Genomic DNA, 288,358 nt, shown 5'->3' on the forward strand with positions numbered 1-288,358 from the left:
AGGGGATCATTCGTATGCTCTTCTATTTTTTGTTCCTCTCTATCTTTTTCAATAGATGTTCTGCCATTTATATCCATGTGCTTAACTCATGGTTGTGAGGTGGAAAAGAGTGTTCCATGTGCACCCAAGCCATAGGTTGTCTTTGATTTCTGTTTTTGGGATTTATGTCAGGGTTTAAACATTTTAGGGAGAATTCCCTAGACGCTGCTCACGGATGCCAAAAAGCATCCTAGCAGATGGGTTGCAATTCCATGACTTGATGTGAGTGGGAGGACATCCCTGCTTGGCATATCTTGGCCTGGACTTCTCCTTGTGCTCACACCACTCTCCAGTGGCAGTCATACTGCTGGGCCCACCCTGCCCAGCAAAGGGGAACATTCCCAGAGTAATTCTCCTTGCATGCAGCTATTGATCCCACCAAGCATTGATGTAAATGATCACTTACAGCATGGTCTGTAATCAGGATGAAGCTGAGAATTATTGAAGTTCCCCTCCTCAAGAGCCAGGGGTATTTATCTGAATTCAGTGGGTCCCCATTTACCTGGAAACAGGGCTGTGGAGATCCTCAATCACCGCCTTCTTATTTTCACAGCAGCAGACTCTTCTTCTTGAAGATTAGAAGGGCAAAGCGCTCTGAAACAAAAACCCTCATCAGAGGTTAAAAAAGCCCTGAACACTAATAAAATAAATGAGTAGGGACATAGTGAGAATGTTTGCCCATAAGCAAGTTCTTGCAAGCTGTATTTTTCGACATTCCAGAAAATAACCACCAAAAATTTCACTCTTCCATTTTTATTATTTTTATTTTTTATTTTTTTTTTTGCAAGCATCTACTTGCAAAGTCCTTTCAGTAGCATGGTAGCTTCTCTTAAACATTTAGCACATCCCTGTTTGCAAAAAGGCAGTGAATATTTTCTTAGCACATTCCAAATTACTTGAAGCTTTTTGCTAAAATAACAAATTAGTGCTCACCTTAGCCAAACCCACAAATATTTGTACAATTAAACATCAGGCTTTGTAGTCAGAATAGGAACAGCATTCTCTTGTATTTTGTGGCGCCAAGCAGACCTTTTTTTTTGTCCCACTAGATTAAGTTAGATTAACCAATCAGATAGAAAGAGCAATACTGAATGTATGTACAATAAATGAAAACCTTCTTTTTTTTAGAAATGCTTAATTCATTAGTTTTGATATTTGGAAAAACTGAAATGCTGTGGAGGTGGAAGGGAGGTAAGGTCTTTTTTGACAGTGATACCCATGGGTTTTAGAGGATTAGAGAGGGTAACTGTAGCATGCAGGTGGATCAAACCAAGTGACTAGAAAGAAAGCAAAGTGGCATGCTACCTTCCACTGTACCTCTTAAAAATATCTCCTTTTTAGACCCGATATAAGTTATTGTTATGTAAGTTACCTGCACCCAGTCTTTCTTGGTTTTGCCTCCTGTCCGCTGTAGGCAGCTGGGGAGAAGGCAGAGGTGAGAATAAAACAGGCTGAAAAGGGAAAGGAGAGATATGAACCGTTTCCTCGACCCACAGCAGACCTAAGAACTGCTCCAAAGGTGAGAGCACTATGCCAGCAGAGAGATTTTAGGAGAGGATTGACATGCCAAGAAATGCTTGGTAGGGAGACAGATTTCTGTTCAAGGAAGAGGAGAGACTCCAGTGTAGACACAGGGCAATTCATCTGTGTATCCTGCCTTCCCTTGCCTGCAGGAAACATCTTTGGCAAAGACCCTGCTGGAGTAGAAAGCAGTGGGATTTATGTTGTGCATCCATGCCCACTTAATTTAGTATTTCCTGTGATGACTGAGAGGTGTGAAAGTGGGTCACTGACCATCGAAAGTGACTGTGCTATATTGCATATGATACATCATCCCTTTATTGGTAGATATGACTTGTTCACTCGCTTTGTAATTCACTAAGGACAAGTGAAGGCCAAATATTTCAAAAGTAGTTTTAAAGTAGCTGACAAAGTGATGGTTACCCTACCCCCTCTACCCCCCCCCCAAAAAAAAAATACCCACCAAAAAATCACTGTTATTCAGTGGAAAGTGTTGACACACTAGAAACTATTGCACTGTTTTAACATAGAATTTCAGCCTTTCTGTTTCCAGGGATGTTTTCATTAAGACATGGTCTTTATTGCTTGAGAGATCATCTGCTCCTGCTGCTTATTCATCACTTGCAGCCATATAACATAGAGTCCTCTGTGACATCATAATCATCTCCAGAGCAACTAATTATGATGCCACTATCACAGGAGTGACTTCAAGTGAGGCATAAGCAGCAGGAGCAAATGAACTTGCTAAGTAACAAATAGTCTGTTTTCAGGCAAATGTCCCTAGCAATAAAATAGGAAGAGGCGGGAAACCTACAGAAAACATGACACATGGTCAGAAATGTTCATAAATAGAATATTTAACAAAGTTTTTCACAAACGCCTCTTTGATGTCACATGTTTAACTCTCTTCTCTGGGCCAAATTCTGAAAAACTGGAATAACTCCAAGGACTTCAGTCACTTGTATTGGCGAGGAAACTAACTGCACCAGATTACTTCAGATTTGCCCCACTGCAGCTGAACTTGCTATGGAAATAGAATTAAAGAGGCATCACAAAGGACTTTTACGTTCAGATTAGGCAGAAGACAAGGAACCCAATCAAAATGGACAGTTCTCAAACAATAGTGGTTTTAAAATGATTTACTCAGAATTTGGCTTTGTAGAGTCAATGGTTATGAATACATAAGCATGAAAGAGAAATCGTGCTTTCACCTGTGTTACAAGGCTACCATAACCATGAAAAGATGGCCCCGAATAAGAAGATTAAAATGGCAATTGTGACTTTGGCAAGAAAATACCATGACGAACCACGGGTTTCTTGTGGATCCACTTGGTTTCAAATAAAGGGGGAAAGAAAAAGAAGAAAAAGATTTTTTGGAAAATGAAGACTGGGTGAAGAAGTAGTGAGGTTGTTTATATTTCTTTTTTTTTAATTTACAGAAAGTATACTCTATATTGAACAACAACAGATGTCCTAGGAGTGAATGCAGGGCCATAATTCACTCTCAAGGCTCTGATGCTGTTCATAAACTGCTCAGGCGCTGTCTGACATCGGCAGAGTCCTGCAAGTGAATTACAGTCCCCTACACACACTGGGGCCATACATTATTGGATGCAACGGGCAGCCAAGACACAGTTGGCTCATATCACCAACTGGTTTGCAGGCAGACTGGTAGTGAAGGAGAAATTTTTATTAATCAGAGGTATTTTTTCTAAGCACCTTTGTTACATGCAGAATACATTCTGAAGCAACTGTTGGCTGCATTAACTTAGGGATATGCTGCTAGAGTAGAAACAAGGAGCTTTGAGGAGCATGTTAACCTCCATGAGCACACAATGTCTGGATTTCATTTATTTCTGCCTGTGCGACACCATGAGAGTAGGAAAGGACATTAGTGCCCACAAAATGGTCTGGGGAACAGGTGTTACAGCCGATGGCAGGTTAAAATAGACCTGGAGGCTCCAAGAAATAGACATTTCCCAACTACTAGAGAACAGCCCAGATGGTAGATATTCTGATATCAGTGAATCTTTAATACTATCTCATAAAGATTTAAAATGCAGTTCAATTTCAACACAGTTATACACTCACATCTTACAGTCATACCAAAAGCTCCCTTAATACAATATGGCTGCTTCACTAAAAGCAACTTAAGCTAAGGATCACTAGTAAATCATTTGGCTTATGCTCAATTTCTCTGAAAAAGTATTTCCCAGATGTAGTAACTTTGTTCTCAGCATTTTTCTTCCGAGATTTAAGTAACCCACAATCCTTTCTCATTTTATTAGATACCTAAAATGCTACATATTGCAAGAAAATTTGGCCAGAACTCTTCACCTGAAATGAATATTCAGTTTATTTTAGGATCCTTGATAACTACAGAAAACTGCCATCACCCTCACCCCCCCCCCCCCCAAAAAAAAAAAACCCTTTACTACCACTCCTGTCCCCATCTCCCATAATTACCAACCCCCAGAGGCTGATTTTGAAGCCATCTATCTGGAACAGGCACAGCTGAAAGGAGTGGGAGGAGAGCAGTGACTCAGCACTACAGACTATAGTGCAATTTGGTTTCTTTTTATTTCCACTTTACCATTAAGAATTTAGACAGAAAGGTTAAAATGAGGAACATGGCAAAAGTCAGGGCAAAAGCCAGAACTGTAAAGAAAACTGATGGTTTGGGTTTTTTTGTTGTTGTTAACTTATTTTCTGTTTGGTTTTGTGTTTTGTTTTGTTTTGTTTTGTTTTTTTCTTTTGCAAAGCATTGGGGAAAGACTGGACTATAACAGCCTGCCTTTTAGGTGAACCTATTAATATGGACCAGGTGGGTGCTAGGAATAAATGAGGAAAATCCTGTGGTAGCTTTTATCAATGTGTTAAAGAGTCATATTTTAACTACTTCTTTGTTTTCAACACAAAGGGGCTGGTGTGAGGCATCAAATTTGGAAGAGGAAAGAAACAGTATGCTAATGTAATTCATGGTCAGATGATACAAAGTCAAAAGAAGTTGCAAATCTGAGTGAAGATAGAAAAATTACAATAGACTATAGAGAGGCTAGAAGCATTGGCAAAAACAGCATAAAGGGATTCAGTGTGGGGGAAAACAGTAGCTCAGATAGAACAATAGAGGCAAGTGATCCAGAACATTGAAATTCAATGGAAAGCAAAAATATGGAAAGCAATTGCTCTGTAAAAAAAGGAAATGTTGTTACTGGGCAGTAATTAGATAGAGGTTTGAATTGCAAATAAATCAGCCAAACAGAAAAAAAAAGAGAAAGAAAAAAGAAGACAAGTGCAATATCAGGCTGTATATGTCAAAGTGTAACATGAGCAGAAACAGCAGTGGTTCCTACGAAGCTTGCATTGACTCTTCTGAATGTCAAACTAACAAAGGCAAAAAATGTTAGCAAGTCATTAACTTCTTTGAGTCTTTTGTGAAGAACTTCAGAATTGTTTTATTCTCCAATGCTTTACAAACAGCGGGGGATTATTCCACTCTAATTTGAAAAATGTTCTTGCTCAAATTGAGTCCAGTAGAGGTAAATTTGTTGGACTACCCCAAGGCCTGACTCTTCCCATCCATGTGCAAGTGCTGAGTATTTTTCCAGGTACCTCTGTTATTAAATTGCCTATCTGCTGACATCCCTGTACAAACCATTACTGCAAGTTTTCTTCTCTCTTGAAGAAATACACTGGTCTCAAACCAGTCGTCTGCATGTTAAGCTGTATTTAGAACAAATCATTTTAAAGCAAAACAACAACAAAAACAACAAAAGAGCCATGCTGATTTTTTTCTAGATTTTTAACAAAATGTTTGATGTTGTAGAGATTTCTAAACAATTAATGTAAAATTGGGGATTGTTTTTCCCATGATTTATTTACCATCTATAGAGAACTCAGCTGTGGTGCTGCTGCTATTGCTACTTTTCTCTCTGCATTTAGAGTTGAAAACTGGTAAGCTCTTTGTTGGGGCACGTTTCCATTGAATTAAAGTGTGCTGGAACTGAAGGTTCAAGCTATGGGAGTGTGAAACAGTCGTTTCAACAAAGCACATGCAGAAGAGGCTGGCTTGCGCTCTTTCTGGCTTTTTTCTCTCCGATACATTGTGCAACCTTGGGAAGGCCTGAAGAGTCATGTTTCAGACATGACTTGCTTCTGTGGTAAGGAAGGTAGAGCTGTCCCCACATCAGGAACAGGCAGATCACCTGCATCCAAGGGCTGTTTCTTGGGGCCACTGCTCTTGCTGCATCTTATACACTCCCCACTTGTAGTTAAAGAGCTTATCCTCAAAGGTCATTTCCTCTTGTAAGGAAATGACTCCATTCTAAAAAACTGCAGTAGTGAACTTGTGACATGGTGTGTTTGTGTCTAAAAACTGCAAAACAAACAAAGCAAGGCAAATAGCTGATTTTCTTTGGAGCACTGTGGCCAAAAGGGGCTTTTCCACAGAGGAAGAAAATGTCACGTTGCAGCAGATGCAAAGAATAACTTGCAGGATGCTCTGAATTTTTGTTCTGTATAGCCTAATGGAAAGAGAGTTGTGCCATCAACGATGTGTTTAAAGTAAGGTTTAGTAGTGGGGAATATTTTCATGTCACATCTTAGCTGAATTGCTATAATTTTGCTCCAGTAAACCCATCTCAGCAGTGGAGGGAAGGAGGGTTGTTGCAGGTCTGTTGCAGACCACACCACGCTCACCTCCAGCAGATCCCCCTGGATCAGCAGATCTGTCCTGGCTTAGGAGACTTCCTTGGTTACTAGTTTTCTTACAACATGATTCATATGGAGCTGCAAATGTTGAGCTGTTTTTATTGGGTGTTTTTTTTCGGAAAGGCAAATCTCAGAGGGCAGGGGTAGCTACTGGGCCCCAGCTTTTTGCTTGCTCCAGCCAGAGCCAGGCCTTCTCTGTCCACATGCTTGATAAACCTAAATTACCAGATTTAGTTCCTTCTACACTTTGCAGGTCCTGAAAGGAGAATCAGTTGACTGACTGTTTTTATGTATGTATATAGTATAAGAGGGAAGCAATACAGAGATTTGTGACAGAACTCAGGGGAAAAGGAGGATATTTTGTTTGTCTGTACTTTCCTCAGCTAGAAGGGCGTTATTCTTTTTTTTCAGTAGTACTATGAATCCTATTTCCCTTGTCACTTCTTCTAATATTGTAGGACTGCTTTCAATGGTGGCAACATAGCCAGAATTAGATCTAATAACAGCCATAGTATAGATAATCCTGGGTGCAGCACCACATAAATAAACCAGACTTGGTATTCTTCAAAATTGTAAAAATGAAATAAAGAAGGTGTGAAGTTAGGGGGTTGATTTATATGTGTAAAACTAGAGCCAAGAATATTGTTATGGGCCTGGCTCCTAGAGGCAAGATTTGTTAGCAGAAACTGTCTCCAAATATTTATGCTTGGCTGAATAACTGCTAAATAATTCCAGTTCTCATCTGGAAATTCAGGATCAGGCCTAGCCCAAATGGGTGGCTGAGCAGGATGGTATATTGGTATTTTATACAGCAGGCCTCTTATTCAATGGCACTTGTAACTTTCAGGATATAATTACTCTCCTTTTATAAAATGCTTCTCATGGTCTGTCATTGGAACACTTCTTTTAGAAGTATTTCTTTAAAATAAATGAAACACTTAAAAGCAATATATTCAGTGTTATTTACTTGGGAATTAGTGAAGAAAGTTGTGCTTTTCTGCTCTGATTGTGTACTCTGCTTTGCATGAACTCTATTTTTGTCAGTTAACATATTTGTGTGTGAGAGTGAGATTATGCTATTACTGTCATTATTTAGGCTTCCTCAGCTTAGGGACAAGATTTTTTTTAATGTTCTTTTTACCATGTTGGCTAATACTTACTGTGCTCAAGATTAATGGTGGGCTCCCTGTAAGGAGTTTTTTATGGAGAGACTCTAGAAGAAATTACCTCTTATGAACATACAGGGAAGGGAGAGCCTCATCACTCAATGCAGCTGGGAGACAGACATCTACAGTACAATATTCTTGCATTTTCCTCATCTCAGAGCAGTGTTACACTGATGTGGCAAAGGGGACTATTTTGAGTTTATGATCATGAAACAAAGAAACATTTTAAAGGGACCTTGTCAAGATTGGGAATTCTGCCACTGGTACAGGCCCTCCAATAAACTGGCTTTTGGTTAGCTCTGTCCGCTCCCCCAGACCATCCTCTCCTCCCCACAAGACCCCTGCTGTAAATCTGTTGAAATAACCCACTGTCAGGATTCATAAAACAACTGATAGCAGCAACAGGGAGAAGAATTGCTTCTGGGCAGAGGACCTCCAGGGCCTGGGAAGGAGCAGTGGGCTTCACCATCTATTCTACAGACATGTTGTGGAATCTGAAGGCTAGGGATACCAAACAGTGTGCTCTTGACATCAGTAAGCCAGTGGATTAGCGTTTTCAAAAGGCCTTATCCTCAGAGGTGAAATGGTGTTGATAGCTCTTTAAAGTCATGTACTAGGAAGGAGATATATTTTTCCCAAATAGGCTGGGGGATTTGTCCAGAATTTTACATGCATGGATTTGTAACTCACTGGCATCGCCAGATTTTTGGACAAACCTGCCGTAGGTTGCCACAGTAGAACCAAAATCTTTCCTTGTCTTCCCTTCTCTCAGATCCCTTTTCTAAAGTGCTGGGCTGCCAGAAGCACTCCTTCTCCAAAGGAGGGAGAGGCACTTCTCCAGTGTTAACAATGACTGGTTGAAAAATGCACCCCAAAATTTGAAGACTCTAAAGAGATTGGACTTATGGAAGATATCTTGTATCACTTACATGTACAAAGCAGCACCTATCTTCTGAACCAGATAGATTTTGAATATGTATGCAGAAACAGCTCCTTTATGCATTTTCAAATGTTCCTGATCTAGTTTAATCAATTAAAACAACTTTAAATGCATTTGAATATCTGAGCTCTTTCTCTTATCAATATAATTCTCAAATGTTTTCTTTTCAGAGCCCAAGGTGATGAAAAATAGATTCATTTACTCTATTACTTCTTATAATTGTGGCTCCAAGATTTTTTTTCCCTAATTTTGAAGCCACAAGACTTTATGTGGCTCTAAAACTGCTGTTGGTTTTCATACCACAATACTCAAGGGCATATCTCTCCTTCAGGCTGCTATTGTTTGCAATCTGGAGATAAAGGCATACTTGATAAAACTCTTTTAATGATGTTAATATTAATACTTTGGTGGAATACTTTATCCTCTAGTAATAGCTTTAAAGAGTTTGTTGAGATTTTGTCATCTCATACATTTTAATAGAATATTAGGTTTGTGATTAACAAGAAAAATGTATCTACCTGTTACTTTATTTTACTTACAGTGTCATATAATGGCTGCCAGTGGAATAATGTATACCTTGCACCATACGTAGTTCAGCACTCATGATGAATACTTGATGTTTCAGACAGAAAGTGAGGTGCAAACTAGTTATGAGCATTAGCATAGGCCACACTGTTCAGCGTCAGTCCCTTGGGAAGCTTTTCACAGAAATAACCTGCTCTGAAGGCAGGGTGTGAAGCACTTCTGTCTGACGGAGGGAATGCTCCCAATCCCATAGGTAACACAGCTGCTCCGATACCCCCTTTGTGAACAGAAGGTCATTTTCTTATCTCTAAACCAGCAGCATTGTCTAGGCTCTGGAGCTAAGCCAGGAGCTTATAGTTTGTCCCTCTCTGCTCCTTTGGAAAGATTTTATGCTCAAGGAAGTAAGAATATTGGCTTGAGAACACGACTGCAGGGCCATAATGAGGAGGTAGATGAGTCCCCAGCTGTGGAGACCTTTTTTGGCTGGAAACATCACTGGTAACTGTGTGTGACTGCAGTTGCTGAAGCCACCCAGTGCCCCCATGGATGGAAGCTCAGGTTAGTCTCAGGACAGAGAAAACCCAAGCTGGCTCCAGCTCTTGAAGAGCTGATGCTGCAGAGTATGCAGCACAGTATGACATCTTGATCGTTGCAATAGGGTCTGCTCTCATAAAAACTGGGATAAAGAAAGAGTTTGGGGCTGATCAGAGCTTAGGGACATGCCTTCACTACTGCCTAACGGTCATGACGCACACTTCTTTGGCTCCAATTTCTAACCCACTTTTGCCGTATTTGTAATGGATCTCCTGAGTCTCAGCCAAATCAGCCATCCTCTGGGCTTTAGATACAGGTGGTCACAGTCACATTTCACTTTACTATCTCCTTCAGAGATAGGAATACCAATGATATTAACTATTGAACCTGCAGCCAATTCTCCAAGAAATATACAGGCAGGCTAAAGTGAAGGCTTCAAGAAAAGGACTTATGTTCCTACATGAGAAGCCTTTCCATAAGCTGTAGCATTGCTAACAGGGTTTCTTAAGAAACATGGAAGCAGACCTGCTTAAGGGAAATCTTATCTGAACATAGTCAGTGGTAGCGAGGAAGCATTTGCCAAACAGGCCATATTTACTTGCCTGTGGGGGAGTAGGAGACCAACCTCTGGTCCCCTTGGTGGAGGGCAGCACTGCTCTGCCCGGCATGGGGCTGCATCACAGCAATGTGAGCGATATCACTATCCTTGCACAAGTCAATCACTTCAGATGCTATAGCATTCCCAGCTGCATAATTTATTGTGGCTGCCACATGAGGGTTAGTGAAGACAGCCAGAATGAGGTGCTGTGCCAGTAACAGCCTTGGTAAATTAAGTAGTGATGGGTCTGAGCAGTAAGATTCTGGTACAGATCTGAATTTTGAACAGCTTGAGTTCAAGGGAGCTGGGATCCCGCTTTTGGGCTCTGTCCCATTTAGAATTACAGCAAATGAACCCATCACCATTTTGAACCCAATGTTTCACACTGTGATAGTGGCTCTGGGAACACTTGATGAGCTGCTGTCAGTCAGAGCAATAAATTGGCCAGCTTTGTGTCAGCTGATGAAAATGCTGCAGGAAAAAGTGCAGGATCTGAATGTCCTTTGGTCTTTCTACTCTCAGGCCAAAAAAACAAAAGATCTTCATAACAATATAAATAAGAATGAATTCCCTGTATTTCTCTCTTTCAAGCTGGTAAAACAATCCTCTTCTTACAATGCTCATCAGAGCTCAATTCTTTGGGACACAGCCAAGTATGGCAAAGCCACTGCAAATCAGGGAAAATAAATAAACATTCTCTTCTTGCTTGTCATTTGAAGTTATCCTAACCTGATTCTAGCTGAATGCCACTTTGCAGAGCCTTGTTACAGACCCCAACTATTTCTTCACCTGAAGGAACTTGCCTCCTGAAAAGCTTCTTGGAGAGGAAGAAATTTTCATCCCTTGCATCTGGAAGGATTTTAATCTTGATACTAGGCAATGTGCAGGATTCATGCTTCATGACAAGCTTCCACCGTGAACTAGTATGGGACTTTAAACCTTTTAGGAGTGGTGTAATGTGTCAATGAAACATAATCCTGCTTGGAGCTCCCTAAAAGATCTAATGGCTGGTGAGCAAAGCAGGAAGACTGTGTTGTTAGTTCAGCAAGCTCAGTATGTACAAGCCTTTGGATTGTTCTGAGTGAGTCTTTTAATCTTTCAGGTACATTATCCAATGTGTAATTTTCAGGTGACACTTCAGTGATATGTTTAGCCTGGGAATAAAGCTTCATTGCAAAATAGTGTATGTTGGTTACTTTGCAGGAGCTGCAGATAAGGTGATAAACCCTGTCAGTGAGTGTAGCATGACAGGATGCCTTCAGGTTGCATTAAGAAAATATTATATAGACAACAAGGTAGCCTTCTTTTATTTAGTGAGGACCTGGACTATTATTTCCATTAAGCCTGACAATCTCAAGTATTAACACTCTCCTTGACCTGTGTTAGATGTCCTATAGTTATGTGCATGAGTACTAGAAATATAGAACTAGCAAAAAGGAGTGATTTCTTGCTGAATGCTCAGTATTCATGACACTAACTTTTTCCTTTCTCTTTCTGCTGCTCCAGAATTAATTAATACTATTTTCTAGACCTCTATGGCCAGGGAAACTATTTATCAGTTCACTTACAGTTTGATTTTGCTATTCTAGATGCAATTATCATTCCTGGGATTTTTTTCTTTCTTTTCAATTCTTCTTCCAGCATCATTTCTCTTCCAGATAATTCACATTGCCCAGTGTAACCTTGCTATCAAAGATAATGGACTTTCTGAAAGACTCTTTAAGTCCCTTCTTCTATGAATAATCCTAATTGCTTAAACAGCCCATATGGCTTCCATGAGATTACTTGTTTAACTAATGGTTTCTCTCTCTTGCCTTACTGTCTCTTTCAATCCATCTGGTAATCCAAGGTTATAATTGGTCACAAATACTTTGTTAATTTGTTTTTGCAGTTCAAAAAGGAAAAAGTAATCACTGAATGCATGGTTCTTCTTTGCTCCCTTTCTAAGGCTAGCACTCCTGGACAACTCAAAATTCTAGTGAAAACCTCTAGTAAAATTTTGACTTACTTTCAGCTTCTCAGCTCTTCTGACTAGATTTTGAACTCCATTTTCCCAGTTATAAACCTACTGGCCTTACCTAATACATATGTATGACAGTAAGTCTGACAATATCAGACTACCAATATGATTTAGTAAACATGGTTATTCTGACGAGGGTATTCCTGTCTTGACAGTACCATCATGTATTGTGGTTCTACAGAGCCTTTTAAGCAGTCGCTTTTTCGTATCTCAGGAGAACTTTTCAGGTGTGACAAGATGATAATCTATAATAGGATTTCTGGTTACAGAGTACTCACAGGGTTTTGAAGCTGATAACTTTAACTAAAGATATTAAGCTTGAAGGAAGCATGCCCAAAGAAAGAGTAATCTCAGTTCTGATGCAGAACAATAGATCACCAACTTAAAGGCTAACTGATGAGTGCAGATGTTCAGAGATCATGGCTAATTGCATCACAAGCTGGCAACCACTGGATTCTAAGTACCATATGCTGTTTCTCAAAAATAAGTGATGCTGCTCCTATCCAAGAGGCTGCCACCACTGTCAAGAAGCTAATAAAGGAGTCTGGGGTCTCAGTGGATCTGCACTGGATCCAATGATGTAACTTTGAAGATGCCACTTTGCAGATACAGCCTAATTTTTGAGTGCCCAAGATCTAGACAGCAGTGCCCCAGTCACAAGTGTGAGTTACTGTGTGTTCCTCCTAAGAACAGTCTTGCTTGCTAGTATTTGATGGGAAATTTGGTAGTGAAATAGGGTACTTATGGTAACAGTAAATGTTACAACATTATTAGAAGCATTCTACAAACAGTCTGCTGTTTGTTCTGTGAATCTTATCACCAACCAAACATTGGAAGAGTTTTTACCCATTTATTCCATTATGTATCAGCGGTGAAGAAAATAAAATATTCCACATTAGTTTTACATTAAATTTTTCAATTAGCCCAGTTGTAATGATTTGTATTCTGAGAGAACATTTGTGCAAGAAAAATTGCATATTCCATATAAAACAGTGACCATTTTTAGTGTTGGTTGGATGTTCTGTTTGTTGTATCAAAAGCTGATCATAGGAATTGAACACCTAGTAACTGCAGTAAAAAAAAAAAAACAGAACATGGGGGAAAAAAGAGTGAGTGCCAAGAGCTCTGAAGTTTCACCTCCTAAACACAAGACTTCATCTTATGTTTCATTACAGTAAATGGCAACTTGACCTGCAATTTGGGAAGTACAGCCGTTATGAAATGCAATGTTAAACATCCATTTTTAAGAAGTCCATTCTGTGCAGTTTTTATGATACATTATTTTCTCTGAATTTCAAATGTCAGCTGTTTCATGAAGGAAACACTTTATCTGAAATAGATTCAAATGAGAATAAAAAAAAAAGGAGTGTTTCAGCCAAGACCAGACATCGTAGAAGTAGCCATACTTCCAATAAGAGGAGCTCTAAAAGCGCAGCACAGAAAGTTACTGTAATAAATACAGGCATGAAGTTTCAATAAAACATGGAATTTAGTATTTGAAAAGGCAAACCCTTTACCTGTTATAAATTCTGACTGTAATTTCTAGCTCATAACACATCACAAAGCAATTGCTATAGAGAAAATTTTCATTGGAGTGAGAGATGCCCCATCAGGTGTGCTGGAGCACTTGCTACACTTGCACCTTCCTGAAATTGCCTATAACCATGACACTTACTGTGCTGCTGTTTACTCACATTTAAGATTAAGAAATTATTCATTGTTTAATACAGCATGTAATGCCTCCCCTAGAAAACACCTCCTCTGTGCAAACATACCATGTATGTATTATGAATGAAACTCATTAATAAGTAGTGCAATCAATATTTGAGCTCTCACAAACATCAAATGCTAGGGGTTGCCGTTTGGCTGCTATTCGTCTTAATGTCAGGATTTGGAGAACAGGTTGTGATTCAGCAGAGGTATCAATTTCCATAAGTCAGAATCAGAAGTCGTGTCACCTGTTTTGCCATCTATCTATGTACTAAATCTTTCATCTGCCCCTTATGAATACGCATACACGCTGCTGTCACTAGTTATGGCTGCAGTACTTACTGGCTTCACTTCCACAGTTTTCCCCACCACTGTGTTTATGCTTGAATCGGGAAGATCTTTGTCAAATAACTTCCCATTGGTTTCCTCATTCTTAACCAGAATCTCATCCACACTTGTCTGAGGCACTTCAGTCTAGTCCATCTCCCAAAACCATCCAGGCATCAGGCTACATAGTCTCACTGTAAGTAAACGTATAATATGGTAAAAACTAAGAGTGTAACAAGATCAAAAGTGTAAGCAGAGTTCATAATGTCCAGCTGGACTCATTAGTTGTGCGAAGGCAGACACCACAAACCATCACAGGAATATAAATGCATGCAATTTAATTCTGTTACACAAATATTTTAGAATGTCATTGCAGCACTTTCTAAATTGAAATTTCAGTCTTTTATTTTGGGTCTGTTAAGCAATAAAGTACCTATGTGTTCCTATAGGAAACATAGGTACAGATTTCCTGGCTCATTTTCTGCTATAGATCTAGAAATTTCCCCCGTCCTTATTTTTCACATTGTTTTTCTTTAGGTATTTAAGAAGCACATTTGCACAGCAGTCTAATACAGCCTGTGTAAATCAGTGTCATTCCGTCCAAACAAGCAGAGCTACACTGATTTACACCAGCTGAGGCACCATCTGAAGTAGGTTGTAAATTTTGTGGTGGTTTTTGACTTCAGACTTCTCCTTTTTCAAGGATATGTGTTTTGAGATCTGTCCTGTAAAAGGTGGACAAGTGCATTGTGTTATTCCTTTTGAGAAGCTGTGTAGGTTTGTGCCACATGTAACTCCTAAAGGTGTTTGTCCTTGATTGTTCTACTAAGTCGGCAAGCAAGCATAGCTCTGAAGTGACACAGTTTTCTTACTCTGACTCTAGTCTTCCATGCTTCTTTTTTTTTTAATAATGACAACTGTAATGCATGACACGTTAATCAAATAAATACGACTTCAAGCAGTGCATAGTTGAACTTAATTTTTAAGGAAGAATATTCTCCTTCTTAAGCATCACTGAAAGCTTATACACAGAAAAAAGAACAGTTATCTGCTGAACTGTATCAGCGTCCTCTGATATAGCCATCTTTAAAGCACTCCTTTGGGTAATAGTACTAATTAAATCCTGCAATGCTTATTCAGTCTTCTGTCCATAAAAACTCCCACTGATGGGATCTGAGAGTCCTCTGAAAAGCAGGGCTAACTTTATTTATGTATATAGATATGGATTCAAATGCCTAACATTACTCAGACTTGGAAAATGTTGGCCTCTATGTTCAAGAACCACAGAATAAGAGACTTAAGAGATGGACTGACAATCAAATAGGGTCTTTCTCAGCCTCCTACCAGTATAAAGAAACTACAGTGTATACTACTGGGTAGAATTTATTTCAAGGGGAGAAGAAATAAGAAGCATTGAAATCATAGAAAAGGAAATCAATAGTTAGATTCCACAGTATAGAAAGAATTTGTGGGACATGAGTTTAAGGTAATACACAATTACAAGGATAAACTGTTTCAACTATTCATACATAATGCACTGCTCCAAAACATTTGTAACTGCTCTAGAGAAAAGCTCTATATGAAGTCATCAATATCAGAAAAACTGGCTTGTAGAAACATTGTTTTGATGGAAAAAAACCCAACCAAAGAAAAATTAACTATACAGTAACATGAGCTAGTCCTATATGTATAATGATAAATCCTTAAAATTTTGTCAGTTTGGTGAATGGCACATGGCACAATGGTGATACTTCTGTCAGCTGTGGTTTAGTATCTAATGTCCTGTCCTGATTTCTGTGATTTGAGCAATAGAGTTCTTTCCTACCTGAATTAGATCTTGTTAGGAATGGCTTTGTGATCTGCTTGAATCTTTCCAGGTTTGGGGGGTGAGTCCCATATTCTCCATTATTATTTACATGTCAAGTCATTGTGAATGTCACAATGTCTTAATAATGTCTTCAGAATGTCTTAATAATTCCATTTGGCCTTACCAGACCCTAACACCTCTGGTTTTGAAACTTTAATGGAAAATCAGTGAGACTGCCACTCTGAAGTCTTTCAAACCCGTTTACATTTTGATGATTTGGATTTCTAAGTCCTGAATGTTAAGCATTTAAATCCGTTTGGCCTTGCAAAGCTAAGAGGACTGAAGAGAAATGGGGATGGTTTCTGTATAGCACTTGGAAGAATATCAGATAGTTTATTTTTGCCTGTTCATCCAGCTGCTCAGCCATTTGCCATCCTAATAAGTCTAAGTAGACAACCTTCTGTTTCCCTAAGGAGTCTAGATTGCCTGTGGCTACGTGGATTGGTCTCTAATAGACAAGATATCCTATATACAGAGAAGGTCGTGCTGGTGAACTGATGTTTGCTTGGGGAATGGAATTTGCCATCACTAGCCATCTTCTCAGCTGTTTTGCAGGACATTTCTGTCCCTTCTTAAAAAGCTGTGGATCCCCCATGTTAGCCTCCTACCACACGCTGAGATAAGCCTGTCCCCTCTGCTTGTCTGTGGGCATTGTCCTATCCTGGGATACAGGAACTCTGCACCCCAACATGGAATTGGGGCTGATGCAACTCAGACATCACCCCAGAGAGATGCTTGGCATGCAGTGTGCCTGCTGTGCTTGGCAGCCTGGTGCTTCATGGCTAATCAGCATGTGCTGGAGCACAGACAGCACCATTTACAGTGGAACTGACCCTCAAATGTCCCTTTCTGGAAAGAAAGCAAGGGTCAGATTAAAGCAAATTTTACGATGGTGGTGGCTAGGCTGGAAGCTTTCTTTAGTCTTGATCCTGGCTCCAGGTGGCCTCTAGCACAGCAAAGGCCAGCTGGGAGACTGCCCCAAAAGAAGGGCAAAGACATCTTTAGACCCCCTGGCAGCCAGCCCCTATGGCCTCACCACTCCTGTCCACAGCCTCTCTGGGCAAGCCAGCAGGCTGGCAAGACCACAGGATAAACAACGTCTGCACAGCTTGGTCTCTGGGGACAGCAGGCATTTATCTGATGTCAGTTACATCAGTTTGACATTAATATCTCCAGCAATTAGTGCTTTGACAAATCAGTCATGAACCTCCGTTTCAAACTGATTTTAACAACCAGAGCACACTGCCACTAGTAAATGAAAGCAAGTTTTTCAACAGCAATATTTTAATGCATAGGAAAGAGAAACAGATAGTACCTGTTGCTGAGTACTTTGCATCATGTTTTAAAGAAAACAAGAGTTTTGTAGTTTTGTTACATTTTCTCCCTTTTTTTTTCTTAGTAGTAGAAGATCCATTTTTCAGGCTGGACACAAGACAGCAGAGGAGAAACTCTCAGGCTTGTAATTCCTTCAAACAGGCAGTGAGCTTGCAAAGCAATTATGGGCTTCTGTAGATTAGGATAAATAACCTCTCTGAACTACAGTTTTGTTACACACAAAACCAAAGCATACCCTACAGCAGTCTCTTCTGTGCTTTGGTCTAGTTTCAACTTGCCAAAGACTAACTCAATATATGACTTTCTCATAAGCTTAGCATGGTGTTACATTCTCATGAGCACCCAGAAAGAACTGCACCTGTGTCTGGGGATGGTGGGAGACCAGGGAGAGCAAAGCAAGAAGACACGAAGAATTCCTTTCCCAGTGAAATTTGGTAGGAATTTTAGGAAAACAAAACCCAGACTCAATATTTCCAGGAAAATGACAGAACATGTGATTGACTGAAGGTTTGCTTGGATCTTAGTGATTGGGTAGCTAAATGTCTTATCTTTGATTCCCATGCATCTGTCATGACATTGCTTTTATTCCCTGACACAGAAAGAGATGTGCTAGCATCCTCTTTCAGGCTTCTGGGAGAACTCAGTGGTAGGGATAGGAGAAAGGCACAGATCCCATGTTTCAGTAGTGTTTGAGGGCTTCTGGCCTCCAGACAGTGAAAAAAGTGAGATAGTTAACGAAAGCAGAAGATAGGGAGCAACAGCATACTCCTTAATGAACAGGTTTTCTCCCAGGATCAAACTCAGCCTGTGGGGTTGTGTGGGAATCCCCGTGTTGGACAAGGGTGTTTCATCTGAGCCCTCTTCCACTTGCCATCATTAATGAAACCACAATCTTTTAAATAAGACATGACTTAGCCATTACTTTCTGGTTATGTTCCAAATGAGTAATCATATTTTACACAGGTTTCACACTCTTCAGGGAGAGTTTTTGATCTATACTCACAATTAATAACAGGGACCTTTGCAGAGGCAGGTGATAGCTGATTAACATTCTTCCCAGGACCTTCTATGTTTAGATGCTGTGTTGATAATGCTGTCTTCTGGTACAAGTGCTCAGAAATAAAACTCTAACATAATCGGCAAATTAGCTGCAGAATAATAAGCTTCATTACAGCTAGCCAGCTACTCCAGCCTTCTGCTTTTATCAATGAATTAAAAGCTCTTCATCTGCAGTTATTACTATAACATGACACGGCAGCAGTGCTGAACAGTTGAGAAGGCGATTTTGCTGTGATAAGCATGGTCCCCTACAGACTCTGTGGTTCTGTAGCATGCATCCCTAGCCATGGGTTTGTTCTCCATAATCAAAGATTTCATTTAAAAATAAAACTGCATTGAATCCAATGTGCCTGTAAAGGCAGCTTTAAAAATGGTCCTCAACCGTAGGACAGCGTCAGGATGTCAGTCTGAGTCTGCAGGCACACAGGAAATTATCAAGCCTAATTTAGTCACTGCAATCTATGTGTTTTTGCAGGGGACAATGAGAGAGTGCTCAGGTGCCTGCATAAAGAGTAGCTGTAGCAGTTAATGTTTATAAAAATCATAATTTCTCTTTGGACTTCTGGATTTCCCAGTGGCTCTGTGTGGAGCATTGGGTCTTCACTGTTGCCAGAGTCTTTTTCTGAAGTATTTGTATTTGTCCTAGGTAAAGATTGTAACTTTCAATCCTATTCCTTTCTGAGATTTAGAGATCTTTATGCTGACTTCCTTTCTGTGATATATTTCCCATGATGTTTGCGAGAATCCTATCTAGCCTTTTTGGGCTTGTGTGAGTAAACAACTGGATGATGAAAAACAGCTTGAAAAAGATTTTGAAAAATAATTTAAAAGCAGTTGTCAGCTCAAAATCTGATTGGAAATCCTTACTGAGTTCAGCAGAAGTTAGCCCAGGCTTACATCTCCCACATGCCTAACTAGAACTCTGCTCATTTTGAAAGGGATATTGTCACTCCCTGGCTTTGGCAATAACCAAACCCTGTCTTTTCCAGGTGGAAAGTCCTTTGAATGGTGGTCACAAGACACACAGTCCTTGTGGGAGGGAGGACAGAATGGATGTCTCAGGTGCTTGATGCCCAGGCCTGAGAAACTCCACTTGAAGCAAGAAGTCTGCAGAAACCTCTACTACATTTCTCCTGTAGCAAGTCCTCCTCCATTTTTCCTGCTCTAGGCAATGGTAACACTGAGATGGCATTGTACTGGCTCTTATTAAGTTTGGGAACTGCTGCAAGAGAAAGTAAGACCAGAAGAAGACAAGAGAGAGGTGTAATGTTGAGGCTGTACTGCAGCCACCCTTTCCCAATTGAAACTTTTCTCAGGTGTTAAAATATAATCACTAAGTAATGAAATAGCACACTGAGCAAGCAGGGATACAAAATCCTTTTCTCTTAAAACCCTTGTTCTCCCACTCCATCTCCAATAAATCCAGTTACAACATTCTTGTTATTCTTCCCCTCTTCTTTCTTAAACTCTTCTGAAGGTATTCCTGTATGATACATTAGCTGAGGCACTGGAAGTGACCTGTGTTAACTTAGTACAACCTAATACTCCCTGCTGGCACAAACGGAAAGTTGACATGAAGGTGCAAATGAGTATCCAGCAGATGCTCTTTAGGCTGCATTGCAGTTCAGGAAAAGTTCCATGCACTCATATGTTACGAATTTAAAACTGTGAAAAAGCCATTCTTTCAACATCTAGAAAGTCCTTCTTCCTTTTTGGAAGTTTCTAGCCTTTAAGCTTCTTTCTGCAAGGATAAGCGTATGCATTGAATGCACCCTACGGAGTCAAGACCCTAAATCTTTTTCAAAATGGAAAAACTGAAAGCAATCTCAGCCTGATTCTCAGTGGCTTTTGAATGCTTTAGACAGGACTACACAGTTCAGTATCTGGAAAAGAATAGCTGCATTTTTTCTTTTTTGCAGAGAATTGTATTTCTGAAATAAATGCTTTTGCTGAATTTGATTTTGTGTGTGTGAGAAAAGCATCATTTTTCAATGAGAAAGTTCAGCTTCTGTGCAAGAATACACAAAGAAATGTATTTGTTTTTTGTTAGTTAGCATGACTTTTTTTGCGCATGTATTTTGAAATACCAGTTCAAAATGAAATGCAATTTTGAATTTCTTCCAGACTTGCCATGGGAAACCAACATTTTGCTAATAAAACTATTGTTTTTCCACTGATTTTTTTTCTTCTTAAGAAAATGTATGCAGGTTTTGTTGTGCTGTATTTTAATCAGCTTTAATAATGATTAATACTAGACATCAGTTTTTACCAAGTCTTTATTGGCACATGCCACAGATACACATATATTATATGTTGGCTCCAAAAAGAACCAATCCTATCCAGATGACATTAGCCTTTGCAGGTGCTTATGGAAGGTAGGACAGGAAACGCTCTGCTCCTCGGACAACTCTGCTGCTCATTGCCAAGGAGCAGAGGGGGCCTGGTGCCGCCAACTAGCCAAACTTGTCCTCAGCTGAATGAATCAGTAACACTGCTGGTATGCCAGAATTTGTGGCCTTCTTGGTCATCGATATCCTGTGATGGACAAAGGCCAGCTGTTTTCATAGAGGCCAAGGCAATAGTTTTCCAATGGGATGGTCCATCAAAGAGCCAGTTAGTATCTATCGCATTAACTCCTTCAAGGATTTTTTATTCAGCTTCACTGGGGCTGAGTGTTGGTTTGATTTCTGTTGCACATTCGTCTCTGTGTAAAGATGAGGCAGGACTGTTTCTGCGCCAAGGAGAGGCCCATCATTGCAGGAGACAAGAGAACAAACATTCTCACAGTATAATCAATCTTATAGAGCAGATGGATACAGTAATTAGAGCAAAAACAATTTTGCCAAGAATATTAACATTTCAACAGTTTATCAGAAAGGGGGTGTTGACACCGGTCAATAATTTTCTGATTATTGCAAAAACATCTTAAGTTGTTGACTATTTTGTGCGAAATAGGACGGACTAATTTTGGCCTCCTGACCTTGTTTACAGCAATGGGAGGTAGCATTGCCACCAAAATCTCTTTCACAAAAACAAACAAACAAACATGTGTTTTCCCATGATTTGAAGGTATTGTAAGCCATAAAGATGTATGGGGTTTCCAAAGAGCATATTTATTTATGTTTTGCTCAGTCTCATGATACTTGGGTGCATGTTGCAAAAAATTAAACAACTGTTGCCAACAGTTAGCACAAGTCAAGCTTACCCATTCCTCCCCCTCTTCCCATGTATGGATGAGATAAACATTATGCCTATGAGCCCAAAAGAAAGAATAATAATGAAAAAGAACTTAGAAGAATCCAAGTCTATCAAAGTTTAAAACACTCCCTTCACCGGGGAGGAAATAGCTTCTATTTGGTTCCTACCAGCTAAGTGAAAAACAGGCAAATCTTTGTGAGACAGGGAGGAAATACCAGAATAAAATGAGTATAGATGAGGGGTGGGACATTTTGCTGCCATTAGCATATGTTTCAGTCATCTGCCTTTAATTTCCTTTTTCCCTTCTCTATTGTTTCTTCCATTTTTTCAGTATCAAGGCAACCCTTCCCATTCACATGTTTTCTCCACTGTGCTCTTCCTCACTTGTCTCTGATGGTGTTCTTCGCTTGTCTCCTATTGCTGTTCTCCTAGCACAGTATCAGTGCTGGGCCATTAACACAGTTACACAGCCCCAGTGGCTTGAATCACTATGCTGTGCTGAAGGACCCTTTCACATACCTGCTGGAAGGGATCCCTCTGTGGGGCAACAACATGCCTTGATATAACTGTTGGTTGCACATCTGGATGTGAGCATTTGAGAGAAGTCAGCATAAATTCCCCTAAACGATTTCTGACCCTATAGGCAGCCCTATAACTCACATTCAGGTATTGTGAAAGGACTGGAGATGCAGCCTTGCTTTCCCTTAGTGAATCACACAAGCTGGGCTCTGACAGAGCCCAGGAAGGAGAAATCACCAAAAAGAGGGAATTCCCTTGATGTCAGAAATGCCCTCCATCCTACCTGCCAGTGTTGAAGAAGTGGATAGAAGACCAAGCACATGTCCAGACAGAAATCTGTAGTTACTTCTGCTCATCTTGCATGTTGCATACAATTTCTCACTAGCAGCAGTAACACTTAGCAGCTGTAACTTCACAGCCCTAAACTATGGTGGTACAGATGGTTTGGTACCGATGAGCAGTGCTTGCAGCAAAACTAAAGAGGTGTGGGGGAGTATGGCCTTAAATCACAATTTTAGCCTGAGTCTCAGTGTGAGGTGAATATAAGGCCAATTCCTACCATAAGTCATAACAACACAAAAGCTGTTTCATGTTGTGCTTGGTTGCACTTGACCTCTGTGGAACCACAGCAGAACTGAGGGCTCAGGTGGATGAGTGTTTTGCCCACACACTTTTTTTTTCCCAGGCACAGTCTTATCCTTGGGAAGTGAGATGAAGAGGTTCAGTGCCCAAAAGTGTGAAGGTTGGCATCAAATTGCTTGATCCTCCTCTCAGAATAAGTATTTATGACTTGTGGCGTGTTTCCTCCTTTGTTTTTCCTCTTGACATTATTCCAGTGGGTTTGCTGAAGTTCAGGATGCAAGTTTGAAAATGCCAGCTGTAGATTCTTGTTCAGCAAATAAGTTGGAAGCCAAGGGCTGTAGGATCCCAAGTCTGAGACTGCTCCAGATATCTTTAGGTTGTAGGAACATCCGCCCCTGTGCCTATTTAACAAGCTGAGATGTTAAAACTGACAGTCAGAAAACTTCTCTGTCAGGTCTTGAGCCTCTTAGTCATTTGCTGGCTGTGTGAAGGGTAGAGCTGCCCCAGTTTACACTGTGACTGCAGTGGGTGGGAACTGGATGTGGCATTTCACATCCTTTCTTACAGCAGCAGAAGCTTAAGGTTTTTATTATGATGTCTGTAAAAGAAAGTAGCTTTTCCCCTTGCCCTAGCAAAGTAGCCAGAGACCATCAGGAGAGTGGCTCAGCAGTTACGATAGAAAAGTGGCAGCTGCTACTCAGAGCTCTTGCAGCTGCTCCATGCTGGACACGGTAGGTTGAAAGTCTGGACTTAAAAGTCCTTGTGAGAATAAATGCCCCATCTACTAGCTGTCTGGCAGTGTTTGTGATCAACAGCTGATGTATTGATTAAACAGGGGAGACAACGGGTAAGCAGATAGACTTATAATTGCAAAAATAAAGAGCAAGCAAAACTGAAGTTAAATCGCTGGAAATCTGCCCCTTTGCATGTTTAAAGGTCAGGAGTGTGGAACAAAGATCAAGTAGTGCAGGAAGTGGCAGGGGAATAAATGCCCTGAAGGGCCTGAAACAGACTGAGCTTTGGCCTTCAAAGTTTGTGCAAAGCATCTCCCAAAAGGAGATGGAAAGGAGGAGGGCAATCTGAAGCCAAGCCCTAGAGCAGACAGTGGCAGATGCCACACGCTGGAGCAGTGCTCCATGGGACACGATGACAGCCCGAGGGGTCTGCCTGCACAGGAATGATACATTGGATTAGGCTATTCACCCTGGCTTCAGGAATGAGCTGTATCAAACGTGAAATGCAATCGCATTGCTTTGATCTGCTTTCCCACGGTGCTTTTTTTGTCCAAGAGTGTGCTTGCAAGTGGTGTCAGGCTCATGTGCTATGTGGTGCCCTGGGGAGGTACCCAACCTGCAGTGACCATCACTCTGCTCATTGCTCCCCCAGAGTGTGCTGCAGAAAGCCCAGTGACAACTGGAGGAGACCTGGGAGCTGGGATCAAACCAGTACATTCCTGTCACTCTTCTCCAGCCAGCCTATAAGGCACCCTAAGAAGATTGGGAGTGAAGTTTCATTAGCAGATGATGTAAATATATACATCTTTTTTTTTTTCACTCATCTTTGAAACCCTCACCTTTCCCTGATGTGAACTTTTCCAGTGGGCTTTTGAAGAAGAGAAAGGGACAGGTCAGTTAAACCTGAATGGAAGTGGGATGTGCTCAGAGGATGTTAAAAGAAATGTGCTACCACGTAATACATAACGTCCCATTTTTGTAGGTGAATGGGGTCAAAGGAGCCTTACTTTACTCTTGCAGTTAAGAGCATAGTTGTGAGCAGTGGCTGCACTGGTACCATGGCAATAGCCAAAATGATTTGGGTATAAATTTTTATGCCGAGTGTGTGAGAGGGAATGTTTTGTAAATATGAGGTGACTTACTCCTCAATGAAATTATTCAGATCAGTTGTTTTAAAATCTGGTTATGAACAAGATAGATAGTAAATAAAGCACACTAACTGTATTTAGCATACCTGACCAAGAACACAGTGTGCATTTCAGCCGATTCAAATTTATCTCCCTTGTGACTACGGAGGACTCAAAGCAACCCTGTCCCTGGCTGGATGCCAGGCACTGCCCACATGGATACCATCAGTGGGTCACAGAAATACAACAGTTCAGTGTAATCTTCACATGTTGTCCGGCACTAGGGAGGGGAAAGCAGTCCATGGCCTCTTTAAAACAAGGTCAGATCAACCCTCAGCTTTCACAAATTCTTTGAACTTTTTTAAGTTTGTGCTTTTAGCATGAAGGGGCGTGCATAGCAGTGAGTGCAGCAGTTACAACTGCTCCCTTTGGCTGTTTTTTAATCCTGATAGGTGATAATTTTAACATCACCGCTAGTTGTGTTACAAAAAATGTGAATTTTGTTTGGGTATTCACCTTCCATGCACCACATGGTTTTGCAGGTATTTGCTAGAGCAGCAAGTTGCCATTACCTTTTTCTAAGCCTTCTCTAGTTAATCTTTCCTCTGAAACAACTCCATTCACTCTTTCCACATTTTTGCAGGATATCCAGTAGGTGAACCACAAAGTGCTCTTCACTTAGTTTTCCCTGGTGGCTAGCTCAGATCCCCTTCAATTTAAACTAGTCTCGCAATTCTCCAGTCATCTCTAGGCACGACTGCCCCAGTAAGTTTTTATCTAGATATTTCTTCTCACCTTTCCTCCTCTTCTATCTCCTTCAGCCTCTCAGCTGATATTAAATCGTTATTAAGCTGGGGATATAGCATTTTGCCTGCTAAGGCAAGCCAACAACAACACCTGTACTATCTCACAGTCCAAGCTGTCATGCTGATAATGATAAAGAATCACGTTTCCTACACTTGTGAAAGGACATCCTCGTTTACCTTTCCCTGCCGCAGTTTGCTGCAAGGTAAGTTGTTTTCTATGTTGCTTTCCCTGGGTAAAAATGTTGACTGCAGATGAAAGGCTGTGTTTAGGCTGATGATGGGAGACTAAAGAAGAGTTAAGCTATTTTAAGGCATGCTACATGTGGGTGAGCCCCCTCAAGATGGGGCAAGAAGGGACACACAGTTGTGGTCAGTGCTGCTAGTGATCAGGATGGTCTCCTGCTGTAATAGGGATGTGGAAGAGTAACATCTTTAAGGCTGGTCCTGCAAAGACTGCTTATTTTGTAATGAGAATAAGAACTTCAGCGCTCTTTTCTTTAAATTCTGTTCTTGGAGAAGGTCTCCTGCTAAGTTTGTAGGACTTTGCGTGAATTTCTCTGGCCCCAACAATTTCAGATCATTGCAACTGATTCTTTAAGATAACTACAGCAGTATGAATTCTCTCTCTGAAGCTTCTTGGGGCAACTTACTTGCTCCAAAACTTCAGAATTGGGTGTGAGCTTATATAAATCCGTGCACCCACAGAGGTCGTGTTTTATTTCTGTTCCCTTGAACTGTGATAAACATCTGGGCCATACAATACATTTTAATTTTTTTTTAACTCCCCTGCACATCTGATCTGAGGAGGAGTGGAGCTGCAGGAGACAGTTCAGAAAAGTAAGCTCAAGCCTGAAAACATGCTGCTTGTGGTTGGATGTGATCCTGTTTTACAGCCTGGATGTTGCTTTAGCACATTATATGGGTAAGCAAGTAGTCTGGAAAGAGAGTCTTAACAGCATCTGTCATGGTTGCTGTTAGTCTGCAGCTGATGAAAAGACTCCTGCATGTCCTACACACAGGGACAGTACCAGAGGACAGTTAGGGGACCTTTTTTGCCAGCTGAGGACAGCTGAGGAGGCTTTTGTGTTATCCTAAATATTGCCTGCCAAGGCAAATTGCATGATTGGAGACCATTGTACCATTTCAGGACAGAAATATTTTCCATGGAGTCTTGGCAGTACCTTGAAGTATTTCTGGGTATTGCTTTAGTACAGCTTGTAAAAAGAGCCTGTTCATCCATGCAAGGGTAGCTATTGTGACTTTACCAATGCTCCCATCTTTCTTTGGCACCTTCCTCTTTCCTTTTCCTGCTTCCCTCTGGGATGGCATGTCCCCTTGCCCCCTCTACTCCATCATCTCAGAAACTACTTATCTGCCAGTGGGTTTGCTCCAGTTGTCACTTTCTTTCCCATGCAAGTGGCCTATTCTAGCAAGTCCTCAGGGCTCACGGTGTAGATGATAAAGGGTAGGTGACATCAGATACATACAGGACTTGCTGCTTCACACTAAACTGTGGCACGTATACACGAGTGCTAACATGTAACTGGGAGAGATGAAATTTGGGCAAGATGACCCAGTGCAGGAAGGCAGCAAAGGCCTGTGAGGCAATGTGAAACAATGCAGAGTGGGGTAGTGGGAAGAATGCCAGCAGCAGAGCAGGAGGGAAGGCTCCCGTATGAACCTGAAAGCAAACAAACTCACTGCCAAGTAGTGCTACTCTTGCTCCAAGGAGGATCACTTATTGCAGTTTGAATTATTAGCTCATTTGTTGTAGTAAAAGAACTGTGTGGACACAAGGCACTGTGAGGAGGCCAAACTAAAATTACATCTGTGTGCAAAAAAAGGCCTGGGAGTGTATTTATATCCCTCCTTTGCCATGGGACTCTTATTCAAAGAACAATATAAATCATTATGTAAAAATCAAAATACCTTTGGTCTCTGTAATGTGCCCAACATCAAAGCACAAGTACAATAAGTTAAGCAGAATTGCTAATACTTGATATTCAAGTAGATCTTCTGTAGTATCTAATTTATACTGCTCTTAACATATGGGGCATTTGCTTTGGCAAGTGAACTCAGCAATGTTTGATGCTTTCCCAGCACACAATCAAAGTACTGACTTAGTAAATCACTGAAACAAACCCACCGGTTTGGGGGAACCTTGCCTTCTTTCTCCATTTGCTGCACCTTCCCAACTTAAAGAAAAAATTAAGTAGAATGATTTACTTTAAAATGTGACTTTTCTTCTGCATCATCTGACCAATTGAAAGTATCTATAAAAGACACCAGTCCAAAATCCTCCATTGCAGGGTAGGGAGTCTGTAATAAAAAGCAACCTTTGTATGTATGACTGGGGTTTTAAACTGTCCCCAAGCCATGGGCTTAGAATATGGGGCCTCTGGTTTTCTTTCAGGCTTGAAAAGCTCACACTGGGCACTCTAGTATATACACATATATCTTGTCAGTTAAATATAGATTAATGGGAGTCAGCAGGGCGTAAAAATGCTCCACTTTTAATGGCAAACACCATAAACATGGCAAAAACCTCAGTTTTATAACAGAAAGTAAGTCCTGCCATCCCCACCCAGTTTCCTCTTTTTTAGGTACTTGGACTTCTTTTCAGCTTAAATTCTATTTCTAGTAAGCAATACTCTTTCTCCATACTCTCTTAAGTATATACAAAATAATAATTTCATACATTTGCAGTGAAGTTCTACTCACTGAGTTTGACTAACAACTTCCCAATTGTGTTCTGTTGTCTAAATCTGTGTTCTTTATTACAGAAGTCCAGTTTGATTTCTTAATCTTTGCAGAAATGGAAAAAGGAACAGAAAAGGACATAAGCTAATTTTGCAGGTAGTCTGACTGGTCCATGAATCAAGGTGCATATGCTTCCAGTGACTTAACTCTGAACAGCATAAATCTCTCACATCTGCATAAAATTGGGATCCTTCATACATGTATCACCTTTGAAAATGCTACTAAAGATTTAACAGAAATGGTTTTGGTTACTTAGGCCAAGTTAGAAGAATGGACTTGCAGCCCACTCACTGGGACATAAAAAGGCAGTGATTCAAACCTCTGTGCAGGCAATATGTGACTACAGAGGCTGAACTACTTGGAAGATAACCTCAGCTACGCTAGGAGAAAGAATATGATAATGGAAAAGAAACCGCTATAATAACCATCTGCAACCACACATGGCCTCCACTTCAGCACCCATAAAACTTAAAAGAATAAAAGAAAAGGAGGTTGCTTTCAAAATGGGAAAGACAATTTTATAAACATTTCTTCTTATGTTTTTGTAGCGTGTTGGACGTGTTGCCCTGTTTCTGGTATTAGGAGTGCTGCGTGTATTAGCTTTTAGCATGAAGAGGAGTATATTCCAAGAAAGTCTTACTTCACCCCTTCACCTTCCCTCCTACCCTGCATAGGCACACATATTAGTTTTAAAGTGTATTCTTTTTTTTTTTTTTCCCTTGAGCAGCCCTATTGTAATGGTCACTTGGCACTTCAGCCAGCCCAAGGGTGCCAGTGGTATCATCCTGCATGTCAAATCAGTTTCCACTGCGTGGGTTACATTTCATCCTGTCTCACGGCTGTGAACAGAAATCTGTCCTGGCTCTGCATGGCTGCCTGGCTGTACGAAACAATGATCCCCTTTGAAATAAGTGAAGAAATCCAAGGATGATCACAGTGGCTTCCCTGCGCTAGGCTTAGGTTTTGCCCTTTTGCAACCAGCATTGATTTGGGCTATCCATAGCTTTATAAGTACTACAAGTCCCCCATAAGCAAGGGCATTGATTGTCTTTTCCTTGGAATGGAATGCCAAATTACACATCCCTGTCCCTCCTAAGGCTTGTTTCCATCCTAGAGAGGAATTAAGTCCCATCTCTTTTAACTGGACTGGTTTCCAAGCCCAAATAATGGTGCAGCCCCAACAGAGTACTGGAAGAAGCCAAGAGGTGCCGCAGCTGGGAGCTGCTCAATGAACCCCAAGGGCACTGAGACAGAGCACCTGGGCAACCTGTGGCAGTTTTAAATGCGTGGAATGAAAACCTGCTTTGCTGCCTAATATGTGTCTTCCTAAAGAGGCTAATAAAACTAAGCGAGAAATTTGCTGCAACCTAAGAATTGTTTGTGCCTTTGAAACTCGAGTTTTACAAACTTTCAGTCATTTTAGAAGAACTGAGCTGAATTTGAATCGTGAATCGCACCGGGTGCAAGCTATTTCCCTCCTAGGAAAAGCAGAACAACAGTGTGTGCTCCACAACTTCTAGCTGCAGACTTTTCTTTAGCCTAGACGTGAGCCCTGCATAAATTCAGAGCTCACCAACTGTTATGGCTTTATCAACAACCTTATTAACAATCATGAAAAATAATCTTTCTTAGAAGGGGACCACTATGTGCGAAGCCCATCTTTCCTATTTACTTTGTGACTATTAATGTTTTTTTTAATGTTTATACATTAGTGCAAGGAATAGTGTTAGCATAATTCTAGTGTAAAATAAAATCAGCTGTATCCATTATAAGTGCATTACTGCCAGGAACTGTAAATATGTTTATGCCTGATAGCCTTTTGACTCAATAATATCCTGCTATCTCTGTTGGGCAGGCAAGTTTTTAAACCAAGAAAAGACAGGTTATGATTTTCATAACCAAACTGGGTTTCCTTTTGAAGTGCATTATCTAAATTCAAATTTTAAGGAGGTCATTAAAGAAAACCTGCTTGTGATTTTAAAGGAGAACAATTGAAACGTCATCTTCAAAGTGGTGGCAAGAAGGTACAATGTGCACTAAGAACAAGTTATTTCTCCCAGATACACACATACGCAGACAAACCCTGCCATATCATACCATACAAACAATTTTAATTGTGTAGTTACAGTCAATAACCACTCCTAGTCAGAACATTTCTGCATAAAGAAAATTGTGATACACTTATAAAAACAGCCAGCTGTAACAAAATAACTGGTGTTTTCATAGCAATAAACTCATAAAAAAGAAATACACCTTTATACAGAAAATTTATACAGCTGTAGCTTTAAAATTGATTGTAAAACAAAGGAAGACACATTGCAAACATCAATTATTTTCACATTAATTGCATAAGTTTCTAAGGTGATCTATTAGTTTTATTTACCTAAGCTTATTTGCATGATAGTAAAAATTGCATACAACAATAAGAGTGAAGCTTATAGTATGAATTGCTTGGATAACATAGAGCACTTTTTATAGGCAACTGTGTAAAGCACATTTTCTCTATTTAAAACTTTTAAGACACTTTGTTTTACTGCCCATCAAAATACATTTATAAATAGAAAAAAAAATCAGTATGATAACAAGGGAAGCAATATTACATTTAACGGAAACTTCCAAAAAAATTAATTACAACATGATGCTGCAGGATCTACAAATAAATAATGAGGACTAAATTGTGTTTCACATTTTCTTTTTCATTTTCTTTAAAACCATGTAACAATAAGAATGGAAAAAAAAAATACAGTGACCTTTATTTCCAAAAGAAAACAAATCTGAATTACGGCAGTGCCATATAATACAAGGCATTTGTTGGCATATGTTATCTTTAAACTGCATTCCACAGTCTATAGTTCTTTTGTAACATACAATAGTACAAGAGTAACAAACTCTTTTTATTTCATTTTTTAAATAAATGTGAGTTTCCAAAGATGAAGTGTGGAGTGCTACAGTAATAATTAAAAAACAAGAACAGAACAGAAACGAAAAACAGTAAATCACAAAAGTTGTAATGCTTGTCTGAAGGCTCCAGAATCAAAATCACTGGTATCATGCTTATTGGGTACACTCACAGTGTATCCAGTGAACACAAATTAATATCAAACAATCCTCAACGCTTCATCTGTTGCTGCGAAGCAGTTTGTAAAACAGAGTAAAACATCTAGTGCAGTCTGCATTATCCTTTTTTCAACTTTTGTGCAAGTTTTGGAAGATTCATTGGCCAAACAATGAATAATAAAGGTTTTTTGACAGAACGCAAGATGGAATTTTCATTTCATTAGTAAATACCAGTGGCACTGTTGAAAGAAAATAATACTTTTAGATCAGTCTTTCAATTCAGCATTAATCTCTGTGTTCCCTTCTACCGATAACTCTTCTTCTAGTTTAACTGAAAAAAGCGTGTTTGCGTTTTTGTCTTGGATGCTGTCTTCTAAATCCTTGAGCAACTCTTCTTCCTTGTACTCTGCAACATCCACCTCCAAACCAGAATTGTCCTTCAGCTTCCCATGGTGCTTGAGATAATATCGCTGGTTCTGAAAGAACTTGATAATGGTGTACTTGGGCAGGTCAAGCTGAGCAGAGAGAGTCTGGATTGCTTCTTCATCTGGATACAGGCCTACATCTTGTATGAAACTCTGTAGGATCCCTAGGGCTTCAACAGAAATCTTTGTTCGCGGTCGGGGTTTCTGACGATTTTCATCCTCAGATTCAGCTGGTGATGCTACTGTCGGTTGCCTTGGGGGTAGTCTGGGACCTGGTTGCTGCTGCTGTTGCTGCTGTTGTTGCTGCTGTTGCTGCTGCTGCTGCTGCAAGACAAAGCACAGCGATTTTTTTGTACATGTACTCTTGCTTACATGTTATGCTACCAAGAAAATCCGAGGTGTATGTGTGGGGTATTGCAAAGCTATAAACAAAGGCTTAGTGAGTTTAAAGAACAAAAACCAAACCAACCAACCAACCAAACAAGGCCCATTATTGCTGAACCTGAATTAAAATATGAGTTAGTAACTCTGCATAACTCACAAGTGTCTGTCTGTGTGTCAGCAGAGGCAAGGATAAAGGGGTGGTGAGACAGAGAGGGGGAAGGAACACTCTGACTTTGTCTGACTGAAAATGCCTGTGATGTGACATCGATGCGGATAGCCGACAGGTTTTAATGAACATGCTCCATGAGTCAAGTGCAGAGAAGGCAAAATGCTAAGTAGGTGACATAGTGTAGGATTAACTTGACCAGCTTAGCCAGAACTGTAGCGAGGGCAAAGTGAGAAAAGTGCCAGATGAGGGCAAACGAACAGGAGCTTTGCCAGCAGCAGCAGCTGCTGCTCAAAAACAAGGGCTGCAAATCTCTATCAATAGCTAGACTAAGGGAGTGGGGGATCGGGGAGAAGGAGAGCATTTTAGCTAAGAGCAGAAATATCTCACTGGTGATCTGACCTTGGTGTGAACTGAAGTCTTGTCAAACTTGCAAACATTACCACAGAATGTGTTAGCTGGAAGTGCCTAATGTCACGCTGTCAAACCCAGCCTTGGCAAGGACAAAGGGATCTGGAGGTGGGATATTTGTATTTCCCCTTCAGGCTCTGACCTCTCTTGCCTGTGGTTTCAAAGAGGGTCTGTCTTGCCCATATTCAAGTATCCCACTGTATATACAGGGAACAAATACATTTATCTGCTTCTGTGTTTGTGCTGGGGATTATTTAGTTAATATTTATAAAGCACTAAGATGCAAAGTTCTAAATAAGTTGCACTATTATCATTAGAAGGGAACATGCTGCATTCCAAAAACTCAGGCAATAAAAATGAGCCAGTATGCACATCAGAAGAATAAGATAAAGCAAATCATGATGTAAATAATTAACAAGAACTTAAAATGAAGTTTTGCAAGCATGTATTCAGAAACATTCTTAAAAGGTGAAGCATTGAGCCCTAGGGAAAGAAATGCTTTTCTCATCTACCACCAGAATACAGCACACTACAAGATCATGTTTGAAATCAAAAGTAAATTTATCAGCTACTGTTTTTGTTGACAATTCTTTGTTTCACAGCACAGGAAGCACTGGTTAGCAAGATATTTTGGATCAGCAAATCTCTTGTCATATGGTACAAACCACCAGCTATTATTAAAAACAACAGCAGCAAAACAAGCAGTTGCTATCACTACATTTATTTTCCCTTTGTGAGTCTCCCCTCAACAATGTTTTGTGTGATGGTAGGGGTTTCCAAGCTTGCAGTTGCAGTTCATTTGGAGATCCTAAGAAACACAAAATACTGTACAAACAGTATTATAAGTATTGGAAGAATTATAATTCTGCTCACTTTGCAGTGCACTTGTGGTTGTAGAGACTTCACATAGGTTTCAACACCCAGTTTAGAAGCCACTGCTTTTAAGTAATGACCTTATTGCAAGATCTGACACAAATGCCAGTGGAATTAGGGCTCTTGCCTCGTCCCTATTCACATCCTTTCATGTTTTATGGTCTGTGAGCAGTCCCATTCAAGGCTTCAATCCCAAAGAGATTCAAGACTACTCCCAGCACATTATATTCTTATAAGACTGAAGGCTTTGTATATACAGTTTGAAAACTTGTGTCTTAGCTACATATTTATGCATTTACAACAACTGCCATGTAGAAGAGCAGAAACAAAACTCAGGCCCAACCTCCCAATCCTCACTCTTACAATTCATATTAAGAGATTACAATGCAACTGCTTGTGTGAATAATATTTGCGAGATCAAACACACAACTTTCATCAACAAGGCAAGAAAATCTAAGTAAGTGGCAGAAGACTGGTTGAATGTTTATACTCTGCATAAGCTTCGCCTTTTATCCCTTTAAGAAGTGATTTTATTAAAAACAATGTACGTTTTCAAACAAGTGCTGCTTTATTACTCAGTATAGATCTTTCTCCTTTGGTTAAATCAAACAGCAAGTTTCCAGGCTTTCACAATTATTTTAGTACTTGATATCCTTAGGGATTGTCTTATTCAGTTTGCTTTATCTTTAATATATACTCATGTTGTTTCTGGCTGTGAGATAACTCTATCCTTCCTAGCTTTGTAAATATTTTTCTGTATAGGTGATACAAATGATACACTGGGTCTCAGCTGAGGTTGGGAAAGCATGGGATAATATCTGCCCTTTAAGAGGGAGCAGTTAAAGGGCTGACCTCAGGTCTTTTGTGAGAAGGGATTAAAAAGTCCCCAGCTCGGAGAGACAGAAGTCCGCACGGCCAACCTTGGCTATGGTACTTGGCAGAACAGCTGGTGAGGCTTCCAGTTTGCAGTGCCCGTGTGAGCAAAGGGTGTGCTCCCCTCTGGAGGACGGGACACCACCAGCAATGCCCCAGAGCAGAGCATAGCTGTTTCCACGCCCAGTTGCATGGGTCCTACATCCCTCTTCTCTCTCCCTGACACAGTGCCCTTGTGCCAGCTCACCTGCGGAGCAGCACCCAGCCAAGGTCCAGCGGTCAGCAGGCCTGGTAAGAAAGCGCCTCTATGCTCTCCTTTCCCAAGGATGGTGGGAGAGGGGCTCTGAAGGAAAAACAAACAAACATTGACTCACCCCAGCCTCAACCGGGGATAAAGTGGGATGAGGAATCCTCTTCCCTTCATTCCTACCTGGTTCGAGTTGAGCTTTTGAGCAGCAGGACAAGGTCCTCCTGCTTTGATGGTAAGGAGTTTGACAACCAGTGCCAAACACCCCTGCCTGTTGGTCCTGCCGCCTGTCCTGCCAGGCACAGCCAGCATGGAGGCTCAACCTGCCCCACACACAGCTGCCTCTGCACCACCGCGTCCACCTAACCCAAACAAAAACCACGGGTGGTCACACACTGTCCTTTGAACTCTGGTGGTGGACGGCAGCGTGCTCTTATCTCGTACTGGGAGACCTGCATTTAGCCTGGCTGGGAGGAAAGAAACACTAATTTCCTTTGCTTCGTTTAAAGCTTTATTTACTTAACGCTCTGTGGGATTGGCCAAGGTAAACTAACCTGAATCTGTTCTGCTGGCACATGGATAATGTGGGAAGGCCTGTCACCATGGTGATGAACTGCATTGCTTTCTTGTTCATAAATGGCATCACGTTCAGGCTGAGGAAGACTGAGGAACCTTCGGATCATGGAGAGATTCTCCCAGAGGGTCCTGTTCTCTGGTGAGGGATCTTCTTTCCAACGTAACAGCTCACAAAGCCACCCCTTGAAGATAACACCAGCAAAACATTAGTTTTTTTCCTCACTTCAGGAGGGGCAAAATGAGGGTGAAACACGTACTTTAGAGGTGCTGCATTCTTTCACACTCTCCCCAGTAGGAAGGGGCTTTCACTGCACAGGCTGGGCTTAAAGCAAACACTGATACACCGAGAGGCTGCTGCGCTATCTCACAGTTCCTCGCCAACTGCAAGTGTTTCAGAAAGCACCTTCCCTTTGGTCCAGCACCACAGTGTTGCTGTTTGCTTGCTTTGAAACAAATGGTTGCTGGAGGCAGAATCCCTTACACGCTTCCCACTGCACGACAGAGGTTTCACTGTTGCCAGTACATTCACTGTGCTATTTCCTTTTAGGCAAGGATACAGCTGCCCAAGAGCACTGACCTGTGTTTTGGGAGCTGGCTGATTGTCTGCTGAGCAATTTTTAAAATCCTGATACTACTAAAGACAAGGAAGTACTTCAAATACCTGCCTTGAGTGCAGGGCTGCCTAATTCAAATCATAGCAGTAGAGGAGCTCCCTAACATCCTCTGGAAAGACAAGAATCCTTTCACTAGACAAGTAATATCTTCCTGTATCTGCTACAAGTAGAGGTGCCTCTGCAGGTGAACTTATCGCAAGTGACAGATGATTATCTACTACAGGATTTTTCTTACAGACCCAGAAAAAACCTACTGTCTCAAGTTTATGTACATAAACCATACGGTTGGGGGTGGGGTGGGGGGAGCAAGGTATACTCGAGCTTCTGATATACCCTTTATACCATTTCCATACAGCAAGCTGCCCTCTAATTCAGATGTGTTTTTGGGATACATACTACAAAGTCAGCTAGAGAATCTCGCATAAGAACTGCAGTGGCTGATAATTTGCTTCTAAAAGAGACATACGAGTTCATCTTGAAAATTTAAACAATTGTTTTCTTATGTCTTCTTAAAATTTAATTGAGGATTTTTTTCTCAGCTGTGCACTGGTAGCTTTAAGAGAAGAGTGCAGACACTCCAGCTGCCACAGTGTGAAAAAGCAGCAATTTTTTGGTATAATAAAATTTAGGAACAAAATATTACATATATAAAACACGCATATGTCCTTTCTTTTAGCTTCAAGAAAGGATCTGTTTTCAAAACTAGGTCCATGCAATTTTATTTCTTAATGCTGTAGGAAAGATAATGTGACATTTTATTGAATCAACAAATAATATAAATGTACAGAAGCTTTTAGATCCTTTTTATATATACTGGTAGTTGGAAGATGGTTTATCCAGACTAGTTTACTAATGCATACAATAGAGATATAGATACAATATAGATAAGTATTTTCTTGAAGACATTCATATATTTAGCTAACAGTTAATAAATGCAGTGTAAAAACGTCACAATAGAAAGAGGTGAAAGTAAACAAACAATCTAATGCAATCATATTGTATACAAAAATATTTAGTGAGGTGTGTATAAAAATTTGGAGTATATTCTCTTGGATATAAGTGGAAAACTGAACAAATGACATAGAAGAAAATGCCCCCGAGAAACAGAAATAATCAAAATGAGAAATGTTATAGAGATGGTGGTAGCAGAGCAGAGAAGCAAAAATTTACACGGGACCAAAATCTACTGGGTGCTCACTAGGTGTGCGAGGGAGGGAGGAGAGTAGTGGCAGCAGAAGGGTTCCTCTGCACCCCATTCCTTGACCACATGGTAAGGCTGGATGCTGGGTACTGCCCCAGGGTTTAGCAAGCTGACTGGGAAACGTGGCCAAATGCCTTCAAATAGAGCACCCAACATACAGCCTGTCACAGCTGGAACCGAGTGGCATGTTTTTAAAGCAGGGGCGAGGGTCTGTGGATTCTCTCTCCCCACTGTAAGGCCCCCTGCTAACAAGCTAATGCACAAACTCCCCGTGACCCTAACAAAATCAACTTGTTGCTCACAGCTCTCTGCCCACCTTGCCTCCATGGGTGTATGTGCTGCGTTACGCTCAACAGCAGTATTAGTTTTCTGCAGTGAGTTACTATTGATGCAATCAGAAAACATGGGTAGTTTGCTGGGGCCAGAAGAGAGAAGATGATGTAGGGAAACAAATCTAGATATTTTAATTGAAATGCAGCTCTTAAATTTTTTAATTAAAACCAAACAAAACCCCCAAACAAAACAAGAACAAAAACCCCACCAAAAAAAACCAAAAGACCCCCAAAACAACCCCCCAAAACCAAACAAGCAAACAAACAAAAAACACACCCTCCCCTCAAAAAACCAAACCAAACTAAAATGAAACAAGAGGACCCAACAACACAGGCACAGAGATAATCAGCCCATCCTGAAGCATAAAAATTGCCCTTTAGTTGTCTGGAGTTTGCACTGTTTCACATTGAAACCGTTGGCCTTCTTTCTAATGACGGTGAAACAGGGAGCAGAGCTGACTATCGTGAGAGTTTGGTGAAAGTGAAAAAAAAAGACAAGACAACATGTCCCCTTCCATGGCACCTATTCAGACACACTGGAAAAGAAATTGTGCCATGCATTTAGAAGCTGCACATATTTTGCCTGATGTTCATGTGAACCACAGATATTTTTGGGGAAAAAAAAAGTTGGTTGAAACTGTTTGTAAATGTCCAGTAATAAAAAAAAATTCCTAAGCAATCACATTTTGTGTTGATTAAACATATTTCACAATAATTTTGTTAACTAAGAAATTCCTTCTCTCCTGTCTTTTCTGTTGCTACATTTACTATATCAGACCTTATTTCTATTAATTACTGATAGCTGACATTCTATTTCCAGTATTTCTCTATCAACTTTTGCCCTGAAATAATACTTCTAATTCCTTGCATAAAAATGATTTGATGAATTGTAACCTGAAGCAGGTCTCTGCTAGCCTTTCGTGGAAGCAGTGATTTTGAGATAGTGAAATCAGATGCCTCTGACACGTTACACAGAATAGACTGATACTCTACCAAAATGTCTTTTCCAGAGGGTTCATCACATTTTTAAAGAAGCAGACATACACTTGTGAAACATACGATGTGCCACATGGAAACAACCAACTGAATTCTTCTAAAATTACAAAGATATAAACAGTTCTTTTGTCTTCATGGTATTTCTGAAAATGCTTATGAAAGTTGCTCTCACAAATATTCTCAGAACAGATAGCAAATGGGCAGTTACAGGCTGTAGGGCTTTGCTTTGTTAAGAGACTAAAAACTTTGTACCCGTAAGCTTTGTTTTGGCTCAAATTAACCAAAACCCCCCATAAGTATTTCATTTAGTTTCAGGTTCAGAATTCTGACATAAAGGTCATTTGTAGAAGTCAGCTAAATGAGAATGCATGAAATGCTTTTCTAAATTTTAAGAAATGTAATCACACTGATTTTCCTAATGGTGAATTTTAAGTTCTGTAAAATTTTTAAGTTTTGTTTTTTTTTCCATTAGACCTAAAGAAATCTAAACTGATGTAGTTAATGCAGTTCAATTTACAAGTGAATGTAACAGGGGCTGATTTTTCCCTTCCGATACTCATTTAAGTCTAAAGCAATTTGTCTAGTTCAAATAATTTATTTTGAAGGAGGGCTTGGGTTTTTAGTTTGTTTTTTTTACAGTCTTAGAGGAAGTGGAAAGGACCACCACAAAATAATAAGGAACTCTTTGTAACTCATATTAAATCACAACCTCTTTATACAGCATATATAGTGCACTGCTAAAAAAAAAAAAAGCCTTAAAATAATGAAGCTGATATATCTGTGCAGTAAGGCAAACCCCCCAAAACTCTGCACTGACACTGGGAACAACCTTGATTTTAAAACAGAGTAAATTTGCCAGGCAACATTACACTGAATATAAAGAGAGTACAAAGCAAAATATAAACATTAGCCACATGTAAATATGTTTGGAGAACTTTCAGGATGTTACTACTTTTCAAACTGACAAAGTTTAATTTGACACCTTCTGTTCTAAAACCTTTGTTTCTATTCAAAATCACGCCTTTAGCTGCTATCAATCACTATGCTCTCCCTATTACTTAAAATACTGGCATGGGCCCTGGATAAGCTGAAAATGCCATGCAGATGAATTCTGAGATAATATGTTCAAACCTGTTATATACAACACAAATCCTGTAAAGTTATGTATTGTAAACCTACATTTATTGGGAACTAAAAGTCTTAAATCCATCTGCTACAAAGAAAATACTGTTATGCACTTTCAAGTAACCAAGTACCATCTGCAAAGGTCTTGCTACAGTAAGCAAGAAAATGGTGAAAAAAAAAAAAAGATGCTAAACCTAAGATATTTAAAATAAATAAGAGTCTTCTGTCTGGTTTTCTGATAAGGATTTAGTAAAGAAACATAAGACAGTAGGAGAAAAAAACCTGTGAAAGCCGAACTGCCAAGCTATTGCTGGAAAAGCGCAAAGAGGATAACTGCCAAACATTAGACTCTGCAAGGCCCATGAGCATGCTTATTTTAAAGAAAGCATCTATGATTTTTATCTGTGCACCCAAATGCTATTTTATTCAGCCTGACCTGTGCTGTGTTTAAATAAAATCTTCTGCTCTTTCACACAGAGTTTCTCACAAATTATTCCTGCATTCTGGTATCTTTCTTATTAAAAGAAAAAAAAAAGAGGTTTGAAAATCTGCACTTAAGGTGTAAATACCCTAAGTAGATCAAAGAGAGCAGCATTACAATAATGAAAAATATTCTCTGGACGAAGCTTTCCAAATCAGCAACAAACACATCTAATCTGTGAAGAAATGGCTTCAAGGTAGAGCAACTAAATTCTTTTAATTTGGCGAATTTGTTATAGTGATAAAAATTTGCTAACTCATTAATATTTCTTATAGAATAACTAACAAAGACTCCTCATTTTTTAGAAGAGCTGTAATTTGCCTAAAAAGGTATAACTGCTAAGACATGAACAGTTTTTCTTTCGTATAGTATATCTAAGATTATTTTGTATCATTCTCTGGGGCATATAGCATAATAAAAATATATGGTATTAAAAGAAAGCAGTCTAAATAGGGCGATATTTGATACAAACATTTTAGCATAAAGTGTGAATGCATTTCAGCATCTACTGCGAACAAAGACTAAGTACATAATCCATTAAACAGTACTTCTAACTCAAAAAAAATTGAGTATTGTAGACTAAACTAAAGTAGGCATTTTGAATGAGCACATTTTCAGCAACTAACTATAAAGCTAGCAATTTATCATTCAGCAAATAATTTTCTACTTTTAAAAGAATCTGTAAGTGTTACTTATGCTAATGAAGACTGTTTTTAATCTGCCCACAAACATGCTAATAGAGGGCAATTTTTTTTTATTTACAATGCTGAAGGCACTCCAGTTTATAGAATACAGATATGAAATTACGCTTGGTAAAATGGGCTCTTAATTGTCTGAGCAACCCAAATCCTTCACCTTTAGCCCAGAAGCTTATAGACAAAACAAAGGAAAAGAACTCGCGGACTAAACTTGAAATATTGGCTAAACTTTAAATATTGATTTTTTTCCCCTTCAAAAGCCATCCAACTTGCTTTACAAATGTCATTATTGTTCCAAATGCTTGCATTCATCATAGATATTTCCATTTCTTTTCAAAATAGAATCCATGTATAGAAAAGAAGAAAAAAAGGCTGACTTCACCCCTACTGTATATGTCTTAGTCTTAGTATTAAAGTCTTAAGTATTAAACTTGTAAGCTGCTCATTGCACAGAAAGGTTGCTTTTGGAAAAGTCATAATACTTTGAATGAGATACATAATGGTAGCAAAGGAGTACTGAAAGCATTTTAAATTATTTACTAGGTTAAAAGGGTGAAATGGTACTTTAAATACATCAAATTTCATCATCTGGGCCATTTTTTGGTGGCAAAGTGGTATTGATCTTTCCAAATGCTTAAAATTAACTATTTCCAGAAGGTCATTATTTGATTAAAGGCATTAAAGTTGAGGGCAAGAAATGATGCACTTTGTCTTCTTTCCCATTCAAATAATCGTTTAATTTAATCAGAACTATCCCTTCATGTCCTGTAATAAAAATGTTTGTCTTAAGATATTGTTCTTTACCTAACATATTAACCTTTAAATGTTATGAAGTTCTTAAGAATAATCTCTGCTTAGAGAAGATTCTTCCATAATGCAATGAAAGGAACTCCAGCATTTAAATTGATAAGGCCAAATTTCCTCTGCACATTGATTGGAAAACGCATTAAACCCTTCAACTGAGGTTTCTCACAGTGTTCAACAGGATCGAAAATTCAGGGAGTTCTGAATCAGTAAGCTCATGCATATGGCATTGAGAAGCAAAATAAGCAAATGTCACTTCAGTACAAACAAATGTGACAAATAAGTAATGATGGACATTTCTTTAATTTATCTGGGAAAATGCTGTTTGTGTTACGTTGTACTATCTGGAAAAGTACAGCAGGAAAGAACACACAGGGTAACAGAGCATTTCATTCAAAATTCATTTTCTGGCTGAGATTACATAAAGCTGACTTCTTTCTGGGTGTAATACCTGTGGGTTCAGACATGAAAACAAGCCTAGATGACAACAGTGGTCCCTTTTAGCTTTCAAGTTCTTGAATTTCCTGATTGCAACAAAATTTATTCTGACTGCAGGTTTCTCTTTCGTAAAATATAGAAATTGTCCTGGTTATCTCCTATGCAAAACCGAACAGTCCTAAATGCTACATGGAAGAACTGAAGCCTGTTAAAAGAAAAGCTACTGAATACTTTGCTGATGTATGAAAAGTAATACTCTACTAATCTAGACTTAGTAGGTTTTGATACTGATAAACACATTTGTTAGTGAAAATCCTTTCAGTTTAGATGGTATATTCAAGTAATTTCAAACACTGACTTCTGTGAGGCACATACTTTTGAGCCATTTTAAAAACTGCTGTGAATGTTCAATACTTGGATTTTTCTCACAAAACCGTGTTCCTTTAATTCAGGAAGCAAAAGCTCATTTTCAGCCTGTTCCAGGAGACCAGTAGAGATAATAGAATATGAATGCCTCTCCTTGAGATGTGGCCTTAAGTGATAATAAATGTCCCCCAAAAGATGGTTGCTTTAGTATTTTATTTACGCTAATCAGCCTTAAGATTCAGGCTTTGCCTTTGAGCGTTTCCCTAAATCAGAGAAAGTTTGAAACCTGAAGCTGTCCTTTATCTTCAGATATTTCTGGTTTATCTATTTTACTGGCTTTCATTACTAAAACATTGAAAGGGGAAGCCAGATGTGAATTTTAAATAAATCTGTATCTGCCATCATAATAGATGAGATTTAGCAAAACAAACAAACTGAAAACCCCACAACCTCATAGGGCTTTTCAGAAGAAAGGTAAACTTCACTAGCAGGAAAAAAATTCCTTTGAAGAATACTGAAGCAGATTATGCCATTTCCTTAAATGTCTTATCCAACCTATTATTTAGTTACACCATCTGTCTGGTTGTTACCTCCACCTCTTCTTTGTGAAAGTGCAATGACCAAACAGCTAGCAGTAATACTGATTGTATTTCAGCACAACATTTTGGTGCTACCTGGGGGGAAAAGGATTCCTAACATTTTTTTTCTTCTGCCTTTCCTCCTCCCTAGCTGCAGCACTTAAACATTAAATACATATTTCTAGTCTTGTAAACATCCAAATATATAAATAGGAAAAGGAAACTTGCTAAAACAACCTCTAAGATTCAACGAGCAAACAAGTACAGAAACAAAATGACCTGGAGAGCTGTGGCCCTGCTCCCACAGCCCTGTCTGTCATACTAGACCCCTCCTAGCTGGAGCCATGGTAAGCAGCCAAGAGCCAGTGCTACCAAAAAACTTGTCAGATTAAGGTCTGAGACTGTATCAAACCTGGTGGGTACATTGCTTGCATATGAGCACCTGAGATGTACCACCAGCTCATAGAAAGAAAAGAACCCTAAAATATAACTCTAAAACTGACTGAAAACATAAGTATCATTACTTTTGAGTATAGAGGGAGTTGAGTAAGCTGAATGAAGGGCTTCTCCCAAGCTTGGTTACTCTGCTCTCAGCCTCTGCCACCTTTCCTTTTCCTTGTTCAAATGTATCTTTTTTACAGTATTGCCTTCAATTGCCTAGCAATGATAGATAGGCACAAGCCCTAATCAGAAACATAACGTGCATGCCTTTGAAATCTTACATAAAATGCAACTGCATTCATATGTAAAATGAAGGGAAAAAAGTAACAGATGCAAAAATCAGTGGGTGAAGCTTTATTCTGCCTTCCTCTACTCCAGATCCTTCCTCTTTCACATACACAATTCAATTGGCATTGTAACCATGAGACAACGTGTGACAAAAATGAACTTAACGATAAAAAATAATCTAAACAAAAAAACTCAACTGCTAATTATTAAATAAGTCAGTCTTAGTCTGGTAAATTACTTTTTATAGTACAGGCATATAAAATGGGTCAGTAGGTTTCACAGAGGGTGACCAGCAATACATAGCCCTTTATCTTCTGTTTAAGTAGAGAGAAGTACTGATTTCACTGCAATACTGATGCTTCCCTTGAAAGTAAATACAACCCTAAATCTAACCACGACCCTTAATAGCCCATATTTATTTATTCTTAAACATGCAATCAATTTTTGTATGGCAGCTATGTCTGCAGTTTAGTTAGAGAAGAGTCTTTAATAGAAAGAGCCTGGCAATTTTAAAAATCTTTTTTTACTACTATCAGTTTACAAGTGAACAGCAAATGTTTATTATTACATTGCCTACAGAGATTTAACATTTCCCTTGGGGAAAGACCTCCAGTAAAAAGGCCAAAGGGCTAAAATGTCACTTCCATAATTACTTATACATCTGTATATCCCACTGTTGGATTTTCTTAAGATTATAATTTTCCAGAAGGAGTAATTTAAATCCATGGCTTCTTGTCATATGTTTTTTTCTTTCCAGAATTCATTTTGGATCAGGAAAAGATCTACCACACACTGAGGAATCACAGGCTCACAGATATTTGGACTTCATTGTAAATTCAGTTCAGCTGACAAGATGTTCCAACAAGCGACATCATTCCAAAACATACACAGCTCAAATCCATTCTCAGACATCCTTTCACATTTTTATGGCCTAACTAAATGTTTTCATGTAAATTTGAATTAGACATTTAAATATTCTGAGCAAAATTTCTTTTAACTTGTCTCTTGCAGTTCAGCTGGCTTCTCTGGCTCTCAGTTTTGTAGTGAAGAATGCTTAATGCTCTGATAATGCCAAGGGTGAGTGGAGTCTGAAGGAAACTGAAAAGAAACTTTTCCCTGACTTTCCTTTAGATTTTGTTTAGCAGAGAAACAATCAGAAAAATTAATAACACCCATTACCTCTATGCAGTTAAAAAAAAAAAATCTTTAAAATCCATCTCTGTGAAAGAGAAGACACCTCCCAGCGAATGAGAAGGGAGCAGCCACAAGCTTATATCTCACCCATGGAAAGATAATGGCAGTGAAGCCCTCAGAAAGCTAAAATAGCCTTACTTGTGCCATGCTTGCTTTAGGCATAGACCTAAAAGAATAGGAAAGCTGGATCAAAAGGGAAGCTGGAGAGATCAGATTTCCCCCTTCTGGGTGGGAACCAACATGAGGGTTTTCCCGTAGTTTGCCATCAGGATGGGGACAAGAGCAGCCATGAGGGAAAAGCTCCTAGATAGAGCAGCTCTTAGCCTTAGACTTTTGCTCACTGGCCAAGGACAGCACCAGCCACGCCGAGCCTCAGCTGTTATTTTCAGGCCAAAGCTTCTGCCCTTAAATCAAGCACTGCATGGAGCAGGCGCACTTCTTCCTGTCCTGATCCCTCTCTCCTCTTTCCCCAGTGAAAAGGATCAATCTGTTTATTCAATATGAGGAGAGAATCTTAATTACGAGCAGCAAATGATTTATCAGAGGTGAAGCAAACTGGCTGCCACAAATCAAAAAAAAAAAAAATCTCACTTAAGACCTTCACAGCTTAAATGAATAAAATAACTGGTTTTAAATAAACATTCTAAAGTTCCTGTACCTGTAGAGCTTTGGCTTGCATGTTACATATGCTAGAGATGCTACGCACTAGGGCTCAGTAAAATACCTAGTCACCTAAGTAAACCCACAGACTTAACTGATATGTTGGCAAATCTTGCTCAGTTGGGGTCCAAAACCTCACTGAATTTGCAAAGGACCATTGAACATATTTAGTTCACAGAGATCCTGAAAACTATTTTCATATGCTTCTCAAGTGCCATCCTGAAGTAAGGGAACATGACACTGCACAGGAATAAAATTGAGACGAACACTGAATAACAATGTGTTTTCAGATAAAATTTGGCAGATTTGGAATTAGATAAATATTTGCAAGTTGGAATTTTCCCCACTTAGCTAGCTGCGTGCGTGCCCTAGCCTGATCATATATGCCAAAAGCTTGGAGTAATTCCTAACCAAAAATCTAAAGTTTAACTTAAGAGGTTAAATTGGAAGAAAATAAAAAAAATGAGAGACTGAGAAATTATTTGGGAACAGTGAAATTAAAAATTATCTCGAACAAAACATTGTCTCCTTCATCACTTGCACCCAATGATACTGTAACATTCTTTCAGGTGTAGTATGTTTTGAATTACCAGTTTAACATGAAGGGAGAAAACACACATCTATTATTGCTCACTCTTTCCTTTGCCCAGCAACCCTTCACCTGAATTGTAATTGGTCACTCCTTTAAACAAACCTCTTCTTACTGTGTATTTGTGTTTACATAAGATGCCTTTATCCTTTGCAGCATCGTGTTTAGCAGCTTTCATTTTTTTCTGGAGTTTTACCCTGTTATTTCCTGTTTAGTTACAGGTTGAGCTCGCTTTTGTTTTCTGCACTGCTTACTTGGTACCCTGCTTCCCCCACTGCCGGGAACCACGGGCTGCTCGCTAACTCCTCAGCTTCCTCCTCATCTCTGCCACTACAGCTTTGTTTTCATTTCCATACATCATTAACTCTCGTACAGCTCACTCAAACTTCACCCCCCCCCCCCCTTTTTTTAAGTGCTGCTTTAGTTTATGTTAAAATACTGATATGTTGAATCTTCAAAAGCCTCCTGAACCAGTGATCTTCCCACAGCAGGCAAGAGCATCCTGAGAAATCAAGAACACAGCTCTCTGCCTAGCTAAATCTGTGTCACCATGTGGGGAAAGAAAGGATGTTTCACCCATGAAGCTGATAGAACTGGCAACCAGCCCTCAGCTCCTCACCCCCCCAGCAAAGCCCAAGGGCCTGGGGTGCCTATTCTGTGCCTCAAGCACAAGAGGATTCTTGTACAGTGACCGTGTGAGGGAATGATGTACCTGGGATATGACTCCTGCACGCAGAGCCAGCAGTAGGGCAGGAGAAAGAGGCAGATGGAGTGAGAGTGAATGGTGAGGGTGTATATGGCAGAAGAACAGGGTGGGAGAAAGGAGAGCTAAGAGGAGAGCTGTAATGACAGGAATTACTGAGGATGGTGAGAGGAAAACAAAAGAGAAGGTGAGCATACAAGAAAGCAGGAGGAGAGATTAAGAAAATCCATCCTGCCAGAAACAGCAGCTCTTGTCATGCAGACAGCAGGTGCTGCTTGGGGAAGAGCTGATTCACACATCTGGAGTATAGGAACTGAAATACCTTTACCTAAGAAAGAGAAACTAAAAATAAAAGACTCAAAGGAGGTGGGAGAGGGTATCATGCTTTTTTCCTTTCAGCAATCTAGTGCTTCCTAACTACGCTTTTCTTGTATAGTTTTGTGAAGAAATAAGAGCTGGATTTCTGGACCCTCACAGGAATCCTGACCGTTCATTTCAGCATTATCTCTTCCAATGCAAGCCCCTCCTGCCCTCCTCTTTGCCCTACTCAAGACTCATTTTCGAGACACCTGCAGCCACAGCACCTCCAGGATGAGATTTCCCCTTTGCTCAGGGTCTGCACAGACCCAGGGGACTCAGTAATGGAGGTGGCACTGCCAGGAAGCAAGGGATGCTGACTGCACACCTATGCCGACCTACTCCAGCTCAGCTCTGGAGGACTCGTAACGAAGTCTATAACTGCTGGCCAAGTGGTAAAAGCATGGGTCTTTAACCCACTCTGCAGCAGTCTTGAGGGGCATCGATGTAGCCAAATTTTCTGCTACAAGCAATGCCTTCAGTGGCTTTCAGAAACTATCCTGCTCACCTTCTTCTGATTGACTTTAAACAGTCTTAGCTCCAGCCTCCTCCACTTTCGAAATTGCCACTGCATCACAAATCACTGGCAATGATCACTCTTAGTAAAGCTATGGTTTTTTAAAAACCTCTCCTGGAAGCCTTATTACAGATTAGATTTGATGAATTTCTATCAGATGCACTGGACCACTCCTCTTGCCTGACAATACCTGCAACAGCTCCCATGGAATCTCCTCAGTTCCACTCTGCACACTTACTTTTTCTTTTGTCCTTGCTGTAAGAATCGTTTTAGAATCTTATAATCAAACTTTGTATAAAATTGCATTCTTAATATTAAGGCTGTTTAATTAGGGGAAGCTGAACAATTTAACTGAAAAAAAATATAAAAAAGCAAAACAATTTACAGACAACATTTAGTTTCCTAAGAGCTAACCTGAATCTGTTCACGTAAGAAATACTGGAATGTTTTGATAAAAAAAGACATAGATTTTTTGCCAAAATTCTAGACACTTTGAGGATTCTTTTTTAAAATGAATCTTTTTCCCAAAGGAAAATGGAGGGGAAGATTTTTCAGAGAAAAAAAAAAATCATAGTGAAAAACTTGGCAGAAAAATTTTATTTCTACTAAATTTAGGCAGGAGTGAAGGCTACATTTTTGGTTAGAAGCAAGGTGTTTGCTGGCATGTTATTTTAAAAAGCCAGCACAGTAGGATGACTTCTTTAATAAGTGGGCATAAAACCCAGAGATTTGAAAGTCTCAGAGCGAGACACAAAACCCCCTGTGCGGTACCTGATTTCTTTGCCAAAGCAAGGAAGGTTTTTAATAAAGGTCACGGAGAAATAATCTCCGAAGACGGCAGTCTCTTCCCCCCTATATGTTTACTCTTTTATTTCACTCCTTTACAGTGAAAGCAGACCTTAACACACACACACACACACACACACACACACACACAAAAGGAAACAACAACCAAAGAGGAGGGGGGAAAAAAAAAAAAAAGGAGCCTGAAATTTTAGTTACACCACATGTGGTTTTCATTTGTGAAAAATGAACAAGCTGTTTGTGGTTAAACTGTCTAATCTGCTGTTATCAATCTAGCGCTGCATTCAAGATTTACAGGATACATCAGCTTCTGTGCCACATTAGCTGTAAAAGGGAGAGGGGGTGGGAGGAAAAAGGAGGAGGAGAGAGTTTATCCTGAGGAATAATATTTCCAATGCAGCCACACTCACACTACATCTGGTTGTGCTGGTAGCGGCAGTTAAATTGAAATATTTCACAGCGTGTGTCAGAAACATGCAGAATGGTAATTATGACAGATCTGATTAAGCCTGAGTGCCACTAGCTCCCTGGCCAGCTCCGGTTGTGCAGGTGTGACCTTGTGCGTGCCTGCGTGTGTAAATAAAATTAATTACAAGCGAGAGGGCGAAGGCTTCTGTGACATCACAAAGCGGAGAAACTCCCAAGGGGGAGACCTAATGGAATATTTTCCCTCAGTCTAATAATACAGTTCATATTGACTTGAGGTAATTAGTGGGATCATTAAAGCAGTTTTCCCGGCGTATTTGGCTGCCTGATCAGATTAGTGAAAATGTTCTTCAGAACAAGCCCTGTGTGGTCTGCCAGAGAAGGAGGAAATAAAAAGCAACAAAGCATATTTTGGAATGATAAGCAGTGCTGGACTTTTTGCACGGCATTTTGCAGGGCCGGTCTCGGGAGCTGGGGCGCCCAACTCTCCTGACCGGTCACATCTTTCATCCCGGGTGCACGTGCTTCCGTGGCCTGGCATCTAAGACTTTTTAGATTTGTTCCTCTAGCCTTCAAAACTACACCCTCACTGCTTACAAAAATCAGATAAAAGCCTCGCGGAGCTGCTCGCCTCTAAAGAACCACACTAAGACAACTGGGGGAAGGAAGAAGAATAAATAAATGCTCAGCTTCCCCCTACCTATCCTCCAAAAGCTAGCAGAAGATTAAAGGCACCAGTTTTAGAATTAGTAGTGGTTTCATTTCATAACAAGCTTACCCCAGCAAAAAAACAGAGAGAAAAAAGAAAAAGTTTAACTATGATATAAAGTCTTCCACGGTAACAGAACACAGAGCCCTAATCAAGAAATGGACCATTTGTTTAAAAACAGTCTATTGAGCATGCTCTACCTTGCAAATGGAATATGCCAAGCTCTGTCACAGATGGCAAGCTTTGACAGTTCCCATCCGTAGCGTCGATACTCGACAGTTCAGCACAAGATCAGTGACATTCTGTCTCATTAGAGCCACGCTAATTATCACAGCTAGTTTCAGGGGAAACCATGTGTTGCAATGGTCAATTTGAAGGAGTCTGTGCATCAACAAACTGGTAATAAGGATCAGACACCTTATTATATGACAGCATGCTGCCTATGATCTGATTTACTGAATCAGAGGTACTGAGGCAACACTGAAGCCTGATGGGTTATGGAATCGCGTGTACACAATGCGTATCTGAAATATGCTTTAAAAATAAAAGGGAACTATATAGAAACAATACAAATAAAAATTTTAAAACAGTGAAGTTATAATGAGGACTTCTTTCATTTGTCATTAAGACATGCAGAGACGTTCAAGATCTTGTCAGCCAGTTTTATCTCTAATCAAATCATATAAGATAAATAATTCAAAATGAAAACTGTGAAATTATGGATTATGCTAAATTACAATTCATTCCATACTCTGATTTTTCAGTTTCAATAACATGTACCAAACATTCCTTATGTTGCGCCGTCTTGCTGCTTTAACAGAATTTCATATTTTGTAAAGAGCTTCCTCTACTTGGCTCTCTTTTTTCATTTGTACATTTAATGACTTCAACTTGGACTTCTAGCTTCTCCCACACATCCGTGCTCCTTCCACCAGACAAAAAGCAGCCAAGAGCCCCCCTTTGCTGTTTCTGGCCACCTGCAGGGCCACATCCTGCCAGGTGCTGAGAAATCTCAGCCCCAGCGCCTCCCAGGGATGTGCTGCAGGCTGAAGCTGTGACAGCATTAAGCATTAACTCCTGACCAATGCAGGGCAGGTGTGCACTGCATCCCTCCAGGGAAGCTTTCCTTAGGGCTCAAATATACAGCATTTCTTGAAGCTGCTACCTGTTCTTTAAATGGCCTCTATGGGGATTGTAAGCAGCTTCTGAACAGCTCACGCTGCCACCCACCTCCCTGGGAACCTCTAGCTGGACCCCACATGGAAAGCATGCTTCGGAAACACACTTTTTCATCCGTGTGTCAACAAATCCAGCCTTTGCCTTACGTGCTGAAAGGGCTGCATGGCCCCAAGAAGCTGTCTGAAGAGGTCATCGTAATCCTCTTACCAGTTAAGTAATTTCAATTCTGTACCTTTTCCTTCGGCTTGAACCATTTCAAGTTTTAATGCCTTCCCCCCCCGCCATGCAGATTTCCATGGGCAATTGCACATTTATATGAATCACCTTGGAGATTTTACGGAGGTTCCTCTTCAGTGCATCTTTGTTTACTTTTTACTAGCGGGGACCCAAGACTCACTGAAGTCAACCCACTCCACCAGGGTCATGCCAATAATGTGGGATATGGCCAGAATCAGTGCTGGCCCTTCGCCAGGTCTAGCCAGGTTGAGTGACAAATGAGTTAACTGAACTCAATTTTGACACCCTTTTTCTGAGAATTGATTAAAAAAAGAAAATCCTGAGGAAGTTTTCCGAGGTTTTAACCTTTACTACTGAGATGTTGTAAAAAAAAAGATGAGGACATGGGGCAGAGGGAGCACCTCTTTAAGCATTCATTTTGTTCCCACAATAGAAACCCGAAAACCTCTTTCCCTCTGACCTGAGTGAGACAGAACATACTATGACTCTGCAACATGGTATTCTGTGGAAGAAACAAATCAGCTCTATCTGCCAAGTTTCACAGTTTCACTGAATGACACGTCGCTTTATGGGGCAATTCTTGATCGCGCGCAGAAGCCCATCTTGCTTTCTCAGTTCACACTCTTCCTCTTCAATCCCTGCTGACACCCGATCCCATCCTGACTCCTGTTGCTCATGGCACCTCTTCAGCTGCCAAAGCAATCACCCAAGGGTAGCAGAACGGGGAGGAAAATAGTACAAAATAGTAAAATAAAATAAATGGAAGCTGTTTGGTGCACTTCTGCAGCGAGTGCTTTCTGACCACTGTATCTCACCTTCCCGTGAGGGCAAGGTGGACCAGTGGAAAAAAGGCAGACATCAGAGCACGATTTGTTTCCACCTCGCATCTCCCTGTGCAGTATTCCTCTCTGCTCTACAGAGAATTCACTGTGTGCCAAGGTGGGGGGGGGGGGGGGGGAGGAAGAAGGTTTTTAAGCCAAGATTTAAACCCAGGAAGTGACTCAGCTGCTCTGAGGGAGACAAAGGCGGGAGAGGACCCGACAGAGACACAGGGTGATGGGAAAGGACTGAGCCCACTCCTGCTCCCTAGGCTGGACCCTGCTGGGGCAGCCTGAGGTGCAGTGCCCCGAGGAAACAGCTTTGGAAATAAATTTCAAGATCTCCCTCTTAAAGCCACATTGTTAACAGAGGGTTACCCTTGGTGATAAACAGGTTTCTTTCCCCACAGCTGGAAAATACTTGAATAGATTGTTCTATATCTGCGGTAATGGCATGTTACATCTTTGTGCCAGATCCACAATACCATGCTTGTTCAGTGTGGGAAGCTGTTTAAAAATGACTTTCCTATTAGAGTATATAGCTTAGTCTCTAGATGGAAAAAGCCAGATCAAAGATATAGCATTTGTAAAACTGCTGGTTAAAAAGATAAAAAGTGAGATAACAGACATCAATTTTTCACTATAAATCTCTGGGTTTACTACAACATTAAAATTTCCAGTAAAAGCAGGGTTTTATATACCTGAACTCTAATGGCCTATTCTGAAAATATTTATGTCAGGAAAAGCATGGTATTTGCATGCCAAAAGCAATTTAGTGCCAATATTTAGCATTCCCTTCCCATTTAACTCCTTCCCTTCTACTCAGAGTGTTAGATGCTCTGCTTAATGCCTACCTGGTGCGCCTCTGCACACAGCCTTTGGAAGGAGGACACTCCACGTGCACACTAAGGCAAAAAGTCAAACACTTCTAATAAAATACCACTGTACAAAATACTTGCCTGATGGCTTATGATGGAGTCCCTGGCATGGACTGAACCAGTGATTTTACCTCTATGTCTTGCATGCTAAACAACTCATTTCCAAGGGGCTAACTGCCTAACCAAAATGAAAGATGGGGGCAGAAGGACAGGAAGTTAGGCAGCACAGTGCAACAGCTCAAAGTAACGGGTCAGAACTCTCCACAATAATATGAAGTTTCTGGATGTATGTGTAGTACTCCACTAGTTTTATTCTAAAACTAAAACTGGAGCACAATTCTGTGAGAGGCAACTGTCTCACCTTCAACATACAAGCATTTTATTCAGTGAGAAGGGAGGGCATTTTTTCATGTAGCCAGCCACACTCAGGAAATAACAGGATTGATGCTGCAGAAAAGCACTGACTTTATGTACTTATCCTACTATAAACTCATTTAGGTATAATAACGCAGGCTAATGTCCTTATACTGTAACATATGGGACTCTTGGAATACGGAAGTTTATATTACTTCAGTTTTTGCAAACTGTAATTTTTTAAATTTAAGAAAGCTTGAGCAACATAGGATGATTTTCAGAAAAGTTTTGCTTTCTTCCCAGCTTCATACCAGCATGTGTAGGCCCCAGCTTTTCAGGATAAGCCGTTAACATAAATGTAACTTCTCAAACCACAGCAAACATACAGAAACACTAAAAGTCTCTACTTGCTTCATCTCTCCGGGCTTTTAGGTTTGGGGTTTGTTTGTTTGTTTGTCTGTTTTTATGGAACAAAATTAGATTTCAGCATCTGTCACCATCAAGAAAAAAAGCTCATTCCTGGCTCCCACATGAAAACATTGTAACCAATGCACAGTTACTGAACCATGATGCCTTAATGATCATTACACAAATCAACTTTTTTTGTTTGAAATAACGAAATTAAGAATGTGCTTTTATAATTACTTGAATCAGGCTGTCAGGTTATAAATTTAATAAACCCCCAGTATGATTAAACTGTAAAAGTAACGTGTACCACACAAATCTATGTGTGGATTCTTTTCATTTTGACTTATTCAGGTGTGCTGATTCAATTTTAGTAAACAGTGCTGTTAGTTTTGCCATTCTGCCACAAAAAATCAACAACCTGGGAGCAGACACAAAGCATTTGGTAAACCCTTCTGTCTTTTTTTTTTGCATGCATTTTTCTAAAGCTCTCTTTTCAACATAATCTAAGAAAAAAACACGCAGACCTATTAGGCACTCAACTCGAAATAAAAAAGTAAGGTTTTAAATACTGACATTAGTTTTTTGTCAATTACAGTTCTAAAACTCCCCAAAGATACAACGTATTCAAGCAATTTGAATTACAATATCTTCCTTAGCTCCTCAGTAGAACCATAGTAACTTTTAAAGTATATATTTTGAATTTAAAATAATTTTAATTTATGTTGCAGATAATATATCGATCCTTAAAAACATAGAAACTTTAAAAATATACAGAATGCATACATTCTTATATGGGAAAAGATTTCAACATCTGAAGGAATATTCTAGCTAGTCCCCAGTCTTGTTCCAAAGACAGTACCTTTTCTTTGGGAAAGCCAACAAGCCACCAGCGAAGAGTGCCATGAAACCACAACTATGCAAACCATCACTCATGTAAGCCAGAGCTCGACCTCACTAACATCACTGCAATCTCTTCTTGTTCCCTCCAGCCCACCATTGCCCTGTGCTATGACCTCTGCCACACTGAGCCCCTGTAGCCAGCTGGTTTGTTGGGCATCAGGTCTACATGTGGTCCACCGGCAACCAGGTAACTTGCCAAATGCACTAACACAGCACAAGGGAAGATGCTTGTTTTTTACCTCAGCACTAGCTTAATAGAAACTTCTGTAGTGCATCATTTAATAACTCTTCTGTACAAAGTGCTCTTGTCAGCAGAACATTATCTGCAGTCTCCTGGCTCAGGCAAGCCCAGCCACCTTGCAGATGCCAGCTACTTAGACACCCAATCTCATGTTGACCCAAATCAGTTTCTTAAAAACCAAAATTAATAAAAAGGCCCTCCAGCAAACAACTATCTTTGCCCTACTAATGGCAGAGCTGTTTTAGGTCACACAATGTTTTATACCACAACTCCAGACTACACTTGGGAGTTAATCAAGTTTTTCTATTCAAAATATGATAAGAGCAGCAATGTTCAATTTTAGTGATATTAAAAACAAAACTATTAACCAACGCATCATTCTCTAATATGCATCCTCCAGACTTTTCAGTAACTGGAAGTGATTGTTCTAGGATTTCCAGTTCTAAGCAGGAAACCAATAATATCTCCAAATTAAAAACAAAACAAAACCAAAACCCAACAACAACCCAAAACCAACAACAAAACAACAATGGATCTCTCTCAAGTGAGATTCTATTAATAATATGTTTGATTAAGCCTCTTTTTTGTGCAAGGGAGACTTCTTTATCCCTAGAAATATTTCTCTGTACCATTGATAAGCCCCAATACAGAATTTTTTATGATACAGATAACCCCTTAAATATATGTGGCTGGACTACATATCTTAAGTTTATTAATTGGCTGACTAGTAGGCAGCTGGTTAGAGAAGGCCCAACACATCCAGTTTACCAAAGAGGTTACTTCTGTGAAGCAATTTTCTACTACAAATAGCATCACTAACTACAGACCCAGACGCTTGCTTCACATATAAGTTAACACTGCATTGCTTAAACTGGAGAGAAAGATAACCTCTGAGAATACGAGCATAATCTCCACAATAAAAGGGAAAAGAACTATGTATTTGGTGTTGTTTGTTTTCTATACTTGGTAACAAAGTTTGTACAAGAAACTAAATTTTATACCAATCGTCTAAAAATCCTGCACCACATCCTCTGGAAGCTTTTGTGCTTCTCTTCAATTACCTGTCTGTGTTAGTGTCTGCATTGGAAGAGCTGTCCCGCCTAGCAATTTTAAGACTATGCACTTAAATAAATATACTATCACACAAATCAGATCAGATCAAAATTATGTGGACCAATAGATTGGCTTCGTACCTTAGTTTTGTGGAGAACTGTAATGGAAAGGGGAAGGTGTAGAAAATGGACAGCTCTCTATCCCCAGGTCTTGACATGTAAATAAAGACATCTGAGGAGCACACAGGTTGGAAGCTGCTGTAACATTCTATCATAATTAGAAACATTTCAAGAGCCCTGTAATTTCCAATCAAAATTACAGTAATTTCTGATATACAAGCCATGATTCATGACAGAATTTTTACATTCCATGGGAGATTATAGTGGCCTGATGTATGACACACCGAGTACAGCACTAACATAAACAATTCAGTTTAATGTTTAAACAGCACTTGGTGTTTAGAATCCCACAATAAAAGAAACATATTATTGCAGAAATTATCACTTTGACAGTGATTGAAGGGTAGGCAGGCATGTGGCCCATAAAGCTGTAATTTTTACAGTCCACAGCTTGAGTTTAATCATTTTGATATAACATTTCCAAAATATCCCTTTAAGTGTTCCTTACAGCATATAACTTAAGAGACAACATCCTTTCCGTACAATGAAGTGAACTCCAAGACATGAACAACACAGAAGTCAAAAGTTAAAAACTGTTAAAAAGAAAACCAGCACTAAAATGCTGATGGCCCAAGGAACATTGGTCTAACTTCATTATCAGCTTTCCCTGGAAGATGCTGTATTTTCCTATGAAACAGGAATAGTAATTAAGTGGACTTAACATTTAATCTAATGTGAAAATTCTACATTGCAAGCATTGGTACCTATACCATTTCTTTGAAATGTTGGTATAAACATGCCTCTAGTCTTTCCCATTTTTCTGTATGTTTTCACTTACTTCTTGAGCACGTTCTCACTTAAATCAATGCTTTTGCATACTCTGGTGATCTATCTCAGAAGACACGTCACTTACGATAATCACACCCAACAAGTGCATGCTGATTTCCCTCTCTTGCCACTAAACTTGACAGAAACTCTTCACTCGAAGAGAACAGAACAGGAAACCAAACAACAAAGGCTTAAAACTGAATATGCAATATATGAACACATGCAAGTAAACAAGCAGCCATCATATTCCATAAAGATCATTCATGTTTTCTCAGATGTAACCTGTATAACTGTAATTTGCTGGGTTTTTTGTTTGCTTTTTGACATGGACACTGCTGCTCCACATCCCATGCACAGCCTCACCAGTCAGTCCAAGTATTTCCACAAAAAAAACAGAACCTCAGAGTTCAACAGCACCATGTAACTGCAAAACACCAAAGCCTCGAGATGAATTTGGTAGCACTACACAGAATTTGCCCAGAGCTTCTGCCATGTCCACGCTAGCTAAGAACTGATGAATCTGATGCTTTCTGAGACATGCAAGAATCACGGGCATGCAGAGAAAGCATCTCGCAGGTGGGGAAGAAGGAGGGATGCATCTCAGAAAGATGCTTCTAAACCTGCCTGGCCAATGGTAACCGGAGGTTACCTTTGGACTCACAAGGAGCTCCAAGTTGTGGTACCAGGCTGGTGTGCTAACCCAGCCATTTGTTATAACTCATACAGGAACAGATCAAAACTGGGATAGGGGAAATAATCACACAGACAGGGAGGCCATTGCGCCCTGGGAACAAATTTACCTGGCTTTTGGTTGCCGCAACCTTTGCAAACAGTGCTTGAGACACCTTAGCTCTCTTCATTTCCTGCTGAATCTCATCATAAATGGAAGCATTAATGTTCATGGAATTATTTTCTGTCTTTCCATTCCTCTCTGTGGCAATAGTAGCCGTTTTGACCTAGAAAATAAATTTTATGAGATATTGTTCATTATGAAGAAGTTATTTTCCTCTCTTTCCTTCCCCAAGTAGCTCCCCTTTCCAATTTATTCCTTTTATTCAATCTTACTCTGATGTTCTTTCAGCTTTTCAGAGATCTAACATTATAAGTTATTCGTGGTTCAGGCAACTGGGAAACAAGAAAATTCAGCATATTGTTAACAGGTGAGTGCATCTGAAATATGAGTTATCATTAACTGACCACTTTGACTTTCAACAGCATAAAACAAATTAGGTGCAAATCTGTCAAACAATCTTGTAAGGACTGGTGAATCCTCACATGATTTCTTTACTCCATGCAAGTTAAGTGAAAATTTAAGTGCAGCATAAAAGAACCTCTAATGAAATAAACCCCTGACAGATATATCTTGATTCATGCCTTACGTCCAGTACACTCAAATGCATGATAATGCAGAAAAGTTGTGACTTTAGATTTAACTTTAAAGAATATTACCTTACCTGTTGAATTCTTACGCTGTTTTTAAGAAAGCAGTAATTTAGAATAATGAACATTTTAGCCATTCATTCATGATATTAAGGTAGAGCTTTTTAAAACCTTAATTGCAATTGCATTTCACTTATATACATCAAATATTTATTCTTCTTACAGTCCAGGTTAAAAAAAAAAAAAAAGCACGAAAACAAGACAGAATGATTACGCTACCACATCTGTGCTGCATCTGCAGCATTAAGGAAAATAACAAAACATACATCAGTAGTGACATGATGTGCAGAAGAAAATCCTTTCCTTCAGCCACTGGAAATGACTGAAGCAATGTTTTGACATCAAGAATCATCCCACCAGGGCTACGGAGCAGTTTCTGCAATATCAGTTGAGAGGTACAAAAAATCACCAGGTACTCAGCTTATCCTACATTATTCTCAATAATTAAGGATAACATCTTTCTTTAGCAGCTGCTCTTGCAATGCTTGCCCAAGATTAGTGGACCTAATGGATCACTAATCCTAAAGCAGACCAGAGAAAAGGAAAGACTGGATTTCTGCTAAGAACCCACAAGGTGATGATGCAAAATCAAACCTTTAGATTTCAATTCAAATCTACTGTTTCATACTGAAGCTCTTGAGAGCTGCATTAGTGCAGCCATGCAGAAGTTAAACGTGTAGCCTAAGTTAGTCATTCAGGCTACCTTGAAATCTAATGGATAGAGCTTGACACTTCCAGAGGGTGATTCAGTCTACTTCTAAGTAGGTGCCTAAACCCACACTTTCACTATCAGTTTAATTCAGTGCAAGTCAGCATCTTCCTGTGCTCTAAAGTCCCTTGAGGTTCAAAGGGAAATCATGACAACATGATAATTTATCTTCTAATCTAACTCTATGAGCTTTCATATGTCACAGGTCTCACAATATAAGTGTCAAAGGTGGGAGACATACTTAGGCAAATCATCAGCCCATTTTTTCCTAGAAATGTCACACTCAATTTGTGTTAACTATCCTCCATAGGGCTTTCAAGATAAAATAATCTAGCCCGGGAACTGGGCGTGCACCCCACTTTTATTGAGCCTGATTTGTCTGTGAGGCTTTTCAAAAGGAGCTGTGCTAACACATGCCCATTAGCTGCAAGAGGCAGAACCCCAGCAAGAACAAGGCATCAACGCACACCTCCACCTGCCGCCTTCTGGCAAGCATTAGCAACTTTCTGGTATCTGAAAACATGAGTCCTAAATAAAAAGGAAAATTAGGAGAAATCCCAGAATGTGGCATAAAGTTTATGTCGTGATTTGCTTTCACCTGAAAATAACTGGTACTTTGCAGACATGACCTGGAGGGAGAGGTGTTTCCTTTTCTGCAGTGTCATATTTTCAGGTACTGCTACAGTAAAGGATGGCCAAGCCCTGTCCAACACCTGCTCAGAAGCATTTGAGGCACCTGGCAGTGGGCAGTGTGAGAAGCAGCAAACGAACCTCCCTTCCTCCTACCGCCGAGCATGAAAACACATGCCTCACACTGGGCAAATCAGCATGTGGCCACAAGAGCAGGTGCAGCTCCTGAATACCATGCAGTGAAATCATTTGGGAATTCCAAAATCAGTGGCAATTTTATAACCTTTAAAGTAAAAGATAACTGACAAGCATTGGTGATGTTAAATATACAACTGGAGACAGCCTTCTCTGCTTGCTTGTAAAAATCAGGCTAAGATAAACTAAAAAATGAAAATGAGATGGTTTTGTCAACACACCTTCTTGGACCTCAGGTTTAAATTTTGGCAAAGTTATTTCACTCATTCCCAAAGAAATATTTCTGACTTGTAACTAATCTTTCAGGGTCCTAAGGGGAAGATGAGAAGATGATGGTATTCAGTTAGCACACTCAAGTCCATGGTATCTTTCGGGAAGGAAACACTTTGCTCTTGTGATCCTGATCAAAATGTCTCTTCTGTTAGCACATTGCCTTTTTTGATTGCTACTCAGCTTCAAAAGACAAGTTTCATGTTGGAGCAGTACTTCACAGACCACTTAACTGAGTTGCAAACACCCAGATAATCAAAACCAAGACTTGCACACCATGTTGAAGATGTAATTTTAAACTGTGTATCTTGGTCCAAACTTTTCAATACCCAATTTACTACAGATATGCATTTAACCCAGGGGAATCACTAAAATCCTCATTCTGGTTGGTAAATCACATGTGTTTTTATACAGGTACAACAAACTCAACAGCATCTAACATAGCACTGAAGTTAAACAAACTCCTGGTGCCTTCGACTGGTATTGCATTAGGAAGAGAACAGAAACCACTAATACAGAATCATAGAATGGTTTGGGCTGGAAGAGACCTTTAAGGATCATCTAGTTCCAACCCCCCTGCCATGGGATGGGACACCTTCCACTCTACCAGGCTGCTCAAAGCTCCATCCAACCTGGCCTTGAACACTTCCAGGGTTGGGGCATCTGCATCAAAAAGCCATATTAGACCCAGAAGCTTGAATAGAAGTCTTAAAAGATATAAAATTATCTGTTGGGGAGTTGTTGTTCACAGCAATCCCCTCACCCTCCCCAATTTACATCATGCCCAAGTATAAAAATTCTTCCCCTGCCTCTTAGTAATTTCTCTTCAAAGATCAGGTATAGACTCTGGCTGGACTAGATGGACCATTGGTTTGCTCTGGTCTGATGAATTCCATGCAATAATGCTAATTAACCTCTTGGAGAATATCCATACATAAAATTGTTTCATAATTCATACATAGCAAGCATCTAGGCTGTTGTGTTGAATTTAGAATTGAGTTCAAGACAGAGGCCGTTTGAAGCTGGGTTGAAAAAACACCCTCCTCCTCAAAAAACCCGAACAGAAAACAAAAGAGTCCTCAATGATGCAACTTCAGGACTTGGGAGAGGAGGTGGAAAAAGTATTCATTTTGGAGAGAAAAACAAAACAAAACATAATCTCTCATCTTATCCACGCTTAAGCACACCACCTACACTTATAGCCACATTTTCTGTTTAGGAAAGAAACCATAGATCAGCTAATTTTTTTTTTAACTAGATTTTGCAAACACTAACTGAACAAGGGAGCTGTATTTTACAAATGTATCACACCAAGAATCAGAAAATCATTTGGCCATCTTCCTGTCACCAATCAATTCAGTCTTCTAAAAGTACTTGGGGAAAAAAAACAACCCAAACACATCCATCCCCTCCTGGCCTGCCCAGATACATCTATTCATCAAACAAGACTGATTACAGCAGCAAGAAGTTCTGGATTAATTCAATTTTCCTAAACAAAGGACAGTTTTTTATAGAAGGGATAACCAATCTGAAGAGGTTTTCACAAATATGGAAGGTCGCTTCTTCCCCATTGAAAGTGAAACAAAAAAATCTCTTATAACACATTCTCATAAGTACTGTTTTAGCTCGGGAACAAAAATCTTCTTTAATCCTGGTTTAGCTTTTAATATTACATCGTACATTAAAATTCATAAAGTAGTTCATTCCAGGCAAAACAAACTACTTTTCAGTTCTGCTCTGCAAATAGCACAGGAGGTACAATAAATGCTATTGCTTTCAGAACAGCTTTCATCAGGACAAGGTTTACTACTCCATTATTACAGTGGTGCCTGGAAGTGCAGTTATAGTTAAGTGTCAGGGTTTCCATTAACTCTCCTCCATGGTGGTTTTCGAGGGGTGGTGGTGAGAGGGTTGCATTTATTATTTTGTGCATTTTTACTTCCATTAAAATGCAACTTGGCATAAAGGTATCAACCAAATTCTCGAGTAACAATTTTGCTGGTGAGGATGAATGGTGTGTGCATGTATCTGAACTCCAGGCTCTACCATTAAGATTCACAGGAGCTTGTGTTATACAGAGTTCCTTGCAATGGAGGTTCACTGGTCCTCAAACACCAGAAAAGCAGTGTCTTCCTCTAGACCAGTCTTTCAAGAGTCTCTGGGACCCAAACAGAAATTGCTTTAGCATGAAGGAACTGCAATTTATCTGGAGTCACAGGGAGGCCAGAAATGAAATTTTTTGTTCAGTAACCAGAACCATAACTAATGTAATATTTGTTGGTACTCCTTAAAACATCACCTTGTTAAAATGATATTCTGCTCTTGACATTACATGAACTCTGTTTACAAAAGGTGATAATGACCCCCAAAAGTTAGCATAAATTTACTTTGGGGAATATCGGCTTTTTTTTCTTCCTTCTAGGTTGGAGAAGTTAAACTGTCTCAGTGATGCAGTACCTACCTGATAGAGGTGCTAATATTTATAAACTTCAGAGCCCAAGAGCCTGACAGACAGGCTTCTGCCCCAGGAGGTAGCAAGATGAACAATGTCCAAGGGAAAATCCTTGTGTATGCTGACTCCTTGTGCTCAGTCCACCAGCATGGAAGACAGTAGCAGACTTTTACAACTTGCCCAGCTTAGGGAGCTATACACGTATCCCAAAAGCTCATGCATTAGAGGCTAATGATTTCAATTAAAAAGAAAAAAAAAAGGTAAGAGTTTGGTTTTTTGCTTAAGTCAGAGAGAAAGCGAGAAGTGAGGGGGACAAAGAGCTTCTTAAAGGATTTCAAAAAAGAATTGGAAACAATCCAGATACATTAGCTCAAGTAGCAACTAGTAAGAATGCTGTAAAAATGAGATAAATTCAACACAGTTCCTTCTAACTCAGGCACCAGGGTTTACGCTTGGTGAGTTCCTACTACCTTATCAGACCTCCAAGGTCACGTTTTCTGTTTCTGCATGGAACAGTATGCAAAATTCACACAGAACAAGCCCAGCTGCTAAATGGTTAAGTCTGCTCTACTGTCTGGCCACCAGTTGGCAACACAAAAATGCAAAATAGATCCTTTTCAGGATGTTTATTTTCACATCCTTCTGAAACTGATAACTTGCAATTGCAAAATAAACCTTCATGTGTGGCATATTAGCTCCCATTTTTCATGGTTTCATAGTTTAATTGTCTCAAACGTTACACTGGTCTAAAGATTTAATATTAAATATGTTGGCTCTTGCGTAAATTGTGTTGTCAGGATAAACGGTCTATTTTGTCTTTCAATAGTCATCCAAGAAGCTGACAGCTAAGCTAGAAAAATCTTATACTGCATTCCTGTAGAGTGAACTTTAAATAATTGCTTCTAATAAATTTAATAGTAAGGATGCTAGTAGTTTTATTTCCTTAGTATCAAATATTAAATAAACTGTGGACTTGGGGGGGGTGGGGGGGTAGTATCAGAGCAGTAGTTTGCATGAATAATTTTGCGGTATCCTAACTATAATTTATTTCTGCTACGATTTGTAGTTATATTTGCCAGTGCAAAAACTAGAACAATTTAACTATTATTTCTAGCATTAAGTGTACTTATGTTACCAACACAGATATTTCAATTTTCAAACTCAGAGCTCTAAACATTCAGTAGCAGGTGGCAAGCGCTTCACATGTTTATAAGTGAGTAATTCTGGCAACATGTAAAACAGTAGCACAGAATCGCAACTCAAGAGTTTTCTACATCCTCCATCCATCCACTAGGTAAAGTAAGCACATTTTGCTGAACAACTGAGAACAATACAACAACCAGAAAGATGACTGTTTTGTTCTGTAGAAGTCAAGTATTAGTCTATAAGGTTTCCTTGCTTTCTTTTTAAAGGGATCAAAACTGTATGCTGTTTCCACTTTGAACTGTCACAATTAGGTTAACTATACTCCTGACTGCTACTAAAAAAATGAAACGTAATTATGAACAAGAGCACAGCAGAGATAGCCCCCCCCCTCCAACCTCTAAATTTGGACTTACAGTATGTTTTGTCAGTTAAGAAAACCCCTAAGTCTCATTTTCTTTCTGACTGCCAGGGATTTATACAGTTTAAAGTGTGAATTAAAACCAATACAAGGACTACCTCTGACTTGACATCCTTCTGGAAGGTCCTGTAATTAACTCTGTTCTTTAGCTGTGAAATTGCCCAAGACCACTTGAGACAGAGTGAGACATTACCTTGGCAGAAAGAGATAAGTTAAGAAGGAGGGTTAGCCTTTGCTCTGAATTACCTGGGCTGTGGGAGCAGGTACAGATATTAAAACAAACTCCAATGTTATTTTAAACACAGTTATCTATATTTAACTATTTCCCACTAAAGCACTAATATCTCATCCTTTATCTTAAAGAGTATCTATAGTGTATTTCATAGACTAAACTTAGTTAATGATAACAAAACTGGACCATTAATTTTAGACAGTCTGTTCTTTCTGCTAAGAATTTTTTCTCTTCTTGTGAAAAGTACTGCAGCAGGTCAAAGTGATCTGTCCTCATTTTGTTACAATTCTGTTACTCATTACTTTAGGGTGGTCCTTAGTTTCCATTAGCTGCAGGAAAATTAGAAAAATAATCTTGAGGAATTTATAGCATTGAGAACGAGTATGGCAGAGAGTCATAAGCACAAGCCTAAGCCTGGTTAGTAAAAAACTGCTGTGTTTATGTACTCAAACATCACAAAACTCCCACAACCCCAAAGCCTTGCTCTGTATAGCAAATCCAGACTGCGTATACACCAAGATTCCCACACATATGCAGATCAGTCTGTTTTCTCCTTGCATAGGTGCAATCTTGAGCCACATCAATGCAGAGTATTTCAGAAAAGACAGGTTTTTGGAGTGTTCACTCACAACCATGTATTTCTTTGTAGAAATCCTATCCATTCCTACAGCTCACACCCGTATTCCTCATGCACCCTAAAATCACCATTAGAGTTTCCTTGATAGACACAAGAACTACACCACTGAATTTCTGGATACCGCTAGACCAAACTTTATCACTGTGAGAGAATTAAACCAATAGCCCCACTAGATTTTACAGAAATCAATAGGAGTTTCATTTGAACAAGTACTAAATGAAGCTTTAAAAAACATATCCATATCTTTCAAGAGTGATGGATATAGCAAGTCTGTTATGTTACCCAGTTGTCAGTAGCTCAACCTGGTAAAAGTGTGCCCAGCATTTTGGGATGGAGTCTTCTTTCTCCATCCCGTTAGTTTTACCTGTTCATTTTCTGGAAGATAATTTTCAAGATAATATTATGTACTCATACTTCTGCTTTCATTCCCACTCAATTTAGTGGTCCAAATCCTTCAACATCACTATTTGAACTTCTAACATTAAAAACAACACCTGAGAATTACAGATTAAAAAAGACAGCTAAAAGCCAGAATCTTAAATAATTAAATAAAATGAAGAAAAACCTCTGCAGGTGTCATAATGGATAGAATTTATCTTAAAACTAGAAAATAGATAGTAATAAACTGCTGCTATCATCCATTATGTTTCTTACATTTAATTTGTGATATGGACTGCAAATAATGATTCTACAAGCATTAAAAACATGCCAACAGGAAAGACTTTCTTCTTTGTAAGAAAGGTATCACCCCACAGGACAGCAGAAAAACACAAAGAGCAAATCTCAGGGACAGAGAGAGCGGTTTACTTGTGGAGGCCGGCTAGGTGGTGTGCTTATGAGAGGCGCAGGGCCCATTGCAGAGGCTGCATTCAAGCTCCTTTCCCTTTCGTCCTGGTAAATTCGATCTCGTTCAGCTTCTGGCAGCTGCAAGAAGTTCTGCATAGCCCGAAGGTTTACCAGCAAGGACTGCGAGGCAGTCTTGGGATCCTCTTCCTTTCGGAGGATTTCTGAGAGCAAGCCCTGTAGGGAGGGAAGAAAAAAAAATGCTAGAGAGTTAGCCCAGGTGAGCGCCTGTAAAACTGTCCTCTCCAAAGCCACTGCTTATCCATCCTCTTTCTTCTTTCCACTGGGCTGAGAATGAGAGCAGCAAATACACTATTCACTCCACAGAGGAATATATTAATGGCATTTAGAAGAGAGCCTCAATTGTACCCTTAATTTTATTAAGCATCTGTTTTACATACAACATAAATTGAATCTGCCTAATAGGTGTCCTTCTTTTTACTGGCTTAACTTGCCATGAAATCTTTCACAGTCAACAGACAATCACAAGACATTAAGAATAAGTGAAATACAGATAGTCCAGAGTCATGATACTGGGGTGTTCTCAGGCTTCCCAGACAAAATGTATAGCCAACCGAAAAAAAAAAAGGCTTTGCACATTTCTAGCAACTTAAACAGCTCTTTGAAAGGAAGTGATATTTCACAACTAATCTGAGATGATAAACTCGAAATATTTCTAAAGTACTGCTTAACTGACTCAGGTCCATGTGCTTTTACAAGTCAATATTTGTTCTGAGAGTTGTATGCTGGAGTTTAACAACAAGTTAGGAAACTCTCTGTTGAATGCTCCCTCGTCCTTCACCCTCCTCCTCCTCCCACCTCCTCTTTTCCCCAGAACAACTCTAATTCTCACCCACCCCATTGCCTGGGCTATTTATCTGAACACCTGCCATGCAGGTCCCTTTTCCTAATTCCGTTCCTAATTTCCGAAATCAACTTTTGTCCTTTGACCACTTTCAAAGTCCAGCAAGGATAGATAAAAGCAAGCACTAGGAAATGAGAGAAAAGCAGCACGCAGGGCATCTGTACAGCAATGTCAGAGATGGGCAGGCTGCAGGCAACAGCATGCCACCAGTGGCTTGTACAGACCTCATCAGGTTTCCTACACAATCATTTTGTCTTGGTTCTCAGCAATGGAGCAGGCTTGGCCATCCGAGACTATTCTTCCTCCCTCCTCTTTTCTGGTGTCCAGAAAAAGACTTGCAAGGCAAATAAATGAATTACAGACAAAAGTGGCATTTGGGTGGAAGATAAGTTCTAACATTTTTCTTAATAATTAGTCTAATAATAAACTTACTTACTAGCAAATATGGAAATTAAATTCTTGACTGCCATTTTTGGTTTTGCTACTTCTAAGTACTCAAATACACAGTTACTGCTGTTTGTCAGTCATAGGGTTACATGACATACTCCAAGAGAGGCAAAGCTGGCTGTGGAGCATAGGATGTACAGAACAGTTTAGGTTGGAAAAGACCTGTAAGATCATCAAGTCCAACCATTAACCAAGAATTGCCAAGTCCACCACTAAACCATGTCTCAGTGCCACATTTACGCTTCTTTATATATCTCCAGTGATGATGGCTCAACCACTTCCCTGGGCAGTGAGTTCCAGTGCTTGACAGCCCTTTCCAGGAAGAATTTTGTCCTAATAGCCAACCTAAACCTTCCCTGGTGCAACTTGAGGCTATTTCCTCTTCTCCTATTGAAACAGTACCTTGGGAGGAGACTGACACCCACCTTGCTACAACCTCCTTTCAGGTAGTTGTAAACTCATGTGATTTCTGACTGCTACTGTGCTGAAAACAACCAGGACTAAAAAGAAGAAAGAGAAACTAAACCCAAGCGGACTGGCAGGAAAGGAGGCTCTTTATTAATAGTCAGCCAGCCAGCCCTGTGGCAGCCACAGCAAACATACTTGAAAAATACTTCAGCCCATAATAGAAAATATTTGCTTGTATAAGTCCTTCTGACATAGTGGGCAGCTAAAAAAGAGTAGAAAAGGCTGTTTTTCTTGTATAACTTTTTCCCCCTCAGTGAAATAAGTAAACAAAGAAAATATGTTTTTGTATTTTTCCTGTATTTGTCAGTATAACCGTTGCTGCAGGACACCTCTTGGTGATTAGAAATGCCATTAAGCATTCATCCCCCTCTCCTTCCCCCATCACTTGCATGAGCTGGGAGCAGAGGAGACAACACAGATGCAGAGAGAGGAGAGGAGATGAGAGAGTGGGGGGAAGGCAAGGAGAAGGTATTTGCTTCTAGGAGCTTTGAAACTAAAGGTCAGAATATGTGAGGAAACAATATGAAACATAAGGTGTAGTACCAGTTGCAGGCAAAGTCTTAAAATACAATTTGCCTGTTTCAGATATTGCTTCCTTGCACTGTTTCAATTTTCTGAGAACAAAACTTCAACTAAAGATTGTTGGACAAGATGTAAAATAGGAAAACCCTCGAAAGAAAACATCATCTCTCATGTCCTGCCCCATGCTGACATGCAGAGATTTACTGTTCATTTTATCAGGCTTGAACTGGTTTGCCTAAATACAGGTCTTGGTGTGATCTCCTGGTATTGTACCTCAGGTTGAATAAAACCTAAACGTTGTTTTGCAGAGAGATTATCAATACTGTTAAGCGCAGAGTCCTCACTGTTTCTCCAATGTATTATTTCTTCACTGGAAATTAATTTTCTTAAAATGTTACCAGATCCCATTGAAAAAAAGGGAAGTTTACGTGTCACCACAAGTATAATTCATTACTAACTGCACAAAAATGTTCAATAAAAATTATCAGGGCTTCCAAAAGCTAATTATGAATTCTTTAAAAATGGAGATAAATGAAAGTGTCTGCCAGTATGAACAAAAATACTGCCTGTCTGGCCCCCGGTTTGTCCCCTCTTTGAACATAATCACTGATTCAAATAGATTTTATCAGTCTGATAGAACTTCAAAGCTCCCAGAAGACATTTGCCTAAAACATGCAGAACATCCCTGAGTGCTATTCCTCTCCTTTGCAGGGTGCTCCCATCCCATGCCCAGGTGGAAGATTATTCACAAGCTCCACCCATCAGCCTGGATCCCTGCCAAGTAAGTTATAAGCAGACACATTTATCTATGTCTCTTAGTAGCAAGAGGAGAGCTGTCATGATAGTGTAATAGCACCTTTTTACCTTTTATTCAATAGTGATACGGATAGTGTGCTTTTTCTTAAATTACACTATGAAGAATTATATGAATACAGTGGCAATTTCTGTTATACTTAAGCAGGCAAATTTCTCTCTACCACATAATTTACAGAACTCAAATTCAATAAAACATTACATGATGGTCCATTACTGTTATCAATTTTGAATAATCCATCTTCATTTTTCATTTTACTGGAAAATAAAGTGTGCCAAAGACAAAGTGGAAGGAAAAAAAAAAAAAAGTGCCTGAGAAGGTGGTTTGTGTAAACTTGGATTTTGTTTTAAAATTACATGGAGCCATTTATTGCATCCAAGTATTCTCCCTCAAAATAGCAATTGCCCAGAATTGGTATTAGCAGAGTCCTAAATACACGGAAGTTTTCACATACGAGAAAAGGCATCATATCCCAGCAGCTAATATTTTAAACAAGCATGGGGGTGAAGCAGAAAAGAGGGTGAGAGAAAAGGCATATGGCAGAAACAGAGAAGTACCCAAAACCCTTGAGATTAAAAACCATCACTGGTGGGAAGAAGAAAAATTACAATAGCCTGGCGTAGCAAAAGCAGCAAAAAGCACTCCCTCTCCTTTCGCAAAGATGGAGCAGAGAGGTCACCCCTGTACAGCAGCGCCTGGGTTCATGCAGCAAGTGTTATGGTTCAAAGTGTACACAGACACAGGGAGCCCTGAGTTACAGTTCCAACCACAACCATGACTAACACAATTCCTTGCTCGCACAGTGCATACATGTCAGCCTGCCATGTACCAGGGATAAGCTACACCTCCAAGTCAAACATCAGCCTTGCTTGTGGGAACCCAAGCTTTCCATTTCCTGACTCATGTTTACATTTACAAACACACAACAGAAATGTAAAGGAGTTTGTTTATTTGTTTAGGGCTCGGAAGGTGGTTCAGCCTATGCTCCACCCCAGCTCCCTCAAAAAGAACAGAGTAGAGAACCTTCCAGTTTGACTGCAAATCTGCAGGGACAGGCTGAGCCTCTCTGCTGATGGGAGGCTGTGGCCAAGGCTGGTGTAGGGCACCATGCTTTGAGGGGCTGCCTTGATGCATCAGCACCATCACCCCTGTGGCTACTTGGTGCCACCTGAGCCAGTGAGTGGATTACAAATGCCATTTTCTGGCCAGCAAAGTGTAAGAAAATACTCTTCCGAAAGAGCAGAGGTGTCTGCGCTGACATCAGCTGGAAAAATTATTGCGTATTCAGTCAAACAGCAACTGAAACACAATAGGATCAATTTACCAAAATTACCCTAGCTAACAGAGAGACCAATAGACATGTTTGGTGAGCCACAACTGGTAGCCACGCTTGAGGTGAAACTCAGATCTGCCAGCACAAATGCTGACTCAACAAACTTTTCCAGGGTGCACTACAAAGAGGGATAAGAGGATTCAATCAGTTTCTTTGCAGCCAGTGAGTTGGAATCACAACTGCTGGAAGACAAAACTTCAGACCCGTCTGCACTCTGAAGCCTTCTTAGAAGGACCGCTGCAAAATTTCTTATGGGGAGAGGTGCTCCATCATCCAAATCTGCTTTTGCTTCTACAACCATTCTGTTGTGCCTGTGTAGATGTCAGTTTTCATTCAAGTCGTAGCTATCCGGACTCCTCTGATTAAACTTTGCAAAGCACTCCCTGAGAGCTACATAGTTTAGAAACTACAATTTTGAAATTAAGGGTAGGAGGGATGTTATCCAAGAAGATATTAAGAACACCCTTTCAATTTTACAAGGTGTGTCTGAGGGTTTTTTCTGCCTTATAAGTAGATGATAAAACAACAAAAAACCAAAAACCAAAAACCAAAAAACAACCCCCCAAAAAAATAAAGCCCCCCAAAAGCCATCCTATTTTTCAGAAGTAATTTTACCAAATTATGTCATTTGAGTTGGGAAGAGGTACAAATAATTCTAGTCAATTTTTGCTATTTTCGCTCCCAAATCAAAAATTCTTGAAAATCACGGCCAAGTGTTGAACTTCCATACTAAACTTGTAGAACCCACCTTTCCCACCTAAAACCACCACCAAGTTCTGTATTCATATTGTAGAGCACAAGTCTTAAAACAAGAGGTGCCAACATGGTCAGTCGATTCCACCAAAGTCCATTTTTACATTACACTAAACTACTCTAAGTTTATCACTCCCTTCCTTAACTTCTACACTGAAAGCAGATCTCCCCCCTCATCCGAGACCACATCTCAACATCAGGGATTTTTTGTGCAGAACTCCTAACCAATTTCAATGAGATCTTCTACCTTTAGAAACTGATGGCACGATATGGTCCCTGGATGCAGCTCAAATATGCTTATAACAGTTTCAAAAATGTCAGTGGTAAGCCTGAGTTAGCTTTTTATCTCAGAAAACAGTAGATGAATTTAAACAAGCGCTTTCACCTGCTCTAGCCAAAAAGGAAAAAGAAAAAAGACAAAGGATATTACATCAATATTAGATAATAACATCTATATAGCATCAGTTATCAAAGTGCTGCCCTAATTTTAATTAAACGTGATGTATCCTTGAATAAGCTCTGGTGAATTCACAAGTACAGCAAGCAGAACAAATGTACATATTTTCATGTAAGAATCACAGGTATCTCTACTTGTGTTTATGCTTGGACATTAGCTGTTACTGTTGGTAAAATGAACAATTTTCAGTTTTGCAAAGCTGAAATGTGCTACAACAAACTACTCTGGATTTCGGTGGGGCTTCACTTAATATGAAAATTATACTGAGATACTTCTTGGCAACAATGAGGTTAATATTTTTTAGGCTCCTAGTATTTTTCCTGTTCTCTATGTTTGCCACAATGCACAACATAAACTTACATAGCTATCTGCAAATATTAATTCGATTAGCTAACACAATTTGTAGGACATAAAGATACTATTCTGTGTTTTGCTGAGTAGATTTGATTGAAAATTGCCCAAATACGTTACATATCTATTTCATATCTCCTCACAGGCTTTGTTTTCCACATTCATTTTGGGGCTTCCTCACAGTTTTAGGTCACTTTGAACTCATTTTACCAAGCTGGCTAACCACAACATCTGTGAAAGGCTTCAACAATATTTAATAATGAAAAGAAATAAAAGAAAGAAATAATAATAATAAAAAAATCAGGAATCAGTATTTGCATTAGAAATCTGGTTCTACATTTGCATTCATCACATCTCAAGAGCATATTCTCATACTGTGCCATATAAATTCAATGTCCAGTCAGAACCAATCATCCTTTTATTCAGGTAACAAATACTGCGCTCATGCACAAATGACAGATCAAAAGCTGTATGAAAAGCTAGCTGACAAAGAAAGAACAAATTGTACTTTGGAGGGGGAAGAAAGTTGAGGGAAAACAAGATGCTTTTAGGCAAGTCTGAGAAACAAGTAAATATTTAATAAACTATTTATTTTCTGAATTATTTGCTTGACTTTTTGTCCAAGTAAGATGGCAGCTGCAAACCACTGTGAATTGAAGCTACTATTACTAATTCAATACTTTGTATTGTCAATAGCTAAAATATTAAACACTCTATTAAACAAAATTCTGTGTCATTTTTTTGTAAAAATAATAACTAAAATTGCCTGGACCTAACTTACACAAGTAATCTTTGCATGAGTTCATGTATCCCATGAAATTCTGTATGAAAGACTCAGATCTTGAAAACCTCCTCTGCTGCTAAAAGACATACACACACATAGCTCTACAGAGAATTCACACAATGACTCTACTTTCTCTTAGCTAAAGGAAGATGTACAAATTTTTAAGGCAATAATAATTCAAAACACAAATGACATGCTGATTCAAACCCGGTACCAGTGCATTTGAAACGGAATTTTTATTATCTAAGCTATGCAGGAAGACACATCAACATTTCAAGAGAAGCCCAAATTATGATTTTTTTTACTGCATTCTATAATGGACAAATACTTGCTCCTTAGGTTAAAAAATGTGGAATCCAAAGCAAATTTACCTACATCTTTTTTTAAAGTATTTTCTGTACAAAAAAAATTGTATTTTATTTTCAGTTATAACAGACTTCTAAATTTTGAGATCTTATTATTTAGTATTGGATATACTGACAATTCTTCCATAATTTCTGCTTGATTAAATTCCATGCAACATGGCATTAAGTTAAATTCATAGAGCAGAATAAATTATAACAGGGTTAGCTTCTAAAACAGGTGTAAAAAATAACACATTTTAGTGTTACTTATCAGCTTTGCTAGGGCTAGCTAGCTTTTTCTGCACTGAAGAGCTGAAGTATATGTTCTGACGTGGACATCAGCAATCTCAGCAACTACTGTTTTTGCAACAAACTACAAAAATACATGTAGAGTAGCCGATCTAAAAATAAAGCTTTTAATTTTTAATCCTTTCAGAAGCCTGAAAGGATGTTATTAAGAATTTCACTAAAATAAAAATAAATGAAAACAAGAATAAAAGACCATCTCCAGTATACCTGTAAAAGAAGACAGATTGTTCAGTCCATGAAGGTGGTCAGTATACCTTTGCAACACAAAAGGCAATCTGTTGGGTGACTTTGTGAATGGTTCTGCATAAAGCTGTTCATTTACTTTCCAGGGAAGATTCAGCTATTCATAAACCATCACAGCTGAGAGGAACCAAGGTGTCTATAAGAACAGCAGGTATTTCCACAACTAGTCACTGAAGATTTCTGTACTGTACCAACATGGGCACTGGTCCTGCAAGGAAGTGTGGTTCCTTCACAGGAGCTAAGTGACAAGGCAGAAATGAGGAGAGACTTAAATGATGATAATTACTAAACAGAGTGAGAAAAAAGGGACTCTTAGATTAAAGAAGAAAAGAAAGATTAAAAAGACAACTGACCTGAGTTCGGTTAAAAGCCACACGTGCAAATACTGCCTGTGAGATTCCTGCTCGTTTCAGTTCGTCACGGACCCACTGGTAGATTTCGGAAGACACCTCTGTGTTTGTTGAGACCTGCTGCTCCAACGGCTTGTTCATGGATCTACTGACAGGAGGAGGGTGGTTCAAGTACTGTTGGTTTAAGGACTGCTGGGCTAGAAGTCTGTTCACTGCATACTGCTGGTTCAGCAACTGGGCCATTACCAGCTGCTGATTTACCAGCTGAGGGCTAATGGGAGTAGATACAAGTCCAGGGTGCAGGTTTGGAAGCGGGGTCCGAACTGATGGTTGACTACCATGAGAAAGCTGAACAGGGGATGGAGGCTGTTCGGCTGTGTTCCCTGGGACCGGCTGCTGACCGAAGTTGACATGGTTGGCACCTTGCTGGGATAGTTCAGAAAGGCTATCCATCTCAACTACGGTGGAAGAAAAACATTGGAAAAGCCAACATAAGACTGAAAATCATAAACTTCATGCTCTTCCTGCTAATTAAACAAACATAAAATGGCGCACTCAGGTTCATGTTTCCCGTACTCTCCAGCATAGATTAGCAGCATGTAACATCACTGTTACAGCTATTTGCCTTCAAAATTCACCTACAAATAATGGTATAGTGAATATATTAAAAGAACTCAAACCAAAAGACAAAGCAACTAACCAAACAAAAAACCCAACAAACTGGTCATCATCATCACTGGGCCCTTGGAGGAGCCAGCAGAACATCAGAGGCAAAACCACTCCTTTGCTTTATGTGCTGGAAACCACACAAGGCAAAGGAGTAACTTCCTGAGAGTTCTGCAACGGCACAATGCAACTAAACCACAATTGTGTGGCTGCAGAGCACATTCCCACAGTGACAGGTGCAAGGGACTTCGGACATGGTAATAAGCAACTAGAGAGGGGGCAAAGATCAGACGCAGGAAACCACTCCTTGTGCTGCAGAAGATGCAGGTGAAATGATCAGTGCATCTGCGCAAAGAGTAGGGGGACTGTTGCAGGAAAGCACACCCTGACTAAAGAGAAGAAGAAGCCCTTGGTGACTGGTTTTGTTCTTCCTATGGTGTCCCCCACCATGACATCTGCAGTTCCCAGCCACTGGAAATCTGTAACAGGCAGGGTGGGGGTGTAGACCTCCCCATGCTCTGCTAATTTCTAGATGCTGCATCAATTGTATGGGACTGCTAGGAACTAGTATAATTTATGTAAATTACACAGATGGGCTGCTTTATCTTGCAACCATGTACGCATGGGTTTTTTCAGTGACTTGCAACATGGTTGAATTTTTTTCTTGTATTAACTCATCTGCCTTGACACACCCTCCTTTTTAATTAACAACACAGTTTTTTAAACTACAAGAGTTCTTACAGAATCCCTCTTGTGCTTGATAAGACAATATAAATGAGTCCAGGCTGATATAAAGGACTTGCCTTTTTATCAATGTATGGCACTTTATAATTTTAAACAATCTCAGTTCTAGAGCTTTGGCAATGCTGGTCTGCAAATAACCTTAAGAAAGCGTGCTGTATTTACAAACCAAAATGCCAGTATCTTCACAAAAGTGTTAGAGTGATTTTTTTCTTATAGTAAAACATATTTTTTTTTTTAAATAAAGGCAATGTCTGAGCGTTTCAACAGTAAATATGATCTTCAACTAACAGTCATTCAGTGCAAGACCACCCTTTCGTCAACAGGGATGAGAGCCAACAAAAGAAATCAGCACCTGGATTCCCACCCGCAGCCTTGGTTCCCCATCTGGCCTATCATGGGTAGAAATTAACAAATGAAAATCAAGCCAGTCGTCCTGCAGAGAGGTTTGGTGTCCATAGCGTGGATCAGTCCCTCAGTAGAGCATCAGCTGCTCCTCATCCACATGGCTTTGGGGGCAGTGTTGCCTCTCACCCCAGCATTAGGTTACGGAGGAAAACTCACCCCTATATATGTTTCCTATGCACTGACTTCACTGGCCCCAAGGAATGGGTGATCAACCAGTCCTGGCAGGTCAGGTGAGGAAAAGCTTGAAGAATTGCGCAGCGCAGGAGCATTGCCACCATGGAGGTGGGAGAGCCTGCTGTGGAAAGGTCACCCTCCCATGCAGGTGCTCAGCTGCCTTACACACAGACCACAGGAAACCAAGTGAAATCTTACCACCGACTCTGGTGGTCTCGGAACAAGGGTTTGGTGTTGCACAGAAGGTACAAAGTAGATAACAGAAAGAGGCTGCCTTTTTTTCACTAGTGGAAAGTGGAGATCAACCCAAGTGGGCCATTCACTTGGAATAGTAATTCAAGCAATTATCACAAAAGTGATGGATTATCTTCATTACAGCCTTAAGCTATAAAAGGCAAGGAACCCGTTTTGGTAGACAAATGATTTTGCTTCAAATACTGAAAGCCAAGTCAAGTTCAAAATTCAATCCAAATTGAGGTCCAATTTCTTCTTTCTGTTGAAAATTATGGAGAAATTTTCTGACACAAAGTGCTCAAAATCATGTTAACAGGTTTAAGAAATAGTTCTAAAAAAGGGAAAATACAAAAAAATAAAAGGTATTACAGAATTAATATGTCCTACTGATGGATTTTTTCTCTCCAGTAATTTACTTGTGCTTACTACAACAAGCAAACAATTGTCACAACAACTATTTGTTTAAAATGAATTGAAATCAGGGTCCCAAAGTTAGAGAAAGATATGAATTTATAAAATTATAGCATTCTTGTTGGAAGGCAGTAATAGTTATAGAAGCCTGCTTCTTTAAATATACATTAGCCAGAGAAAGGAAAAATATACATACATTAAGAAAAATCAGTCCGTCACAGTTCCAGGAAGAGGTTTTTAAACTATTATTCTGGGCAGTAGAAGATGTCTAGATTTACAGAATGACAGCTTTACATCTCTGGCAACCCAAGTCAAGTTTGGCTGTTTCAACAGCAAATATTTATTTAAATGAATTCTTTCACTATATATATACATTCTACATCTACTCATCAAAAGCATCCTAAACTTATCATGAAGGGACCTGGCTTCTTACATGACTGTGACAAACCTCGATGTGACACATAATGGTATGTATCCACCACTGTGGCAGAAATGATTTTTTTGCTTACCCATCATATCTTTTGCCTTCTTGAAATGTTTATACCACCTTCCAAATTCCTGACATTTTGCTGCTGAGACATTTGCATAGTAAGTGCTGTTCACAATGGAAGAGATCATACTCTGTGTGAAAAGGGGAGAAGAAAAAAAAAATCTGTAATACAGAGCAGTACAAGCCAAAGCACAAGTTATTTCAATTGTTGAAACCATTATATTTTTAGAGTTTGAGAACCACATTGCATTTTTAATCCTATCATCCAAAGGCTTTCAAAAAAACTCATTAATTGAGCATAAAACCAAACCAAGGTATATAGTAAATGGGAAGGAAAAAAACCCAACCAGATGTACTAAGGGAAGAACGAAGTTATTGACCAAGAAACATCAAGCAATGGGATGGGCACTGGATGGAAGAGGCTAATCTTGAAAGTGCATTTTGTCTGTACTATTTCTGCTTTTAAATTTGATTTACCCTTCATGTACTCACACAAGTTTACAGGCATACAAATCCTACACTGACTCCAAAAATGTAAGCAATGCCTCAAGTTGCCCATGCCCAGTCCCTTTGTGCTACTTATCATCAGGCAGATCCCAGAAAGCCATAGGATAAAAAGTTATCTGAGTCACCTATTGGTGGGATAAAATAAGGGGTGTTGTAATAGAATAAAACATGTATGCAACAACTCATAATAAATCCAGACTTGCTTTTCCTGAACAGGGTATTTTAAGTGATTTGCAGAAATGGGCTTATGAAAAGCTCTTATTGTCATGTTGTCGTGGTTTAAGCTAATTCTGTAACTGAATATTAGCTGTAAAATAGACCAAAGGATGATAGAAATGATTTTTTTTTTCTCAAAGGTTCTCGAGATATCAGATAGCTACAGTGAGAAATTTACCTTCTGCTCAGTTTTGACCAATTTTAAAATAGTGGAATTTACAATGCATAAAACTTTCAGTTCCAGTATATTCTTGTACAAAATCAAGCAAGACTAAGGCTTGCAAGATGATATAATGCTCCAACTTGAAAATTATATTCAGTATATCATGTATGAAAAACAAAATTAGCAAATGTATTTTCAATAGACTGAACTTGGCCACACTTCAGATTTCTATGTGGAAAGTAGTTACTTTTAGCTTAACTACAGGAATTGTCCGGCATACTGAGGAAACAATGAAAGTCAAGGAGACAAAGCCCTGATTATTATGTTTCTTCACTATTCAGCATGTAACACTTGGCTATATTTGTGCTGTCGTAAAATCAATGTATAGCATCAACCTTTTATTAGACAAACTGCATAACTCCTGAAAGAAAGAGTTTGGAGTAAAAATGCAATAAATATTACTATAAGTCTTCTTTTATGAGGCTAGTTCTGCTTCTAAGTAAAAGTATCTTGATTATTGATCTTAGTGAAGTTCATTATAGCCATTTTCTAACGTATTACTCAGTAACAAGCTATTTGTGGAGGCTTAGAACTGCTAGAGTGAGGCAGTATTATTTATGCCAAATGTGGATACCGTCTACTCTCCAGGCAGCTATTTTAATGTTTCTCTGAATCACCAAAATTCTTACCATTCCTTGATATTAATCTGGCATTTCTGAAATTAGCTAGAAGCCTTTTGTCAGTGGTAGGAAAGGAGAATGAAATCTTAATAGACTACGGCAGCTCTAGCCTGAATGACCTGAACCAAGATCAGCTGAACCCAATTTCAATTTCCAGTATAATAGCAGTATCATTAATGTCTAATACTTACAAAATTATTGTTTAAGCTCTTTTACAGATTAAACCATTTTAAACATGGGCACATGATACATAAACCCTGTGGATCTGAACTGGTGAATTATATGAATGCACAGTTGCTCTACATGCAAAACCTGCAGATCTGCATGTGCAAAATGGGGAGCTGCACTCGTAATAGGCCACCATCCCATACTAGTCTGTGCATATTTTAAGGATGCCACTTAGGCTTCAAGGTGGTTTTCTCTCATTTTACTTTGCCTCTTTCAGATGTCTTCTCCTGCCCAAATAACTTCAGTGAGTACGAAAACATGTATATCGATAATAATTTTACTAAATTACCAATTATTGATGAAGATCTCTGTCTAGGATTTCCTAATCCTCATTTCCATGTCATTTTACAAAGAATATATGGCAATGACATGGCAGTTTGTGACACCCTCTTCTTCTTCAGGAATAAAATCAATGCAGTTACTTTATTTTATAACCAAATTTAAGCTGGCCTGCTTAAATAACAGTGCTAGAAATTTCCCCTTCTTTGACACAATGTGAATTTCAGACTCTGATGGCTAATACCGGCATTTTACTCCAGGTCTTCAAAGTAGATTAAAAAAAAATAAAATAAAAATCCCACAGACATCCTCAACACATTTTAAAATGAAAATTATCCTGCATTTTCTTTGAGAACACTTCATGCAAACATTCAAGTGATATTACCTACGCTAAGAATCCTCATCAGGAGGAATCAATGATTTATTTACTAATTCACTGAAGGAAAAATTTTACAAGCTGGATAAAATATTACTACCTTGTTAACTCAGAAAATAACTTGACAACATTGAATTTCATTGTTTCTATGCTTTATTTATTGTCATCAAACTTGCAGTCACGTCAGTGCAGAGAGATGCACTTTGCTACAGAAATTCCTGTATAATTCCTATTGCTGTAGAATTCCTATCTGTTTTAATGGCAATCTACAAATACGAATGCCCATTATGGTTAGGGCCTAAACCTGAAAATTAACCCTATGACTTAGGGGTCTTCAGAGATCCACTATCTAGACTGGAGAAATAGTGAAATTTTTCTTATTTCCTGGGTCATTACACAAGAGGAGCTCCCCATGTCTTGGTTTACACTTATCAATAATCAAAATTAAAATTACTGTATTTGAAGCACATCATTTTCAAGTACAACTCTACATAGGCATCCCTTATCTGTATGGCACAAAGGCAGATGCCTTCCATGTAGAGGGATGACAAATACAAACATATCATACAAATCTTCAAATGCATTACATTCATCATTCATAATCTGATTTTTTTTCCACACATCACAAAAAAATTTGATAGAACACAAAACCTGGCCACAGGATATGCACTCTTAACGTTACTTCCCAGAAGTTTATCCTTGAAAATAAGTTGTGAGACTTCAAGATCCCAAACTTCTGTCTTTCCCCTCTCTCCATCCCTCCCCCACCCCAACCATGTCATTAGCAGTCCCGTTCTGAGAATCAGGAGATCGCATCTGAAATGGTGCCACCTTCACAGAAATCCCACTATTCTGGAATTATACCATCTGTTGCAGCCCAAGTGCTCTTTTTTTAGCCAAATAAGTTAATTATAATTAGGCATCCAACAACTGTGTGGAGGTAGGGGTAGAATTCGTTCTGAAGTTCAGATGAGGTTCACCCAGCACAGTTTGAACCAAATCCCATTCTCTCAGGAAGATTAAATACCGGAGATTTGAAAACCAGACACCATCATTTTTCAAAGAAGTTAGGGAACTCCCTGGGGAAATATTTTCAAACTCAACCAGAACTCTTTTCATATGCCCATCAAATAAAACCTGATAAAAAGGTAGAATCAGACACCTTTCGTATTGTGCCAGATTCTAATGCAAGGTGCATCCTGCAAGACATGGGAAGGATCCGAGCCTTTTGTGATGGCAGGTCGGTGCAGCCACCGCTGCAGGTGCTACAAGGGAGGCATTTCTGAGTCATTGCCTCTAACACCACTCTCCAACCATGTGAAGTATTGTCCGATCATCGCTAAAAGTATACTGTTGTCCCTTTTGCAAAACAGCAAAAACAATGTTAATCAGGTTAATTCAATCATCTAAACCAAAACTGTTCATGCTTTTCTGCCAAATCAACCAACCACAGCAAAATCTGTTATCAGTGATTGCTCAGCTTCCAGTCAAAAAAGCTTTTAACCCCCACAGTCCCAAAACTTCCCCTAAATAACCTTAAAATTATTTTTATATAGGCAGAATGAGGTTGTTTTCATGCCTCATGAAGGGGTAGTTGGGCTGCAGTATTTACACAGAACAAATACATGCGAACAGACTTAGCACAGAGTAACAGACACAGCAGCTTCCTAAAACAACTCGGCTGAATTAGATATTGGGGATTCCTTTGCAAATGAAACATTTCCCTCAAAAGAAGCATTGTAACCAAAACTTACATAGGCCTTCCAGGTTGTTTAACTAGGAAAAAAAATCCAAGCTTTTTCGTAACTCATTCATTGGTGTTTAAGGCTTCAAGCCTGCTTGGTGGAAGGGGCAAGGGCTGCAACAACTTATTTACACAATTATCTAAATACGATTAAACAGCTGATGGACAAATATTAAACTGGAAAATGTATAGTCATTTCAGCTTAATGTAATCCTCTTTCTGTAAACACCCAAGATGATTTTTTTTCCAACCAGAACAGTCCTGACATCTCATAAGCCTAAGGGTGAATAGCAAGAGATTGTTTTTGATAGTTATAAATATTCAAAAGACATGCAGACCATCTGCTTTCATAATACAGGTAAAGCAAGACTGAAATGGTGACTGCTGTATAAAAATGGTTCTTTTAACAAAGTCTTCCTCTCCTCGAAAACTATAAAGACAGATGTCAAAAACTGTTTACACAGGGTAATCAGGAGCGTGCAAAATGTAATATTCCTTTTACACACAGTGCTTGCTAAAGACATTTTTTTTTCTTTTTCTTCCCATCTGTGTGTTGCAACACATTTCTACAAGTTAAAAACATTTTTTCAAACAGAGATCTCATGAATACCCAAAAACATGCTATCTGGTTTCTGAATGCTAATTAATTTCAACTAAGGAATCTGATTTTTTTTTCTGTAGGAAGGAATGCATGCTTTTGAAATGGAGTACTTCAACAATAACAGACACTGAAAACAGAACACCCCACAAGTTTAATTTTGCACTAGTTTGACATTGGCTATTTTCACAACTGTTTTACATTCAAACCCGCATCTGCTAAATCTGGCTGTAAGACAGACAGCAACTATTCTCCTGCTTTTCAAATGAGATTTTATTTATGTTTTACTATTTATCAAGTTTCTCAGTATAAAGTCTTGTAACAACATAATGGTTTTGTCAAGTGGTAAGTAGAAGATACCTCATCTTCCAAGCAAAGTATGAACAGTGCTGCCCATAAACCCTACAGTCAATTTTCAGAGCTGAGGCACTAATCTTGACAGTAACCTTTTAATGTATTATATTAATGGCAGAGAGGCGTTAAGCACCTTTTTTATAATTCTCAATAAAATGAACATTTACTGAACAATCTGTCAAACTACTGGCTCCATTTTTTAAAGCCAAACTTTTAAGGCTCTATTCTATTTTCTCTTTCATGAATCCTCCACTTTACATCCCTAGACACCAGCAGGGTAGCATGCTTCAATGCTACAACCCTTACAAGTCTTTGTCCCTACGCCTAGTTTGAATAGTGATAAAGTTGCAGAACAGAACAGAACTTAAAGACAGGGGAGGGGGAGCGTGGGGGAGTCTTTTCATAAAGGACAGAGGAACTTTGTTTCCCCCAATCCTAGCCACTATCAGTGCCTTTTGTTTGTGTAGAAATTGCAAGCATCAGTTTTAATACAAGCCATACTCTTAGGAGTGCTTATTTCCGAGGAGGCTCTATATTAACATTTTTCAAATGAGAAGGGAACATTCGAGCCCCAACCGGATAACACAAGATTATCCCCAAATCAAAAGATTTTAGCCTGCCTGAGCCTACGCCAGCCCACATACTGCAAAAACTCAACCAGGGCAAAATGTTGTTCCTAGTGTTCTGGTATGGCAGAGAATTAGCATCTGCCACCCTGAATAAAAGCAGCCTAAATATATCCAGCCACTAACTGTTTTTTGGACAAGAAATCATGAAATGGACAGTTTAATTGCATATGAAGAATTATGTTAAATTCCTTGGTCCATTACCTTGAACTATAGCAAGTAATGCAATGGAATTTGTTGTCATATGCCCTACAAACATGTAGGATAAGTGAAAAACCCACAGATGGACAGAGAAGAAAAAAACACTTGTTTGTGCCTTTGGCATTACACTTGGATGGCTATCTGACCTCCATACTGTTGCTAGGGTCAGGAGAAGTAAGGATCTGCACAGCAAATAGTGGTCATATAAGTTAAAACTGCCTAAAGGCAGGATTAAAATGACAACACAAGCTTTTCTACCAATATATAACCATGTCTTTCCTGCTTTCTCCTATCCTTGTAAAGCCTAAAATATCCCCTCCTCCTTATCTGCCTTTTGTTCTCTTTAAATATTAGATATGTACATATTAATGTAAAAATAAAATACTGAATGTAATGAGGAAACATATAAAACAAAAAGAATCCAAATCATATATACACAGGTTTATGCAATATACCCCCACACAAGAAGATTTTGAAAATCAGAAATGAGGATTCAGCATCTGAAGGAACTGATCCTTGCACTATTTTTACCATTTTGTAATGTAAATTCCCAGTTGCTGCATGACAGAGCAGCATTCTCCCAATGTTTTCCAAGCATCTCCCACTGACGGATATAAATAAAGCTCAAATAAAAAGCTGCTTCCCAAGATACTAGTCTTATATCTACAAAGGTTAAAAGCTTAAAAGAGAGAAAGATAGGTAGGTGGGAAATGTTAATTCAGATTTGAAGAACTTCATAACTGCTTCACAAGCTTTATGGCATAGTGCTTTAGACTTTAAAAAAAGGAAAGAAAAAGGAGTCACAACCTCAACCTGTAAAAGATAAGGAGACATAACACATTTTTGTATTCATTGACAGATGTCCAACATGAATCTTTTTAAGAATACTGATTTTTATTGCACACAGAAATATTGTAAATGGTGAGTACTTAACATTAAAAGCCCTGGCTAAAGCTCTCCCAAAATCAACCTGGATAAAATATAAAATGCAACATAATCAGTATTTAATAAGTTAATTCTCATTTATTTCATGGAATGAAAATGGTCCTATATTTTGAACGGTGAATTATTATACCCTAAGATTTTGATTCTGCAAGTGCCTTTGCCAGAAGAGCTCTGAAACCTGAGAGCTCCACAGGGTAAGGAAAGCACTATCCATTTTAGACAGGAATCTGCTTAAAGATGTTATGAAGTAACTAGATTGCTCTTTCAGCTTGAATTGGGAATTCACGTTTTCAAAGGCTCCCTCCATTGCTCCTACTTCAGTGCCCATCACAAAGCTATTTTGGGGCATACAGGCAGAATTTCTTCTGGATGAAAACCTAACCCAAAAGCTATGCTCCAAACACATCTGGACCAGGGCAAAACTACTCCAAGGTATGTCTCATAATGTAGAGACAGGGTCCTCAGCCCCTTTTCCAGGTTGATGCTGCTCCTACACGAGGCAATTCACTATGTGAAGCCTGCATGCCTATACTCATCTCTTCTCCTTGGGATGCAAGGAACAAGACTAGAGGAAGCTGAAGCCCAGGAGGACAATCCAGATCATGCACAACGGATATGAATAGGGCAAACCAGTATTACTTGTACAGAAAAAAATCTGGGGTGAGGCCTTGGAGGTCTCAAAGACTGATCTGGTGTTAATCTGCAGTAAGAGACACCTTCAGCCTTCCTCTCAGGTGGATTGCTTTTATTTCCAATTGCTCTGTCCAGGTCAGAGTGCTTCTGACTTGTTTCCTATCTGGAAATGCTAATCCTAATCCACATGCTTCCAAATGCTATCCTAATGCAAATGCTTTGTATGATAAGGGTCTTTTTAGATCTATTAATGCATTAAATTCAGCTTTGGGCACATAAGCCTTTTCCACAAACAATGTACACTCTCTTGATAGAGATGTTGACAATAGCTCTATCTTCAACGAGCCCCAGTAGCTGTTTTCACTACAGTTTTTGTAAAAGGCTCTTCAAAATTGCCTAGTGTGATCCATCATGTTAAGGAAGATTTCCTTGCTGGGAAACAGGACATGATTTTCAGCAAGTCTCTTCTCGGATTCCACTGTTCTGCTAGGCAAAGCATCAGATGTCTGGCATGAAGTTGAGCCCTAAGGCACAATGTCCAGACAAGAAGTCATCAGACTCAGTAACACCAACAGTTGTCTTGCTGAATTTCTTTTGTGTTTAGGATTAGCCTTTTCTTTGATCCCTTTTCCTACACCTTTTTTGAAGACTTTTCAAGCCAAAAGGGACCATTTTAAGCATCTACTTGGACATTACATCAAAAGAGACCCTAGAAGTTCATCTAGCAATTTCTGAATTCAGACAAGTTACCTGTGGCTCAGCTAGAGCAAACATCTGATATTGATCTGAAGACTTCTTGTGCTGGATCTTTCACCACATCCCATGGTAATCTTAGTAGCTATGTACCTTTTTTTTTTCTTTTAAATGTACGACTAGCTTTTAGTTTAAACTTCATTGATTTCCACTCCTAGTCAGTGCCTCTCTCATGCCTTTGCTTGCTTAAATACCCCTCTATGCCAAATGTAACATCCCTTGCCTCTCCTTTGTTTAAATGCTTAAGTGCCAGATTTATTGTTTCAGGCCATGTGCCTCTTTATGAGCCACCTGTACATCTGACTGTTCTTAATCATATAGATACGAATTCTATGAGGATATTTATGCTGCTAAAGGCCTATAAATAACAGACAATTTTCTGTCCTGAGAAAAATGTAAAAATTTGCCAGGAGAAAAATCAGTTATAGTATGAAATTTGCTATGGATTCTTAACTTCTGCTAAGCAAAGTCGCATGAAGGTGACATTTTAAGAAGCTATGTTAACCAAGACACCAAGTTTTGCTTGTGTGCTGCTGCCTTGCACTGAGAAGAGCTTATGAAAACTATAGATGCTCTGAAAAAAACATAAAATATGCCACATTCAATGAAGGTAAATCAAAAAAGAAACATGCCAGCTAGCTTTCCATGTGGAATCTGCACTTGCATGTTGAGGGTCTACTTATTAGCAGTTTTTTTCTTAGTTACCCCTTATATTAAAATATATAAATTGGAAAAAACGTAGCTAGATTAGGTTTAGCACACAAAGCTCATCCTTAACAAAAAAAGTGCAGAATAAGGAATGCAGCTTTAGGAGCTTGGGGACATACTAGCTGGCAAGTATATTTTGGTGGGATTTCACTGTCATGCATACATATATACACACAGAGAACCACCCAAAATTCTGAGAGAGTCTATACATACTGACTCAAATAAAAAATACCACTAGGTAAACTTCAGGAGCTGAAATCTCCTCTCCATTTCTAGGAAGGCCATTGACGCTAATATCTTTCTCGTGTGCCTCAGTTTTCATCATCACAAACCCCATCCTTCTCCATGACAGTTTACTAAGAAGTAACAAATCCTTTGCAAAGGCGGCACAGCCAGGCACGGGTTATGGTTTAGCACAGTGCAAGCTTACGGAAGGACTGCAATTCTCAGCATAGGAAATCTTAGGCCTCAACAAATAAAATAAAAATAATAGAGACAGGTGTATATGAGTAGAACCTTTCATCTGTTCCCACCCCTGGGGAATGGAACTCTTCCCTTTTGAGTAGTTTATCCCATGGCTTGGAGTCAGGCAGGTCTGAGGTTGCTGTTGTCCTGAAAAACCTGTCTTCTGATCATTGCTGCGAGGCACTGGAGGAATCTGATACTATTTGTGCTGTTCATAAAGAAGTGTCCAAGGAAAGAGACACAAAGCTCACCCCCACCTTAGGTTTTCCTACCATGTTTCTTGGAAATAAAAAGGAAGAACCTAATTATTAATTAAAAAAATTTAGGAAGTGTAGGGGAGGGAGCAAGCTTTGAGAATTTTGCTCAGAGTCTGTTTGAGAAATGCATCTCTTTCCTTCCTAAGTTATGATTAGAGCAAAGACATGCAATTAGTCTGGTCTGACAAGGTGAGAGCTGCTCATGTCTTAGCACTGCCTCTCAGTAAGTGGGTCCTGCTTTGCTTTCATTCCTGTCAGGTAAATATTACGAATTCAAGTCATTTTCTCCCAGTGCATCTTTTTGCCTACACCCCTGCGTCCCCTAACACAAGCATACCTCAGCTTTAAATCTGCTGACAGTGACGCTACAGCACCTACAGAATTTGCTCAGCTTTTGGGTAGGTTTTATAATCTCGCTGATCTCTGTGCCTCCCACCACTGCTAGTAATAACTGAACCAGTCAGGGAAGGTCTCTGCAAACCAGTCGCAGCAGTGATTAAGATGTAGACATACGTATCTCCTCTCCCTTTAAATAGAAGGCTTAATTGGTGATGTGGATAGCAGCTTCCTAATGGACAGAAATTAAACTCCATTTAATTCCTGAGCAGACACTTCCAATGCACAGGGTTTACCACACATTCTGAGCGGGGAGGGAGGGGGAAGGAAGAAGCCACATGCACAACTCTCTCTACCTCTGACAATCACTGAGGAAAAGCAACATGAGGACCAGAATGGCATAAGTGTGGCAGGTGTGAACTGACCTGCACTGGCAAAGCTGTGAGCTGGGAAACTTGCAAATCACATGATTGTGCAATACTTGGCTCCACTCAGTGCTATCATGTTCTTTGTAAAAAAAAAAAAAAAATAAAAAATAAAAAAAATCTTAAAGACATGTACATCAAGTTAACGGATTAACTGTCAAGTGACATTACTGAAACAGAGACAATGTATTTCTTCATTGTTAATGAAATTCAGTTTGAAGGAAGTGATAAAGAAAGTACTGTTTTGTAATGTATTTTACATAAGAACGTAATATAGAAAGGGAAGTGCAATTAAATCTTAATGTGGACTTTTTTATTTTTAGTTTATCATCTGGTTTACATTTTGAGCCCCTTTGCAGCAGTAAATTATGCTGGCATTTCTTAGGGAATAACTGCCATGTTAATTTAGTTTAATAAAATAACTGACAGAAAAGGGGGAAAAGAAGCGAGAGAGCACCCCCCCCAACACTCACTTCTTATCTTTAGCTAAGTATTCAAATGCTTTCTATATGAATTGTCCGTGGTCCAACTCCAGCACCATGTAATAATACAATACATTACAACACAGTACAATACAATCTTGGGTTTCTGTAGCGCCCTTCATGCAAGCATCCCAGGGTGCTTTACAATCATTATGAGTTAAAATTAAAACTGAAGCACATACAATTCCTAATAGAATAATTTTAAAAATGCTAAACAGAACAAATAACTTTTAAGTCTAGATTTAAAAGTCCCAACAGCCAGAGCTTTCCTTACTTCAATTGGCAATGAGTTCCAAAGCTAGAGAGCAAAGTGACTAAAGGCTCTCTCATGTTATGTTAAAGGATCTCTCATGTTGTTTATACTTGTGCAGTACTCTACAGCCAACAATTTGCCAATAAGATGAGAAAGAAAGACTTATTTGCAATCTTGCTTTAAGGAACATTGGAGGAGTTTCTTGTTAACCCTCTAATAAAGTTATGGAGAAACAATAAATAAATCAGGGTTTGCACTTGGTCATGACTGCGTTAAGAAGCATATGAGAAACAAGAATGAATAAATACAGAATTTTGTAGCAGTGCATTACTTGACTGCCTCTAATGTAAAAAGGGGGGGGAAAGCATGTTTACATATATATATATGTGTGTGTATGTATAAATAAAAGAACATCATCACAAGTGTTTAAAATGTGAGTTAGTCTATGTAACATTTCAGGACTACTAAATGAAAACAGAAGTCAGGTAGGGCTCAGTTCTACAACAAGTGCATGTTTTAGGAGGAAAATGCATCAGAAGAAAATGTGCTGTGTTCCTTTTTCATTCTGTCACTTCCCTAAAGTTTGAAGTCCATATAATGCAGATAACCATTCACATGACACAGTTCTCAAAACTGCTGAGATACAATCCCATGTGGTTAACACACAGTGTGGAGCACAGTCCCAAAACTGTTATTCCCTTAAAACACATGAGTTTTGTGCTTTTTGCTCCAGAGAGCCTGGGAAGATAGCTCCTTGGATCTCCATACAGCTGAATTTAGGGGTATACAAAAAAAATAAGAAATGAATTGGACTCTCCTCCACTATTTCAGAAGCAGAAACGCAAGACACCTCATAACAGCACACATACTAAGGGACATGCTGACACCTTACAGAGTCCTCTAAAATAAGAGACTGCATTTATTTGAGAAAAAAATTACACTGCCCTCCTCCCCAGATTAAGTCCAGGCCCTATAACTGTTTTGGAAAGGGATTCTTGGCATCCTGATTTTAACGTTAATCCTAATGAAGAGGTATTAAAAAATAGCTATATATTTTCTCTTTTCACAGGGCTCTGCTCAGATAAAACAGTTGCAGATAGAATGACATAGATTTAACTCTGAGAGTGTTTAGATGCATCTAAAGAATATAAATCAATGATCAAAAGATCAAGCAATTGAAAGGTTGAGCATCCTGTGAATGTCCTCACACAGCTCTACCAACATGTGCATTTCATCTTCCCCATCCCATCAGCAATAGGTTCTGTACTGCCTGTTCTATCTGGATGACTAAAAATCATGGGCACAAATTTTAATAGTTAATTGAAAATGTTTTAAAAATCTAGATACCACATCAGCGTGAAGAGACATCAGAGTGAATGCTCTTAAGCAACTGAGGGGTGGGTTGATAGGCTCTGCCTGCCAAAACCTGAATCCAGGCCCTCAAGGACTTAGTTCCCTGAAATAATTAATGACATCCTTAAAATCTAAAGTATAGTAACTTCTAAGTTACAGAAAAAGGAGCTACATTCCTTACTCAGGTTATTAACTACTGGGGGAGGGGAGGAAGAGGAGAGAAGGACAGAAGGGAATCAGAAGCAACAAAGAAATCTAAAGACTTGATCTCAGGTCTAGGCAGGTAAAATTGAAAGGGTAAGGTAAAAAAGAAAACCAAGCACCTTTCAGTTTTGTAAAGCATGAATTAAAAATTGCTCATGAAAAGTATGTATTTGGTAACTCTTAATAGCTCATTCCTTGGTTATTTATAGGTCTGGAAATCTTAGGTTTAGCAAATGCCGCTTTTCTTTTTTTTTTTTTTTTGGTAGGATTTTGAAGGTGGGATGGTCAGAACAGCAGTGAGAAAATGTGAGAGGATTTCTGTCGTGCTGCTTATTTGCTATGATGCCAGGTGCCTTCAGATCAGGTGAACTGAGAAACACTGATGTTCTGAGCAAGCTTTCTGTCTGGCATCTCTGCCAGATCACACGAAGTCGGCACAATGTCTACATAAAACAGCATGCAAATTTCAGGCAGGATATCCGAACAGAAAGGAAATTATATGATCTATATGGTGCCCATGTCAGATGCAGACAACCATGCACAACAGCACAGAAGTTTGATCAAAATGCAATCAGGATAGCTATATTTATCACAAATGCAAAACTATTCAGACTTGGGCATTATAACAGCACTTGTTCTGTGTGCGCATACATTTCATGGAATGAAAGTGTGTATCCCTCTGTCTGACAAAATCCCTCTTCATCTGGAGCAAACTTATGTAAAACATATTATAGGCATGGCAGAGGGGTGGGGGTATGTAGGCACACACAAATACCTTAAAAAATAAACATGGAATGTCTGCAAATGACTATGTCCGTAAGTATCGCAGCCTCTAGATATAGTGCATGGCAAATATTGCACGTCCCCTACAAAATATTTAATAAATAAATAAAACGAGATCTGAGATTCTGCTACACATCAGGCCTGGAATTTCTCATCCATAGGGCACGGACTACTGGTTGTATATACACAAGCAGCTGCAAAGGATGAGCAAAGAAAAAAAAAAAATACAAAAAATCGCCCACCTTTACATTTCAGGATACTATGAGGGAAAAGAAAAAAATCCCTTGTTTCAGAAGTGCTTTTGCAGAGGGTTTGATAAAAGGCCTGTTTGTAAATACTAACAAGTCATTTAAAAATATCTTTTTGTAGAAAAAAAAAAAAAAAAAGGCAAGATAATACCAGTGGAAAAGTCAATGTCATTTGATCACATATTTTCAAAGGGGTGCCCAGATACTAATTCATCTCTACAATCTCTTCATTTGGTAGGTGACTTGTTATCTTCTTTTCATGGAAAAGGTTAGAGGAACTCAAGACAAGGAGTACATCTAAATGTTCAAAAGCATACAGTGAGTTTGTTTCAGAATTATTAAAAGAATTTCTAGCCTTTTCTCAGGCTGATAGCCCATGTTTCCCTCATAAAAAGTTATCTAACTATATGTGTGTGAATATATACATATATATATTCGCAGAGAGAGAGAGAGAATGAGAGACAATAATTCAGTAGGGACAAAACAACAACAAAAAAACCCTTATTAACATTGGTATAAATACAGTCTGTAGTATTTCAGTTATTTTAACTGTGGAAGTAATGAGAGACTTCTGCACTAAAAAACAAACCAGAGCAAAACTGTGAAGTATGAAAATTCTAGCACTAAGGCTGAGTAAAGAGATGGAAGGACTAACATTAAATAAATAAATGCAATAGGCCTGCCTGCCTGATCACTTTAGAGCAGCTCCCAACAGACCAAGGTAGAATAGAGCTTCTGTGCAAGGGGTTGGAAATAAGAATTGATGGTAGAACAATTTCTTTACAGCTCTTTGGAGACTGGAGAGCCAAAACAAGAGGGAAATGAGATCTAGGCCACTCGTGAGATGCACCAGTTTAATGGAATGCACAAGATGGCCCAAAATTGAGTGCTAGATTAAATTCCAAGTTGCCTTCCCCAACAAAAGAGGTCTGGAACGAAAACAGAAATTAAGTGAGCCATGCATATCAAACGCAAAAAGTCTTTCACCTGGTATATGGGTATGCTGCTCCCCTCTATCAATAAAATCTGCAAACCCAAGGTAAAGCATGAAAATACATACTGCAGCATACAATTCAGAACAAGCTTGGTTTTCCATACAAAATTGCAGCATGCTTTTACCTTGCCTACTTGATACCAAAAATTTGAGAACTGAAACCTCTGGATAGATGCTTGCAATTCCACAGCAATTCAGAGCCATGCATTTGCTCTGGTCCATCACGAATACTTCAAGTTAAGTAAGGTGATACCCTGTGGTATAGGCTCATACACTGAGTGACAAACCTGGCCTTCAGGTGTGGTCACAGAACCCACAAAGCGAGACAATTACAGTGGGTTCGAAAGAGACCATATATTCAGCTCTCCTAATGAGAGCAAGAGTCGCAGTGGTATTTTGCCAAGGAAGGCATGAAGAGCTCATCCCTGTATGCCCTATGGTTTTAGTTGGACAAGAAAAGAAACGGGGAAGAGAAAATGAAAAGAAAACCCACCTAAGTAGATGATGCTGTTAAGTTTTCAAGCCTCTAATTAAGACAAACTGGATCTCCAAGTTTGTTTGCTCACATATTTTCAAGCTATTAAAAATATCTGCAGTATAAAAATAGTCTACTTAGGTTTCTTTGCAGTACATAGAATATCAGTATTCTGAATAAATATGAGCAATTTTTTTAATACAGAAAATGCAAGATCAATTAAGAAAATACAGTAAATTCTAAGTGACAATGACGACTCTCAGTTTTCCATGCTTAGACGGAGCTTTGGAGATCCCATGCATTGAGCACAGCAACTTAAATACTTTACAACAAATCCTTCTGTCCCTACACAAAATAGAGCACTGCTAATGACAGTGACCGAAAATGATAACTACTCTCATTTCCACTTCCAGTCATTTTTCTGTGGTTAATAAATTATATAACAGTGTTAATAAGTTATGGTACAGTGTCACTGTATTAGTTTGCATTTGTGATGAAGCACTTCATATAGCATTACCTACACCCGTGGAAGTACATAACGGGAGAGACCACTCCTCTGCTTTTAGAAGAATCTCCCATGACGGCATTTTGATGGACCCTCTAAGGAAACATTACCTTCCAACCTCTGTTGTGCTCTTACATCTCACCTCGCTTGCAGCAGCACATCACTGCACGGGAATTCACAAACTAATATGTTTACTAAATCAGAGACGCTCTTAAATCAGTATCCTTTCCATATGATAGATATACAGTAAGTTATTAGTTAAGCAAATATGGGAAGCATTCAGCTTAATTTAGTCCTGTGAAAAGGACACCATCAGATCAACACGTCCTCCCTCAAGCTCCCAGACAGAAATGGGAATATCTAAACTGACTGATGGGCTCCTGATCAACCACTGTAACAGCTGTTTTTTCCAAAAGTTAAGAATAAACAAATATATTTTAAGCTTAATGTGATTTGGTCTTTGAAGAAAGAAGAAAAGCAGAAGCTATTTAAATTCTTGCAACCCAACTACCACAGTGCTAGTGAAGATAGAGATGACAAAATAAGCATGATTTAAACAACAGAAACAAGATGACGGCTTTAAGTATATTCTTTTAGTGAAAAGCAGCAAACAAATGGCCCAAAATCAGAGTTCTGTATTCTGGGGTTTTGGTTATCTCAACTACTAATGTCAGGAGCTGTTGTTAGGCAACATAGATTTTGCCCATTAAAATTATTACATAAAAATCCAGCATAGTTTAAAACCCAACTTTTTAAAAATGCAATGATTGAATTTTCTCCAGTACCATGATACTGTCTCTAGTGAAATATTAATTTTAAAACCTTTTCTCTGCTTTATCATTGCATCACCTACATATATATAGAAGCTGGTATGGGAAACCTGGTGTCCAAATAAAAATGAAATACTCCATCTTGATAGAATTTATTTGCTTTCCATCAGTATCACGTACAAGATAGCACTATTAAAATGGAGAAAAATCTCAAATTACGTGCAGCTTCCATAAGCCAGCAGTGCAAAAGCTCACATGCTTTTATAGTAGGCACATACAAGATAACTTTGCAGTCACACTACTGGGATGGTTTGCAACCAGTGAAAATAATTTTGATTATTTCCACTTCACAACTTCCTATATTGGAGCCACTGAAAACAATCTAACCGTAGGGGAAAAAAAAGCAATGGCAAAACAGCCTGCTAATATATCCACTGAAAAGACAGACAGAGAGTAGTCCTTTATAGATTAACTGAAGTCTTTCAGAGGCAAAGACTCCAATATTCTCATCAAGAGAAATAAAATCCCCATAAAAATACCCTGACTTCCTTATTTTCCTTCTCCATTCCCTACCACAACCAGCATCATTTATTTGTATACTGAATTTGCCTCTGCTGCTGCACAACAATACACATTTTTTTTTAATTTAGAAGGTGGAAAGAAATATGATGGTCCCACCACAGCATCATTGGACACTGCAGTGCACAGAAAAGTAAGTTGTGCCTTTACAGTAACTGGACAAAGCAACTACAAAAAGAATAGCAGAAAAGAACAATACCGCTAAGTCTTGATGAAAGCATCAGTTCAATATTTAGCAATGCATAAACTGAAATTTCATTTTTGTTTAGGTATATTTTGATTAGAACTAATAAATGACTTCTTTTCCTTTGGTTGTTTGCAACAACACATCATGCAAGGAGCTTTATTCTTTATTCCCTTCTCACATAGCATGCCAAAGACTGTCTCATTTTATGAATTAGCATTTAAAACTACTGTAGGTTATCTAACAAGCATTCAGATTCAGTAGTAGTTTTGACAGCAGTAAGTAAAGAGCCTTTTAACATCTTGAACACATGTGCTTGAAAAAAGTAGTTGCATCAAAGCAGTTCAAAGAATAAAGACAAAAACCAGTTAAAATCCAGTTTGCTGTGAGACAATTTTAGTGTGGTGTAAACAACCTTTCATGGCTCCCCATGGGAAACGTTGCAAGACTATGTTCAAAATGAATCAGGCATATTTATAAAGATCATGAAGTGGTCAAATGAATTTGCATATTTGGCAGATTCACTCCACGGGTACTACTTGCTACAGTCTGTAGAAATCTCAAATCTCACATCAGCGTTGCCTATAGTGCTTTATTATTTATTACATGTTATGCTAAGTACCTGTGAAAGGGGACATTCCTTGGCCAATGAACTCTGGTTCATATCCTTCAGTAAGTCCTTCAGAGCATTTCTTACTGTTGTGTGAGACCATTGTTCAGGAGGCAAGTCTTCTAGTTTAGGGCAACTATTTGAAACACAGATTAGAAAAGGGATTATTACAAGATTGCATCCTGCTGCAGAACATTCCTTTAAGACAGACAGATTTCATTTTGCGCATCAAGCAGATGCATCTGGAGATTGCTCTCGGTCTCCTGATTGTTCCGATTAGTTAATTACTTTATACAACACATCTGCTGTATTGATGCATGAATTATACATCAGCTGCATGTGGCGACTATTTTTTCATGTTACTTCTACCTTCCTGCTCTGATGCGCTTGGTAAAACAATTTAAGGTGTAATGCTTTCTCACAACTGATCATGAAAAGCATTAATATATTAACTGTTTTTTTTTCTTTTTTCTTACTGTGAATTTAAGAACCTAGACAGCAACAATAAGTGTGAGCAAGTCATTCTTCTACAAAATGCACACAGATGGTACTGTTCATGATATGCAAAAATATTTTTCTCTTAAGTAAACTTTATGTAAAATGCCTTCTTGTAATGCATCATTTAATTGACTAAAATGCAATATAGTTTTAATGATATCCAAAGAAAATCTATGTATCAGAGCTATAAAAGTTTTCAGCAATAGTATACTGTAAGTTAAAGGAGAATTAGAGTAACTAAAAAGGAATTTAGATAAGCCTTTGTACTTTGAGCACACAGCACAGTGGGAATTAAATACGAGCCATATGAACAGTAAGAGCTGACAAGTAACAGTTCACGTCCCAGAACTGGTATGCAACTTACCTGTGTAACTGGATTTTCAGTGTGACCACATGATACACGTCTTGCAGCATGTCTGCTACTGTAGCATCAGGGGCATCTGTCACATAGGAGAGTGGAACTGGATTCCACTTCCCAACCTGGATAAGCCCTGTGGGATTTTTATTTTTTGAGGGGAGGGGAAGTTGTCAAGAAGGGCAGGAAAAATTGGGGGGGGGGGGGGGGGGGGGAAGAAAGTAATTTACCTGTTAATTCCTAGGAGCAAAAAAAGTATCTGATTTTAACAAGATCACCACCTTTGTTTCTAGCCTCTTAAATCTGGCAGAACAAAAGAACACCCCCCCAAAAAAAATCCTACCCACACATCACCAAGCATAGGCTTTATCTGTATTATGAAATTATACAAATGCATTATAGTAGCGATTTTTTAATACATATAGAAGTGTATTTTCCTAAGTTCCCATGAATTCAAATAGGATATAATACCATTCCTCTTGCTAAATTAAGAAGGATTTTGCAATGCAAGGACTGAGTATATAAAAAAAAACCAAAAACCAAAACCAAACACTTTGCAGTCTATAAAACCATCAGGAACAAAATAAAAGAAACAGAGCTGGATATTCAGTCATAAATGCAAGTTGACTCTCAACAGTCCATCTGCTCAAATATGCTTTACACTTCCTTGTGGATCCTCAGTGGAGCAGATTATTAAGGTCAATAAGCATACTAATGATTCAGTTGAAGTCTTTTTTTTTTTCTTTAAACAAAACAAAAAGAAAAAAAGAATTTACCTCCACATTCCCCACGAACAAAAATAAACAAAAATACGTGAATGCAAAAAAAGACACACAGAGACAGAATCTGCAAGAAGTTTAAGAAGCAAAACCTGCATTGCGTTCCTAAAAGAAATCCTGCCCCTCCCCCAAGACCCCACAAACAAACAGAATTCATCATACAATTTTGTAATCCTATTTACCTTTTGCTTGGGCAGCAGAGCTATGAGAATATCCAAGTGATAGCAATGCCATTTCAATCAGTTGGTTGAAAAGCATATCCTTCCTCACCAACACAAATTCTGCATGCTCCTCCTTAGAATCGTACTCAATGGCATTTTCATAATGTTCTACTACACAGAAAACTGGAAGCATACTTCCTATTAAAAAATATATATATTTAACATATTAAACTTGAGTTATAGTACAGTAGGTGGGTCTATACAGCGTTATGTAAATAAAACCTGTAAGAACAGGCAGAGGAGGCATCAAGAATCATCACAAATATTTGATAAACATATTCCCCGAGTCCTTTCCCCGCTCCCTCCCCCCAAAAGGAAAAAGTTCTACAAAACCTATATCTCTCTGAAAAGCAGAAATGCAAATTTATCTCGCTTGATCAGTTACAGATTTAAAGAATTACCTTCTATAGAAATAACAAGGTTGACTGAAGAGAAGTTGATTCTCTCTGTCCTGCCTGGTTTGTTGTGAGTAGCAGGCAGCATGAGAACCTAAATACATACTGCAGATGTCTTCACTGTAAGCCATTTTAGTACCAGCTACATAATTTTGTTCGTTAACATTAAAACTTTCTTAGTCCTGCCAAAAATATTTAATTGCTTTAAACATCAACAACAAATCACCTTGTGTGTTATACATTCCCTCTGAAAACAGTACACAAGGAAACAAGGCAAAAGTTAACACTAATTCATGCTTCATTCACTGAGTGCACTTGAGCAGTACTTTCCCTCGCATCTTTAAGAAACAAACCAAGATTTCAATGCTGTTTTAAGAAGTGTACCCGCAGCTCAGGGTTTGGTTTGGGGTTTTTTTTTTGCGGTTGTTGTTGCCTCCTGCCCTTTACATTCCACATTTCTGGTATTCATTGCTATTTTGGGAAGCCTAAAAGCAATTACTAATTTCCAGTTTTGTAACATCATACAACAAACCCTTCCCTACCCTACACAGAATATTAGGCAAATAACCTTTTCCTTTTTTTATTTTTTCTCCCCTCCCTTTTGACAACAGACAGAGAAGTAACAAACGATCCAAGCTGGTTCAGGGACAAAGTCTCTGCTGGTAATCAGATTCCTAGACTCTATGAAAATCCCTCCCGGCCTCCCAGACGGACACAGATGACACGATGACCTCAGATCCACAGTTTCAGGTCCCAGTCCTGTCCTGCTGTTTCCAGCAGCACAGGTTAAGATCTCATAATGACAGAAAACAAAAGGGTTAAAAGCAGATGTACAGAACTGTCTTATGGCAGCCTGCCAGAGGGGTATCATCTTTAGCATAAATGATGACAAGGGTTATTTTAACAGGGCACCCAGGAACTCCAATTAGTCCTGCAATGTTAATGCCTCTACAGCCACTGCCCTCTAGACTCACGGAAACCTCCTAACCTGCTAAAGTGCATCAGGCACGCTGTAGTACAAAAAGAAGATTTATTCTTGACAATAGATAAACGTTTTAAGACCACGTCTGTTGATTTGTGCTCTAACGTATAGCAAGAAATCACAATAAAAAAGATACCTCTTAAGCACGTATATTTAAACTACATCTGCTCACCAGAGAGTCAATCTCTGGCAAACAAACCCCTTCAGGCTTGCTTGGAAAAGCTCACAAACTCACTTCAGTTTGCCCAATAGGCTCAGCATGAAAGACAAGACTAAAAGCTTGCCAATATTTATGTAGTGCAGGAAGGACCTTTTTCTTTTTTTCCCTTTGGGCTTTTTTGGGGTCTTTTCTTTCTCTTTTTTTTTTTTTTTTTGGTTGGTCTGCTTGTTTCTTTTAAATCTAATTGAGACTTGGTCAGAAAATAAGACCAAAGCAAAAACAGTACATGTACATGCACACTGGTGATTTCTTCGCTGGTTTTAATTAAGCTGTGGAGAGCTTTCTAAAACACACACATGATTCATCTGCAAAAAGGTGGTGGGTTTTCTGTTTCCTCCCTTCCAGGCTCTCACAATTGATGTTTGACCTACTACCGCCTGACTCAGCATAAGGGCTCAAAATTCTTAAGTAGTTTCACCATTAATACCTGAAGATAAAATGTAAACAAAGCTTCATTTTAACAAACAGTGCAGACATACTGCAAAGGATGCAGACATACTGCAAAGCCCATTTGTTTTTCCCCATATCAGTTCGTACAAATTAAGTTGTGATCAGACACAAAACTAGCGATGCACTGGTACTTAGCTGTGTATCAACACACTTTTTGCCAGGTACAGAGTCTCCCTAGTTGCAGAATTCTGCAAAACATCGTACTTTAAAAAACCCAGGAGGACCTCCTGGGCAAATTTTGATGTAAAGCATAGATTATCAGAGGTGGATGCTGGTAGTGCTGCACAGGTATCATCTGACTACAGATCAAGCCACTAAATCTTTTAGCAAACTGTCACTAGTGTCCTTCTGTTAATGTGAAAAATGTTATACAGGAGAGCACAATCTCAGCTGGCTGATCACTCCCGCTAGTACTTGGCAAGACCTCCAAGTGCAGCAACTTCATAACCTTCTAGTATTAAAGGGGAGAGCATTGGTCACTGCTCGCTGCTAAAAATACAGCATGATTTAAACCTGAAGGCAGTGTTAGAGCTTTTGCTGCAGGTTTACGAGTCTGTGTAAACAGCACGTCTGCCATAAGGAGCAGTGAAGTCTGTAGAATCCTTGTCTAAAACTGTCCTGGCATTAAAGTTTGCTGTGCAAATATCACATAATACCAGAGACAGCTGAAATCTCCTATTTAGGAATTTATGGAACTTATATGTTTGCAGGCGTCAGAAAGTCCTTTTTATATAGCCCCACTGCTTCACTGTACAATGTTAATGCACTCTGCTTGAAAAGCCGTAATAAATTATATTTTTAATGCTCTTACCCTGGCTTTCTTAAGACGCATACATTCTTGGCAAACAATCAATAAATAGGGTAATCATGAGCAGAGGCCAAAGAATTTGCTGAAGTGCTGTTTTTCCATTTTTAATAGATAAAGATCTAACAATACGGACTGCTGTGTCTGTTCATTTCAGGATCAATATATTCTTTGTTTTCGCCAAACCGAGGAAAAAATAAATGATTGTACGATAAATGTTATGCATCAGACACAATGAAATTCCTCTGCCTTCTAACTTTGTGCATTTAATAGTCTTGGGTGCATTTAATAGTCTTGGTTGCATTTTGCACTTTGCTTCGCAAATGCAAGAAAAATCTGGATTATAAACATAACCGATTATACCAAGAAAAGTAGAGGCTGTTTTAAAACAAACGCCAAATTACATGCAGCATATTTTGATTTAAATTAGCAAGCCTGCAGGACATGGTCAAAAAGGCTTACACATTTCGATAAGCAAAATTTATAGATTATTGTCCATTAAAAGTATTTTCATTGCAAACAAAAGCCATCCATATACAAACATCAATGATTCTAAATGTGCCTTTTCCTTGTGCAAATGTCTAATTACAGCAAACCAGCCACTGAAAAATATGACACCCAAGTTGTTCATTGTTCAATAATGAATTGTACTTAAGAAAATAAACTGCAAAGATTGACATCATAAATGACTTTTCCAACGTGATACCTAAAGATTTACACTCTCTCCTTTAAACCAACTTGCAACTGTTATGGAAATAGTGCTGTCCTTCCAATCTTGGACCATCATTAAGAGGAAAGGCAAGAATTTGTTTTGGGGGTTTGGTATTTACTCTTAGATATTTTTGCATTTCTTAGCCCAACACTTACTCAAAGAATTAATGCATTCTATTACTTCTATTTCAGTGTAGGAATTTCCTTTAATAAGAGCAGCTAGCCTTTACCTTCACAAATATCAAACTCCACCCTGTAAAGCAAGATGCTCCACCCAAGCATGAAGCTTACATTTCCCAAATGTGATTTATATCAGAGTTGGGAATATATAGTATTTTTAAATGGAGATTTAATCCTGAAATATAAATGAAGTAGAGTCTGCAAAAGTATGCTTTCCCCCCAAAAATATTATAAATCATATTTCTCTAACGCAGAATTATCAAAAGTGTTACCTTTTCTAATATTAGTTTTCATCAGGTGTCCAGAGTGTTTTAAAGGCACTCCTTGCATTTTAGTTCCTGTACTTCCAAGTCTTCCTCTTCCTAATGGACTCCCATTCTGTTCCAAGCGCGCAATTTTGGCTGGTGGACCCTTTGGATCGCTTACATTGTTAGACATTTCTGAATGTTCTTTCCCCTGAGTTGCCTCGTTCAAATGATCCATACTCAGTCCCGCCTCTAAAGATCACCTGCCATGATTCAAAAAAAAATATATGTTGTACACGTGTGCGCATATGTATACGTACACAGCCTGCACATGTACAGAGAGAGAGAGATGTACCATAAACTCATAAAGAAGAATAAATAACTATTTCAACTGGAAAGAAGATGCCTTTTTAAAAAAGAAACAAACTTATTCTCCAAAAGTGACCTCATACCGCAGTTTACAGAGAAATCGCATCATAATCTGGTGGAATTATTTTTTAAATGCTTACTAGAGTATTCCTTTAAAAAAATACATATCTTCAGAGATATTCTACTAAATCAGAGACAGACTGAAACTCATATAAATGATGACGGTTGTCAAGGTACATGCTCCAACACAGCTATTGTTACACATCTCACAGAAAGGTTTGTTATTAATCCTGGGTGTTTTTATTATGTTGAGAGAGACAGAGAAAGAAAAGGATTCTAGTGAAACATTTCTCAATCTAGTTGATTAAAAACATGGATGCACAACAGTAGAGAGATTGTTAAAACTTTAATTGAAGGAGCAACAGATTTATTAAAGATGTAGAATATTGTTCATTTACAATTCCTCCCCCCTTAAAAATAAAAGTTAAAAGAGAATTTAACATTTAGCTCTGGAAAGCAGTGGCGGGACATGGTTGCTTTTGAGTTTCCTAACCAATATTACACTATGAGTTTATCAACTTTTTGAAAAGTTCAAAATATGCATATGGATTTTTTTCAGATGTTCAGCTTTAAGGGTTAAATGAAGTAGCTTATTGAATTACGAAAAATAACTGAGAAGAGAAGGTAGCATCTCACAAAACATGATGCTGGGGAACAAAATAAGCCAAACAACCCAAACGCAATTTCTACAGTACTTTTGAAGCCCTTAAAAAAATAAAAAAAGCCCTGGGTAATGCTATGTTACGTGCTGGCACAGCTATTTGAAACCAAGATGCAGAAGTAATTTCTGTCTCAAATTAAGAAAAGGTATATGTTGCATGCTTTTATTTCCCTTTTTGTAAACTTTTGAAACCTCCATTCGTGAGTAGCAATTCCATTTAAATCCCTAAAAATCTCCCAAGCCTAGAACATAACAGAGCAAGTTTTGAGAATTTTTGACATTCATCAGAATCCATTTTACCAAATACATATTTAAATACACAAATTAAAAATCAGTAGATGAGAACAGAGACATCTTTCTGGTTCTGATTTCATTCATCAATACCGTTGTGACTGTTAGGTATTTTACCCTACCTTTCCCTGACTGAGAAAGGTGTGACTTCACTGACGATTATGTTATGTATATAAAATAATCACTAAGGACAGGTGATTAGACATTAATTTATGAGCTAGTATTTACATTAGTAAGTACAAATACTAATACTGGGGAAGTCTTACTTAGAAAGCCTAGTGTGAATCTGATAATTGCTACTTTCTTTCAGTTGCCTAGTAATTCAATATATTTTCTGTACATTTCATAGCAAAGTTATTAAAGCCTAAACATCTTGGGATTTTTGTACACACTTCTATGCCATTGATATACATGCCAGTGACAATTCTGTAAACTATTTTTTTCTTCTGTGAATATCATGCTGCTTTTCCCAATAGGGTGAAGAAAGAGGTAATATATGAATCTGAACGTTTACAAGCAACCCCAAAAATGCCACTGAATAGCTGAAGTTCAGAAAATTGTTATTTTGCCTTATAAGGTGAGAGGCTAAGGTTTACCATTCATCCTGATCCCATCTGGCTTAGTTTGTGCACCTCACTATCAGTAAACGTGCCTATTTTAGCCACTTTTCAAAGAGATTTTTTTTCTTTTTACTCTAGTAACTGCAGCCTAAGCAAAGAATTACAGGCTCAAACCGTTAACATCTTCCGATGTTTCTGCCGATGCTAACATACTATAGGGCTGCTTTTCTGAGACTGGTCTCTCACAAGAATAAGAGGATTAACAAGAAAAAAAAAAAAAAGGGGGGGGGGGAAGGGGAGGGGAGGGCAAAACCAAACCAAAAAAAGCCTTGAACAAGAAAATCCTTGTCACTTTTGGCAACTTCAGAAGTACTCTAAGGCACCGAGGTTCTTTGCTACAAAAAATATCTAGTCATCATGAGTCAGAATTGCACTACATCATATACAGTGAATAAAAGTGACAGATCACAGTTTAGTTAATACACCGACTACAACCAAAACACCAAATGGGTCATTTTCACTTGGCCTGAGAATACCCACCCATCGGCATCCTTTCCCTGCTTAGTCATCTTGTAAAAAGCTTTATGTTACAAAGCAAAATTACATGCACATAAAACACCTAATTTACTCATTTAAACTCCATGCCCAAGGCTAAAGTTCACTGAAACCTCAGTTTGGAATAGTGATGAGCAACAACCAGCGTGGCCTGCCCAGGAAGAGGGTTGCAGGGAAAGAAGAACTATCATCTCCGCCAGTTCTAGGCCAAGAGTTTTCCTGTGTTTCACATTTAGGCATCTTTCATAACCACAAGTTTTCATCACAAGGCACTAAGAGCACAATTTCAAGGCACTGTTTCCCAGAGACAGCGTACACGTACGGGCACACCGCACAATTTCTGAATGAGAGTCGGTGCAGTATCTCCTTTTGTCGCGATGTAACGCAGCCAGTATTATATTATTTCTTTCTCTCCTCCTGAATCAGCCCCCTCCCCATGCCTTTCCCCTCCTCTTCCCTCCCTCCCCCATAAAACCCCATAATCACATCTGAGAGAGGCTCCTCACTTATCCGTTCCATATGGCTCTCACAATCCAGGCCAAGCTTTCCCTGTGACCTTTTAAAGAGACAAAGAAGCAAAGTACTTATCTAGAAACAGAAACACTGCAGTTTTCTGAGTGAAATTAGCAAAACCGACCCGAAACTCACCACTTCAAAACTTGACAGCATATAAATAACAAAAACAAAGGAGGTTTCCTTTGCAGCCCGAGCTCTTGAAGAGGAAGAAGTTCAAGACTGATGTTTTCTAGGTTCCCCCCCCCCCCTTTGGGGAAGGGGGAGAGGGGGGGCAGCAGACCTGAGGACTACTTCCCCTAATATTCTCTTTTTTTTTTTCTTTTTTTCCTTGTTGCTATTTTCCTCTAGGCGGGGAGGGGCAAAAAGAGATAGCGAGAAACAGAGTAGCCATGAGCAAAAATGGCAATGGACAAAAAACAGAGATTAAATATCTTTTACGAGAGAGCCAGTTTTCGAGGTTTAGTAACGGAGGAAGGAGCTGAAGATCAAATTGCTCAGACAAGTGTAACGCTCAAAACGAGGAATTCATCATCATCAAAAAAGATAAAGTAGCAGGTTAAAATTGAGGTGGAGGGTGACTTAAGTCTAGCTATCCTTTCAAAAATCAGACCAATGCGTACAGGAGCAAGTGAGAAAGGGGGGTATTAAAAAAAAAAAAAGGCAAAAAAAAAAAAAGGCAGCTTTTCTATCCAGTGTGAAGAGCAGAAAGTCTACTTCTAGGTTGTCACTTACAGTATTATTCTCCAATAGGCACCCAGAGGAGCAGCACACACAGAAGGAGCCCGCTCCCCTCCCCCTCCGCAAAAATACACACCGTAACAGCCCCCAAACTTTCTGCGGAAACCTCAGCCCCAGAGATCGCTACTGGAGATTACAAAAACAACAACAGGAAAAAAAAAGTGTAGAGAAAATTGCAGGGAAAGGCACGGAGATGGCACTTTGAATCTCGCCTTTGCGGTCCGGGGAGGGAAAAAAAAAAGAAGAAAAAAAAAAAAGGCAGAGAGGACCTGTCTCCTCTCATTTACGGGGGGCTGGTGTGCAAGAGGGAGGGAGCACACTGGGAGGCGGGGGGGAGAAAAAGAACAGAGGGAAGGAAGGAAACACACAAGGCACACCAGCACCACTACAAAAAGTGACGAGGGTTCACCCTCTCCGAGTCCAAAACCGGGAGGAATTAGAATTTAAAAACCCCAACCCTCTGTATTAAAAAAAAAAAAAAAAACAAAAAACAAAAAACCTCCAAAAAATTGGTTCTGCTTCAGCAAAGGAAAAAAAAATCTGGGAACTCCGAGAAGAGTTACTCGCCAGAAGGGATAAAAAATATAAAACAGAAAGGTTGCAAAAAGCCAACAACAACAAAAACCCAGCCAGCAGGAAAAAAAAAATAATAACTGAAAAAGAATAATAATGGTAGGCTTTGGTTTTTTTTGTCTATTTCTCCCCCCCCCCCCCCCCCTTCTAATTCTCGCTTCCCCTGGCTGGCTACTATGGTTGTTATTTAGGCCGGTTTTGTGGTTGTTGCTGGATGTTACATGGATATATCGGTGTGTATGTGTGTCCCCGGACGGAGCTGCCTTGCTCTGCGCGCTCTCTCTCTCTCTTCTCCCCCCCCCCCCCCCCTCCTCCTCCTCTCCCTCTCTCTCTGTTTCTGTCCCCATTAAATTATTAGTTGACTCATCACTACTCCTCCTCCTCCTGCTGCTGCCGCCGCCGCCGCCGCCGCCGCCGTCCCCTGCTCAGAGCCTCCTCTCCGCTACCGCTCGCTGCCGCTGCTGCCGCTGCTTCTTCTTCCTCCTCCTCATTTTAATACAAAATAACACCGAGGCCACCGGCTTTTTTTTTTTTTTTTTTTTTTGCCTTGTTTTTTTTTTTTCCCACAGCCCTAGACGGGAAGAGGACGCAGGCTCCCTGCTGCTGCCCGGAGCCCTTCCCGACGGCCCCGGATCATCCGACGCGTCCTGGGAGAGAGAAAGCGGCAGAGGAAGAGGAGGAGGAGGTGGTGAAGGAGACAGGCGTGGGGGAAGGGAGGCCGGTGAGGACGAAGGGGAGGGGAGGTCGGCAGAAGCGAGGTGGCAGAGGGGGACCGCAGCGGGATGGGGGCGCCGGGCCCGGCCGGAGAAGGGTGGGGGATCGCCCGCCGCCGGCGGTAGGTGATCGGGGAGGGGGGGGGGGGGCGGGGTAAGAGGGCGTGCGGCTTCCGGGCGCGCACGAATTTGCAGCCAGCTGGGTGCGGGTGAGGCGGCCCTGCCTGCGCCGCTCATAATGCCCGCCGCGCAGGCAGCGCGCCCCCTGCGCGCACGCACGCACATGGCAGATGGGGGCCTGCGGCGGAGGGGGGCGAGCCGGGGGGAGCGTGGTGTAGAGGGAACGGGGGGGAGAAGAGGAGGAGGAGGGGCGGCAGGGGTGAAGGCTGAACAATATCCTGCCGGCGCCGCCGAGCGCGCCCGCCGCGACAGCGCAGCCTCCGCCCTTCGGCGCGGAGCCTGCGCGGGCCGGGCCGCGGCAGGCAGGTGCACGGTGCGGAGCGGGGTTCTGAGTGGACTCTCAGGTAGCGGTGGCCACCGGGAAGCCCGCAGGCCACGCGGGGAGGGGGCAGCTTTTCCTGTCCCACTCTCTTCGGTGCCAGCCGAGGTGGAAGGAAAGCACCGGGCGCGCTTCGGAAAGGGGGCAAAGGTCGGGGAAAACTGCCCCCGTTCATCGGAGGGCAGCCCCCCGCCGGGGTGAGGCGGCGGGCGCCGCGGCTCGCCGGACAGCATTCCCGAGGGGACAGTAATTCATCGCCCCGCGTCCGCAAGGGTGAGATCCCCATCACTCCAGACGCGGGATGTCACAAAAGTGTCGCCGCGGCGTGTCGGCAGTGCGGGAGGGAAACCGCCCGAAAGAGGTGCGAGCAGGAGGTGGTAACTATTGACAAACCAACCGAGTGCGAGACAGACATAACTTTTTTCCCATCATGCACCTGGAAAAAAAAGTAACCCAACGAGATTAACTTGAATGCAACAAGTTTGTACAAGCTACGAGATAAGAGAAAAATTAAACTTTCTTTATTGATAAAATGTGTAGCGTTTGAATATGCCATGTCTAAAAGGGAAGCTGCATCATCAGCCACAGGAGATGTGAGTTATTGCACAGGCGGACATATAGCCAAAGCGTTTAGGGTAGTTACTTTAAAACAAGCAAACAACAAAAAAGCAACAAAAATGCCCATAACAAACTGCACGTACACACTCAAAGCAGCAGCAGAAGTAGGCAAACAGGGAGGTGAGCACCAGTTCTGTAACACACAAAATAGCACGGCCTCTAAACAAAGAAAAGGTGAATCAATGAATCTATGAAGAACAAAATTATCACTACACATACATCACTAACTATAAAAGAAGAGGAATGCAGTGGGACTGGGTAAAGAAACAAGCTCACATTTACTGAAATAAGTATAGAGAGCATGCAGGAAAAAAGAAAATGGTAATAGGGTGAAATACGTTCAATATTTATCACATTCAGCAATGCACAAAATAGATTATAATCTCAGACGCAAAGAAATGCAACACTGAAAAATGAACCCACTGTTACATAATAGTGTTACTCAAAGCTGAGCGAGTGGTGGTGGCACGTACGTAGGAAACACAAAAAGTTGTACCTATGTCGCGTGTACTGAGAAAGGTTACTAAGATTGTTTCCAAGAATGATGAAAAGGAGGGGAAAAAAAAAAAACAAGAAACATGTTTCACAAAGAAAAACAAGGGAAAATATAGATGACATCTTCTAAACCATATGATCAAGGGATAACTGCTTAGCAGGTTGTTTATTTAGAAACTGATCTTTTTCCAACAAGATAGATTGAGCATTTTTCAGTGTCTGACAAAAAAATACAGACATAAAAAGAAAAGGAAAAAAAGGGAATGTTTATTTCCCAGTATGTTCAAATATTTGGAGGAAAACCGGTGGTAACTGGTTGAATTCACACTTTGAAAGTGCAAGTAAAATGTCCACATTGTATCATTTTTCATCCTCTTCAGGAGAGCCTGATACACAGTAAACTTCAGCAGTGAGCAGGACTGACCTCTAAAGAGGAAAATCATGAAGGATGAGAGTTTCAGCCTGCACTAGGTTGCCTGCAGCCTAATGGTGGGAGAGGGCATTGAAGGTAATTTTTGAGGGATGTGGAGCTGATTAGAATAGAGCAGATATTTACAAATATGATTTGGAACAAAACCAGTACCTCATAAAAATGCTTTAAAGATATGACTGTAACCAAAAAAAAAAAAAAAGAAAGAAAAAAGGAAGGAACCAGAAAACAAATAAACAACCCCCCAAATGAAACAGCAACATTTAAGTCTGCTCTAAAATAACCTTTGCTTTGGTGTTCACAAACAATTTTCTTCATGGTCAAAAAAAGTCCAATGTTAAGATTAAAATAAAGTTATTAATCTAAAAAGCAGAGACAGTGAATTAAAGGAGCAGGGAGATAACAATCTGATAATACGGGAGCACAGAAGGCCTAATAATGATATTATTACGCACACTAACCAAACACTGACAAACAAATATTCTGTTAATTATATAATCATGCATATGCTTCCTATGCTTGAGCTACATGATTATGGAAAACAACTCTCTTCTTGAAACTGCATATATGTGCTAAATCTTATAAACTCCCTACAAAATGGATTAATCTAATTCCCCTACACCACTTATGCCTGATAAAGTATTTACTACAGGCTTGAAAGGTTGAGCATGGAAGCCTTGCTTTGACTAAGAAGCACGAGTTACTGAAGGCTGCTATGTCTTGACGTATAGACAACAATCAGATATCTCTTATCAATACCAAACTGCTTGGAATAAATTCAAGATACAGATATCTGATTTTCATTTGACCTATTCCAATTTGCACTTCACTGTGTCAACTTTGATATTAAAATGTTCCACTAGAATAAAGATATTTATAATAAAAACATATATAAAGAACAGAAGATGAATAGATATTGTCATGGATACATATGCAGGCAATCATTTAAACATGCAGCAATGGTAACGTCACATTTTTCATAGTTTCTAGTCAACATTCAGCAGACAAATATATGCTTAATAAAGCTTATTAATCCTTAATAAAGTTGCTGCACTGTGTTTATGATATATAAATGTATTTTGCAGCAGGTTGTGTTGAAATGAGACAAATACTTTAAAAGTTGGACTGTGTTTTTTAATCCCACAGTGAATTAATTCTCGAGCATCAGTCTCAGTAGCTGCAAAACAATACAAATTCTCCAGTGCAGCATGCTGCCTCGGTGCCTTCTAAGGTCTCTATTCCAATCTTTTCTTGTTCAAAATAAATTGGGAAATATGGGCCCAAATCTTGAGGCTTGGCTCTTGTGCAACACAAACAGAAGTGACCTGGCAGCAGAGCAAAACCAGCATGTCTGTGTATTCTCTTTTATCAGATTTCTTTGGGGAGATCAGGCTGATTGGGTTTTATACATATATACTTCTGACAACTCTGCAGCCATTTGTGTAACTCATGAGCCCCAGCTCACTCTGGAGGTAATGCAGAGCTGTGCAGCAGCAGTGGGACTACCAGGAAACTCACTTTTGTGGGGATATGAATATTCCCCACTGCAAGGGGTGATGTGTGCACATCTAGGGCTAACAGTAATTGGTGGATAGCAAAGCAGTGAAAATACCAATCTGTCTGAAGGTAAACATCTATGGAAAAAAGCTGGATGTATTCCCAGTGGGCTTGTGCCTAATTGCCACCTGGGTTAGATAGAAGTGAGGGTTAAGGGGAAGGATGCGCCCCGCTGTCCTTTCCCACAGCTGTCTATCTGTGCACAGTCACCACCATGATGTGGACCCAGCCCCACGGCCCTATAAGTTTTGCACCTCTGATTAAAGTTGTTTTATTTTCTCCTCAGACTGACTTCCCCTCTCTTTTGCCCTGAACAACAATAGCTGTCCAATATTGTTCAAACACTTAACCAACCTGACTGCGGCAATCTCAATTTACATACGACCCAAGAATCCAATGCGCACCAATGTGAATCACAGCATTCTGTGACATCCCCCACACTGAACTCAAAAGTTACATACCAACCTAGATTTTTTTTTTTTTGACTGCAACCTGCCCCAGCCTGGATAGGATGCCTGTCAAAAAGCAAAAGTGCTATGAAATGAAATTCATAGCACTGAAAGGCATCACACACAAGCTGTTGTCCCCTCTCACATTTTGCATGAGCAATTTCTGCTCGTTTGTGTTCTCTCACACACGATGTCCTCAAACAGTTACGTAAAATGAATATTTAACTTGCGATAGTCAGCTGTATTGAACTGCACTTAATTGCTTATTAAGTGAAGTAAATTACCCTTACCATATTCGTCAGAGGTGAAAAACCTACATATATGGCTACATGTAGTGCATTCATTAGTTTATGGACCCCAAATCCCTTGGAAAGTATCAGATATCTACACAGTGTCCCATGGTGCAGCATTTTGTAGCTGGATGTCTCAGCTAGCTTGCAGATATGTAAAATCATGTACAAACAGACATCTCCCTATTGATTGCCTCTGTGACGAGGCTCGTTTACTCCCGCAAACATTTTCTGCAGTGTATTTCAATCACGTAATCTTTTTTTGAAAGGAGTTGAATAAGAATATGCAAAATGTGGTTCTGGATAAAACAAGTTACTTTTAGTCAAACTACTGCACCATTTTGCTTAAGTCTCTTTCATAGCTGTATGCCTATTTTGACTAAGATGCTTGTATAATTGAAGCAAATACATACATTTTCTGATGTGGCCCCAGAAGTCATTTTAGTTTGTTCCTTGGTGCCAAATGAGTCACAGAAGGAAAACCATGGAGTAAAACCCAACAAAACTGGTATGATGAACTGAAGGGAGAACATGACTGCTAATGAGAATAGAAAGTCTTTCACCTCTGGTTGCTACAAGAAATCCTAGCTGGTTAAAAGTCTAATAGATGGGTGTCCACTTCCCCATAAATGATCACAGCAATGAATATTAACAGATTAATCACATAAATCTTAATCTGTGGTTGCACAGTCTCTACTTGCTATATGGACAAGTGGGGTTCACTTCCTAAACATACTGGCATTGCAACTACCATAGACGCTATTATTGAATATAAGGCAATATTTTTTATGAGTGTGGATTTCAGAACTACTTTGAATAGAAAGCTTAAACTTTAAAAAAAAAAAAGTATTTTGTAGATGTAGTAGACTAGATCCTTGGTATGTCATGCTTGTAATTTCCATGTGGCAGCTACAGTTCTTTTTTGTGCCACAAGAAAGGACAAATGAAAAAAAGCAATAGAACTTTATATAATAGTATTTATTGCAATTAGGCAGCTGGAAGAAAGGAGGAAAGCTGGCATCTTAGGACCAGCCAAGTTACCTGTGTCTTAAGTATATGTTCAGCAGGTCACTAATTTCAGAGCTTTCTCCCCAGAGGTATAATTTTTAGGCCTATCATATGAAGACGTTTAATGTGGGACATGAGAACATGAAAAAAGAGCGGTTCCTGTTGAAACCCTGATCATCATAGCACTAGATAACTCTTAGGCATGAGACAGGCAAATAATTGTTACCTAAAAGAAGAGTCAGTTGGTAAACAGGTTATTTTAGGGATGTGTGCAAGTAGAAGCTCTATTAATTTAATAGTGTGTAAACCGTGATCCCCAGACATATAAATCTGTAGTTTCAGTTATTTTTGCTTGTTAAAACAAAGATACACCACATTATCTCCAAGGCGGTTTGTAATGTTGATGGATTCTGCTTCTCTTCCCTTTCCTAGCTCCATCACTCCACCCACTGCATTTTTTCCCTAATTTGATCCAACAATTCTAGGTGAGGATGAATTTCACACAGCCCAAGCAAAGCTGCACATTATGGTAGAAAACAGTCTGAACCACTGTGCTTAGCACTACAGAGGATTATTCCAGCATTATTAGCTAGAGCTTAGATGCTTATGCCATCAAGCTCAAACCACAGTGACTTCTTACATAGGAATATTTTATCAACGGGACAATTATCTTTTCTTTCGCCTGATAATATGAACAAAATCTACTGACAAAAATTGAAAACATGGAAGAGTTTAGGTCTAAGAAAATGGTTAGAACTGATTGATGACTTGAACTATATCAAACTTTCATTATGAAACCCAAAACCACATGAAATGTCCTGTTTCCAGTTTCATTGTTAACTCAGAACTCTGCCCAGGTTCTGCTACGCATTTTCTAAGGTTCAAAACCTTTTAAGTAAAACTGTGCCTCTAATTATGGCCAAACGTGGCAGGAGTCAATATTCATTGTACATAAAATACGTGCAAAATGTCTGGGTTTGGTGCAAAACAAATTGGAAGTTGGTGGGTTTGGCCGAATTCTCTTTTTCTTCTAGGGCTCCTTCCCATCTCAAACTGAAATGATTCCACAATAACAAAGACAAAGTGAATGAGTCTTTCACAGTCCTTTTCAGCAGCAATTAGCTGCTAATACTCACAGTTCTTTTAAGAAACAAGGTACCTGTTAATATTCAGGTATAACATAAAAAGGTTTCGAATATGCAGTGTCACTGAGACAAAGGTCACTTTTACATGTGTTGGAGTGCACTTAGTTTAAGTGCAAACAACATAAGGCAAAACCAAGTCACTTCAAAATGCTACTCCAAGTAAAACAACTACATTTATAGATTTCCAGCTAAGTGGATACAACAGAAGCAAACATAGAGAGAGCAGCAGTTGGGAACCCACCAGAATATAGTATTTTTAGGTTAAAATTAGGTTAATACTTATGACAGTTCATTTATACTCATGCAAACACTGGAAGAAAATGCCTGAATAGGTGTGTAAAAATTACTTTCCGCATTAAATAAAAGAATTTGGATGAAAAGTTTGCATTTTATGTTGAGATAAGAAAAGCCGGGTAAGAAGAAACTGAGGCATGTACATGAAGTTTCACAGCTGAGCTTCAAATGCAATAGAAGAAATAACATTTGAAACTAATTATTTTCACATTGTCCATGTTAATTTCCTTAGGATCTCTTCTATATAATTTGCTTCTGCCAGGTTGTACTACAGACTCTCCTGTGTTAGATTTTTTTGCTTCACAAACGTTGGTAAGATGCTCAAGAGAAATTCTGAAGTATTCTGCTCACGAAAAAGCTGCGGTGCATTCTCTCAAGTAATTTTTCTTTTATAGTTATACAGATGGAAAATAACCCCGCACCACATCTGAAAATGTGCTGCTTCAAAGGTAGGTGGAGGCAGGTGAAGAAATGCTCAAAATTATTGAAGCCATAGAAGAATAATGTCCAAATCAACTTAGCCCTGTTTCTGAAACATGGGACACCTTCAAATATCGGAGTCCCTCAGCACACTGCCATGAACAAACCAGACAAAGACCCTGTCATCTCACATCTAAGCCCATGCTTAAAGCACTTTTACGTATTTTTGTGTGAAAAGAGAAAGAAAACATATTTCCCTCCTTTTTTACTTAATACCAACTGGTTGTTGCTGTGGGCATATCACAAAGGGTTATAATTCTTTTTGCTTAATTTAGGTCTAGTGAAATTTTTTCCATGTCCAAATGAAATATTATGCCCAGTCCATACGGAACTTTTTAATAAAAAGCAGTAAAGCAATCTGCTTCATTGTCAAATGATTGAAAGAAATTTAATTAATGCCTTTGGAGGGAACGCCTATATAAGTATCACAATCACAAGAATGCGCATATATGCATATATGAATACATATGCACAGCCACAGTCTACCCTGTTGCTTTAATATTATAACACTATAGGCCAGGAGCAACTGAAGGCAGAAGAGAACTCATAGAATTTAAAATATCCTGCTGACACAATTTTAAGGTTAAATGACATTGTGTAATTTATTAGAAGATTAAATGCTGGCTTCATCACAGGACAATTTAGCCCTAGAAAAGGGAAGCAGTATAGAATGCTCACAGACAAACAAATTAAAAATAGTAAGCTATAAACAGGGGAAAATGAGTTTATGCCACACCGACAAAACCAAAAAGAAACAAAAAAACCCAAACCCAAGAAGCAAAAAAACACAAAGATGCATGAAAAGCAGTATGCTATGTTAGATGTTTATCTATACATAAGAGACAGGTGTCACAAAAACAAAACAAAAAAATCATGAAGCTAAAGAGAAACTTTAACTCACCAGTTTCCATCTGTTATATCTGAATTCATGCATAATTGATTATCCATGACTGGTAAGTTCTTTTTTTTCACTAGCCTAACACAGTTTTCTAAACATTATGTGATAAATCACCACCAAAGTAAAGGGTGTTTGAGAAACCGTAAGGGCAGAATAAAAATTTTTTAATGAAAAATAACATGTCAGTTAATAATAGAGCTGACCTATGTTTAAGAGAGAAATTTTAATCATGTGCATATTAAATATTAATAACCTATTCTGTTATTGTTATAATAAGGTTAAGTAAGCTTCTCCATGCTTAAGGAAAGAGAAAAAGTAGGAATATCTAACAGTGAAAAAAAAGCGCTGAGAAGCAGAGACATAAGGAAAATGTGTCAACAATAAACAAGAGGAAATGAGAAAGAAGGAAAAGATGAAGGTGGAAACTAATCTCTATGTGTCATTATGACTGCCAGAGTACTGGCAAAGAAGCAGCATCCTTTTATTTCAATTTTAATCATTTCTGAATTTTAATACCCTGCTCCTTTTGTAATTCTCCTGGCATTCCCTATATGCATCCATCCCAGCCAAAACACCAGTGTAAATTAAATGGCACGCAACCACACCACTGATGTAGTTCTCCCAGTAGAACCAATTGAGTGACCAAAAAGCAGAGAAGGTATGACTACTTTGTGTCCCTGTAGACCATGGGCCAATTAAGTGACTTAATGTTCTTCAATTCCTTTAATTTTGAAAAGAAGGGCAGTGGTTAGGTAACCCAGCAATATAGAGCCATTAAAAAAAAATAAAGCAAGCCAGTAGTAATACAATAATCAGTGACCATCAGGGCCTGGAAAAATGAGTTTGCTCTCACTGGCACTAAGGAGCATCACATGATTATTTAATTACAGCTCTAATTTTTGTCTCGTGGATGGCAACATATCAACAATTAATAGGGCAAATAGAGGAGACTGCATTTTTAAAGAGACAGAACCTATGTGAAATATTGCTTGGAAATGCAATTTATCAGACAGTATAATGCTTCTTAAGGCATATCTGTCATCATGACACACATAAAAAAATGTACTGGTTCAATTTTCTTGTGTGGTGCGTATAAAATTCTTCTGGAATGCTTACAAAATAGTAACTACACCTATGAGTATCCTAATTATCATTTTAAGTGGCAATGCAGTAGTTAGTTTCTTGTAGGACATGAAGTCCAAATAAAGGAAGTATTGGAATCACAAGCCTCAAATATAAAATGTTATCACAAAATTATTACATCCTTTATCTTATAAAGATTGTAACAAAATTCTTCAGGGATGGCCAAAAAGATTATGGTATTCGGCAAGTCAAATGGAGAAAAAAAGAAAGAAAGAGAAAGTCAAAAAAGTCAAAATACAGTCAATGGGACAAAGATTGATTTTGATTGACTGACTTTACCGTTTTTCTCACAAAACATACTGAAACTAAGGGCTCCGCACCAGTATTGTACCCTTTCTGCACAGTGCTGCTAGGTAAGAAGTGAAAAACAAAACCCAAAAGAGGACATGCATGTGATCAGTTGCAAAGCTCTACTCTAAAAAGCTGGATGCAGTTCCCCTTATGCTTCATCCTGCAGTGACCGCAATTCAAAACATAGGGAACTATGGGAAATTCAGTACATGGAAGTGCAGCACTTCTCACAAGCTTCACAATTACAGGAATTCACAAATGTATCAAGAGAAAAACTCTAATTTTATGTCCCTGATTTTTTTTTGCAAATGTACTCACTTTTCCACAGTGATGTGTGGACCAGGTTACGGATGCTGTAAATTATCCAGAATATATTTCATGCAATATTCAATATCTGAAGATAGGAAAGCCGAGCTCCAGATTTCCTCTAAACATTAAACTGTACATATGAAAGCCCCACCAAACTACTCTTAGGTATCTCTTTTTAATCTTATTTCTCAATATACAACTTAAACATGCTTTTTCATTTGGTATTCTAAAATCTATCTCTTGAACAAGCAAACAAATGCTGAAAAAAAAAAAAAGCTGAACTTCAAGAAGTTTAGCTACAGAAGAAATACTATTGCAGTAAATGCCCCCTTCCTCCTGAAAATTGTGAAATTAAGTTGTTTTCATTGAAGACATTAACATTCTGGATTGGAGATCTTAATCTATAATCTTGAAAAGAAAGCTGGCAAGCAAGAGCTTGTATGTAAAAGTATATATCATTCTTTTTATGCACTGGTTACTATACAGATAACATGTCTCACAAAGACTGTAATTAAATGTCTAGTGCCGAAGTAACACTAAAAAGCATACAGTATTATTATATTACAATGAATCCTTAGAAGCTAAAACTGTCATTTTTTTTTAAGTTTTAAGATGCCTTTAATTATTCTTGAGACTTCTTACGTTTATCAAGGAAGCCCACCTATGATGAAAAGCGTTAATGATTTAAAGTCTTTCTAATACAGCTCTCCACAAAAATATTAATTTAGACTTTGATTATAAACATTTTAAAACTCACTCTGCAATTTCTCTCCACTTTGTTTTTGCCTTTGGTCTTTCTGTGAGTTTGCGTGCATGTACTCCCTCTCCCACTCTCTCTCCCCTCCTCTCTTTCTGTCTTTTATTTAGCATGTTACAATCGGGAATACAAGGCATGTATTATATTTAGGATTTTTCTCCTGGTCACTGAAAATGTTTTTAATTAACTGGCTGTTACAAACATATATATTCTAAGTGCAGCTACTGAAAAGCTACCACCTTTGTCGCACCTTTGCATGTGGGTACGAGTTCAGAGCAGAAATTCTTTGCACTTGTGCTGTACAACGTTTTTCACTGTAGGAGTGATTTACAAATATAAAGAATTAATTCATCCTTCAATGTTCTGTGAAACATACATATTACTAATTTCATAGCTGAGCAAATAAACTCGGGGCATATTAAGGCCGCATTTATGCAGGGATTATGTGCTGCATCTTTATTTTTTTCATATAAAGTTGTGAGTGCTGAGCATTTTCAAAATCGTCATTAATGACTACAAACACGGCACGGTCAGTTATTTACCCAAGATCACATTTTTGTCAGGGCTGAAACCAGAATCAGGAGTCCAGACACACAAAAAAGATTACAGGTATATGCGATGCGAGTGCATCACCACTTCTAGCGAGCAGCAAGTGGAACAACACACAAATGATTGCTACTGGCCAAATAAATCCTGTCAGAGCAGGATCCTGGGAAGATGAGATGCACTCGAGGTTTAAAGCACCTCCCTTATCTCCTCAGATCATATCATGTCATAATGTGCCAAGGGAAAGAGATAGAGCAGGTAGTCACTAGGAATTATGCGAGGCCAACAGAGCCAACACATGGCCCATCCCGATGTCTGCACCCTGGTGTAGCTGGGTGACTGAGGTCCAGCTGCAAGCCAGCAGACTCTTCTGCCTGTCTAACCCACCATTCACAACAGAGAAGCATGAGGTGGCAAGAGCTAATTCTTGTCTGTGGAGATGTCTTTCCATGCTTTACAACTGCTCAGAGACTGAAAGAAGAGCTGGTGAAAGGAAGCCTTCTTACGACCTATTCTAATCCCAGCATACACAAATGCACACAGTCTCATGGGAAAATCATAGAATAGTTAGGGTTGGAAAGGACCTTAAGATCATCCAGTTCCAACCCCCCTGCCATGGGCAGGGACACCTCACACTAAACCATGTCACCCAAGGCTCTGTCCAACCTGGCCTTGAACACCGCCACTGATGGAGCATTCACAGCTTCCCTGGACAACCCATTCCAGTGCCTCACCACCCTAACAGGAAAGAATTTAATCCTTATATCCAATCTAAACTTCCCCTGTTTAAGTTTCAACCCATCATCTCCAAAGAGATCACTGCATATTGGTATTCTAAATAAATAGCTAAAAGGTGACCTCAGCATACATACTAAGTGCTGGTGTATCCCCCAGTGTGTCTGAACACCTAACACTGATCCCCTATAAGAACTGTAAAAACGGAGGTCTACCAACCTCTTCAGTGATACACCAGTGTGAATCCCGAGGAAAGTCAAGCCCAACAAGTTTAGGAGATATTTACAATTCAGACAGTGCCTGAGGTATGTTACTACATTCGGATACCGCACTCTATTATTACTATGACATTCCTACTACACTGCACCAGATTTATACAGGTTAAGAGTAGATTACAGATGATACAGGGCTTGAGGTCCAGATCATCATCCAACAGATGAACAAGCACAGTACTAGCAAGTCTCTTTAAAATTAATCTCTAAGATTTATACCTACTGAGAGCAACGCAGTGCAGAGACCATCTGAAAGTCGACATTTGCAAAGCAACAAAATGGATATCAATTAAGTAACAAAGTGTTGGAGATAACTGTGGTAAGCTTAGACACCACAGGATGGCAAGTGTTCACAAACACCTACAGTTTTGAAGGGCACATTATAGTATATCATTTCTGAAGTAACAGTTACAAGTTGTGGTTGGGGCTGTTGAGAGTTCAGGGTACCGCTGACATGGGAACTGAAACACAAGCTAGCTTAATGTTAAATATGATAATTTCAGAAGCTGAGACAAAAATGGACCTCTCAGGTAGGGGTTATTAATGGAATCCTCTGATGAAGAATTTAGGGAAGCTTTCTGCAAACTGTGGGTTATTCAGACTGTGGTGATCTTCAGTTCAAATGCCAGCTACTTGGACGCATTAGTCCAAGATTAAAAGTAACATCAACAGGGTTTTCTGACATGGACTTTATAAAGTTGCAAAATTTCAGTAAAACAAGCAATAAGAACTGTAAGTTACTCTTTAACCGTCAAACTGCTTTATTTTTATTTTTTTTTTTAGAATCAGTAGCAACTTTGTGACAACTAAAGTTTAAAAAATGCACTTGATTGCATAGTGACAGATTTGCAGAACATTTTTCATCACACACACATATGTGCTTTCAGTTATTAATAAAATGCTTCTGCCCTTAATCTGCCATTGCCTGAATATACAATTTCAGTGACTTGGATAGACAAATACTGTTAAGGAATTCTGTTTTCCCTGTTTGAGATGCAATTCAAATACACCCAGTAAAACTGAATACTATGCCTTTAAAACTGGCTCCTGCATGCCACAGAAAGGAATACCGAGTCACTTTTCTATTAAGTTCCTCTTGGAGTGGAATGATAACACAACTTTCTTTTTTTCCTCATCCCCCTTTCCTTTTTTTTTCCTCATTAAAAGCAAGGAAGAGCCAGCTGCCCTGGGTAACACCACAGGTAGATATTAAAAAGGAGACAGCCATTATTTAGTGGCAACAGGAATATAAATACATGCACTAACCTATAAACTGGTGTTTACTTCAGGAAAGTAAGTCATATTTTTCCTCTGATTGCTGTGCTGTCAGTTTAATGCAGCGTAAATAAACAGTAGGTGCATGATAGCTTTAAGTAGAAAGTGTTCATTGCACAAGAGGAGCAGATTACTGAAGCCTGATGCTTATAATGGCAAAAGCAGGACTTCCATTTTACCTGAAAATATAGCCTCCCGTGCTAACAGACTTGTGGCTTTTCTATTAAATTAATTTGTCAGAATTCTATGAAAAATATTATGTCCTCAAAGAACTTTACCAAAAACATTCATTTTTGCAGCCCTCAACTTGAACCATTCGAAAAAAACAAAAGCCAATCACTCCTCTGTAATTTCATCATCCCATTGCTCTAAATGAAAGCTTTATATAATCAACCTAATATAACAGAAAATAAAATGATATATAGAATTGCCTATACTTTTGAGTTATTTTGTCCTTATATATATATTCCCTCACTGAAAGTAAAAAAGTCCCCTTTGGAAAAAGCAATGATTTCTGAGAAGATTGTATATACACTCTACATCTATTAACATAAATTATAAGAAAGTAAAATGCTCCAGATGTGTTTAAACTGTTATAGAAGGAAAGTTTGTGGCTTCACTGGATATATATTAAATATAGCTAGAGAGAGAGCAATGGCAGTTATACAGAAGAAGGCAATAAAATGCTTCAGTAGTATCTATATTAAAATAGCATAGTTCCTAGAAATACAACTAAAACCTTTCAGAAGTCATGATTTCTCCAGTTTTAATTCAGTAATCTACTTTTAATATACATTTATATATAAAAATTGTAAACTATTTTACTAATAAAAAAATTTCCCCAAATTCAGCTGAAAACCTTAAGAACTTCACATTTATCTGACAATACTTAGATTAAAAAATAGGTGACAATTAAAAGGTGACAATACTTCCAAAAATTGAGTAGTAAATGCAATTAAAAGATTTGTTGGTGTTTTTTTCCCCAAGATCACCAGACTTTGGCCAATAATCTTCTAAACGGCAGTTTAAACCCTGCTCTATCCCATGAAATGTGGGATGTTAGTGCTTATTCAGGACTTTCCTACTCTGAAAAGGTTTCCGTGCTGAAAGGGCGGACGTGCTTGCGTTCCCGGCAGAGCTGAGTGTGGCAGTGGCGTCCATGGGATGCTGGCAAGCCTGCAAGCTGGGCTGGCGCTGTCTTGCCTTGGGAAGCACAGCAACCAGAGGGCAGGTGCTCCTCGGATGACCTGCTGGGCCTACGCTGCAAGCTCGGGCTACTGTGGCAGACTCTCTCTGCTTCTGATTCAGGCACAGCACTATGTCCCATTAGCAAGTTACAGATCATCTCTGTATGCTTTATTGTGCCTTCTCAGAGGTGCACAGCAGCAAGTTAGGATTCATGCATGTGTTTGAAATAACAGGAGAGGACTGACTGCGAGAGTCACTTTCCTATTTAAAGTATTAAGAACAAAGAATATAAAAAGGAAATGGCTAGTTTTTCAAAGTGTACAGACAAAAAGCATTCCATTTAAATATTTTTTGTTCCAGTAAACTCTTTTGCATACAAAAGACTTATTTATTACATATTTGAACTTGTGGGAAAAAGGGAAGGAATGCACTGATTCCTGAAATAACTCTACAGTCTTTTGGAGACTTTACTCTTCAGTGCTCTTGTTCTAGTCAGAACAGTTTTATTCCAGAGACAGAGGAATTCCTTGGAGTCAGTTGTTTCTTTTCCACTAGCTGTTTGTATTCAAGAGTGGGCATACATAACATACTAGACAGTGTTTTAATTTCTCTTCTATTGCCTTATTATGTGCATGTGCTATCTGTTCAGACACATGCTTATATGGTAACATGTCGCATTTTCTGCCTGTTTTGTTACCTGCTCCACGTTATTACACATTTTTGTGCAAACCATCGCTTCAACTTGAAAAGCAAGGTAATACCAAATGACAACCTCAAATAGAAAATGAATTAGAAAATGAGCGTATGTATAAATGCACTAAAGAGCATACAGGAATACGGGACTGAAAAGAGCAGTCTCAAATCCTACAAACAGTGGTGCCGAGTAATTAAGAGATGATAGAAATTGCAAAGAACATCCTACATTCATGTCTTTACACTCTACGCTTACTGCTTGTAAGTTGTTTTTGAATAGTGCGCCTGATTTGACACATTTCTATCTGGTGATTGTGTTAAATGCTTTAAGAGATAGTGAAATATCCAAGCATTCCTTGTGCTAACTACAGCTGAAATTTTACACTTATTGTAACCTTTCCTAACAATGTGAGAAAAACAGAGTAAATATATTAAATTTGTTTCACAACAGATGCTTAGGTTGTTAATATTTAAGATGCCTATTCATGCTATTCCTGTCTGCACATTTGTCAAAAATGTAAGCTTGAATGCTAATGTTTGCCAGCAGACTACAGCAGACAAATATATGAATGCACGGTACCAAAATAATATAAAGTAGAAATCAGGGACTGCTGCTCGCTCCCACCCAAGCAGCATGGACCAGAATGAAAGGGCACTACCAGATCATGCAGCCCGGCTCCTCTGCATCTGAGTTTGCGAATTATTTTCACAGAAGCGCTGCGCTGACTTGGACCGACGAAAACCAGCGGAGAGCTTTCGTCAGTTCGAACTCATCGCAGCTTAGGAGCCGGTGCAAACTATTTCATCAAACTTGCATTTTAGCGAAGTTTCTCTCGCAGTCAGGGAAGCCTGGAGACAGGCAGAGGGAAACTGTGGACCGGGCAGGTGCCTGTCAGGAGCGCTCCCCGGGGCAGCCAGCGGCGACGGCGACAAAAGGACGGCGGTTTGAACAAAACCTCGGCTGCCGCTTTTGGAGACGGAGCGGAAAAAACAAAACCCCATAAAATCCGGGAGCAAACAGGCGCGCTGCTGGCACCGCTCCCCGCGGTAGCGGCACCGCCGGGTCGCGCCGCGGCCGGAGAGAGGGGGGGACGCGCCACCCGCCACCACAGGAGAGCCCCCGCCGCCGCCCCCCGCGCAACCCCCGCGCCCCGCGGAAGCGCCACCGCACCGCCCTCCTCCCAGCGCCCCCCCTTCCCCCTTCCCCCCGTTCGCCGCTCCGGCCCGCAGCCTCGCCCCGCGCCCCCCGCTGTCAGGGTGCCGCCGCCCCGGGCCCGGCGCTGCAGGGCTGGCCAAACTTTGCCAAACTTTAGTTTTCCCTTCTTTTCCCTCTGCCCGGGTCCACCCGCCTCTCCCACCCGCGCCGGTACCGGGCGAGGTGGCGGCGGCGGGCAAGGGAGCGGAGCGGGGCCGGCGGCCGGCAGCAGCGCGGCGGCAGGTGTGAGCCCGCGCTGGCCGGGAAGCTCCGGCAGCGGCAGCGCCCGGCGGAGCTCTGCGCCTCCGGCCGCCCGGAGGTCAGCACCGCCGGCCTCAGTAAATCACCGCGGCGGGTGGCCCCGGCACGGCCCCCGTGTCCCCCCACCCCGTCCCCGAGGAGCGACGCCGAAGGAGCGGGACCGACTCACTCATGGGAGCGCGGCGGGCGAGGCCGGCGACACCTCCGGCTTCCGAGGCGCCGGCGAAGTTAATTGCACTGAAGTTCAAGTTGTCTTTTCACCCATCAGGAGTGGGCGTTTAAAGGAAGGAGAGCGAGGAGGAAGAGGGGGAGGGGGAAGGGGGAGAGTCGCTCTCGCTCGCTCTCGCACACACACACACACACACACACGCGCACATACACATATACACGCGCGCGCGCGCGCACACACACGCATGCACGCGCGCACACACACACACACACACACACACACACACACACACACACACACACACACACACACACACCCGCCCGCTCGGCTCCGCTCCCGAGCTGCCTCAGCAAGGAGGAGCGCGGACGGAAAACACCCGGGCAGCAAGGTACCGGCGTGGGGCAGCCCTGCCTCTGTGTGTCTGTGTGCGCGGCTGTGCCTGTGTGTGTCTGGGGTGTATCTGCCCCCCCCCCCCCCCCCCCCCTCCTCCCCGCCTCGTTCGGCCCCTCGGGCGGGGAGGTGCGCGCTGCCCCTGGGGAGGGCCCGGCGGGGCCGTCGGGGCAGCGCGGCGGCGGTCGCGAGGGACCGGCTGCGGTGGCGGCGGGGGGGGAATCCGCGCCCTGCATCGCTGCCAGCTCCGTGCTTGCTGCCTCCTGCCTGCGCGGCAGCGGGGGTCTACGGGGGGGGTGGGGGGGCAAACCGAGGGGCGGCTGTGTGTGGGTATGTGGCGGTGGGGCTGACGAGGTGGAAGTGCCGGGTGGGGTGGCGGGGTGCATCCATCTCTGCCCCCCCCCCCCCCGCTCCCGCCCTGCGAGAGGGACCAGAGCTCCCCTACGACCCTCACTGCGGTCCCCGCGTACGGCGCTCCCAGGTCCCCTCCCGCTCCCCCGCGTTCCCTCTTCCCTTCGTCGTTTCCTCTCTCCTTTATTCCCACACCTGCCCCCGCGCACTTCCCCCCCCCCCCCCGGACCCCCGCCGCTGCTCCGAGGCAAGCAGCGCCCCACGGCCACCGGCCTTTTAAGGCAGCTGAGGCAGAAGCTCCGCAGCCGCGCTGGCGGTCTCCGCGGGACAGGGTGGCCAGGGTGAGGGCAGGCATCCCCCGGGGGCGACTGCCCGCCCTCCTTCCGCCGCACGACTGCCCCGTCGGGGCCCGGTCCCTCCGCGCATCCCCCCGCCGATTGTCTCGCTTGGTGCTTCACCTGGCACCACGTGCTCCTCAGTAACGTCGTTTGAGAATTGCCTTTATCCGTGTAACTTCTCCTTGGGGAGGGACTTGTTCTGTCTGCTTTTGTTTTTAAGACCTTCTTTCCCATCTTCGCTACTGCAGGATTTGGAAGTGGAGTTCCTGGAGAGTGATCCTGGCAATGAGTGCATGTTTCGGTGAAAGCTGAGGCTGCTTGTTATTTACTAGGAGACTGAGAAAAGAGGGGACCCTGGATGTCAGTTCATTCTCCGTTTTTTATTTGTCTTGACTTTGAGGCAGATTTCCTCTTTCAGCTCTGGAAACTGACAGGTACAATTCCTCCAGGCACCTTTGCATGTCTCAGAAACAAGACAAAGACCATGAAGTTGATATGTCAGTGCTTTTTCTAGTTAACCAGTGGTACGCCCTTCTATTAATTGCTATTAGAAAGTGCAACCTTGTTGAATGTTATTGAATAATCATTAATCCATGGAGGATGCACAAGCCCAAAGGTTAATAATAGGAATAACAATTAATAATGTTGACCTTGCCAGTAGGGAGTGTATTTTTGTCACAGTTATTAAAAGGCACGTGGATTTATTCAGTGTTCAGTGGTGTAAATTTGGACTCAACATGCTGAGTACCAAATTCTGCAGCAACACCAGAAATTAATTTTCCTCATTATCTCCATGATATCAGGCCTCTGACTTTTTCTCCCTTTAAAATGTATCATCCACTACTCATTTTAAACAGAAGTACTGTGTCTTTTATCAATTCTGACATTTGCACTGGAAAATAACATAGAGCTCTCTTACACAGATAAAAATTTATTTGCCTGAAGCTGATTTGTTGTAGTGCTTTGGACCTATTAAATTCTCAGAGAGGATTCAGTTTTTTACAGTCTTCAGGTACCATGGGGTAATAAATAGAAAGTAAGTACAAAGGGGGCATTCTCAGTTCTGTAGGTCCAACTCTTGGCTCCCTAGAGCAGCTTCCCTGCACAGCTACTCTGACTAATCAGTACCCTTCTGTTGTCAAAGACCTGTCTTCTTTGTCTATATCAGACTCTTCTGACTGACTGGTCAGTAAGTCCTAATAATAATCATGTTTCATGTCTCAGAAATCTAATAATCAAGTTACTCATAAATTGCAGCTAAGCTATTTGGGTTAGTCGCATTATCCCCACTTTAAAGGCAGGGAAACTGAAACAGGAAAATTAACACATTTGCCCGAGGCCACGCATGGATTTTAGATCCAGGACTGAAACTGAATTTAGACTGAGCTCCCTCTTAAAGATTCTAAAGTGCACTGTGGAAAATGCATCTTTGAAAAGGAAATTTAATGTAAACTTTATTTTTCATCAATTTTGTGTATTAGTCAAAATGAACACACCTTTTTTCATATCACATTACCTTTTCTAAAGATAAGGTTTATCCAGGTTTTTAAAAAGGTGTGGTGATACTTTTCAATGACATAGTGAAGTATACTGTGGAAACAAGAAATATTTCATATGAGATTGTGAGCAGTAATGGGAACTGAATTGCTTGTTGTTAGGTTACAGTTAACAGTGTTTGCTGGGTGTTACGGTGTCAACAAAATATAGTGAGAAGTCTGGCGTTAGTATCAATAAGGTGCTGTTGCTTACCTAGTGTGCATCGGTTTTCGCCACAATGCTCCTTCAGCACTTTCAGTATCAAAATACTTAACATGTGTTTAAACATTGAAAACATACAGGGCAACCATATACTGTGTTTGAGAGTTACAATTTATAGCATTAGGCAGTGAGTTTTACCAAGTTGTGTCATTCATGTCAATGAGGAAAGATGTATACTGCCTGCCCTTTAGTGTGGCATGTCATCAAAGCTGCATTACGGTATGACTGAGCACAAATGGCATGCCTAAAAATCAGGTGTACAATATAACTTGCTTGTTACTGACACGCAGATATTTCCTCTTCCTGAATGTCCACCCCCAGATGTTTGCTTGCCCAACCTTCTACAGGAACTATCGAAAGTCCTGCTCATCCCTAATGGCTGGGATTGTACAGTCAAAACCCTATGCAGAATAAATGTTCACATATATTTTTATGTATTTATTCTGACAGCTACATTTTGAGCTTTTTTAGAGTCCTGGTTTGAGGGAAGTGGGTGCAATCTCACTCAAATAATCATTCTCCAATACCATTAGCGTTACCTGCCAAAAATGAAAGTGGCATATGAATCACAGTAAGCCACTCATGAATTTGTCGATTTAGAGCCTGCCAAAGAACACCAGAAATCCACATGATTTCAAAGTCCTACGACTTTTAGGGACTTTGAACAATATGTAGAAGTACATTTATTCAAAGACCATTTTACTGATAACCCATCCTATAGGGACTACAGGCATAACCAACTTAAGTGAAGGACTATATTAACTGAAACTATTTCTGTTTCAGTGTTTCTCTTTCAAGTGAGGTAGTGAAAGTGGTGAATCTGCTAGTTGAAACTATGTCAGAGGCCCTTCCTCAGGTGTCCCTTATTGAAGTGCTACTGTGATATACAGATGTGGAAATAACACTTTTGTGTGAGAAGAGATACTGGATCCTCTGGGAAATATCACAGATGCTTTCCAGTTCCTTTCAGACATGTAAATATCTTGATGTTTAGACATGAGTAAAGAAGGGTGGGAAGTGAAGTGAGGAGTAGAGTGAGGTTAAAATCATCCACATAGATCCAGGAACCAAATAAATACATGTGGGTTGGGTTTTTTCTTTTCTGTATCTGATGTTAACTGGGGCTTGAATTGAAATGTTCATTACTGAGAAGACACACTACATGAATGTGTGCATACTTGAGAGTTATGTTGACCCAATGTTGATAGAGAAGGCCATCTTCTGCCTCAAATTATAAATGATCAACAGAACTCTCAGTAATACTCAGATACTTAGGTCATTCCTAAGTAATATCTACCTTATCAAGTATGTTTTTTTTCAGCTTGTAGTACATGGCTAATGCTATAGCACTGAAAAACATTAAATGCCATCTAGCACTTCTTATGATTGCTTGCTTTTTGCATGGTTTGTTTTTAGCTAAGCACGTCAGAAATTAGAAATAACATTTAAGTCTTTTTTACCTCTTAACTTACAAACCCAGAAGCCTAAGTTTTGTAATCTATTTATATGTCAGTACTTGTGAAGCACAGCGATAAAACCTGCTTAGTAGCATGGTCTACATGTAGCTGTCTCAGCAGCTTGATGACTTAGTTTGAGTAACTATGTTCCAACCTGTATTAGCATTATCTGTCATAGATGAAAAGGGCAGTGAATGAATACAGCCATTCTGAAGTTGCCTCCTGTACATATGTTAAACGCAAGTGGCCATCATTAGCTGTACCATAACCTTGTCTGATGTTTCATCTTGGTGGTGGCTCAGTAGAAGACACTTGGATGATTTTCTGAATGTGGCAACTGCTTTCAGTGTATTTCTGCAGTCGATTATTCTACTCTTTGTTGGTTAAACACCAATCTCCTGAGCTTAGGCCTATGCCATCTCACTACCTGAATGTCTCTCCAGAAAGTTTGTCTGCTGAACTGTGTATCATGTCAATAATAGCAAATTCATCCGTTCATCTCCAGACCAGCTTACGTTTCCTCCAGTCATTCACTGAAGGTTCATGTTTCCAGGCCCTGCTGCTACACAGTACCTCAGTCCATTCAGCTTCTCTCCAAAATGGTAACTACTTTCTGCTTCACATCTCTGTTACAGGAGAACTATTGATTGCCTAAAAAGTAAACTGTATCCTGTAATGTCCTCTTAAAACTTCTGCTTTGTGGAACAGAAGATTAATTTATTGCAGGTGTATCAGTGATATCAGACTCACTTCTGTTTTGCCTGACTGCCCTCTCTATCTTCTGTCAGTCTAAAATTACCATTTTGAAAGGACTGAAGGGGTTGTATTAATATTTGTGTGAATCACTTTTCGTGCACATTGTTTCTGCTTTTCTCCTTCCCTTTGGTGTCTGGTTTGTCTTGACTGCTTTTAAAAATTCTGTTGCCTCTAGTGAGGGACTGCAAGATTAAACCAGTGAAGAGAAACCAGATGACTGTCTACTTTCACAAATGCAGTTGTGTATAATAAATTCAGGTTTTACATCTATGCAAATTACATCATCATATGATTATGACTACATGCATTTTTTATCAAATATGGCATATATTTCACAAATTATATTTAACTTGTAGTTATGTTGCTATTCTTAATACCTAACTAGGAGTTACAAGGTGTGCCACTAAATCTTAGTAAATAGATTTATGAAAACAGAAAAAATAAGGCAAAAATCACCTTTTTTTTTGTTGTATTCTTGGTAAGTCCAGTGGAAAGGTTTTTCCTGCTATAGGTGATAATGTATGTAAACACTTTACCACAGAACTGTTTAGAAACACAAGTATAAATGGGTATTAGAAATGTAGAGATTTTGTAAAGGCCTAAACAAAATATGCCCAGAATAAGGAAGTTTTAAAGCAATGTGTCTTTGGTCTGGAGTTTACTGCATCTAGTTAGTTGGAAACTAGTTAGAAAATAGGATTTAGCACAATTCTCCCTTTGGGGTTCATCGACAGACAGGGCAGTTTTAGTGTAAAGCCCTAAGCCTTGCAGTGATTCCTAACCATAGGTGCACCATACGTTGAATAATCAGTCAGCTGAGCTATGGCAAGGATTATGCTGTGAACGTGACAACTCAATGCTTTCAGTGTTAACTGTCCTTAACAACTGCTTTTTTTCTCATAAATAAAAGGCTATTTTGGTGAGCACAAAGATGTCTCTGTTAATACTTATGTTGCGTCAATAAGAGGGTCTGGGTGGTGTGAAATGTGGGACTCAGGTGGAATCTAGGCGTGTGAACAAACAAGTGTGATTCAGAAAACTTCTGCTAAGCAGTTGCCTAAACCTCAAAGCACTACGTTTGCCTCTCATGATTCATGCCTTGGAGTTAGTTAGTTTTCCACCTGGGACTCTGGAGAGGACTTTCAGGAGTACACATGCCCAAGTTCTCTGGACCCCAGGACCATGACATTCCTCCATCCAAGTGTCCTGGTTGGCGTGACCTCCTGGCCACTCAGGGATTATTCCCCAGACTCACTGACACAACTGTCTCCTTGACAAAACACAGCAGGGTCACAGTGGTAATGCTGGTACTTAGTCATGGGACTTATTTTATTTTTATTTCTTTTAGGGGGGTGTTGTGTGTATTCCACAACATAGCATAGCAAAGCATATTCCACAACATAGCATAGCAAAGCATATTCCACAACATAGCATAGCAAAGCATATTCCACAACACAGCATAGCAAAGACAGAAATAATCCCGAGAAAAGTCAGTGTGTGCCTCGGCCCTGGGAATAACCTAAATATTAGATTATGATCTAAGGAATCTTGAAGTTGTTTGTGCTTAAGGGCACTGTTTCAGCAGAAGGGTCAAGACTGCCTTTTCTAAAATAACCATCAGCCTGATGGTCAGAGTCCTCCCTGGGGTGAGAAGAGTTGTGAATTGGGGCCTTTCGTGGCAGGAGAGATGAATCCCATGATTGCATGAGTACTCTAATCACAGAGTTGTTTTATAGAGGGAGATGGGAAGCCAGCTTCTCCTCCAGCTATGTTTTAATAAAACATAAGTTTTGAAGGAAAGATCACAGGAACCTATTTTCATAAAAAGAATCAGGGTGTAGATACTGAGTGGATGGAGGCATCTCTCAGACAGCCTTGGGCAGAGCCCTGTCTTTAGAGGTAACCCTCAGGTAGAGCCCTGGCTTTAGAGAAAAGCAGGATTTTAGATTTGGGACAAACTCATTTTTTCCCTGGTTAATTCCAGTCAGCTTATGTTGAGGTCAAGGCACGCCGTCCTGGCTGTTCTCCAAGCTGCCCAAATGTCTCTCCATTTACACTAGAGGAAAGTCATGCTCTTGAAACATGATTATGGATACCTGGTAGGGGATCACGAGCTGAAAAATTTGTTGTCAGAGCACCAAAGGTTTTGGAGCTCTGGAACCCTTTATAGGGTTAGGCCATAAACCATATAAATCAGTTTATTCATAAGAGTTGGTTTCATATTAACATCAATACTTAGTATCTGCTGGTGACTGTTTTTTCAGTATGAGTTTCTGGTCCATTTTTATTTTTCTATCACAAAAGACAGCACAGGAAACTGTTGGATTGCACATTACTTATAATGAAAATTCTTACTGTAAGTGTTTCCCATTAGAAGCTGTAATGGGTAGCATGGCTAGACACTCATATTGGTTTGGATCCTGTGGGATACAAGGTTAGAATGATATCTTTATAGAGTGTAACTAAATTAAAATGAAAATACATACTAAAATTTTGACCTTTTTTAGGAAAAGTGTAATGATATTCAAAGATGCTTATTTCTCCCTTAAAAATAATTTCATTTTACCTAGTTGTGAACTTCCAAAATCAGGGGACAATATATTCCTCCAAAAAAGATAACAACATCATGGGCGTTCAGTGCACAGATTTCCCCTGCCGTGGTAGCTGACTGCTTTTGCCACAGATAGAATGTACAGGCACAATTCAGACAGTCTGTCCCATGCATGTTTCCTTTCCTGAACTTGCTTGATAGAACTAAAGAGGAGGTTACAAAGCTGCCCTGGAACCCTTCCACTTGTGATCTGCATCCTACAATATGGAATATTCTAAATATCATGGGCTTTCCCTAGCTAACAAGCTGGTTATTCTGGCTATGCATGAAGATACAGATTTGGGTCTTAATTAACATCTGTAGTTTAATCAAACCATTCATGATCCTGAGAAATCTGAACTGTAGACTTTCTGGTTTTTCTGATGACAGACAAATGCCATAAACAAAAAGGAAGTAAAATAATGGTTTAGTACATAAAGTGTTTGTACCAGCTATGGTTGTGGTGACTTTTGTGGAAAACTGGGAATTCTGAATATCATCTTTCTCAGTGTCTGATGAAGGTTTTAAAGGTGATAGACATGAGAATAATATATTAGGGGCCTCACAAAAGTTGTTGGTGTTTAAGTTTAAACTGTATTCTATTTAATTTTATAGGGGCTAACTCTCCTCCAGTGACAATGCTGTAAATCTTCAGCTAGGCCCACTTTTATTATAAAAGAAGTTGGCCCAGAAGAGAATTTCTAGAATAAATTGCTGTGAAAGTGGATCGGCCTGTTTAGTCTGGTGACCTAGTGAAACAGTGCAGGACTTTATAATCTTCAATGCAGACAGGTCTTCATTGTTGAAGGAAGCAGGAAGTGCAAAGAGGGCTGTAATTGTGTATTCTTTAATAAGATATATAATTGTTGCTTTCTCCAAACAGATCTCAGACAGATTTTAATAGTGTGCACACAGTGAAAAGCCTCTGAAACACACCCTTCTACCCTAATTTGTTCATATGCATTGATACATTCTAATATATTTACACCCTCTAAAACTGTAGTCCATGTAGAGCATTTCTGATGTGCAGGGCTCCTTAATCTTTTTTTTTTTTTTTTGTTGTTCCTTTTAGACTGACTGTGATATAGAAGAAGATAATGGAGCAAGATTCAGTAAGAGGAATAAAGGTCCAGTAGATGTGTTTCTTTTTATGCTTTCAAGTTCCTGTCTTTAAGGGCTTATCATTGCTATCACTATAGTGGTCAGTCTTTACCGCAATGTCAAGGCCAGGCCATCTCTCATAGTCTTTGAAATACTGTTTTTTAAGAAAATGTTTTGTTTCAGGAAAATTCAAATTAGGAAAGTACATTTGTGAAGTAATATAATTTTCTTTACTGAATTTAAAGGGGTCACATCTTGTGTTAGACTAATATCAATATAAATCTTGGTCAATATGAGGAAAAGTGGTGTTGTACAAATCCTATAGTAACTACTGAATATGAAGTTCAGCAAAAGCAGACACGAGCTTCTCACAACACAGAACTATTTTTGGTGGCTAAAATACAGTTTTTCTTATTTCCTCCTGCTCTGTATTCTCTTTTCAGTCAAATAAACAAATGGTCTTCTTAACTGGCATTAGGTATATAGCTTCTCATGAACCATGGTAACTAAGGCTTGAGATTTATGAACAATAGCTTAGTGTTCATCAGTCTCCCTCAATCTGTAGATCTAAGAAAAATCATGCCATATGTTGGAAATGACTTAAGTAGTGACTGTCCTTCAGCAGCTGTGCTAAATTTGCATTGTTCTGCAGTGCCATGGACAACTTTTTTCTGGGCAAGTGAGATCACAGATATATATTAAATTATTGTAATTTCCATTGAGCATCATATTTTAAAAACCTTAAATTCTTCTTTCTGTGAAATGTGAAGTTCAGAAAACATTAGCTGTTCATCCCAGGAGACTCACACCTTCAGTTTATTTGTGAGATTCAGTTTATTTGTAAGTGGATATGTAAGATTCTCTGTGATGACCCAGCAATAGAATAATCAGCTAAAACATGTTAAATGTTTCAGGGTTTGTACCCATAAAGCTCATCTATGTTTTTGGTTTACTACTGAAAAGAAAGGGGAAAAAAGCTGCATTATCTTGTAAATTTGACACTGGCTTTAGAATATAAATACTCATCTGATAGTAACTGGTGTGAGTTCATCAGCTCCTTTTGTATATTCCACTAATCAGTTACCCCTGATAAAGGCTTCCATTGCTCACATGACCTATGTGTGAAGTATCCCACTTTAGGTCCCTGAGGGGTATTCAATATAATCTATCTGATCAAGGAAGATTAGAACAGTCTGCAGCATCTACTGATGATATTGATACAACTGGGATTTAGAAAGATTTTATTAAAGAGTATCTGCAAGAAGAAAAGGACCACTACTGTCTGTCATAGTTCAAACGATTTGTCTTTTTCAAAGCCGTGTGTTGAGGTAAGTTGTATCCGTACAAGCAGGAAAATGAAATCGTGGTTTGCTACTGCTTGGTAATATTTATGCAGTGAGTCAAATCAACAATACTGAGGTTGAGAAGAACACAAACCAAGGAGGCTGCCCATGCAAATGATACATCCTGGTTGCTTCCTCATGAACTCTTCCATGAAGTCTTGCTGCACCCATCTTGATTGCATATGCTAATCCTGGCTTCTTAATTGACTCATAACAGATTTATCTGGATTTCCAACTTCCTTTTCTCTTTAGAATGTTAATTAAAAGAAAAATGATTACACTTAAGATATTCATGACAATAAGAGGTTTTTGCTAGAGGTGTTCAGAGCCAAATTTTGCTTTTATTTATATGGGACTATTTAAAATCAATGAGCTTAAGTCTATTTCACGCTAGGGACCTTTTGATACCCACATAGGAAAAAATGGCCTGAGCGAGAACGGAAGACAGTTCCTATAGTATGTTTTCTAAATTTTACCTCATATTAAGTAAAACCGAGAAAATGTCTCCAGCTTTTAGAATAAAATATATATAACGAGTCAAAAGCCAGTTTGCTTGGATGAAAATGAGCTCAGAAGTGTTCATGCAGACTTGTATATTCTCCCTCTCTTCCCTTAAATCAGTCACTGCCACTGTTATTACTACTGCAGAAGTAGGAAAATGAGGGCTTCGATATTCTCAATATGGAATATGGAGATTTTGAGTCATGTCACTAGCATAAATGGATAATTGTCCTTTGTTATTTCTTAAGTCAGATGCAGACTATTTTTACTAATGATTTAGGAACTCCTTAAACTATAGTTATGGTTTTTGTCATATGGACAAAATGAGATTTAAAGAAGGAGAATGAAAATGCTTTTTCTTTTCCCTTTTTCAAATTAAAAAAAAACAAAGTAATTCCTATTGTGCACTTGTAAAGGGCTTTTTTTTCATATCTTTTTTTTTGCTATTTTTTTTTTGTTTCTTCTTAGCAAGGCACTTTGCAGTCATTCTCTTCCTTGGTCCCCCACCATATTGTTGTTGGTGATTTGTTTTGGTTTTTTTTAATATATTCAGTAGATGAAATCATATTATCCTATTTGGGATCTTCCCACCATTACAGCTTTTGCCACCCATAACCTTATTTTATGATCAAAGGGGAAATAAAGGGAAAGCAGTAATGTTAATAGTCTTTCCCATGCAGTCTCTCTGGGAATGGTCTTTTTATAAGTGTCTTGAACTTGACCTCTCCAGAAGGCCCAAAGGTCCAACACACATTTTTAAAGTTGCATTTAAATTTTAATATTTTTGTTCTGTGAAGCCATTTAAAACCTGGCCCTCAAAACACAAAGCATAAATCTTTCAGGACAGTCATACAGTAAAATTGATGTGTGCGGAAGAGAAGTTCCGGAAAACCCCTAAAGCTCTGTTGCTTTGCTTTTCATGTTGTTTTATAGATACGTTCCCTACAACACTAGCAAATAATCAAACAAAATCCAATGAATAATATTGTGATTTCATCACTCTGGCATTTGAACTTGCAAATACAATTTAGCAATGAATTAGGAGAGGAAAAGTTTTGCATTGCCCCACCCTCATTATAAAAATGTTCTTCAGAGCCAAACATTTGAGGCATTAGAAAGATTTACAGTAATAATATAAGTAGCTATAATGAACTTGGGAACAAGGGAGTCTTGTAAGAGGTTCTCAGAATGAGAGAGAGGGTTTGTAAGCAATTCTATCAACACTAAATAAATATTTAGGAAGATTGTCTTCTCTTAGTGAGTCTGTGTAATAATTGTAGTGCTAATAGGAGGTATATGATTTGGATACGAGAAGATAGGTATCTCTGAGTCCATACAACTTGTTTGTGTGGGTGAATCTAGTTCTCATTAAAGATACTGGTTTGACTGTCCTGATTGCTGCAGACTTCTTTCCATGAAAATAAATCAGCTTTGTCACCAGCTGTACAAGGTTTCCAGCCATCCCTCAGTTCATCTGAGGGCAGTCTCTTCTGTCTGCAATCTCTTTTTCTGGGATGGTCAGCAAGGCAGTCACATGTGACAGGTCAATTTGATAATGAAAAGGAAAAAAGTGTGTTTGATTGGATTTGACTTGTAGGTGGGGGTCACACCGTTGCCCATCACTGTAATGTCAGTGTGCACTCCCTCAAGCTTGGTAACACACACAATTCCTGTTTAATTTTCCTCTTTGCTTGTGCAACTTTCCTAGCCTCAAATTCCTAATTCCAAATCCCTGCCCATGTGAGTAAACAGAAAAAACTGGGGAACAGGGAGAGGCAAGGCATGAGGGTGGCAGGCAAGAGTGGCTACCAGTTGCCGCTGGGATGTCTGCCCTGACACCCCCACTCAGTTCCTGCTGTCCTGCTGCAAAGGGAGTGGCTGGGATGGAGCATGACCTCCTGTTCTGACACTCACCCTGGCTTCCTGTGTGCAAAGCTGAGCCGACGATGTGGGCACAGAAACAGGGAATCCCGTTGAAATTGCTGGAAAAAAAAGCTCTCATTAACTTAATGAGATTTGGAACATCACAAGGGAACTCCAGCTGGAACCAGATCTGAACCTGAGTGCGAAACATTCCTGACTATACTACCACAAACTTGTTTCAAGGAAAATATGTGCTCAGACATACAAATGGCCAGATTCTGATCTCAGTAACTCCAGCATGAGTGTCTTGACTCATATAAACTGCACTCAGAGGACTAGCCCTGAAGACTATAAAATGAAGAAACACACATGCCACAAGAGACTGTGAAAGGAGGGTGGAGCCTGGAAGATTTAGCCACCCTGATGGAACACCTTAAGACAGGTAGACCTGGCAGCAGTTGGCTGAGACAGGACTTTTCATCCTGCATAATCATTACTTTCCATAATTAAGTGCAGAGTCTGACTGGGTTTACACTTCACTGTGCTGAACGTAGTCTAGCTATGCTCAGATCCCTAATACCAGCATTCTTGTCCAGCTCTCACACGCACTTTGCTTTCATTTCCTTAAGATAAGTAGCTGAGCTGCCATGACTGTTGGCCTTCCTTGTGGGAGGACTGCCTTGTGAGTATCAAAAAGAGATGGAGGAGAGAAGAAACAGATTCTCCCTTAAGTATAATGCAATAAGGCAGCAGGCTGGGCTCAAAATAGGCAGAGGAAGTGGTGAATGACCCAAGTGATGACAGGCTTGGTGGCATTCTCCTGTGTGTATATGAGACACTTTGTTTGTCCCTATGTCTCCATCCTATAGCTGAGAAACTACTGTAGTGCTCTTCTGGAATGATATTCAGGCTGCGAGTTTAGTCTGAAGGAGAGAGCCAGTCTGTTTCCATATAGTTTATAAACTCTTGAAAAACATCAGTAGAATGAAGGTCTCTACATTACCTAGTCCGCATTCTTTTCCATCTGTGGAAGCACCACAAGCTCTCACTTTGATCAAAGTTAATGTGAGTTTTCCTGGAATAAGAATTGGCCCTTGATAGAGCCTTGACTTGTCACCTATTTAAGTGTGTTTTCATTATTTTCTGATTACTCACCAAGCGTTGCCAAATTTAACTTTTCTTTATTAAGTAATTTAATACTCGGAGCTCACAGAAAACTTAACATGTCATTCATCTCTTTCATTTTAACTGATTCAAAGCAAACTATGTCTTAAAGAAGATCCTTTTTTTTTTTCCCCATATTGCACATCTGAACTTGCAGTGAGGCTAATACAAAACAAATAAAAACTTTCTTTTTTGAAACTTTTGAACAAGTTAAAACACATCCAGAACTCTATTCGCAGTAATTGATACTAATTAAAATGCTGAAGCTGCATTAACAAGAAACGAAAAGGAGTATTTTGAGTCTTATCTTTTGCAATGTGAATGTTTTTCACGCTCAGCTTTTCATTAATGCGGAAATATTATACCTTGTATTATTTCCTTGAAAAATGCTATTGCTGTTTGGCATTTTATGGGGTGTGGTTTATAATTTTATTAACACCATCTGTTGTTTAAAAGATAATATGGAATGTTTAAAAATTACCAAAAATGCTGGTGTACACAGAATCAGGAGCAACATTTGCAGTTTGCTCTTTGCCTGGCAATTTATATGAACATAAAGCTGATTCATATTGAAGCAGTTGTATTTAACTCCTTATGGTTCTTATGATGCTTTAAATATCATCACTGCACTGTGCATTAAATGCTGTTAGTATCATGAACACATTCTGTATCTGAAACAGCCTTGGCTGCCAGATATCCTTAAAAATACTAAAGGGCAAGGAGGGAAATGAAAGGCCATAGTATGACAGGACTAAGGACCCTGTAGACTATCTTCAAACAGAATTACATGTCTTGAAAAGGGAAAGGCAGGCCAGCAAGCTGAATGAGGAATGGATTTGTTTGCGTGACTTATGTTTCTGCTAGAAATGCTTAGACACATCTAAAGGCAAAAAAAGAGTTTTTAATTACTGAATAAACCCTTTTTTTTCCTGAAGGTGAGTGGAAACACAGCATCATGGGCAGGTGGTTTTACACATTTCACTCCACCCACAGCCTGAGAGCAGAGTCAGTTAAAATACAAAGGCAGGAGAGGTCATAAATACAGGAGGTAAGGGATGGTTGAGTGAACTTGGAGAAAGATCAGTGATAAAGGACCAGAGAGATGCCTGTGGTTGGCCTGCATCTTGGCCAGGTGGAAAGCTATTTCAGCTTTGCTTAAACAGGCAAACCATCATGGCCTTTTCTGATCTTTGTCTATTACCTAAGTGCTTAAAATAACTAGCCAGCTGCATTTAGGGAGAAAGGGAGACAAAACACTATTAGATAAGAATTTGCCAGTCACAATTTGACTCTTCTGGAATTATGGGGTAAAGAAAATTGCTCTCTTTTGCTAGAGATGTTCAAAAAAAGAAGATACTTTCCATCATGATCCCACAGGATAAAATCTATAACACTTCAGCTTCCGGCTAGAAATTTCATATTTGAAAAATATCCTGAGGAGGAAGAATCTCCTCTTACCAAGGAATGGAAATAAACATGTCAAGGAAAGGCCCATCAGCCTGCTACTGGCTGCCAACACAAATATTTTGGACTGAGAAAATCTGCAGTTCAAACTAACAAGAATCCAGCTGAAAGACATTTCATTTAACTTGATACAATAACTTTACCTATAAGGAAAAATGGCCTAACATAGCTATTCCAGGGAAAAACAGTTCCAGCTGTTCTCGTACAGTATTCATATTCTGGGGTGAAAACCCCAACCAAACAGACAAAACCTCCTGCATAGGTGCATACACTTTATCTTGGAATTAGGCTGGTTTTTATTCTAGAATAATTATTCCACTCACAATGCAGAGTAATTATTCCCAAATAAAGTCTTTTTTTTTATTGCAATGAAGTGTCCACAGGGAGCTATCATGGAGTAGTTAGCCCAGAATTGCTGTGCTGCTGAACTTCCCCCGCGTAGACAAGCCTTAAGAAATCACATCCAAAAGAAGATCGTGGAGGAAAAAAAAAAGTGTCTGCACATGTGTTACAGCATAAAGTGTGAGTGCTACAAGTTATACATCATAATGTAGATGCTGTAAACCACACGTTTACCCCAGGAAGGTGCACCATAATAGCAGCAGAAATAGCTTTGTAGAAATGTGTAGTAAAAATTAATGCCTTTTTATTTAAAAGTTACTTCCAAATATTTCAGATTGAGCTTTTGTCTGTATTCAATGCAGATGCACTGTTTACTAAGCAATTTTATGGTATTCCTTCTCTGGATCTGCTGGGAAGCCGTGATTAACAGGGATGTTCAGTCTTTCGGAATATGGGAACCCCAGTACGGTGCTGAGTCATAACTCCTTAAACGAGCTGAAATGCTCAACCTTTGGAGTGTGTCTCAACAACAAATTAAATTCAAGGGCAAGAATGAAGAATGCTTTTATTAGCTGAGCTGGTAAACCTCCTATTATATTAATACTTTACTGAGATGCATACTGCAGTCCACCCTCTCTCTTTCTTCAGGCAGAGTGAAATAACTGTATTTATTATATTTAGGTCATGCTTTCCTGCTCTTCAAACTTGTAAAAAGAAAACACAAGAATTAAGTCAAAAGACTCCTGGATTTTGTGGTGCTGGGCAGGAGTTTGACTATCCTGCCACTCTATGTCACTCTCAAAGCTTCCTTAACTATGGGTGATCCAGACAGGGTCATAATTTCTGACTCCTGTCATATCCTGGTGAGAGAGGTACCCTTATGATATCCCTGGAGTTTCCCAATCTCGTTCCTGGGTCATACTATGTGACATGCCATTGGATTTATTGCCACTCCCACAGTCCCTGTAGTATCCCTGCCAAAGCCCTTCTGACACTTGGTCCCACCCATGGGTGCCAGCAGTATGCACACATGTTGCAGTATGTGGCCATTTGTGTGGATGGAGAAGGTGGGGATGAGAAACACGATGTTCAAGCATGATGCAGAAAGTGCTAGTTCTGTTGGGAGCATCTAAACAGGCCAACCAGCTGCCATATTTACTGCCCAAGGCCCCTTCACAAGCACCAGTGTTAACTCCATGCTGGGTGCGCAGCACCTGGCTGGTGAGAGCTGCCACCTCCAAGCCCAGGTTCGATGTTTCTTGGCTGCCAGACACTGCTGTGGTGCCCTACCAGGCAAGGAACAACCAACCCTGCGCCTGTAATTCTTGGGATAGGTAGAGCAGCACCACTGTGTCTTGTTTTGCTTTTTCCTTTTATGCCTGGATCAGGTAGGTCGCCCACCCCAGGGCAAAGGCTGGTGGGCACTGTCTTTGGAAAGTCACCAGGTAGCTCTCCCCAGACTGGGGGAGAGCAGCTTATCGTTTGCAAACCCACCAGCCTTTCAAATCCCAGCAACTGCAAGGGGATAGGAAGCTCTATAAGGTCTCTGCCAAGCCTTGCTGTGACCTTAGGTGCTGCCTCAGTGGGCACGGCTTCGGCAAGGGTAGAGCCATGTGCGGTGCCATCTGGGCCCACGCTGGCGAGGTGACCCTCCCTCCGGCACTCCGGCTGTGGACACCTGTGCTTCTGTCTGCCTCCAGAGCCCCAGACCAGGCTCCTCTCTCAGATCTCGCCCTGGGAACCTCACAGGCACAATCCCTCGTCTCTCCTCTCTGCAGACAACAGTGAGGAGGTGCTGCCTGTGCACCCCACATAGCCCAAGGCTCAGCAACACACACAGTCAGGATGTGGATCCCCATGGTCCCTCTAACAGGATGGTGAAGGCACCTCCTGGCGCCCTTGCTCCCCCCTGCAGCCACACAGTGGGTGCAGGTACCAAAAAGGGGTGGCTTGTCTCCTACCACCACAAGCTCTAACAGCTGCTCCAGAAAACAGAAGGGAAGTTTGCCCTAATATGCCTTTGATTTCAGCCAGTTTGAGAGGACACCCCCAGCAAGTAGGAATAAACAATATTCTAATTATTGAGAAGAAGCTCTCAAAACCTCTAGGGTTAATTTCCTCAATATGTGAACACTCTTCCTATTTTCTTGTCTAGGAAAATGTGGAAAAACCCCACCCAGCCCCCCCAAAAAACAGGGTTGGGAGGGGTTGTTTGTTTTTGTGAGTCTTCTAGCTCTTGTTGTGTTTTCATCTTGCTCAGCAGGACTGCCAGACCTTTCCCTTCACGTTCTGATACTTCTTTGTGATCTGGATGCAAACAGTAATTGCAGAAGCATTCAGATTTTTCAAAAACATGTTACTGAACTTTTGTTTTAAAAGGATTGTCAGTAATGTTTGGGCTCAAATTTGAGAGTTGGCTGATGAATCCCATGCTGGAGTGATATTATTCCTGTCTTTTTTTGGCACCAGATACTGGTTTGTGTTGCTTTCAACTATTTTCAGTCAGCAAAATAGTTGTGCTGATTCTGATAATCAGCCTGTTCTTGCACACTTTCTTAACTGTGATATTGCTAAGGGTAATCTTGTTACCCTTCCGAACACCATGAGAGTATGTCACTGTGGATGCCTTTGCAATAAGTGGGGCAGTCTGTCCACAAACTGTGGAGGTATTCTCATATTGGCTTGCACTTCATGTTTTTTTGTACCTTTTCTTCCTGCAATCCTGTTGTTAACACTAAGAAAATGAGCTATGCTACAATCCAGGCTAATTACCATGTTTTAACACGTTTCAAGTTAAGAGTAGTGCTGTTTGAAACCATGTCAGCAGGTTGCATACTCATGGGGGTACAACTTATCTTTCTACTCCCTAACACTTGTATTACTGTCCACTCAAACTCTCTTTGTCATGTCCTACATACCTCACCGTATTATGCGGAGCCTGCCTTTGGTCCATCAACCATTGTAACTGTAATAGTAAGAAAGTTAACTATTTGGCCATGATTTCTCTTGTCTTGTTTTCCCTTAACTTTAGGGTTTCTCTGCCATGTCTTCCAAACTCTAAAACCTGGGAAAAAAAGAAAAGAATAAATGCTTTTCTTTGTTTTAAAGCTTGTTGCTTTTTGTTCTGCTATAGGTAAGGGAAGTAAATCATTCTGACACCTGAAAAGTCCAGGTAGTGCACAGATCTGCAAGACAATACTTGTTATAGTTGTACCTTGCATGACTGAGAGAAAGGTCTTTTCCATCCAGCATATTTCCTGCATTTCTGGAGGGGGGTCATTTTATGAATGCAACTTCTGTTGGGATTTATGTCCCCAACATTCATTTGCAGAGATGTGCAAAGCAATCAGTTTGACATCTCCGGCTCTCCAGTTGAATCAAAGGGATTGAGCTTGGTGTATATGGAATGATCTTGGCCTCCTGAAGCGCAACATGAGGATACCTTGTTGGTCTGAATATTGTTTTGATATTGAGATGAGACAGGTGATGAAAATTTAGCCTGCATTTTCAAAGTGGGGAATGACTGGAGTGAAATAGGTGGCTTGGAATCTCATGATGGTGGGCCTCACACTATTCATGTCAGTTCTTAAGTTCTCCTTGTCAATTCACTTAGAAACCCGCTCCAACCAACCTTCATTAAACTCCAATGTTTTACCAAAACAATGTGTTGGAATGTAAATCTAAGGGACCAATGACAGCTGCACAGGCCACTTATGTAACATAGCTGTATGGAGACACTACAGTCCCTATGGATTGTCAGAGATGGAACTAAAAATGGCATTGACCCTGGCATGCCATCTTGTGTACAATAAAGTATATTTGTTTTGGTGAAATGTCCATGACCCCCTTTATTCCTTATTACACTTGATGTTTCACCTCCCGATTCTGAGGTGTATCAGAGTATAAAAACATGTCTTTTGTGTGCATTTTATATGGACAGAATCTATTTAAATGTGCTGCTTTCTCTCACAGACTCAACAAAAACTCCCTTAAGATTCAGATTGATCAAGTGTGTGAATTTTACCCAGGACCCATAGTGCTGACATCTCTGTATGATTCATAAAGAAAAGTTCTGTTTACACAACAGCATGAGCCTCTACTGAGTTTAGACGTGGTTTGAAATATAGGACAGAAATTGAATCGAATAGTGAAAAGCATTTGATTTTCACGTAAAAGTAGCAGGTACAAGGTCAGCAAGTGAAACATGAATAGATCTTAGAGCAGCTTCCAGTGCCTAAAATGGGGCTACAAGAAAGCTGGAGAGGGCCTTTTGACAAGGGCCTGTAATGACAGAACAAGTGGGAATGACTATAAATGGACAGAAGGAGATTTAGATGAGATAATAGGAAGAAATTCTTTCTTGTGAGGGTGATGAGACACTGGCACAGTTTGCCCAGAGAAGCTGTGGCTGCCCCATCCTTGGCAGTGCTCAAGGCCAGGTTGGACGGGGCTTAGAGCAACCTGATCTAGTGGAAGGTGCCCCTGCCATAGCAGGGGTTGGAACGGGGTGATCTTTAAGGTCCCTCCCAACCCAAGCCATTCTGTGATTCTATGTGTTACTATCAATGCTTCAGTCAGGCTCTCAGTCTGAAGCTTTTGTTCAGAGGATAGTGACTCATCTGTAAATATTTACCAAGGTGGCAAAATTGGCACCAGGGAGCACCAGGGAGCTTGCACTTTAAAGAGGAGGTTTTTCTAAGCAAACATTTTATCAGAAGAATAGGTGCTCCATCTTGAAGTTTTGTGAAATGATGTGAGGTATTTCTACTCCGAGGTGTAGTATCCTACTGCAGGACATACATGACTGCAAAAAAAAAGGCACAAATGGATAGTTTTGCATTTAAGTTTTACTTTTTTAAACCAAGCTCGGGTCAAAGATTTCAAAGAAGAAAATAACCAGCTTTCAAATACTTAAGAATAATTAAAGCATAATTTCCTTGTGTTTTCAGGAAAAAATATATGTGTTCTAATAAATCTCAGAAGAGTTATTTCACTTGAAAACGCATTTGAAAGAGCTGTGTTCTCAGAAGTATAGTCACATTAGAAGTAGTTCATTAAAATGGTTCTAACTTTTTGAAGCATGTTAAGTCTGCAGTATCTATTCATGTGAGGTAAAATTGCAGACTGAAAAACTTGTAGATGTCTGATAGTACAGAAGTTACTGTTGTTATAAATCAGTCTTTTCTGTGGTTAAATTATAGGGTGGAGAAGGTGAGGGTGAAGCCAGTAACTATCTTTCTTCTCCATCTAATTTGAGGGAACATTAAAAGATGAATGAGAAAAGCATTTTCTTAATTTTACAGCAGCTCTTCAGCTGAGTTGAGCTGCTGGGGTTTTTTTGCTTTCTGGTAAAATGGATCTTCATTGATATAAAGCAATGTGTGAGATACTGTCTTTTCCAGGGCAGCGTGCTCCTAGACTGAAGAAACAGGATTTCCAACCTGTGTCAGATGCTGTTTGGGAACAGAATCTTAGCTCTCTCTGCTCTGCCTCCCATATGTCAGCTGCTATGTTGTAGGACACTAATGAACTCTAATGGACGTTAATGATAGGCAAGTTCCGCTTAAACCAAAGGTGTACACAGGGTAGCACAACTTCACAGCAGGACAACAATCAGAATCGATGTGCAAATGGCCACTGGCAGATGCTTGTTAAAGATCAATGACTTTTCCTTTTCTAATTATTTTATTTCTTTAATTTTTTTTGGGGGGGAAGTCTTTGGTGGCTTTCTAATTTACTAATTTAGGTGACAAAACGTAAACAGGAAATGAATCTCTTAACTGTAGGGCTGCACATCCACGATCCTCACTTCTGAAGAATAGCACATGGCCAATGTCTCTGAATATCAAAATGATTTTATTTAGGTGTCTCTTTTTGGGAAGCTGTAAAAGAGTAATCTGATTTACCATAGTCTGTGAAATTGCATCCAGGAACTGCCTAAACTTCTAATTTCTTTTTCTCTATATTGTATATTTATTATTTAGCTGCTGTGGAGTATTTGGTCAAATAGTAAGATTATATTTACATTCTAGCAGTGATATGTGGACTAAGTTGAAGATTAGGGCTGAATGATGTTATTTTGCTAGCTGTTTTGTTCTTTTTAAATTAATAGGAAAAAATTTATTCTCACCTAGCAATTTCATAATCAAAGTCTACAACAGGATGGAACAAGGGGCTAAGGCAGACGAATAGGCAGTAAACTTGTCAGGAGGAAGAGGAGGAGGAGGAGAAAAGAATATTTTTTTCCACTCTTTACCTGTTCGGTCACTGTTTCTTCTGGGACACAGATTCCAGGAAAGATTATATGCAAGTGAATGAGTCCTCCATCCTGCAATCACCTGTACAGGTGACTAAATCCATACATTTGCTTTAGAGGATTGAGGGTTCAGGGTTTTACACTTTTGTACCTTTAGTCTTATGTTTGATTCTGGTTTTTGGTTACCTTCTTGTCTAGTGTCATAGTGACAAAATAGCAATCAGGCAATTCTGCTTTTATATTTACAGTAACTTTGAGTGATCATATGGGGACTCACACAGGAAAGCATAACTTACTTTGAACCTCCTACCCTTTCCTCATATATGGCTTAAAATAAGTAGGCACAGTTATCAAACTCTTGTCAGGACTTGTAATTTGTCTGCAATAACAAGGTTAACCAGCAATAGCAGTCTATGCTGTGCGGTTGCATGCCAGTAAAACACTGACAAATTGAAAACTGTAATGAGAATAAACACGTTATGAATATACTGAGCCCATTGACACTTTCACATTAGGAACTGCAGTCATGGTAAGTTGACTTGTCCTAACCAACCCCTCTGTTTTGAAATAAGGCCCCATTGTAAACTTATCATATGCTCTAAAACAGTGGTAATAAACATGTCTTGTGTGCCATAACCCTAAGTTTTCGAGACATGGTTTAAAATGATTTGCCTGTTTGGTGTATTCCTACTTCCCCCAGTAAACAAGACTGAAAGTTAATAACAAGAATGGTTTCATAAATGAAAACATAAATTTTCATGGAGCTGAATAGAGTTATAATTTATATACAATCAAAATCTTCAAGTGATAATTGTTCTATTATTTTTGTTTGGGTTTCTTTCAGTATTTTTATTTTTTTCCCCTGCTGACACGATTTGGCATGTGTTGATTAATAAAACATGCACTGAAAATCATTTTTCAGCAACGAATTCTCCTAATTCACTGATGTTCTGCAAATCACGTAGAGGATTCTAGAGATAGGAAAGTGTGACTTCCTGCTTTGGTGTATAGCACGTGTATATGCGATAAGGACATGAAAGATGGGTTACTACACCAGGACTGAGAGCTATAGGTCTAAATTTGGTTCTTTGCATGTAGAAGTGGAGTGAATGGGGTTGTTCAATTCCCCTCTGCCTCATGCATTGTTTCGGAGCCTGGCGCAGCACAGTCGCAAGCAGTCGGTGCAGTGGGCAGCCCTGGCACGGAGAAGCAGAGCTCTCAGCAAGCAGGTGTGTCGCAGTCAGGAGCGAGCTCCATTGGCAGTGCTGTGTGGGGAAGTTTGTGCAGCAATTGCCAGCACTGGCTAAAGCAGTCATTATCTTTCTGCTTTGTGTGAGCCTTCTTAATGTCTGTTTAATTTTCCCCTCCTTCCTACCCCTCCAACAGGTGAGGTCTGGCCGGTACCCATAGGGAATATGTCATACAAGAGAAGGATGGCACAGTAAGAAGGAAGCTTTGGACCCCGAAGTAATTCAGGTAACCCAGGGTGATGCTGCCGGTGGCTGGAAGTGAAAGTGAGTGCTTTTGAGTCTCCAAAGCTGTTTATGCTGTGGAGGATCTGCTCCCAGCCGAGCCCTGGCTTCCATGCGGGACCTGACAGGCTGCCTGTGGGTGTCCTAGGCAGCCCAAGAGCTACGGCACTAACCTTTGTTGTCACTCAGTTTCGGGGAGCAGGATGTCAAAAAGGCAAAGGAAGGAGGTGGGGCCATAGACCTATTATCCCTCTTTATCAGCCTGTGGAGCTGGGCCAGTACCTGAGGGAATAGTGTGGAGCATGATTGCTCACCTCCCATGAAGACAGGGTGCATGCCTTGAGACTGTATCTGGGTGGTTTTACTATCTTGCCAAAAAGTCAGAAATTTCCCTCTTTGTATCAGGATGAAACAAGTGTTCTAAGGCAGCGCTGGAGAAGCAGTAACCTAGAGGTTATAAGAACACTTACATGGAAGACAGACTCATGCTGCCAGCCCTGATTTTGCTTCATTTGAATTGGACATTTGAACCTGCCAGAGGCCATGTAAAACGGATGCCCCGTTTTCATCACCCTAGCATTTTTTCAGGGGTGGGATTTTCCCCACCTCTCTGTACAAATCTCTTCTCCACCCTGTGTGAATTGTTTAGGTAGTGAGAGAGAGGCCAGACAGGAAAGATGAGAGGCACCAGTCTGGATTAAGACAGTGTGAAGCTACACTACACTACACTACAGGATTCAGCATTAGGCAAAGTTTTGTCACTGCCTTACTTCAATCAAGTTCCCTCCTGGAGAAGAACAGGTGATAGCAGAGGGAAAAGGACAACACTATTCCTCAGCAGTAGACTCAATCCCATCTTAATCTTCATAGTAGAGGTGACAGGTCACTGACACTTGAGGAGAGGATGTGTTATTTGCAAAAGGGCAAGGCTGCCTGCCTCTCTAAGTGTTTCCTATGGGCTGTAATCACATTGTCTAATTTCAGTGCCTTGAACTAACTGATGCAGGGGCCTACATCTTTCTGTGGGCTATACAGAGAAATTAGGCCCTCAGATCAGTTGCCTAAACATGGGAGTCAGTTGCCATTTGAGATACCCTCCTGTCACCTCCCTGGCCTGCAGCTGCAGCTCTCCTGTAATGCCCGTGTTGCACCTATCAAGCTTGGGCTGATTTTTTGGCTACCCTAAATTATTCCAAGCACTTGATGCTTAATTCTGAACAAAGTTGGGCTCCTACTTTTAATTACCTGGAATTGAGACTTGTCTAGATGGCTGGAGTGAAGCATGCTTGTAGAGGTGGTACGACAATCTCCTGTCTCCCCAGGGTCTGAGCAGATCAGCAGGGAACCCTAATCTTGCAGTCCTAGCACCCTTGGGAAGAGCACAAACTTGGTTTGGAAAGTTCATGCAGGAGCACCCATCAATGCTGGGCTCTGCTGGCAGAGGTGAGGTGCAGGACTTATGGTTCCATCCAATCTCTTCTCACTCTTCTGTTTTATTTTGTTATCTCTCCCTGGTGGCTGACTACTAGCCTCATCTGTGATTCTGAGCTGAAGCTTACATTAATGCAATTTCTTGGATCATCTTCAGATTTTTCAGGCTTCTTCAATACAAATATGGTATTTGCTTCTTTTCCAATCAACAGACTTAAATGCTTTCCATTTAAGTAGTTTACAGATTGGGATGGCAATGAGCTGGCTCTTGGAAAATAATAAATAAACCAGATAAAAGTATTGAAGTAACAGTATTAATGTAGTCATTTTGCCTTCCCAATGCGTTAAATATAGAAGTGATTCTCTACAATAATTTTCTTTTGAGTGAGCTGAGGTTTGAGCTTTTAGCCCAGGAACAACTTTTCTAAGAAGACTGAATCATTTTAATTACTGGTTCTGTCCGGTCATCTTCCATACCAATGTGTTTGGCATCTCTCTAATCTTTCTTGCAGCTACAGAAAACTTTTTCAGTGATTCTCTGCTTTTCTACACTATTGCCTTTGTTTACCCTTAGTAGCCAAGCTAAGGGTAAAAGTGTGTTGCAGACAGCACTATTGCATGGAGTTGTGCAATAATGCACAGCTTCATGAAGGTTACTATGCTCTGCCAAACAGCCTTTGGCTGAATTAACCAATAGCCACCATCTCCTATTCAATTTTATGTGATTTAGTCCAAAGCCAACTGTCAGTCACAGTAGGGGCTGTGTTACTAAACTATCAGTGCAACATCAAGCAAAAGATGCTTCGGGTGCATGGCAAAGTAGTACCCACTCAGTGCTTTGCTATAATTACATGGATGTAACTAACAGAGGAAAAGGTGTTGTAAATCTTTTTCATCCAGTCTTTCACTGTCCTCGTCTTTCTCCAAACTGTAACAATGACCACAAAAGGCCTGGAATATTGTTGTTAAAATAGCAAGTGTTAAAAGTCAACATTTTTTAAAAAATAAAGTCCATTGCAATGAAAATTAACCCTTTGTAAATTTCCTCTTTATTTTATTTTTCCTTTCTAATGTTTCAGATTATATTAGCATTTTGTAAAGATTCTCAGTAAGTATGGATGTGGGAAAGAAATACTGCCAAGGTACCTGCCACATAGAGCTTAGTAAAACAAGTGCATATTCACATCAGAAGGAGAAATATACTACCTGACACCAAGGCCTTGAGTTTGCAGAAGACACAAATGCTCTAATCTCAGTTTGATTTTGTTTAATTTAAATATTGTTTTTTTTCATGTTAGATTAGGTCTCAGAAGCTATGGCTGAAAACAAGACTCTAATGAGTATGCAAAGAGTAAAGTGACACTAAAGAAAAATTTATTATTAGAGCTCAGCAATAAATGTTTTTCAAATGGCACTAACATTTTCAAAAGTTATATTTCTCTTCCAGAAAAGTCTGAACTGTCAGAATCTTAAACAGTGAAGTATTTTAGTTACCATATTGTATTGTAGATAAGCTCTTCTATGCTCCTCTGTTACTGTAAGCTCTGGTAGGCTTATGAAATTTCCTGCAGTCTAGAAGGGTTCAATAAATCTGGGTTTATTTTCTGTCTTGAAAGATATCAAACATCTTTTCCTCTTCTTCTAGGATCTTTCTAGAAAATGGTGGAGCTTCTCTCATTGCTAATTTTCTATAGCCAAAGAAGCCTCAGCTACCTACTGCGTGGGAAGAGAGGCTCTAAACCATAAACAGGCCAATAATACATCACACCATCTGATTACAATGAATGCGAAAGCAAAAGATGGTTGGAACGGTGCTGGTGAAAGGTTGTTTCAACTGGAGCAGAGGAGAGAAGGTTGTTCAAGTAAGTGAAATGGAGAAGCAGATGAGAAAATGATGCTGAAGCTTTCTCAGCTGCAGGAATCAAAATGAAATTTCTTTGAATAATGTTTTGTAACTGTGCTCTAATCCAGGAAAGTATGCTAGAGACAAAGCAGAAAGTCGTGATGCTCAGGTTAAGCCCCTCTGAGGCTACACTTCCTATCAGGGCACTGGTAAGGGCAAAATTTAATGATATTTTTCTGCTAACATCTGATTGCCTTGTCTTTAACAGGCAACTCTTTAAGAAAGTGTTTTAGCATAAATAGCATAATATGCATTTTGTGAAAGTAACAGAATTAAAATACAGTGCATGTTATACAAATAATTTAGGAACTAAATGCCACTGCCATTTTATTGAAGGAGCTGTTTCATAATCCTTCCATCTCTTCTCTTTTTCATAACGTTGAGCACTGGTTTTTAAAGTTATCCCTGCCAAGCATTTGGACAGACATTGATTATTAGGTAATCTGCTTATTCTCTTGTTCTCAGCTTGTATGAAATGCACACTATTTTATGTCTACTATTTAGCAGGTTTTTCAACAATCTATTTAAACTAGGTAGAGACAGCTTTAGCAAGCAGCAGTAATATGTAAGTGGGATAAATTTATCTTTCTGAAACTTACACTTGATCTTGCATGTTTTCTTGTTATTAAGGTTAGCTCTCACTCTCTTTCTCTTTTTAAAATAAGCAGTCTTACATTTTTAGGTAGCCTGCCAATATAGTTGTAAGTTTAGGGTGTCAATTTTTCCTTCTCACTCAAAATTCAATTCATTTATTCTCCATGAACTTGAAATCATCTTCATAATGTTTAGTCCCTTCTGGCTATAAAAAAAAATCTATGAACTGAAAAAGGCATGATGCACTGCTTTATAATGCTTAAGAGTAGGGTTTTTCTGATAAGACAATAATTTTTGTCTTATTCAATTTAAATAAAATAAACATTAAAATTAGTCTTCAAGAGCTCTGCAAGGGTAATACTTCAGTTGTAAGATAGTCAGAAGAGTTATTTTTACTTTGATCATTTCAGAGATCTGGTTTATCGCACATCCCAAGATCTAGTTGTGTCGGCACAACCAGAGGGAGGCAAACTGTGAAGTGGGGAGTTGGAAAGTGGGGAGGAAATAGAAAGTTTCTTCACTGCTAACTCCTCTGTATCATTTAATGACAACTTAATCCTTCCCTAATAATTTTTCACCAAAATTCTTCTACAAAAAAAGAGTTCCTTCCCATAAAATGACCACCAGCTGGGTTAACCACGGAAGGCAGGTTAGCGACTACTTTCATTAACCTTTTTGCAGGCAGGATGCAGTCTCTACCATAAGTGATACGTGCTTTTTCACAGCTCTCTCCTCACACCTACAAGGTCAGATAAAGTTTTTCTGTGATTACTGGGAACAAATCACAAAATAGCCAGCTCATCACACTGTAACTCATTTTTTCTGTATAACTTTTAGCAATAAGTACAAGGATGAACGAAAATCCTTCACTTTAGTGCTGCTTTGCAGTGTGGTTCTCGGAAAAGCATATTTTAATCTAAGTCATCAGGTATTGGTCACCAAGACTAATTTTGATGTGGCCTCAGGGTTTCCACCTCTCAAGGGTACTGATTTAATCACTATTTGCCCTTCACAGACATTTGGAGGAGACATTTTACAGTAAAACTCATAAGAATGTCTTAACCAACAACATATATGGCAACAGTGGTGAGCATCATAGAACAAGCAACCTATGAAGCAGTCAAAATATCTGCTTATAGGTCCCTTTCCTTTTGCACATAGTGAGTACAAACAGCTGGCTGTTACACTGATTTTTTTTTTATTTTTTTTTTTCCTGGTAGGTTCTTTCTAATAAATTGTATATGTGACTTTGGATACATAAAGTACTTTTACTGTCATTCTTATGGGAAGCACAATAGAGAAAGAACTTCTCACAAAGGAACAGCACAAGATTTATTCACTGTAGAAGACATAAGAGCATGGAGGATGGCTTTAAATGAAGATGCAAAACATTGGAGAAACTTCAGTTTTACCAGGTGCTGATGACACTTGAAACTACTTGCAGCTAGTAGGGATTCACAGGAAGATGATGCTGCCTTTCTGTTTCTCCATGAAAAGAACATGTAAATATGCACATAGTTCATTACTTTTAAAAGGCAGACTATCAGTTAATTTTGACAACTAAGTAGTTCCTCACAAATATGCAAATGTTCCAGCATTTGCTTAACTTTCTGCAAGTATTTCTGAGCCTACACTTTTTTCAGCCTCTTTAAATCAGAGAGCCTGACAAATAGATTTTGGAAAAACCAAAGGCTTCCTTGTGTTGTACCACTGCCACACTTTTAATTTGAAACCAAATAACAATTAGACTTAATTGTGAATATTTATTTACTGTTACCCCCATTTTGGCCGATTCCTCACTCATGTAAGTGGAAATGAATGCTGGTAATTAAACACTGCAACATCATTACTAGCCACTGCAATGCTGAGAAATGCTGATCTGTACCACCTAATCATTTTCCAAGCCTAGTGGTTGTGGTTCACCATGGAAATTATTCAAAGAGAGTTTTCCCAAGCTAACTTTCACAAGCTAGCAACATCATCACAACAGCAACAAAACCAGCTAGATCTGTTCTGGTTCTTATTGCTATACTATACACACATGATATATATAGATACACTGTCTACCATTTCCAGCACAGTGCCATGGAAGTGGCTCAGCCAGATTCATGTTCTGTGGCAGGTGAAGTATGTTGTGCTAAGTGATCTACATTTACTACCAACTGGCAAAACAGGGATCTGGGCATGTGGCATATCATGGCAAGAATTTTATTCACTTCCTAAATTCCCAAAAGATAATGGAAAAGACATGCAAAACATGCTCCTCAATGCATACAGCAGGCCTCTGGGAATGTAAGTTTAACATCAACAAGAACATGTACAACCCAAGTAATGCAGGAGATGGGTAGAGGTGAGGATATAGCTTCAGTCTGGTCAAGGTAAGACCAGACTGTGACCCAGCTGTTACCAAGAGTGCATCACTTGTCTTCCTCATGGAACTAACAAGCTCTTCTCTGACACATGCTATTATAAGCAGCTTTTTGATTCCTTGCAGACTAAGATTATGCCGTGTGTCTTTTCTAGTGGTTATATTTCTTCAGGAACTATAAATGAAATTTGATCCTTGAAACATATGTGTAGAAATGTGCTTTTAATGATTTTACACTGTGTATCTATAAAAGTTTAATGTGTTATATTAAGGTTACAGAACTAATCACCATCCCTGTTCTTCATCACCCTCTTTTATTCCAGCATGTTTGAAACTACAGCTTGATCCACAGTCTATTGAGGCCAGTAAGGGTCTTCCCTTGGCATCTGAAGGCTTTTGATCAGTTGTGTCAGTTCCTCAAGACAAAGACCCTATCTTTTGAGTTTATTGGTGTGTGGTTTACGTTGGTAGTGCTTAGTAAATGAGGTGAATTTGCTGCGTTAGAGACAGACAATATGTTGCGAGTTCATAACGCTCTTAACTACATAGTGAAGACCTTGCTCGGATCATGGTTCTACGAATACAGCGAATAATAAGTGAAATTCAAACTCTGAAACTATGCAATTCATTTCCGTTCCAGAGAACTAAGAGAATCCAGCAAGAATCGGTTCTCAGGTACTGTGGTGACCAACATTTCTAAAATACGCCAGCATGCAAGCTTTTGCTGAGTAAACTATAAACTTCTACGCTATTGCAGAATGACTGTCAGTTCCTGCCTCATAAAATCTAAATGTAACTTTTTTCAAAGAGTTAATCAAAGTACACCACCAAGAATAAGTCATTTCAAGAATTACCATCAACGAACTCATTTGAACCTAGCCCAGCTACTGCCTGCAGCTTCAAAGAGATGCAGCACTTATTCCAGGCACTCTCCCATTCCTCATTGTTCATCACATCTCTCTGGAAAATGGAAAGAGCAACTGTTACAGCTACAGAGAAGTCTGCAGAAGGGTTGACATCAAAGCTGTGTTTTCCCTTTCTCAGTGTGCTAGCTTTCACTTTTACAAACAGTGGCTGCTATATGTTTTGGCAGGCTTGTGCTTCTGGCTTGATTTTACACCACCTATTGTTAAAGGCCATTTAGTATTACAGTGAAATAGTAGGTTTGGTTTGTTTATTTACAATGTCTCTTTTTCTTTTGGAGTTTTTTTCTATTAAATGAAAATCTCTTTGCCCACAGAGGAGCTGTAGTAGCTTTCACTGGGAAAGTAAGTTTCTGTCAGTATTTTTTTGTATGTCTTCACTTTAAAAAAAGTGTCATGAAAAGAGCTGCAAAACCCACCATTGGTTGCAAAGAAAAGAAATTGTAATCAGTTCCTTACAACAGAGTAACAATTCTTTAATATTTGGACTATTCACTAGGAGTTCATTCGTGTAACAACAGCACATCCTGTGAATCACACCTTAATGTTGCTGAAGCTTTTTATAGTAAAATAGATTAAGGGTGGAGAATTCATGTAAAGGGACAAAAATGTAACTCACACATTAGTCAGTGATTGTGAATCAAAATTATTCTGGGTAATTGGGTAAGTCTGAAGGTGTTTAAGTGCACTAAAAGAGAGACAAGACAGTGTAAAATACTTTTGGGCTAAAGAAAGCATAAATCACAGCAACTTACCCTAGAATTCGACTCAGCCACTGCTTAAGTTATATACTGTGTAAATCCATAAAATCAGCTACCACAGGCTCTCAGTTTGTTGAATGTTTTAATTAAGGGGATTCTGTCAAGGTATTTCTCATTATTAGCAGAATATTGTATACAAGATGACTAGAGATGGGTGAATTCATTTTACCTCATTACAAGCCCATTCAAAGACCATTTCTAATCATGAAATATTATTAGCTTCTTGTTCTTTTCAGAAGATGATCACATAGAATAATAACTAATAATAAAATTGGGGAAGCAGAAGAGAAGAAAGCAGCATGGGAAAACAAATCTGAACATAGAGTGAAGAATGGATTAGATAACATGGAAAGAAGATCTGAAAGAAATACTAGTAATACATCCTGCCCATGGTCCAAAGAAATATCTGACATGTTGTGTAGCTGGGTGTTATTTTCTGACCTGCTAAGTAAGGTTTAAATTGCATTAAAGAACTGTCTGCAAAGTCAAGCTAGCTCTGCAAAACCTGTGGATCATAAGAATAATGTAAGATGTTCACAGACATTGAGTTTGCTCAAGACTGATGATAATCCCTTGTGAAACGCAAACTGAAATTTGTTTGCCTACCAAAATAAGGCCTTTTTCTTACCCCCCTTCCCATTCACAGACACAGGCATGTTGTTGGCTTGTTATTGTAGTTTATGAATGTTGGCCTTTATTCCTGTGAAATTAGTCTTATCAACTTCATCTGACAAAATGTAAAATTCTATGTAAAGTTGACAGACTTGGAAAAAGTAATAGAAATTAAAAGGAGATAAACATAGCTTTATGAAACTGTGTTTTTTGAAATAGTTCTTTTACTCTGAAGGGCTACGTAATTACACCAAGCCATATGTGTGTCTTTTTTTTCTTTAATATATATTCCTAAAACTGGACAAGTGCTAATAGCACCACTCAGGAGAATGACATCTATCATCTAGAAGGTTCTCATTATAGCTTACTTTATCAGTTCAATGATGGGAAAAAAAAAATCAGCTATAAATCAGAATCTCCAAGTAATATTTTAGCTGAACTTAAAATAATATTCTAAGGTCTGATCATAAAAATGTGGCATTAGGCAAAAGCTAGCCACACTAGGTGTCACTTCTTGTTTACCTGGAGACCTACGTCATGACTTACACTATTCTCACATAGTACAGGACAGGTGGAATTTGAAAAATACATCCCATAGCATATAAATCATATGATATAAAGCAAACACTCCATAGGTTATGGGGTTTACTATTCTTGAATCAAGATTTCTTATGCCAGTTGGTAGTGTTTTATGCTCTTCATCGTTTTTTTTAATAACAACCTATTTGATCTTTCTATCTAACTGCTCTCATGTTAATAATTATGTGGGATTAAGAAAGCTCTAATTTTTGACTGTGCATATGGGAGGATGTATAGTTATGACATCCCTGTAAAATCTTTGTGAGAAAGACATGACCCAGGGCAGTGCAGAAACTCTCAGAAGAGCTGATGAGCTGGGCATAGTGCCACACTGACGTAGCTGCCCTGTGCCAGCTTGCTGTGCCGGCCTGGGTGGTCGCCATCCCTCAGAACCAAACATCCTCCACAGGACTCCTTGCCTGAGGGTGGCAGGGGAATTTCTAGCTCCAGTGCTTTAATAGGCTCTATTTTAGCTATGTCAGTGTGTCACAGTCTTTTGGTTACTTGCTGTCTTAGGCAGGGAAGCTGCTTTTTGCAGGTGGTGGGCTGAGGCTCTGTGAGGCTTGCAGGACAACCTGGGAGTCACCAAGCAGGATCTTAAAGCCCATGTCTCTTTATCACACACAAGAATGATAGGAACATTTTTCTTATTTACTGTGACTGACATTGGAGACTAGCAGGCATTTTGTCTTGGAAAAGCTGTCTGAAGACTGCTGTCTTCACGCTTATTCCAACAGCTCCATGAGGCAATACAATGGATATAAATTTTTTGGTTTTGAAGCTTTTCTTCAGGCTGAGCTGCTTCAGTCACTGGTTTGGTAAGCAGCCCCACAAGCACGATGGAGAGGCAGAGACTGATACGGTCTTTGAACTATTTGGAGTATGGGATAGGTAGAAACATGTCAGACTTGCTTTGTCTCTAGAGTAGTGTGTTGGAATAACAAGATCCTCTTGTTCTTGTTTAGCCACGCTGCTGCTACATAGGACAAGTGGAGAGGGAAGGAAGTGGAGGGGGGAAGTGGAGGGGGAAGTGGAGAGGGAAGGAGAAACTTAAATTCTTCACCTTCCCTATGCCTGCACGGGAAGCTGAATTTCCTGGTAGGTACTTTCTGCTGCACCCTCACTTCCATGGCCAGTAACACACTGTGTGGCTGGGAGGCATAGACTTCTTCATTTCCAACTAGACACCATTAAAATCTTGTCCACTGTGTGGAAGACCATATCCATTTTGGCTGATGATGGAAAGAAGGATCTAGGAGGAAGGAAGAAGAGAAGGCCACGGTGGACACAAATGGTCGTGAAATACTTCAGTCATGCTGCTGTTTGAAGACATAGGGACTGGGGGACTCCAATGTTAGCCATGCAGTGGGTGGGAAGCCATCTTTTACACCAGAAAAACAGGTCTGGTAGGTTACTGGACTGCAGCACTCTGTAAGAGGATGGGCATGATTTTTGCATTTCCTTATGCTTCTCAATTCATCACATGAAGAACTGAGCTGCAAGCACTTGGGTGTGCTTGGGAGCGGGTTGGTTTCTGTTTCCTTTCCACACCTGCTCTGGGGTTTGCACACTGGTCCCTGCTGTGCAAAAAGATAAACAGCAAGAGGGGAGCTCCACGCACTTCTCATCCTGCCTGTTCCTCTCAGCCCCTCCACGTACTTGTTACTGGTAAAAAAACCCAAAACACCAAAAAAAAATGCAACCCCAAGTCAAGTCCTTTCAGCAGATTAAACTTTCTAACTGAGCCATTCTTGAGATGTTACTTCCCCTTGCAGGTAGTATTTGCAGCATAGTTGCTACTAACTCTCCATGCAAAATACACTACCTTTTTCACACCTTTGCATTATTCAGCATAAAACGTATTTCATGTAACAAATTCCTTCTCTCTCCTCTGAGTGGTTTTTTCTAAGATAAGGCTAATCCTTCCTTTTCCCCTGACAGTGGCAGAAAGAACAGGGGGAGCTTTCCTTTGCTTGCATACCTGCGTCTGCTCACAGAGTACCTGGGGTGTCCACAGGTCCTCAGCTCTGTGGCGGTAGGGTGTGATACAGGGAATTAACTCAGAATAAGGGATGATGCAAGGATGGGGTTTGTGAGAGCTCTGTCCTGCCTCTCCTCTCAGCGACAGTGCTGTGATTAGAGCCAAGCAGTTTACTGAGGACAACCATTACCGTTTCCCGCCCAAGTAAAAGCTTTCCTGGCTGCACTGCCCTGCCTTCCCCTCGGTGTTTCAGCCAGAAAAGCTACGTTAACTTGCACCGACTCTGGGGTTGTGCCTGACTCTTGTCAAACTCAGAGCGCACACCTGAGAGCAGCGTTCGCTCGGACATGAACGGGCCCAGGAAAGCCCGGATGGCCATGGATTACGCCGTCTCGATGGGAAGGCGAGGAGCGGGAGGAGCGGGGACAGGCAGGGCCTGCCGTGCTGCTCCCGAGGCGGGACACGAGGTGGCGCCGTGTGGGGTGACCTGGGCCCCGCTGGAGCCCCGGGGGCCGCGCCGGGTGAGGAAATGAGTCCGCGTTTCTTGTTCTGTCACATTTTAAAGGCGCTTGCTCATGCCCGGGTCTGCCGGAGGACAGGCACACCCCTCCGGAGAGGTCCTCGGCAGCCCGGGCTGCCCTGGGAGGGTTTAGGCCTGAGATCGGACTGAGAGGGCCTCAGAGGCCGGCAGTGCCAGCCCCCTGTTAACCCACAAAGGGGGCACCTGGTTTTCCAGACATAAATATAAAACAAAATAAGAAATGAATGGTTATCATTAGGAAACGGCTGGGGTAAGTAAGGAGGTAAAGGTGAGAATGGCATTGCAGAGACTTTCAGGGTTTTAAAAGTTGGCACAGAAGTTTTTTTCTCTCCCTCGGTCCTTTGAGGTAGGCTATTTCTATGAAGAAAATTCTGCTCACATTACAAAAGGGGCATGTCAAGGGGTTTGACTGTCATTTAGGTTGAAATGAACTTTGTCACCCTGTTTAAATATTTAAGTCTCCTGACACAGGCAAATACATTGGGAAGTGCTAAAAAATATATTTAAAAATACAGCTGCCTTTGAGATGAAGCATTTCTATTCCCACTGTATCAGTCCACTTCGCTCAAGCAACCCTGAAGTATGGCAGGAAACTGCAGACCAGAGAAGCAGGTCCATTATCAGAATCTGTCTATTTGTGCATCTGGAGTGGTAACACTTTGATTTATAGTTTCAGCCACTCTCTTGATTAACCAAGAGGTTAAGCATTACAGTGATAAGCATGTGTGTCAGTTTACTTTCTGCATCCAGTCATGCTAGTGTCCTAGTCTCTTAAATAGCTGTGTTTTTATTACTGTTTTATACCAGTTTGCTTATTGGTGAAATTTAGGGATTTTTTTTTATTTTCTCTTAACAGTCTTAACTTCCCCCCACAAATACAGGGTTTCCACCGTTTCGTTGGTACTTGCTTGTATTAAAAGTGCTAATTTAACTTAGAAAGTGGTCTTCAAAACCCATTCTATAACACATCCTTGCTTTGGATGTAACATTAAGGAAGGTACTGGATGCACTTTAAAATAAAAGGTCATTTTTTTTTAGATCGAGTTGGATAGACTGGAGCACCTCCTGTATGAAGATAGGCTGAGGAAGTTGGGGCTGTTCAGCCTGGAGAAGAGAAGGCTGCGTGGAGACCTCATTGCAGCCTTCCAGTATCTGAAGGGGGCCTATAGGGATGCTGGGGAGGGACTCTTCATTAGGGGCTGTAGTGACAGGACAAGGGGTAACGGGTTAAAACTTAAACAGGGGAAGTTTAGATTGGATATAAGAGGGAAATTCTTTCCTGTTAGGGTGGTGAGGCACTGAAATGGGTTGCCCAGGGAGGTTGTGAATGCTCCATCCCTGGCAGTGTTCAAGACCAGGTTGGACGAGGCCTTGGGTGATATGATTTAGCGTGAGGTGTCCCTGCCCATGGCAGGGGGGTTGGAACTTAATGATCTTAAGGTCCTTTCCAACCCTAACTATTCTATGATTCTATGATTATATAAAATCATTGTTGGGAGAAATTGTTGTAGTGTGTATCAGGGCAAAAACCAGTTTTGTGTTGGTGTATTTTGTCTGAGATGATCTCAAAAGGCAATAGCTTCCTGGGCAACTGCGAGTATGGAAGGTGAAAGCTGGAGGGACTTGTATGAGTGGGAGCCCTTAGTCAGAATTTCAAGTCTTATCTCAAGTGTAAACTGTACACACCATACTGACAGGTTCATCCCTTCTTGTGGAGGTGGAGGATCATCATGATCATCCCACTGTTTTCATCTCTTGTGGGTCACGCAAACTATTCTCTGAGAGGGTGGAACTGGGGACTAGGGTGGAAGAGGCTAGAAAGGACTGAGAGAGATCACCTCATATGTATTGGTGGAAATAATACCATAAAGGTAACACAGCCTGGCATGAACAGCAAACCTCTTGTTTTTTCTGATGATTTCTGAACCTCCAACTCTGACCCCATGCTGATTTGGTTGTGGTAGGCTTAACTGGTTACACAAACAGCTCCCAACCTCCAGATGCTACAGAATTCCACAGCTAATGAGTAGTGAGTCATTTTTACATCCTTACAGATGACTTTGTTCATTTCTTGAAGGCAGAAAATATCCAAGGCATTTTTTCACAAACATTTTGAGTAAATCCTTCTCTACCTGAAGGAGGAAACTGCTCAGACTGTGCTTCTGTCCTTACAGTAACAGGGCTATAGAGGCCTGATTCTGAAAAGTGCAGAGCATACGCAGCACCTGCCAAGATAAATGGGGGATGGAGATTCTCCGGGGTACTGAAATAATAATCACTTCAGTTTCCCTACTACAGTTCTTTTTTGAGTCTGTGACTGTATAAACCATACATTGCATATTGACATTTATGTCCTTCAGATGTATGACATCACTTGTCACTTAATGTTAATTTGTTCAAGCTATACAAAAGCCAAAACAGATCCTATGTCTGAAATCTGAGCTCCTAGTTACGAAGGAACATACTCTTACTGACTGACTCATTATTTTTTTGGTCTTATGTTCAAGCTAGTAGAAAATGAATATGAAACCAGGAATTAAGACAGAAGTTAAAACCTGCAGAAGAGGTTTTAAGCAAACTGTGAAAACTATGCAAATCGATGTCCAGATCCCACCTACTTTCAGTCACAGAAATAGTCAGTGTCTAAATAAGCACTTCCAATGAGCAGTGTGATGGGGATTCATTCAGTGTGGCAATGATGTGTTTGACCCCTGGTCAGCCTATAGGTATGTGTCTATATATGGGCAACATGGACACTATCTGCATGACAAAGTATGTGCATGCTAAATATATTGGGCCAGCAGTTTCAGCAATCTAGTAATATGTTTGGGGTATATTTGTTAAAACTTTATTCTTTGTGAATAAAGCAACTTATGTTTGTAGTCTGCAAAGATACACTTGCAAAGATTACTTATTTGTCTATCCATCTTCTGGCTCATTTGGTTTCAGACTGTTTTGTTGTGAAGTGTTGCTTTAGGGATATACAGTGGGATGTATGTTGCGGGATATAGGATGTTGTGTTTGAGGTGATGAGTCTGTGGTCCTCCTGTGCACACTGGATGTGAATTCCTTTCTGGCTATGTGCACCAGCTGCCAGCCAAGCTTTGTCTCCTGCACTAACACATTTCTGCACTGTGAGAGACACTTTGTTCACGTCTGGAGGGTAGCTGATGCAAATTGTCATGATCACAGAGGACAAAGCAATAGTTCAGACCTGCCATATAAGTGGATTTGAAAATAAACAGGCTAAAATCTTATATATGACCGTGTCTTCAACAGGAAGCCAGCAGAGGAAATGAAGCGAAGTGATGTGACATCTTTTCAGCAGAGAGGCTGTTCTGATCTAAATCATCTTTCTGAGATTTCAAGTCTGGATACATGAATATTTGTGAATTTTGGCCACCAAATATTCATGGATTACTGTAAATAGAAATGCATCCCCTATCTTCAGAGAGAAGAGAGCATTTTTGAAAACAAGGATGAGTTATGTGCTAGGAGAGAGGTGTTCAAAGAAGCCTCAGCCTGGGTCCATCTGTAGTTATCTGAGATGTTCTGGGAAAGAGAGACACTTGTGTGGGTGATGGTGATGTCTTCAAAATGCTCTGATGAGGAATGTGGTATGTGATCACATTTATGTCTCTGCATGGATGATCTGATTAAAACCATAGGAAACATTTGGGAGAGGACAGATGTGAGTTGCTCAGTAAAGAGGGTAGTGGGAAAAGAACTAAGAAAATATGTCAAGTCTTCAAATAGGAAAAGGCTAAGGATATAGAAGAAGTAAAAGATCAATTTGAGTCATGCATGGCTTGGTTTTATGTGTTTATTGGAAGAAGAAAGTTGAAAAGTAAAAATTCTGTGCTGAGCTCAGGAATACTCATATATGACAGCTGTAAACTGGGAAGATGTTTTTAAGTCCCAGCTTTGCAACATCACTATGATACCGGGACAGACAACATGAAAACCAGTTTTCTTTTCAGCTTTGGTCGATGATGTAGATAGAAGTGAGTGGATGTGCGCGTCTGTGCTACACCTGTTGAGCCCAGATTTGGGGTGATCAGTTTGTCATGCTGTGTGTTTTGCCACTCTTGGCTTTGTTCACAAAACTTAAAGAAATACAAGAAATATTAATGAAATTATATATTTTCTTTCCGAAGAGATAAATTACAAAAAGAATTACAGTCTTTTTAGTTACTTGGAAGCTTTACCTAAATAAAAGGATGTCACAGAACGTATTCGTTCTTTTGTTTATTTGGTTTTGTTATATGCTTTTATAGCTTTGCCTGGTATTCAAAGACTGAAGCAACTTTACTGAGATCAATAAGAAGCACTGATCCATCCCTCAACCTTCCCCAGACTTCTCCCTCGTGGCAGCTCCAGAGCTTTAACACTCCAGGTGGAGTGTGTCTGGCTCCAGGTAAAGTCTGTCAATATTTTTTATCTGATACAGTGTCTGTATTTTTCATACACATGAAAAAGGCAGGTTCAGCACTACCAAACAACTCAGAATTTGATTTTATTCTATCAATCAAGTTACTTGTCAAAACCAACCAAACAAAAAGTAACTTTCTTTAAGCTCCTGAAAAGAAATTGGAAACATAGCTTTTTCTTTTCTTAATTACAATACTTTAAAATAAATAGTATCATCTTCTGGTTTGAAAATACCAGACATGTTCAATTTCTTCTGAAATGTATTTTTTTTAAGGAAAGAAACTCTCAAAATTGCAATGAAAATTCTGTTTCAGGTTAAATTAAATATTTTCATGCAGTTCAAAAAGTTGTTTAAAAACTCAGATTTGCTTAGTGGTTTTAATTTTTTTCTGACTGTCCTGTGACTGGAAGCATCAACAACTACACAGCTTCAGTGGCTGACTCTAGTCTAACTCTATATCCCTGAAAAAAGGCTGGTTTTCTTTCACTTATAAGTAGGGTCCTGTAGCCAATACTAGTGCTTGTTTTCCAGGAATTTAAGCAGTGAGGTACTCAAAAAGGACACATAGCATACAGAAGGCAGAGTGCACATGGCATACAAACCAAACTTCTTTCAGTTTAGACAAGTCAAATGATACTCATTCAAAACAGAGAAATTCCCCTACCGCTATTCTCCATCTTGATTCCTTTTATGCTTGTGAGTATTCTTTTGGATTCAGATAGACTTTTTTTTTTGTGGGCACCTCCTTTTATTCTGATCCTTCTACAATTTCCAACACCATCTAGCTCTTGACTTTCCTGATCAACTCCAGATCAAGGTGGCTTCAGGAAGATCACTGCTCTGCAATCCAGACTGGGAAAAAAGAAGGGTTTTTTCCACCATTCAGATGTCCACACTAATTTTACCAGTAAAGAAGAGATACTCAGGATTGTTCCTTTTCAAATTAGCCTGGAAAACAGACACATGCTACACCACATAGTCATCTGTAGATCATAGTGTCTGAACGTAAGTCAGTCTAGAATTTGCTAGTGGTATGATGGGTTAATCTTTGCTAACAGTCAAATGCCCATCCAGCTGCACTCCCTCTCCTTGGCAGGACAGGGGACAAGAATGAGAAAGCTTGTTTGTCAAGATGAGGACAGGGAGGTTACTGTACCAATTACCATCACCAGCAAAACAGACTTGAATTGGGAAAATTAATGTATTGCTAGCTTAAATAGATCCAGGCAGTAAGAAACAGGAATACAAACATTAAAAAACCACCTTTCTTTCCACCATTCCCAGGCACACCTTCACTCCTTCATTCCTGATACCTCTCACTGCCCTGCTGTGTGTTGCGGGGAATGCATGTTATGCAGTTTCTGTCTGCTCCAGTGTGGATCCTCTCCATGGCCTCCAGTCCTTCATGAAAAAACCTCTTCCAGTATGAACTCTCTATGGGCTTCAGTTACTTGAAGAATATCCATGTGCTCTGGCATGGTTCTCTCTGTGGGCTGCTGGAGAATATCTGCTCTAGTGCCTGAAAAGCCTTCTCCCCTGACCTTGGTGCTTCCTCTGTTGTTTCTCACTTTTTTCTCCCCCTCCTCCTCTGCTGGTCCAATGTTTTCTACCCTTTCCTACAGGTGCTTTCACAGAGGAACCCCAGACTCCCCTGATGGGGTCAGCGGTGTGTGTGTGTCTACTGGGGAGCTCATTGAAGCTGGCTGTGTTCAGGCAGCCCCCAACCTCTTCTCTCAGAGGTCACCCCTACAGCACTCCTGCCAAACGCAACCAACACAATGGCATATATATAGGTTTACCACATCACCCCTTCCTGTTCCTTTCATTTTCCCAGGAAGCTGTGGAGACACTGCAATGAAGACTGGTAGAGCTTGTGATGGCTCCAGCAACATACAGAGGGAAAAGCAGTGAGAGAGGCATTTGTTGTATATGCCTGAGGCTTGAAAGGCATCTCCCCAGATCTAGGAAAGTTATAAGATACCAAACTAGCTTGTACTGAAAAATGCTTGTTCACTAATGGCAATAACAACTGTGTCACGTGTTCACTGCAAAGATGCCCAAGGACACTCACCTGTATTGTATTAAAAAGGAAAAGACCAGAAATGTATTAGTGCTGGATAGATAAAATATTTAAATGGCTATAGCTAGATGGACTGTAGAGATTGTAATCTGATATGTATGCATGCATGCACTGAACATTTTCATACTAGAGTTGCAGCATAAATGACCCCATTAAATCCTGTTATTCTCCTAATCCCATAAGCGCTTAATCTCATTGCAAGTGTTGGAAATAATTATTCATTTATACACTTGTTTTTGCCACACATTTTATGTCAACAAGGAGTGTGCCTTTGACTAATCAGTTAAAACAGCTGGCAGATAAAGTAATGAATAAGAATCAAGAATGTGCTATTACTAGGAAGGACACTTGTTTTTTCTTTGGTCTGAGATGTTATTGGTTCTACAAAGAAATGTTGTATTATACACAAAGAAAACCTTTTGTAGGACAGTCTCTACTCTGTGTTAACAACCACCAGGATAAGGGTGAAAAATAAAGCTTAGTGGTTTTCAAGCTGTCTCAGTCTGCTGCTTTACTTATCCCCAGCTCCTTGCATTTTGCATCTGTGAATAGGTGGAAGGACTCAACTCTTTTCATCACTCTTCACTCTTCTTACCTCTCAAATGTTTGCCATACTGAGCTGGGTGAAGAAGCCAGATGTGTGAGTTTTGCTGGTTGCCAATTCCCTCCCAAAAGAGGAGATTCTCATGAAGACCATTGCAAGGAAAATCTCCTTCTTTTGTGCTCCTGCATGAGCTGCAGCAGATAGAGTCTATTCTGGTCACCAAGGACCTGTTTGATGGTCAGATATTTTTAAGTTTATTCACCTCAATTCTGTCACACTGGTCCACACCCCTCTTAGGAAACACTTTGCTCCCCTCTTTAGAAACAATCTGTGTGCATGCTGGGACTTATGTTGGGCTTACTGTTGCACTGCAGTAGTCTTGTAGGACACTGGGGTAGAAGTGCAAGCCACGGAGAAGGGTAACCCCCCCCCCCCCCCCCAGCTGGGGGTCTTACTGCTACAGACCAATATGGTGCCACTTGTGGGAAAGGGTCATGGTAGTCACACCTCAGGTGAGGACAAGGAGGCAGACACAAAACATATAGATGTTGGACTGTGGATATTTTTCATCCCTACTTGCTATACTTGCGCATGTGTTTATTACAGCTGTAGATGTATTTGTCACTACAGAGAAGTCCTACCCTTTCTCAGGAGAACAAGAAAAAAAGGATGATGATTTTGCTGTCACAGCTGTGTCTGGAACATAATGCAAGTCTTAAAGCATCAGGTAAGAACGGAAACATTTTAAAGGTTAAGGAATTCTTTAGGATAGGTAAGCTCGAAGTTATTTTTAACAAAGATGTTTCTGTAATGGTGCTGTACTCTATGAGGAAACTTCACAGTTCTCCATGACATTCACACTAGGTGTTACACCTTTGTAGAATGATGGCTTTGTAACTTTGGCTTTAATGTAATAAGATTAGGAACACTTGCAAAATCTACTCCTGCTAAAGATACTTCCCCTTTCACAGTCAGTACTTTTCACACAGGTGTTTATTTCTATAATTCATATTTACAACCTTTCCTGAAAAAGAGATTAACTATATTTGAAATTTTGGGGGACTACCTGCTACTTCTTAAGTAACTCCACTGAAAATGTTAAAAATAGGAATTCAAGGGGATATAACCATTGAAAATAGTGCGTCCCAATATATATTCAGTAAGACAAAATACCTGGAAGGCTTCCTACAGTCAGTCCATCAATTCCATCATACATAACCAAGAAATATAAGGAAAGATCCAAACCTTACCTAATATCTAGAAATGCTACAGTAATGGTCACATTAGAAATGCTGTTGATAGAAGGACACTCAGCTTCAAGCTCAATAATGACAGTAGAATAGGGACAATAATGAGGAAACTTGTTGAGAATTTCAGGAAATATTATCAGTGTTCTCACACCTTTGAGTAGGAAAGTTGTTCTCATTGAGGGTCCCTAGATTATCCCATCACCTTCACATAATGTTTGTAGAGTGAATGCTGGGCAAAATTGCAGATTGTCTTCCAATAGCCCTTATCTTTCTGCCTTCTGCCTAATGTAGCAAGGCATCTGAAAAGGGAAAAATCACGTGTGAGCCTTCCTGGAATACATAACATGTTGCAGGCATGCTTGCTAAGGATCAGTGGTATGGCAGTATCACAGCTGCTGGATGCATAATCAAAGATGTATCTCCATCATTGGTCTGTGGGACTGGAATCTAGGGAAATGGATTGCTGAGTCACGTATGCTCCATGTGCACAAGTATCCATTGCCAGAAAGCAGTGGTGTGACAGAAGAGTATTGAAGTGACACTGAAAACTGTTGAAAGACCCTGCTCAGGCCTTACCATTGTGGAATGCTTGAAAAACTTATTTGTATTCTTTGCAGATGTAACTGACTGGTTTTCAGCCAGAATATGCAAATAGAGGACCAGTTTTGGGTCTTGGGTCAATGAGATAATTCCTCCAACCTCATAGCAAATTTAGCTGAATTATATTATTCATAATGTGCCCTGTGAATGTTTGCTATTATTTTAGGATACTTAAATGGCAGTTCAAAATAAGATGGCATTTTAGAGACTTATGGACAACTACCATGTGTCATCTGGCATCATTTTAGGATATTTTTTTGTATGCATATTTAGATCTGGAGAGGTGGAAGACTTGTTTTTGCACCCTAAATTCAGTTATGGGTGCAAATCTACAGATTGCATCAATCAGGACTTGTCAGTTTAAGTTATGCAATTTAGAAAGTCAGTTATTAAATATATGGTATCCTTGTGCAAATGTAAGAATCAGGAAGCAAATTATTAAAGCCTAAATTACATATGTGGATAAAACCTCCTTGTCATTAGCCTATTCCAAGTGAGTCCTCTTAGTTGCTTAACCATGGCTATTAGAGGGACTAGGTGTCAGCGCCAGTATTAAAATGGAAAATGGAAAAAGTATTTGATTGAGTGGTGTCATGGTTTCAACCTAGCCAGACAGCTTGTTCACTCACTCCCCTCCACCTTCTTTCCCTTCCCCTACTCCCGGAGGGACGGAGAGGAGAATCAAAAGAATGCAACTCCCACAGGTTGAGATAAGAACAGTTTAGTAACTAAGGTGTAACACAAATCACTACTGCTACCACCAATAATAACAATGATAAAGGAAATAACAAGGGAAGAGAATACAACACCTCACCACCAGCTGACCGATAACTTGCCCCCCCCAGCTCGACCAAGCACCAACCAATACCTCATCCAACCCTGCAGACCTAGCCCTTCTGGGTAACTCTCAGTTACATTCTGGGCATGATGTGCTGTGGTATGGAATACATCTTTGGTCAGTTTGGGTCAGGTGTCCTGTCTCTGCTTCCTCCTGGCTTCCCCTCCTCCCTGGCAGAGCATGAGGCTCACAAAGTCCTTGGCCAGACCAAAACATCATTGTTCTCAGCTCTGTTCCCAGGCCGAAAGTCAAAACACAGCACTGCACCAGCTACCAAGGAGAAAAATGACTGCTACTGCTGAACCCAGGACAATTGGTTAATCTACTGAACAACACTGACTCATGTTAATAAGGTTAGTATCCTCTGTGTGGCCCTAGAAAACCAAGTGTGTGTTTCCAGCTCTGCCCTTCACCTTGAGTGCATAGCACTGCCTATCGCTTGAGGTTTCCCATTAAAAATGGCAGTAATATTTCCTCACTTTTGTAAAACTCCATGAAAGTAGTTAATAAAAAGCATTTTACAGGAGTCAGGCATTATTCTTACTACTGATCTATTATTGTGGCAATTCTTGTAGGTTACGAGAGAAGACATTTCCTCTCCAGCATGCAGCCAGTATGGAACTTATACCTGCTGTAGTTACAGATCATCTGTAGCTGCAGAATGATTTGAGGTCAGATCAGCAATAGCTATAGATTTTCATAAGTCTTAAAAGCTGCTTTTAAATGACAGTAGCTGGAAAGACCATGAATATCCCAAGGAAAAAAAAAAAATGGTGACAAACTTTCCTTGTAATTGATTTGCATCAGTCAGAATATCTGTGAAACACAAAGGCCAAGCAACTTACGTAAAAAACCCTATGTGAATCTAATATTAGCCTTGACATTTTCAAAACCTCAGAAAATTAGGGGAAGGGCTGCAGCCCTGAGGACTGTAGTCCCTAAGGCTGACTGGAAGAGAGATTTTATTAAACATTTTGAGACCTGAATGATCCATTCGGTATTAGAGAAGATTTACAAGATCCTCAGAGTATGCTTGAAACATCTGACTGAGAGAGTCTATGGACTTTCTGCTTTCTTGTTAGGGATTCTCAAGGGCACCATTAAGGAATCAACTATTGTGATTGATGGAAAAATAAAGAAATTGAAGAAGAAATGAAGACAAACTATAATGTGGACTTTTTCCTGCAGTCCCATGATATCTTCAGCATTAAGTGATTTTGGCAGATAATTTCTACTATGAAGCATGTGGATAGCCAGAAGGCTATTAAGAGAGAATGATACTATAATATAAGCATGGAGGATTCTTATAAAGTGTATCTTTCTCTCATTCAAAGTACATGATGAAAAATGATGTGTCCAGAGTGCTAACAAATTAAAACAAAGTATAAATTCTCCCCATATATATATAATACTAAACTGCCCTTATTATCGTAAGTCACCATTCTCCCCCCACATCCTTACCATGCATTTCCTATTTATAAAAATAATTTCAACTATATCTTTTAGCTAGTCATGGCGAGCTCCATACTCAGGCTGACAATATGCCTGAGGTGATAATATGTCTGGTCAGTTAGACCAGTGTGTGGTAGATGTAAAATGCTTAAACGGGAATGCAGAATTCTGATGGAGTAAGGCCCCATCTTTGCTTTGTGCAGATGAAGATTGTTTCATCATGTGCAAGATGATAGGGGGTAAGAATCCTCCTTTCTTCCTGGTATGAATTAAATCTGAGTGGCATAATGAATATACACATACAACCAGGTGGATTTTCTCTCTCCCACCCATGTATATAGCTTATAGAGTCATCTTATTGGTTTGTTTTTAATCCAGTTCTAGGAATTATTTGTGGATAGATTTGTTTGTTTATTTATTTATTTTTGTTAATTCATAACTGTGTGTGTTTCATTAAACCTTTCTGAAGAATGACTGTGAGTCTTTGGATTACTACAGGGCTGTGCTCACTGTGGTATTACTGTCACCTCAGCAGCATCATGTTGCTCCCAGGCTCTGCCTGAGCACTTGCAAGAATGATGTAAATATAAAGCTTGTATTTCTATCTTAAGAGGGGTTTGTGTGCCCAAAACATCTGTTTTTTTCCATGCTACCATAGGTTTAATAGAAGGCTTTTCTCCCTGTTAACTCTGTTGAGTTTCTGTGCCTTGACTATGATCGTTATGAGAATATATCATACCCATGAGCATGTTAATTTTCTACTTTTTCATTTTACCCAGGGAGAGAATACAAGAGCAGTTTGCAGAGCTAGATGATGTAGACTGGCATTCAAAATACCATTTTGCTAGTGCTTATTTTAACCCTTCTTCTTCCTGGGCCAAATCAGACAGACTTCAGTCTGTAACTAGTTTCTTTCAAGGTGTATCTACTTGTATCTGTGCCAGTACTCTGGACACTAGGATTATGTGGTACTAGCTGCAGTAATGTTGATACTGGGGCCAATATTTTTATCTGCATTAAAGCCAATGCTGTCACCTTCTATTTAAAAGTAAAAACCAAAACCTAATTCTTCCTCATGGCAGAGCTGATGTCAGGCACAGTACAGAATATTCTGAGAGCCATTTAATGAGTTTATTGGTACACATTTTTTTTCCCATCACCATTAGAGAACATATACCAAAGAAATACATGTATCAATATTAATGAAGAAATACCTAATGCGTGCTTATTTGGAACTCCTAAATAGGGGTAGTTCTCGATAGTAAATAAAGACATGTCTAGGACCTATAGTTGCAGGTGAAGGAGGGATCTGACTGAAGCTGAGTGAATATTTCAGTGCTTCCTTTGTTAAAATCAACTTTGTCTGCTCCATTCTGTGTATCTAGATTTCCAGTCAACTTCACACTCAATAAACTGAAGTACAAGTCTCAAGGAAAAGCGGAAAAGGTTTATTGTATTTGCTTTTATAGAAGGAAGATGTTAGTGTACGCAGAGTTGGGATAGGCTCCTATCGTGACAGAACAAAACTGGCTTTTCAGCTAGTGCCTTACCATGGCAATCTGCTTCAAAGGAACAACTGTCATTTTTGATAAGGATAGTGAGAATTAGTGTTGCCTGGAGAGATCGCTATGCCTCTAGGTTGTATAGTATATTACAACAGAAGGATTTATCCTTTAAGAGATGAATAATTATTCCACTACAGCGTTTTGTTGCTGTAGTAGAAAAGGCGTAGTTTGTACGTTGAATGATTATAATGTAGCTCTTTAGCTCTCTCTTTTATAGCAGGGAGTCAGGCAGAAAAAGTACTCAGTCAGTGAAAACCTTTACAGGGAAAGTGGATTTGGGGAGCGTGTGTGCACACAGCATGCCTTCCCACAGCTAAGATCCAAAGCAAAAGCTCACAGTCTCACAGAAGCTGTGCAACTGAGTTATTATGGACAGTTTCTCTGTGGCTGAGCCAGTAAGAGCTGGGTGCTAAACTTATTTCCGCTTGAAGTTGCTGTTTGCATACTTGTTAAGGCAGAATGTTCTACCTTTTCACCTCTGCAATACTGGGTGTGAAACATGAGCCTCTAGGTGTTTCCTGGCTGGCAAGAATTCAATGGTAATAAAATTACTAGTAGAATAAATGTTTCAGAGGCAGTTATGCTCTCTCACCTGTTTGTAATTTTTTATTAATTATTACAAATGTGTTTAAGTACACTACCTGATTTTAATCTGCTGTATTCCCAGGATTTACATATAAAGGTCTTTTTCCCACAGAATAATGAATAATCACATATGTTAGGGTGTGGTGTTAAAATGCTGAAGGTTGGTGATATACCTACTAGCAATCGTTCATTTTGTTAAAGGCTGGGTTCTATAAGTAATTTGCTTTATATGGCCCCGATCCAAAATTCTGTTGAAATCAGACTCTTACTGAGTTAAAAAGCTACGGATCTCGTCCCAAATGTTCTTTTATGGGAAGTGTTTGTAGTGCCATTGTTAACAATATATGCAGCATTGGGCGTGTGAACTGTATAAGTAGAAATTTTACTTTTCCCAAAGCTCTTGCTCACTTTTATGCATTCTTTGCTCAAGCAAACAGCAGGTGGCTTACATGAATAGTGGGGTTAATGAGACTACTTAAGTGAGCAACTCTTTATCAGAGCAAGAGTGGAAAAAAAAAAAAAATCACAAACCAGTCCTCTGTATGAGAGAATTCAGGACTTGCCAGATAGAGCTGAGAATATAAAGGATTAATATTATTATATATTGAAAGAAAAGCTGACTGGCATAGTGGTGGCAGGGGGGAGGAGGGTTTGTTGTTCCAAGAGCAGCAGAGCTAATGAGATCTAATGCTTTTGTTTCTTAATCCCTGCTCTGAATTAATCCCTCACTCTTCCCATGTGACATCATCCCCTAGGTGCAGGGAAGCCACAGAGCAAGGTGCATGCTGCCTGGCTGGTCAAACAGAGGGTGAGGGCGACAAACTGCAATTCTCCCTAGTAGAGACGCTCACCTTGTCCCTGCTCTCCTTCTACTTTTGATTCTCACGAGTTATATAGAAACATAGTTATCTATCTATGGCATTTCAGCTTGGATTGACACAGAGACATGAATTCAGAAGTTGTTTGGGAGGAGGGAAATAAAAATAATGCGATTGAGTAGACTGCCTTTCCTACTCCCTCTGCCCCCGCAAAAAAAGTGCACCCTGAACTCCACTTGAACAGGGCTGAATTCACCTTGCATTTCCCCATTCAGATCCCGTAACAACATGGCACTCATGAGTTTTTGTACACTTTACTTTCAGAATAATTTACCTCAAAAATAGTAAGCCCTGGTAAAATAGAAAACTATTTGTATTAATTAGTGGAACATATGGGTAATCTTTGTGACTTCTCAGTACGCTTTCTGCCAATTTGTATGTTACCTTTTACTGCTGCCAAACTGGATGAAAATGAAATATATTATATGGGTTTATGTTTTGTTCTGCGTTTTACTTTTTCTCTTCCATTTCTGCATTACTGATTTGATAAAACACAAACAACAGAAATACCAACATGTTGCAAGAAGTAAATTTTACACTGGCTCTATAATGTCTGAGAAGGAAACAGTCTGTAACTAACCAAAGTCTTGACAAACTTTGAAAACCCTGAATTTTGACTGTTAATGGATTTCAAATTGCTGCTAAACAGCTGAGCGCAGTGTTATCTGGGAAAGTGTCAGGTAGGATTTCAAACTATAATGGCTACTCAAAAAATAGCTAACTCTCTTTTCTAGCAGACAGGGTTTATAAATATGAACAGTTAGTGTTTGAAAGTTAGGGAAGTCACACAAAGACCCAGCAACAAAGCAATCCAACAGAGGAATCTTCTTCCCACTTTCAAACTCAAAAAGTGATTTCTCTGAAGCAAAAGTGACATCAAATTCTTTTTTAGATAAAACATACTACAAATAAGAAAGATCCTCCAGGAGAGGCTTTAAAGAATCTTTCAAAATTAGGAGGCACAAAAAGCCCATAAGTCAAGAATCAAGTCCTCTCCTATAATCTGTATTCACTCAGGTAGCATTTCAAACTCAAGCTCCTGGAACTGAGCTTCAAAAAATAATTTCTTCACAAATGTGTGTTATGCTACTGTTACTATCCATCCACCTCTAAACACTTGGCATCAGGCAAAGCTCAAAGGAATCCAACAATGAACTGACCCCTTGAGGAGAAAACATTAACAGCAGCACCAGGGCCAGTCTGAATGCTAGAAATGGGTATTGTGTGGTCAGTGATCTTGACAATTACTAAGTTTGAAATAAATTGTATTATAAAAAATAATTCCCTTTTTGTGGATATTGTATATATAACTACAAGCATTTTCATGCTGATGAGGCCTGCATGTTGCTTGGAATTATCTAATATAAGAATTAATAGAAATTGCAGCCATAACAGTGCCTCCTCCAATTTTGTGCTTGAAAACAATTTCAATGATTTATGAAATGGAAATAAATGGTAAAGGTAACTTGTAAAAATTACTGACTCATAGAAGTGAGCAGAGATCAAGAATAACTTCTGAATCTTATTTCTTGTATTCTTGTTATGTGAATTTCTATTTCTTCTTATTGGAGACCTTCCTGATGCACAGGAATGCAAGCCTCAACTGATCTGAGTGTGGGGAAGTCCTGACACAATTCTCTGAAAACTCCATGGGCTTTCTGCTTTCTATTAAAAATGATGTCAGCTCTGAACTTCCCCACAATGACACATTTAAGTATTTGGTGGCTATTAATAAAAACTTGTTGGGATTCACAATAGTTATCACGTATGAAAAGTTTGAAAGCTTTGGGTTAATATGGATTAAGGTGTCAAAGGTGGGAAGAGAAACTGAAAACAAAGAAAGTTCATCATAGATGCAATTTTATTTTTTCTGCAACTAAACCTGATAGTGTGGTTATTGAGAAATCGGATTCATGAGCATGTAAAGAATCCCAGATGACCTGAAGGGCAGAAATCAGGCTTTACTTGCTAAGAAGTTGAGGAGGGATAATTCTGAGCTCCTGGCTGGGCTTGCGCTGGAGCATTTAGCCTTAGAAGACCAATCAGTAAAAACGAAGACCAATCAGTAAAAATGAGAGCAATGCGTGGGACACGCAGCTCTTGAAATGGGCACAAGGATTGCAATTTATCTATCTCATTCACTTTTAGGCTACAGTAACTTGAGAGGGGTCAGGAATCTTTCTTTACTACAATTGCAGCCATGAATTATGTTAGAAGATGTTTGTGACACTGGTGGGCCCATAGACTTGTGGGCTTATGGATGTAGAAGAAAGGGTCCTTTTATGCCCTATCACCATAAGAGAACTGACTTCTTTACTGGAAATTTACTTGCTAACACAAAGTTGATGGATGTTTTCTGCCCACCACTTCCCAACAGAAAGATTGCACTGGGGATAATAGACTTGGGTTAGGATGGTGGGACATGGTCGTATTGGAATGCTATGGCAGAACAGAGCTTTGCTGTCAGGGGACTTGGTAAGAGTTTGTGTAAGGAGTCAAAACTCCCAAATAGTCAGTTGGCTCCTCTAAGTCTTGACCATTTTGGGGTCTATGGGTCCAAAGACTGGAGGCTGAAATGTTCTAACAGTTTTACTCTTAAGAAGCAGATCTTGAACCACAGAAGAGAATGTAACTTGGAATATTAAAATACATTGCTGGTTACTAGATCTATATTCCTCTAATGATACAGGAGATGTTCTGGACAGGACATCTAGAAAACCCTGGAGACATGTCCTTAAAAATCATGGAGCATTAACTTTAATTTTCCTTTTTTCTCTTTCTGAAAAGTTGTTCATACCCTCTGGGAATTTGATATGGTTTGGGGGCATGACCCTGGTTTGTTAATAAGATGGGCGCTTTTAGGTTTTAATGAAAATCTTGTGCTTAGTTATGTTTCTCAAGAGGGATTTAAAGGAAATTTTTTTTTCAATGGTAAAAATGGTATTCTGGTGCTTATATTCCCAACCGAGTAATACATCTGGATTCCCTATCACTTATTGAGAAATGAATAGTTCCAAAGGATCAGAGCAGTAAATGTCAAAATAGATAAAGTTAAATGGAGACTAATCACTTTTATGGGCATAAGGTATCTTCAGATATAGAATGCTCACTAATGTAATCCTACAAAGTGTGGATTAGGTGATTTAACTCACACTGACCTGTGAAAAATAAAAAGGAATGTATAGAGAAAAAAATTGCCAGAACTGGATTTTTGGATAAAGGTTTAAATGCAGAGTAAAGCTGCTGTGTTCAACGAAGTTGCTGAAGACTCATTTGGGTGTAAGTTAAATCGGAGTCTGGCTCTAAGAGTGACTTAACAGTGACTCAACATGCTGAATTGTTGCTCCAAATAGTAGCTATCAAAGGCATCTTGCCTTTGCGTAAATGACTAATATAATTAGCTTATAACATCACCATAGGCATTGGCAAAAGTAATCATCATTACTATCCATTGTGTTCACAGCATCTGAACCATTCATTTGGAAGCCTGTGAAACAGAAACTTCTATCCATCTCAGGAGAACTTTGTTGTCACCCTCCACACGTTTTCTGCAGGGGCCTGTTTTCCATGCCTCCCCATCCTCCTGCCCATTCTTACGCTGCTTACAAAATGTAATTAGCATTGTTCCTGCTTGCTTCATCTTTATTATTTTTTTTTTTTTTTAAGGAGTGAGGCGGAGATGGGAAAGAAGTGTTTTTACAATAAAAACAAATACAAAAGTCCTTTGTACAGAAAGCCTTCTCCTGCTTGGTTAGCTCAATTAAACATGTGCAGAAATAGGCTCAAAAAGTTGGTCCTCTTTTGCTTTTAGTTGCCTTCATACAATTCTGAAGTTATACAGATGTAACCAAGGTCAGAATTTAGTCCATTGTATGCTCAAAAAGAAAAAGAAACTACTGGGAGAATTTAGTGTTCCACTTTTCTAACAAAATGGATGTGCTTCCATAGCTTTGAAAGTAAGGACATAGAATCATAGAATCATAGAATAGTTAGGGTTGGAAAGGACCTTAAGATCATTAAGTTCCAACCCCCCTGCCATGAGCAGGGACACCTCATGCTAAATCATATCACCCAAGGCCTCGTCCAACCTGGTCGTGAACACTGCCAGGGATGGAGCATTCACAACCTCCGTGGGCAACCCATTCCAGTGCTTCACCACCCTAACAGGAAAGAATTTCCTTCTTATATCCAATCTAAACTTCCCCTGTTTAAGTTTTTAACCCGTTACCCCTTGCCCTATCACTACAGTCTCTAATGAAGAGTCCCTCCCCAGCATCCCTATAGGCCCCCTTCAGATACTGGAAGGCTGCTATGAGGTCTCCACGCAGCCTTCTCTTCTCCAGGCAGAGCAGCCCTCACTTCCTCAGCCTGTCTTCATACAGGAGGTGCTCCAGTCCCCTGATCATCCTCGTGGCCCTTCTCTGGACTTGTTCCAACAGTTCCATGTCCTTTTTATGTTGAGGACACCAGAACTGCACACAATACTCCAGGTGAGGTCTCACAAGAGCAGAGCAGAGGGGCAGGATCACCTCCTTCGACCTGCTGGTCACGCTCCTTTTGATGCAGCCCAGGGTACGGTTGGCTTTCTGGGATGCAAGCGCACAGTGCAGCTGGCCCATGTTCATTTTCTCATCAACCAACACCCCCAAGTCCTTCTCCGCAGGGCTGCTCTGAATCTCTTCTCTGCTCAACCTGTAGCTGTGCCTGGGATTGCTCCGACCCAGGTGTAGGACCTTGCACTTGGCATGGTTAAACTTCATAAAGGCTGGCATCAGCCCACCTCACAAGCGTGTCAGGGTCCCTCTGGATGGCATTCCTTCCCTCCAGCGTATCAACCAAACCTCACAGCTTGGTGTCATTGGGAAACTTGCTGAGGGCGCACTCAATCCCACTGTCCATGTCAGCGACAAAGATGTTGAACAAGACTGGTCCCAACACCAATCCCTGAGGGACACCACTCGCTAATGGTCTCCAGCTGGTCATTGAGCCATTGACCACAACTCTTTGCATGCAGCCATCCAGCCAGTTCTTTATCCACCGAGTGGTCCATCCATCAAATTGATGTCTCTCCAATTTAGAGACAAGGATGTCCTGTGGGACGGTGTCGAACGCTTTACACAAGTCCAGGTAGATGACATCTACTGCCCTACCCCTGTCCATCAGTTCCGTAGCCTCATCATAGAAGGCCACCAAATTGGTCAGGCAGGATTTCCCCTTAGTGAAGCCATGCTGGCTGTCACCAAGCACCTTGTTGTTCTTCATGTGCCTTAGCATGCCTTCCAGGAGAATCTGCTCCAAGATTTTGCCAGGCACAGAGGTGAGACTGACTGGTCTGTAATTCCCTGGGTCATCCATTTTCCCCTTCTTGAAAATGGGGGTTATATTTCCCTTTTTCCAGTCATCAGGAACTTCACCTGACTGCCGTGATTTCTCAAATATGATGGCCAGCGGCTTTGCAACTTCATTCACCAGCTCCTTCAGGACCCGCAGATGTATTTCATCAGGACCCACGGACTTGTGCACGTTCAGGTTTTTAAGACAGTTTCGAACCAGATCCTCTCCTACAGTGGTCACAAGGTCTTCATTCTCACAGTCCCTGCATCTGCCTTCCAAGACCTGGTTGGTTTGGTCAGAGCCTTTGCCAGTGAAGACCGAGGCAAAGAAGTCATTCAGAACCTCAGCTTTCTCCAAATCCTGTGTAGCCAGTTCTCCTGAGAGCTTCCTGAGGGGGCCTACATTCTCCCTAGTCTGTTTTTTATTTGCTATGTGCTTGTAGAATCCCTTCCTGTTATCTTTAATACCTCCAGCTAAGTTTAATTCTAACTGGGCCTTAGCTTTCCTAACCTGGTCCCTAGCTTCCCGGACAACATCCCTGTACTCTTCCCATGCCACCTGTCCTTGCTTCCACTTATTATAAGCCTCTTTTTTCGTTTGAATTTTCCTCAGGAGCTCCTTATCCATCCAAGGAGGTCTCCTGGCCCTCCTGCTGCACTTCCTTCTGGTTGGGATGCAACACTCCTGAGCTTGTAGCAGGTGATCCTTGAGTATTAACCAACAGTCTTGGGCCCCTCTGCCCTCTAGGGCTGTATCCCATGAAATCTTCCTAAGCAGGTTCTTGAAGAGGCCAAAGTCTGCTCTTTTGAAGTCCAGGGCAGTGAGCTTGCTGCATGCTCTTCTCACTGTCCTGAGGATCTCAAATTCGAGCATCTCATGATCACATTTTAGCAATATGTAGCATAGTAACTCCAGTTAATAACTGAAATAGTGCTTCTTCAGATATCCAGGTAGAAATTCAGGTCTATCAACTCTGCCAGTTTTGGCTACTGGCTCTCTGTGATTATCTACTGCTTACTGCCTTTGGTGGTGATCTTGACTTTGCTAGAATTTAGTTCAGGTTATAGGCTCACAGACAACAGCTATGTCCTTGCACAGATCACAAAGAGCAGATTTCATGAACTGCCCTAATGATCAGTCTTTGTGTGCTGTAAGCTGGGCATGTTTGGAATGCACTGCACTGTCTGATACGTCCTGTGTTAGACTTCCTGCATGCACGCAGGTAAACTTGCATGTGTGAAGTAAGTCCAGGTTGTCTCCTCTCAGATCTGCTTTTACAGTTGTGTCAGTTCCTATCTACTTTGGACTCTCTTTCCAATGTCAGGTCTTGTTCCCTTCCCTCCTCTTTTCACCATCTCTTTGGGCCTTTCAAGAAAGGAAGATGTAATGGGCACCCCTCTCATAATAATCCCTTTCCCCGATGTTGATTAATCATGCACAGAAAAACCTTGAGAGTAAACTCTGCATGTAGTTTCCTGCCTTTCAGCAGTCTCCATAAGTTAGAAAGTAAGCTTTAATTGCTGGAAGTCAGGAGATGTCCTTCTTTCCATTATTTATAGTACATGTGTTTTGATTAGACAAACAGTCACCGAGGTGGTGCTTCTTTTATTAATAATGCAAACACTGTACAAACTTATTGGTTTGTTTATAATCTGGTATGATTTATTTTTATTTTAAAGGTCAAGTAAAAAAGACCAAAAAAAAAAGTTTTGAAAAGTTCATTTGTACAGTGCCATCGAGAAATCTCCACTCCTCCCTCCAACCCGCCCATTCTCAAACACCTACACTTTTAAAAGGGGGTGCTTTAAGCTGTGTTCCCAGGTTAGATGCCTAAAATAAAGACCTTGCTTCCAGACTTGTGAAATACTCACAATCCGCAATTAGAATAATTCTGAAAAGAGCTCAGCAGTCCTTTAAACACCTTACAAAACCCAAGGATCTTAAAACCTGTTTTCCTCTATAGACACAATCAGGCTTTGGGATGCAGAACTTCCTATACTCTTGTTTTTGGCTTTGCATCCTTGTTTTCTTTAAATAACGAAGTATTAAGTAAAATATTATTGAATTATTTGTCATGCAGCCCAGTCCATGGCTGTGGTCTAATGGTGGTAAGCCAAGACTGAAGGATCCCACCAGTTCTAGCTTTGCATGAGAACTGCTGCAGCTCTGCTCACAGCCAGGTAGTCCCTCTGTCCCAAACCACCCATCTGTCCATGCTGGCTGAAGACAAGCAGCTGAACTTAAAGCAGCCTGAGCTAATATCATTGAGAGATTGGTTTAGCTCTCAGTTTGAGTCAGGGAGTGACAACTGAGATCAATATGCAGAGAAAAGGCACATTTAAAAATCTCTTTTGAGCTGAATATTTGAATGCAAACTCTGATCCTACAAAAGAGCTCAATTGCGGAAGTGTAATGCAGTAGCATTTAAAAATAGCGACCACCAAGAAGCAAATTAGCATGGAGGAAAACCTTTTGGAAGTGTTTGGTGATGCTTTCCACCAGGCAGGTTATGCACAGTTTTTATATAGAGTAGGTTAGCATTTCCAAAGGGCAGAGAAAGATGAAGGATAAAGGATAATCTTTTGTAGCTTCGAGGCATGTGAGCTTTATGGATGCTCATTTGCAGTTGGGGAGCCCAAGCAGTGCTATCTTTCAGTCAGGTCTTGCTTTACTCAGAGTTTTCTTTAAAGTGGCATGGCAGAAAATTGACAGCATTAAGAATATACCTATTTATGTGCTTCTTTTTTAAAGGAGTAAATTAAAACTCCATTCCATATCAAGCTTTTTGCAACACCGTACACTCTTTATGTCTCTGACAAACAATGAAGAGATTTGAAACTTGCCCAAAACAGGTTTAAGAGCTGTACTGCTGTAGATTAATGCATTTCTAACATATTTTACTTTGATTTATCTCTGCTTATATGGAATGATGTATTTTTCCTCAAGAACAATACAGATAAAAGCTGAAGATTACAGTTTGTGTTAGAGTGGGTAAGCACAGATAAGTGTATTTCTCATTGTGGAAGATGAAACAAGTAGAAGAAGAGCCTAAGAACAACAAAGACACCCTTTCACAGCAGGGGATATATTTGATGACCTACAGTAAATATTATAAATGCCTGAAAGTGCTTTTATATACAAGTATTGCTTTGTTGTAGGCACTTTGTAGTATATATTTGCTATTCTCTTCCAACACAAATAAATCCCAGGCTAGAGGAAAGTTATATAACCACAAGATTAGGAAGCTGATGAAAATGCATCATCATTACCTACTGTCAAAGACACCAATCTGCTAGCAAAGGGACATAAACTCCTCATTGATTTGTTTGCTACATTATGTTTAGGACTAATGTAAACAACGTTAATAGGTAGGTTGATTTGGGCAGCAAATGTTAATGACAGAGTATTCTTTACAGTGGAATAGGAAATGATAGGTCAATGCAGTATGGCAGAACCCTCCCAGTTAATGGGAGCTCAAATGTAAAGTGAGGGCCTGAATCGCAGAATGGGTTTCTACCTCTGGGGTCGTGCTGGAAGTTAAGACTTAGGAGATCCTAGCAATAATTCAGAAATCTGTTACGGGTCTTGGAATCTGTTTCTAGGGACCAGCTTGAAGACATTTCACCTTTGGCTTGAACAAGGGACAGGAAAAGCTGGCAGAGCTCTTGGAGGGCATCCAAGCAGCTTCCTCAGTGATGTAGAGGAGGCTTCAAGATGCTTTTCTTTGCATTGTGGGATATTGTGAATCAATGAAAAGGAGACAGAAAGGAGCCTCTTTGTGCCTCCACCTGTAGGACATCCCATTTCTCACCTCTGTGACAAAGCAACCTTACTTCTGAATTCACTGGAGAGATACTGTTGAGTGGCAAGATGCTTCCAGCATCTAGAAAGAGGGAGCAGTTAATGCATGCAGACTCATGAGGAGCTGAAGAGCTGGATGGATCAGAGCCTTAATAAAAAAACAATCCAGACTGCTTAAGGATTTGAGTCACTGTATTTTTTAGGATTCCCAGCTCTGAGAGCCAGAAACTCATTATTGGGGCTCCAATTTAGTAGGTCTAGATATATGTTGAAATCCCAGCAAATGAGCCCACTGGGGAATTTGGTCCTTTCTGTTTGCACATATATTTTAAAATTAAATCACCTATGACTTTCCTTCCTGCATTTCAAACTTTGCTGCTGCATTTATATCTAGACATGCTGCAGCAATAACGGACCTTGTGTTCAGTGTAGCAATATGTTCTCCCTTTGGCTCCTGGGAAGAAGTTTGGGCTCAGCCTTCTTTCAGGCTCATAGGAGATGACAGGGTTAGAAGTAAGTAACAAACAATGAGAACAGGGTGAAACAGGAGTTAGGAATAAATGCCTGGCTCTGGGAGCTGTTGGTGCTGTGGTTCACTTCTATAGCCCATTCTGCCCCTCTGCCTTTGGAAGCATCAGCAGTGTGTGTTACATGTTGCTTTTCTCTTTATCTCCAAAAACATGAAGTGAAACAGCAGCTATTGATCACAGCGCTAAAAGGCAGCAGCCTGCCAGGATGACTACAGCTGTGAACAAATGGGGAAGTGGCCAGGGGACTTTCCTCAGTAAGGGGAAACAACTGCGGTCTCATCAGGAATTTCAGATGTCACCATGGAACGTGTTGCTGCAGTAAGGCAGACACTCTGGGGAGGGACATTCACAGGAGTCTGGAAGTGAGATTTTATAATGTAGGTGTGATCACATATTGGCCGTGAAAGTAACAAAGATGTCACAAATTAACCTGCTTTTTAGTTTTGTCTTCTGAAGTTAGCATTGTGTGACTGAACAGAATATAATGCTGGATCTGTAGGAAACATTAAAAAATGTAAGTAAATCTAAATTATAGTTTAGCTGCCCTTCTTTTTTTCCTAATGATTGCCTTTATTCACAGTATAAGAATAACCATGGCTGTTGCTGTTAGTCTGAAAAAAGCTTGCAATTTATTTTCTAAATTTTAATGAAAGCTTAGTGGTCACCAGCCAAAAATCTTCATGTTAATCATATTTAGTTTCTCTGTTTTAAAAAGACATATTTCTTTTTGAACTAGATCTGATCAATGCACAAAATGGATTTTTTGCCAAAGACTTTTTAAAGCGCTTAGCTTAAAATTGTCCAGATTTTTAATCAAATAATTTGGAAAAACGCATCTGGTTTGTTCTCACATTGAGGAATGCTTTTCTCCTTTTTCTCACTTCCCTGTTTTTCCTGTCCTTTTGCCGAATCCTGACTAGAGCTCTCCATTTAAAGGCTGTGAGCTTCCTGGAGCGCAGGAAACATTCTGGGGCTGCCAGTACACAGCAGAGTGCGCGACACTGCGACTGCTCCCTTCTCCACCCGCCCACTGTGCAGCACAGCCTCCCAGACTGCTCCCGAGAAGTGCTGAGGACCTGCCAGTTCTAGTCTGGGAGCTGGGCCTGTTCAGTACCTCTGAATACTAACTAGGTTGTTTTTACCCAACAGTAATGTGTGACAAATTAAACAATAAAAATTTTATCTTGATCTTAATTAAGGCAACAGCGATATTCCCATTAACTTCAGTGGGACCAGGATTATATCAAATATTATTTAAACATTTATAATAGCATTAGATAATAGGTTTAGAATAATTAAGAGTCTATTGAAGAAATTTAGCTTGATGGTGGAAAGGCAAATTATGTCAAATGAACGGGAACTGTCGTTTATGGAGGCCTATTGAGATAGTCTTGTTTATTGAGGGAAGAAAACAAAGCTCATAGGAATCTTTCAGGGGTGGAGTCTGAAGGTCTTTTTGGGACTGAGAAGGAGGAATGGGAATATTAAACAGATGTCTGAGGTGGGAACAGTGTTTTTAACCATCACACAGACTCAGCAGTCAAGAGTATCCAAAAATTAATTTTCGATTGGTGAAATGAGATCCTAGGTTCAGTGTAGGCAGTTTCAATTAGGTCTGTGCAGATACACAAAATTAATGGGTCAAAAAAGTAATTAATGGTGTTAATATATCAATCATTTTTTCTAATAAAAGTGTCTGAAATGAGTCAGGGGAAAAAATCTAATAATTAATTTGAAAACTGCTATGATGCTTCAATTGATTTGGGGCTAGGAAAAAAAGAGAATAATTAGTAAGGATCAAAAAACGGTACCACATTTAGTCCTTCAAATGGAGAGGAAAATTAAACCGAGGTGGGATTGAAATATCAGTTTTTAAATCCCTGTGAGAAGATTGGGAATGACAATTATAGTAGAGACCTATTCTTTATTTAAAATAGCTACACTTGCCTTGTCCTTCCTCACTTCTACTCAAGTGCACAGTCCTTATACCTGTTGAAGGTCATGTCAACTCAGGAAGGAAACAAGTGGCTCTGCGTTTGTGGTGTGTTTTAGGTTTTCTCCTTTAAGCAGCACTTTTCTCAGTTTGTTGCTATTATAAAATAATAATGAACTAGTATAAGAGCCATAAGTGTATTTTTTTTAAAAAGCATGCACATTTCAACCCAAAGTGAAGGGTATTAGTCAAAGTGGTCGCTGATAGACTGCTCACTAGATAGGAGGTGAAAGAGACAGGAGGTGAAAGAGAGAGGGCATTGCATGAAAGAGTTTACTCATAAAAATAGGGTTTGTGAGAGTTCTTTAATTTTTAAATTAAATTATTGAGATTTGTGGGTGTTTTCAATTTTTTAGATAAATGCACTTGATGAATACACTGGTGGAGGTAGAAGAACCATGAATTTGTAAAGGTAAATGTATAAAATTTCCTTTTGGAAATCCTTTGACTGACCACAGAGTGCTACTGAGTTTGGTCTTATCAACTTCTGCGTTACTGAACAAAGGCATAGTGCTGTCATTATGAAGGATAGTTGTCTACTATAATTTAACCCTGAAGCTTTGAATGGAAGACAATAGTTAAAAGTACTTAAAGGAAAAACAAAACACATGCAAGCTAACTCAATGATTTTGAAAAGGTGATTCTTAAGCAGAATGTGGACAACTATTATCTACCATTATTTCAAAGCTGTACCATGAAAGCTGCCTCTTAGGAAGCTGAGACGTAGGTATCGGTGTGGAAATACTAAATAACTAGGAAGCATTAGGGAAGTGGAATGTTACTGATCAGATGACTGAGAATTCAGGCTGTGGCTGTTCAACATACTTCAGGGCAAGGAAGCAATCCCAAAAAGCTTTTCAGCTAAGAAATGTTGTTTCCTTGCATTAGAAGCAGCAATTCTCTCTTCATTTTTCCATGAGTTAAACTTACTCACCATAACCCTCTCCTCTTCCTGGAAATGTCTGTTTTAATGAAACATGCACCAGTTTCGGTGTTTGTATTCTTTCTTACATCTAAGTTTTTCTCATATTTATTCCAGGCCATTGCTGCTGGGCATGATGTGACAAGCATGCTGGGTGCAAGGCTATGGTGTACTTACAAGAGTGATTTTATTTGAAGAAGGTGTTGCTAGGTAGACATTTTATTAGCACTCATGCAGAGTAGCAACTTGCCACAGTCTGCAATTTTTTCGTCTTTAAAGTACACCTAAAACTGGATCCCTAACAATAGACCAAGAAGTAGGAAAACACATTTGGTCTTCCTTAGAAGAAATGGACTAAGCAAGCAGAGTGAAAAAAAGAACAACAAAACCTCCCAGAATATTTCAAATAACACAAGGTAGTATGGTTTCTAATAATTTGTAATTTTTGTACAACATATAATGCATATAGATACCTTATTCTCTTTGTTCTGTATGTTCACTTATAAACAAGTACCTTCCAAGAGCAGCCAATATTCTTGTAAAACCCTCCTTGCAGCAATACTGGTTTGTGTTTCCTTGCAGTCCTGTGCATAGCAAATAATAAAGAGTTTTCACTTTGTTTTGTGCTGACGTCAGTTGATGCTGATAGACAAACAGAGATGCTTTAGTATGATAATGCACTTCAAAAGCTGAATTTCTAGTTGTTAAGCAAATATGGCTGTGTTCATTTCATCTCTGTTTAACACTCCTGGGAAAATATCAATGTCAAGAGAAAAAATTATTTTCAAGCCTCAAAGAGGATGCCATAAACAATGTGGAGGAAAAAGGCTAAAATCTTTAACACCCACCCCACCCCCCCCCCAAAAAAAAATAAAAAAGCTTTAGAGCTTGCTTTTTTGCAGTTCAGTGAATTGGTTCTTCATAATGGTTCACTAAATTGTATCAAGCAAATACTCCGCTCCCACTACAATACTCAAAGTATACACTAAACTTTTTTTGACAGCTTTGCAGCCTATGCTGAGATCTAGCATGCCACAGCTATTTGGGTAGAAGCTAGCCCATTTAATGATGCTCATCTGACATAGCCTGTATCAGAGTCCTTGACTACTCTATCACCACCTTTGAGCAGTGTGGGGTTCAATGGACATGTTCACTGGCAGTCCTTCCTCTGCAGCATGTGTCTTCTTGGAGTGGCTGAGTTGTAATAGGACATCTGGAAGTCCAAGAAATACATATATGGTCCTTTATGGAAAGGATGAAATGAACAATAGACAAAAGGTGACTTACCATCTGCAATGTGTAAAACTGGAAGAAGACAGAAACGCCCAGTGGGAACAGAAGAAGTGTTCATCTAGCCCAAGAGTCCATTTTCACCAGTGGCCGGAGATGTGGTCCAGAGAAGCATGTGAGCCTGGCCTCTCTCTGCAACCTGTTGTATTCCTGAATGACTGTAATGATTGGATTAGGGACTTTAGGGGACACATCCCTGCCTGATCCATTTTTGTATGGGCTTATTGATCTGTTATGCATGAACTCTATAATAAAATGTGCTTCTTGAAACAACAGGTTCCAGAAGTTCACCACCCCTTGTATAAGCAGGTAGTGCTCTCCTGCTATTTTCACTATGTGCTCTCTGGTTTAATACTGCAGGCCTTAGTGAGGGACAATTCTGTGCTAACCCTGATCTACCACCTTCATGATTTTGTGAATCCCAGTAATATCCCCATTTTGGCCATATTCTCTTAAAATGGAGTCCCGACCCTTTCTCCTTTTAAAGTTACCGGTACACCCCTTCCATTACTTTTGTTGGTATTCTCTGTAGGTTTCTTACTAATTCTAGTCTGTCTACTATTCTGTCTTAAGATGCACAGACCATAACTCCAAATATATTTACAATATCGGTGGAGCAGGTGTCCCTAGTGGCAAAATTATTTGCTTTGCCTTGCTGTGATTATTTTTCCTACTGATGCCTAACATTTTGTGCCTGGTTTTGCAAACTTAGCTCCGAATTTCGAAGAGCTGTTAATGATGACTCCAGTAGCATTTCCATGAGTGGAAATTATCTGTTCTAGGTACAGCATCAGGTAAGCAAAATTTAGGTTATGCATTGCTTCACAGTGGTCCACAAGGAAGCTAACCTGCATCAGAGTGTTGTGCACACACACACACTGTGTGGCTTTTGGAGTTCCTTACTGTCAGTGTGGCATCTGACTGTCTGGAAAAAGCCTTGGTATTATCTTCACACTGCATTCTCCAGATCACTGACAAAGATGTTTACTAATAGTGGTTCTCACGCTGATCTCTTGGGGTTCTTGAGATTTATACCGATTTGTCTTGCATGTGTTTAGCAACACATTTTATGACATAAGAGTTTTTATTTATAGTCATTATTTATAATGTTTTATTGAATGTTAAGTATATTTAAGGTGAAATTATGTGTCTCCTTCAGGCTTCAAATGCTTCTGCTGCAATTTACTTGTAATATTTACAAATATTTTGGCTTAGTGGTTAATCTCATGGCAGCACACCACTGTCTCCTATGAAAGGATATATACTTCTTCAGGTCCCAGTGCTAGCAAACAGACTAAGGGCAGACTTAAAATTTGCAAACTGAATTTGACTTTTGTACAAATTGAAAATGCCAGGCATCTGTCTCCCTCTGCCTCGGCCTGTCCATTGTGTGACATTCCCCTATCCTGGCAACAGAAGTAATATCAGAGAGAGACTCATTTGATAATGATCCTTTTGCCTGGAGTTAAGAGAGCACCTTTCCAGTTTGTTACTTGTTGACTGTCATTTATTCTGCAATTATATCAAATGTGCTCTTGGACCTGTTCTTCCTTGGAAAGTGTCAGTCTGTGAATGATATTTCCAGAGCATACCTCAATCCAGTGATTTATTGAGGCAATATATCGTCCAAGTAAGGTCCTTTAACCCTGTTTTTGCTCACTGGATGATACAATCCAAAGAGAAGGAAATCTGAGTCACTGTTTAGTTGTGTAATAAAAGGTATGTCAGGAAGCAAGACGCTCTTGAAACACTAAGCATGTTTGCCTCCAGGTATACTGGCATCTTTGCACCTTCTTTCACAAGCATTTTAGTGTGCTGAATAGGCTTCCATACCTGGTCGCTAAGGTCTTGGTCTCCTTGACAACTAAACTTTTCAAAGATTACATGAAAAATGTTTTCTTTAGCCCTAAAGCTGTTTTAATGCTTTAAAATGTCAGAGAAAAGATCCTTTAGTCCCAAGAGTAGGGAAGAGGTGGGAACAGAGAGGGAACAGAATATTTAAAAACATGTTTACAGAGTAATTCAGCACAGGACAGCCCAGTAGGATTGCCATAAAAAAGGGGGATCTGAGTTTGAAGTTATTAATAAAAATATATTGCTTGAGAATAGATTGAGCTTTTGTTGGCAAAGTGAAATATTTCACCTCTAATTTACCTCCCTGAATTCAGCTAAGGTTGGTAACAGGAGTGCTGTCTTAATATGCTTTATGGTTAAATTCAAAGGGAATGAGCTTCAGCTTTGTCCTCTTATTGACATTTTTTGTTAGAAACATATGGTTGTGTTAGCTGGGATTTGGAACCACTGTATCGGTCAGGGTTGAGGGTACGTTTGCCTCTGTGGTGTCCTAATTTAGGTAGTGCTGAAACAATGAGTTTGTTGGAATAAATGCCAGTCTCTGTATTCCATAATAAGCTGAATAGCCTTGTGCTCACTGTTTGGCATGAGCATTCACATACTGGTGCTACTGATCACTACTGGTGTTGCCAGGAAAAAGCGGTGGGTCATAGTAGTAGAGGACTCTAATTTGAAAGGCACAGAAGCACTCATCTGTTGGCCTGACCCAGTCTCAAGGGAGGTGTGTTGCCTACCAGGGGCAAAGATCAGGGATGTTGCACAGAGGCTGCCTGCTCTAGTAAGCCCCGCTGACTATTAGCCACTTCTAGTGATCCAGGTGGGGGCTAGTGATATAGGCAGCAGTAGCCTGGAGAACATAAAGAAGGACTACAGAGCCCTGGGAGAGGTGGTTAGGGGCTCTGGAGCTCAGATTGTCTTTTCGTCAATTCTACAGGATAAAGAGGAGGACCTTAAAAAGGCTAGGAGGATTGGCCAGGTTAATAAATGGTTAGAAGGGTAGTGCCATAGTCAGGGGTTTGGGTATTTAGAACATGTGACTCAGTTTAGTAGGCCGGGTTTGGGTATTTAGAACATGTGACTCAGTTTAGTAGGCCAGGTCTACTGGGGGCTGATGGAGCTGCTGAGCGGTTTTGGTAGGAGGCTTGCCAGACTGGTCAAGGAAGGTTTAAACTAGATGTGTTGGGGAGGGGGGGCATCATTCAGTCCCAGCACTCCCAGTCAGTTGCCAGCACCTATAACAAATGCTTGGAGCAATGTAGTGATATTTCAGCCACTCCAGCCAATGAGCCGGCTTCAGTTGGAGCTCGGCTCAGATGCCTATCTACAAATGCCCACAGTATGAGGAACAAACAAGAAGAATTAGAGATGTGTGCACGTCTATGGGGGTATGATATAATAGGCATCACAGAAACATGGTGGGACAGCTCCTATGACTGGAGTGTTGGAATGGAAGGTTACAGGCTCTTTGGAAAAGACAGGCCCAGCAGGTGGGGAGGGGGAGTTTCTATAGGCTGGAGAGTATGTAACTCTGTCTGGGGGCAGGTGAGAAGTCAATAGAGAATTTGTGGGTGAGGGTTAAAGGGAGAGCAGCAATGGGAGACATTACTGTGGGGACCTGTTACAGATTGATCAAGAGGAGTCTGTGGATGAAGCACTCTACAGACAGATAGGAACAGACTGACGCTCACAGGCCCTTGTCCTCATAGAGGACTTCAACCATCCTGATATCTGTTGGAGCGACAGTATGGCCCAGCACAAGCAAACCAGAAGGTTCCTTGATTGTGTAGAAGACAACTTCCTCCTGCAAGTAAAAGAGGAGCCGACAAGGAGAGGTGCCATGCTTGACCTCATGCACACCAACAGGGAAGGGCTGATTGGAAATGTGATGCTCCAGGGCAGCTTAGGTTGTAGCGACCATGAGATGGTCAGTTTGAGATCCTCAGGACAGAGAGATTCAGAGCAGCCCTGTGGAGAAGGACTTGGGGGTGTTGGTCAATGAGAAAATGAACATGAGCTGGCTTCAGTGTGAGCTCAAAGCCCAGAAAGCCAACCCTTTCCTGGGCTGCATCAAAAGAAGCATGACCAGCGGGTCAAAGCGGGTCCTGCTCCTCTACTCTGCTCTCGTGAGACCTCACTTGGAGTGCAGGTCTGGTGTTCTCAATATAAAAAGGACATGGAACTGTTGGAACAAGTCCAGAGGAGGGCCACGAGGATGATCAGGGGACTGGAGCACCTCCCGTATGAAGATAGGCTGAAAAAGTTGGGGCTGTTCAGCCTGGAGAAGGCTGCATGGGTTAAAACTTAAACAGGGGAAGTTTAGATTGGATTTAAGGAGGAAATTCTTTCCTGTTAGGGTGGTGAGGCACTGGAATAGGTTGCCCAGGGAGGTTGTGAATGCTCCATCCCTGGCAGTGTTCACGACCAGGTTGGATGAGGCCTTGGGTGAGATAGTTTAGTATGAGCTGTCCCTGCCCATGGCAGGGGGGTTGGAACTTAATGATCTTCAGGTCCTTTCCAACCCTAACTATTCCATGATTCTATGATTCTATGGAGACCTCATAGCAGCCTTCCAGTATCTGAAGGGGGGCTATAGGGATGCTGGGGATGAACTATTCATTAGGGACTATAGTGATAGGACAAGGGGTAATGGGTTAAAACTTAAACAGGGGAAGTTTAGACTGGATATAAAGAGGCAGTTCTTTACTGTAAGGGTGGTGAGGCACTGGAATGGGTTGCCCAGGGAAGCTGTGAATGCTCCATCCCTGGTGGTGTTCAAGGCTGGGTTGGACAGAGCCTTTGGTGACATGGTTTAGTGTGAGGTGTCTCTGGCCATGGAGGGGGGGTTGGAACTTGATCTTAAGGTCCTTTCCAACCGTAACTATTCTATAATTCTATGATACTATAATTCGCATGCAGAGGCAGCTCTGCATGCAAGAATGGTCCTTTTCCTTCAGAAGAATTTCTCACTTTGGGCCCCAAACAAGACAATGCCAAGGGTGTAGGAGAGAAAAGAGTAAAATCTCAGTTGAAGTGGAGCCACCAAGTTGTTTAGGATGTGGACCTCGACAGGGATAGGCCCTGGCCCAAACTGGCTTTTTGGAGCAGGTTCTTCTGATGGGTAGTGTGTGATGCAGCAAGTGTGCCCTTCCCAAGGAGTGACATGGAGAGCTGACATGGAAAGAAGGGGCATGGCTTGTTTCCATGGCTCAGACGTGGAGGAGCTGAAAGTGCAGTGAATCAAAAAATGATGCGGCACTGAGGGACCAATAGGGACCACAACTCTGGGCTCTTTTTCCAGCAGGGCTTGCACACTGTCAAGGAAAGCTAGTGGTAGCCTCCCTTTTCTACGTGGTTGCCAGCACCTCAAATGGCATTTACCTGAACCTCTGTTTACAGAGGCCATTAAAGAGGAAGTGGTGAGGAAAACAGCTGAAGGGAAATTTCTACCTGGGGCTCAATAATTGTAGACCTGGAGCAAGACCCTGTTGTCTAAAACCAGCAGTATCTATCTATTCCCATCTACGGAAACAGCAACCTCAACTCATTTTCCTCTTCTGCACTGATTTGTCTACTGGTTTGTCTCAGATTGTCATTATAGTTTTGTATCTTCTTTTATGCTAGTCTCTAAATGCTGGGAGCTCTGAAAGAAGTTTTCAGATTAAGGGCCACAGTCTGAAACCAGGGCACCTAGGAATGTGAAGGCAGGTAATGGGTGTTATATATGTGAATGACTGTGAATTTGCTCATCTTCACCATACTGACTCTTGTTTATGTTTTTTGTTTGAATAAATCTCCCTCTTCAATTAAAGTTTTTCTCGTTCTGCACATGTGATGCAAACTGGTGTCAAATATGTCACAGTTACAGTTCAGTCCTCCTGAAAGAGGACTACTGTAATTTTTGACTGGCACATTTACTTGCTAACTCACCCAGCTGACAGGATTCAGATTAATGGAGTGCCACCCATTGGGTAAACAGTAAACCCTTGTGGATCTTACTGCAGAAGATCTGTGATTGATGGCAACTAATTCTATTATGAAAGAGGAGGTTGATTTTCAATCAAGGCACCCTTTGCTGATGATTCTTCATTTAGCATACCTTACTCTAACCAGGCACCTAGACTTGGTTGATGGCAAGCTTCAACATAGAATCATAGAATTATTTAGATTGGAAAAGACCTTTAAGATCACAGAATCCAGCCTTTAACCTAGCACTGCCAAGTCCACCACTAAACCATATCTCTAAGTGCCACTTCTACAGGTCTTTTAAATACCTCCAGGGATGGTCACTCCACCACTTTCTGGGCAGCCTGTTCCAATACTTCACAGCCCTTTTGGTGAACAATTTCTCCTGAATATCCAATATAAACCTCCCCTGGGACAATTTGACACCATTACCTCTTGTCCTATCACTTGTTACTTGGGAAAGGAGACAGACCCTCACCTCAGTACAGCCTCCTTTCAGTTAGTTGTAGAGAGTGATAGGGTCCCTCCTGAGCCTTCTCTTCTCCAGACTAAACCCCCCAGTTCCCTCAGCTGTTCCTCATCACACTGGTGCTCCAGACCCTTCAGCAGCTTTGTTGCTCTTTTTTGGACACTCTCCAGCAACTCAATGTCTTTGTTGTAGTGAGGAGCCCAAAATCGAGCACAGTATTTGAGGTGTGGCCTGACCAGTGCTGAATACAGGGGGGCAATTACTTCCCTAGTCCTGATGGCCATACTACAAGCCAGGATGCCGTTGGCCTTCTTGGCCACGTGGGTACAAGCTGGCTCATGTTCTGCCAACTGCCAGCCAACACCCCCAGATTCTTTTCCACCAGGCAGCTTTCCAGCTGTTCTTCCCTAAGCTTGGAGCGTTGCATGGGGTTGTTGTGACCCAAGTGCAGGACCCAGCACGTGGCCTTGTTGAACCTCATACAATTGGTGTGGGCCCATCAATCCAGCCTGTCCAGATCCCATCCCTCTGTGGACCCTTCCTGCCCTCAAGAAGATCAACGCTTCTGTGCAACTTGGTATCATCTGCAAACCTCATCCAGATCATTGACAAAGATATTAACCAGAACTGTCTCAAATACTGAGCCCTGGGAAACACCACTTGTGACCAGCCACCAACTAGTTTTAACTCCATTCACCACCACTCCCTGCGCTCAGCTCTCCATCCAGTTTTTACCCAGTGAAGCATATACATATCCAAGCCATTAGCTGCCAGTTAATCCAGGAGAAGGCTGTGGGAAATGGTGTCAAAGGCTTTACTAAATTGCAGGCAGACAAAATCCACAGCCTTTCCCTCATCCACAAGCAGGTCACCTTGTCATAGAAGGATATCAGGTTAGTCAAGCAGGACCTGCCTTTCATGAACCCATTTGACTAGGCCTGATCACTTGGCTGTCCTGTAAATGCCCCATGATGGCACTCAGGATGATCAGCTCCATAGCCTTCCCTAGCACTGGGGTGAGACTAACAGGTCTGCAGTTCTCCACATCCTCTATCTGGCCCTTCTTGTAGATGGGAATCACATTTGCAAACCTCCAGTCAACTGGGACCTCCCCAGTAAGCCAGAAGTGCTGATGAATGATTGGAGGTGGCTCAGTGAGCAGCTCCACCAGCTTCCTCAGTACCCTTGGGTGGATCCCATCTGGGCACATTGACCCGTGTGTGTCCATGTGATGTAGCAGAGCACTGACCATTTCCACTTGCACTGTGGGGGCTTCATTCTGCTCCTTGTCCCTGTCTTCCAGCTCAGGGGGCTGGGTACCCCAAGAACAGCTGGTGTCTATATTGAAGACTGGGACAAAGAAGGCATTAAGTACCTCAGCCTTTTCCTCATCCTTTGTCACTGTGTTTACCCCTGCATTCAATAAAAGATATCTATGGATATCTAGGAACTATATGAATCTAGACTGAATTCTGAATCACACTTGTCTAAACTATGCTATCCTATTTTTAGTTCAAGTGTGGCAATAGAGTCAACTCATAGGTCTCCTTTCTGCTCATGCCTATTAATGTTGAGACCTGCATTTTGTGGTTCACCATTCAAAGCCGTAGTAAATCACTTCAGCTTTAGTTGATACATTCTGCATATTGGCCTATCCTGCCCAGCAATTTCAAGTGCAGAAGCTGTACTCCACCTGTTAACTTCTGGTCTGAAGTACTGATTCCTTTGGCTCTAGAAGGTATTTAATATCTGACCCAGAAGTTGGGGATGTATGGGACCACCTCAGCTAAAGGATTGCCAAGGAATTCCCACCTTTTAATGCCTTAAATAGATGTCCATGACTTTGTTAAATAAAGCTCTGGCCTCTTGCAGTTTTATGTAGGTGACTTAGCCCTGCTCTAACCACAGCTGAGAGCAAGTAGCCTCTGCATGTTATTAATAAACTATTTTAAGCTCTTGAGCAAACATGCCTTTTCACAGAGCATAAACTCATCTAACAGGGTGCTAAGAGCAGATCTCTTTCTACACTTGGTACAGGTAAATCCTGTCCTATTCCTTGCTTTTCTAATGCTCTAGCAATATTCCATTATTTTATTTATGCTATTGAGAGGAAGATATTAGACTAGGATGTAGCAGCATGTCTGGATGACACCCACATTTTTTTTTGGGAACCCAGGAACAACACAGTTGGCATGTTCAACTTGTCCTCAAATGCCTCCACCATAATAACCTGTTTGCCAAGCTGGAAAAATGCAAATGTGATCAGACAAATGTGGAATTTGTGGGCTACGAAATTGCCCTTGGGGATGAACTGAGGAAGGTTCTTCGTGAGACTGCTGCTGTGGTTGGCTGGGCTTCCCTGGGGGATATATGGAGGACATTGCCTCTGTGCTTGAGTCCTTCTTTGTTTAAGATAGAGCACACTTTTTGAGCAGATTATCTCAAAACTCAAACCCCTAAAGGACCAAACTTAATGGATTTTGTAGTTCATGGAACCACTTGGTTTTCCACTGTTTTCCAGGTCTTCTTGGTGCTGTAGAAGATCATAACTAAAATTTTGCTGGGGTTTCTAGAGGAAAAATATAAATCAATATATAGTAGCAGAGATGCTGCTGTTTAATATGATCTTGATTTGGAGACACATAGTCTCAACTCTGTCATTCTGGGGCACCACATAAAAGTGTCTATAGCACCTGATGGTCAGACTGTTCAGTATCTGGGAGACTCTGGGACAAGCAAGGGGCAGGAGAAAAATTCAGTATTATCTTCCCTTATGTTTGCTGCATTTCCACTCTTACTCCACTATTAGTTCTGTAGAATATTTCCTTCACTTCATATTTCATTTGAAAGCCTGTGTGGCTTCAGGAGGGATGAATACACACGTGTTACCAGTATCTTGTTTCAGCAGCACTTCACTGAAAACCCTTGCCATTCACTATATTCTAGGCCATCACATCTTTCCTAAGCCCCCAGCCTCTTCTGCACTCCTCTGCCAGGCTTTTTCACCTGTCCACGAACCATCAGATTGTGCAACCGGGAGCATGGGAAGATGAACCTTTTAGTTTTTTTACTTTCTATTTTGGTAGCTTTGATATTCCAAACAAAAGAAGGTTGAGAACCCCTGAAGGAGGGGAAGTGCCACTCTGCATGTGGCTTTATTAGGAGCTGCTCATGCTTCACATCAATTTACATCTAGTTTAAAGTCCTCTGAAAGGGTTATTAGGTTTATCTGATAGAGACAGAGGGTAAAAGTTTTCTATGTCTGAATTGCTGATTGATTGCATACAGTAGTACAACAAATAATTCTTATTATGACTCATAATTCACCTATGGGGTTTCCCGTGAGGCTTGACAATAGATTTATGTGGGTTGCTTGGCTTTCCTTTCTACCCCTGGTTAGGAAGAGGAAAAAAAAATTTCCCATCTATATTATTGTTTTCATAGAGATATTTCTTGTATAGACCTACTATTAAAAACATGTTTTCAGTTTATAAAAACTATCTGGTTTATATTGCTGTGACATGAAAAGCTATTACCCGTGTTCTGTGTATCCATCTTTCTCAATATGTGCTGTGCAGCAAGGGACCCTGACCCAGCTACAGAAAACCTGTAAAACAAGGCATATGACTGTTTATCTACAAGCACTTCATGTCACAAAGAAATTCTCTGTCTGATTAGCACCCAAGTATTAACTCCTTCACTGCTCCTGGCATTAGAAACTGAGCTGGCTGTAGTAATTAAGTAATTTTGTGTTTCTAGACTTTTGCACCTCAATAAAGGTATTGTTCTCCTCAGAATTCTCTTATTAATTTGCTTGATACACCTTAAGCTTTTCATTAACTCAAGCATCTTTGTTGCCTTTTGGTGAAGTGATAATAAAATTACAGGTGAAGTGGTAGCAAAATGACTCAGCTAAAATGCGATTATTGTTTCTTCTGTACCTTTAATCAATAACATGTATCTCTGAAATATAATCATACAATGGACTCTATTAGTAACTAGTTGGATGAGCAAGGCTATTTTTAATGTCAATGGGTGATCTAAAATGTGTCAAAGGAAGAATAATACCCACCAAAGACGAGAGCAAAAGCCTGGGAATATACTTGTGTTCCTCTCTTTTAGTCTGTCATTTTCTTTTATTACCTCACTGATCTTTCGCTGTAAGTTAGACTGTGTCTTGATGCCTTCTTGGAGATACATTGGAGCTACAATATGAAGAAAAACCTCCAGGACACATTTCCTTTGAGTCTTCACTTTCACTGGGAAAATGGACAGTGTTGTGTATTTCTCTTCTGCTGCTGGACAGCTTTGCTAAACAGCCCATAGGAAGAGCCAGCCTACTTTCAGCCTTATTTTTTCATGTTCTTTTAAGGACAAAAGAGAACTAAAGTGTAACTGCTCTTTGCACATTCTGTGCACTAGGAGAAAGAAGAAATGGCGAGGTCTTTTCCTAATCCCTCTCTCATAAACAAAATCTCATGGTAAGGCCTCAGGGGCAGCACCAGACTTGCCATAAATCACGTCTGGCTTAGGGTTCTGGGACACTTACTTTGAGTGTGCTCCACAGCTCATTCTTCCTGTCTTTGTGGCTTTTGCTGGTTTTGAAACTCATCTTGAGGGTGTGATTAGAGTTGGAAAATAAAAAAGTCCCACTCAATTCTGCTGAAGGCTTAAAGCAATACATTAGAGATTTGACATGTTCACCTGAGAGGAGGGTTTTGGTTAAAACCCAAGGATTCCCTAACTAAAGCCCAGAGGATCCCAAGCGTTTAATCACTGATAGATCTGTTTTAGTGTTTTGGTTTTGAGTTGAAATGGTATAACTACTGTGAGGATTGCCTCGTTTGTTCAGGTGTTTCAACAGACTCTGAGAAGGTGTTAACTGCTGGAAGAGATCCTTATCTTGTGTTAGAATTCTCCATAAAATACAGCCCACGAAATTTCCTAAGGCTTTTTTATGTTAACAAAACCTGCAAGTTTTCAAAGGGAAGGTGAAATGGAAAAGGCAATTACTGCTGAAATTCAACAACAACCACCCCTGGCAGGTGCATGCTCTGTCCACATGAAATTACCAGCCTCAATCTTCAGAGGTCTGCTGAGTCAAAAGACTGTTTCTGAACCAAATTGCAAAAAATGCTCAAACTTGCCTGCAAAGTCATTACACCTACATATAATAAACAGAGAGATAATCTCCCTTTCATAGTTTAAGCATCTTTCTCTCCTTGGTCTGTGACCATCCCACCAAATGCTTCCTGTTCCCATTAGCCAGCAACAGGCACTGAGCACACCAAGGTAGTGCTAGGGAAGTGAGGGGAGTTTTGCCATCTCCCTGGTTGTCTTGTTCCTGGTCACATAGTGAGCCAGTAGCTCAAATTTGAAGTTGAATTCTAGTCCCTTGGTCCTTACCTGCTTGCTCTAAACAACACACAGTGGATAGAGGTCTCTAAATGAATGTAAAGGGAAACAAAGGCAGTTCATTGTTTCTGCTCATAAATGTCACAAACTTCATAACTGGAAGGTGGTCAGTGACGATATTCTTACCATAAAGTGGCTATTAAGATAATAAAAGTACTACTGCTTTCTCTTGGTTTACCTGTAAATCACCACTTCCCTTTGTCCTGTGAATCAGCTGCATTGTCAGTATGTGTGGGTAACATGAAAAGTTTACATAAGCATCCCTCCTTCCCACTATAGCTACCCTCCCTTTGATCCTTTCATAGTCTGCTGCTTCTCCAACATCATGTGCTCTATCCTGGTTCCCCACCTGCTTCCTCTCTGCTGCTTGCCCCCTTCCCTGTGCTTTCTAATAGCTGTTCCCTAAGTAACCACAGTCATCCCCCTGTCTCTGGCTCCCTGTTGCCTCTGCCATTGTATTCTTTAAATCTTCAGATAAAACTCAATTCCAGCCCTAACCATACTATAAAACAAGTCCTCAGATAATTTGCTCTTCCACTAGGATACAGTTTTTTCAGTGCTTGGTGAGTTCTTCAAAATACTGTGAATACTTGCATAGCGTATGTGTCTGTCAGGGAAGGATTTGTCGAAGGGGACATGAACATTTTCTCCACCTTAAAAAAGTTCTTGTGCAATGCCTAATCTCCATTAACTTCCAGGGAGACTCCACAAAACAATGGCAACAGATAATGAAGTCATGCTTTAGTTTTGGCCTGACAAAGATAACCATTATCATCTCCCTTGCTTGTGACAGCAGTCAGAGCTGTGAAGAAGTAAGCCATGGAGTGGTGCAGAGGGGAAATAGGACAGAGGAACCCTGTGATGCCTCCTGATTGCTGATGCATCCTTTTATATTGACACATCTCCATAGGTCAGGTCGAGCAGCCCTGTGGGAGGAGGTGCAGGCCATGCCCACAGGGCAATGAAGAGGTTAAAGTGGTTCTTCAAGCTCAGGGCGTGACCAGTGAGGTGTCATATTAACACATCTGATACCTGTACATTAGTATGAGCAGAACAAGTAAAAACCTGCTTTAGAGAAATTAAATTAAGCAGTTGAAGGAAACAGTCATTTTAATAAGGAGCTTCTATATAAAAATTCCTGATACTTCATTATCTATTTACTCCTTTCAGTCACTCAATTTTATTTTATCCTTCATGATTAAAAAGGAGACAAAATCAAGTCTTTAAAAATGATCTGATGCCATGGTTTTGTGTAAACAATATTGGTGAAATGTAGGACTGGCTGTCTATGTTCCCAGTCTCTGATAATATTTTAGCTTCTCTTTATTCAACTCAAAATAATTTTACACTGTCTTAGAGATGCCTGTTAACAGTCATAGGGTGACTGACAAAACAGTGGCTTTACTAAGGTAAGTAACAAGCTTATGAGCAAATCTGTAAATGCTTCAGAACTATGTTAAAAGTTAACACATTGAAATAACACAGAAGGCCATATTTTCATCAAAACCCTTCCCATGGTGAGGAGTATGTTACTGGACATGTGGTCCCAATGACAGAGCAGTGCAAGATAAAAGACCCAGAGGGTAAATAGAGACCTCAGGAGAGAGGATCTCACTTTGTACCGCGTTTACTATCTGTGATCATTCCCACTCCTGCATGGGCAGTGTATGCAGCTCAGGGCCTGAATGCTGACTGCATATAATAATTTTCCAGGGTAGCAATGCTTAGCAGACTTGGAAAGCAGGGGAAAGTTAGGCCTAAAGCCTTTTTGAAGGTGCCGTATAGCTTCTGCTGAACCTGTCCTGCGCTTGTTAGAGCTGTTACTGCAGGCTAGACACGTGAGCCTGAAGAGGCAGGCAGGGAGAGGCAGCAACAGGAGAGGATGCTCGAGGAGAGACTTCATGGAGCTTCAGCCTCTCTGGACTGGGGCAGTTATGAAGTTACATCAGTTTGCCATAGCTGAGAGTCTGACCCAGATGACCGGAAATACAAATTGGACATGAGGGCCCAAACTTCACATACCCATTTTCCTGCATGAAGGAGCACAACGGCAATGAACCGTATGAAAAAGTCCTCGAAGCTGGAGAGAATCCTGCTGTCTCTTTGCTGCCCCCTCAGCAGCACTGCAGCAAAGGCACGGGGTACTGGGCCTTACATTGCTACAGCTGATCTGTTCAGGAGCACGATTGTTCTATTTTGCAAAGTTAATATTCATCAAATGTTAATGAAAATACATAACAAATAATTATGACAAACATACCATCTGATTAAGATGAAACAGGATGACAATCCATGTGAATTTTTAATCTAAAAAAATAAAGAACATTACATTAATAAGACTTAATTATATCATTAAATATTTAAATTTACTTTCCATAGTAGATTTTATTTTTATTTAACATATTTTGTTTTTAAATATTGCTAGCATTTTTATGAGATTTGCTCATAAAACACATCAACAGATATGGTTTTGTGAGGCAAGAGGAATTTTAACATCATCTATTCATTATATTGATCACAATTTCAATTTTATTTGTGTTTTTGAAAAAGCTAATAGAACCCTTTTACAGCTTATTTTAATTCACAGTATCTCCATCTATAGATAAATATTTAATAGCATTACTAATGCATCGTGCACATAATATTTATTAATTAGAAATTATGAATTACTAGTTGTACATTTCAATAATTTGCATTCAAAATTAATGCTACATTTTTCCAGGAAACCATGATTGACTTCAGCTGACAGGCAACTAAAAGGGCATGCTGCAAACTTAACTATCACCCCACAGCATCGTGACCAGCGAATGAAGAGGAATATGAACAAGAGAGGATGCCACATGACAGACACAGTGTCCTACAATGCTTGTGCATAGTCTGGCCTCACAGAAAAGGACATACAAAGGCAAAGTTTTATCACTCCCTGATTTTCCTTGATAAAGCCAAACAGCAGATTCATTTGGTAGATCTGGCAATGTAGTTGTGCCATGTAGGATAAAACTCACTCACTCAGATATCTTTGTGTACCAAGCAACCTCAGAGAGCAGATACTGATCAGATTTCCTGGGCAGCAGAGGTGGCTGGGGAAGGAAGGGCTGCAGGGCAGAGCTTGGACCACAGGACAGGACAGGGAGCAGAGCTGGGTGCTGGAGAGTAGTTTTGCTGGTGCTGCTAGAAGCCAACGGTAAGGATTCAGATTGTGTTTCTCTCATCTTGTCACTCTCTATGATATGCAAGGTATCATGAGACTTGCTGCTCCAGGATACCTGTTTAAAATGTAAGCTAAGTATTTAGGCCAGGTGTTAAGACTGTGACTTTACCTTTGCTTCAGAAGCATAGTATCTGCCAAAATTCCCTTTTCTGTGAAACTGAACATTTTTTTTTCAAACTAAACTACTGTTTTTCTTTTTGTGTATTTATTCTTTTCAACTGAAGTTTCCAGAAAATCAGTAACTTCTTGATTTGTGAATTTTAGAAAAAAAAAAACAGCAACCAAAATCTACTTTTTCTAAAAGAAGAAATTTATGGCACAAAGAACAATTTCTCAGTAGAGGTCTGTTAAATACAAATAATCTTCCTGGAACTGTTTGTCAGGCAGACAGACATGACAGACCAACCAAAAAGTAAATGAAGAGGTTAGAAGTGATACCAATGTTTCACAGTACAGCTTGTCTTTCACCAAAGGATTTAAAAATGCTTTCTAAAGTTTGCATTTTTAGAGTATTTCCAGCCATTACCTATCAAACACTACACTGTATTTTCTGATAAAGCCATTTACAGAGCTATGCATCTAAAAATTTTTATTTTTCTTTGCTTTTGCCATGTGTTCATGTAATATTATTGAATACAACCTGCCACAAATAGCTGTACAACTACATCAAGCTATTTGCAGTTACCACAGCTATACCACAATATATGTAGAAGTATGTGTGCAGATTACCCTGTGTGTGTGTCTGTGTGTGCTTACACAGGCATACAGATACACCACAGCACTATAATCTGTGTGTGCACATGTGCTGAGCATTTGTAGTTATATACACTCATGTACGTGAAAAACTACTGGTAAAGTTCTGTAGTAAGAGTCCTGCATATGATGGTCAACATACCAGCCCCTCCCATAATTTCGTAATTACAGTAATAGAAGAAAGAAAGGCTTACACAGCCAGGAAACAAAAGAGAAAAACTTCAGGTTGGTTACCACTTCACTTTTGTAGTGACTATATGTTCACACATGCAAGCACACACATGCAGTTTCTGATAAAATGAGTTGTTTCTCAAAAGACAGAGAGAGAAAAAAAGAGAGGCCTGATGAAACCCTCAAGTTGTTCTTGAAATTACACCTATACCTGTTGTCATTTTCAGGAAATCTACTTTGTTTAGTTGATAAACTTGTTTTGACTTTTCAGTGGAAACAGTTTGCTGGCACTACTTCCTTAACTGTAGGCCAAATTCTGACCTCGGTTTCATGTAACTCCCACTGCAGTCAATATAGGTTGGCTGTGTAAGATAGGATAGAGCCTTTCTGTTTACAACTATAAGAGCACTGAAAGGTATTTTGTTGTTATTACTGCTTGCACTGCTAGAACTTCATCTCAAGATGTCTATTTTGGGCAGTGTTCAGACCACAGATACGGTTAGCTTAAAATTCTCAGAAATACTGAAGTGCATACTCAGAAAAACCAGAGGAGGAATCAACGGAAGGGATTTCATTTTAGCTGAATACACCGTATGACATCTCGATTTTATACTGTTGCACTGGAGTATTGACATGCAATGATTTTGGTGTAAATCACATGCTTTCGTGTGCAGAAATGTTATAGAGCATTTTATATGAAGTAATAATATTAAGTAATTCTATCGAACTGATCACCAGTTAATCTGACACTTAATGAAAAAAGTAACACTAAATGTGGCATGAGGGCAGCTTTTATGGACTTAAACTTTAATCAATTGTATGGGAGTCAGAGGTGTCGTTTTTGCTGATGGTGGTGAACAAAGGATGATGGCATTTGCTAAAGAGTTTCTTGTCTTCATTATTCTAGGTTGAATTATAGCTCCTAGGCAAACTGGGAAAAGCTGCCTGTGTTGATGGTAAAAAGAAGCTATGAGATTGACAAAAAATACATGCATGGTATTTTTTCTTGCAGCTGCTTGCTATTACTAAGTATATGCCTATTTTACAGGGTCCTGATTGGAGACCTACAACAGGTGCTGCATTTTGGCTTTACATTAACCTGGGGTTCAGACTCATATTTGATGCTGAATTCATTGCCTGTTCCCTGTGTCTACTTTTACTGTCAGTCTGATTTGAGACAGGAGAGAGGCAGAAGTTCCCCAGGCAATTCAGGTATAGATTTAGGGCTGTTTTGCCTTGAAGGCAATATGGAGGCAACTGTCTCAAGCTGCTTGGCTCTGCAAATGCAAACCCAAAGGCAGTATTGATCTACGACTCCTATTAGGTCTTCTCCTTGATTTTGCTCCAGAAGTAAATAGTCATCTCAAGGGCCAGTTGATCCACACAGGACTTTCCTTCTGTCCTTTATTAGTGACAATAGTGGGCATTTTTGTGCAGCATGTTATTTGTAGCCTGTGGTTCAAATGACAGACAAGAGTCTTTGGCTCTTGTCATTAGTCAGAGCTTCCCTGTCCTATATTTATGTACCCTGAGTGTAAAATCAGAATGGCATGACCTAAATTTATAAGAAAATGCTCATAATATGGTATAGAAACATAAATACACCACATGTAAGAATAAGTACTTGTGCCCGAGCCAGTCATGCTATTTGCTTATCATGTTCCATATTCAGAACTTGGTGGAATTCATTGCAGTTATTCACATTAGATCCAACATTGCTGTATAATGAGTGATGAAGTGGATGAATAAAATTGGAATAAAGATTTCAACAAGAAAAAGGGAATAGATTTTTTTTTTTTGGGGGGGGGTGTTGTGAAAAAAGAGATTAATTTTCAGTTACTTATTTTTATGTTGTAGATCACTGGCACAGCAATGTGGAGAAGCTTGTATGAAAACTGTCTACACAAGCCCAGCCAAACTCATTGCTAAAAGTTATTAATTCTTTTAGAAATTTTTAGAAAGAAAATTAAAATCTTGCTCAGACATATCCTTTCTGATGTTTTTGGAACATTCAGTACCACAGATATGGCCACGAACAAACTATGAGTTACATCATTTAGGACTATTCCCAAATCACAGGTTGGATTGGGCTCTAAATTACATTAATTCCTTCAGCAAGAATTCTAAGGCTTGGTCAGACCAGAAGGACATACATTAATAATAGTGATAAGCCCCTTTCTGCAGCAAGGTTGCAAATCTGGGTCCAATCTTACAAGGCCAATAATACTGTTGTGAATGAAGTTATTGTGCTGAATTTGGTCATGTAGCATGTCATTCTTGTTCTGTGCCATTCTTCCAGTAGACTCCAGCAGCTGCCAGGCAAGAAGAGGTCATGTCTGTAGCGAGTGAGATGCCAACCCTCCCTGACAGTGGTTTAGAGATTGTGATAAAAGAGAAGGAAAAAATACCCACTGAGCACATGGGTTAATGGCTACTATTTTAGTCCATTGGGGCCATTGCCAGCTGCCATTAAATCAAAGTAGCCCTCAGGCTCTACTTGGTTTCATGATGAATAATTTAGGTTTTCCTGATGCACAACCAGACTGCATTGGCTTTGTATGATAGATTCTATAGATCTCCACTGTGGGCACAGCAGCGTGAATATATGGTGGCACATGCTGGTTGCAATGGTCAACCTACTCTGTCCTCCAACAGCAACAAGCAATAATCTTTATGAAGCAGAGATTTTGCACATGCTTAAAGATGCCTTCTTTCTGATATGGATACTCTGCAGTTTTGTGGAACCACTTACTTATTGTTAGACAAAATCTTCTCTGGTATCCATGTATTTTAAGGAGTTAACGATGGGTCTGGATATTTTCTACTCACTGAAAAAGTAGTTCATATCTGAATAAATAACTGAAAATGGCTTCTCACTGTTCAGGAAGTACAATCAATTTGAAATTAGGATTATGGAAACATCTGTGAAAATTCAAGTGTCATCTCAATTTGGGCTCATTCAGATCCTGTATTTTTTCTACTTCCCAAGCAGTGCATTTAAAATCTAATCCTAATTAACACACATAGTTTAATTATAGCCAACAAAATATTCTCCTAAAATTGTGTGTGCTGGTTGGGGGGTCGTGTAGGGAGGGAGGAGGCGAGGGGGAAACTAAACAAATGTTCACTGATTGTAAAAATCCTTGTTTCGTTAATAATATAAATCTTTAAAGACTTTAAACATACGCTGAAGTTTGCCTCTCATGAATCAAAGTGGCATAAAAAGCACGTAGCAGGCGCAGCACTCCTACTCCCTCTTTCTCCTTGCTCATTTCTTGGCAATTTGAAACAAAGAAACTCTGCACTGGAATTTAAAACTTTCCTTTTTGAGTGGATTTCCCCATAATTTATCACATAAAATATACAGTGCTGCTACAGGTAAAAACAAACCACAGATGTTATGGACAGGCCTTGGGAAGATTCTGAAATTTAACTGAAGAACTAGAAAAGCTGAGGTGGTCTGCTGCTACAGATTTTGTTGTATGTCAGAAGAAGTCCTTGATACTACAGGATGATTTGGAAGTCTTCTGAGATTTTCAATACTTTTGACTTTAGCATAAGAGGTCTTGAGAAAAGCATTATAGGCTGATTCAGAATGCTTCTGGTATTGTGTGCAAAGTATCCCAGCTTAGGGATACTGTAGCCTCTTATGGACACCACTGGGTATCTCAGGACCCCTTTGCTCACTGGTTCTGGTCTGCTGAAGATCTGATTCCTACTCTGCAACTCTAGCACTTCTCCCTGGAATCAAACCTCTTGCCTGTGCCCCTGAGTGTTCCTGGAGTCCCAATTCCAGCTACCCTAGTTGCCCAGAGCAGCATTTCATGCCACCAGCACCACCACAGTCCCTCAAGGTTCTGTTCAGGATACTTACTTGATTTTTTTGTAGGGATTTTGGGAAGAAGTTTTTTGAATTATGTGGCAGGGAATCAAGAAGCATAGGCCCAATATTTTGTTGAAAACAACACGGTACCTGGTTCTGAACTTCCTCTAGGATATCCCATTCCTGCTTTGGTCTGCTTTTGTCTAAGGTTCTGTTAAGGTTTCAGGTCATGCAGAGTTCTCCATGTCAGATGAATCCTATAAGGATCTCCATATTTTGATGACAAATGCCCTCAAACTTTGATCAGAGGAACACCACTTCTCATGTATTTCTAGCCTCTTGCTGTTTTGTCGTTTGCACAGATCTTTCTACTGCATATTTTGAGTGAAAAGGTTTTCTTTCACAAGGTTGTTCTAGCAGTCTTGCAATAATAAAAGTTGATGGACCTAGATTTCTTCTTATTGATGACTTTCCAAGAGGTGTCAAGATCAGCATTTTTCCTGTCCTCGCAGTAAACTAAAATAGAATTGAACAGCCTTGGTTTGACAAGGTCAGATATGTTTTCACTTCATAAAATTAAAAGGCGATTAAAATAAAAAATGGACTTGGTAACATCTTTTGAATACAACCCATTCTATCAATCGTGACAATGGAAGCAAATAGTAACCAAAATGTTCCTCCTTTTTGGATCAGATTTATATCTGCTTTCAACAAGAAAAGATTAATTTTGGGGTCAGCTCTGGCTGATCTAAATTTTCAATTTTTTTTTTCTTTTAGAGTGGTTTAGAAGATTAAGAAGCATAATTTCTCTGCTCCAAAACTCAGCTTTATATCCCATCAGTAAGACTAAGAACATAATGTAGCCCAAATTTGGGCCAGAAAATTAAATTAAAATAGGAAGTGTTAGTTCAGAAATGGACCCTTTCCTCATCTGTTTCCCATATGTGCCTTTGTACTGTATCCACTGACTTGACTGAGTTTCCTACTGTGTTGCAAGCTCTGCGGAGGCAAAGTCCGCCACAGAAGACTGAGCTGAGATCTATTTCACCTCATGTCCCACATCCCATTGTCAGAGGGGTTCTAACAGCAGACACCTCACTGGCAGCGCTGATGGAAAAGACAGCAAGAAGTTTGATGTTCAGAACCCAAATGGATTTTAAAGTAGACAGTGACTAAAATCGCCACCTGATTTCTGAACTAAGCAAATGTGTTCCTGAAGTCACTTGGGCAGAACAAATACAGAGATTCACTTTTCAGATGTAGGCTTCAGTTTTAAAGAATTATTTGACTGTGTTTATATGAATAGCACTGTCTTAATTTTGGGATCAAGCACCGTAAGTTTTTATCTTAAGTGCATAGTTTATCATGCGTCCAAAGGGTAGGTAATACAGTAGTGGTGGTAGCTTGCTTTCCTTCTTCTGTTCCCGCAGAGAATTATAACAGACTCTCCCAGCAGTTTGTTAGCAAGACAACTTGGGATGGAACTTGCAGTACTATCTTCTGAATTCCCCTCTGTTGCTGAAAAAGCTTTTCCAGTCATTTCTGTAGGTGCTGTGTTGGTGGTACCTGGAAAGGCTCGGTCATTGAGGTCATCGGCTGAGGTGAGCAGCTCGAGAGAGGACGCCACCAACACCTGAGCTGGGGGAAGCTCAGCGTCCTGCCGCCACCGGGGGAGCCCTAAGTCATCGACGGGACTTGCTCGGGGGGTGGGCACAGCTCAGCTGACGCAAGCAGGGACTCACAGGGGGCGGAGCCAGGAGGAGCGGCGCCAGCCCTGACTGGTTAAGAGCCTGCCCCAGGGAGCGCGGCGAGCAAGGTGGGTCGAGGCAGTTTGCACGGCAGTGCGAGGGAGCTGGGGGGCCCTCGCCTTATGACCGGGGCCTGCTCTGGGAGCTCTACTCTGGCTGCCCCGGCGGTGGCCAGCGTAGGCACCCAGACAGAGCCGATGAGAGGGGAGGCTGCAGTGCAGAGCTCGGGGTGTAGAGAGTGCCTGCACTGGACTGGTGAGGGGAGTTCTGGTCAATGGCTCAATGTCCAGCTGGAGACCAGCAATGTGTGGTGCCCCTCAGGGACTGGTGTTGGGACCGGTCTTGTTTAACATCTTCATTGCTGACATGGACAGTGGGATTGAGTGCGCCCTCAGCAAGTTTGCCGATGACACCAAGCTGTGTGGTTCGGTTGATACGCTGGAGGGAAGGAATGCCATCCAGAGGGACCCTGACACGCTTGTGAGGTGGGCTGATGCCAACCTTATGAAGTTTAACCATGCCAAGTGCAAGGTCCTACACCTGGGTCAGAGCAATCCCAGGCACAGCTACGGGTTGGGCAGAGAAGAGATTCAGAGCAGCCCTGTGGAGAAGGACTTGGGGTTGACAGGACAATGGGTAACAGGTTAAAACTTAAATGGGAAGTTTAGATTGGATATAAGGAAGAAATTCTTTCCTGTTAGGGTGGTGAGGCACTGGAATGGGTTGCCCAGGGATGTTGTGAATGCACCATCGCTGGCGGTGTTCAAGGCCAGGTTGGACAGAGCCTTGGGTGACATGGTTTAGTGTGAGGTGTCCCTGCCCATGGCAGGGGAGTTGGAACTAGATGATCTTAAGGTCCTTTCCAACCCAAGCTATTCTATGATTAGTTTTTTGATAGCAAATACTGCAACTATGCCAGACATTATTGCATAGAGAAGGAATAAAACTTCTTGTAAATTGCAGCATTTATGCCTCATTCCCTCTGCATTTTGGGGATGGACTAGTACTCGAGGTGACTTAAAGTGCTTAGCAAGTGCTGAGAGAGATCAATCATCTGCTGTTTTGTCTGAATTAGGAATAGTCCTAGGTGGAAACCAGTCCCATGCCCTCTAGAAGATCAATATAAGTGGTGGCTACAACATACCTATGCAGAATAAGGTATGAGGGCAAATGATACTTGTAAATCTGAAATGTCTAACCTTAAAAAATGCCCGTCAGCTCAGAGGACAGCAGCCAGCTTATTTTGCAAGACCGGTGAGAGTACATGATATCTGTCTTCTGGTTTCTTTTTGCAGAGATTTCAAAAACTTCAGGAGTTTGGTCTTCATTTTTAAAGCTTTACACATGGGATCTAACCAACTTACTGGATGGGACCACTCTGTCCTCCCTAGTCAGAGCTGGTCTTCAGAAGAAAGAGATATCCTGAGAATTAAGGAAGGCTGCAATTTTCAGGCATCATGGTGATAGTCTCAGGAAAGGAAGAAGGATACAAAGGTAAGACTTACTTAATTGCCCATAACAAGGGGATGTGACAAAAGGACCTGGGACTACAAACATACCCTTAGCATTGCTACTCTATGATAAGAATAATTAAGGGGCCTGTGTAGCAACTATGGCTTCCTCAAAGGTATCTTAAGAACAGTGTTTTTTTCCACTACACACATCCCATAATAAGGTGATTCCTTATGGTGCTACATGAACTTGCTGCATCCTAAACTGACCCTTAGCATTTTGCCCTTGATATTACTGAGCTTTTCCCAGTTAGTAACTATTCAGGGAAAGTATAAAGTTGTAATTATTCTTAGGTCTCAACTGTAAATGCAGTATTATATCCTCCCCTCCCCAAGAATGACATGGGCTAAAAATTGAGCTTGAAATTTATTCTGTAGCAAAGTTGTGGAAAGCCAACAAGAAATAAAATAAATTGCAGTGACACAGTTAAAATCATGTAAGACATGTATTCAGAACTGCAAGTGCTTTTTAAACATACTAAAACATTAGTGGGTTAAATTTATCACCTTCCATTTTGATTTAAAAGATGTAGGAGAACATGTAGCTGAGGATTTTCTAAAAGAAGTAGTGATTTGAGCATGTTGGGGGTGGTGGTGGAATTGCTTGTAGTTTTATTCATTTAGGCATATCTTATCACTCCTCCTTTTCTTCCTTCTTGGAGGGCAATGAGAGAACCCAGATGCCAAGCTGTGGAACATGTTCTTCTGACACTAGCATCTGGCTCCTTGGCAGAATCCTCCAACTGTCATGCTGACAGCTTTCCTGTTGTGTCCTCGTATATTTTTATATAAGAAAATTGCAGATGGGTTCTCTTCTCAAACTAATACGCTATTCTGTTGACCCTTATCATGCAGAAATGTGTTGGTTTTATCTGTTTGTGAATGAGACCTTGGCCAAATATACTTCAAAAAGGATACTTCTCTGTTCATCTCTGAATTTGTCTGCAAGCTGTCTGGGAAGATGCCAGAATCCTATTACACACCCTTTTTGTGCCTTTAAGCAGTAAGTCCTTCATTCTCTGCTGTACAAATAGATTGCACTTTTTGCAGCAAGCACACTTGTAAAATACAAGCATATTTATTTAATAGTTTCAGTTAAAAAAAAAAAATCTCCCTTGAAATGGGGGGAAATGTGGTTTGGTTTGCTTCAGTTTTTTTTTTTTTTTTTTTTACTGGAGGTTTTTGTTTGTTTGTTTTTCATTTGACATTACCTAGTATGCCGCTGCCTTGAAGGGGTATTTTCCCCCCCAGAGTTTTGCCAGAGACCTCCAATCCAGAAAGCTTTACAGTGTTACAGAAGCAGCACAGTGACTTCATTAGAAAAATAATAATAATTAAAAAAAAAAAAAATCCACAAAGATTTCTTTTAACGTCCTCAAAAACCTCCTGGCATTTTCTAAATGGAATTTTCGTAGTCCTACATCACATTTAGGCACTTGCCTAATTTATGTGGATCATCATGAGTAGTCCCAGTGACTTCCCAGTGAAGCACAATTGTGCTTCAATTTAAGGCTGTGCTCAGAGAGAGGCTGATGGGTTCTTCACTTCAGGCTTGACAAAGCCCATATTATCAAGATAATAGAGAATACTGAAAGTTCCCATGTTACTTCCTCTCTCTTTCCTCCCCTGTATAGGACTCCTCCTATGGATGTTATGTACTTGTCTCTTCTAAAAAAATCCAAAGACACAATTTCCCCTCAAAATCTCAGGTCTCCTTTAAATATATAACTTCACCAGCATGAATAACATCAAACACAGATAAGAAAATATCACAAACACACAAACAAAAAATTATCTGGGACCCTGCTCAATGGAGACTCCAGCCCTATGGGTGCTGTCAATGGTAGCTCTTAAAAGTTGGCACCCACTGAGAATATTTAGCCATGATTCATGAGCCCACTCAGACTCTGACCTTCTACCCTGCCTCAACCATCCCCTCAGCTGAAATAGCATGAAACCTGATCCAAATGATACCCTGATGATGATATGAAAGATTGCCAGCTCTGATGAAGCCAGGTGGATTCTACTGAGCATGCTCTCTGTGTCCACACCAGGGGAATATCCTTGGAGCTTGAGTGCTGTAAGCTTCTCCTAATTTATTCTCCTAGCAACAGATATTAAGACTTGATTGACACTGGTTTCTTTTTCGATGCTTTTGCAATAAATAAAGCCATAATGAATAATTTCATTGTTCTCCCAACATGGTTGTTCTGGTTGTATAGCTATTAAAAAAAAAACAAAAACCAACCAACCAAACCCCAACCTTGAGTCAGCATTAAAGGAAGAAGAGGTAAGTTTCTACAGGTTTCTCATTCGTATTATCACAAAAAAGAATCTTTATAAATTTCCAGCAAATGTGAGCACACAGAAGGAAACAGGTACGGGCATGACTATTATGTTAACTGATACATAGTTGCATATCATTTTTTCATCTCAAATTTGTCATACATAAAATAAATGACATTAGAACTATTCAGGAAAGATCATAAATATTAAGAATGAATTTCTGCATTAAGCGTTAACTTTGATAGGGCTGGGATTTCACTGTAGTTTCCAGCCATATAGTGCAAGTTATTTCCTGCTGTTTTCTTGTTTCTGTTTCAAACATTCTGATTCACCATTGGGTTAATCATCTACTAAATACTGTCTCCAGGTGGTTTGGGTTTGCTGTTGTTATCTCCATGGCCCCAAGGGAGTATACCTTCCAAAGAACTGAGGGGAGCCCAAGCACTGATATTATGCAAGCAATAGAGACAGAAGCAAAATACATCAGCAACAGTATCAACATGCTTTCATTTATACCATGTTCTGATTTGAACATACGTGCTTTTTGAAGCACTTCGCATTCACCCTGAAGTCTCAAGTCATTCCACATTGCGTAAGCAGGTAAAAATGATATTTGTTAAAGAGGTACAGAGAATCAAGAGAAATATGTACTGTGAAATAATGGGTGGAGTACAATTAAGAGAAGCTTAGTAGGTTAAAGTTTATATTTCATATTTAGATGATTACTGTTGTGCTCGTATTTACTGTATTTATTGTTGTGTTCATATTTTGGTGATTACTGTTGTGATATGAATGCCTTTATCCCATGTTCATATCAATTTGAATAAGAATTATCACACTTATGATGCTTTTAGGTATAGGGTTTGTTTCTTACTGCAGCCATGGATCCCATAGGCAACCAATTTACCTTATTGTCTTTCTGTAAAATAGTGGTAGTGCTTTCGTCTGTTACAGAGGAATTCAAAAAGTAGATTTATCAGTGGTTGTGTGATGCTTAACTACTGCAATAATAAAGGACATATCAAAGCTTGGGATTTTAGAAAGGCAAGTTAGGGATACATAGGAATGCCAGTTAATAGGATGAGGACTTGGATTCAATAAATTGAGAATTCATACACTGAGGATCATTACCAGACATGGAATTATTGTAATTCAAAGAGGCAATAATGTTGTTAAGTGGAAAATCTAGAGGGAAAAGTGTAGAATTCTTGGGAAGAGCAAAGAGTTTATTGTTTGTAAACTCTTTAAAATGTTTGTTCATCTTCAAAATATCAGCATCTATAGAAAACAAATTAAATTGTTCTCAAGTCTTTCTGGATTAGTGAAGAAAACAAATGTCTGAAGCTGTTAATCATATAAACAAAAACTGGGAGGAACTGGTTCTTCTATACGCTGATGGTGAGGTGTCAAGAAAAGAGATAAGGCTAACCATGGACCTGATCAAGTGTATAAATACCACCTTTCAGTAAAGGTGGTAATTAAGGAGAATAATGTCAGATCACTTATCCATTCCTATCCCTCACAAATATTCTTTCTTTCCAAATTCAGTCACAGGTTCAAGCTGTTGCCCTGCCTAGATACTTGTCATCTGATGGTTTCTCTAAGGCCATGCAGATCAGGAGGTGTTCCATCATTTGAATTTTTCATGTTTGTAAGTCTCTGAATTGTAATAGACCCAGTTCTGGAGATTAAATTTTTTTCTTGCCTTCTTAAGTGATGATTCTGTGGTTTCCAAATTTCCCAATCCCTGTCTGCAAGAGCAGCATGAAATGTAGTGACATGAATTTTTTTTTTTTATTACTCTATTGAATACTACAAACTCAATGATACATTCAAAAAGCCTTCTGAAGTTGAAGAGTTTCCAGAGCCGCATGGCTGTTTTGAACGGTTTCAATCTACAACAACAAAAGGTATCTAAAGAAAATGAGGATAAAGCAATAGAAATTATATCCAAGCAAAAGAAAAAATTAACTTTCTATACTTCAGAATCAGAGAATTTGGACGGCATCCAGTCTTTATACTGACTACAACCCTAGTATCAAGAGTTTTTTTAATGTGTGTTTACAATGCAAAGATTGAGAACAGCCAGTATAGTATCTATACCTAAAAAATGAAGCAAAACGGTGATCCAGGAAACTACAGACTTCAAACGGAATTTCAGCAGTATGCAGGTTTAGAACACATTTTAAAGAAAAGAACATGAAGAGAAATCGAATACAGGTTGATTACAACATTGATTTCACAACGGTAGATCATCTTAGATAAACCCAGTATTTTTTTAAATTAGGTAATAGATTTTTTAGATGATGACAATGGATTGTACTTTATTTTTGAAGTTAGTAATTATTTTTACAAGAGAACTGTGACAAGAGCAAGAAGCTGCTCAAAGGAGAGACTATCACAAATATTTTCATGGTTGGTCTCAGGAACAATCACCATTTAACATATTGGTTAGTGATATAGGAGATAGATACAGGAGTAAGAAGTGCATATTTATTTGGGAGTTGTACAGAAAACATAAAATGGGAAAGCATCACCTTAACAAAGGATTGGATCATCCTTTGTTAAAAGGGAAACCAGATGATTTTGCTAATGCAAGTGATGAGATGAAATTTAATAGCACAGATTGCAAAAGCAATGGTTTATGGATGAGTAACTAGATTTTTTTTTCTTGAATATAATATGTATTTATCAGTTGAAGGTAGTGGAAATATGGACATAATAGTTTTCCTGCATGATTATCAGTTGCCATGTAGAGCAACTTTTAAATTCTATGGTAATTGTAAAATCTAGTATAATTGTAAGATGTGCTATCCATGTTTTTTTCATTGTTAAAAGCAGTGACAAGGCCTTATTTATTTTATACAAAGTTCTGGTCACTTATATTCATGAAAGATAACCTTAAAACGGAAGAGAAAGACTACTGGTATGCTTATAGGAATGGAAAATTAATCTCCTAAGAGAGATTAAATGAGATAGTTTGTTAAGCCTAAACAAACAAAGGTTGAGAGGGGACAGGAAGATTCCTCAGAAATATATTCAGGATTGTTAAAGACAAAGAACAGCTGTTTAACTGAAAAGGTAATAGTGCATAAGAGCAGTGGTTCTAAAATTATGAATAGAATGGATTTTAGCAGAAGGTTTCTCATTACTCTTGGAGTTATATTTTTTGCACATAATAGCAATGGAAAAAGCTAAAATTGCTTGAATATAATAATTCATAGAAGAGTTTCTATGATTAAAACTCGTGAATTTCTGGAACAGGGAAACTGCAATACAAGTGTTTGGATATCCAGCATGGCGGTGTAACTGAAGGAGACTGACATAAGACTGAAATGCAGTTTGTGTGCAACCTCCTCATATTGCAGACATACTGTGTTTCAAAGTTTCAACTGGTTCCTCAAAGGGACCAGCAAGGAACTTGCTTCCTCCATTCTTAGGCAGAGCTTGTCCACTCTCGCTCCCTCCCAGTACAGTCAGATTGGCAGGAATATGTAGCCTTTCTTTTGCCTTTCTCTGAAGGGCTGCGTATGATTTGCTTGCTAGGATCACCAGGGTGATTTACTATACCTCAGCAATCTGCTGTTCTCCTGTCCTCCTCTTGCAGGACTTCACACCTCCGTAAACTCGTGTTTGATTACAAGTTTGTTAGAGCGTGCAAGGAAGCTTTTGGTGGCTTACAGAGCTTGGTGGCATGTGACGCAGATTATGTGAAGTAAAGCCTTGACGTGTGGTTGTGTCTGACAGTACTGGGATTCTACAAACTGGCGCTGCTTCAGGTTTCATGTGCCTGCAAATGTGTTAGCTCTGTGATGCTGCAGTTGGGCTGGTACCTGCTGTGTTGAAGTTTTCTTCAGAAATTTATATCAACTTATCAACAACATGCAGTTGCTTCTCTGGAGAAATTGAAAACAGCTACAGTAATAAAGGACATGCACTTCAGCTCTTTTATTTTTTTTTTTTTTCCCTTCTTTTGGTAGCAAAAATCGAAACTAAACTGATCGGGTTTTCACACATATTGGAAAAACCACTAAAGATATCTGAATATTTTTCATAGTATTTTTTTTTTTTTTTGTCTCTGGTTTCCAACATAATTTTTACCTGAAGACAGTTAGACTTTCACAACTCAGAACTGTGCATTCTCAGTGTGAATCATTTGTAAATTAGTGGTTTTACAAAGGATCTGAGAAAAGCCTAAGTTTCAAACTGAATTTTGGCTTCTCGCAGACTCAAAAGGAGATTGATGAACTATGAGAAAAAAATCTGCCACAGAGATTCACTCATCCACATGTAGACTGAAACCAGTAGCTTTTTTGCGTATCAATGGTATAAACTCATGATCTGCCTGGTCATATGTAGCAGAAATGCTTGAAATCTCTTATTCAAATTCTAAAATGACATGACATTAACAAATATGGAGATTTTTAGACAGACTGAAGCTCCATCTGGTTGCAACAATATGGAATTAATTGTTCATACCTATAAGAATATGTTGGAGACATAAGTCATTTCTAGTCCCTTGTCACTATCGCCCTGTGTCCTAAATGCTGTATCCATGTCTTACAAGGCTTTGCCTGAAAAAGTCCTATTGGATACTTGAAACTCTTACTGGCTTCAATAGTTCTCTTGAATGTTCCAGTGTAGCTGTCTTCAAGTCTTGCACAATATGAACATTTTACTGAAGATTTTTTTTAAATGTTGTTTTTTTTATATATATATATATAACACACACTAGATGCAGATAAAATACTTTAAAACCCTAGAAACCCCTTTTATATGACAAATTAACCTATATCAAGGTTAATAGCACTGTGTTTTGCTTATGTATGTGTGTGTGTATGTCCAGCTGTTGGCATGACTAGAGATAGGTTAACAAATCATAAATCTTGTAAGTAAGAAATCAGTAACAAGTCAAATTTTCATGCAAGAAGAGGCTAATGAAAGCAGCTGGGTTTGGAAGTAAAAATAGGTTTTTTTTTTCCCAGAAAAACTTCGAAGATACACTACATTTGACCACCTTAGATCAATAACCCCACACCCTTTCCAAAACTTCCCAAGTTTAATTGCTGAGGGCATATCCTATAATATGTTACCAGGGTAAGTCTCCTCCCAACAGCTCTTCTGGCTGTGTCCCCTCTCAACTTCTTCTGCATCCCCAGCCTACTCGCTGGTGGGGTGGTGTGAGAGGCAGAAAAGGCCTTGGCTCTGTGCAAGCATTGCTCAGCAGTAACAGAAACATCCCTGTGTTACCAACACTGTTGTCAGCACAAATCCAAAATATAGCCCTGTACTAGGTACTATGAAGAAAATTAACTCTATCCCAGCCAAAACCATTGTCCATCCCTTATTCCTTACGATTTATGTAATCCTCAGGTCCAATACAATCTCATTAACCACCAACCGTCCTTCCCATCCTCTAGTATAATACACAGATATCATTTCTCTAGTCTATAGAACGTTGTAAAATGTCTGTAAAATGGCCAGAAGATATCCACTGAGTTAATATAGTTCATTACTTTGGGATCTATCTGTTATGGTGGTCACTCAGGACAAGAGAGATGGTGTGTTATGTGGAGTTACTGGGCATTAAATTCAGCTCCAGTGGGGTCACTGCTGCACTTGCATTGCTGCTTGTAAAGCTTGTCCTCCATTGGTTCAGGTGATTCCTGCTATAGTACTTCCTATAACATGCAACTCAAATCATGGGCTACAATGATCTAAAGATATTTCCATTACAATGTTCTCCCCACCCCAGGTCCCATTGGGGTTGCAATGAACCCTTTCCTTTCCCCTGCTCTGGCTTGGGCTTATGCACAGACTGCAGTCCCTTAGGGGAGTACCTGCTCCAAGTGGAGCCTTATCTATGTGCCACAGTCTCTTCAGGGGTATACCTGCTGTGGTGAATTTATCCACAGCCACAACAATTTTGAGGTGCACCTTTTCCAGTGTGGCCTTGTCCATGGGCAACAGAGCCTTTAGAGGTATACCTGCTACAGCGTGGCCTTTCACACAGCCACAGTCCCTTCAGGAGTGACCCTGCTCTAACATGACCTTACACCTAGCTGCAGTTCCTCCAGGGGTGTACCTGCTCTGTTGTTGGCTTATTCTTGGCCACATGTTTTGGGGTGCTCCAGTGTGACCTCATGCATGCTTCGAGGTGTACCTTCTCCTTGGGCCACAATCCCTTCAGAGGTGCACCTGCACAGACATAACCACAGCCACCAGTGCTTTGAGATATATATGGTGTGCCATGAGTTTATCTACAGACACAGATGCTTCAGGGTGTCCTGCTCCCACATGGGCTCAGCCACAGGTAACAGTCCCTTCAACTCAAGTTCACACTGGAGTTCCAGCCTATCCAGTAGAGCACAGAAACAGGTGGTGCATAGCCACTGCTGTTACCAAAATGTTCCCAGGCACAGCAGAGTAAGATGTTAACCAGTACAGCACTACAGCAAGAAGAAAAAGCAAAAAGCAGCCGCTAACAAGCACTAGACTCTAATATGCATTAAAACAAGCAAGCCCCATGGCAAGCACTGGAGTCTGGCAATTAATAGCTAAACAGCAATAACAGCTATAAATTCGATCTAGCACAATATACAGTTATATATTTTAAGTACTAATTTTGAATAATGAAGTAGTAGTTAGATCTAAAGAACTCCACTCTGTTTGCTGGGGTTTGAAGTAGGGCAGATTGCAGGGGCTTGTTTGTGGATGCAATTGAGAATAACTTGTCGGAGCAATCCCAGGCACAGCTACAGGTTGGGCAGAGAAGAGATTCAGAGCAGCTCCATGGAGAAGGACTTGGGGGCGTTGGTCAATGAGAAAATGAACATGAGCCGGCTTCGGTGTGTACTTGCAGCCCAGAAAGCCAACCCTTTCCTGGGCTGCATCAAAAGAAGCATGACCAGCGGGTCAAAGCAGGTCCTGCTCCTCTACTCTGCTCTCGTGAGACCTCACTTGGAGTACTGTGTGCAGTTCTGGTGTCCTCAACATAAAAAGGACATGGAACTGTTGGAAGAAGTCCAGAGGAGGGCCACAAGGTTGATCAGGGAACTGGAGCACCTCCCGTATGAAGATAGGCTGAGGAAGTTGGGGCTGTTCAGCCTGGAGAAGAGAAGGCTGCGTGGAGACCTCATAGCAGCCTTCCAGGATCTGAAGGGGGCCTATAGGGATGCTGGGGAGGGACTCTTCATTAGGGACTGTAGTGACAGGACAAGGGGTAAAGGGTTCAAACTTAAACAGAGGAAGTTTAGATTGGATATAAGGAGGAAATTCTTTCCTGTTAGGGTGGTGAGGCACTGGAATAGGTTGCCAAGGGAGGCTGTGAATGCTCCATCCCTGGCAGTGTTCAAGACCAGGTTGGACGAAGCCTTGTGTGATACAGTTTAGTGTGAGGTGTCCCTGCCCATGGCAGGGGGGTTGGAACTTGATGATCCTAAGGTCCTTTCCAACCCTAACCATTGTATGATTTTATGAGTCTGTGATTTACCCGCAATTCTCTGTTTCTGTAGAATTCTTCTTACCCAGAACAGTGACAGAATAGCAATAACCACAATAATGCAAAAGCTGAGGCAGAACGAATAAACAGCTGGGGGATGGCAAAGGGCATTGAGGAAAGCAGAGCTGTGGAGTGTTAAACCTAATGGTAAAGTGGCCACACTTGCTGTTCACAACTGAGAGCATGCTGTAGAGAAAAGTCCTCTTGAGTGTGGCATAGCTCTACTTAACAGAAAGGATTTAGGGACTCAGTAGACACTTCTGTTCTATCACGTTCATTTAGATTTAAGTTCACATTTAAGTTAAATTTTCCTGGCTGCTCATAGGTAGACTTTGGCTCACCCTCTAGACTACTTCTGCACTGTGGAAAGTCAGCTGTGGTGTAGGACTGCCTTTGGTCTGAACCCTGCCCGTGAAATTTGTTTGACTGGTGGTAGGTCAGGCTTGAGATTGCTTACCCATCAGTTGACTAAATTGACATGTGAACTCAGATACTTGAAGCCTGTGCTCAGAGGAGGGTACATAAGCTGACAGACTCATGGGATCCAAAAACTGAGTGTATACACCGCAGACTGGCATTCCTCCAAGGCAGGGAGTTGGCTAGGTTTTGATATTCAAGTGATAATAGCTGAATCACTGTATCAAACAACCAATTTTTACAGAAGGGTTTGGCAGAAAAAAGTTGTTGCTGTTAATCTATAAGCTGGCTGCTGAAGTTTTAGAGGCTGTTGTGGAAGGGCAGAGAAAGCATGAATCACACAGGAAGAAAAATCAGAGGATAGGTTTATGATCATGAAGAGGTCTGAGTGGGTCTGCTTAGAAAATGAGAACTTGGATAATGTGGTTGCATTTTGTGAGACTTCTATTTGGCTTGAGGTCCCACTATATGCCATGGAGTAATAAAGGCGATTTTATTGCTTGACCTGATTTAACAACAAGGTTGCTGTCCAAAGGGCAGTGTGCTGCCCTCCCTGCACACATGCTCCCCCTACTTCACTTTCTTCAACTGTAGCAATAGTGCAACTCCTGAGTGAGTCACATCAATAAACTAACTGTATTTTTTTATGTGTTAATTTTCTGTCAGATCAGTGAACTGAACTGAATCAGCCCTGAATACAAGTGAAACATCAGTAAGGTATGTTTTGGCAAGGGGGAGGAGGGAGGCTGCAACGCACATTTAAATTTAAGTGCTCAGGTGAAACTACATCCTTGGATCCATGGAACTAACATGACAACGTCAGAAGCTGGTTTAAAAACATACAGCTTTACTGTTTTTAATAGGTGTACTGTAGTTTGCATCTGTTGATCTAGTTTGGTTTAGAGGTGTAAATTCACAAGCTGGTGTGCAACTAGTTTCTCTTCCTGTTTTTTTCCTGTTTTTCAGCAGAAAGTCCTGATTCATCTACTCCTTAGGAAAATCTTTTTGAAAAAAGGAAAACAAAAAGAAAGTCTACTATAAATCCATAAAAAGCAGCTTGAAGTCAAGCAAGAGAATGTCTCTCTAGATAACTTTATGGGGTTATTTTGAAATTGTCTCCAGCCAGAGACATGTCTAAGATTCTGGACTTTGCATGCCTGAGTGTTAACCCATCTACATTTGTGTACATGCACTTATGCTGCAAAAAATATTGTATATTAGCAGCCCAGTAATTGTTTCATTAGTTTTTTATTTAGCAGAAAAGAAAATGAAGGGAAAAGTCTGTGATAGGAAGCAAGAAAGGTGTAATTGCAAAATGCTTAGGAAGCTACAGGCAATAATTTTCTATTTTTTTATTTTTCAATAATAAAAGCCACTGATGATATCTAGTCTTGTTGTTGAGGACTCTCCTGTCACAAGACCTTACAGTTTGTCACAAGACCTTACAGTTTGTCACAAAACCTTACAGTTTGTGACTACTGAAGTAAAATGCAGAGATAGGTAGAAATTCCTATGAGGTCTCCCTTCTGGGTCAACAGAAGGGGTGTCTCCAACCTTGGCATGTTCAGTAGAACGTAGGGTTCAGGGATGTTAATCACTTCTACTTTTATCAGACAGCTTTATTAAGATCAATGTTTTTTGTTACCAAATTAGAAGGGACCTAGAGCAAACTTCTGAGCAGTTATTAATACAAGTCCACATTTGCTGGAAGTACTGGGCACCTTTACATGCACTGCAGTAGCTGGGACTTACACAATATCTATATCATTTTTCACAGCTTTGTCATTAGCTGGTAATGATTTGATTATTTTGCAGATGAATCACAGTATAAATCTCTTTCACAAACACTACCTCCAAGTATTAATCAAAACCATTAAGGCAAAGCAGTCAGTGCAAATTAAAAAATTTGCATGTCTAAATTAAAAATTACAGTAATACATCATAAATAAATTTTTAAATTCTCTATGGTCTGTATGAGCATCCCCTTTTTGTGCCTGTAATGAGCCCATGAATACAGCTCCTTTTTTCCCCCAATCTTTTTAATCAGACTGTAATCAAATTTTATAGGTAGAATTCAGGTCTTTCACTTTGAAGCCCACATTGGACCTTATTTGAGAAAGAAATTATTTTTCTCTCCTCATGCTTCTGAAACCCAGCAAGAGTGAAAGACATAGACTCAAAGACAAGAGTGAAAGACAGGAGTTCAAACCCATCACGTATAATTTGCAATGTCTTTGGCTATAGCAAAGTAAATATTTGCGAAGAGTGATATATCTTATGCAAATAACTTTGAACTATGAAGAAAATGACTGAATTGTGTTTTAGGAACTATTTCATTTTAGAATTATCAACACCTTTCCAGCGTGGGAAAGATTAGAGAAACCCTCATTATTATAAGCCACTACAGAGATTTAGAACACACTCTTCTTCACTATAAATAAATTAAAAAACGTTAAAGAACAGCTCAGCAACCTTGCATTTTTCAGCTAATTACTGCCCTTCACTTGGAAAGCAGTATTCAAGGTACAGAAGTTTGCTGACCTGTTGCTGCCATTCCATTTACGAGTTGATTAAATCGGCCTGTAATAAAAATATCCTTTGTCTCCTTTCTCTAACCTCTGGCAAAGGACATATTGTGAAGAAAATTCTTTCAAAGCAGCAAATACAGATTTCAAAGTGTTTGCCAGTTGACACTTAAGACTAATGACCTCCCCTGCAACAAGTTTGCTGTGACCAGTTCCAGTATCAGCTGTTGTTTTGACTGTGATCTTTGGCTTCACTGTCTCACAGCAGTCTGATGACTGAACAACCAGCTCTAAAAAGGGACCTTTGTACTAACTCTGGAATGACACCGAGGAAGAACCCTAAGATCCAAACCTTCCACCTGCAGTAGTTTCCTTTCAAGGTCACTGGCTTTTCTCTTGGTAAAAAATTGCACATAAAAGATTAATCTTAGCAAAAAAAAAAAAAAGCAAAAACACCCCAAAACAAACCACTAAAGAGCAAACAAACAAAATTAATTAAAAGCAAAGTAATAAAAAGTTTCACTTGAATCTGACTAGATTTGCACATGAACTGTCAAAACATATAATGAAAAAAAAAACCCAAACCTTGCATGTCTTAGGTTCCCCTGCCAATGATTGCCCATGTGAAGAGTCATGGGCTCAGCTGATTACTCAATTGCTTGCTCTGCTGTTTGGGTTGCTGAGGACATAAAGACCTTTACGATAATTGCTACCTTACCTTTCAGAGGTAACAGCACACATACCTAAGAATGTAATTCAAGACAAGTCTGAATATCTGCTCTAGCCAGTTTCTGCGTGATTGCTTTAAGTGGTTCATTTGTCATTTCTTTTGTTGCATTCCACTGTATATACATAAGTAGTTCAACATTACATTTTCAAAATAAAAGGGAACCCTGAAAGTCTGCAGACAGAATTGCATTTCAGGAGGTTTTGTTTCATGGATGATTTGATTTAGCCTTCCCGTTCACAGACAGATAAGGCAATTTTTGTCAACTTTTATTTAGATTCAGGAACTGAAAATCAAGTTCCAATATTTTGGACTAGAGCTTTTAGATTGGGTGATATTGTGTCACTTCACTATTAGATGATAGCTAATGGTTTGTAATTTGGCAACTCTATAATGCTTTTTATTTATACATTCAAAATGGCTTCCAAAGCATTAAATTTCAAACAATGTTGTCCAAGTATAATAATCAGAATTTACCTGTTTTACACAGGAAATTCAGACTTGCAAATGGTGGACAACTTGTGTCTCAGCATATGAGGTTCATTAGAAGATCTGGGCTTAGGATCTGGTGGTGGTTGTTGGTAATTTGGACAAAACAAGCAATTTACCAAACAATGCCATGAATCCATTAGGCATGAGTGAAATCATTTTCAAGTTTACAACTCGTTAACATTATTGAGAAAAAATGAGAGAAACTGGCTTTAATTTTTAAAATTGCAGTGAATCTATCACTTCAATTAAATTCAGTCAGGACCATTCAAGTTTCTATAGGTGGAGGATCTACAGCTGAAATGTCACTAGCAACTTAGCTTTTATTTTAGATTTCTTTGGACTGATTTGGGATCGTATCAAAAAAACCTTAGAGCTTAGAAAATGTCACTTCCAAGATTAGTTTGTTTCTTTGAGACTCAAAGAAAAGAAAGTTTACAACTCTTCCATTGTTCCATTGTGAGAGGGAACAGGATTTTTACTGGGGAGTTATACAAACCAATATATCTTTTGCCCCTGCAAAACCCATGAAAGTAAGTAATACCACAGCAGCTTTGACCTCACATTCCCACACCAAGATCAAAAGAGGAAGGAGCTTGCTTTGCAGCTGATCTAACATTCAAAATTTTACCAACACCAAGGATTATCTGACATTTCCTTCTTATAAGTGTATTTAGGCAGATGAAGGTCTCTAGCAGTGCTAAATCAGTATTGCGCACAATAGAATTTTACAGACTCCCCTCTACCCCTTGTATTTGAATAACTTTTCTAAAGGTTCTAATTCTGTTTTTCTTTTTTTTTAAATGTAGTGTAGACTTAATGTAAAGCCACTGCATGAGGGAGCAACAGTTTTTCTGTTTTTCTGTTCAGAAAGTCTCCTAGAAAACAAATTCTGCTTAAAATGTTTAAATCAAAAGAACATTGCGCAAGTTATTTCTGCTTTTTAAAATTCTGTATTCCAGACTTTCCTCTCTACTAATTAATGTACGTATGCAGTAATCATCATGTAGAAGTTCACATATATGGCTGTTAGCATCAGATTTATGCTCACACATTTATTTTGTTTACAGATTTCAGAAAGTAAGTCTGTCATTATTGTTGCCTACAGATCTAAGGGCTTCAGGATTGCTTTCGGTGCTCCAAAGATAGGTACAGTCCATCTACTTAATCATATATATTGGATTTGTTTCTTTAAATGGGGAAGGCAAGGAAACCATGCCTGTCTCAGTGTCTTGTGGTTCTTTACCAGCAACCTGTCAGAGTGGGTAATGACTTCACAGGTGGCTTACTGCATCAGTTCTTCAAGTGGAGAGAGGGGCTGCATGCTGAGGGGTTGAAGAATGGCTGCATAAAGGGACGATTACTTTTATGCACAGGGAAGGGTTTGTATACACAATAGTAAGGACTCTGCTTGAGAATAATGGTATTATGTCTACTTAGATAGCAAATGCCAGGTTTCTAGCTTGAGTCTTCTAAGGACTAGTTATTAGGATGGAAATAAGTGATTAGTGTTCATTATTTTAGCGTTATCTTAAGCAGGTGTTTTATTTATAATCTAGAATCTTCACCTTATAGTCTGACCCTTCCAGGTTCTCCATATGAAATTATAAACTTTGTTCATACTGTTCAGACAGAGGTTTTTGCAATACGAAATATCATTCTATTCTTAATGAAAACTTAGGATCTTTTAGGAAATGCAGTACCATGACTGCTACTGCTGAACTCAGGGCACACTTTTAATTAAAGAAAGATGGAAAAAATTTACACAGCATAACCTGGCACAATAGGATGAGTTTGGGATTTGTAAGAGTATTTCAGTATTATTTGCTGTATCTAGATTGGGGAGCAGCTGAGTTCTGTGTTGTCTAGTCTGCTGTCCAGACTGGGGTCCTGGAAAGATTGCCATGGTGCAATTCACTTGTGGTCCTACACACTCAGATCTCCTTCCTGGGCAACTCCAAGTGCACAGTTGAATGCCCACGGCTAGGATTTGAAAAGTGATACTGAACTCAAAGGTATAGCAAAAACCCTGATGATGTTGAAAATGAAAAGCGTACAGACCCCAAAGTCATTAGTACCTTCTACTCAACAAATTTTTTGAATGAACATTTTAGTGGTTAGGAGGGAATATTGCTTTTATTTAACTCTTTAATAAACAGTATTTTAATCAATACCTGCATTAAGCAGCGGTGAGGTATTTTCTAGGAAATCTGCTGAAATAGAAAGGCAATGAGGATTCTCAAGCCAACCTGGTGGCGCATGTTGATGTTTTGTTTTTAACTGTCCAATAAGATTGCTCAGATTAACAGGTCACTCAGACTTTTCCAGGCTCTCTTCATGCTGGTGGGACAGGCAAGTGCACCAGATAGGCTTTTTAAGTAACTGCACAGTTAAAGTCTGGACAGTTTTACTATATATGACTTGCCAGCTCAAGCAGAGAGACTGACAGTGTGGAAACAGCTTGTCAGAGCTCAGGTCATGGTTAAAAACTGCTAATGTTAATGCTGACAGCGTGTAAAGTCCCTGCTATCCATGATACCTTTAGTCAAGTTATAAAACACTCTAGAGGACTATATTTCCTCCTTGTTCATTATTTTATTCATTTCTGTCATTACAGAAAATATTTCATTATTTTGGTGAATATCCCTTGCTTTAATCTGTGTGATTCAAGCCTGTCAGCAATACCCAACACTGCAGCATCCAGCTCCTTTGTAAAGAGAAAGATGTGCTTGCAGATAGCTGAGAATGTCTGTTGACCATGTAACATCTCGCTCAGTCACACTCCCTGGGCTGCATAAGAATTCTCTCTGATTTAGCTGAGATTTGCTACAAATAAGGTCATGAAGAGGGGTGGGCAGGTGATTTTTCCAAAGGACACTAGGAAATAAGCATCATTGCTCTAATTCTACTGAGAAATCACAAAAAAGCAAGAGCTGTATTTTCTTCCTGCTGTGCTTCTTTTCATACCAAATCCACAGAAGGTAGTTGTACTCAGAGGCCTGGGTACTGAGGGCAGATCTGTTACATAGGATAGTCTGTCCTTGCTGTGAGACATGCTTCATATCCTGCATAAAGTCCAGCACTCTCTCTGTGAAGTAGAACTTAAACTAAACTGTCTTGTTATCACTTTAATCTGGGATCAAGCCTTTACTTCCTCTGTATACTTATCTAATGCACTCTTATCACTAAGTAGTCCCTTGCTACTAGAGAGCCCATGTGGTCACTCCTGCCATAAGTCAGATCTAAAAGCTGTATGTTAAAAAAAGCTGTTACAGGTAAGAGCAGTGGAAAAGATGCACCCTCATAATATGCTAGTCACAGATTTATCTGGGAAATTAAGGAATACTAGGAACCCTTTTTAGCTATTTGTTCTACCAGAATTTGAGAAGTTCCTTGCAAATTCATTGAACATACCCTTGGCCAAGGAGAAGAAAATACAGCGTGGAAGTAGTGATGTGTACTATAGAAGTCACAGACCAAAAAAAAAAAAAACCAGGATGCAAGTAGGAGTACAGGTAGAAATAGAATAAATTAGAAATAAAATTTGGAAAATGAGAAAGAAAAGAATCAGGGCATGGGTTTCAAGTCCAGGAATCCCTCTCACAGTTATTCTGGGGTTTTCCCCTGCCAAGCCAAATGCAGCAGTGCAAGTACTACAGAAATAAAAAGCTTGCAAAATAACTCCATGCTGTCAAAGACATCTCACTATTATAAGGCAGTCTATGTAAGAGCAAAGGTGGAGTTTAGATCATTTAAATCTGAGCCGAGCCTTTTCCTGAAAAGAGCATACTAAAAAGGGAAGAGCTATTCCTTTGACAAGATCACAGAATTACAGAATAGTTGAGGTTGGAAGAGACTTCTACAGATCACTTAGTTCAGCCTCTCTTGCTCAAAGCAGTCAGATTTATCTGTTAATAGCTGTGAAATGAATTGCGTCAAAAATACCGGGTGAGTAGTGTGTAGAGAGAAGGTAAAAAATATCATCAGTTGGTATATCTACTTTTAAAAGCTCTTTGAAAACATATTACATGGCCAACAGTTCATTGGGATGTATAGCTTTCAGGACAAAGGACCTCATTTCTCAAACTTTCCCAAATGTGGATACTTTGTCATTAGTAGCCATTTATGAAAATAAAACTAAAACTTAGTGACCTGCTTTTCTCGAAGTCTTGCACCAATATCTTATGCAGTAGTCAGATTCAATTTGGTCTTAAAGTATAATGAAACAGACTCTTGTCATCATGTCTATTAAAAAACAGTCTGTTGGGTAGAAATTCTCCACTCTAGAAAATGTATAAACTTTTCTTTAGTCCTTTGTCCTTATTTTCATTATAGGTAAGCAGAAGACATATGCTTGTAGGATAGGAAAAGGTGGTGCTGAATAATTGCTTACGCACAACAAGTTAAATGTTAATTATTAGAGAATTGTCCCATATTGACTTTCTCATCTAAGCAAATGGCACATAAATTACTGAAGCCTGACAAGTAGCTTCCTATTTTGTCAGACTTTTAGAACTGTTTTAGTTTCAGGATACTTAGTAGCACATAGACATTTTCATTTTAAAAGTCTTTTTTTCCCTTTTTGATGTTGACAGCGTGCCTTGCTTCTCCTTTTTACCAGTCTGACATACTCTGTCTTATTCTAGATAGTGCTTATTTTTCGCACTGAATTCTAGTGCCTTTCTTTCTAATCCTTTTCTCAAAAAGTTCAATGTCCCTCTCTTCCCAGCTCTGAACCTTAAATAGATTTCAGAAGATGCAACACAGCTCTTAGTATGTTAACAGTTAGGAATCTGACATGTAATGTAAACAGGAATGAATCTTGTATGAGCCCTGCAAAGTTTGGTCTTTGATGAAATATTGTTTATATGTCCTCTCATCATAACAAGATGCAACGTTTGGACAAAAAGAGTTCTTAATGTGCAGTAGGTTTTTTAAGTTTCTTTTTTCTTTTCTAATTGACAAGGCCACTGCAGCATTGGCCCTGTTTCCTGATGTAACAAATATCTCTTTCATAGTGTGAAAGTGCAGCACATGTAGCATCGCTTCTTTGGCTGAAGCACGGTAATTCTGTTCCATTGTATTGGAGTTACACTGATTTATACTGGCTAAAAACTTGACCTACCTTGTATATCAGTTCTTTTCATCACCAGAGAATCTTTTAGCCCTATGTGAGTAGCACTGCTATTCATTTCAATGTAAGCTTTGTCTGTGTAATCCTGACTGCAGGATTTTGCCCTCGGGCGGCAAAAGCAATGGGATATGTGTAGCTGAGACAGTTAAGAAGAAGAGTAACATGTTGCCTACGAGGTGAAACACTGTGGCACTGGGAGAAAAGAATAGAAGGAAAATTTCCTGTAATCATTTCCTTGGATAGTCATGAAGAAGCTTTACATGAAAACAAAAGTGTGTCTGCTATAAGATAACATTCTTTACTGGGGCAAATACATGTATTTATGTGCGCTACTAGAGAATTTATCACAGTGAGCGCAAATAAACTTGTCAAAGTTTGTGGTATCTGACAAGATAAAAGGAACAGTCAAAGTAACAATATGTGTAGGGCCAAATGCTCATGCAATTTATGTTTCTAATTTAATTCTATAAGACAGAATCTGGCACTCCAAGAAAGTTACTTGCTAAAAAGAAATTGCATACTTCCTATGGAAGGCCTACATGATATTCCTCCTATTTTACTCAATACTTACTTGAAAAGGGCTTTTTGAAAAATTCTTTCAGTAGGTTCCATATAGTAAAATCTGTTGCTCTGTATTTGGATCGCATTTGAATTGTGGTTATGCTTTTTCTTTCCTTTTATTCTCTCTCCCTCCCACCAGACCCCCCCCCTCCCCCCCCTTTTTTTTTATTTTTTTCTCATTCTTTTTCTTCTTCTGTGGATTCTCAGCTGTAGGTGACATTATTGTGATGGCTGCATTTCAAAGACCTCACCTGCTCTGTCATCTCTGAATTTATGTTACACTTCATGGTATCAGCTCTAACGATCTTATTCTCTCGCTCTCTTTCCTTTGCACCTCTACTCACTTCCTGACACTTGACACAATAAAGCACTTTTTCATTTAGAAACTGTATTTAACCCCTTTTCACCAACAGTCTATTGCTCAACAAAGAAAGAAAAGTAAATCAGTGGGACACTTCAACTTTCGGGATCCCATTTTTTGTTTATTGCAAGTAAATATGTTTACACACTCTCTATAAAGACTAGCTAGGTATAGACAAGAGCGTTACCTGTGCACCTATTTAAAAATTCATAAATGAAGCATGGGCTCCTTTAACTTATTTTTTTCCATCAGTCTTTTATAATCAGGCTACATTTCCTGGCAGTTAAGACAATAAAAGAAAACAGCCACACTGCTAAGACAAACTTAACTCCTTCATGCAGATCCTTTCAACCAATATAAAAAAATTATGTTTACGACTTAGTATATTTTCTTAAATGTTATGGCTTTATTTACATATACACTACATGTTATTGTTCAGAAAAAAACTAATTTAACAAGCCCTTGCCTTTATCTATATCTTAGAAGCAGAGAAACATTTATTAATTAGGATTTCTAACAAATAAGTGAACAGCATACTTTAAAAATATTATTTCAACATGTAGCCAGTATCTGTAAGAAAAATACATATGTAAAGCTTGGTAATAACCATCCACAGAAGTTGCATACAATAAAATCCTTACTTATTCATTTAATTTCCTTTTTGCTGAAGACATCATTAGTGGACAAAGTTGTTCTTTTAAAGTAGTTAAAAATTCTAAGTACTTAGTGAATATTTTGAATGATTAATATTTAGTCTATTCGTTATTCATGTGCTGTTCACTTTAGCTATTTGTGGTTTGTTATTGGTAGAAAGGCAAGAACTCTGAAGTGAATTCACATAAATATGTATTTCTGAGCAGCAGATTATTCAGTAAAGATTTAAGTGTGTTGAGGTTTGGTTTTTTCTTTATTTTAGAGGGGGTTTTATATACTTACTGTACCCCATCTATATTATTTTCTATTTCTTGAATCCGCTTGTTTCTCTATTTCTGACCAAGAAAGGACCATAAATATAATGGAGGAAGTTAAATACAGACTTTACAAATATGGGTACAAAGAGATATGTAAAATGCTGTGTCTTCAGTGAACAGATGGACCAAGAAGTTGTTGTGAATCTGGCTAGGAACTATGGTGAATGATATTTCATTAGCCCATATCAGTTACAGATCTGTTGAACAAAATAAGACTCCAGACATTTCTGAATTACTCTCTTATATAGGTCAAATCACAGTTGTAAGAGCAAATGTTCACAAACAGCCACTGATCTGGGTCCCCCGGATTTTAAATGCCCAGTTGGAAGCATTTTGGATTTGGTGGATTTGCAGAGTTTGTTTTTTTTTTTCTGATACTTAAACCTAAGGATATCTAGAAATTGAACTTCAGAATACAAATCATCAGGTAGGAACAGCCAGTTTTTAAAAGTCATGTTTCTCCATCATATACTTTCTATACTATCATATGGACATTATGTCCCCAGGAAAGGTAATTCTTTCTTGTTGTGTCAGACAAAGATTCAAGAGACATGTCCATAAGTGATTATTTACTCTGCCATAGACCTCTCTGTGACCTTAGACAGTTCAGTTATCATGCCTTTGGCACCATTCCTTACCTCTACAATAATAACAGCTAGCTCTGTATTGTGCAAAATAAGTGTGGCAGTACTTCACATCAGTCAATTCCATTTTGAGAGAAAAACAGTCACATACAAGAACTATGCATATCTATAATCTAGGGCAATATGGCCTGAATCTTGAGTGCTACTGTGATACAAGTAATTAACATTTTCTTCCTGGAATGAAGGCTGTCAACACATTTTTTAATAGATTCCATGAATTAAGTAATGGTTTCAAACAATTTGGTCTGAAGTTGTGCATTAAAACTGTGGTGAGCCATTAAAAAGATGACTTACCAACTGTCAAAAGCAAAATAAGAATTAAGAAGGTGAAAGAAAGAGTGCTGTGTGACAGCCACCATAGATTTTCCAGGCTGAATGCTCACATGTCTCTTTACATATGGGTCTGCTGGAAACTTTCAGTGCAGGTACAGAGGTCACACCTGTGTCTGTAGCACGAAACCCTGTTTTCCATGCCAGTCTTTTCTTAACACCTATGTAAAAGATTCTAGCAAAAGATTCAGTCTGATGTTAGCTTTAATTGCAATTTTTTTTTTAATGCTCATTGCAAAGAATAGAATTGAAATAGTATCTTTTAAAAAAAAAAATAGTGCATTAAACCTAAAGTCTTTTGGTGATCAAAACTCTTTTGTTGTTAACCTCTTATGTAGACAAACTCCACCTTCAACCATAATCTGAAATGTATCACCTTATTTTTTAGTAGAATTAACTCCCACTGCCTGTTTGGTGATTCATAAACACTGATGTATAAAGCTGTCAGACTGTAGATATCAGAGGGTAAAAGAAAGGAATATATTGTCCCTTACACAGAATGAGGGAATTTATCACTGCTTCTTTTTGGAGCTTGGTACAGCCTCCTGTGAGCATTACATTAGCTCCAACAAGCAAGCAGACGTTCTCTTGTGTGAAAATCAATAATGTCTCACATGGGTGTTAGGAATGCCTGTAAAGAAGGAGATGTACTCAGCCATAACTATTAAATACTACTAAAGGAAACCCTCATTTTTCAAAGCTACAGGAAATCAGTCTTCTGAAGTGATCATTTTCTTTAACTCTTTTTGTGACTCCTGCTCTTCTTTGCCCACTACTCTGCTGATAAGTAAGTGACAGAGCACCGCAGTGGCCTTTTAACATGAGGCATGGAAGGCTGAAAGTACAGGCTATTTTTTTTTTGTTGCAGTAAATAGCCTGTCTGAACCAGATACAAGCTTCTGATGTAACGTTGTTTGTCTTCAAGTACCTTCAACAGAGAAAATCTGCTTTTGTTTTGACATTTTGCTGTCAAATTTCCCGAATGCATAATTACAGATATATTATAGAAATACAAGTGCTACAGGCAGGTCTGCTTCCCAGTCATAGATAGATAATTCCATGAATAACAACTCCATTATCACCCTTGCTACTGACAACAACAATAACAAAATCATTGTATCAACAAAGGAAACAAATGCTACTAACATATACAAAGAAAATATTGTATTGACCCAGTATACAAGTAGCCATACAGACAAATATACTCTTCTGCATAGACTACTTTTTATTTTTCAGTTTTTGGGGTGAAACAAGGAAATGCTCTCTAGCAAACATGAAAGCCACAGACCTTCCTACTTTTTCTTCTTTTTGCAAAAAATTCTATGTGTCCTCAATTGGAGCAAAACAGAATAACTAAGTCCTAGTTTGCAAGGTCCAGTGTAAACTTCATACTTGTGCCAGGCACTGTACACTTCATATTTGTGGCAAGTTAGTTCAAGTCCTCTCATGTTAAAGCATTTTCTCTTCACATTGAATGCTTATTTGTTGCAAATCCCATGGCATTTTAATGCAAGATACTAAAACAAGTTTTCTGTTAGGTTTACTGAGGTGTGGGCTGGACTGACCTGCTGCAAAGTATGAAGGGATATGTACTCATCATAGAACAACTAATACATGTGTCGTGGTTTAAACCCTAGCCAGACAGCTTGTTCACTCACTCCCAGTGAGTGGTGCCGGGCTGAGAGCAGTCGAGGCCCCCACCCCAGGCTCTCCCCTTCCCCGCTCCCGGAGGGATGGGGAGGAGGATTGAAAGAGTGCAACTCCCACAGGTTGAGACAAGAGCAGTCCAGCAACCAATGTACAACACAAATCACCACCGCTACTACCAACGACAACAATGATAAGAGAAAATAACAAGGGAAGAGAATATGATACCACCGGCCAAGAAACGAGTCCCACCCAGAAGCCCGTGTCCTTCCAGGTAACTCCCAGTTACCCACCCCCCCCCCCCCAGGCATGACGTGCTGTGGTATGGAATACCTCTTTGGCTAGTTTGGGTCAGGCGCCCCGTCTCTGCTTCCTCCTGGCTTCCCCTCCTCCCTGGCAGAGCATGAGCCTCACAAAGTCCTTGGTCAGAGTAAACATCACTTAGCAACAATCGAAAATATCGGTATCACCAGCACTGTTCCCAGGTTGGAAGTCAAAACACAGCACTGCACCAGCTACCAAGAAGGAGAAAAATGACTGCTACTGCTGAACCCAGGACATTGCGTCAAAGTCCTCCCAGGTTCTTCCATATTACTTTGTGGGGTACAGGGGTCAGCTCTTTGATTATCTGAGTGCCCTGTATGGCTCTGAGAATGTTCTAACCAATATAACAAGTCACCTTACTTAAAAGCTAGAGCTGAGCCAGGAGTTAGTTCTTTATATGATTACAGCAGATGGTGTTCACCCAGCTGTACTATGCCGGTCTGTACAACACTCGTGCCTGAAAGAATATCATGGTGCCATATGTAAATCCTATACCAGGTCATTCTCCAGAAAACAGAATAGTCCCAGCTGGGCTAGAATATGCCAAGTCAAAAATATTTTTTTGTATGTAGTGAAGATATGGGGAAAAGCTTAGGAGATGCTTCTTTATTGCTCCAATCTATGCAAACCATTTCTCCTTTGGTCCTATAATTGATTAAAAGAAAAGAAAATTCATATCACCACAGAAAAATACTTTTTTTTTTTTTTTTCCACTTCCAGCTTCAGTATCTTCCTTCTATTCCTAAATCTTTCAAATATACTACTTTTATTCCACAGACACTTGGGGTGTAAAGACCTTCTTTATTCCTATGCACATAACAGATTGAAATCAAATCAAGAGGAGATACTTTTTCGCACGGTGTATATTAAAATTGTGAAACTCCTTGGCACAGAACATTGTGGATGTTTATTACGTGAATTCTAAAGGCAACTGGACAAATGGATGAAATAAAACTCCATTTAATTTTTCCTAGCATTAAGACATTCCAGAGCTGTGAGAGGAAGTAGTGCTACAGTTTTGTCTTGTTCTTATACTCTTTCCAGAATATCTGCATCCAGATTTTTCAGAAACAGGATGTTTGCCCTGATAGAGATGTTCTTATCTGTGCAAGTGTCTAGCAAAGACTTCATGGACCAAGGTTACAAAAGATAATTTAGATCTTCAGGATGACTAGGGGAAAGAACAATGCCTTAATGTTACTGCCATCACAGCAGAAATTCCATCTCTCAAAATTAAAAAAAAAATTGGCCTTAAAGAGATCCTCCATTTCAGAGGTTTCTAGAACCTAACCTAGTACTGATTAACCAGTCTTTGCAGTATCATGGATCATCACATTTATGTATCTGTGAATTACAAGTTAAAAAGTCTGTGTTGCATCAGTGGTTGCAGCATAATTATATAATCCTAACTAATCAAACACTTTCATAACTACCTATGTGTGGTCTTACGTCTATCTCTGTGCTGTGTTTAATGATGTAGGAGGATAACATCTTCAGATCTGTGCTCATTGTCACTAAAAAAAATGTGATGATTTATCTGCCTGCACCAAACTAAGCACCAGACTAGCTACTTATAAGTGTAAAATATTTTTGAGAGGTTTCCATGTGATTCTTCATGCTGAGGGGAACTCATGTGCAGGTTTCTGCTACTACCTCTCCAAGAGGAACTTAGGAGTTCTAGGAAATTGCCTTTTGACATCCTGGAGATCTGAGACTGATTACCTGCAGCACTAGTCAGATTTTGCTGTCTGAGTCTGAAAGCTGTATAGCGTGCAGTACATTTACTTGAAGAAAATATGTAGGAGGAAGAATGATGAGTTTTCAGTGATCTTGTAAACCCTCAGTGCTCTGAGATACAGGCCATTATTTGACTACAGATTTACTGGTGGCAATTTGTTTATATTCCTTCAGGGGGACTGTGACATTCACTGGTGTCCTCTCCACGCTACTTAGCAGCTCTTTGAAAATGGTGCTAACACGGATCAGGTAAAAAGAAGCATGGAAAATATCTGTCTTGATCCTAAGCTATGCAATTGCATTACTTTCTGAAAGGAATTCACACAGAAATTCGCAGGGAGCATGGCAGCAGAGTAGGGCACCTTGGGGTGCCCAGCTGCAGTGCACAGGACCTATAAAAAAGTACTATTGTTCTCTAACTGAACTAATAAACAATAACATTGCTACAAGTGAGACGGTACAGGACAATGAACCTGCAATAACCTACAGGAGTGTCATGAGAAGGGATGACCAATCTCGATTTTTTTTACTAATGAAGCAAATCCTGTTGTGAATTATCTCCATATCATTTGGCATGCATTGCTCATGGAAAGGATCTCTTCTCAAAGAGACATGAGGGAAGACTGACTCCTCTTGGTTGCTGGAAATAAAGATGTAAACTGGATCTGTGACCTATAGTAGTTAGTGTGTTCCTCAAAGACACACAAGCAGTCATCCCTGTAGGATCCTAACAATGAATGGGTCCATTGTCTGTACATCATTCCCAGTAAAAATAAGTGGTGTTTTATTAAACCAGGGAAAGTTCTACTAAAGAAATGCTACTTTGTTGTACTTTAGTAACACAGTATCACATGTAAACTTAAGCATGTGTATATGTACATCCATGACAGATGTGTGTGTACATATATACTGTATGCGTGTACCAGTGTGCCAGCTGTAAACATCTGTCTAAATGAGCATATTGACAATGAATTACTCAGGTAGACTTGACTTTTTTTTTTTTTTTGTGTGAATTAACAGCTTCTTGACTTGTTACTACATCAACTGCTAATTAGTTCCTGAGTGTAGTTCGAGGTGTTGGCATTCATTACAAAGCTTTCTGCTGTGGTTTGGATCTTTATCTCCCTCAAAGGCAGAATCTACAGGCAAAAGAACTTCTTCAGTTTATACAAAGCAGATGAGAGTAGGGAAAGGAAAGGTGGGCTGCAAGGTCAGGAATTGGGGTTAAATACACCACATCATCTAGATTTGGCTCCAGTAATACAAGGAGTCCTTTGTTATAAGTGTAGATGATGACTTTAAGCATCAGGACTAAAGGGAAGATTTAAAGTTAGAATAAACGTAGGAAAATCAGAACTGGGAACTTTAGGAGATTACTGAACTCCAGGTGAGAGAAGGATGTAATATCTAGTCCTTGATTCTGAAAAAAAAACCCAACCCCCAACTCCATATAATTGTAGGTGTGTAAACAAAGACCCTTAGTAAATATTACCAAGCTAGCAATAATAAGTTGAAAGGATGACAAAGGCAATGCTTATATTTAAAATGGTTAAAAAGCTGATGCAGGGAAATAAGTAAATCTCTAAGTTTTTTTTTTCCTTGATAGTATTAATTAATTCAGGTTAGAATTGAAATAGAAGATAAATACATGGTCGTCAAAGGAAAATATGATATACGGCAGCATCATCTTTCATGCTGGATAAGAATATCTGGGTTTTATTGTATAATGTACTTCTAACAAGTAGATGTAGCATGTTATATCTTTCCTGAAGTTTTCTAACTAGTTCCATACATCAACACTTAAAGTATTCAATTTTGGAAAGTTTGCAAGACTTTGCTCCCAATGAGATTTTAAAATCTTGATTTTATTTAAATCATAGAATCATAGAATCAGTTAATAAAATAGAGTTTGTTTCAGAAATAAGTGATTAAGAATATATTTTGAAGCAAAACTCAGCTTATATTTCTTAACCTAACTTACAACAAATGCAATAAATCCACCTAGACACAGATAAGACTCGTACCATTTACACATAAAATATCGGGCTATGTTGTTTTTACCAAAAAAAAGGTGTGGCAACAAAAAGTTGGTTACCTCAGAGCAAAATGTTAGGAAAAGGAAGATATTCTAGAATATCCAGCTGAGGTAAGCACGAGGTAGAGTGGAAAAAAGTCTTGGGTACATCTAGGTATTTCAAAACAGCCACAGCCTAAATTTTTCTATACAAAAGAGCTATAAAAGCCTTGCCTGAACTGGCTGTAGTTTGTCTCCATCTTTTTTCTGCCTCTTGACTTTCAGTAACAAAGGCATTTCTTTGAATACACTGATTATAAGCCAACAGAAACCAACCGACTCCTCTACTCATTTCCTGTCTATCCTTTTCCTTCTCTAGTTTTGATCTGACTACTTTTAGAGTTCCTTTTAGGAACCCTAAAAAAGCTTTCATTTTAGGGTTTTATTAGCAGTTGCATTTCTTTGATTTGAGGAAAAGCTATAGTACATTTTGTATGGTATGTTGCCAGATTTCTTTGTTTGGCAGGGTTTTATTTTTCACAAGTTGCTCATTTGCAGGAGTTCAGCCTGTACAGAATAACTGATGGCTACTGTACCCATGTTAATATGCTACGTTATAGAAAACTTTCTCTCTCTATAGGAGGCTTGGAAAAAACTGTGGCATGGTGTCATAGCTGGAGTGGTTGACAGTATAAGAGTTTTTGCATGGAGCAGTGCGGAGTTGTCCATGTGCCATACTTTCCTTACTGTAGGAATATATAGATGATGGGTGCTTCCTTTCACTTTTAATGGTAGAAAAGCGTTGACATTTATTTTCAAGCCTGCCATAACTTTTCTCAGGAGTGTTTCTTGGAACTACCAGAGGGAAGCGCCTCTTTGCTGCTCTTCATCGTCTTTTTCTCATATGCTTTTACATTTTTTTATCAGAGGTATATAACAATAGAAAGTCCCAGGTCTGGATTTTTTTGGTGGGTACTAGGTGTTCTGCAGATGAGTGTAGGATATTCATCAAAAACAGTGAAGGACAAATGAGACTGGATTTCTATCCTTTTTTTCTTTTTTCCTGAGGTCGTGAGATTTAACCACAAAGTATTAAGATTTTAATCTATGTGTGAAACTGAAAAACTAATGTTAATCCCAGATATAATGTCATTTCCCTTTAAACAAAAAAACACAAACAGAACTGCTTCATCTTGAAATCAGAAATATTCTGATTTTAATTAATTCATTATTCTGTGAATGACTAATGATGTAAATATATGTTTTGCAAGCATATACTCCATACTATGTTACATATGTAAAGCTTTCAGTGGGTAAAGGAATAAGGAAACTTCAAATACTGTTCCATATACCTGCTACTTTGCTGTTGACACACCACAGGAAGAGAAGATATTTTCTCTTTACGTGCACACAATGTCTGTGAATACTCACAGAAAATGAACACCTCCAGGTTACTAGTCTTAATATTTTAATTTCTGTAGTTGGCTCTGTGTTGTCTTGAAAGATCACCCCATAGCCACCCTGTTGATGCTGCACTGCCTGGCTGTCCACCTCTACTTAGTTTCAGGTGTCCTTCCTCTCAGTCTCAGGTGGTCCTGAGGGATGTTTTCAGAGCCATGTGGCCAAGGTGCTGAAGGGAAGCACTGTCTTCAGCTTTTCCTTGGTTCTTGCATGAAGGTGCTGCCACCTGCCCCACAGAGTGATGTGGGTTATTCCATGGCTCAGTATCCTGAAAGCATACAGTGCCACATAAAAATGCTGACATTGGAAAACTATTCCTCTGTTGGTATTGCCACCCACACTGCTGGGAATCTGTCCTGAGAGTCTATAGGGACAGTCCACGACTCTGACTGACCATATCCAGAGCCTGGAGGGGACCTCTGTCAGACAGACCTGCACAGCTGTGTTGGCTCCATTCCCCTTTACTTCAGCCTTCAGGAGCAGCAGGCTCTCCTTGCCCTCGCCTTCCCCCTGCTCCACATCATCAGATGCCCCTGTTCTGCCTGGCAGCACCTTCCCTGTGTGTGCTCTGCCACTAGCCCGTGAGAGATCTCTGCTCAGCCATGCCATGCTCCTCCCCAGGCCGGCAGCCATTTTCTCTCTTGATGGTGGCTGTTGTGTGGGGGCCAGCACCCAACCTTTCCAAAACCCAGCACAGGCATGCTCAGGTGCATCACCTCAGGTAAGAGGTCTGCCTGCCCCATGAAGGTTTTCCATCTTTCCCAGCCCTGCTGAAGACTCGCATGGGATCTGCTATTCTAAGGCCAAGATTAAAAGCTTTCTTCAAGAGGATGTTCAGGTAGGCAGTGTTGGAGGGTGACTGTGGGATATGTTCGTTGTCCCATCTCCAGTGGGAAAGGCCATTGTGTTCCATCAAGGATTCAGGCAGGCTAAGCCTGTGGGGCAGGTACTTGTTATGCTGTTTTATTGTATGCTGTCAGGTTAAAGGTATAAACAGCTCTTTGGAAATTGGAGAAGGCTAATAGCCCAGGGGTCTGGATTCATGTTCTCTCCTTCCTTCCCACATTCTCCTGATAATCAGAAGAGCTAGTAGGTAATGATGAGAGGCAGACAGAATTCCTTACGGCAAACAGCCTGAGGGATCACAAGTGGGGCACAACTCAAGGGCTACCTGAGATTTCTCAGGGGTGCTAGAAAGGCTTGTGGAATAATCAGCATGTCTGAAGCAACTCGTGCCTGGGTCAAGCAGCATAGATACAGACAGCGTCCCTTCACCTGGAGGCACTTTTACTTTGCTTATGTGTGAAGATGATCATGGCTCTCAAGAGAAAGCTGACAGAACAGTGTAGACAGGTCTCATAAATACAATCAGTGGATGTCTTATGGTTATGTTCTGTGCAGATGGTATTGAGGACATTGGGCTCATCCTCATAGATTTACTCTCACATTACTTCAGTGAGCAGGAGAAAACTTTAAAATGTGGGTATGAGCAAAGAGCATCCAAACAAACATGGTAAAGTCTTTTAGAAGGTACAAATGGTATTTTCTAGGTGTTCTGTCAAATTTGTAGTTTTTCACCAAGCCACAGTACTACTAATCAGTATCAATGTTCCTTCCTCCCATCTCATTGCTGTCAAAGCATGTCATAAAAATATACATAAGACTTGCCAGTAGGTCCAGGTATCCTTTTCTACATCCTATTTCTGTAACTATTTGACTTTTTTTTTCTTTAATTCACTGCAAATCATAATCAGTCACAAATATTTATGCAGTAAGGAATAAAAAGATATGTTCAGTAGTTCATACTGATTCATGCATGATAGGATCCATTTGTTTCATGCTCTAAAAATTCCATATTAATAACTAAAAACTGTTTCCATTTTTAGATTTTTTTTTAGTTACATAACAGACATTTTCTTTCTTTAAGTATTGTTTGAAATCTACCTTCCTTTATAAATGCCAATCAAATCCCCTTTCTTTAAAGAAGCAAAACAACTGCAGCTGGAAAATTGTTTCATCAAAAGTAATTAAGCTAACATATTGAGGTAAAGGCAGAAACCTCTAAATGTGAAACTGTGGGGGTAACAGTACATGTAAAATATGGCTATCCATTATAGCCATATCTGTTTGATATAATATAGTAACCATTTAAAAGCAAGGTTAAATTTCATTCAGTATAGATAATAAGATTTTAGTGCCCAGTAAGCCTAGAAGACTTTGGAGTTTTCACAGTTTGAATAAGAATTGAATAAGAAAGTTGGAGGAACTCAAAGCAAGCAGTAATTTTTTTTCATGGATTGGGTTTCTGGGAATATTACTTTAATATCCTGCCTTCATTTAGGCTGCAAATAAAGGGCAAGAATTAGTACAGAGGTAAACAATAAATAATAAGAAAAATAAAGGGGAAAAAGATTTATAAAAGAATTTATATTAATTTTACTGCATGTTCCCATTTCATGCAAATGATGTATCTTTCTACTCTATTCCACTAGAAGGAAATAAAACCCAGGCAATTTCTGCTAAACTACTCATAATGCCAACCAGAAGTGTTCAAAATCAAAAATCAGGCTTTTAAATCATGAAATCAGCTAAAAATTGGCATGATTTTTAAAGGCAATATATCATTTGTGTATAAGTATGCATGTGTATTCTTTTAGACTAATCTTCCAGTATTTGAGATTCTATCATTCCCAAGCTCCTTTCTTTTTTTTATTTAACTTCACAAAATAAGAGGGCTAAATATTGTGAAACTTGCAATAAAATCACAAACATTGGCAGTGTCATGTTTCTCCCAGGCCCCAGTTAATAAAATGCAAACTGCAATAACATAGAATAAACTCCCTGGACAACAGCAAACCTTGTTTTTCTGCTGTGCTACCACATGGGGTAAATAGTGGGTGGGCATGTAGGAGGGTGCACAAGAGAGTACAAAATAAACACAACCTCATTTAATTTGAGGAAAAACAAAGCCCTAAACTGATCTGTATTTAGTGAGCCTTGAACAGTGAGATGGCCTAAGGACTAGAGCAGCACTGGGGATAACTCCTGCATACTGCAAAACATATTGTAGGACAAATGGAGAAATAACCTCAAAGTCTCATTTATTGTCTATCACCAAAGACAGACAACTGCTAAAGGGGTTTATGGTTGTTCCACCAAAGGGGGTCAGGTTGAATCTGATCAACGATTTTTTCCTTCCAAATCAAATAATTAATAGGTATGCTTTGTTATGGACATTCAACTTGATCCCTAGGTAGCCATAAAAGACTGTAAAAAATCAGTGATCTCTAGTTAAAATCAATGGCAAACTTTCAGCCATAGGCATGAAAGTATAAATAAATTGCTATTTTAGGCTAGAAGTAATCTATAAACTTATATAACAAAGGAAGTCTATTCCTTTTCCTATCAAAATTATATGGTTTTGCTAAAGTAGATTCACAAAAGCCAAAACTGAGCAGTTTTTGGTCAATGCAGAGGTTTTAGTAAATTTTGCCGAGCCTATGCTGACTTGTGCAGAATTATTATACTTCTCAGCAACAGGCACATGAAATGAAATCAGTCGTTGCTGTCTGTAGCCATGCATATGGATATGCTGTAGTACTTTTTAGCCTGATAAAAAATATCAGAGTACTTTAGAAGAAATGGTTACACCTGATTAAACTATTTGTGATCTCTAGAGTTACATCTCTTTTTATGGCATTAAATTGACTTACCTGTTAACTTTGGGAGTATTCAAAATCCCACTAAAATTTTATTGTACTTAAGATACAGAGGCATCTAGAATGGCACAGTGAATTATGAAGCAGCACAGAGACATACCATTCCCCATTAAAAAGCCTTTACCACAATTAGATAGATCTCAGAAGCATTCTTTCTCTTTGTATTGCTGTTCAAATGCCATTTTTTGCTATTTAAATGTTTTGAGAATCGATTTTAATTTCTATTACCTTTTCACTGTCATTTCTTCTGGGCTAAGTGACTACTGAGAGAAGAGCAGAAGCAGGCAGTGATAGGACATGACTACCTTGGCATGAAAGGCTACTGAGTTCTCTAGAACTCATCTCTGCTATTTCCACTGTCCAGACCCTACTTTTAAAGGGGAAAAAGAGTCCTTTTCCTTTTACTCAGAAATTTAATGGGAGAACTTAGTTCCCTTTGGGGGTGTTTTGACTGTCTGCAAAATACTAAAAGAAAGCAGAAACAGTCCCTGAAAATAGCCTACAAAGAGATGATTTATTTTTTGCTGGACAGCAATTTTTTTTGGTATTAGAGGGTGATATACTTAATATAAACAATTATTAGGGAAGATTAAAGACTGACTCTATAGCCTTGTGTGCAGGTCTGTCCACTCACCTGTCATGCATGGATGCTTTTTCTATTCCTGTTTTAGAGTTTATTTTTTCTCAGAATTTTCATTATGATTTTGTGAAAAGACTTGTTTTCTCTCAAAAAATTCTGAAAGCTTGAATAATTAGGAAAAACTCAACTCTTGTCTTCTGAGTAGTCCTACTGGCCATTTTTATGATTGCTAGTTATATTTCCTCAGACTTGTCAGGTAATCATTCCAGACAGGAAATAATTTGATAGATTTCACACAGAAGGAGTCCTCTTGTATTTATTTGCTTGTTAGTGCATTTATTTTTTAGTCTGGTCCCACAGATTTGAATTCTCTCTTGCACAAGGAAGCCAAAACTCACCTTACTCACATGGTCAAGAATCACAACAACAAAGCCAGACTTGGGTATTTCCCACAACCCACCCAGTTCCAGGTTAAAATCAACAAATCAGCTGTTAATATTGTGCAAAATACAGGAGATAACTTGCATACAATCATTCATTTCAGATTTGAGAACATGGATGTCTTTTTAATTTACTTGGTTTTCGGTGTTAGTCATGGATGCTTGCATATTTGCACATATACAGACAAATATCTACACCCTGAAGTAGGCAGATGTAAAGATCTGATTTGCATGTATATATCATATATTTGCAAGAATGTATGAGGCATTCATGTCTAAAATAGAAAATTTGGCTTAAGGTATTTTTGCAGTCTGAGAAAATTCTATTTATATATTTATTTATCAGATAATTAGCATAGTATCTTACAATGACTTTTGACTTAGCTGTCATTGATTTAGCTTAGGAAGCGTTTGGTTAGAAGAGATCAGTTAAGAAGGATGCTTTACTCCCAGTTTCTCCCTTGAATTTTTTTACCTTCAAGGTGATAAAATCCATGAATGGCCAACTGCAGGTGAATCACAGTACTTTTCCAACTTGTATTAGGATAGTCCTAATGTCATAGGAACTGGTCCTGATGTTAATAGGAACTATTGGGATAGTTCCTAAGTGCGGAAGGTCAAACATGTCCAACGAAGCCTAAAGGGAAGTAATCAAAATGGAATTTGGTAATGGAAGAAAAAAGCTAAGCAGCAAAGAGTTTTGGAGACATTGTCAAATAACATCTGAGGCATGGAGCAGAAGGCTGCTGACATTTGGATCGAGGCAAATTTCAAATGGAAAATGTCTTTCTGCTATGTACTGAAAGCAATATAGGTGTGATGATAAACCTTTCATGTGGTCAAATTTAAGGTTAAATATGAAAACATAACCTCATACAAATTATCAGACTTTAGCAGTTTTACAAAATATTCACTTGAAAAATGTGTATAATTAGTTACAAATAAATAAACTTATGGTACTTAAGAAAGAAATATTTATTAGGAGCATTTAGCAGGGAGAATGTTGTATGTATTTGGGAAATAAGATAGCTTAGTTAGTGAATGTACAGAGATATTAGGAAAGAAAAAAGACTGTTTGATGACTTCTTCACAAACAGCAGCTTAAATAATTCCTAAAGTTAGCTTACCTGATTTTGTTGTTCTGTTAAACTGCAGGTTTATTTTAAGACATTTTCCTTTGAAGTTATTGAAGCTCATCTTTGACCTTTTCTCAAAGGTAATGGATCTTTATCTTGTAGTTGCAGGTGTCTAAATGTGTTCTCTTTGTCTTTAATGAAATTTAGTTGGTGTAAAGCTGGCTTTATTGACAGGCACATTGTTTCACTTCAGATATGGATTTCTTAGTGTTTTCTTTCCAAGAGCACAGTAATTTAATTTGTATAAAATATAAATAGTAAGCCCAGTTGCACAAATTCAAAAACATGTATTTGCCATCTATTATTAGTATGTTTCCTTTCTGTTAACACAGGAAATCTCACACAAACAAGTGCACTGATAACTGTGATAAACAAGTTGGTGTAGTGCTTATTTTTTTACTGCTCGCAGATTTGAGGGCTGCGAGATATATTGCTATTAAAATTAAAAAAAAAAAAAGAAAGAAAAGTAGAAACAGCATGTTTTACTTAAATGACATTTAAAAAAGTGTACTTTATCCATGCATGTTCAGAAGCTCATAAAAAAGTAAGCAGTGTCATTTTTGGTACTGGAACTTGTGTTAACAAAAACAGGAGTCAGCCCCAAGTCTCAGTTTTTTTTATTCAGACTTCAGAGATTTATTAAGCAAAAATACTCATGTGCAACATGCTGAGTTTGTAGCAACTGACCAGCTGCCGAAGCTGGAATTTCCCACTCTCTTCCACACAGTTTGTGGGTACTTTTAGAATTTGCTGAGACTCATTCCACAAAGAAAATTACAAGAATTGCCTTCCCAAACGTAATGGATATATGAAGAGCACCTGCAAGCATTTCATACATATGGCGCACTTCATACCTTGCCTCTTTTTGTTTACCACTTCTAAGTTTGCCTCCCCCAAGGGACAGTGTGAGAAACTTTCATTTTCTCATCCTTTCTAGTGGTTGATTATTATGTTCATGTCAGCAGTTCTTTTTTTTTAGCTGGGAGAATCTTGATCTAGGTGAGATCAACTTAAATACATGAATTGTTCCTTAGTTTTTGCCTCAATTTTCTATTCTCTACTATTGTCAAGTATTAAGGAATGTAATCAAAGCTATTATAGAAGTTCTTGAATATGCCTCCTCAGCCTCCTTGCCCGTCTCTTTATTTCAGAAGGTATTTAACTACCATTAAATGAAGAGGGAGCATCATAAAATTTTAGACCCCTGTAGTAGTAGTGAGAAAATTAGGGATAGCATGGAGTACATTATCAGTCTACACTTAAGCAGAAAATTCTGTGAAGGACAGAATAAAAATATAGGTCAGATTGTGCCGAATAGACAAGGGAAATTAGCTAAACAGTTCATTTCATAGGAAATTGTTTTACCAATGATGTTTTTACCAAAAGGTAAGATTAAAAAAAACAAACTACAAAACTGTCTGCCTAGACACTTTCCTGATTCAAAATCTGTAAAGAATAAAATATGGAATATTTACATTTTAATAAAACAATTTTATTAAGGACACCTAGATAAAACGACATTTTAGAGTAAAAATATTAACTTCTGTGTTTGGCTTTTTTGAAAGACAAGGTTAAGCAAAATATTTTTACTAATATAAAATGTTTTTGGTGTCTCAGGACATGAAAATGTTAACAAACCAATAGTTATGGGTAGGAACAGATCTCAAAATTGGAGAAATTCTGTAAGTTAGGTGTGCCAGTTTCCTTGCAAAACCCAGTAAAAACCATAAACCACACTCTAAAAATACAACATTCTTATAGCTGGGCCAAACTGAGCTCATGTGTTAAGTTCTGTAAGCATCTCTCCAGATTTCAGAATTTGTTTATAACATTTATAAGAAACAGCTCTTCTTAGCTCTGTGTACCTAAAGCACTTGAATAGGTTCTCACCTCAAGATCACTGGAAAAATGTTCCCTTTCACATGCATTTCAAGTCTTTCTTTAGAAATTCTCTTTCATAATATCGGCCTCCTCTTTACACCTTTCTACTGTCTGTCCTTTTTCAATTGCAATAATCAGATGCCTGGCTTTGCCAGAGCAGTCCAAAAATACTGGTTTATGCAACAGCATCTCAAAGATTTTCTTTGAATCATTACTTTATTTTAAATTTTCAGAGAGGACATGAGATTTCCCCTCAGTTTAAGTCTTCAGTAGAGGTAAAAGAAATTACGCAAAGGAAAAAGCGAGCTAGGACTATGAAACATTGCAACATCACTCAACATATAGGGCCACAGCAGAATTATGATGGAAGCTTGCTCACTGAATCCCACCAAACTTTTCCAGCCTTTGTTGTTGGTTTGTTTGGCTTTTTTAAGTCATCAATGCATATTATAAGCATGTTTTTTGTTTAAAGCTGTCTGTGCATACGGATTATCTTAGCCTTGCTTATTATGTCTTCCCATAGTCTAGTGAGGTCTGAGAATGGAGCAAGGAGATGCTCACCATCTATGTAAAGCAGATTGTGAAACACAGACACATCCTGGGAGACAGGTGAGCTATGCTCATTGCAGAACACATGCCAGACTGTCCTTTTACAAGATGCATGTTAAGATAATCCTAAACCCACTGAACTTGAAGTTTAAACGGAGGGCAAAAAAAAAAGATAGGCAGTAAGATAAAGGAAGATTTTCTTTTTTACATCTTAGAAGCTTAGTCATAGAAAGATTAAATGACTTGCCCAAGGTTATAAGGATGCTTAGTGCCCTACCCTAAGCTGATCAACCCTCAGTTTATTGTTTTACCCTGCTGTAATACACAATATTAACCTACTATGAAAGACGAATTTTCCCACATCTGAAAAAAAAAAAAAAAGATGATTTCCCTCTATGTTTCTGTACCTTTTTTTTTTTTTTAATGGATTTATTGTGACCTTTTGAGAAGCCCTAGAAGCCTACTTCTCATCTAATAGACTGCATCTGATTGAAAAAGTATCTGCTGATACAAAAGCCCTAGAACCTGCCACAAAGAGAATATAGGCCTTAATAACAACACTTGCATGGCTCCTACAGTAAACTATGTCTGAATGGAAAGATCTAGAAGATTAGACTTATTCTCATGAATTCCTATTACATCCATAAGTGTTCTAGACAAGTTCAGTTGTTATGATTATATTGTGACCTTTGGTTGCTGGTGGAGAACAGCATGCATAGCAAATGGAGCATGAAGCAAACGGAGCTCTGTAAGACAGCAAATGGTGAGTCTATGGAGATAACTGTGCCTGTGATGCAGAGAAAGCTGTCTGGAGAGCATGTGAGATATGAAAGGATTTGTTCCTTGTCTGATGGAATAAAGTCTTTTAATGTATTATATATATGAAAATACAAAATATATACATTATAGAATCATAGAATCATAGAATCATAGAATTATTGAATAGTTAGGGTTGGAAAGGACCTTAAGATCATCTAGTTCAAACCCCCCTGCCATGGGGGGGGACACCTCACACTAAACCGTGTCCCCCAAGGCCTTGTCCAACCTGGTCTTGAACAGTGCCAGGGATGGAGCATTCACAGCCTCCCTGGGCAACCCATTCCAGTGCCTCGCCACCCTAACAGGAAAGAATTTCCTCCTTATATCCAATCTAAACTTCCCCTGTTTAAGTTGTAACCCGTTACCCCTTGTCCTGTCACTACAGTCTCTAATGAAGAGTCCCTCTCCAGAATCCCTATAGGCCCCCTTCAGATACTGGAAGGCTGCTATTTGGTCTCCACGCAGCCTTCTCTTCTCCAGGCAGAGCAGCCCTCACTTTCTCAGCCTGTCTTCATACAGGAGGTGCTCCAGTCCCCTGATCATCCTCGTGGCCCTTCTCTGGACTTGTTCCAACAGTTCCATGTCCTTTTTATGTTGAGGACACCAGAACTGCACACAATACTCCAGGTGAGGTCTCACAAGAGCAGAAGGGCAGGATCACCTCCTTCGACCTGCTGGTCATGCTCCTTTTGATGCAGCCCAGGATACTGTTGGCTTTCTGGGCTGCAAGCGCACCCTGCCTGCTCATGTTCATTTTCTCATTGACCAACACCCCCAAGTCCTTCTCCACAGGGCTGCTCTGAATCTCTTCTCTGCCCAACCTGTAGCTGTGCCTGGGATTGCTCCGACCCAGGTGTAGGACCTTGCGTAGCCAGTAAATTGGCCAAGAGAACCGGACATAAGGTACATTAGTTTTGATTTCTGTTACTTGTGCCACTGCCATATCAGTGTGCATAACTTGTTTATGCTAACAAAAGTATGACCGGGAAATAATGAAATAATTTTGAAAAAATAATACCCATATGAAAAGATCACAGCCCTTTTCCATAATTTTGGATATCTCTGCAATAGCAAACTAAATAAATTTTACAGTGTGGTAAAATGCACATAGCTCAAATGGTAGTTCATGTCAGCAGCACAATTACAAAATGCTGTTGGATATGTGAACTTTTCACCTAAAATTAAAACCTCTTTTCCAAATTCTGTGTGCATTGTTTCCCTGTTCTTCCTGAGACACTCCTCCTGGTGCCCTAGTTTGCTTGCCAGAGCTTGCAAAGAATAAGGATGTGGGAACAATGAATTATTCTATTCATTTGTTATTCTTGATGAATAGTAAATTATTCTAATAACATTTACTATTCTATTCATTTATTACTGGAGAATAATTAGCCGGGAATGGCTTCTAAGAAGTTTTTCCAAAATTAGACTTTAATGGTTTTACTGTGTTTATCTTCACCTGCATGAAAATATCTTTGTAGCTCTCTCCACCTAACTGTTCCCACCTCCTTCCAAACTCAGATATGTATCTGTTTCCCAAAGCTACTACTGTATTGTTAAAAAAATGTTAATCTCCTCCTCTCTCAAAAATCCAGCCTCTTCCTTCACATAGCTGAGCTTCCATTTCTGACAGAAACCCTTCTTCTAGTCAGATGCATCTTGTCTGTGCTAATGAGAAGTGTATGTGAGTGGGGGAAAGACCTGAATGAAGATCAAAGGATAGGTGTGTCTATATGAGAATAGAGGTTGCAGGTAAATGAAAGGAGGTGATTATGGAAAGATACATATGTCGGAGAGATGCAATGTCTGCACAGGTGGTTTATCCAGCTGTGATTTAAAAGCTAATGGGACTACAGAAGGGCCCCCAGTTTAACTCCATGCAGAGGACTCAGTGTTGCTGTCTTGACTTTGATCAGTGTTTATTTGGGGCTCCAGTGTTTGCAGATGTCCAGATGGCCTTTCTCCTTGTCAAGGAACTTAATTGTGTTTTGATTCAGAGCTGTTGTGGAGGAGGGCTGCTTTTCTGCATGCTGTTACCTATCCAGACTGAATTCCTCTATCATCTCTAAATCATTTGCATATGTGACTGAGTTCTATATTTGTCCAGAATCAGTGTTTCATCTTCTTTAGCTTCCTTTTCTTCCTTTTATGGAAAGAAGGAACTTGCACTCCCTCTCTTCTTTGTAGAACGAATATAGTTTCTATGAAAGATTTAGCATATACAATTCACTGTGAATATTACACCAAAGAGTACATATGAAAACTTAATGTTACCTTACATCTAGTCTGTCCTCTTTTCCAAAGTCTTTTCACTTAAGAGTGTAATTATTATTGATATAAGTAGTAGATGAGGCTAACTGCTTAGTGTGTGACCATTCACATGTTTAAATTAGGCCTATCTTGAGATCCCACTCACTTCCCAGCTAGTTTGGTGCAAGAACATCTGTTACACTTTTTAATTTTGGGTCTCTAGGGTATAAACTTCAGGGTACAATCTGGCAGCAGCTACAAATATGCTTCCTTGTGATGCTGAACTTTGGAGCCCAAGTGGACTAAGCCCTGAAGAGCTACTGCATTAGTTTATGCCTGTTCCATCTAATCCCTCCTCCTATCTCTGATAAAAACCAATAGAAAATGCCCAGGGATAATAAGAAACTAGTTAAAGTACAGGATGTTTATTCTCCTGATCTATCTTCACAGCTCATGGCAAGCAATAGCTTAATTTAACCATCAAATACTGAATTGTTACATTCACTATTCAAACATTCCTGTAGGTGCACTTTTAAGCACCCATACAGCTTTAAAAGACTTCCCCCAGGTCTTGCCCTAAGAAGATCATGAAGTTTCATCTCCCTTGGCTTTGTCAGGATCTCTGGATTTTCTCAGGTTCCTTTCAAGAAGAATGCCTTGCTTCTTGTGACTCTGTGAAAGTGTGTTCTTGATTCAGTCTAGTTGGAAATATCTGAGGGAAAATAAAGAATCTTACTGAAACTCAGGACAGCATTAGTTTTCACAAATGTGAATTGAGAAAAAAAATTCTTACCAAAAATACAAATTTGAAGAATCGTATTTATGGCCAGGGTCTTAACAGTACTGTAGAAGCACTATATAATGAAAAATACATAACTTAAAATTAATAATGCTATTTTTACTAGGCAAAAAGCTATTTTCCTAAGGGATCCCAGATTCCCCAATTGAGAACACTTTAACTCATTTAATTATTGGAACTGTAGAGATAACAAAAATAAAAATATTAAGAATAAAATAAAAATCTCCTGGGATAAGCACTTCCCCCCCCCTCCCCCCCACAAAGATTGCTTTAGGTAAGATATCTGCCAAACCTAAGATAGAATGTGTAAAATGAAACACACGGGGGAGAACATTATTTGCATTGGCAGATCTTGTCAGTGGGAGCATTTCTCTGCCCCAGTACTTATATTGCAAAACTTACTTTTTTGCACGTACATCCTCCACGTTTTACTAGTTGCTTTAGGCTGTAAAGAGAGAAAAAGAAGTTAACAAGTCAAAGGTTGTAGTGGTTCCGACCGTTTGTCTGGGCAGGTTGATAAAGATGGTGAGAGATGTGTAGATTTGATTTGTTTGGCATGTAAAATGGTCTTGAGATGATAAGTGAAAGGAATCCTTTATGCAGTCCTGTCACTGTCAAACAGAACCAGTTGGGGCAAGGTAAGTGTCTTTTTGACATTGCAAAAGAAAAAAAAGATTGAAAATAGATTGCACTTATCTAATATCACTAATGAAACCACAGTGATGTCAGTTCTGATCAAGCTATAATCGGAGTTGCTGATTGTGTGATAACAGGCTTCCTTTTTACGTGTTTTCTACATGTTTGCAGTGGAAAAGGCCATAAATGATTAACTGTGAGTGAGTGGAAATAGTGAAGAAAAAAATAACTTTGCCACAACAACAACAAATGAGAGGAGAAGACTTCAGAGTGAATGCAGAGGGGAGGAGGAGAAGAGAATTCTGACTATTATTAAACATGTGAAAGAAGTCTCATTTACTTTATAAGAAGTAGATCACTCACACAGACACATTCACAACTTTGTGGTCACTGAAATTTGCATATGTGCTATTAATCAGCTCACCACAAATTATCATAGCTATTTCTTTGGAAATGACACTTGAATTTAAACCTAGTGCTAAAAGGGAAAGCAGTAAAAACATGACTTAAACAATAAGAAAAACCACAAGTTTGCTTAAATCTGTTTGGATCAGATTCTGCTGGCTTTAGTCACAGAGAGTAGAACCTTACTTGATAAAAAGTTCTTCCTGAAGACAGTGGTGTCAGGAGAGCAAGTATTCAATGATAATAAAACCAACTAAATATCTTCCTTAAACCTATCTCACATTCTCAGTATTCTGTAAAATGTTATCATACAATACTCTGTCTTCCAGGCACAAAATAAAGGATTGACCAGGAATAGATTTACTTAGGGTAAGTCAGTCAGGCAGTCATAGCTTTTTCAATTAGCACCACTGGTATGGTTCATGCACTATGTTGCCTGACTTGATTGCAGCTACATTGCAATCTGTGCAATCTGCGTCACTGCTCCCTTTCAGTGTATGGCTGGATCTGTCCCTGCCATTGAAATCAAGGTGGCAAATGGGTAACAAACAATGAACCTGAAATAAAAACATTTTTAGAAAATATGCTGCAATATAGCAGAAGAAAGTATAAGAAGAGTGTTGTTTCTAACTTGCTTATAAGTAACTGTAACTGGTGAATACTGTTGGTAAGGTAGTTAGTAACTGACTCAGCCTTTCTCTAGCTGGACCCCACTGCTGCTTGGAAAAAGAGAAAATCACCTCAGGAGACTATTAAATAAATATGCTTAGATGGCTAACCACTGATCTCAGACCCTTTAAAAGAAAATATAGTAATTATGTATAAAAGAATAATAACCAATCTCTCTTCCAGTTACAGGTATGTACTAGCAGTCAATAAGTATTCTGAAGAAGCAGGTTGAAGCAGCTCCCTAGTTGTTGCTAGTAATCTGCTGTACCTTTCTGCCTTTTCCCTAAATTTTTGTTCCTCCTTCTCATGGCAGGCATAGAGGTCAACACATGTATAGGACAGAATGTTATCAGTACTGTTTTATAACAGAGTTACCTTCTTCATAGTGTGGAAGTCTTCACAGGCATATTCCTGGTAACATTTTGGGAAGTTAATAAACAAAAGTAGTATTTGTCCAGAAGTAGATTAAAGGATAGGGTTTTGACCTCTTATTATTACTGTGCATTATTTGGTTAGCATTGTTATACAATATTCCTTGGACTCCTTAAAATGGAGAAGACGTTTTATTCTCTAGGCTCCAAATCGGACTAATAATGACACTATTTACCAAAATCTGTTGAATCAACTGAAGTATGTGTGACCTATATCATCTCTGGGGATGGATAGATGGATGGACAGATGGATGGATGGATGGATGGATGAATGGATGGATGGATGGATAGATGGAAGTGAGACAACAGGCAAGGGGTAGATCTGTACCCAGTAGATCCCCAGTGCTCTCTGTAGTTTATTTCAGTCTTGCTTATTGTGTTTTTTTTTTTTATAACTTTTAGAATCCATCAACAAGGTATCTGTAGATATGTGGCTTGCTTTCAGTGGGAGCAAATTTGTTCATGTTACTCTGAACAGCTGAGTTGCAAATAAATAAAAGTTGCTAAAATATTCCCACTCTTTTTGCTTCTTTGCAGCTATTGAGCCTCCTGAGGTACCTGTAAGTCAGTGAAATGATACAGTCATGGTCATCTCCAGAATAAAAACATTTTCATTGTAGATCACAATTAAGGAGAAGACAAGAACTGTAAACTTCAGGTTTTGAGAGGAATACATATGTGTGCATGTGTATATACAACTATATATGCATATGCATATGTGTAAACATTTTTATATGAGTATATTTTTAATGTTCTTTTATGAGCATTTTTTTAAAAGGGTAAGAGTTCTCAAAATGGATATTCCTTTTTACATTCTGCACCAGAACAGTGGGATAACTGAATTCTCTAAAGTAGATAATTTCTGAAATATGAACTGATGCCTTCGGGTAAATATGAGATAGCTGTGAAATCCTTTTAGACGTTATCTTCTAGAATTAAAGGCTAAAAAATGGGAAGTGCTTTCTGTTGGCCAGTGTTTTGCAACTTTGTCATATCAAAAACTGTGATGGATGTTATAATATCAGCTTACCATCCAGGAATATCTTCTTCCCAAAACAACTGAAACACAAACAAAAGCAGAACTTCATGGATTGATTTTTCATTTAAACAATAATATCACAGCCTATAAATGTAAGATAATTTAGAGCATTTGTACAATTAAATAAAAAAAAAAATGGTCATCTCACGTACTTTTTTTTCCTCAAAAGTAAGGATAGTAATATTTTAAAGTCATTAAGAATTGAGTAGCAGTAAACTGTTCATTAAACATTCAGGCATGATAACGGAGCTATGAAATCATTAAATACCCCTAGCTTAATATGACAGTCATCATTACATTTTTATAGACTTATTTGTATATTTAATATATATACAAGAACTATCCTAGCACTACTTTTTCTTATTTTAATGATGAGCACTTTTGAACCTAGCCCACCCAATATCTTGCTTACTTTAATTATTATTGGCAATCGTTATTGTTCACCTGTGTTTGGAGTGATATTGTTCAAAAAACCTGTTAGGATGAATGTGCCCGTATGCTGTACCATACACAGAATGGAAAGAGAGAGCTCCTGTCTCACTTCTGGGATTCTTCATCCAAGGTCTCCTCATCTCTGTTTTTGCTCTTTGTAGAGGATTTTGAGATGTTATTGAGGAAAGGGAAAAAACCTGCTGATTTCTCCTGTCAGGTGAATGAGAAGATTTTAAGCCCTGTTGGATCCAGTTTCCAGGTGACAAAAGAACCTGTGGAGATGCATTGACAAACAAATGACTGGCAGATGAAAATTCATTTATGGATTAAATGGATGCATAATCTGACCCTAGGCTAGGTTGGGAAACACAAAATTAATTAAATGAGAAATTTTGGATTAGGAAAAAGTGGAAACTCAGCACTTTCTCATGCTTCTCAGAATATGGAGAAGAATGCGTTTGCTGCTCTGAAGTTGCCCAGAGATGGGAAAGAATGTTGGTAAAGAATTGGAGATCCTTGGAGACTTTGCTGCCACTGAGAGGCAGGAATAGGCAGAAGCAACTGCTCTTGTTTTAAGGGGCTTTTCATACAGGACTATCACATTTGTCCTTGTCATAACTAGGTTTCTAATTTTATAAGTTTCATTGCTGATGCATAACAGGCTACAGGGCAGAGAAAACTGAAATGTGTCTTAGAAAGTGCTGTGATTTGGGAAATCCAGTTTCTTTTCTTACACAGTTTTACTAGTGAGTTTTAATGTTGGTATTATTATTGAGGAATAGCTAAGAAGTTATATCAGAAAGATTGTTTACAATTTGTTTAAGATTACTATTAGTTTGGTATATCCAGATTCTTTACTAAAAAAAAAAAAAGTTTTATAGAATCATGGAACGGCTTGGGTTGCAAGTGGCCTTAGAGATCATCTTGTTTGAAATTTGTAACACTGTCTTTAGCTAGTTTGTTACTAGTGAGCATACTACTTACCTCTTTATTTTTTTCAGTATTTTATGTTAGTAACTACTCTCTTAAATCTAAGGACTTTCAGCTACAGCTTTTAAAGTGATTTTTTGCGTATTTTTGAAAATCATTATTTCCCTGCTTTCCTGCCAGTTAGTCTTTTTTAGTGGTTTTATTTTTTTTTTTCTTGCTTGTTTGTTTTGTGTGGTTTTTGTTTTGTTTTGTGGTTGCTTTTTGTTTTGTTTTTAAACCACTTCTTTTAGTCTTTATTTATAGAATCATAGAATGGGTTCGAAGGGACCCTAAAGATCACGTAGTTCCACCTCCTCTGCCATTGACAGGGACGCTTTCCACTTTCCACTAGACCAGGTTGCTCAAAGACCTGTCCAACCTTGCTCTGAACACTTCCAGGGATGGGCAACCTGTGCCAGTGTCTCACCATTCTCACAGTAAAGAATTTCTTCCTTATATTTCATTTAAATCTACCCTCTTTTAAAATTTAAAGGCATTCCTCCCTGTCTTATCACTACACACCCTGGTAAAATTCCCTCTCCAACTTTCTTGTAGGCCCCCTTTAGGTACTGGAAGCTGCGGTTATCCCTGGAGCCTTCCCTTCCCCAGGCTGAACAAGCCCAGTTCTCTCAGCCTGTCTTTATAGGAAAGGTGCTCAAGCCCTCTGATTGTCTTTATAGCTTCCTCTGGACTCACTCCAACAGGTCCATGTCCTTCTTATGTTAGGGGCCCAGAGCTGGACGCAGTACTCCAGGTGGGGTATCATGAGAGCAGAGTAGAGGGGAAGAATCACGTCCTTCAACCTGCTGGTCATACTCCTTTTGATGCCGTCCAGCATATGATTGGCTTTCTGAACTGAGTGCACACTGCTGTCTAATGTTGAGCTTCTCAACCAATACCCTCAAGTACTTCTCTGACTGTGCTCAATCCATTCTCTGACCAGCCTGTATTTGTGCTTGCTTTATGTATTATGATCCTTAGCATAATGCATCTTAGGGTAAATTAATATACAGACTATCTGGAGCATAGCTTGGGGGTGGGTCTTTCAAGACTGAAAAGAACATTCCTTTGTAAAATTCATTAACATTTTCAGAAAAAGTTGTATTGGTGAAACGTTTTGTTTACAATGATATTCTGTTTCAGTATACTCTGTAACCAAGAGAATTCTCTCTTCATTTAGATACGTCTTTGTAATCATAATGGAGATTTGTTCTTGGAATATATGCTTCATATTTTATTTATAGTGAGTCCTAATAACAGCAGAACAATTCCCTCTGGGTTTCCATATTTCTACCATTATGATTGAGCCAGATATGATAATCTGTACAAAATCAAGTGGGTTTGCCTTGGTTTTGCAGAGACTTTGCCCTATTATTAGGTATTTAGAACACACAGTTGCATTTTTTTAGGCTATACATGTAAGTTTTTAATTAAGTAATAGATCAAGAAAACAAGTTTGGTGAAGTAATAATCTAGAGGAATTTCTATTTTTAGATTTCTTGTCAAGATGAAGAGAATATTTTTTCCCTAGTTCTAAAGCTCATCCGTTTCAGAGATGCGTTTTCAGTGAGTCTTTTGTTCAGTTCTCACTGGAAAGCACATTGTTTTATGAGCATCTTGAATTTGACAAATTGTCTGTTTTAATAAAATTTTTGTGTGTTTGTAGCTTATTGTCATATTGACAGGGTTAAAATATACATTGAGATGCTGGAGTTTTATAGTATGAATATTCTGATCTTTTTGATTAGTTCTGCTTTTACAGCAAGCTAATAAAATGATACCTCATAAACCAGCTATGGTGGAGGCATATATTAATATCCTACTTTTACTGCCTTAGTCATATGGCAACTAAAAGAAGTGGCAAAGATCATCCAGTAACTATTGGTGGAGTCAGTCTGCTGTTGTCAAAACAACATTCCTAGTGGTAATAGTGGGATGAATTACAAACTGGTGTTTTAGCTCCTCCTTTTCTTGAGAGAAAAATTATTGAAATAAACCAGCAGATTTTAACAGATTTTGAAATAAAACAGTGAGTAAAAGTGATTACTAAAAATGTTGAAAAACACTGACTGTCATTCAAAAACAATTCTGTTAAAAGGCTTTTACATATCTCACACTTTTTTGGAAGCTAATAGAAGGGTTGTTTACTGTAGATAAAACCCACAAAGAGTGAGAATTAAGAAGCAGAGATGATTCTAAGCTTACCTTAGTTTATTAATTCTTGGTGAATACCAAGGCATCAGAAAGTTATTTCAGATTTATAGATGCAAACTATCCACCCAATATAGTGGTTAAAAATTAATTGAGATGTGTCTTATACATCATTCCTATTCACTGCTGCTGCTTTTCTTATAGGAGAAATTAGGATAACAGCAACATATATCAGCACTAGGGCACTCCCCTAATTCCACTGTATTAGCAATGATTCTATATGAATCAGATTCTAACTCTTACCATGCAGCCCATGACAGTCTCAGCATTTTCCACTCCATGGTCCTTCCCGCACTCAGGAGATAGTTAATGCAATCACAGCTGAGTGGCAAGTGTTGCACATTGGATACCTATTGCAGTCTCGGTGAGCAACATTGTGTCATTTTCCATGAATATTAAGATCCACACCCTCCAGCAGAGAAACGCCATTGACTCCAGCGAAGATGTGTCAGTTTACACCTAAATCTCCAATTACAGATCTTCACTACATATTTGTAATACAGGCCATTTACCTAAAATATGGAACAAATGTTTGTACCAAAACACTTCATTTTAGTGCATGTACAGAAAGACATTTCTTTCTCAAAAATAATACTCCATTATTCCTGTCACTTCACACTGGTGACTGTTAAATAGCTTTTTTTCCCCCTCTTTTCTCTGTCTAAAACTTAATGTTTGCTTTTATTTCTGCTTCAGTAATGTTTGTCCATTACCATATGTGGTAACTCAGCTGCTTTGTCTGCTAGTGGCTCTAACTTGATTTTTTTGATAATTTTTAAACTCTTCTTTGCTCCACATTGCTTACTTTTAACATCTAATAGATGCTGGCAGTTTAAATTCTAGTTTACCACTTAAGGAAAATAGAAAAAAATTCCCTTACATCCTTAATTTCGAAAGAATTTTTTTTTTATAAATGTTTTTATTTTTGGTGATTAATAAAATGTATCAGTATTTTTATTCTTTCCTCCTGAAGACTGGAAAAAGAAAAGATAGGGAGAGAAAAGCAAAAGGCTATCTCATTTGTTAAGTAGGGTATTTCTAATGGAAGGCAATTTGAATTAAAGGACTCTATAGGGAGTCAGTGTTCAAAGTCTGGCTTGGGCATAGCACCTCCCATTTGCAAACACCAGTGGTGTTTTTGCTTGCCAGTTCATCAGTATTTTGCCAGAGTTTATTTTTACCTCTAAGACTACTGACACTCGTGTCTTTGAGGTGATTTGAACTGACTGTTATCCATGACTATTCTGAACAAATTCACGATGCTAGATGATTTCCTTAGTTTGTATCTTCTTCTCTTGGTGCTGCATTTATAGTGTAAATCCACTTTCAGATATGTAGTCTGGGCATCAGAAAGGAATGAGAGTCTCCTTTCTGCATAGGTAGAATCCAGTTTTTACAATGTGTCTCTTAATTGCCTGAAAGGTCACTTCCAGATATGCCATTTGGCTTAAAGCAAAAGAAAAACTGAGTAAGAGTGATCTGAATCATCCAGACACATTTTGAATTGCATCTTTAGAGATTTTCAGAGATTATTCATTTCAACAAAGGGTCTCTGAGTATGACAAAAGAGCACTAATTATTTTAATAAATGAAAAATAGCTTGCTCATTTTTTGTTAAATTTTAGCATAGTAATCAGGCTAAAATATAGTTATAAAATCTTGGTTTATACTGGTCACTGTAGAAATTGTTTGCTACCTCTTACATAATCTTTTGAACATTTTCATTAAATGATATGCTTGCAATGTCATTATGTTAATATTGTCCAGTAGTAGTTACAACTCACCTGCATGTCTCAATGTACGCCTTATTGTCCAAATTTTCCTTTGTGAAACATTGCCTATGGAATATCTTGTCACAGAACAATCTAAACATAGTGTGGCTTATTATTTCTGTAACATCTGTCTTTTCTACTATAGAATAGATTCACAATTATGTCTTAAAAAAAAAAAGGAAATAAAACCATGCAGCTTAGACAGCAGTAGCTGGTTGTACTACACGTATGTCAGAGAAGGTCTCTCCCACAGTGCAGCTGGTAAGGTTCACACTTTCCCTTCTCATTGTACAAGAGAATGCTATATTATTTCTATTACAAAATGATTGTCTGAGAGGGAAAAAAAAGAGATAGCAGACTCTCCCACCCTTCCCTTTCCATGCATGCAAAGCTTTTCAATTGTGTTAAGCTGTATAGCAGAAGGATTTTTTAAATTAGTGTTTTGTTTTAGAGATGGTTGCTGATATGCACATGTAATACAGGTTTAATCAAATCCCAAATGTTGAAGACCTTTCAGCAGTATCTTAGGCAGCACTGTGCAATGCTTATTCCACTAGAAGTGGCCACTAGGGAGGTACAATTAGCTGTTCCCATGGAGAAGTTTGTTATACTAATAAATAATAAGTAGTGTAGGTAGAGATGGAATCAATTAAAGATATTTTTGACCATCTAATGGTTTATGGGAATACTAAATAATTGACAACAAGTTTTGGCTATGTGTTCCATAAGCATGTTTTATTGTAACTAAAGTGTGACCACAGAACAAGGAATGCCTCTGTGTTGACAGTCGCAGAGGTTAACTTATACCACTTTCTTAAACATCACTGCTTGTACTGTTCACCGTTAACCCTTTCTAAAGAGTTAAAATGTAGACATAAATGTGCATGTACTCCATGCTGAAGCTGTTGCAGCAAAGCTTATTTTCCTTTTATTTTTAAAAACTGAACAGATACTTGAAATGTTAGGAAACTGAGAAGTTATTGCTATCTCTACTTTCATGTGTTCGCTGGAGTAACTCAGAATTCATTTTGTCATTTAAGACTGAGTTGACAAACTTATTCAAACCATAGCTTAATCACTTTTATTCGTCTGAAGTAAAAATATTGACAGAGATTCAAACCAAAACCAGCTCTAGCCATCCCTTTGGGGAGAAAAAGGATTTGTTCAGTAGTATTTGCTGAAGGCAAAATGCAGTAAATATAAAATCAGATTCACCATCCCTTTAAGTCTGATTCGTTCCACTCCAACAACAGCTAGTTTTTTGAGGTTTCCTTACCACTGGAGAATTCGTGGATTACCTGAACACTGTCATACCTCTTGTATCGACTCTTTTTCTCTTCCTACGTGCAGAGAATGTAATGGAAAAGCAATCGTTGGCATAGATATTTGAAGTCAGAAAACAAATGAAATTTTAGGACTGAAGCTGAAATGAAAATATGCAGGATACAAAAAACACAGTTTGTATTAGACTTTAGTACTCCTCAGGGTCTACTGAAGAGCCAAAATACTGTGGTAGCTGGCAATAGTATCAATTTTTTCAACATTATTAATAATAATGATAGCAATAATGGTAATAATAATGATAGCAATAATGGTAATAATAATAATAACAACAATAACAGCAACATCCTTAGAATATTATCATAATAAAAATGGAATTTCTGTTGTTATGTCTCAAGACATAAACTAAAGCCATTCAATGACTGATAATGACTTTGATGAAATAATGTTGGCAGTATTAATAGAAGAAATTCTACATGTGTTCATTTTATGAACAAATGTATTCTATAATGTATGTTATTTTTACACTTAGAAAGGACTTTTAAAGAGCAGTTATTATTAGCAAAGTTTTAATGAAGTAACAAAAGGAAACAACTTTGAATCCTTTATTTATCAAATATAAAACAAGTACTATACACATGCCATTCCACCAAAGAAAGCTAGTACGTTTTAGGCTATACAAAATTACTGTGAATTTCAAAGAAAAAATACTGATTTTTTTCAAAAGCAGAACTGTACGAGTAAGATAGCGAATACCTTATTCTTTATTGTCAATCTCCTGAGTAGTTTTAAGAAATTTGCAGAAACTGCAAGCCATACACTAAGATTCTAAGTAATATTCTTTGTAAGTTTCTCCCTGAATTTCTGGTGCTTTTAGGAGATATGGATGTATGGGATCATTTTCCATCCAAAAAGACTATAGCTGCATGTCACTGAAACACTGCACTTGAACTCTGGAAAGCTGGATTATATATATGCGTAGGTAGAAAAGAGAGGGGCAAAGAGTGTTTGGTAGTCTGCCTCATTCTTACCATCCTGTCTCTTTTCCAGCCTCCTCTCTTATGCTCCCACTGGCTTCTTCATGGCTTCTAGTCACCGTTTATTTTTTTGGTGAATCTCAGTATTCTTTCTTTACCTCCTGCTTCTGTTTCTTTCTCACTCTCCCATTCCCACTAGCTTTCAACCCTATTTTCTGAATGTTTCATAGTAGTCTTGTCACAATCCATTTCCACATCCTTAGTCCATCTTATAATTCATGCCAGCCTATAGTGAGGCGAAGTCCTTGAAAAAATGAACTGCGAAGTTCTGTTAAGTCTCTGCTGAACACAACTCAACTTTCAACTTGGCTAAAATGGGATTGATTTTGGTAACAGCAACAAAAAAGTTTTGCTCTCCCTTCTGCCTTAAAGCCATGAATGAGCTAGACCTCCTCAGTTGAGATGTTGCTAGAAGATAGTATGTCTGCCCACCTATACAAATTTCTGCAGTCTTCCTCTAAAATAGCTATATTAATTTAGTAAAAACTTTTTCTATGTATGTTCTTTTAGACTTTTAATGGTAACAATAATGCCTTTCTTGGCAGAGTGGCAAATAACCAGTAGCTGCAGCTACATTAGTGTTCTAGTTCAGATTAGGAGAGAAGTGCTGAAATGAATCTTCTTGTCCAACTTGACTTGCTTTGTTTCACACCTCTAAGTGGGCAGAACACATAAACAGGGCTCCTTTTGGGTAAAAACTGAAATGGAAGATGATCCCCAGGAGTACACCTAACACACTTTGAATTCTAATTGGTGTTCAGCATAGGAGATCAGACCAGAGCTAATCCAAAAGCCCCTCTGTAATTAATATGGTGTGGATAACAGCACCAGCTGTACTTGGCTGAACATTTTTGCTCCTGTTGTGCATAATACTTAATATTGTTGAAACAGCCAGTAGATTTCTAAATGGCCACTAAGCTGTAGCAAATTTGGCATTAACCTACAGACTTCAAGAACAGAGCTGACCAAACTGTAAAATTTCATTTCGTAGATAACTATGACTTTTGAGAAATGGGAGAAAAGAGAAGTTGTGAATATGGGCCCGTAGCATAACTGAGATGTTTACCTGTGTTCAGTTTGACTTAACTATGCTCCTATTAGAATAACAGGGATATTTTTGTGAAGAGTCATAAAAAATAGGGGCAACTGAACTTTTAATGTTGCAGAATTTGTCATAGCTTCTAGACCTGCTGCGGACTGCAAAGCTCATGGGCTCACGGCAAATACATTTTCTGTTTCTAGGCAGTGTGCTGCACGAGGACTTTGCAAGAGCTAACATTAAATCCTATGTGGTTTTGCATTTGTTATTATACTGACTCATGGAAACATAATGGATAATATGTACTTCTTTAGGAAATCATCTCTAACCAGATCCTACATGCTTTGCTGATTTTGGAAAGATCCTACTTTTTCTATTTGACTTTTTCTCTCTTTTCTATTGTGCCATGAATTAAATCAATGTCATATAGAAAAGGAAAAGTTAAAGTTTCTACCACATGCTCAGAAGCATGCTGATCTATGTGCTTTTCCACGCTGATGGCTCTAAATGCAAGCCCTACTCTCTCATATTTGTTGCTTCCTGCCAGTGTGATCTATTTAGTGATGGATGGTTTGAATTCTGGTGTCCTAAAGCTGAAGCAAGCCTCTGTGAATACAGAACTCTGGAGTTTCAGTCCAGTCACCTTGAAAAGCTCTTCTTCTTGTTGATTCTGAAGGTTTCTAGCTGTTTTCTGACTTCTGTCAATAATTGTCTTGGCTGAGCCATTTTGCTCCAACCAAAAGAGGAACAATCATGGTAGACTCATTGCATAATAGTAAACTGTGGGTTTATTTCTGTTCTCTTCAGTCTTGGTTAATTACTCTGGCTTAGTATCATGCTTGAGAAAACCTGCTTGCTGTTCTCCAGAATTTAAAATGTAAGATGACTCAAAATTTCCATATGGTAACTCTAACAAAAAGGGATATAATATTCTAGTGTTTTAGACACCAGACACCCAAGTGTCCAGAATAATTGATGCACCACTTACAACTTATCTTTAGGTCAAATATGCAAATTTTTTATTACTTTATCTCTTGGGAAAATTAATACCCCTTTGTTTCTCTGGAGCCAAAAATAATAATAATGCTGACGCCGTTTGACACAACTGATAAAACTTGTGTTGAGGATCTGGAGGCACAGGGTTCAGAGCTTGATGATGAATCATTTCAAGATTTTTCATGGTGTACCTCATGGAAAATCTATTTTCCCACTATTCATTTTAAAAGATTGTTTTGATTAATCAATTTTCAAACTCATGTTTTCAGTGAGCGTTACAATTATTGAACGTATGGATGGGAATATTTGTGGAAAAACAATATGAATGGGTGAGTTTTCCTACAGCAAATGTAGTCCCAAGTATTCATTTGGAATATACAAATAAAGCTATTTGGTAGTGTTCAGCTGAGAAAAGAAAAAAAAAAAACACAAATATTTGAATTTATGAAACTTACACTCAAAAACAAGAGCAAGGGAGTGTCTAAGAAATGTGATTCCATTCGTATGGAGCTCACATAGATGAATTGATTTACAAGAAATTTTGTCTTTTTGAGAAATTGTTAATCATAGAAAGATGATAAAGTAGTTAAACATTTGTCTAATTCATTGTTATGCAAATATATCTACAAATTTTGCTTAAAATCAAAACTGACACTATCCAAGTAATTAGAGTATTTACAGCAGTAATAGCTACAATTGAGAAAAAAAAAACAGAAGATGGATTTAGGTTTGGAATGAGCTAACCTGGTAACTAATGAATTGCAAAGTCACAATCAGGAGAGCTGAAGACTACCTGGACCTCGAGCCGCAATTTCTCCTCCAAGAAGAATACTGTGTCTCCATCTGCTGGTCAGCGGTATAACCCTCTGTGTTCCAGGAGCTGGGGCGTAGTAACCGAAGGCCAGAAGGCTTTTGTTCTCTTTTTGTCGTTAGTGGGTAATTAATTTGAAAAATCTCATTCCCGATACTAAAAGGACTTTGAAAATTACAGTAACCAAAGGGACATACTCCATAGTTTATAGCATAAATAATTTTATTATGTTACTGTAAAATCTGGTTCGTTAGCATCCCTGTTTTCCTTTCATAATGGATTAGATTTATACCACTGGGAAAAAAACAATGGAAGCCACTGATTCAATTCAGATTTGGAGAGAATTCCAACATTTCATTTTAGTAAACTCATTAAGAAAGGAAAATATTCAAAAGTTAAAAGTGATAACAATTCAGAAAGACTAAGGAAACCCAATGCTCATTCAAAAGGTGATAATTTGGTAGAGTGATTCGGGCAGAATAAAGTATTAGATAGAGCTATTAGCAAGAAAAGATACATAAACATATCTTGACCATAGCATACGGTCATTCTGAGACACAAGTGGGAGTCTTTCAGAGTTGCTTTTGCGTTTGGATTGGTTTCAGTCATCAAAAGCAAAAATTATTATATTTAAGTACTTTTAAATAGCTTTTCTCTGTCAAAGGCAGACTTTATGGTGTCAGAGAGAACCCATTCATCTTAACTGGAATGATTAAGATGCTTTTCAGAAAAGATGTAAGATGAAAATCCCTCTCCATGTCTTTGATTCTGAATGGGGATTCAGATCTAGGTCTTCTGTATCTTAGACCTGCTTTACAACCATTATAGAGTTAATCTGGTTAATCAATATTTCTTTCTGAAAACGAACAGAACAGTGTATTAAAGGAGATTTTTGCCCTGTAGTTAGTTATCAAGTCTACTTGGGGATAAGGGAGATCAGTCTCTGCTTGATATAAAACAGATCAAACTTCCATGTGGGGCCATTTAATCATAGCTGTCAGTCTTAATTAGGCTTCTTTCTGGTCACTGTTCTTTGCATAAAAGAGCTTCAGAGGAATTCCCCTTTATCCCCTTTTTCTATGCTCTGGAACACAAAATCAGAATTTTTCATGAAACAAAATTCTGGCTGTCGCTGTTATGTATCAGTCAGAAGATTTCACTCATTCATGAGTTTCTTCCTGAATAACAGCTAAAAAAAATGCAGAGAAAAGTTGGAATATAATTACTGTTTTTCAGATTTATAAAAATTATGTTAGCTAAAAGTTAATATTAAAGATTATAGAGGAATTTTAATGCTTGCATTCTAGGGAAAGAGAATGATTTAGTGATTTCACTGAGGTTAAATATTTCAGCAGATATCTTTATTCTGATTTTTCATTTAGATTTATGATTTGCCCTTGTGCCAAGGCCTTGATGTCAGAATCAGCTTTTGGATCAAATCTTCAGCTGGCATAAGCAATGTAGCTCCATATCATTTTACATTTATTGCAAGAAAACAACTTATGTCAATAAAAGACTGTTGTAAGATACAGAAAAATCCAAAGCTGTCATGAAAGTTTGCTGAATAATTTTCAGTGCAGAGCTTGGCTGAAGCAGCAATGAACTAAAATGTCCCACTTACAGCTGTTGCAGTTTTAAACAGTGACAGTTATTGTACTTTTTCATAGCAATGAAATTATGATATGAAGCAGATGCGTCTGTAGTGACACTGCTAACACCAATTTCAACTGCCACAGTTGTGTTGAAGTAGCAAAGTTACAATTTTACTTATTGAAAGAGTAAAGTGAAGTTAACAGTAGTTTGACAAAATTGTATGTTACAACTTCATTTTTTATATTAAATATGTAATTGAGGTGCTTTATATACTGTTTATCACTGCAATGAAAAGGTAGTCAAAATGAATTTCTCTAGGCTGTTAAACTGCCTCTTATTAGCATCAAAACTATATTTGCAGCACATTATCTTAGGCTAATTTTTTTTTTTTATAAGGAAATTACTATCAAAGCATAGTTAATCTGAGCTGAATTAGATTATAATTGGAGTCCTTATGAATGGGGATTTAAAATTATTCTGTATTGTCGTAGAGTAACAATGCATTATTGGGATATTAAAAGTAGTTGGCAGCAGTATCATAAGAGCACATTTTGTATTAAGACTTCGTGCAAAGTAAACTCAGTTAATTTTTTTTTTAGTATCTTTCTTGTATCTTCTGTTATAATAAACTGCCTAAACGTCAGTGCATTAAAGGTTTTTCAGCTTTAGAAATGCATCACAGATTAAGATATAGCTTAAAAAAGGAGTCTATCCAATGCCTTTTGAAGTCAATTGAAAGACTGTGACTTCAATGAGCTTTGGATGGGGCCCACAATGTGCTTGTTGCAAAGTAACAGCTGTGCAGGCCTTTGTTTGCAGGAGAATCAGAAGTCTTACATTTGATGGTTGGGATGCAGTGAAAAGCAAAAAAGAAGAAAGATGGAAGCAAACTAATACATAGCATTTAAAAATGGAAATGAATGCTGTTTGTCCTAATTAGGAGATGCATCATAAGCCTTTGGCTTTCATTATTCAACTGAAAACATTTAAACAAAAAGCGTCTGAAGAGGTGAGGATGTTTCTGTGAAGTTTTTGCAGAAGGCCATATGAGCACCGTCTTGCAACCAAAAGGGAGTAACTTCTTCACATGTCTTTGATATACAAATGAAAAAGAATGGCATATATAGTTGATTTTTTTTTTCTCTAACATGTATATTGTAGTGGTTACAGCAGAGAGAAGTACCAATAGTCTCAGAACACATTTTCTTTGGGGGTGAAAGGCAAGTACTTTTTCATGTCATATATGATTATGTAGTTGGCAACATTTAAAAATAGTTAACATGACAAACATTGTCATAATGCAGTCAATTCAATGCACAGAGTATAAATAAACGTGAGAAATCAACATTGTGAGATAATACCTATTTAAATAGCTGAATAGATTTGCCAGCTGATGCTTACTAAAATCTCGCATGCATATATACATACACACACATATACACATGCTTTTGAAGATTATAATATAACTACATAAAGGTCAGCTACCTCCTGGTCGTCATTTGCTATAGAGTTTCCTTAGGTTTGTCAATAACAGAACAACTCTACATTTATTTTAACTTCTGTATTGTAGTAACTGTCTCCATTATTTCTGTTTTGCTCTGTATACAAGGCAGTGCTGAAATGCAATAGCAGTGGCAAATGTAGCTGTTTGGCTGTTAATTATACTGCTGGTGTATGTTTCAGTTGAACAAAATTACGAAGGAATGGTAGAGGCAGAAAGAAAGCTTGAGATACTGGGACCACTTGCCTATTATCAGAGGGAACACATTATATAATGCTTTAATAAAAGGATTGAGATCTATCAAATTTTTGCCATTGTTGATCTTGGAGGACTCGGAGGATGGTTCCAGATGCTCCTTGAACCCTGTGCAATGTCTTTCAAGTGTCAAAATAATTTTAATCTTGGTCAAAACATACTGTTTTGTTCTGACAACATCAATTTTAACATTCACTCTTACTGTTTACCAGTGCTGTAATTACTGGTGGCAGCATATACCCTATCTCAGCCTCTGTTTTACTAGAATAAGCAAAGAACCATTTATAGCATTGTCACATATTTCTTGCTTATTAGATAGATGTTTTCTATATCTTTTGTAGTTTGAGTTTTTTCTTCTTTATCTTAGTGGACTTAGCTGTATATGGTATTCAAGATAACGTTTTACCAATATATAATCACTTACTTCTCTGTCTTTTCTGGAAATACCTTTTTTTCTCTGCATATAAACTCCAGGACACTTGCGCCCTAGGGCACACCACATGATGGTCCTGGCTTCCTTGTAATTGAGACCAACTACCCAGGCAGGGTACAGTTTAGATGTAACTGGTGACACTAATGCTAATAGCACATATGAGGACAGCTGTTGCTACCCTGTTATCAAACTCTACAGAAATTGCATGTTCAGATAAATGCTTCTAGTCCTTATGACTGTAAAGAAAGTCTTCCAAATGGCAGCTGAATCTAAATCTAGACCCATGTAAGGCCAAGCACGCTGCAGTCATGAGAGTAGAGCTGTAGATATTCCTGTACTCTATTAATTTTTATTAACTGTGAAGGCAAAGATTAAATGTCTTTATGGGCTCATGTAAAATACATTGATAATTGCCTAGTCAAACAAGTAAAAGAAATGAGACTAAGAAACACTTGGCTTTTAGAGTTTTTGTTCACTAAAATTTTACAAAACCCAAAGAAAATGTTGCCACTACTAATGGCTTCACTGATCAGATGTTTTGAGGGTGGGGTGGGTGGTTGTGTGCTCATAGATAATGGCTTCAAGCCTTTTAATGATGACATTTAAACCTTTTGAAAAACTTAGTTTTGTTACTGTTGAACTGAATTATGAAAAAATCTTGGATCTCTCTTCTGTGTATTCCCATCATTTTGTTGAGTATTGCTATTCAATCAAACATATAATGTCAAAAGGATATATTAGAAGACATATATACTTATTAGAAGCACAGAAGTAGTTTTTCTGGATACATCAACAGTATAAATTTAAGAGAGATTTTACTGTGCAGAGAATGTGATTAAAAACACTGATACTGAGGATTTTTTTGCTAACGTCTCTATTAAAGGACAGCACTATTTCTTCATTCATCATCTGAGATGGAGAGGGAGTATTAACTTTCTTTACAATTGCTACAATGCTTCCTTAGATTTGGGGAACAAATCATATACTGCAGCTTGCAGTTCCCCACTTCTGAACTAACTGTTTCTACCCCTTTGTTAGTGCAGCAGCAGAGGAGAAGGTATAATGCTAAGTCTCTTCTTCATGCAACATTTTAAAATATTATTTTTATGACAAGATTTTCTTTTTCTATTTTTCTCTCAGCTTTGGATGGCTAAAGATGTCAAAAGCAGGAATACTTTCAGAGATTTATTTGTTTCATGTTACAAATATCTTACTATAAGTAGGTGCTGTAGTACTGTGCCTCTAAGCACAATACCACATTATTGTCAATGCCAGCCTAACTCTCTGATAACTTCTCTGCCGCTAAGACTTGAAATAATGAGCTTCTTAGAGCATTAAGTCAGGGCAAAAAACTATTGGAAATTCCATTGTGAATATTGCGCTTGTAAAACAGTCTTGGCTCCCTCTAATTTAATAAGAGTGCCAGGCAGTTTCTTTGATCTTAATGTTTAAATGTCTCTAAAAAAGAAAACTTTGTTTAGCTTGTGGAGTTTGGTTTGGGTTTTATTTGTTCGTTTGTTTGTTTGTTTGTTTCATTTACACTTGAAGTCATTGTCTTTGTCTTCCTGTTAAATATTCAATGGGAAATTAAGGTGTTTAGGTTTATGCACGTGTCTATTTGACCTTGCGTTATTTATTAATAGAATATTTATTTGTTTCTTACTTTCTAAACAAGAAAAAAAGTTTTTTCCTGTAGGGCATATTCTTCAAGTGGATTAATATTGTTCATTGCTTATATTTAGTGGGGAGACAGATATATACGTAAGCGTCAAACTACCTAAATTCAGTGGGATTTTAGGACTTTCATAAATATTAAGGCCCAATCCACAGTGAAATATCGAAAATGGAATAAAGTTGAGGCGTCCAGGAGTAGAATTCAATCTAATTTTTTGCAGCAAATGGAGTTTTAGTTCTCCCAGAAATGGCATTACAATCCCTTGCACACCAAAGTGCAGTCAGCTAAACCAATGTGGAAGAAGGAATGCTCAGGGAACAAGTGTGCCTGAAACTACATCATACTTGGAGAAACCTCTTCCTGCTTTGCTGTGGTGTGTAGCCATGTAAGTTCAGCATTTGCAGCACTCTCCCATGAACTTAAATGCCTATGTTGTGCTCTGTAATTTCACTATGGCTCCGTGTCTTTTCAAACAATGGCAATACTAGTTATGTTTTGTACAGTAGTCTCAGAACTACAGCAGTTGCCTGAGAACTGGAAGACATAGATTTTAGCTGTAGCTGAAGAAGTTACAGATTGTTTTTCTAGGTTACTGCTAAAATAACATTTAAGGCACACAGCAAGTTCACTGCACTTCATGTAGGTCAACTATCACTGGCTTCCAGCTGCCACCTCTAAAGCTCAGTTCAAAATCATATTCCATATTAGGTTTTTAGGACCTTGGAAGAGGAGATATACAACACTTAAAGGGCATATGTATCATATAAGTAAACAAGTATCCACGTACTGTTGAACTGACAATTTGTTTCAAAATTGAGACTCTTGACAGTTGTCTTTCTGTTTAAAACAATGAATAGCCATTTGCTTAGAGATTTGAAATATTTTCCTTTACAATTTCAGAAATTAAAAACTTTTTACTCCTGTTGCTTTCATCATTTGACTGTAGGTAGTTGTGTAACATTTCTGGGTAAATGTTGAGCTTTGAAAGGTGACCACTGCAATTCTATCAGAAGACACTTCTGGCTGCTACAGAATTTGTAGAAATGCTACGCACTGGGCAGATTTTTAGGGTTAAGTACATTTGTGACTCAATCTTACAGTTCACAATTGAGGAAAACAAAAAGAAATGATGTTTCGTTAGAAATGTCAACTCAGTATTTAGCTTGGAAGCATCCTAATTCAAAATATCTCATTAGACCAACAGGCTGCTTCCAAAAGCAGTTTCTGCTTTGCCTTCCGGAATAGTAGAAAACGTACAAGAATCCTGAAGGCACATCAGAAGGTTAGGTGATGTTACATCAAAGTAACTGAGGGAAGTAAACTGAAAACTTAAGCGTATTGCCATGGCTTAATTTATAGAAAACAAGGATACAGGGAACATTTTTGTATTGAGTGGAAGGTGAACACAGAAAGAAATGTTAAATACATACCTGGGTTACAACACTGCAGAGGAAATTTACAAGTGGCCTGATGATTTTTCTGATGATCCCTAAATACAGAAACAGTCTGTGTTTTCATCACTGCTGAGAACAGACTGCTGGAACATTTGAATGACTATATACTAATTTTCTCTCTAGTATTTTAACACTGGGTTTTGGGTTTTTTTCATTGCCGCTCACTTTTCTGCCTTTGAGAATGCATAAGATGAAATGAAAATAGAGGGACAATTTTTTTTTTCTTTATTGTCTACTACATAATTTTTTTTTCAGAGCAATAATAATTTAATAAATGTGTGTGAAACACTTAAAATCATTATTTTTACTAACAGCAAATAAAAAATCTTTTCATACCATTATTAGTTTCACCATCAGAAAAGTTACACAGAGCAAAAAAGGAATGCCAGGGTGTAAAGAAATCATGTTATTTGTCTTGAAATCTAATAGAAAATAATGTTTTTCCAAGGATTCCTATGGGTTTTGTCGAATTTCAACACAGAAAATTAGTTTGTGGACCCTATTTAGTATTTTAGAGTCTAAGAGCTGTGCTACAAGATGTAGCACAGAAACAAAGCAACGGCTTTTGATCAATCTGACTTAATTTACAGCAAGCAGTTCTGACAGCAAACAAGTTACAACACAGCTAAGATTCTGTATGTCATGTTGTACGTAGTTCTATGAAACTATTACTCTATTTTCCATGTATGTGATCACACCTAGTTTCAGGATAAAAGTGCACCATATCTACACTAGATAAACAGCAGTAATAGAGATTCAGGGATAGAATTACTTTGAGTATTTTCTCCTAAGCTACGGTACTGCTTCATAATTTCAACTATACTTTCTTGATAACTGATTTAATCAGTTTCCTTAGAGTTACAATCGCTTCTATTCAGGCTTCTGTTCAGCTAAGCTTTGGAATGTGTTTGTGACCAGCCACATGGACCCATGACAAAAATGAGAGATATTTAACATTTAAATTTTCCATTCCTTGAGAAGCCATATAATTTTGAAGTGATGAAAAGGTTGTTTAATGATGATGATTTTGGTTCTAATAAGTTCAGTACTTTGATGAAAATACCCCACCAAGATTCTCAAATAATCTCTTTCTTTCTAAACAAATACCCGAATGTGCGGATATTAACAACAAGGGAAATGCCAGCTTTTTTCTGCACGTATTAAAGTCATGAAGCAAAAACATATCTCAAATTTTCATTTAGATTGTATGTTTCCCTGTCATTTGGTATTAATACTGCAGGTCAGATAGCATCATTATGTACTTTTCTCTGAATACTGAAGACTGGCTTTCTTTACAGAATGCAACCCACAGTTTGAGTGCTTGTTAAAAATAGTTAATTTACCCCAAAACATAGCAATTACTTTTAAACCTTTATTTTAAATTTGAAGGCAAATAAAGGTCATGGGTTGAACAATGTCGAACATAGTACCAAATGCAGGCTGATGTTGACCTCATACATCACTGAAGACAGACTGAATAATGGTTCTTTTGCAGCAGGCCTGAATTTTAACCAGTACTGGACCACTCATTCTTTAATCAAAAAGACTGCAAGACTTTCAGAGCTGCTACTATGTAATATTTAACTTTCTGCTGACTGTCTTCAGCCATTTTGTAGGGTTCAGTTCAGTCTTAGAATACTCTTTTGCTTTCCCAGGAAGGGCAGAAAATAAAAAAAAAAAACAGAGAAGTTCTTAGGATTTCCTTTCTCATATTGAAATAATATTCATTCATCTGTGATCTCCTTTATTTCTGGAATACATTCCTATAACTTAAATGCAACGGATCCTAGCTTCCTATAGGAGGTAGCTAAACATATAGAAGTTATTGACAATCATATATAAAGGATTTACAGATATTAACATGTTTTATTCTGGGTACAAAATAAATAAAGCCTTTAAAGTCTAAGCTTTTGTTAGTTTTTATTCCAGTCTGGTGTAATTTTTTTTTTACCACCCTAAATATCCATGAAAACAACATGACAAATGTACATTATTGTAATGGGAAAATACAGGCTAGATCAATTCCCCTCTTCCAAGAGAGGGAAAAGAACTATTGTAGTCAGAAGTGCATTCCTGCAAAGCCTAGGTTTCCCTCATCCATTTTCTTTATTAGGTTTATTCTCATGCACAGTCTGAGTAAGTTTTCTAACTGATGGGACAGAGTGAAAGGAGGAACATTGCTGAACACAGAAAATAGTGTTAAGGATGCAAAATTCTGACACTTTTCTTGATTCCGGAAAGAATTTAAATTAATTGTAAAGGGCAAAAAAAAAAAAAAGGATCTTTTTTCCATATACTTAGTAGAACATTTTTTTCACTGTGTTATTTGTAGTACTATTTGGATCAATGGATTGCTAATTAGAAACTGACTTTGGAAGACTGCAGCATGCTTCTCGATGATTCATGTGTTTGCATTGATTTTTGCATAAAAGCAAAATCTAGCTGTACTATTTAGCACTTAAAATTGGTCCTCAATGAACTATTTGGAAGTTAATAGGCTTGATAATACTTGGAAACTCATTATTGTGTTTTTAACATTATTTCTTGGATTAAACGATATACATACACACATATGTATATATACACAACACTCACACTTACATACGGAGTTGTATTAAGCCAAAAGACAAGGTAGGCAGCAGCTTATGGCAAGCAGTCTGTATACTTCATCTATGCCAAAGAGGGTCCTGGATTTCTCGGCTGAACAGCAGGTCTTTGTTTCCTGCTCTATACAGCCGACTTTCTTTCCTGCTGTTGCTGTTTCCCACTGAGTGAATAAACAATGTAACCTGTGCAGCTTCTTAAAGAAATTATAGCAATTTTTCTGTCTGCTTTTCTCCAGGAAGGTATAAGAGCAAATCCTCTCTGACATCCATCCTTTTCAATGTTCAGCTGTTGTTTATCCTAAAAGAAGCAGGCCTTGCTTCTGTGGGAGAGCAGGACCCTGCAGGCCTTCCTATCAGGGAAAGGGTAGCAGGTGAAGACAGGTCCATGGGTGACAAGCAAAGTGTGGCATGTGTAAGTCCTGTGGTTCAGGAAAGCGAGGAAGAAGATTACCCATGAAAAAGGACAAGTTCTCAGAACAGCGGGAGAGGAGAGGAGCTATCACTACCCTGAGCCACAGCCCCACTAAAGCCTCACTTAGCTCACTTAGAATATCATGGACCTTCACTGACCTCTGAGTTGCTAGCTCCAGTCTTACTCTAGAAACCCTATTCTCTCCCCCCACAACCCATCTGTTCTGTCCGCTGAAGCCTCCACTGAATCTTTTTAGCCTCTTTCTTCCATCTGCTGTGACCCATATTGCTGCTTCCATAAAACTGATTCTGCCTACACTGCTGAGAAGCCTTCAGCTGAGTTAGCATATACAATATGGATTGTTGGTGTCATATGGCCTATATATTTATCTTTCTATAAATAGATTTATTGTCTGGATATGCAGCCAAGGTTCCTATGAACATTCTTAACTTTTTGCCGATGAATATTTAAAATATAAATCTAGGCACCTGTTAAGTTGCTTGCAAAACTGGAGAACTAATATCCAGATGGTTAGACACAGGATCTGTATCTAAGATTCAACTTCATTCTCAGTCCGTGGACATATTTAGGGCTATTGATGATAGATCTTTGCTTCCAAATCCATGTAATGAATGCTGAGAGCAAGGTTTGAACTAAACTGCAAAGGTCACTCTGACTATTTTATCGTATCGTTGTTTATCACAGTCAAGAGATTTCTGGAAAAAAAAAAAATCACTCAATTTTTTTCAGTTCTGATTTAAATTTTGCAGTATATAAATCTGTATTTCTTCATGAGAAGAGGTTTTCAATTTAAAACTTAAAAGACATCTGAACACTTTGGAAAGGATAGCAGTCAGACTGACCATTTAGCAAATCTTTGAAGCAAAGTGCTGATATTGTAGTGAATCCAGATCTAATTTTCAACATTAAAAATTATTTCTGCCAGTTCCCTGTGACCAATACAGAACCTGCACTAATCCAGAACAGTATCAATTAACCACAGACACCCAGCTGTAAGAGCTACTTTAGCAGACAGGTGGAATTGGACTAATTATCATACAAGGTTACGCAGAAGGAAAAAAGACCTGCAGTCTCTCTAGGAGAATTACAGGCCTGTGATGGCCCCCTCCTTTTGCTGCAATTACCTCTAACTCACACCTGACAAGCTGTAGGGAAGCATTCCCATGGTTTGTAGCTGAGAACACAGTCAGGTAAACTGTTTTAGTTGGATTAAAAATCCTCCATATCTCCACTCGTTTCAAAGAACACCATACTGTAACTGTTTCTGCAGTAAAATGTATATATAGAAATCACATTAGAAATTAGCCTTTATGATTGTTATTATTATTGTTATTATTATTATTAACAAGCTTTAAGTTGAGATACCATTGAAAGACCCTAGCCTCAGAACAATTCTTACCATCCTTGCTAAACTGAGATACCTTTCTACCCAGATTTGAGAATGTAGTTTCTCTGTTGAAGGAGACCAGGGTGTAGAGAGGAATCTGCAGAAGCATTTGTGCTGAGTAAAGAATATGCTCAATTTGTAAGCAAGAAGTGAACAAGAATGAAATTACAAGGCCTAAATCTTTGAAGAGCTATCAGAGTTATATTTCAGAAGCAGAATGGCACCTCTTTCACTTGGGATTCTCAGTTATGAATCTTAAGCCTAGACTGTAAGTCATCTTCTTCCTGGAGTTCATGAAAGAGCAGTCTTTTTCTTCCCCTCAAAAGTCTGGCATTCTAACCCATACCTTGGAGAAGATGAGTTGTAGAACCTGGGAGAAAGATCTCAATCATCCTTGTGAAGTACCCTTATCACTGTTTTGTAATTGTACTCTCACTTACAATGGTTATATCAATCTAGATATTTTTAAAAGTGATGGGGCCAGAACTGTGGGATCAAGCATCCAAATTTTTGTGGCAGATGATTGCTGATATTAAGAATCCAGCTCTTTATGCCTGCAGCAAATTGTTGACAAGTCCTCCTGATGGTCTTTTAGAAGATGGAATAATCAAATGAGTACAAATTACTTAAAAATAATAGAGTTTTAGAGAAAGTAGTTTGTGAGATTGTTAACTGAAAATTTTTATTTTCTTGAAAGAAAATTGTGTTAATTGCAATTGCTCTCATTCATTGTGTCTGCCAGCCTCAGTAGATGCAAAGACAGTGAGAGGGCAGTGCTGTATGCAAGCAGTCAAACTCAATACGTGGGAGAAATAAAATGACGACAGCTATTTGTGTGGTTGATTTTCACATGATTTTGTCATATCCAAGGTGTGAATCTTAGCTGCAGAGACCAAATGGTACCTTATGGAAAGCCAGCACTTCGATGTTGAGCACTGGCTCAGTGTTTCTAGAGATACAGAGCTTAATCACTATATTAAAGATTTGAGATTTATGTTTGTAGTCACATAAAATCACAGAATGATTTGGGTTGGAAAGGAACTTAAGATCATCTAGTTCCAACCCCCCTGCCATGAGCAGGGTCGCCTCACATTAGACCACATCTCTGAAGGCTCTGTCCAGCCTGGCCTTGAACACTGCCAGGGATGGAGCATTCACCACTTCTCTGGCCAACCTGTTTCAGTGCCTCATCATCCTCACAGTAAAGAACTTCCTTATATCTAACCTGAACTTCCCCTGTTTAAGTTTAAACCCATTCCCCCTTGTCCTATCACTACAGTCCCTGATGAAGAGTCTCTCCAGCATCCTTGTAGGCCCCCTTCACGGGATGGTCTAAAGCACATCTGCAATCTGAGAGCTGACATGTAGACATAGCTACTGTTTAATTATTCTAAGGAAGAATTATCAGAGGGAGAGTGAAAGACCAGAAAGATTAAAGCAAAGAACATTGGACTTTGAATTGCTCTTGAAAAAATATAGATTTAACCTCAGTTTTTTTTAGTAAATTATCAATTACCATTTTCAGTGTAACATAATTATCTTCAATACGTTAATTTATTTTACAGTGGTATTATACATACGGCACTGTTCATAAAGTATTAACCTAAATATAAACATTTGTGTTAACTGAATCCATGGTGCCAGTGAATTTTAAAACCAATCTTACATTAGACATGATCTAATCGTCTCTGTTATATTGACTGATATCTAAAAATGAGTTTGATTTTACCATTAAGCTATTTCAGTTATTCATATCAGAAATGCTCAATAGAAGCCAAGTGATGTTACTGGAAAAAATTCCTTTAATAATTTTTTTCTTGTTACTTACTTAGTTCAAATAGAAAAGAATATGTCATCCAGAGTTGGGGCTGGTCCTAAAATTTTGTATTTTATAATATCCTACCTCATTTATAATATCAGTCCTTACATATGACCTTTGGCTTTGGTTGGTTTTGTTTTTTTTTTTTTACAGGGGTATGTGGGTGGAATTGCTAAAAATAGTACACTTGGAAAAGTGGCTTATGATTTAGGGTAGAGAGAACCATACCTGGTAGTGTCATCATATCCCTTTTAGATATTGTCCTGAGAATGAACTATGTCCAGGATGATATCTGGAGCTCAGTAAAGAAGTCCAGAAGTCCATAACAGCCAAAGGTGAGAAAGCAGTTAAACAATGTGAAAAATCAAGATTCCAGTTTTCAGCCACTCATTTTATTTAGCAGTGTAGATGTTCCTAGTGTGCCTATGTCTGAGTTCCCTTGTCTTTGACATGGGAATTAAAGATGTATGGATTACCATACCATGGAAAGGTATGGTAAAGATAAAGATGGTCTATATGGGATTAGCCATTGAACTCACTTTCCTGTCATGCTGTTTCTCCAAGTGCATGTGAAGTTCAATGTTCAGAAAGTTTTTATGATCATGCACCTTAGATATAAGGCTTAGGTATGTGTTTACAGGGAGAATTGCAGTGTAGTAGAGAGAGAACTGATTTTGCTTTACACAAGCTCTTTCAGGTACTCACAGACTTGATGCAGCAGATGACAACCCTCTGCACAATATTATATTGGAAAAAAAAAGTCAACTAGCAATGGGTTCCTGCAAACTTAAGTTTACTAGATTGCTTCAAATTGTAAGACAAGGTTTGGTCCAGTTCTTCCTGTATCTTTTCCTACATCATTCCTCTTTCAACAAATCACAGTCACGGAAAGGCTTTTACCAAGATATCTAGGGGTTTTATTTTTCCAGATAGTGTGGTCATGGCTGCTTTTTCAGTCAAAGGTCAAAACTATCTCTGCCATAGATTTTCTTTAAGTGAGAAATCGTTATGGTAGGACTGAAAATCTGAAGCAGGGGCAGACTTGTTATTCAAATACACTTCTCTCTGTTCTCCCCTTGTATGCTCACAAAAATCCATTTTTAACTCTTGAATCTGTGCTTCAAGGCCTTGTCCTTCATCTCTAGTCCTACAGGTTCTCAAAACCTTCACCCCTGTTGCTCAAACCATAGCATTTGCAGTTATTGCTTCCAGTACGTGAACTCTTCATGGTGAAGCATGTCAGAATAAGCCATAGCTGTATTGCTTCTTTGTGTGGATACATGCTACTTGATATATATCCTCTGAAATACATGTCTGTAGACTTATGGGAAAATTAATAAAACAGAAATTAAAACTGACAGCTTTGAAATGATATGCTACCCTTAGCATATGGACTACCTCACACGAACACTTTACAGGATTTGCATCAGGATTATGGACAGTAACTCAATGGGGGATAACTTCTGAACTATATTCCTAAATCTCATTTGACAGTTTTGGGATGCTGTATAATTCTTACAGTATTATAATGTCATGCCAGTGATGCTACAGTCATCATTAAGATAGTCCTTTCATTCTTAGTGCTAATTTTGTCTTATAATTGCCTTTGCAGTGAAATTTCATATGTTTTTTCTGAGCAGACAAATGAGCTTCCTTAAAAAAATTAAATGCCTCATTCTCCAGCAAGACATGTTTTGAAGATCTAGTTTCCTCAGAAATAGGCAGCTATATCTGGAGATTAAAAACAACAACAATTCTTTATGCTCTGAGCTTTTAAATATGTACTAATGATTTACACTATCAGGTTTGGCACCATTGTAAAATACAAGTTAGGATGGAAAGATGTGTAAACATCATTATTTTTTTTAGGATTCTATACTAATTTACTTTCAGTATTGGTATATGTCAAGAATTTTTTGTCTTTAAGGGAGTAAATGAATGATGAGGACTGGTTTAATTTCATAAGACAGAGAGCAGATGACTGCTATCCTCTGCATCCATCCAAATCCTAGACTAGTGGTTAAGGCATTTTCTTGGAACATGGAAATGATAGCAATCTAATCTGGAATACCTGTCTACTAGTGAGCCTGGTATTTCCTGCAGCTGTTGCCACTTTGCAGTCCTTGCAACTCTTGGAAGTACGAGAAGTATGAGAAAAGAGAGGGGGTGAATATCAGAGTTCTTCAGCCAAAGCAGACACTGCTTGGAGTAAGAGTAGCAAGTAACTTGAAGTGAAGCAAAGACTGCTTACAATGGAATGGAAATGCAGTCATCCTTTCCGTATAACATAAACTCTGGTTATATTTATACAGTCTTCCTGAACGTATTGGGTATTGCCACTGTTTTGGTGTGTGGACAGTGCATGTCTTTGAGCTTTGATTACTCTTTCTACCTCACATATAAGAGGCCTCTGATGATAGGAGACTTCATGTGCATTTGCTTCTACTCATTCTGTAAAATGCACCAACCATGTTTGATAATTACTTGTTCTCTATTTTTGTACTCTAGGTAAAAATTAGAACTAGCTTTGCAGGGTATAAGCTGTGCTTTGTACTGTTTGGAATACCTTTCTTCCAGCGTATGCATCTCTGAGATTGCTAAAATATTCTAGAAACATGGTTTTGCTTTTTTGGAGACAGATTGTTGCTTTCAAAGACCAACAATATCTGCTTTCAAGCTATATGATTTTTTGATTATAAAACTGTAATATATGAGAACCTAGCTGGGAGTTGATTCCCTCTTATGACTGAGAGCCATAGCAAAGGGTGTTGCTTGCCACAGTATATTTGTCCAAGTATTGTTTGTGTTCATTGTGACTGTTTGTTGGAAAGAAGCAGAAAAACATAGGTGTGCAGCTGTTCTATGGCCTTCATACTTGGCTGCACTGAGGTGCCTGGCCAATGCTCTCAGAGTGGGCAACGGTGAGATCATGAGAAACTTCACAGTCCCACGAGTAACCGATCAGAGATCTGGCGTAAAGCTAGTTGTTTTGATAAGGGTGTAAAAGCGGGACCCTCTTGTGGCCATGCAAGAAGCCTCCCTCACCTATGGGTGGATGCACTGCATAGGAATTTTTCCCAATTACCTGAGACTCCTGGCATCATCTACAATGGGCCTTCCCAGTTGAAAGTGTGGGCCTAGATGATGATTCAGTGGTAACTGGTAATGTATGTCTTCTTAATCTCTCTTCTTTCTACACAGTAATGACCTGATGCATTCCTAACTTTCTCGGGTACTTTACTGATATACCTATATCTCTGATTTGCCTTAAGGTACTTATTTACTATACTTATATATACATAGAAATATTTACCTAATTCACATTAGCGTGCTTGCTTTTAGTGTGCTTATTGGCTTTAGTGTGCTTGTTTGATAAACTCTGCATATTATACAGCTAAAGTGTGGTCACTTTGTGGCATACCCCGTCTGTCAGTGGAACAAAAATCAAATTGGTTCTTTGCTCCAGTAATTGCTTGCAGTAATTTTATAGTTACTAAATATAAATATAGCTAGACAGCATATAGTTGTTTTCAATAAATGTGAATATATTGGTGAAATTCCAGCCATTGTGCTGCATAAAAGTATAAACTGATTATGAAACTCAAGCAGGACTGAGGTAAGCATGAGGAAGAAGGAAAAGCAACTTTCCTCAGGTCACCTGCAGTAGCTGAAGAACCAGTTAATGAAAACTACATTCAAAACACTCAGGTGTCTCCGCCAAGAAAAGACTAGGAGTTTCTGCACAGCAGTGACTACTCTAGCTCTATGTGTGTTCTCACTTTCTGTTCAGAACCAGTGGCATAAGGAATTTCAGTTAATTTTGTCTGCCTACAATGTAGTCTGTGCTATTCCCATAGTAATTCCTGCTGATCACACATGTACATAGTACATCTTCTAACTTCCTTTTGTTTTGTTGCGGAAGTATACTTGAACATATGTGGGAAAAATGTGCATTTTCTAATATATGGTTCATCACAAAATAGTGAAAGTGGCATAGAGGGGGTTAAGGGAATGATGAGGCAAAAACTGCAGTGCCAGCAGAATTCCCCAAAGAGTAAACAAAACTCTTAACTGTTGCAAACAATAAATTGTCAATACCTTGTAGAAGCAGTGGATAATGAAAAGTTATAATGCCTATAGTTAGTACCCTCTTTAAAAGAATTTACACAGGATATGAAATTAAATTCTGTGCACAGTTCTCTTAATTTGCCCTTAATTAAACAATACTCCATAAATGGTGCATTCAGTGACCAAATGTTCAGAGACAGCAAAATGGTGGGTCCCAAGCCATTAGGAATGAAATAAAGTCAGTCCCCTGAGAGCCTGCTAGAATCTGGTCTATCTAAGTGACAACTGATGGTTTAGGAAAGATAATTAACTTTGCAATTACAAACCACAGCTTTCACCAATGCTGTTTCTTTCAGTATTCTTTTCTAAATGTTCTACTATTTTTACAGTGAGATAAAATGCTTTTAAAAAATCATGAGTTCATACACACACTTTTTCCTACACAAATATAGTTTAAATATTTTATTTTAAAGATTTCAGATCAGTAAGTGCATGTGCAGTCATTTTATAAATTACTAAAGACAAATGTTTATCTTTTTTATGACTGTCAAGATTTCTTTCTTTCCTCTAAAGATAAAAGGGGCAAGCTGCATCAAACAAATTTAATTTTTTCCTTTTGTAACAAATCCTGGACCTAGCAAACCTAAATTAGATTTGTTGTTTAGCCATGCACATTGAAATTCTCTTCAGTATAGGGAACATCAGTTCGAATCTACTAATGTGCCTTCATATTGATAAAAAAATACCTGCATTGAAGGGAGATTGCTAGTTGAATCCATATGTCTATGCCCTTGATTATCTTTACCATAATGTCTTCTAGCATGTAAATTAGTGCATTTTCATGCTGACGTACGTGTTATAAAATCATCAAATACCGCAATATGTTCATACTTACATGTGCAAGTGTCAGTGTTTTGATAGGATATATTAAGGGATTATGAAAAAGCTTAGCTAGAGAGTATAACACTATGTTCAGTTGTGTTTTGTTGAGACTGTAGATATCTGTGTAGTGAACAGAGTTCAGTAGGCATGGACACAGGTAAGCAAGGTGACAGAATCAGGAGCTAAACTTCTTAAAGAATCTATTTGTAACTCTATCTGCAGTGATATCACATACTAGCACTAGAACTGGCTTTAGGAAATCCCAGATGTAAGAGAGCAGACCAAGCTAATTTGACATGGAACAAAGGACCAGTTCCATACATTGATTTAGTAGCTGAAAGTAAAATTTAGCCCGTGCCCTAAGAGTACCAAGGTCCTTATCATCTGCTGCAGATTGATGCCAGTGCCTAATATCAGGCTCTGCTGTAGGCTGCATTGGTTCTGGAATTGTGTTTGCTGGGATGTCCCATGCAAGTCTGCTACTCTAATCAATTCCTCATTTTGTCTGTGCTTAGGGCAAACTGACTTACCTGTCTATGTCACCATGATAAGTGATACGGAAATTTTTCTCACACCCTTTTTGTTCGCCTTGGAAATTCACTGGAAACTTTCTCACTGCATACATGTAAAATGAAGGATGCAACATTCTCAGATCTCAGACTCTGGATGGTCTATAAGAAAACATATTTTAAGTAATGTTCTTCCTCATAATGGTGCATTTCTGTGAATTGTGATATATAACTCCAATTACAGTGGTCACATCTGTACAACTTCATATTTGCCATTTAGATGTATTTAACCTTAGAAAATTAGGGGAAATACTGTGGTAATAATCTGATATTTAAGTAGAATACTTGTAAGATTCACTTTTAAAGACTGGCACTGTATATATACGGCACTGTATGCTATACTAGCATGTATATTTGTAAATTGTCAGGGAGAGGGAAGTTATTATTGATAACTCATATATATTTTGTTTTCCTAACTATTCTTTATTTTAGAACATGCTTTAAAATATTAGCTGCCTTGTATGTCATTTTGTCCAACTCTGCCACTTGTGAAGTGATAAACATATGCTTCATCACAGATAATAATACTAGCATATCAGAAGGCTTAGGGGTTTAAGGTAGTCTGAATACTTGTATGAAAGGAATTGTTGCCTTCAAAATGGCTGGTGTTGCTCTCACTGATGTTCATACAGGGCTCTGCATGTTGTGTTAATATTTGTGTTTAACATCTCTTCCCACCGTAATGTGAAGCAATTCTCCAGAATAGCACCTTCAGTGAGGGATTTAAAATTCTTGTTGCTGAACATCACACAAGCTTCAATGCTTTTTACCTGTCCTTTAGTGTTTATATGTCTGAAGAGAATCCATGGAAGTGGAGAAGGACTTTTGTGATGCAGGAATTAGTAAAGACCCTCTATTTGAAAGTACTAGAATGTTTGCATTTTTTCTTTATTTATTCATATAAAGTGCATGCAATTATTGTCAAGCACTGCCTATTATTTTATATTTAGAAGTAACTTAAGAAATTACATGGGCTATATTCATCCTTGGTTAACAAAAAATGAAAAATTAATAGATCTATGGGCAAATGCAGTTTATACATCTGGATTCCTATAAATAAAAAGAGGGAAAGAGATGCTATTTTTTTAAAAAGAATTAACTTCAGGTATTACCTATTCTTTTTGTGCAAAGACTTTCCAAGGCACTTTAGTAATTGTAAGTGTAGCTTTTAGTTTGGGCTGGTGCTCCATATGGATTAAAAAACAGATAGTAAGAGTTGGATTCAGGTTTTCAAAATCATCAAGTGATTTGAAAGGAAAGTGCTTCACAGTGTTAAGTTCCAGCAATTTGATTTGGCTGTTATTGTGGAACCCTGGTATCCAACACTGAATTTCTTCAGGGAGGAAAACTTTATCTCCACCCTCTTTTATGATGTGTGATCCAAAATGCCAATCACTGAGAATGGAATACAATTATATTCACTAATATGTCTAAAATAGAAACTCTTGCTGTCAATATATACTCATTAGTACTGAGCTGCAAATGAATTCTGGAATTGTGCTCTTATTAATTAGGTGGCAGACTAGAAAACTTCCTTGCTTCTGTTTAGCCAGATGGAGGGACAGTGAGTATAATGACCTATGTTGGGCCTTTCCCAGGGGATTTCTTTGGTGTTTCTTGGTGTCAGCATTGGTCCATCTTCCATTTACCATTTAAAATAAGCAGCCCTAAACTTGCACAAGTGTGCACTAAATATTTAAAATTAGATTCAGAAAAAGACATGGTAATTTTGTTTAGTTTTAAAATTAGTTATGCATCACATTCTTGAAACTCCAGAGCAATTTGGGCATACAGATGTCCTACATAATCTATACATACATACCAAAATGCAACATTCTGATTTTAAAACTCACTGTCTTTCTTGTCTTTTACTATTTGTTTTCCTTATGAGATGTTTAAAATTCTAAGAGGCTTCAATGATTCAAAAATGGACTTCAGCAGGATGAGGAGTAGGGGAAGTTGGTGATCAGTCCACATGAGAAGTCCCCATTTCTCTGACTCTGGATAGTCTAATAAAGATGCTTAAATGTGTATCTTCATTAAAGGGTATGAGTAATACCATACATTGAATGGAATTACTCATGGGGTTTAAGTTTTGCATGAATCAAGTATCATCCTGCATAGTAGCCTCCACGGGGAAAAATATGAAACAGACTATTCTGTATTATTTTTATATTTTCTTTTTTTAAGATTTTCAGGAAATACAACTTTGTCAGCACAAAAGTGATTCTTTGAAAGCTGGTAATATATTTCAAGTGAATAAGAATCAGAAAAAAAAAACACAACTTCAAAATATTACATAACATCAAGTTGTGGGTTTTCATGGGTATATTTCTATATTTGAAATGAAGTTTTAAAATCTATAGCACTTGAGTTAATTGGAAAAAAGATATTTTCTACTGACCTTATGGATTACTTAATTTTCCACAAATAACTTCCTTCTGTGGAAGCTCCTAACTTGTCTTGGCTCTGCCAAGTAAAAACTAATATCAAAAGAATCAGATGAGCACCCTCATTTCCCACTGTGTTTCTCCACACCTCCCACTGTGTTACTTACTTCACAGACAAATATTGACAAGCATGACTATTTATGTGGATATGACAAATTTCTGCCTTAATGCACAAGAACATGCAAACATGCAATTTTTGTTCTCTACAGAGGGAAAATTCTTTGCAAAAAAAAAAAAAGCAAAAAGAAAAAAAAAACCCCACCACCCAATTGGATAATAATTTTAAATAAAGGAAAACTTAAGATTTTTGTAACCAAAAAAAAACCCCAACCAATCAAACCAAAAAACAAACAAAAAAATAACCCAAAACTTATTCCAGAATAACTTTTTTCAGAAAATTGTGACAGTGTTTTGGATTTTGTGTTAAATGTGACACATGAAAGTCACATGGTAGCTGTATTGTGATACAAGACTTATAAACTTACTACTGTGTAGTAACATGTTTTTTCATTCTCATATCTAATGTCCTCAGCTTGAAAATAAGAAGGTGTTTGATTTGTTTTTATTTTCTTGTGAGTGCTTGTAATCTCTCTGTCCTATCCCTTTCAGGAGGTGCAGAGATATAGGCCTAGTGAGTCAGTGATTTCCTTCACCTCCTTTTGAAACAAGGGATGAGAGGCAATGTGATCAAAATCCTTGTAGGCCTGGTAACTATCTACCTGGAAGCAGGTGGGATCTGCATATTTAAATGTGGAAGACAGGCAGAACTTATGACTGAAGCAATTATAAAGTTCATGTCATATGCTACAGCATATCTGATCTCTGCATTATGATGGCAATGAAATTAATTGCCCACATGTGACTGCCATAATGCCCCTGCTACAATCCAAGATAATCCCATTTTTCACTTTGTGTGCTAATGACAGAACCATTAAGGAAAAAAAGCAACTGAATTTTCTGTCAGAAGTGTACAGTGCGGCTGCAAGTGCAAAAAGAAAAGACAAGGAGTAAGCAAGGTTCTGTTTTTACATAATTCCTTTTCAGAAGACAGTTGTACTCCAAGCAGTTTTATAGGCATGTCTTCATGAGTGCCTGCCTGGGGCCAACCATATCAACTTTGAAGTCCTCTGAAAGCTGAGGGGGGAGAAAGTGGGTACTAGTCTTTAGACACTTTCAGAGTAATGTGAAAGGGCATGACTCCCATGAGATGCATTTTCCAGATTCCTACATAGTAGGTCACTTTTTGATGCTGACCCTTCTATCAGACAGTAACAGTCAATGTACAAGAGCTGTCATCTATCATGTGTGCCCATGATATTCAAAGCAGGATAAAATAAATTTCATTCTCTCTTTCTCCTTTAAGCTTTTTATTTTATTTCTATACTTTTATTTCTTTTTTAAAAAAACATACAAAAATGTGTCCTGGGAAACTGTTAAGGGCCAGAAAATATTGCACTTCTAGTGTGTTCTCTTAGTAAGTTTTGTATGCCTTATCTTTTTTTTTTCTTTTTTAATCAAAAAGTCTAATGAACCAGTGAAAATATATGCAAGTTCTTATTTAACATTTAATGATTTTTCAGCATTTTAAAATACTTATCATTACAAGACTTCTATGAGGACTTTAAGTCCTTAACAGTGTTTGAAGGACCACTTTATTAGAATCTAAATAAATACATTAATATATTCTGCTGTGTGAAGTAGGTTCAAAATAATATGTACACAGTAGATAATAGAAACATGTTGACACTCTTAAGGTTATAAACACATTTGAAGTTATCCTAGTTGTAAAATTGAAGATTGTGAAGTACAATGTCCCTGAAAATCCTAGAACAGCATCTTTCTCGTTTTGCTAATTGCTGCAACACTTGAGATCTCAGTATGATGTTTTTTCCTCTGCACAGATGAGAAAATGGAGCCCACAGAACCTCTTTAAAAAGGCAGATGTGTTAAATAATTTACAAAAAAAAATTAGTATGGGGACTAGAGTATAGATATTGTGACTTATCCAGGTGAGGTTTTGATGGGTTGAACAAGGCGTGCAATTTTTTTTTGTGTGTGCCAACAAGCACTAGTATAAAATCCTTATTTCCTCCTAGCAAAATATATATCCCAGTGCTGGGACCTATGCTATGCTTGATGCTGGAGAATGGCTTTTTTTTGTTAGGGCTGTGTGTTCATCTTGTGCTTCTCTGTGTTTTTATGCAAGGGTGAGCCTCAGTTCTTTTCAGAAATCCTAAGTAATTCTTTTTCAAATTTTTGTTAAAGAATGATTACCTTCCTTACTCTCATTCAAAATGCTCCATTTTCTTTGTTTGGGTTTGGGTTGGGTTGGGTTGGGATTTTTTTTTTTGTGCTATTTCTCAGAGAAAAGGAACAAGAAACAATCTACAACTCTACAGCAAAGCAAGGAACTGTACCCATCGCTGCTGGACAGTCATAGTATATCTGGTGTTAATTTTGTCTTGTCCAGCAACAAATTAACAAATAGAAAGAGGTGAAAAATTTGCTTGGGAGGGAGTCACACTGCAATTAGGAGCTCTATATGCAACTCCTTTTTATTAGAAATCAGAAGTGTGGGGTTGTTCAGATCAAGCTATAGCTACTGAGCACTGAACACATACATTTGGCCTCCATAGCAGTGACTGTAATAAAGATGAATTCAGGTAAAGTACTCAGAGTAGTCCAAGTGCAAAGAGGGCATCTGAACTGATCTCAGGCGTGTTTATTGTGGTGTGTCAAGCCCTATGCCTATTGACATCCACTTCTTAAGATAGATAATCACAATTGCAGCCCTAGTGCTGGTTTCTCTGTTTCCTGTTTTGGAGCGTCATACAGAAAAACTCGTAAGGGCATTCCACCTTGTGTGTTCATGGCAAGTTATAAAGGAGCAAGTATTTATCTGAGACTGAAGCTAAGATGAGGGAAAGGTCATTAGAAACCATTACCTTAAATACAAATTCTCTGAATTGAGCAGAACAGTGTCTGTATTACTAATTCCTATGGGGACAAGCAAAAATTAAACACTATGTCACCTGAAGAAATATTTGTTCAGTACCAAAACCTTCACCAAGACTGCTACAGGCTCCATGTAAGGTCTCAGTGAACTCTTCAAGCACTGATCCCTTTCTCCCATCAAAAAATGACCACAAAGTGTCCTGGAATTCCCATTTAAACTTCAATTATACCATGTGGGATTTAGACAGTTCGGGATATCCAGATTCATAGACAGCTATGTGATAAGGAGACTGGAAAGATTACAAAGTCTTTAAAGTATCTCATTGATGTCATTCTGCAAAGCATGAAGTACTTTTATTTTTGTTGTTACTTAGATTTCAGAATTTCTGTTGCAGAATGAGTTGGTGCAAGGGCCTCAACAGTGAGTACAAAAGGTTCTTCAGCCCCTCAAAGACTCCCTTAATGATGAAAGTTTCAAATACAGGTGAAGTACAAGAAAGCACACATGCTGGTGATCTTATGCTTTGTCTTTGCCTATGTGATGCCTACAAAACCGCAGAATTTTAAAGAAACACATACCTAAACCACAACAGAAATAGAAGATTTAATTGTGTTCTGTCCTACAATTTATTGAATTATTGTTGGAAACATGGAGAAACTGATGAGAAGTAGCCACCTTACATGGCTATTCTTATTTCAAAATAATTAAAATGAGGGTTGAAATGGCTTTCTTACTGCCATTTATTTAGATAAATTATAAAAAGAACTCTTTCAAATGACTAAAGATGAGTATATTTTTAATGTGAAATCCAAAACTTGTCATTTTTAACTTTTCATTAGAAATTTTAAAAAATTGGGACGGAAAATCTCCATTTTCCTACCAAAATCCTGTATTATCATGTACACGGTTAAAACTCCATGAAATGGAAATGATTCAGCTTATTGTGATTGCAAAAGATAAGAGGCTGGAAAGCTTTGTTCACAGCTGCCAGAGGGCTACCCAAAAAAAGTGATGATTGGTAATGAAGAAT

At 39.2% G+C, this 288,358-nt stretch overlaps 1 protein-coding gene and 2 long non-coding RNA genes across 13 annotated transcripts; 2 read left to right on the forward strand and 1 right to left on the reverse strand.

Moving 5' to 3' along the window:
- Positions 1 to 30,166: 30,166 nt before the first annotated feature.
- On the reverse strand, positions 30,167 to 122,510 carry SATB1 (SATB homeobox 1). Of its 8 annotated transcripts, none has more exons than XM_061464910.1 (13): positions 103,481 to 104,930; positions 103,339 to 103,388; positions 100,364 to 100,599; positions 96,310 to 96,486; positions 95,358 to 95,484; positions 94,508 to 94,631; positions 76,581 to 76,692; positions 73,441 to 73,895; positions 65,362 to 65,574; positions 57,226 to 57,381; positions 35,068 to 35,271; positions 34,514 to 34,609; positions 30,167 to 31,883 (listed from the first exon to the last, which is right to left on the reverse strand). In XM_061464910.1, exons 3-13 carry the CDS (start codon positions 100,572 to 100,574, stop codon positions 31,401 to 31,403), a joined length of 2,358 nt encoding a protein of 785 aa, XP_061320894.1. In that variant the 5' UTR covers positions 100,575 to 100,599; positions 103,339 to 103,388; positions 103,481 to 104,930; the 3' UTR covers positions 30,167 to 31,400. The 8 variants fall into 8 exon arrangements, with proteins under 8 accessions (XP_061320894.1, XP_061320893.1, XP_061320892.1 ...); XM_061464909.1 differs by having other exon boundaries at positions 103,319 to 103,388; XM_061464908.1 differs by lacking the exons at positions 103,339 to 103,388; positions 103,481 to 104,930 and adding an exon at positions 122,370 to 122,510.
- A 93-nt stretch (positions 122,511 to 122,603) lies between these two features.
- Positions 122,604 to 164,661, forward strand: LOC133275122 (uncharacterized). Of its 4 annotated transcripts, XR_009745400.1 has the most exons (6): positions 122,604 to 122,757; positions 123,697 to 123,882; positions 140,921 to 140,959; positions 148,592 to 148,808; positions 152,135 to 155,675; positions 155,711 to 156,273. It is a non-coding gene; the product is annotated as an uncharacterized LOC133275122 (long non-coding RNA). The 4 variants fall into 4 exon arrangements; XR_009745402.1 differs by lacking the exons at positions 152,135 to 155,675; positions 155,711 to 156,273 and adding an exon at positions 163,475 to 164,661 and having other exon boundaries at positions 122,606 to 122,757; XR_009745403.1 differs by lacking the exons at positions 140,921 to 140,959; positions 148,592 to 148,808; positions 152,135 to 155,675; positions 155,711 to 156,273 and adding an exon at positions 125,497 to 128,349 and having other exon boundaries at positions 122,607 to 122,757.
- A 45,798-nt stretch (positions 164,662 to 210,459) lies between these two features.
- LOC133275213 (uncharacterized) lies at positions 210,460 to 275,316 on the forward strand. The gene is made up of 3 exons (XR_009745441.1): positions 210,460 to 210,510; positions 219,091 to 219,141; positions 273,001 to 275,316. It is a non-coding gene; the product is annotated as an uncharacterized LOC133275213 (long non-coding RNA).
- Positions 275,317 to 288,358: the final 13,042 nt, after the last annotated feature.

Source organism: Pezoporus flaviventris, unplaced genomic scaffold, assembly GCF_033815535.1.
Source record: "Pezoporus flaviventris isolate CSIRO_AGI_PZ_B2104156 unplaced genomic scaffold, CSIRO_AGI_Pfla_v1 ptg000037l, whole genome shotgun sequence".
Lineage (NCBI taxonomy): Eukaryota > Metazoa > Chordata > Aves > Psittaciformes > Psittacidae > Pezoporus > Pezoporus flaviventris.

Bases quoted from the DNA above. Each gene is read 5' to 3' on its own strand.
- SATB1 (XM_061464908.1), bottom strand. From the start codon at position 100,574: ATGGATCATTTGAACGAGGCAACTCAGGGGAAAGAACATTCAGAAATG. The intron at 96,487-100,363 runs GTAACACTTTTG...ATTTTTTAATAG, and splicing joins GAAAACTAATATTAGAAAAG to GAAGTATGCTTCCAGTTTTC. The intron at 94,632-95,357 runs GTAAGTTGCATA...TGTTTCAAATAG, and splicing joins CTGAAAATCCAGTTACACAG to TTGCCCTAAACTAGAAGACT.